Here is a 288,358-nt window from a genome sequence, read left to right on the forward strand (position 1 = left end):
AAATATTAGCCTATAAATCAAAAGTGTTTGAGCAGAAGACATAAAGTCAGAAAAACAAACCATCAATTATGTTGTCTTGTGTGGCAGATATTGCTGATGGTGGCACTAGGGTTTGTTCTAGCAGAATTTATTCCTGCTGAAGTATCACATACAGTAATTATTAAGTGTATATCATATTACTTTTGTGAAAACATACATACCCAACTACAGTCACACTCATATAGTCATGAGCCAGGTCCAGACACATGGCACAGTAGCAACAAATCCTAATCTCAGTCATTCTCAAGCCTCTCCAACTGGAAACTGGAGTCTTTTCTTTCCTCTAAGCCATTTCATTCATTTTACAAAGTGTGCTTTTGAATAGAGGCTACAGCTTTGGCATGGTGTCCCAGACTGTCAGATTTGAGTAAATTGATCCTGCCTCCCTGTTCTGTCTCGGAGCCCTGGCCTGATCAGGAAAACACCCATGACAGTTTGGCTAGCGGCCTTGCTAAGAAGCAAGCCCTATTTCAAATAGCAACATTGCAAATTAGTGTTTGAAGGTTTTAACATGAGAAAAAACATTGCTCTCCCTTTGAGTTTCAGTTCAAACTTTATACAAGCTCCCCAAGTGGTATCGGACACTAGTGAGGCCAACCCTCAGAAAACCTGCTTTCCATCGAGAGGGCATGGCACAGCATTTCAGCCTGGACTAATCAGCCAGTGAGAAGCAGGCTGGGATACATGCGGACCCAGCCTGGCAGATCTGCTTGCATGCGTGTGCACACACACACACACACACAAATAAGCCACCAAGGACCTGAACTATCAGCGAGCATGGTGGGGAATTAATCAGATCACACCCTGTTTCCCCATCCATGGCTGTGACTGAACAAGAGAGAGGAAAAGGTCAAACCCATTGGTCAGGATGGGAGGACTGGTGGAGTTGGTTTAACCTCTGACCTCACAGTTAGATGTACGAGGAGACATCTGACACCCAGGTCTAAAAAGTCACTTTCTCTCAGTGTTCCTCTGTGAATCCTCTTCCTCTGGGGCTGCTTCCTTTCACAGCGTCATGTTCTCTAACTAAATGTGAGCTTGGTTAATTGAGGCAAGTGCTAAGATCAAGAAGAACAGAGAGTGAGAGGGAGATGGCTGACGGAGATGGAGAGGGGGACTTTGCGAGTGCATAATAGCCGTTTCCCCCCTCTTGCCTGGGGCCCAGTGTAGATGTGGTGGACCCAGCCCCAGACGCCACTCCATGGTTTGGCACGCTCTGCATTTCAGCCCTCTCACTGTTTCCAGCTGAACCAGCTCCCATGCAAACACATGGGCAGCCGGTGGGTTTTCTTATTTAGTTGTCGGTCAAGAGTACTTAATAATATTCAAAAAGACAGTGCGACATATCATCCAATGCTTGCCAGAATATGATCTCCTTCTTTTTTTCCCCCTTTCTTCCCAACATTTTCCCCTCTACAGTTTGGGAAGAGTGAATGCAGATGAAAAGGAACAGATACACAATGGTGCAATCTTGAAAAAGTTTGGCCGACAGTTATTAAAGTAATAGAGCAGACTGAGAAGAGGGTACATGTGGAGCAAGGAGGACAGCCACAGCCAGGAGACTGTAAGAGGAAGTATTTCAAATACAATGACCTGTAATGCAGCATAAAGCACAAGCACTGATGTGGCGTATGACTTACTCAGAGTGATATGTGCTGACCAAAATGCTCTCATCCCTGCCTCTGCTTTTTGAAGTTAAATAAACAGTGTGTCACAAGATCTTCCACATACCACCCAAGTGCTACAGTGCGTGTGAGAATCTCTGTGTGTGTCCGCAATGCTTGTGTCTACGGTTTGATTTGTGAGTCTGCGTGCATACTTACTGTATGTGTGGACACATAGAGACAGATAATGTGTGTTAGCGTGCACAGGAATGTGTGTGCCGACAACGAGCGAGCGTAAATGTGTGTGACATGTCTATAATGACAATGGCGGGTGACAAATAACGCTGACGCACACTGTCCCTGGTCTTGATCCTGCTTTAATAAAAAAGTGTTGGCTCTTTGAACATTTTAATTAAACTAAACAGGACCATCCCCACCCAGGCCTCGGCGATGAGCTATGTACATTTGAAGACAAACAAGACCATCTGTTACAGGGTAGACATCAAATACATGTCTTTTTTATGTCACCCTGGGCCCGCATGTTGACTTTCATTATTTCTAAAATCCATCTGGAATTTTGATGGGCATGTTTTGAAGGAAAAGGCCTTGAAACCACAATGCAGGGATGTCTTGAAACAAAGGTCTCTGCGGTTTTGTCTGTTTCTCGTGGTCAACAACAGCCCGGCAGTCTCTGTGCTCAGATAGCTCATGTCTGTAATTTTAGTTTATGCCATCATTATTACAACACGTTAGCCGTTTTTCATGCAGTTTCTTGGAAATATTCTGAATTGATGGTTTATGTGTTCTTTTAAGAAATTGAACTAAGACCATAACATTTAGAGAGAGAATGGGGTTCCTTAGATTTTTGACGAGCCAGGCAGAGGAGAAAAATGAATTTTCCTGATATAAGTTGTGTCGATAAAAAAGGGGGTGAGTTCAAATCTAAGACCACAGTGGCCTTGTCAAAATAACATCACCTTAATTGCATTTGTCGCACAATATTAGACTTTCTCCTCAATAAAAAAAAAGTAAGTAAGCAGCATTGAATTATCTGGCACTGAAATTAACTTTCTGGAAAAGCCCCATAACTGCACTTGAATATGAAGCCACTGCACAAAAGACTTAAGCAGAGGCTAATCACAAAATATCAAGAGGGTGATTTTAATTCAAAGCGTTGGGATGAAAAAACAACTGTTGTATTATCTAGTTCTGAAGCGCCCTATTAGTTTAATTTCACACATGAATGCATTTTCATATTCTTTCAGATTAAAACTTGCTTTTAAATGTTCTGATCGTACACTGTATTTCACTCTTGGTTTTGAATGGACTGTCTTGCAGGAGTCCCACTACAGTGAAGAGGTTTATCTCTGTATGTTTAACCAGATCAGTTCAGCAGTGTCTTGTTGCCACCAGAGGGAGTCTTGTTAGTCAAATAATTAATAGCTCCCAAAGGGGTTGACTCTGCATACTGAACATCTGCTCAAAATTCACATCATCCTGACTCAAGCCCAAGTAATGGGAATATTGATGTTTTGTTTGTGTTGTTTTGTTCAGGCACTGCACTGTTAATCAAAGTGACTGACACAACCTCACTGACACATATTTATCATGACGCCAGTTCATTATTATTAGTCATTATTAGTCATGCAATGGTAATTTGTATTCATGCAGCTGGAAAGCCATTCCTCGTCTGTTTGACTTTATGGGGCTTACTGTTGTGGTGGAGCCCAGCCGGGGAGCCCACACTGGCGGGGCAATGCCCAATGTTGCAAGCGACAAGCACCAGCCTAGCCCGGGCTACAGGCCTATAAAAAGCCATTTCACTTGGTTCCTTTTAGTTTTCTGTACAACAACTACACGTGTTGAGCTCAGACTGGAAGCCCGTCCCATTCCCTGCATATCCATGCTGGAGGAGGAGGAGAAGGCGTGTAGCCCTTTTGTTACCTGTATTAGAGTACCTGTAAGTTAGTGACATGGACTGAGTCTAAGATGTCTCCAGAGAGTAGAAACAGCGAGCGGTTTAACTTATACGAGCTGTATAAAAACGAAATCTTCAGGGTTGGCAGGACACTGCAGTAAGTGCAAACTAGTTTTTTCTACCTGCAAGGCGCAGCAAATGGGAATTGTTAATTAGGCTCTACCGTGAAAGTAAGGACGAATAGGAGGCACTTCCTCCAAGAACTCATTCACCTTTCAAGTCCGACCCTCTCTCGAGTTTCATTTTGGAGTTCTTAGCCACCTTTCAGGTCGCCATCAGCATCTCACCTGTATTGCTGGACCATGGATTTCACACGGAAGATTTCTAAGGCGCTTCAGCTTCACGTCGCGGAAAAAAGGCGGTTTACGTGCATCTGGAAGGGTTAGGAAACCTGTCAATGTGAACGGAAAGCGTGACCACTTTATGTTACAGTGCATGGCCTCTGGACAAAGTGGTAACGATCATGCACAAACCCCTCCGAAAGCGGAGTCTCTACGTGTTCCTGTGTTTTGGAATCATATACCTCAGACTTGGGTGAGTTTTTATTACCTGTGGTTACATGCGTAGACTGTTTTCTTCACATGCGCAAACCTGAAGATCAAATTCATTGCAAAACTCAGACAATTCAACTCTTTACAGGAAATCATCGGCTGCCCTCTGACCTCAGACTTTAATGGGATTTGAAACATCTGTTTTGAGCAGGTGTATTTAAAAAAACGATTTTAATCATTGTATCCAAACGCCTGCACCATGTGTCGTGCGTAAAAGTGGCAGATCAGGTCTCGTGCCAACAGACAATATGATCGAGTCGTATTCGCAGTCAGAGGGCTATTTAGTTCAGCACATGAGACTCCTGCTCCTTTGTCGCACAAGATAATTTGAGCCGCTGTCTCTGCTCCAGATCCAGCTCACCCCTGCATACCTTCATTAATAGCGGCAGCCTGAGTTGTATTTCCACATTCCTTTGCCCAGACTGAGTTTTTACCTGTTTTGCAATACTTCACCTTGATGCATAAACACAGAAGGACTTGTATCCATTCCTTCTCTGCTGCCCCTACCGCAGTGCCTCTCAAGTGTGATCATACGAGGACCACCAGGTAGACACGCATTACAATCATGACGAATTCTGTCTCATGAAAATCCATGTGGGAAGTTTTTGCTGCTGTTTTGTATTTTTGTCTACGCTGTGCATGCATGGGACGGTTATTATTGTATACATTCTCTACTGATGAAATGCGTATGCTGAATAGTAAAATTAAAACATTGCTATTTTTGATGGTGACCTCCCTAAAATGTATTCTTAAACTATAATTTACAACTATATATACTTTATAATAAGCTCCAGGGGCCTACAGTTTTACAGTTTGCAACAATGCATGCCTTGCAAATCCCTATAACAGATTATTTATCAATATTACCAGGCAACTTTTTGATTCCTTAAATACCTGTAACAACTGAAAGATGAAATAATTAGAAGTTAACTGAATTATAATCTGCCACGTATGACAGGCAATAGACTGACTTTAAATTTCACAGTATTTTCAGAGATTCCTGCAGCTACAATGAACCAAAAAAAAAAAAACAACTAAAAAAACAAAACAAAAAAAAGCGCCAGCCCTCCCTGTGAGAACCTCATGTGGAGTGAAGCGTGTAACTGACAGATGCTCATATCACATGACAGTAGCTCCGATATGGGGGGGGGGGGGGGGGGGGGTCACACATCTCCGTGTTTGCTAAGCCCGAGCAGTTAGCTCATTCCTTCCATCCTTTTACTCTGGCTACATCTTTCATGGTACCCTCTTCATTTACAATGACTGGAGCCTGCAGGTGTTGAGTGACAGTCACGATGCTGAGGCGATAAAAGCCCCCTCCACTCACTAAGCTCCGAGACAAAATCTCCCCAAGTATTTTATTTCTCTGCTCAGATCCAATCTCGGGCAACAATAGAGGGCTATTTTCCAAACCTTCACCTTCAGCTATCCTACAATCAGGAGATTATTATACAATTTAAACATGGTCACAAAAGTGTATTTTATTTTCTATAAGATTTGAATATCATAGGATGACGGCCATCAAATACCATCAGAGTGCACCAGACAGGCAGACAGAGCAGAAACATTACAGACGCCTATAGGAATATTATAGTGTTACCACAGGAAATAATATGGTCACTGAAACTCTTATTTGAATGCCACAAACATGCTTTATGTCTCTAAGGAAATACCATAGGAAAACGTGTTACCAGAGGACATTATGCCATATAGGTCCCAAGAATATTTGAACAATATTATGGGAATATCACAGGATATGAGGGTAATTCTTTTCAGCAGGATAGTGACGCTCTATGCTCACTCTCACATAGACACCCACAGAGAAATATTATGAGAATCATGACATATTATAAAGACTTTTGTGCGTTAACATGACACCAACTTGTTGATTCAGAACGACACACATCCTGCCAAAGAAATGTGCTGATTTTTTGCGCATGGAGCTGAGATGATGGTGTGAGGCTGAAGCAGCCAGCGTCTATGTTTGTTTATTTTTGGCTGGATGGTGGGGTGGGGTGTAGGTGGTGTGGAGGAGCGGGTGTGTGTGTGTGTGTGTGTGGGGGGGGGGATGATGAATGAAACCTCTCGCACGTCCAACGGGGATCGGATCAGTGTCACCCTATTGTCCCGTTGTGGCAAAGTGGGCGGATAGCAGTATCTCTCCCTGCCCAATGGCAGGCACGACTCTCATGAGAGTGGAGAGAGGCACTTTTCTGCCATGCAAAATCCCTAAAACCATCATCATTCCGGCTCGGGAACCCACAGTACTGTGTAACAGCCTCCGCCGCTGAGAGATGACAGAGCCAATCTCAGCGCACACACGGCCCTGGGAGCTTGGAGCTGCGTAGAGCCACCGCACCAAAGACAAGGAGACGCACAGCACCTCTTTTTGATTTTGAGCGAAAGGGACTTAAAAACCGGGAATTAAGGGAGTTTTTTCATCCTGTCCGCGTCGTCTCACTCAGTCCGAACGTGGCCATTTGCTCAATGTCATCATGATCATCTTCTCGTCGCGCAGTGTACTGCTGTCAGTCTATTATCCACAGATCTTCCTGATCCTGACGAGTGGCAGCTACCTGTAAGTCTGAGCCAATTACCGGGGTCCTTAATTAACTTCAGAGAGCGCGCGCTCATCCTCAGCAACACAAAGACGCGCAGGTTTGCTTTTGCTCCCGTGCAGCTTTCCTACCGGACAGCGGGCTACGCTTCCTCTCTCCTAATCTTTAAACGCCGGCTCTGAGATGATTTTCTTTAGTTCTCAGGCTCCACAGATTGAATATCCATTTTAAGTTGTTTATGTTGTGTCATCAAACTGCAGCGGCGCGAGGAGCAGCCGCAGCAAAGTTCAACTTGGGCAGTAAATGTGATTTAATTCTAGGACATTTCTCACACACTTCCTAATGCTAAACAAGCGTAAAGCCCCGTAGAGAGTACTCATCAGTGGAAAATGATCCACGTGGGAATAAACTAATCAGGTGAAAACCTGAACCCGCTAATGTGTCGTCTGCTGGCGGATGAACGTGTCTTGTGAGTAAAGCAGTGATGGTTTGTGTCTAGCTGTCGTATTGCAAATATTTTCAGAAAGACTAGACGTTTTGCTAACTGCTACATGGATTCACTTTGGCCACAGAGTGGCAGAGATGTTCAAGACAATCGGATGCTGAGGTTTTTTCCTGTGAGGATAATTTTACACACTATGGGCAGTTTTTTTTTGACGCATGCGAGCACCGTTAACCTGTCAGAGCGCGTGAAAGATTATCTCTGCGCATTACCTCACCTCTGGTTAATTCTCAGTATTTCGATGTTATCATTTGAACCCACATCTGAAAAGATCTGCCTGCGACATGCACGTGATTGACGCTGTAATGCGCTGCGGCTTTGAATTAAACGAGAATTAATCTTGTAGGAGAACACTGGCTTTCTTAAAGCTTCCAAAATAATTACTCACCCATGCTCCCTTGCTCCTTCCTCTGCTGCAAGGAGACCCCAAACCTGATGCTGAAATAGATGTGGTTTATGGTTTTCTGTTAAAAGTGGGCTACACTGCTAAGTATAGTGATGGCTTGCACATTAAAACTACATTCCATTGTTTGTTTGGATTATTTAAGTATGTTTTCTGTTGAGCATTAACCACAATATACGTTTATATACGAGGATATAAATGTGGATTCAAAATAATGCAATGCCTCAAAGTTGCACAACTAATGTTTTGGCACGTTAAACTGTAAAATTTGTAGAGCTGTGGGTGGCAAATGAACCGTCAGCAAAAGGATCCGACCATGTAGAGCTTTTGGGTCATTGCACACCTCACACTCACATATCCAGGAATTTCACACTTAATGTTCCAATGGCAATAATCTGACCATTTTCACCATGTTTTTGTTAATATCACACCAGCCTAACCAGAGTGCGACTGCAGATAGAGTTTGAAGCAGATACAGCACAGGATCTTGTTATGAACCAAACACCTTCAGTGCACTGTTCATCTTAAGCTCTTTTATGTGTAAATGAGCAGCAAAAGAGGAAAATCATATTCAGCACTAAAATAACAGTTAATTTCCTGCTCTTGGAAAAAGAAGAGCATTTATTCACTTGACTTACTTAAGTTGTGTCTCAGGCATTTTTGTGAGTGCATTCCTCGGTAGAAGATGCATGCCTGGGAGCTTAATAGCCTGTCAGTTAGGTTCAAAGTGTTCCATGTGATAGAGTAGGTGGCTGTGAGCACACTGTATGCCATGACGTAGACTGTAGTTTCTCTTAAGGCCAAACTACCCTGTGATGGAATCTCACACTGGTACTGATTTGATTTTTTCAATGACGTTTTCTTTTTCCAAAGACATTCATTTATCGTCAGGTCAAACTGGCAGAGGCCTCTGTTGCTCTGACGTTGGATGTTTAGTGTGATGAGTTTTTCTTTCAATCACATCACACATTTTGTGATTAATTTAACATAGACAGTAACCCATGTTTTGGCAAAAATAATCTCAAATGATTAAGGATAAAGATTTGTGTCACCTCGAAGTTTAGAAGTGAAGCTGTAGGTGTCAAAGCCCTTTTGCACAACCAGTTTATTGCTGTTTGACAACACTAACGAGGTTTACGAACAATGTTGGATATGCACTCTACAGTATCTGTGCAAGGCTCAAACTTGGCAAAAATGAATGCCACCTGTCGCTTAGTAATTAACAAAAAAAACCTACTACACTAGAGCTGTGTTGATATGGAATGACACCAGTGATCAATCAAACACTGCCCACTTTTTTTTGATCATTACTGTAATACGTGATACATGAAATCATATTCCATGTTCTGTTTAAACTTGACATTTATTAACAGCAGCTGCAGCATCTAAACAGACAAATCCTGTGAATTTTTCAAGTGTTGTTAGAGTTTCTGTTGGCGGTCTATCTGACAGCAGATCTGTGACCGTGGGTGAGCTGTCCCCAAGCCGCTGGCGTACACACAGAGTATACGCTAAGCAAACAGAATCGCATTTGTGCACTTTGATGATTTCAGGGATTTAAAAGCTTAGCTCTGGAATTCTCTGTTTGGTGTTTTCTAATGGTTTGGGTCGTCCGTGGTAGACTGTGATTCTGTGAATCAGCAGGTGAATGACACGAGAAAAAGCCAAGAGGGGAAGTTATAAGGAGTTCTGTTTGTCAGACTTGAAAACATCAGTGTGCTGTTGTATCAGCTTTTAAGCAGTGCGCTGAAATATCAGAGATATAAATGACTCAAATGTATTTTATTGCCTTTGGATTTATACAAACAAACCAGATCTGTTCACCCTTAACATTCATTATGCAAGACGGTGCATTTCTCCAGTTGCACATTACTTATCTTAATGAGCCTGACCTTTTGCTTTGTACAGACTACATGTCATTGTTGCCACGAACAACCACATATGCAGCAGAGGGTCACAGAGGGTCAGAGAAGTTCCAGCGTGTTTAACAGCAGAGAGAGCATAGAGGGTCCCAAAGCAGCAGCAGGCCTCAGTGTTTACTGCAGACACTGAATGCACCTGATGAATTTCATGTTTAAACTTTTTGTCGTTTTATATTTGGGAAGTTACAGACTTCAGCTGACAGTGTAGTGGTTTGCACGTTTTGCAGAGCAAAATAAATAACACACTTTGTCTCATTAATATCTTGCTTATGGTTCTTCTTATTTAGAAATACACATCTTAACATGTTTGCTGTAATTGAAAAAAATCTTAGTTCAGATACTGAACTAACTTTTAAAACACAATTTGGCGCTTTCCCTTTTACATACAGTAGTATGTTCCCCTGACTGCACTGAGAAGACCAAGAGAATGTGTGTAGTCTGGAAACAGATACTCGTCTCGCTGCAGATTTATTTGAACTCGAGAAATTGAGATTTACGTTTTTCTGTCTTTGTGGGGAAACTTAAGTAACCAGTGGAAAGGGAACAATTGTCAGAGAGCAATTTCTAATCTTTGTTCTTAGTCAGGGGTCTCCTACCAAGATCACTGTGAACTAGAATCCACAGAAATCATTGTCTCTGTTTCTCCTCCTCAGTGTCTCTCCCCCTCACCCATTCTTCCTTTTCACTCCTCTTACGCCGCCGTCGCTTTTCGCTGACACACAACTTGCCTGCATTAGTTTGCCCCGTTTGTGGTGAAGCCTTTGGAGGTCGACGTCATACTTCAAAGCTGGCGTTTGCCTCCACGCTCATTTATGGCTCCCTGTCCCTGACATGTTTGAAAAGTATGTATCTACATGGTTTCGAGGGTTGTAAACAGAGTCGTGGAGAAAGTCAGCGCTTTGTTTAGCTGTAATCCGTTTTTTTTCTCAGTGGTTGCAAAGCCATCTTTAGCATGTGTTTTGATATTATCACATCGAGTGATCAGACATGATGAAGTCTCCCTGAGGAGAACTGAAAAGGAGGTGTGTCATTTACCATACAGCACCCTGCAAATTAAGGCGACTAGTGTTGAAAACCTTACATATTTTCCATGCAAACCAGTCTTAGGATGTGGCTAAAGTAAAAGCAGTCTCTCGTGAAATTTATAGGCAGCACTTTACACTCTGAATAAGTTTCAAACGCATAATTACACAAATCATGAGGAATAATATTTTGTGTGACATTTGGTTAAAAAGTGAACCCTGCATTGACATCACAAGACACTGAGCAAGTGTATATACTGTATTAGTCAAGTCTGGCAACCATTCACGCCACTATGTTACCTAACAATTAACATAAAAACCCCAGCTCAACTCAACTCAAAGTCCCACCATCCAAACCAATGTGGAATGGCGTTGTCAGTAGTCAAATAAGCATCTTGTTTTCTCTCTCTGGGCTGTTTTAACAAGTTTCCCTGTGTGTTTTTTTATGTTTTATGTTGGATTAAGTTTTCAGGTTTTTGATTTACCTCTAATCCATTAAATAGCAATACTTTCATGCAGTACAGCTTTCACTTCACTACGGAACGTGCATCAATCACTGGCTGAATTGAATCCTGTTCTGGAGAGTTTCACATAAGTGAGTCAGTCTGACCATCCTCTGGAAGTTCTAACTGAGTCTGTGTGTGTGTGTGTGTGTGTGTGTGTGTGTCCATTGGTGTGTGTGTGAATGAATGTGTGTGTGTGTTTCTCTTACTTTGGCAGGGCCCTGTCCTCGGTGGTGGCTCTGGGTGCCAACATCATCTGCAACAAGATTCCCGGGCTGGCACCTCGCCAGCGGGCCATCTGCCAGAGCCGCCCGGACGCCATCATTGTTGTGGGCGAAGGCGCCCAGATGGGCATCAATGAGTGTCAATACCAGTTCCGATATGGACGCTGGAACTGTTCGGCGCTGGGAGAAAGGACAGTCTTCGGGCAGGAGCTGCGAGTAGGTCAGTCTGGGTTCTATCACAAAAGGGAAAGGGCTTGTGTGTGTGTGCTCCTGTGTGGCAGTCCTCGTGAGAACCTCTTTGAGCTTTAGCTGTTGGAGATGTCATTTCTGCCAGTAATCACTTCTTTAATGAGCAAGTTTTGTTTAGTGTCAAACATTTTTTTTACTTTGATCTAGGATTGAATTTAAGTTTATGTACATTCTAAGGTTAGTTTCGAGGTAATGCTTTGATTTAGAGTTAACTTCTCTGGTGGGTAGATCACGACAAACGCATGTAATGTAGCAGAGCTTTGTTTAAACTCTTAGACATGGCTGGGTTAACCTGTTAACGAGCAAGAAATTGGGCCCGTGTCTGTGTGTTAATTAGGGTGTGATAATTTGATTAAACATAGCTCTGTTTAGGAATAGCACGACATTTACATAAATAATTAACATCTTAAAGTCGGATTTTTGGGTCCCAAATCTTGCAGAAATCCCCAAAATGTCATGCTGAATTAAATGTACATGCCTCTAAAGTGATGTAAGATTTTACATTTGATGTTACAGCTATAAAAATGGCATCTTGGATTTGAGTATGTCTTCAGTTTGAGTGAAATACTGCTTTAAAGACGCACTGGAACCAACCAACACAAGAACATACACTATATGAGACGCTGTGCACTATGGAATCATGTTCTGCTACTTAAAAGGTAATTTAAGGGGAATATCAAGGTTCACAAGGTTAAGGTTTGGAATGTTGTGTAAAGGATAAGGTCATTGCTTGAGAGTATGAATGTTATCAGTGATAGATCTTCACAAGTGTGTGTGTGCTTTGTTCACAGCAGATCATTAAATGAATAATTGATTACTACTTGGATGTTGCGTGTATACGTGCGGGATGCAAAGCAGAGGGCTTTTTTAGCTGCCTGTGATCACTGATCATTCACACTGAGCGCTGTCATTTGGTGATGACGGTAATGATGAAGTTCACAATGATAATACCAGTGACTTTCCTATTGAAGAGGGAACAGAAGTTACATAATGTGCGTTTTGAGCCATCCTATTGTCTCAGTTTTAAGAAACAGTACAAGAAGAGTATCAAAAATGTGGTACCAACCCCCGACCCTCTGAAATATGGCTCTTCACAAGCCAAACCCAAGCTGCACACATCACACAGTCAAAACTCAAACCAGCAACACAGTCTCTTTGACTCTCTATTGTATAACCATTCGCGTTGGCATTGCTCAAGAGGACTTCATATACTGCTGATTCCAGGCCATCTTAGTTGTCCTCTTTTCAATTGACAATGTTGTATTTCTCCAGCGCGCTCCAATTTCTGTTGATGTAGGTTCTGCAATGAGCCTGTTGGTTAGCAGCATGCCGACCATTGCTGGCGATGCCAAAGTTGTGGAAAAGCTACCGAAAGGCACTGGAGCCCTAATGGGGAAAACGTATGGTTGAAAAATGATATCGCAAATGAGGAGACAGCTAATGGTGTTATTGCAGAGAACGCTTGTCGAACCAAAATAGATGGACACATCTGTTGTTAATCGGGCAAAATTGGTTGTGTCCATGTCTGGCTGGTTCATGAGAGTGTGCACATACATGAAGAAAAAGACGTTAAGCAGACAAACATTTACATTTACGATGCTTTTGTTTGAGAGACTTGGCATTCTGCAGACCTCTTTTGCATCGCTTTTGTTTTACAGGGACTTTTATATATTTCCTTTCATTTAGAAGATGCTTTGTTGCCATTACGTTGCGGTTGGGCTGTGCATTTAATCCAGTGGCTCTGTTAACAATCACTCCTCTTAAGGAGTAGCTGAATTAGCTCCAGCTCCCTCTCCAAAAGCATTTTTTCTTTGTTGTGAATGTGGCGCTTTCTTTTGTAATGGAGCTCATGTTGTTTTCCTCAACACTGAACATCCCCTTTCCTCCTCCTTTTGGTCCGTACTTTTATGCCTTTTTGAAGGGCGTAGACATTTCGGAATGATATTAGGCGCTGGTTCATCAGAAGCATCTGTGTGAAGTTTTGTAGGACTTATATTTGGGTTTTTACGTATTGTACTGTTTAACTTAAGTACTTTGTAGTATAAAAATCTACATTTAGCAAACCTAATTCACACAGTCCTTATTCTCCAATGGGGATTTCAAAGCATTGTCACTCATCTTTGTGTATTTGATGTACGTGCAAAGTTACATGTATCTTTCCTTCTACTTTTCGTCGGTAATGCGACATCTACATCCCGTAATGGAATCATCTGAATTTTGTGCTCGCCTTTGCTCTTCTTGTTTGGTTTCCATAGTGGATCTACACAAATAAATGCTTCATGCGCCCGCGCTGAGCACATGACTGTCGGTGTCCAGTTCTGGTCAGAGAGTGATGACTACTGGGCCTGCCATGATTGTCCAATAATGATGGGACTTGGTGGCCTTCTCAATAAAGTATTCCAACAATGACGTCTTCTTTTATACCAATGTGGAAATTGATTTTGCTCAGGGTTCCCATGACAGATTTACATTTGTGACCAGCGAACATGGACTTTTTGTTCTACACACGCGGAAGGTATACAGTAAATAGACAGCTAAACTGTACAGAATCATGTGAAATGGTTTTATTGTTATTTGATAAATCAAAAGAACACATATGGCAGAGGAACCTAAACTTTCTCAAATACAGTTTTGGATTCAAATTGTAACGTTGTATGGCCCCATATTTGTGTCATTGTACCCTATAATCTCATTCAGTGGCCCTGTCCTTGGTTTGTAAGAAATTTTGTCTCTGAATGAGCTACTTCCTGCACTAACTATTAGTGCAGATGCAGAAGCGCTGAGTTCTTCCTCTCTCCTTCAAGTGAATAGACTTATTCCCCCCTCCACAGGGGGCAAAAGGGAGGAAATGTCGCATCGTTTGTGCCTCTTGACAGTGTTGGCATATTATGTGGAACCCATGCCTGCACACAGCAGCTCTTTGTCCGTCAGGACAGTAAACTGTCTCAAAAGAGGCTTTTGCACTGCTTTCGTGATCGGGTTCATGGTTTAAAACATTCATTCTAAAGAGGTCTGTTGTGCTAAAAGCATCAGTAACTGTAAAATACAAAGTGAGCTCAAGTACATGTTTTACATTTTAATCAATTCTTTGTATCAATAAATGCACTGACAAGTGACAGAAACAAGAACACATGCCCATTCACACACATATATTATTGTGTAATAAATGTGTTATTGATAAATTGTGGTAAAAAGCAAGCCAAAAGTTCAGAGAGTAACAATAAATTCTTTAACATTAGATGCACAGAAAATGAAGTTGTATTGAATTGAATTGAACTGAATTGAGAAGTGCTCTCAACACTGGGCATTGCCTCATTCTGGACACATGACAAATCTCTCCTGAGCTTCTTTCCAGCTCGTGCAGGTATGTTAATGTTACAGATTTAAAATGAATGAAAAACATGGGTTACTGATCTGATGATTGATTACACCTGCCATACGCTTTAGACCTGACAGCACACTCAGACACCCAAACGTAATCACAGCTCTTGATCACCAATGTTACTGTGATCATTTTTGTGATGGAACGAAGGTCTTCATTTTTTATGTTTTGACTATCATTACTATAGATTATTATACTATTGATGTGGGGACCACATTAGGGATAATATGAGCAGTCTGGTGATTAAACAAATCATTAGTGTAATCATATTCATGATCCAATTCACTGGAAGAGAAAAAGGTGAAAGCACCTGAGTATGAGAGATGTGCACTCTGTCTTACAGACTCGCTGCACGATGAAAAACTAGCCTCTTGTCAGCTGTGGCACCCACCATCACCATCTTTGCTTACCAGAAGCTATTCCAGTTGACTTTCTTTGACTTTGAATGATCTACAGTCAGCAGGCTTGTGTCAAACTGCACAGACTATTCCCTATATGCAGGGAGATTATGTCGAGAGTGAATCCTGTGTGAAACAGAACAATGGTTACGTATTGTGACCCTTGTTTTCATATATATCTACGGAGTTGTTCTACAGCTTCACTGATCTCTTACACTGCTTACGTGCACACAGGAAACTGGTTATTGGGAGAAATCAGGTTAGAACTGAAGTTTTCGTGGATGAGATATTGAGTAGCTACTGCACAGGTTTGTATGAGCTCATCCTGCAGTAGCATACGTGATTTTTATGTGCAGTTCCTTAGATGATGACTGTATTAGCCTTCAGAGTGTTCTTCTCAGAGTTTCACTACTTTACCATTAATTGATGTTTAAGCTTTTTCCTTTCACTATATACATTTTTTTAATTTTGGTACCATGGCGATACATAATTGTCAAAGCTTAAGATAGTGGCTTTAACCGAGCGATAAGACACACTGCTGGATACAGGTGTGTGATTGGCTGTTGCATGTTGAGGCAGAGAGATTAAGCTCTCCACTGCTGTAGGTGGGAAGGCTGTTGGTTGGGATCTGACAGTGCTTGTTCAGTTTAGCAGTGTCCCACTAGGTCATCGTGGGAGACCACAGACACCACAGCTACTGCAGAACTCCCTTGCCAGTTAAGACACTGTGGAAAAGTGGACGATTTAGTGTTTTCTCTCAACACCTTATTGTCAAACTGCCATCAGCTCGCACACGACATTTTGCAGTTGTGTTAGTTTCCAGTGTTTGTTGCTCATGATTGAAGATGTAACTATGTTTTCTGACCATGTCTGAATGTATTATGGAATTTTTTAGCATGGCATGAAATCATGGAATACACCCTTTCAACAAAATGTTCCAATCTGCAAATTCCCACATCATCATAATCAAGTACAGGGGAAAAGCTATTCCCGTTCCGCTCCCATTTAAGTTTTTCATTCAAATCCCCCAAATTATGAACACTAAACCTTTCCCCCCGCTCTGTGATCCAGTCTTAGTTTTGGACTGGAGGGAGGAGATGTCGGCATTTTTTCAAGAACTAAAGATCAGCCGACCGCAAGTCTAATGCATTCTCTCTGTGCTGCCTGCTCTTGGAGGCAGTCTTTCTGTTCTGGAGCTGCTCCATGGTATTACATTTGCTTTCCAAGAGAGCACACATTAATAGTTGGGTTATTGAGTATTACATAGCCCGAGATATCTTCATTCAGCAGAGGTGATTCTGTTTCAAAGGCTGGTCATTTGATATTTATTTCACTCTTCCACTGTCAACAGAAAAGTGTACTCAGTTCAGAGGATGGCTTCTGCTGGCACCTTCCCTGTTGCCTGACACTCTGCTGAACACAAGACCTCAGGGTGGATTAATTGATGGAAAATTAAAGCATCCCCATTCTTGTTGCAGCTCTATCCCTCAACAGTTTCCCTGTTTTGCAAAGAGCATTGGCACCCTTATTATGCTCTAACTGACAAATTGGAGAACAACACCATAAACTCGCAGTGAGATTTGAAACTGGCAATTTAAGTGCGTCTCTGTTTCCTCTGCAAAAGCAGATTTAGCAGTCCTCCGCTTGTGCCCTGCTATTGTGCTGGCATGAGTTGGTACCTTCAGTCTGTAAAAAATGTGGAATCAATTATCCTGTGCTAACAGAAATGGTTGTTATTGAGTGGCTTTTTGCAGTCTATTAAGAAGTAATAATAAAATTAGACAAATCCATCAGCGAGTCAGAAGGAAAAGAGGGGGTTTCAGGATAAGAATGGCAAACGTGGTCAATCCTCCAATCATAATACTTGGCCTGGTTTCTGGATGAATCATTCTATTTTAAATATTTCTGTCAAGGCTGAACCCATGCCTGTGATTTGTTGATGCCTTTTTATTATGCATATTTAAGTGTGTTCACCCACGCGTGAAGTGCATCGAAAGCCCCATGTGGTTTCTGTTACACATCTCACATAATAAGTTGACGTGCTTCAGATCCAGTGAGTGATCTTTGCCCCATGCTTCAACTTTAACACACATACAGTATCAAATGAACACACGTTATTCTGTTGCTTTTGATCCACAATTACTGGACATTTGTACTTGTTTCCTTCTTTAATGTTATGTTTTAGCTACACTGAAAAAAGCCTCATCTTGTGTACCATTGACATTCCTCTGGTTAACCACCTGTAATGGAGATGCCCTTCACTTAAAAGACCTGCTTATGAACACCTTACAGCTCCGTTCAAATTGCAATGCACTTGATGTCGGCGATTAGAGCTTGAAAATGGACACCTTTCAACGGCTACACTCAGCATCAAAGGCCAACACTGGCTCCCTTGTCATAAAACGGCCTGCTCTGGTTACTCTCTGTTTGACTTTCCAGCCAGTTTGTCACCGTCCTGTTTCATGCTTTTCATCTGAAAGAGGTTTCTTGTTGTGCCGGCACTGAAATATTACAAAAGTTCAATCACGCTGCCTCTGGCTCCTTGCACAAGAATAGTAGCACTTGAGCAGGTGAGCCCTCTTGCTGCAGAGGGAATACTGCTGTGTATTATTTTTTAGCAGTACAAACACCGAGGTTAGAATTGATCTGTTGTTTAAAGAAGACCAGATCGACATGCTCAGACATTGTTTTATTTATGTTACTTTGACACTAAAAGGCTCTTTCAGAAAAGATGTCTGTTGTGCTATGTGACCTACATCATACCTCTCTCCCTTTCGCTTTCTCTTCAGTTTACTCTTTTTCCATCTCTCTCTCTCTCTGTCATTTACCTCAGATAGGCCCCGAGTTGTTACCCCAAGCTGTTCTTCATGACTAGAAACTCTTCATTTCTGAGAACAGAATAACAGGATAGAGAAATAAGAATTGTCTGTCTGAATAGTTACCAAAAATGAATGTATGTAAGTGTGGCAAAATGTTGTATAAAGTACGGTGAAGGCTTAGACTGAAGGGAGGTTGGAGAATAGAGGGTGTGTTCATGTCTGTATTTTACCATCCTCCTTTATAGTATCTCCTCCCAGCCAGTCCCTCCCTCCCTCCCTCCTCCCTCGTTTACCCATCTCCCCTTGGAAGCTCAGAGTGTGGGTGATCCACCTGCCAGGACTGCAGGGCTGCAGGGGCCAAACCAGCGTCTAGTCAGATAAAGGATGTTTAAGTCAGCAGGTTCATTGAAAACCACTTGTGTGGAAAGAACTCCCGGACAGGCACGTACTTGATCGGGTTGCTGGAGATGCAGGACTCGAGCAGAGCTCCCTCTAAGAGGAGGGGAAAGGTCACAACAGACAGAGAGTAGCACTAGCTAGACATAAGTCAGTACTGAGGTCGGTTTTGTATCCCCAGTTTAGTGGAGGAGGAGGAGGGGGATAAGTGTAAAGAGGATGTGGTTGATAGCAGTGTTTGGATTTTGGCTTTGTGTTTTACTTTCCACACCCTTTTAAAAAAGCTGTATTTGAGTGGAAGAGTGAAGGTTTTGGAGTGTTTTAATGTAGATAGACGTACAGGATTTTATGTCTTAAGCTATTTTGAACAACAGCATTCTAATAGTTAATATCATTCCACATTCTTACATCAAAAAGATTGGTTATGGCTTTGGCTCCTATTTCAGAATCATTGTGGTGTCAATCAAATTCTCTTGAACAGTTCTCGGATTGAAGACAATTCTTTGGCATTTCAGATCACTTTAACTAATGTTACAACAGAAGACAATGGCCTTACAGCAATTTTCACAGGCGAAAATATGTGAGTCACAACAATTTAACACATAAAATGAGGTGAAATGAAAACAAATTATTCATGATTATGATCCTCACATTTTATTTGTTGTTGAAGGCTTAAACTGGCGATCAATTTGCTTTCTCCCACATATCTAGCACTTCTCCTCTCATACGCTGCACTACGAGCTCCTGGTTTGAGGACAACAAAATACTTGCAGATTATAAATGCACTGGCGGAGCTCCTTCCCCTTCTCGGAATCAGTTGATGGTCATTTGTGGTGAAATCATATCCCCGCAGAATGCAAGTACAACATCACAGTCCAACCTTAGGCTAATAATGAACGGACGAGAAAATCTATTCAAATGACCATGTGGTTCCATTCGTGCTTTGTTTCCCCGTTTTGACAAAGTAAAAGGAAATGCGAGTTGAAATATTAATTTTGACCAGCTGAACATTTTCAACAAACTCCTTTTAAATCATGTGGTGATGCCGTCTTAAAAACAGACATTCAAGTTAAATATCAGCTACAGGATAAACATTCCTGCCTTGAAAGCAAGTCAGGCGTACAGTGTAACTGTAGCCACCTACATTGACAACACAGTGATTAAAGAAAAATAAATGATGAATCTACAAACTCAACGGATTTCTTTGCTTCTCATATTTTAAAGGCTATCATCATCATTAGGGAGTGAAGCTTCACTGTTAAATTCTTGCTTGAAAAAATACTACAACATCATCCTGTTTGAGATCTGAGTCATTTGGCTTTGTTATACCCAGGACTAGCTTAATAAAGACAGTCAAACAGTCATTCTTCAAAACGGGTTTTTTTTTTCAAGAGCACACAAAAAGATACTCCGACACTGGTGAACTCTCCCAAAATACCATCAATCATCTTACTGCCGCCGAGGTTTTTCCCTTTGTGGGATTAGTTTCTTGTTGGTTGTACACCCTTTGGCCAAATTGTAGTTCAAATGCAAATTGTAATAAACTCAGGTATGTAATCATTCACCCAATTCTGTTAACCCATATAGATAGATAAAATAAATAATAAATAAAATATTTTATAAAGGATGCTTTGTCACGAAAAGATAAAATATCTCTGATGCATCGCCGTGCCGAGCTACCAACAAAACTGCAGATTCACTCCCAGCCAAGTGCTTGATACCGTGCGTATAACAGCATGGAAATGATGCGTGCATTGTGTTATGGTGGAACGGTGGTGGATAAAAGGCCTATTTTTCAGCCCATCATCATGTGGGTAGCCGTAATCCTCTCTGCCCTCCTCTGTGTGAGTCCAGAGAAAACAGAGCCGTCGTATATATATGTGTGTGTGAGTGTGTGTCCCAATGTGTAGGATCTTTCCCCTAACTTTATCAGATAGGGGAGTCTGATGTTTTGTTGTTCTACAGTGTGTGGGCTGTGGTCATCACGGCTTGGTAAAGGTCATCGCTTACTTTTTTTCTCCCAATGTTTCGTCTCACATCCCCTGCCCACAACATGCGTCTGTATCTAGGGTGGAGCCTCTCGTCCTACGCGACCAAACAGCGCTATCTTCGCCAGGGCCCTTCGCTTGTTCATTCACCAGCTCTGTCTCTTTCTCAGACTGTGTGGGTGTGTCGGGAGCTGGGGTCCCGCTCCTTTCCCTCACCCCTCTCTCACTCGCTCTCTCTCCTGCCCACCCACCGTCTGTCTGCTGACGTGGCCCGGGGTCGTTCTGGGCCCTGGCCCTCGGGCCCCTGTGTGTGTGTGTGTGTGTGTGTGTGTGTGTGTCATTCGCCCCTGCCCTCCCAGCGGCACTGTGTTATCGGTGGGATCTGCGTCTGTCTGTGTCTGCCAGTGCTGCTAGACGCAGGAGGAAACAGGATGCAAGAGGATCAACTGTAATCTCACAGTGCGCTTTGTTCCACACAATCCCAGGCCGATCACTGTATTCTCTACACGCAGGGCCGCCACTGGACATTTACATGTGCCAACAATCACACCGCTACTGGCCCACTTAGGTGAGAGCGCAGAGAGAGGGAGAGTTAGTGGGTTTGAGGCAAAGAGACACAAGTGGGAGGGAGAGGATGTTAAGAGACCTGGAGCTTTATTCGAGGGTTTGATGAATATCAACGAATATGGAAATGTTACGTCTGGAGGTTTCTTTTGTAATGAGAAAGGAAACATGTCATCAGTGGCATATTTGACTCACTGATTATAGTGATGATGATAATGATATCTTCAATGATATGATGTGGGATTGATATATATCTCAGTAAATATGTTCCCATTGAAGATGAAACAAAGTCAAATGGGATTGAAATAGCGGAAAATCCTCAACACTGTCCTCAAATGAACTTGATGATTACCATGTACGGCACATGCAGGCCTACATTTCCCGATCTGAGCAGGTGAGGTCCTGATTTGGGCTCATTATTAGGATGAAAGGGTGGGAAGAAGGATTTGTGCCTGTTTTAGCAAGTCTCGGTATTCAGTCAAAAAGCTTTATCTTCACCTCAGGGAGATCAGGGAAGAAAAAGGATGCTTTTGAGATGTTTTCTGCCAGCCCAATTTTCTATGCCTGGGAGGCAGCTTACTTAGATTCTCAGCATTTAATACCAGCAACGTTAAATACCCTCATAATTGTTTTAGCTTTACTTCTCAAAGCCCTCCTTATTATATGAATCAAACTCGGGACCCTACAGTAAGAGCAGCGCCAAAGCGTGTCACTTCCCCAGCTCCATGATGTGAGTACACTGAGAATGTGGAGCCTAGTTCTGGTAAAACAATATTATTTTATTGTACAGGAACATGGCTGTGCTAATTCCTCAAGCTGCAAACCTCACGGACCACAACTTTGTCTATAATTTGCTGGGAGCATATGTTCATAGCAACGGTACATAAAGCGGAACGGAAAACAGTAGTACAGAGCGCATTAGTCAGTTCAGTGATTGGTATACAAAGCAAGGGGTTTTCCTCCAACTTTCTTCCCCTTCCTTGGGGCCCTGGAGTCACAGTTCCAGCGCCGGCACGGCTTTGGTTACAGAGTTTTTTAAGTATTTTGGGTGTCACGACTTTATTATATATATGCAGTGTAATAAATAACTTTGTTTTGAGTGTACACAAACTTACACTCACAATCAGCGATAAAAAAGCCTAAAAGTGTTTCAGATTTCTGTTTGGTTCACTCTTTTGCAGCAGTTTTTGGTGGTATGTTTCATATTTTATCTTGCTGTACAAAGGGTAATTTTTGCTTTTTTTTAAATGAAGAGTAGGGACTTTCTTGGCTCTAGAGTTTTCACTTTATTTGGAGACAGAGAGAGTAGGAGGAATAAGTAGGAAAACCTTCAACAAGATTTGGTTTAAAATCAGTGAATCTACATGCGGCTTGAGAAAGAGTAATCTTAAATACTTTGGTTATCTCCCTTTCCATATAGTTGGCTGGTAATTTAGGCAAAGTGGCATGTGAGTTTTGGGAATTTTCAACTGCCTTGTCCTCTAGATGAAAAGAAAAGTTTCCTGTCCTGTTTGTAATATACTGTCAGTCAACATCACCACAAGTGTAAGGACTCCTGGCCACCAGCAGGTGACACTTTTCCCTTTGTTCACTGTCGTGCCATTTGTCCGTGACAGGATGTCCTTGCGCCTAATGGACATGAAGCCCTAAAACTCCAGTGTAACGTTGTGTGGTTGAAATGTAATTTCTTATGCAATCCAATCCTCCTCTGTCCCCGGGGTGTGAGTGCATGTCCGGGATGAGGGGGCCTTTAAAAAGCTTTCCCCTTCACTGCTCCACCAACAGGCTTGTCTTGTGTAGAGAGGCCATTCAACTGCACGGCTGGGCTCTGCCGGTCTGTGTGTGTTTGTGTGTGCGAGTGTTTTCCTCTTACTTGGCAAGACCCCCACCAGTATTCCAGCCTAAACTACTTCTCTCAAGCCCTTTTCATCTGCTGAATTTTTTCTCGTATCCTCTTATTATGTCCGGTCCTCCTCACCTTTGCAGCAATGAAGTCATATCTGTGCTGCAGTGCTCTTACAGCTCTGTGTCTGCATGCCTCACTGCAGCCTGCTTAGGCCGCAGACCTTCTCATGTGCTTGTGCAACCTTAATTTCCAGAATGTGAAGTAAGTTTTGTGGCCAAGTATGCTGGCACAAACAAGGAATTTGACTCAGGTTGTCAGTAGCTTTCTCAGTGCCAGAAACTAAACATTAAAATGCACAACATATACAGTAGTAGTAGAAGCAAAAGTAATGCAGAGTATAAGATGTAATATCCTGCAGTTTGTTGCCCATTTAGTGTCTCACCTGTCTCAAGAAAATAGATTCCTTCAGTTCAGATTTCAACCCTCTATCTGATGAGATAGGCACACAACAAAATTGACCTTGGGTTGGTTTTTGGACAGAACAGTGGCCTCCACTGAAGTCCCTTCAGTATATCTTTTCCCTTTCCTTTCTATTCAGCAACATAGCCTAACCCTGGCCTGTGAGCAGTGAAGAAAGTGAGGCCTGTTGAGGTCAGCGGCAGTGTTACTACACCAGCTAGCCTATACTACACCAGAACTGCCTGTATAGTGTCGTCGGTTGTAAATCTCCTGTGCTGTGTCATGTGAAATTTGTCTAGCGGTGTGCTTGCCTCCGGCTCTAAACACAGATTGCCGTCTTAGCGGCGAGCCACTACATCCAGAGATTTCTTTTTGTGTCCCACTTTCAGCAGATGGTCAAAAGACATGACGGGCATTGCAGCAGGGGCCGGTGTCCAAAGTGGTGTGGTCAGTTAATGTGAAGGCCAAGGCACACTGAGTCAGTAGCCTTCACTACATCTTTGGTTTTGGTCCCTGACATGGGGATATAACAGGATATTTTATGCTTGTTTATGAACTCTTGTACCTGCTCTGAGTGAAGCAAGGCTGATCTTCTTCTTCCTTACTTTCTTGGATAGTGTAGCAGACACTTGCCACTAAACTCCATTAGACATCTGGTTTAATATTCCCCCATTCTTCTCTCCTGGATGTTTCCAAGTTCATTGAGGTTTTTCTGGTCACTCCAATTTTCCACTGGCAGCTAGCGAGGCTATCCCAGGGTGGTTCCTCCTGGAGGGCTGTCAGGACTCTGGGGCCAGCCTCTGTAGGGCTTTCTGCTGCTGTTATGGGTGCTTTTTCTCCTCCGCATTTCAACCGCACGGCTGTTCAGCAAAGCAGGGCCTTCCTTTCCTGAGGGCACGGGAGTAAAATGATGTTGCACACACAACATCCAACACGAAACAACAGAGCATTGTTGTTTAAATATGGAGTTTCCTGGTTGTGGTTATGTTAGTATATTTGTTTTGTTCAGTGCACTCAGAACCTTTGGGTCCTTATTCACTTGTATTTTAACCTGAAAATAAGTTTTACTTCAGTCCAAGCATAACTCCTGTGGAGTGAATAACTTTGACTTAAGTTTTTATGTTTTTGATTTAAATAATTGTCACACATAATATGATTTGGTTTGAATTGAATAGGCAAGAGGGAGATTGGATCTAATCACATGGATATTTATACCCAGCAGCAACATATTTTAAGTGCTAAAAGTCTGATTTCCGATGTCTTCTTTGGTTCATTGCACAAAGAAAAAAGAGGGTCTTGATCGCCACAGTTCCATGGCTTGTGTAATTGGCTTTCATTATGGCCAGGCAGAGCCTTGGCAGTGCCAGACCCACCAGGGGGTGACAACCAGTACAAGCCCCATCATCATCATTTTCCCCATGAGCAGCACAACTCAATGGGCCCAGAAATGGGCATGCATCTATGGCTCAGGGAACCACCCTTTCTCTGGAAACTGCCTTTATCCTGTTTTAAACATTACAGTGACGCTCTGTTTGTGCGTCTATGTGCAAATGTGTTTTTAACAGTGCATGTGTGTGAGGGTGGAGGGTAGTGTGAGTGTGTAGTGTATTTTTATTATGTGGCCGGTCACTGAGTGTTTGCGTGCATATGTATGCATGTGAATGCACATGCATTATGGTTGTGCGCCTGCATCCGTGCATGTGTGTGAGGTGGGGGCAGCACAATGTCACCACAAGCTGGTGGGGCACAGCTCTGTTGCTAACCAAAGAAGCAAGTGGTTGTGAGTCAGTCCCCACCGGGCAAACCTGTGGCCATGGTATTAGCTCTGCAGCACCACTGCCAAGATAGGAAATTAACAGTGGCTTTGGGTGAAAACGTCTCTGAGAGTTCAGAAATGCCCCTGAGTCTAGAATAAGAGGTGCAAAAATTCCATCTGAAGACAGAAGAGGAAATGAAATAAAAAACGGCTGCAAATGACTGCATATAAGCAGTTTATTTATAAGTACTTACTGCAAATTACTTTTTAAATGCTGAAAAAAAAGCTCCATAAAATTAGGCAGTAGGCAAATCCCAACAGATAAGTACATTTTACTATTCTGCTATTTGCAAAGCAGTCATGCCCAGGCTAGACTCCAGCTAACGCTAACAGCCTTGGCTCTATCTGACCGCACTGTCTGGGCCCATTAAATAAGGTAAAATAAGCAGATTTTACGTCTAGTAACTTTTAAAATTGTTAAATGTTTATTTGGTCAGGCAACATGACAGGCCATACTGTATTTTCTTCTCTCATGTCTGAGCCGTGTTTGGTTTCCTCATAATTTCCACTTTATTGTTGTACTTTGGTGCTGCAGATGTAAACATTTCCTCCATTTGCTCATTGTAGGATATTATTACTGTTCTTGGTGGACACGACTGTAGGTATGTCTGCAATATCTGACAGTTTATTTATTGTAGGTACTGAATGTTTACAAAGTTTATTTCTTCATTTCTTCATTTGACCACATTCAAAACTGTTGGAGGTCTCTTTTGGAAAGTTTTGCATTTTTGTTTAAACTTCATTCTGTTGAAGACATATTGAGAATCTGTCACATTTGACCATGTACATACAGCGCACTACAATTTAACTGGTTATGATCCACCAATAACTCATAATTCATTAAGACTGATTACAGTTCGTCTTATTTGATGTTACTAGACTATCTGTGAGGAATCTCTGACCACAGATGATCTGATATATCCTTTGCCCAGCTTGCATTGACATCAATGTGACTTGAACTGAACAGACATTTAATTGAATGTCCAGAACGCTAGTTGCTGTTCATATCCGAAGTAATACAGTGAAGTTTGTTGCCAAACTGAGCCGACAAGCTTCTTGGCTGTTTCTCTGAAAGCCATTGAAGAAATGATAAATCATCAAGGAGCTTTTGGCTCTCCGAAGTGCAGGAAAAAAAACATTTTTTTTTGAGAGGTTCAGATAATTGCAACTGAGTACATTACACAACATACATCAAAAGACTTACAAAACATTCCTCTCTGCTCTGCGGTTAGCCTTGTTTCTGCTGCTCGGCCCCTTCCAGATTACTGCCAGTTGAAGGGAGACCGGGGTTGTAATAGCCCACAGTGTGTTTCAGACCAGGGGAGGCCTTTTAAGCCAGCCCTCTGTAGCCATTAGGAGAGTAGTAGAGGACTCTGAGATATTTAGAAAGGGAAAGGAATGGTATGGCATGGTTGTTGCCATCTACCTTTCTGCTAAATGTGTAACATAGTCCTTTGGCTCCCTTTTCATCTTAAATCCATCATTGATATTCCAAAGAACTGCTATTCAGTAACATGATTTCATGATAGAATCATAATCTATTTTAGTGCTGAAACAATTTGTCGATTAAGAGAAAATGAATCAATAACAATTCTGATAATCAATTCAGACCCCAAATCATTTAGGTCATTTATCGAGGATCCAACATTTGCCAGTTTCACCCTCTCAAATGTGAGGATTTGCTATTTTTCTCCATTTTATTAGCATTTTAAATTGAATATGTTTGGGATCTGGACCGTTGGTCAAAAAACGGGAAAGGTAAAGACACCACATTGGGCTCTGGGGTTTTCTTAATTTTCTGATGTTTTAAAATGAATTTCATAATTGAAAAAATTCTCAACATCAAACAAATCAAAATAAGCATTGAGCGTAAATTTGTTTCCACAAGACTTAATTATTCAAAGTTTCTTTATGTAAACATATTAAGTGTAAAATATCAACTTTTTCAGAACCCTGAAACTGTGCCTTAATTTTGCTTGATGACGGTGCATTTAACATTTTATCCATTGGCATAAGCCCAAGCAGTCAAAGAAATTTCTCAGCTCATATAGAATAATGGAAAATTGATTTATACCATTTTCACGCATCATTACTTACAGTATAACACACAGCACAGGTAAAAGAAAAAGATCGTGTTTAGGTTTATCTGCTGATGATCTTATCTTGTGCAGTCTTGGTACCATCTGGCTCTTGCTCTCCAGAGTGTCTCCTTTCTTGTCAGTGAGCAGTGTGAGTGAGGCAGCGAGACCTGCAGACCCCAGCTGTTTGCAGTGTGGGCAGCAGTACAAGGTGCTCCTGTAGAGGAATTCAGCACTTTGGACAGCACCTAGACCAGCTCTCCCCACACTGGAATTCCAACACTGCACTCTCGCAGGCTGGGCCCAAAGACTTTGCGGTTGGAAATATGACCACATTTCTACCAAGGTGCAGGAGGGAAGCTGTGTAGGAGAGGGAAGGAAAAATTGGTGGCTTATCAAGATGATGAAGCAAACTTGGAATTTCTGTGCTGTTTATCAGGGTCAAAATCTCTGCTGCATCTCATAATGTGACTGGCATGACTGGCATGTTGAAAGTTTGCTGTGCAGAAGGTGACAGTGGTCAGCGTTTGCCCTAATAAGGACTTGCATTTTTACAATATTAGAAAAGAATGGAAAGTGAATTCTCACTAAAACAGCTAATATACAAAAGATATTTGGGTTATAACAAAGGCAGGATATAACTGTTAATCATAAATCTTAATTTTCGTCTGACATATGTTTATATGAGTCTTTAATGCCTGTGGTGCTAAACGTGTACTGTAACTACAGTAACTGGGTTTAGTATTTTGCTATAGTAAAAGTGAAAGAAGTGTGGTAGTTATAAAAAATCATCTACACATGCTAACATATCATCCCAGTATTTCTAAACAAAAATCTTTTTTCCCTCTTTCAGGCAGTCGGGAAGCAGCGTTCACCTACGCCATCACAGCGGCAGGGGTGGCCCACGCTATCACAGCGGCGTGCAGCCAGGGCAACCTGAGCCAGTGCGGCTGCGACCGGGAGAAGCAGGGGTATTACAATCAGGAGGAAGGCTGGAAGTGGGGGGGCTGCTCGGCCGACATCAAGTACGGAATTGAGTTCTCTCGCCGCTTTGTGGATGCCCGCGAGATCAAAAAGACACCACGCCGCCTAATGAACTTGCATAACAATGAGGCAGGCAGAAAGGTAAAGAGGCTTTCTCATAATCTCAGATGCTTTGCTGCAAGTGTTTTTCCAGAAGTGGTCCAGAGAGAGCAACAGATTTAGATAATCTGGCTAAACTGTTTAAGTTTGTTTACAACTTGGCAGATTGTTTTACTGCTCATGTTTCTTGCCTCCACTTTGTTGTAGCGATGTTGCTGAGCTTCCAGCTCCCAGCAATTATTCTTCTGAGTACGATGTTATCATAAGCGATAGAAATGATGGCCAAAATGACGGAACCCAGACTCAAGTTGTAATAAAGCGGAATGAGTCCTTGAAAATAGATGCCATGAGATAATCTTCCTCTAAAGACAAAATATTTTATGACTCAATACTTGACATGCATGTGTTCCTGCATGGATGCAAAGATGCGTGTGTTAATGTGTTCCTTTGCAGAAGAGCAAACAGTCCCAGATAAAGAGCTAAAAAGCCACACAGTCATGTGACAAAAGACTGTGATTGACCAAGTTGCTGATTGATTGATCACCCAGTTTGCCTTTCAGCAGCTTGTTTTGCCTCAGCCAATAATTGACATTTCTTTCCATTCTAAGAGGGCGTCTTTTATTTCTGAGAGAGTGTGTTGGCAAACTTCATTATGGACATGTTTGTTTGCTATTAGTCATCCAAGAGCAGTCACGGGGGACAGAAAAAGAGAGAGGGAAAGAGTGTGAGAGGTAAATGAAAGAGAAGAGATGATGTTATATTGACAAATGGATCTAATTAATAACTTGGGCTTTATCGTGTCCACTGGGAAAATAGGGCCTGGCCAATGGTTGCCAGATGGAGGACTGCCATCCCCTCTTTCCAGTTTCTTTCATGGAATTATGAAGTGTAAAGTCAGGGACAGGATATTATTGCAGTTCTCTGCACAATACCAAAACATGTCACTGCCATTTGACTGCGTCTATTCAGGGTGTGAAAGCAGGCCGACAATGCCGGTGTTAACACAGCAGACTGATAGGGTCTGTGCTGCATGCCAGGGTGCTGGCATGTTGGACTGTCAGGGTTGGAGTTGGCACTGTTGCTGTTCCCACTCTGGGGCTCGGAAACTCGGATTCTAGAAGGATGTGCAAAAGTCAGATTTCCTCTTTGCTGAGACAGTGGGAAGGCGAAATCTTTCTTTGACTGGAAGAGGTTATTAAGGATACCAAAGTCTGAGCCTTCTCTTGGTTTACACTCACTTTGTTTGACCCCATTTACACTTAGTCATTTCATGCATCTTTGGTGGATAGCTACCAGATCAAACAGCTAAGAAGCATTTGAGATGGATTGAAATATGATTGTTTAAAACATCTCTGGAGATAAAACTTTAGTCTTGTCCATAAATGTGATTCATCATGAATGTGTGTTAGTTTATGGACAGATGTTAGCTAGCTCGCCATCATTGCTATCTGTTAAGTGTTGTAACTAAACTGCTACAGTGAACAAGTTTTTCTTGCGTTCTTGGAAGTTACTGAACAGCTTTTGGTGGATTACCGCCACCCTCTGGACTTCAGTGTCGACCGTGATTTGCATGTAGCCCGAGAAAACCTAGACAGATTGCCATCAGATTTGTCATCTGGCCAACAGAGACCCATTTTTATGGCTAAGTGTAAACCAAGGTATATTAAGTTGCATCTGGATTTCATCTGGATACAAGATACTTAATCAGAATACACTTCCCCTTTCTGCTGGGCTTTCTTTATTGTGAAAAATAGTTCACTTGTAAGATTAATAGATCTTGTTTGTTTTCCCTGTCCACTGCAAGAGAGTTCAGTTTGTTCTTGTATCATGTGCCAGCACTTACCAAGACATTTTGTATAAAAAAAAGAGTCTCAACACCAATATATTCAAGACAAATGAGCTGATAAAAATGATACTGATTCTGATGAGGAAGGAAGTTGTGCCTCCAATGGGATCCAGCTGAGATTTTGTTTTCTATTCACCGAAACAGAAAACTATAATTATAATAGATTTCGTGACTAAACCGAATGTAAAAGAACACCCAGTGAATCATCACATCTCTTTCATCTTGCGTTGGGGCTATGTGTTTGACAAGTGATCTTTAGATGGGAATCTGGTCATATTGGACTAATTAATAACAGATCAGAGACTTTGATGGACACAGTTTAAGTAAATGTTTCCATGCATCTGTCAGACTCCTTATGCCAGGCATTCCTTGTGGTTTTTGTGCTATACATTTTTGGAAATCCTTATTCTGAATCAACATCCGAGGGCAGATTGATAGCTGACCCCGGCTTTTATGAAGTCGGGGGAGCTCATGTTGTTTCAATCAAATGTCCTCAAATCGGGAAACTGTGACCACATGAGTCCATGGACAAGACAGACAGAGATATTGAACAACTCATGTGTACATTTCGTAAGTGTCTGATAGAAATGATGACTTGTGCCGCTGGCGAGGCGAGGTGCCAGGAAAAAGCTGCACTGGAAAAATGCCCTGCCAACCAAACTTACATCTTATACAACAATGACACATGCTTCGTTCAAGCAAGTCGGGGGTTCCTAATTTGGTTAAAGGAGTCATGTCAGGACTATTACAGACGTGTTAATATGACCCATTCGAACTCCACCCCCTCTTTCCTCTGTTCTTCTGCCTTTGAGAACAGTTCAGCAGAAAATGAAGAGGGCACAGTTTTTATTTTGGGGTTTTTTAGTTTCTTAGTCCCACGGGGCCAAGGATTGACACTTAAATACTGACAACAGTGCACAATATTTCCCATATGCCCCAGGATTAGGCACCAAAGAGAAGACATTCTGCCCTGTGTACCATATGTTGGAGATAACCTCAAAGAGAAATTAAGTCCATGTCTAAGTAAGGGCATAACCTAAAAAAAATCGACGTTATTGCATTTAAAATGACTTTTTGACTAAAAGCATCTGAATTTATAACTGTGATCCACTTTCAAGCATGTGGCAACACTGCTTTCTTCTGTTTATCACAATGTTGTTTGAGCAGTCAAATAAACCTCATGCCTCTTGTCCAGCTGTAAACAATTAATTGAGTTTGTCTTTGTTTTGTACTGCATGTGCAACACATTTAATGACACAATAATCTGGACTCAAATTATCCAAGATGATTGATAGCTGTATGAGATCCATGTTTTTTTTCTGTCATTGATGTGGTTTAGGGAAGGTAGACAAAATTACAGGATGGAATATTACCAGTAAGTGCAATTTTCCCCCCTTCAGGACATGCAACAGCATGTCATCCATGACCGCAAATTCAGATATGCTTGGATTTGCCCACTTCACAGAGTTCTGTCACTCTGCGCTCAAGCCAGATTTGCAGTTTCTGACTGTCAAATTTAACTACCTGTAGCATAAATGCGCCGGATTTACAGCATAAGCTGCCAGCACAATCATAACTAACTAGAAGCATGGCTGCAGTTAAAGAAATGCCCCATTGCCATCACAGTTTTTACACAAAATTTCAAATAAATATCTTTCATCTAGTAAAATGTCAGTGGCTTGGTACATGGTGAGAATACAGTGGATGTATCAATTTGAGAAATCTTACTGGTATGTTGTTTTTGCATTTGCAGTGATAAGGTATAAACAGGAGGTTACTGAGAAAGTATTCCCAATTTCGGTGAACTGACCTTTTAAGAGTGACATGGGGTTTGTCCTCTGTCCTTACATTAATTTTGGGTTGGGAGTCAAATTTAATGTCTGTATTTGTTGCAGTTTTGTTCAACTATTTTGTTTTCTCTATTACTCTACAGGTACTAGAAGAAAGGATGAAGCTAGAGTGCAAGTGCCACGGTGTCTCGGGCTCCTGCACCACCAAGACCTGTTGGACTACACTTCCCAAGTTCCGTGAGATTGGCTACGTACTCAAGGACAAGTACAACGAAGCCGTGCATGTGGAGGTAGTCCGGGCTAGCCGACTGCGCCAGCCCACCCACCTCAAGGTGAAGCAGACTCAGGGCTACCGCAAGCCCATGGAGACAGACCTCGTCTACATCGAGAGGTCGCCCAACTACTGCGAGGAGGACGCAGCCACGGGGAGCGTGGGCACCCAGGGACGCCTGTGCAACCGCACCTCGCCACATACAGACGGCTGCGATCTTATGTGCTGCGGGCGGGGCTACAATACACACCAGTACACCAAAGTGTGGCAGTGCAATTGTAAGTTCCAATGGTGCTGCTTCGTCAAGTGCAACACGTGCAGCGAGAGGACGGAGGTGTTTACCTGCAAATAAGGACACGAGGAACTCCAGGAAGTGAGGCGCCAAGGACTAACTGAATGAGGAAGACTCAAGCGAGCGATAAAAGTGTGACGTGGACCAGTGAAAGATTTTGAAATAAAAGGAATGGAATTTACACTATCAGCTCTTCATGGCATCGTTTTGCACAGCAGAATCTATCTAATTTCTTTTCAGAAAGTACATGCTAAATATCAGTAGGTAATACCCCAGAACTTTACTGTCACATAGAGATTGTGCTCATGTACTGATGTATCCACAGTGAAGTTGGGACTACAGGTAATGAATGAGGCCCTCGGTGGGAACTGTGCTTTGCACTCTGGGATTGTAATAGTTAAATTCACAAGAGACTCGTGCATGGAGAGGAAACACAGTAACCTGGGAGTTGATCAAAATGACAGCAGCTGATGAGGTTGTGACTGGGAGAGATTTGTCAAGTCTTTGATTGAAAACTTTTAAGAGTTTTGTCGTATTTTCACTAAAGGGGAGCAAAAGTGAATCTTGACATGAAAGACCCCCCAAATTGGTTGGGACTTATGTTGGAGGTTTGTAGAAATGAAGAACATTTTGTAAGTATGGTGCGTTGGGGTGCGCCAAAATGAGTGGAGAACTCTGTTAAACCCTCTGCTGCCAACTGGAATATGGTGGAGTATGTTAGTTTTCCAGTCACACTGGAACTGTCTGTTCTGAACACTGAAAATAAATTGTTTATTTATGTTATAGTATCTTAAAACGAAGCACTAACGGGTAGAGATGTCTTTTTTGTACTAAGTGTAAAGAAAAATACTTTTTAGAAACTCTGACTGAAGATGTGTGTCTATTAGAAAATGATCCCCCAATCCGTAAAACACCTCATCTTTTCTTAAAAAGAAAAAAAAAAGGTTTCAAGTGTGTTGACAACAAAAAACATCATTACAGTGTGTTTCACATTCAAACACCTTGGTTCTATTTTACTGTAGCATAGTTTGCAGTCCTTTTCGCCCAGAGCAGTAACATCTATTTAGATGCTTTTGCAATTTCAGTTAATAGACGTAGCAAGAAAAAAAAATTATTTAACTGCAGAGATCCTTCCTCAATTCATTAAACATGAAACTGATATGTTGCTGGATGTGTTGTTGAGTGCTGCACTGATATTTTCTATTCAGACACGACTCATAAAAACTAAATAAACTCCCATTTGACTCAGTTTGGCAGTTCATTGCTAAAGTAGATAGATATTTAAAAAGATACAAAGTTAGTTAAAGTTACAACTACACACCCATGCATATAATCGCAGACGTAACAAAACCTAAAGAAGAGGTTATTATTTCGCCTAATACGCTGTTGGACAAGTTTATAGTTCAAAGTATGAATTCACTTGACACAAGGCGAACTTTAGGTCAGATGATTTACACTTGTTTGTTCTCATTAGGGCTATAGGGGGATTTTGCTCCTGGCTAGATTAGCTCTGTTCTGCCTCGACGTTAAAGGATAATTCCAGTTTATTACAACTTGGATCTTATTTCAGGAGTTTTGAACATAATTTCTGTCAGTTATAATAACATTGTGCTCACCAAAGTAATTGCTGAGATCTGGGAACACCCTGATACAGCAGAGTCAGACAGGGCAAAAAACGGCAAAAAGTCAGATGGTGAGAAAGTTGAGAAAGGTTGTAAAACCAGCCAACAATTTACCCAGATTATCTAAACCCCTTTGTTGGTAAAGACAATAGTGAGCGTACCCAAAAAGGAGGTTATAATCAGTGCACAACTACAGCCAGTACACTCGGTCAAAGTTGAACCAGTCTTGTCAACTGTGATGGATGGTCTGAACAGACAGTGGGAGCAACAATTTTACAGTTCGCCTTTGTTTTCTCCTCCAAATAACTTCAGCTAACCTCTATTTATGCAATGTCTCAACATTCCCAGATCCTTGCTATTAACTTGGTATGTAACGTTATCATAATTGATAGGAATGATGGCCAAAACTATAAAAATGAGTTAGGTGCGGTAATTATTACTTCAACTACAACAGTACCTTTGTGCAGCGTCTCAGCTGGTTGCTGGTGACGACAAAACTGAAGTAAGTCAGCGCTCCTTGATGTTGTTCCCAAGAAATTGTTTCAGCATTTAATTCTCCCCTAAAACCACAGTTTATCCTTTTGACATGTCTCTGTACAGATTTGACAAACAAGATACATTGTGTTCATTAGTAAGCTTCAAAGGTGTTGTTGTATTTCTTTTCACTGTTGAGAGAGACAAGCAAGCTGTTTCACCCTGCTAAGCTAAGCTAATTGTCTTCTGGCTCTAGCTTCAAACTTGACGCACAGACATGAGAGTGGTACCTATCTTCTCATTTAACAGTTGGCAAGAAAGTGAAAATTGAATTTCCCAAAATGTCAAATTATTATTATTTCTTTAATTCATGCAGTGTGAAAGAGGAAAACCATAGGGTAATACTCGGATTTGGGCAGAGAATGTGCAGTGCTTTGTGGCACTTTATATTATAACCACTTTTTGTTTTGTTGGGATATTCATGTTGTTGCTGACTATTAAGTTATAATCTATGATACCATATTTTTCAAGGTCATGTGAGGTTTACAGACTATACAGGCCAGTTTATCTTTTGGTTTACATATTAATTAATAGGTTTAGAATGTATTATAACTTTTGCACATTAATAATAGCCACATATTTTAGAGATTTAGAGACTGATGTAGCCTAGTCTTGCACTTTGCATGATTAATCATCTAGTGCAGTTTAGTATGTTGTATGTGCATCAGTCTATAACTTATTTTATTTCAGTAGAGGTGCTACTCAGATGGATTAAACAGTGGTCATGTAAATAGATTTGCATATTTACTCAGTCAAAAGTAACTTATTAATATAACATATCTAGCATATAGACTCATTCTGAATTTTATATTTTCTTCTGAAAGAGATTAAAATAACTCTAACTTGAGGCATTTCAAAAAAATCCCTTGACAAGGATGCAAATACATTTCCACACATAAAAAGCTGATGTGTCTTTAATTCAATGATGAATTGTATTATGAAACATACGAGAAAGTTTATCCCTGAACCCTGAGTAAGAGATCCACATTCTTCATTTTATTGCTCAACGCATGTTGGTACAAGAATGATCCCATTCAGTGTTCAGTTGCCCATATTGACTGTTCCAACAAATATCCAAAGCTATTATTTTCATAAAGTCTCTCCCTTTGAAGAAAAACACACACATTAAATCTGGTCATTGTGTGTGTCCAGGTTTGAAGCCAAACTTTATGTAGAAGTCTGTTATTCAAACATTCCAACCACGCTTAATATAGTAACTGGCAAATGCATTAGGAAGCATAAATCATTAAAAATCAAAAATAAATAAATCAAGCAGTGTACTGACTTTGACGTTATTTTGTACACAGCACATTTTTGTAATATGCTGTGGTCTTCTGTCTTGATTGTGGCACGCACGGAACAGAAGTCAATTATCTCTCCCAGAATGGAAAGGAGCATCTTCTCCGTGTCTGTGTCAAGCAGAAAAGTGATCAGAAACACGGAAAGAGAAGAAAAAAAGCAAGAAGTAACAAGGATTATGGAACACAGTTATTTTCCATTAAAGAAAATGCAAATACAATGCGCCCCACAACATATATCCCTGGTAACCATGCAATATGTGATTATTGATCAAGTTGGAATTGTTTTTTTTTGTTTCAGGATGAAAAGCACCCTGCTGTTTTTTCAGGGTAATTGGGGCTGTCTGACTTGGGTGGTCACATCCACCTGTGACACCCACAGTAACTCATTACCTCATCACTTTGAACGTGTATTTTCTGTTGTGGTTGGAACGGCAGATGATATTAGCCGTGTATTCTCAAAGCATCATGTGGTAAAATTCATGATACTCTAATAAACTGAATGAGGATTTAGGACGCAGGATGGCATAATAACTGACCCAACAACGAACCTCTCCTCATGCTTTCTGCGTTGGCAGAGCTGTTCGGAGTCACTAAATGGGAAGAGGGCCTTCATGCAAATGACCTGATGTGAATAGGAAGTGGCTCAGTGTGCCTCTTGTTTTTCGACACACAAACAAGAGTGTAGTTCTTTTGTGAGGGTGTTTTTGAGATGGATGGGATGGCTTGATGAAACAAGGAGGTGCATGTGTAGCCGGAAACTGCAAGTGAAAAGAGTGGTTATTTAGGAGAGGAGCTAATTGAGAGTGGTTTGGAGAAAGAGTGGGTACACTATATAAATAGGAGCAGCTGTCGAACCAAGTTAGGGACTGCGTGCAGAGCATGGTAAAAGATATGGTGAAACAGTTTTCAGCTCAGGAATAATTTCATGACAGTTGATTCATCATTTTCACTCTTTCTAGCCTTCAAAGTGATATATTCTGCAGTACTCTCCAACTTTTCATTGATTGTTATTGTTAATGTTGCTGATCACAGAAAATGAAAAAGCAGAGAAGTTGATAGATGTCTGTATTTTTTGAGGCAGTGGGGGATTTTGAAATCCGATACTTAATAATTTATATCATTCATAAATTACCACTTTGGACAAGATCACTGTCAGTGGTTCCATCCAGCTCTTTCCATGAAGTGGCTCTGTGAAAGTGAGCCATGCTATTTCATTCATTTGCTGGACGCTCCCACTCATCCTCCTGTATGTGAAAAGCATTGTAGGCAGGCAGCAGAGCAGAAGTAAGATGTGTTTTGTTAGTTGTCTGAAGCCCTGGGGACCGGAACCGCATAAGCTCCCCATACTATGCCCTGGATTGAGAAAAATAAATCCATTTGTTTCTGACAAACATTTTGTCATTAAAAATATGAGATAGAAAAACAGAGTCTGCTGTGTGTGCCTTCTTCTAAAGCAGCTATTGTTTGGGTGTCAGGATCATTAGTTCATTGGGATATATTCTGCAAGCTAATGCTTCTGGTCTAATTCACACTGGGAGCGACGCACCCACTTTTCCAATTCAGGGCCCAGTTGGGAGGAAAGATAGTCGCGAGGTAACATGACTACTGACATCACTGGAAAGGAAGTAGCTTACTTAGCATATGATCCTGGTCTTTAATGCTTTGGGAAACAAGGGTAGCTTCGATCGACTCCACAGAGGATGTGAAGGAGTCATGAGACTGCCAGTTTTCATTGACACAGGTTGACGAGAACAGGAAAAGAACAGAACAGACAGAAAACTGAAAGAGCTTGTGTGGTTATTGATTTCCTTGTCCTCTGAAAACTTAAAATGATTTGAACCAATAAAGTAGTTCAGAACAGGTCAATCCTCCTGAGTGATTTCCTCATTTGGCTGATAAAACATTTTACTATCTGTTGTAAAGAGAATTTATAATGGCTGTCTAGGTAAGTGAATGGATCCTAGCCAAGGGCATATAAAACAACTTTTAGTTTAGAGTTTTTTGGTGCTTGTTGAGAGCAACATTGCTTTATGCCAAGTCATTTTTTTCTAATGTTCTTCTCTGTTTCGTGAAGTGACAAAAACCCTCCCAAATTCCTTTGAATTAGCTCCAACATTTTGCCTCCTCTTGTAATTTGTAACTTTGGCAGAGTGAGACAGGAACGTTCAGATCAGAAGCTTGGCCTCTCACAGATAAGACACATCTGCAAGGGTAGGGGAAGAGAAACAAGTGTGGCAAAAGAAACAAACTATCCAAAGGAAGGGATAAAATTAAAAATCAAGGAGTCAGAGGTCTTCGGAGCTGGTGCTTGAGATTAGCCAGACACCAAGTGAGAAGAAAAGGATTGTCTTCCAGATGCCACACTTCAATTACAGACTACTCCTTGGTTGGGGAAAGGGATGTTTAACAGTCCCATGGATGATGGATTATTCTGGGGCAATCCTTTAAGTCTTGTTTGTTATTCCAGGATGTGAAGGCTTTGGTTAAGGTGATACAAAACATTGGAAGTACTACTGTGCTGAAAACATCTCTCAGCAGCCCATCAAGGACAGAAACACAATTGATCTTTTATGATAATGCAGGTTTAAAATGTTACATTTCTCAACAAAGCCGAAGAGCACACAATACAGTTTAACGCTGCCCGCAACACAGCCTGCAGCAATTAAGAACGTATAGACTTTTTTTCATGTGATCGCTTGGTGTTTTTCTGTGTTCCTTTAACTTTGTTTTGACTGCTTGTCTTAGTGAAAGACCATCATTTGGAGGTTTCTCATCATCTGTTTGATATTAGTGGTGAGGAACATATGGCCATTCAAAGGCAGAGCCCTGTGTGACATCATAAACCACAAGGCAAAGTGGGGATCGTCAAGACCCCAGACTGAGGACTCTGAACACTACCTGACTGCCTCCATCCATCTGCAACTGTATTGTCCAAATAATGTGGTCCAGCATGAGTCTCTGTTTCTGGTGCGTGCTTGGGGTTTTTGCAGAACTGTGTGTTGTCTCATCTGCACAGACAGGAGAGATCTGACGGCCCCTTTTTCCAGAACATCTTCAGTGTCATATCAAAATAACATGCAGAGCACAATAAACTGAACTGCAATCAACTGTCAAATTTAATAGCAGACATTGCGCGTGATGATTAAATGAAAAGAAAAAAAGAGATGAGGCAAGATACAACAGAGTTTTTATTGAAGAGTTTTAATGTGAATCCCCTAACCAAACAACTAGAAGAAGATAAAAGCAGCTTCTCTCCTACACACGGTTCTGACTGAACAGGTTCAATATATCAGACAGACACTGTAAATAACTTTAGATTCACAGATAGCAAGTTCTGATGATACATATATATATATATATATATATATATATATATATATATAAGCAGACAAGACATTAGCCTAGGGAGTAATGACGCCCAATTTGGCGTGCACACCTGTTTATGTTGGACTGGGGCAGTAAGTGGTGCTTGTAAAATATGAGCGAGGTTAATACTTATGTGGTGACGCCCTCGGGCCTCACAGCTACAGTAAGGACAGCATCAGCAGTCTGAGACGATGGGATGGGTCTAACCCCAGGCGTGTGTGTGTGTGTGTGTGTCTGTGTTCATGTGTGTGCAAATCTCATTCTGTAGATTTAAAGAGCACTAAGCATTTATTTGTCTGCTCACCTCACCTCATGTTTCTGTCTGCATGCCACTTCTTCATGTACAAGTGTGTGTGCGTGTGTGTGTGTGTGTGTGTGTGTGTGTGTGCGTCTGTCTGTGTGAGACAGACACATCGCTATGGGAAGTGGGTTTCTACGTGGAGACATTTGGCGGAGGGAGTTCGAGGACAGCCCACACGCGCTTTTGTGCTGCTCAGTGTCCAGTGGTTGGCTAGGCCACGGCTTCTCCTTGAGGTTATTTTTCTCCTCACGTTTTGTTTTCATGAAGCGAGGTCGGGGTTCTAAAAGCAGACTCCACCTAGGGAAAAACTACAAGACCCTTAAGGGCCCTTTTCTTAGCACTTCACCCCTCACCCTCTGTGAGATGAAGCAGAAGACAAACGTTCTGGAAGGAGCAAATTACAATTTTCGCAGAGATGATCGCATGAAAAATTATATCTTGGAAATACATTTTCCATGGTCTGTTGCTTTTAACGTATACTGAGGTACAGTATTTCCAAGGACACAGCATGCGTTTTTACAGCTAATTGCTCAGCAATTCCTTTTTCTGAACCATGATTCATCTTTTCAGCAAATTGAATTTGGCATTTCATTTTAATGCTGTAAATAATGAACTGAACTCACTAAAACTGCAAAGAATTAACTCAGTCCAAACCATAGAAACTCAGAGAGGCTCCAAGTGCTGTACTCTAAATGATCCATTCTGATAAAACAACATCAATATGCTACACAGCTGAGACCACAGAACTTGACACTCTACAGCTGCCATTTGGAAAATATTGGCATTTTTAATGTTTTGGTTAACTTACACGGCACGCAAATGTCAACAACTTAAAAAAATCCTTCTTGAAATAATTTGCTCACCTCAAGCAACTTTACTTCACTCAAGCTCACTGAGAAGTCCTTTGATTGAGCAGTGTTAGTTAGTTTGCTACTGTAAATCAACAAGTTGTATCACCATCAACAAGTCAATTACTCTTTTGCTCCACTAAAGAGCAACACTTTAGAGTCAGGTCCAGAGAATAGCCCAGGAACAGCCAACCCCACTACACAGCCAGTGCCAGTGAGATTCAGTGCCAGTGTATCATCCTTCCCTGTCTAGCCTGTGGAAAGAGTAGTGGTGGAGGTGAAGAGGTTCCATGATGTGGGTCATATACATGGAAAGTTCTGCTGAATCCTTTGCTTTTCCATGGGAATGGAAGGTCACCGGAACAACACACAAACAGCTCCAACTCAACATGTGGCTAAGTGTGCTGCAAGAAAACACTGGGCTCTGTTGTTCAAACTAATTATCTTAGTACTTTTAATGGCTTTTTCGGCTGTGTCAAACCCAACAAATACTCCAGATTTTAAGTGTTTGTGGCAGGTAATGATGAGCAGCATGGTGACAACGTTTGCTTAACACAAGTGAAGTTGTCCATCTCCTGCTCAGAGAGTTGATGGCTAACTCAGTCTGTCAGCAGAGCGCACCACATGGAAAGCAACATCAGAGAAACTGGTTGCCCAGCGCTTGTATATTTCTGTCTCCATCTGTGTCACTGGCTGGAAGTGGGCTAGTGTACATGCCTTTGAATATGTAGGGCATTGGACACCAGTTCCATGTGGTTTGGGAGAAGTTAAAGGCTGGTTGGGGCTTTAATCCGCCAACCCTCCTCCCGGTTTTCCCCTCTTTTTCTTGTCTCTGTGGGTCCTGTTTCCCCCAACCAGCTCCTCATCTACCACACAGACCCGTCAGCACCCCAGCTCCAAAAGACCCTCCGCTCCCTGCAGCCCCCCTCCACACCAACTGGGCCTTGCCTTGCCGCAGTCCTGACATCCTAATGGCTGATGGATGCACCGAGGTCACACTGATGATCTAGAGAAGTCCTTTGGTCCATCATTGAGCCTTTGATCAACATACTTAACCCTTTCTTCCTAGGAACCCCCCTCAATGGATGAGAATGTGGGGAGATTGAGTTACACAGTGCTGGGGAGCGGGCAGGCTGACATCCCTTTGGTAACACATGTCTTTGTTTAAGGCAAAGCTCTGGCACTGACAGTCCTCTTCCAGGCTCCTCTCCTTCTCTTAATACCCCACCAGAGTTACCAAGGAGAAGATCTAGAGAGGAGATCCAGCCTCTAGTTGTTCAGTCAACCATACTGTTAAACCAATAGAAAGCAATAGTTAAACATTTTCAACATCTTGTTGAGAGTTAGATGAAAAGATCAATACCACTGCCATATCTCTTCATTAAATATACGGTTGCAGCCAGCATCTTTAGTTACCTTAGCTTAGCATAAAGACTGGAGACAGCTTGCCTAGCTCTGACTAAAGGTAACGGAAGCTCTATAGCTCACTAATTAAAGCAACATTATGCAACTATTTCGCCTTAAAATAGCAGCTTCAAAATAATTTTGATGATACACTGACTTGCCCAAACTCTGTGCCATCTCATCTATCTTTCAGCTAGAAAGTGAATAAGAATAGGCCTACTGTATTTCCCCAAATGTCAAACTCTAACAAGAGTAAGTGGTGTATTGACCGTTCATCCTTCTAAGACACACGATACCATTTGTGCTTGCAAAGGGCCTCAGCAATGCATTTCTTATGTTTTTTGAATTAACTTTTACAATTTATTTTACATTTTAAAAGTTTCTACAGCAGTTATACATACCTAGGCTCCCAATAATGCTAGAGTAATGCATAATCAGTGCATTAGAAAGACACATTGAAGCATGTTCCATTAGTCAGTTCAGTCAATCAGTTTGTCAGCTATGTGAGTAATCTTTTTATTTGCAGTGCAGGTATCAACTTGTTGAGCAGGAACCACACTGGCACCAAAACAACACAATGTTTTTCAGATGCAGAAAGCTGTGTGCTACCACAAAGTAATTCAATTCAATGTTGCTTCTAAGACACAGGGTACAGGTTTTGCTTAAGAGCTTGGTGTTTATGATTATTTATGGTTCATCTGAATCATATTTTCAAGCCACTCTGTGAATAATTGTTGTTTTTCTAACCAATTAACTTGTGTGGATGGAGATTATAACACAACTATGAAGTGCCATATGTGTTGTAAGTGGTTGTAAAGTGGATGAAAGAGCGAATGGTTCATTATATGGTGTTAATCAGATCTTTCGCTTTGAATTCTGTAAACACAACAAATCAAATTTATGTTCTCACATTAGCAAAACAAAATCGTTGTTTTATGTTTTGAAAGATTAGACAAATGTTTTACTTTAAATATGCTCAGCAATGATTTTCATTAGCCATTCACAGCATATGAAATGAAATGTGGTTTGAAAGAATAGTTGCTCAGTATGTTCATTTTAGGATCACCTTACCAGTATTCGGATATGTTCAATCAATTAGCGGGCTTGGGCAGAAAGCAGAGGAAAAATTAATATGTTTCTAATTCTGAGTATCATGGTTTCTACATATGGACCTGTATATCATCCTTCCAAAGAAAACTTCTACCCTTACATTTCTCTGTTTTATTGAGCAGAATTGCAATAAAATGTAATCCACAAATACATAAACGCATTAGACCTCATTGGGAAGTGCTATTAGGTCTGTCTTGGAGCAGCAGTAAAATCCATTTTTAACTCCTGCCAGTTTTGCTGGCCTGCGACCTGCAGTTACACCTCTCATCACTCAGGCCATTTAAGAATACTGCCAGCTCCACGTTGAGTCAAAGTGGTGGGGCATGCAGACACTCCTGTCCTGTCATGTCCCAACTGTCTGCCTGGCTTTCTGTGGACTTTTCCCATGCGCGCAGGTTGGTGAGGCAACAGCAGCTGTCAGACGGTGGTTGTTGGCAGGGCGTGGTGCCTGACCAGCGGGTCTGACCAGACACTTGTGCTGCTGCGCTGAGCCACGGGCAGAGAGTTGACCCCAAAGCCTGCCTCAGACTACTGGTTGACGTGCTGTGGTTGTCGGGGTCCATGACAGCATGGATGAAACTCGAAGGTGTGGATGATCTGGACTTCCTGGGTGTGCTTGTCGCATCAGGATTGGCTAATTCTGACGGTAACTTCACAGCTAAACAAACTGTGATTTGCGACCCACAGTAATCTGTTTTTGGGTCATATCCCTTCTTTTCTCTTTTCCTAAAATATACTACTTGATGTTCCCTCAGAGAGATCTTTAGATCACAGCTTGAAGCAGAGTTGGTTTGAGAGGAATATGAGTGATGACTGTCACTATGGCAACCTCCTCATGTTTTCAGTTTGAAGCTGACATCTCAATAGGTCCTGTTGTGTGCTGATATGTGGGGATAGTAAATGTTATAAATGTATGAGGTGAGTTATTAGGAAGTCTGTTAATTACAGGGACGAGGTATAAATCTTGCAGATTAGAGGCTGGATGTATAAGCAAAACAATCTGCAAGCTCAACACTTGGTACTTTAGAGGCCCCGTGATGGCAGTGCTGGATAGCCGCAATTTCAAAGTCAAGCTGAGTCTGCATGAAGCTGAAGCTGATCAACGTAGATTCATTATGTAGGAAGGGGTGGCCAAATGCAGTGAAAGAACCAGTGCAGTTCATTCCATGTTTTCCATGTGATATTGAATTACTGCCATATGTATATTGTCTCAAACCCATTTTTTGCATTTAAAAAGGTGCTGATATAATGGCAAAGGAACACAAGCTTGATGTTCAGCTCTACTTTACATTTTCAGATAGTCAAGCCTGTAATAGCCAATGCAATATGTGGGGGGGCAGGGTGGAGAGGGTTGGTGTGGACACGGCTGGTGGAAACACTCGAAGATGTAGCAGGCAAGGAGGCAAGCGGAGCAGGCAGGCATGTAAACCGGGAAGTTGTGATCCTAGGAGCACAAGGAGACACGGTAAGTAAAGCACACAAAAAGCACTAGGGGAACGAGAATGACAGCTGAGCTATAGGTGAAACAACAATTTGCCGATGACTGGCTGGAAAACGGGAGTAGATGAACTGTTGATGAGCTGATGGCTGGCAGGTGCGCAGATAAACAGGTGAGTTGAATGCAGAAATCAGAAAAGAGCCAGAGGGGAAGCCACGCCCACGCCACACACACACACACACACACACACACACACACACACACACACACTCACACAGACTGACAGGGGAGAGACAGGAGACACAGGGGAGAGGGAAGAACACAAAAGGGAAAAAACAAATGTGACACAAACCACCTTAACTTAAAGGATAACTAAGGTTTATTACAGAAAGAAATGTGAGCTGTCAGACGACCACACACGTTATAAACAAGCCAACAGTTTAGCCAGGTTAACTAAACCACCTTATTTGAAAACTGAAAATGAGCACACCCAAACTGTTATCGGTAATAACCCCTCATTGCACAGAAAAACTAAGAATGCACTGACCCAATATCGACATCTGCACTGATACTGACGTTATTATGCTGTGACCGGCCTGCATTAATTGCGTTACTGCTGCTCATAATAAAATCATGTGTTTTCCCTGTCAGTTACAGCATATCAGTCATGACAGGCCACCAGCTCAACTTTGTCAAGGCCATGTCGAGGCAATATTTGACCTGATGTGACCTCACATAAAAACAAAAATAATTTCACTGTGTTTTTTGAATGTATTGTTCATTGTTGTTTTATATCAGAAATGCTCCTTTTAATCTCAGCCGGGTGGAGGGCTGTGTCAGTGTCTGTCTTTGATTGACAGCAGCTGGCAGGCTGCCAGAGTGCTGGTGCTACACTCTAGAGAACAAGAGTAAACAAGTAAACAAACTTGTTGTAACAAACTATTCTAGGCAGCAAAGTTAGCAGTGCACTTTTCTCTTTAGTACGTTTGTTTGGTCGCACATTCAACAAGCTAAGGTGTGTGTGTTCATGTTGTTCAAAGTCTGTGGCTCTTGTGTTGCGTAGCAGGCTGCTGTTGATGGACACCAGAACAGTATTCCGTCAAATCCAAAACTAGGGGGCGCCATCATGAAACCAAAAAATATGAAATATAAATTTCTCCCATTTGGTTTCAGATTTTTTCTCAAAGGAGACCACAAGACAAATGATGACAGAGTAGATATGTATGCAGAAAAAGGGGGAAAAAAAGCAATTTAAGTTCAGTTGGTCTTTACTTGGTTAGTAAAATGCTTATGTTACCACTAGGAATGGTACAATAAGAATAAGATCCAATTTGATGCAGTTTTCTTCCATTCTCAGTATCAAGTGATGTGTGGTTATATGGAAAGGTTTGCAGGTCTGAAGTCTGAAGTGTCAAATGGGTCACAACAGAGATGAAAGAAAGTGAAAGAGGTACACAAACAAACACAAACATTCCTACTGGGTGAGAGCAGACGAGCCTGGGTAATGAGAACGGGTCAGGAGGGAGGCTGATGGCTGGAGCTGGAGAGACAGGTCTAGAGGTTTGAGCATTCATGCACAATGGGCCATGAGAGGCTCCTTTCTCCGCTGTGGCAGGCCCTTTCACAGGTTCCTCCTCCTCAGTCCTGAAAAGGACCCCACATGCGTCCCCACTTCCCTGTCAGTCCACTTTCCTTTCCCATCATTCCCCAACAGCTGTTTCTGGGTGGCGTTGTGTCATTATTTGGACTCATTTACAGCCCCCTGCCTGTGAAGAGCTTGGTTTTGTTAGGGTTGTTGTGGTAGCTCGCTCACATTTGGTTTCAAATATGTTGCATGTAAGTTATTTGATGGTTTGGCTGTTGACAAGCGCTGGTTAAACTAATTGGGTGCTCATAGAAAAAAAAACTCAAGCCTCCAATGCGAGTGAACACTTGAGTACATTTTTCAAAAGTGACGTATTTTTTTTCTGCGCTGCTGTTTCGACATTGCAGGAATGGTTTCCTTTAACCATAATATAATGTTGCTGGCACAAAATGTTTGAAAGAGATATTTCCTAATTATGACTTGGGAACATAATCTGTGATCAGATATCAAATGAAACCAACAGGCCATGTTTTCGTGTGGAGAGCAAAACTCTGCTCTGCAATTTTGGCGAAGCAATGAGATGTCTCCGACACTCACTGACACTTACTCTGACTCGAAAAGACAAGGCATCGTCTACCACAGTAGCTCTGACATTTTCTGGGCTTTGGATAAACAGGTGCACCACCGCGACCCTCATGGAAAGAGTCTCATGTGTAGAACTAACCCACTATCACTCTCAATCCACATAAAGACCTTGTGGATTGCGCAAGAGGACAGTGGTGGATATATCACGTGAAAAAGTGATATGGCATACTGTTATGGTTCTGTGCCAGAAGAGCTATAGGGGAGCCACGTGTGGTCAAAGTGGTGAAGGGAGGCCTCACAGTGTTGGCAGCCACGTGTGCTATACTCCACCAGATGCTGCTTCCACTGTCATTTGTTTGAGGCAATTGCAGATTTAAGGGTCTACCTGCTTACGTTCTTACAAGACTGCAGTATACTTTCAGTACGTAGTGTAAATCAGGTTTGTTTTTACATCAATTCAACTCTGATTTGTTTTTAATTTATAACAATAATGTCAAAAGTCGCAAACAATCATGTGTGAGACTAAGAACTAAACTTATTAGCCAACGCAGGCCTTCTGAACTGGCTAAATAAGTATTACAAATGTCACAGCTTAACTATTCATTTGAAGATTGTCCAGTTGCCATGCATTTTACATTTGGACACCGCTTGTGGCTTATGGAATGCTTTTAGTGGTCGATATAATTAGTCGCTGCATAAACACGTGGAATTTGTTACAAGGATTTCAGTTATCAAAGCTGTACAGCAGCTTTTTTCATATTTTTCATATTTTCATTGCTTTGTTGTTGACTTTGTTTCAAGCTGTGTTTTGTGAATGAGGGTTCTGGTATGGCCTCCTGTGTGATCAGTAATCTTAATATTTTGTGACTTACAAATGTTTTTCATCAAAGTGGGAAATGAGCTGTAACATTATAGAGGGAAAAGCTTGGAAGTTGTGCATTTAGCCATATTTTGGGTGAAAATATGACTGTTTGGAGCACACTGAGCATATAGCCGGAGAGTGGAGAATTGGATTATGATGCAGGAGTGATTTGAGACTTTCCACAGTGAAAAGTGACCCTGAGCTGGGGTATCAGAAGCAGTATTGGGAAAGAAAAAGTAGGATCCTAGTTACAGACTTTACACAAGACATGATATATGCAAAAATAAATGTGTTTATGGCTACACCAGATTTACAAATTATAGAGCTGTTTCTTCAGTAACCAACACTATTTAATCATCACACCAGAACCCAACAGATCATTATCATGGTGATAACTCATTCATTCAGAAGCAACTGACAACTTGAACAAAATACCTCCCAAGCTTCTTTTCCATCATTGTAATAGGAAGGTCATGGCTAATGGTGGAACCAGGGCCATAGGATTTCCCTGCCTGCATATGTAAGTGGCCATGCCAGTCATGAGGCCTGGGTCACAACAACCATTCTAGTCAGCGGTCACCATGGTCCAGTTGTTAATGATTGAGTGTGTTCCTTGTGCTGACACTAAGTGGTGAGTCAGGTCAAACGGCCATTCAGAGGAATTCCATCTCGGACATTCCAGTGCCGCCGTTCCCTCAGGTTCACATCACGGAGGGTGCGAGGGAAAAAAGGTCGAACAATGTGATCTGGAATCTGGGAGGGAGTTTGCCGCCGCTCGTTCACAGCTCCTGAGATATGAGTTAAACATGCGGAATGTTAATCTGTCAATGTGTGGTCATGGTGCGTTATTGTAAGCAGTTGTGATTTGAATCACGAGGCCCTGCGGTTGTGCTCAGGCCCTCTCCGCCTATCAGGGGCGATTAGAGGTAACCAGTTCTGACACCCTGATGGCCATGAGAGACATCCCTCGCCCGCCAACAAAGCCACATGTCACACACGGCCATCTTGTTTTCTCCCAGCAGGCCTCTGGAATGTAGTTCATCCCCTCTGTCTCCTCAATAAGACCATTCTACAAATTCAGGGTCAGAGGCTATTGAATCTTAACTCTTCAGGGGGATGCAAAATAGCCCTCAGCATGTGAAACTATGTAGAACGAATGCATTTTAGCACCCTTTATCTGCCCCTCAATAGACTGTCTTCATTGACACAGGCATTCTGAAGCCTGTCTTGGTAAACTTGTCACCAGAATGAAACTGTGAAACAGCAGGGAAGACAAATGTAATCATCAACTCAAGCTCGAGCAATGCCGACGATACTCCTGCACTGGAAAAATAAATCTAAGGATTTTTAAGTTCACAAAAACAGGCAACATTGTTCAAAATTGTTTGCATGAAGTGCATCTGAGACCCCAAACCCTGAATGTACCAGCCATAACCTTCTTTGGTTTCTCCTTTTTGATGGAAGTGAAAAATGCATTTTTTAATCTCAGTATGCAGGGATAGATCCATGCCATGTTGGAAAAACATTTGCACCACAGCTCTGGTTTGTGGCTGGCTATTGTACAGGGAGTGGTATTTCACTTATGAAGTGATTCCGTTACAGCTGTCCCCTCAACCATCCCCCCTCTGCACGCACTCACTTACTCCCATTTAACCACACACACACATACACACACGCACACAGGCAGAACCATTTAAACACAGTTCTCCATAAACACGTACAAATCAGTTCCAACGGGTGCTCCAGCAAAACTCAGACATGGACCCAGACCCACAGCACTCAAAAACAGGTTATTTTAGAAATGACATGATATGCCAAGTTGCACATCTGCAGTCAGATACTGCCAAGCTGCCATGTGAAATACGATCTAATGCTGGTCTGCTTGATTCCAATAAATGACATCCTTACGCTCCTATCTGTTGAATAATGCATTTCACTTAAGTCCTCGTATAGGGGGGCTCTCTGGCTGGTTGGGGGGAAACAAATCTTGAAAGGATTATTGTATTTACTTTCTTTGGCGAGGCTCTGAATTGGTATGGGAGGTAGTTGTGGCTTTTGTGGTCACGTGTTTATTGTTTATGCTTTGTATTTATCCTTAATTAATGCCGCGCTGATGAGTGCTGTCACAGACACCAGCGAACAACGGTCGGGTCTCACGCAATGTGCGGATGATTTCCTCCCCACATTCAAGGCCTTGGAGAGGAGCAAAAACGCTTCCTCCGGCTTGTCTTTTTGAGCCGGAGCAGGAAGACAGATGCTCTAGAAAAACACACACCAAACCAAAGACTGTCAATCTGTGTTCCCGCTACTCCTCAAGTGCACGTCTTTTCGGGAAGCCCTCTCCTTGTTTTCAGCATGCGCTTCGGAGCGAAAGGAAGTTCAAAGACGTGTTTTTCAGCATCACAATAGTTAGACACACACACATTTTCCCCAGATGAAGGCTCGCGATCCAGATGCAGATCAGTCACGGGGGTCACTGCAAGGTCTCTCTGACCCCCCTCCATGTGGCTACTCCATCTAACCAATCTCTGCTGACAAATGATGTGTGACCAATCTTATAATAATGCAACTTGTCTTCCCTGAGAAACACAATCCTGAGATTTCATACAGTTGGATATTGAATTACTGTGTGGAATTAAAAGTGACATGATATTGATTAATGTTCAGCTTTATACATTGACACTTGCATTTGATGATAGTCTCCCCTATTTATGATACCTACTTTGTATACTATGGTATAAGACAACACATGCATGATTAAATATTCTAAACTCAAGGTTCACTTAAAGGCTTTCCCAGTCATATCTCACTGCCTTCTTCAGCGAATGGAATATGCTCAGGTGTCAGTATTTCATCACAGATACATGTTCCCAGGGTCAAGAATGAACCTTCATGACCAAAACCTTTAATTTGTTTCCTTGCACCTGCAAAGAAAGTCGACTTTAAACCTGCTTAAACTGATTACTTACTGTAAACACAACATTAATATATTATCAACTTATAAAGTTTTTGTCCAATATTCACCAATATATTTACCTTTTAGCTCTGCTTTAGTCTCCACCAACTCCTGACGGAAAAATCTGGATCTTTGTTGCTAAATGCTCCACTATGTTCACTAGCAAGCTGCTACCTTTGCCTATCTATAGATGGTCTGACAACTGATGTTAGCAAGAGGCAGCATAAAACAGACTCCTTGCACAACATTAAAGGGTTTATTGGCATAGACTAGGAAACCATACATCATACATAAACAGTCAACATACAACTAGGTCTCTAAAGCACAGTGCTGTGTGTGTGCAGTGTAACACACATTTGATTCCCAGTATTTGTTTCCTCTAGGATTTTCCGGAATTAGATCTCTTCTATATAGTTTACAATAAAGACGTTAAAGACCCTTGTGGCTTGCCAACTCAAGCATGGGGGACTGTTTTCTGGAGATGTTGACTCACCCTAAATATACTCTTCTCTATTTTGGTTGAAGTGCTTAACATGTCACGGCTGCTCTCCCCTATAGAGGAAAACACCGCTACGCTTCATTTTTGCCTGGGGTCAGGATCTCCCCGAGGGAGAGAGCAGACGGCTCTCTCAACCCGCCGTATCAGCAGGGCCATCCCGACATGTATAATCTGTAATGCACAGCTGCCTTTTACTACATACTACTGTTCTACCACTGAGGCCTGACAGTGCCAAGGCCTGTGGTGGCTTGGGCGGTGCAGGCCTCAGAAGTTTGTTTTTGTCTCGTGGACTCCAAAATCATATCTCACCACCTGAGGACACAAGCGCTTGGCTCCATGATTCACAAGTGTGCGGTGGGAGAGTTGAAGAAAGAGGGTGGATCACTTCCCTTTGGATTACATGGGCCGCAGTACTTTTGTATTCAGGTTCTTTGTTTCACATGTATTGTGTCACAGGATGATATGAGGAGTTTCGAGCATGATCTAATAATCTCTACCACTCTTTTATTCTGATCTAATCTAATCTAATGTACTTGTACAATTATAGTCAAAGCCCATAAAGGGCAATCATATACCTCTAAGAAATTGTGAGAGAGACAAAAAAAGCAAGTAGATGTTAAAGTCAAAACATTCATAAAATCATATGAGAGAACACACACAAAGAACAAATATCATTCAAACGCATTTAGGACTCAAAACTGGAAACAAAACAATACTCAGACTCAACAATAATCTGTCATCTCTTTCTAATCTGTTGAGACATCGGAGCATCTAACACTGTATATCTGTGGATTTATTTGCTCAATTGAAGTCTACTTGGAGCTTTGCTTGGACCTTTGCTGGGCCATGTTGAAAGACTAATCCTTTATTGACACGTGGTGAGAAACAGGGCCTGGAAACCAATCAGGTCTGCTCAGACCAGGCCAGGCCAAACCAGGCCAAAGTAGACCAGGCTTGATCCAACCTAAAATGAAGAAAATACAAACAGTAGTTCAAATTGTTGGCCCAAATTCTAAACCCTACAGTCAGGGATCCTGACTCTGGAGGAAAGAGAAAGCTTTAAGAAACTATCATAATCACAGTATCCATATAGCTGCAGCATGTTGACGAGACAATAAACCAGTTTTTATTTGCATGAGGAGGAAAGTGCATCTTTCATCACTTCTTCCACAGTGCCCAAGGCTGCTTCCTTCTCCGCGGTTCGGCCAGCACCCATCCAGCCACACAGGAAGCATCTTCCACTGCTCCCCCTCTCCCTCCTCTCCTCCTCCTTTCCCTCCTTTTTCTCTCGGTCTCCTCCTCACTCGCCCATGGTGGAAACTATTAACAGGGCAGGGTTCCATGGAGCAGTGTGGCGAGGTTATCGTTCACACAGCTTTCCCTCTCCCTTTCCTTCTGTTTGTCTCTCTCTCTCTCCCTCTCTCTCTCTCTCTCTCTCTCTCTCTCTCTCTCTCTCTCTCAGTACAGTAATCCTCAACACACAGCCCAATATAGCGGGGGAGACTCACTGCCCTCCGTTTTTAAACCTCCACAGCCGCAGGGTAACGATTTTTCCTGATACGCGCGTGGTGAAAATGCGTAAGACTTGACCTTTTTTTCATGTGCCTCGGTGTGTCACAGGCAGGGGTGACATGGGAAGGAAAATGTGATGGCCGGCCGACTGCAAAACAGTTTTGTGAAGTGTCAACAGAAGAGTAACGTAAAGATGAAATCCTTTGTGAAAAGGCAGCTCACAGTTTAGAGGAATAGTTTAGGAAAGTTTAAAGGAATACCTTTAGGAAATATGCTTCTTCTTATTTTTCTTTCTGAGGGTAAGATCAGGTTAATATTAATGAGTACATGCCCAGCCATCAGTTTTTATGTGCATTTTAAATTCATGATTAACAATGCCCGAAATTTGAAAAAAAGATTTTCATGCTGAGGTGACGTAGAAAATGACATGGTAAAAAAAATAAAAGAGTAGGTTTGTTTTAGTTTTTTTAATTGACTGGTACTGACATTTTTATTATCCAGGTAATTACTATTTTCTCTTCTTGGGTTCAGTAAACTTGTGTAGCAGCAGACACACACCCCAAAACAACCTCCAGCCTGTTTCAAACTCTTTTCTCTCTACCAGCAATTTAAAAAGCAAACTCTCTTCTAGAGGTCGATATTAGTTAACTACTTGAGCTAGTTAGTTAATTAATGTTACGATCACACATTTAAGCTCGCCATTAATTCAGTCACATTAGCCCTTCGGAATTCAATATTTTGATAGACGAGACCAGCCGAAGTGTACGGCCAAGAACAGGAGAAATTTACCGCAGTCCCTCGACGTGAAGAAAATAGCGCAGTGAAAATTCCTCTCAGTTTGAAATAAGAGGGAGGTAGGAGGGGCTTTGCAGAGTAATCCTTTTATGTGCACATTTTCACCAACACATGGGGGGCATCTTACTCAATCTGTTGGAATAACTCTGAGTCAATGTTTTTATTTTATTTATCCTTTATTTAGCCAGAAAGGCCCTGTTGAGATACAAGGTCTCTTCTTCAGCGAGTCCTGGTCAAGACAGCAGCACTTTGACACTGCTGATTTTACACAGGGGAATTTAATATGTAGTTACCTGGTGGCCTCACCGTCGCAACAGGACTTTGAAGTCAACCTGAAACCACGGCACTTTGCAGTTTTTTCATTTCAGTTAATTTACCCATGATAACGAACAAGATATAATGTGTTAATTAGTGAGCTTTAGAGGTACTGGTAGGTGTTTTTGACTTTAGACAGAGCCAGGCTAGCTGTTTCCCCCTGCCTCCAGGCTTCATGCTAAGCTAGGCTAAACACATCCTGACTCCAGCTCCGTACTTAATAAATGTGTTTCCCAAATGTTGAGTGTGTGCATTATGTGCATGCAAATAGATGCGGCTTCATTCACCTGTGTATTTCCATCCCTCCCATGCAACTTGAAATTCAGTCTCTGGCTAGCTTAAATGTGTGAACATAAGTCTCTGTACTTGCTCACATACTGTGTACTGTAGTGCAGTCTGTCCTCTCCCTTCTAATCTCTCAGCCAGCCTCATCGTCCTCCTTTCCACCTCTTCCTCCTCCTCTCTCTCCTCCTCCTCCTCCTCCCCAGGCTGCTGAAAAGCTGTCATTGATGAGAACACTGTGAGGGGGTGAGAGGTGCTCGGGCCCCATGGGCTCGTGTAGCATCTCCACTGAAAGACTCCCATTTAAACACACACACCTGTTAACAAACAGCAACAATGGGCTGCATGGCTGCCAGTTCAGTGAGCTCCATACCCTGACCCCACTCCCACCCCTCGGCCCCCTGGCGGATATTAAAGAGCCTCTATTTACCCATACTGGCACACAGCTCACAGGCCCCACAGAGGCTGGTCTGCCCAGGGTGTCCTCAATTCACCATTGTCCGGTGATGGTGAACTAGACGGATGGATGGCAAAGAATGCTGCGGTAAAAAGGAGTGCTTGGCGGGTGTTCTGTTTTAGATCTGTCTGAAATGTTGCAGAAGGTGTAAAAAACATCAAATCGAGCTAAATGTTGCCCTGCTTGTCCCCATAGAAACTTATATATGGAATATATGGGTATATGGAAAGAATTTTGCATCACTTTTACACACTTTTATCCTTTTACTCCTGCTGTGGATGTTGTCTAAACTGTGTCATATCTGTGTTGAATGTGTTGTTAGATATACTAACTTTTTTAAGTGTACTCCTTCTCATGCTTTGGATTTTAATAAAAGAGATGTCAGAAAAGAAGCCACAGTTATAACTAGATAGTGGGTGCCAAGAGTTCATGGCAACATCCCCTTTTCACCCTTTATTGATGGTGATACATTCTTTCTATTATTGTTCAGCAGAATTCACCAAGCGTTGGCTTGTTCACCCACTGATCAACAGGAGCTAAGAAATTAGACTCAGGAAGTTCATGAGCAGTGTTGCCCCCACTTGTGCTGTAACATTAGTGGGTGCAATACTACCCTTTAGTGCATTGGCAGGTTTTGTTATATTCCTTTTGTTCTATTTTAAAGTCCTCCAAATTAAATGACATGAATTCATTTTTCTTTGCCTTCCAAAACAATGCATAGTAGCCCGATTCTCAAGATGACATCATTCCAAAATGCATGTTCATTACAAATGTGTTTAACTGATCTGATCTGAATTTTCTGATCTGCCACCACTAAATCTTTGGTTAAGTTTGATTATGGTTAGGGGACAATGATGGTCATGGCTTAAAGAAAACATCTGGTTGTGGACAATCTCACTGTTTCAATCACAACGCATTGAAGATCTTACTCTTAACATCATTTAGAATTCTGCTAGGGCTGCAACTAATTACTTTTTTGTTTTCATTATCGATCAATATGTCTTAGTGTTAATTAATATGTTACTATGCCATGACTTACTTTTCATATTATGGTTCCAAACCTTTTTGGCTTGTGACCCCTTAAAATGAAGCAATTCCCCCCTTTTCACAGGTAGTGTGTGGACATATGCATGAGTTTTTCTTCATATATTGTTTAATTTGAAGGATTTTACAGATGTGTTTTTTCCCTCTGCCATGTCTTTAATCATTTTTTGACCCCTTAGATTCACCTTGGGACCCATTGGGGGGTCCCAACCCCCAGAATCGGAATCACTGGTTTAATGCATATCAATGTGGAAAATAGTGAAAAATGTCATCTACAATATTCCTGTTAATTGACTTGAACAATTAATTGATTATCTGCAGACATTTGCCAACTCTTCCAGAATAGTGATAATGAAACCTATTGATCCCATCTATACAATCTCAACCGCCCTTTCTGATAAGTCTTTAAATATGTTTTTGAGGATAAAGATATATGTCATTATTGAGACCAAAAGTTTCAGCAGTGTGAACATCCTTAGACGTAAAGCCAGCAGGGACCAGCCACTGCTGATGGCCACCATTCTTCAGATGGGGCCGCTCTCCAGTTCGGCTGTGACCACTCCTTTTGTGCTCGCTGAGGGGGGCCAGCCATTCAACCCTACGGGACGGATAATAGCCTTGCTGGCCTGCTCCCCCTCCACTCCCCACCACTGCTCCATCCTCCCATAAAATTCCCCTCTTTAATTGCGTTCCCTGGAAGCCAGTAGGAGAAGAGGAGGAAAAACTTAGAGGGAGGAGGGAAAAGAAAGAACTCTATAGTGGGGAGCCTGTATTCATCCATGGCCTATGCATTGCAAACAACAAACTGCGAACCACAGTGTAGGAAGAAAGAGGCACAACGGTCAAAAGCAGTGGAGGACTGGCCCACCAGTCTCCAATTCAGTGGGCCCTGGCTTCTTTAATAACTGATCGAGTTCACAATTAAACCCCGCTTGCTGGTAATACAAGTCTCCTTAGAGGCTCAATTGCCATTGGTGGGAGACAGGGCCACTGTTGTGTCCCGGGGATTAAAGCAGGCAGGGGGAATCAAAAGCCATTTTACAATACAGTAATCAGCATGTTTTCCCTCTGAAAGGCCCTCTGCTCCCCCATTTAGAAAACACAGAGCATTACCTCCTTTCTGCTCTCTACAAAACCCATTCAGCTACCGGCTTTATTATATGGATTAATCCTATGTGTTGTTGGAGGCCATGGGGCTCTGTGAAGCAGGGGGGCGGAGGTGAAGAAGTGTCCACTCCAGACAGGTTGGTGATGTGGGGAAACCCATAACCTGGCCAAGGACACATTCTCCAGCTGTCCCCCATTTTACCCAACCTGCAGTTTGCCTCCTGAGTGCAGATGCACCTCGGCATGGAAAGTTGTAGACTCTCCCTCAATTGGATGGAAGAAGTAAATAATTATACTGAAGGCCACTGTGACTGATGATAGAAGATATATTGAGGCAATAAAAATTGTGTCTAAAATATACAGTACAAATATATATATATATATATATTTTATTATATATATTTTTTAAAGCAAACATTTCATTAAAGAAAATAGCGACACAAATAACAGGAAAAAAGCAATACCCATGACCAAATGTTTCTCTTCTTTTCAGTAAAGGTTGTTACAAATTGAACTAAAAAATACTTTCAGTGATTAAATCATCACATTTTCCACAATCAAAATGTCCACATTTTTCAATAATTCATGTGCAGATGGAAAATACTGTGCATACAAGGAGCTGCCATAGGCTTGGATTGTACTGCACCAGTACCTCAGAAAGTTATCAGAGACATTTGTGATGTTGTTGACTAAATCTAAATCAAATACCTGAAATAGGACAGGATGTCACACTATGGCAGAAGAATAAGTGTAGACAACCTACAAATATGGGTGTCAAAATTAACACTGCTGCTGAATGATAAATTATAAGCATGCTTCAAGAGAAAGGCATTTACAAGCCTCAGTCAATTGGTAGGGTGTAATATGAAATTCATTATCAGGCATTGCATGATGTGACCAAAGACTCAAGATCAAAAAGTCATTTTTATGGTCAAAAATGTTGACTGATGTAGGAACTCCATGCAGTCTAAAACAAGAAACATCTGGAGGGGAAGGGAAGTAGACAGATGTGTTGCAGCAGTGAAACAACAATGCCATTTTTTCTTAATAATGCTATCAAAGGATCTATTATATGGCCTGTTTTTCCTTTGTGTCTGGGCATAATGTATTGTGAAAGGCAAGATCCATGTATTACAATGGGGAGAGGAAGTATTCGATGTCGCTCTCCTTCAGCTTCCTGATCAAAACCACATACATCTGATTCAGTTTATCCTGCGTCATCCACAGCCTTTCACTTCATTGATCTCCGCGAAAGAAAAACCTGCTGCATGTCGAGGACTTCACATTCTTGACTGCAATGCAAATCAAGAAACACAAGCGTTGATTGTAAGGGATGGGGTGTTTGCAAGCGCACACCAAGGATGGAGTAATGTCATCTGTCATCTGAAACACTGCTGTTCTCAGTCACTGATGTAGTGTCACAGAACTGAACTTTCATTAGCATTAGCTTTGTCAACGAGTTACATCATGTCCAAAGCATCAAATGAGTGACTATTGAAAGTGAAAAAAATCTGTGTTGACTCTTACTGAAATGCTTCCTGGCTGTTGCAAACAGTGAAAACTGAATGGGCTTCAAGGAGAGGGCTGGATGGAAGAACTGTTGTGATCTTCTCATTGTGTTCGAATGAGGACGGAGTTAGTCTGGGATTTGACATTTGTGTTTGAAATCTACAAAAAACAATAATCAAAATTTACTCCAGTAAGGGGCCAGTCCTGAGCTGCTGCAGTGGAGTAACTTAATAGTCTACATCTACAAAGCACTGAGCAGCTTCCATGTACAGTATGAATGCAGACCAGGGGATGTGCAAACACACACAAGAAAAATGTATGTAACCTCACAGAACTCAGTCACCAGCAAAGCATGCATTTGATTGGTGAGTGCTTTGGGTTTGAGCTTTTGAGCAAAATATTCTTTTGGTTTAAAGGCCTGATCAGCGATCCAAAAGAGTGACTCCACAACAAAAAATGATAACACAAGATTGGAATCTGCCATCATTTCAACCCTATTGTCAGACAAGAAAGTCGATATTGGACCATTTCGATTCTGATGTTAACAATGTTTTATTCTCGCTATCTGCTTGTGGAAACTATGATATGGATAAGGTTAGGGAAAGGTCATGTTAACGGTAAGTAACTTAGGGTTAAGGAGGTATGGTTAAGGTTAGGAAACTAAAACAAAGTTAGGGAAAGATCGTAGTTCCGGTTAATAAAAAGGTAAACATTAATTGCAGGTCTGTGACTGGACATGAACTCTGGTCTCCTGCATGAAAGTTGCATGAAACACTCTGCACACCCACACCCATCCACCACTATTTCATTTTTGCAAAGCAATGATCTCTTGCCACAATTACTGTGCTGAATGACACAATAATACATTTTACCAGCTTTTCTCACTGCATCATGGTTCTGTTTCATGTTCAATGATACAGCAATTCACACATAATGAGTCAAGGTAAAATCTTGTGCAATTGTTTCCGGGGTGTATCTACTTTGTCTCATTGTGTTAAACCACCGACCAAGGCATTAAAGGAGTAAAGCTGTATGCACTGATAATAATTGTCATGCAAATACTTGTCAGAAGTCCCCATCAAGAGATCACATGATCACACCTGAGGCAGGCAGGACAGCACAAGCACTCAGGTGCAATCACTTCACCCAAACCCAGTCTCTCAAACCCACTCAGCATACCCACTAGCCATTAGATTTGGAATCTAACATACTGAAGTTATACTACATATACTAATGTTTTATGCACTAATCTGCACCATAGGAGGCCATTCTCACTGTGTTGAAACAGTCCATTAAAGCGTTGCGATGACATCAGTCTCACTCACCCTCCACATTTCTGCATGTTATCTTCTGCATCTTAAAATCACTTTGCAGGAAAGAGAATGTAGCACAGTAAAGTACAAATCCATCCGACGCGTGGGCAGAATGGCCGGAGACAAACTTCTATCAATTTGAAGACGCTCCCCCACATTCCAGACCCCCCCACCCTTTGCTTTCTGTGCAAGCCTGTTGCAATAACCTTAGTCACGGCCTCTGTGTTTAAATCAGAAATGAACAATTCCAAGGAATAAAATGGAGGCCTTCTTGAAGTGCGTTTAGGTATTGGAGAAGATGATGGTACTGAGTCTCCAGGCCTGTTCTGTGTGTGGCACATTGTGCATCATTATGTCTCTCTTTTCTCTCTTTTCTCTATGTTGGGTTGTTTCTTTCATAAAGACGGTAGGGGTAAATTGTTGAGGGGGTGGGTTTAAGAGCACATGCTGTTCGAAAGAGGGATGGAGAGTGATGGTCAGAGGGGAGAGGGGGAGAGACTAGAAAGTGGGAGGGATGGAGAGAATAAGGAAGAGAAGAGAAAGATCTTCAGTGAGTTTGGCAGCTCTCCACAGAAACCATTAAACATGATGAGCATGGCCGTGTGTGCGTGTGTGTTTGTGTGCACATGCAGGTGCATTAGTATGTGTTTGTGTGCTCTGCTCCTCTGTCTCCCAGGTAACCACTCACTCCGCCTGGCTGGAGGAAACACACTAGAAAGTGGTAGCTGAGTCTCATGAGTCTTCCTCCCTTGGGGCGAGTTTGCTCAGTACTGTATACCTGAGGACATCAGAGCTCAAACCCATATCTGCTTTTAACATTGACACAACGGCTTTGTCCACCATAAATATTTCTTTTGTATTTTTATGTAACAGCCTTAATGAAAAAGTTGGAGAAGTCCTAATATGATGAGAAAGAATATGTACAGAAGGTGCAGACAATGTGCCATTTCTGTTATTAGGCTTCATGAAAGGTGAGGAGAGTCACCAGCTGAGTCATTTTTGTAAGCCTGAAACTGGAAACCCATGCCATATTTAAAAGTTAAAGGGGTATTATGAAAGAAAAACTAGAAAAACAAACGTAATTTTGAGTAGAAACAAACACTTTTAATTTTCTCCTGTCCTGTAAATCATCTTTTGACCCCAAATGTGTCTCTTGAGGTTGAGAGCCATTCAAAATTTGGGAAATGCAGATTCTGGCAAGACTAACATTGAGAAACACAAGCATCAGGCATCCAAAAACATGACAAATCCCTGTCATTGTTGTAGAAAGCTTTTTTTGCACTTTGGAAACCTGCAGACATGAACATGACTTCTCACATTTGCTCCTGCTTCCCTACATGCACACAAGCTACACACCAATGCCCCACACTAATGTAAACAAGTCAGCGTGTGCGCATGAATACGGATAAATCAACTGGCAAGTTGACCTGGAAGTGGAACCACTATGCTATGTGGTTCACTACAAGAGCGAGAGGGACTCCCGGGGGGCCTTATACAGGCTTACCCCAGTCATGACCATGTTTCCCAAATCTCTATAAAGGAGGAGAGTATGACCAATAGCCATAATGGACAAAAATATGAGCATAAGATCCAGGTTGACAAATACTGGAATTTCCCTTTAAGAAAATAAATCCACAAGAAAATCTTTTTGGGGATTGTATGTCTGAGCTCGAAAACATACAAACTGATGAAATGAGTTAAAGTATCAGGTTGTGTGTTGCTGTTCAAGTGTAGACATGTCATGAATGCTGATACTCTCCTCAGCCAAAGCACTGGTGAGACTAAGGACTGTGATTAATATTCCGTGGCTGTGCTTGTTAGCATGCATCATCTGGTCCTTACTCACTCTCATACAAATACACACACACACACACCCTCATGCCCAGACTCACACACACTATCCTCCCACTCTGCTGCTTGGCCTCAAGTGCTGAAGGGAGATTAGATGCTGGGAGAGGCAATGCTCCCCATTACTCTCTTGTTCGGTGGCCCAAAGGTGAAATGAAAAATAGCCCTGTGGTCCTAATCCTGAAGACACTCAACACACTCATATTGTCCTCCCAGGGTGCACTTCTTTTGGCTTCCAGCGCTGCCATGGCGACTGGCGGCTGTAAAACCATTAGTGGATTTGTTGTGAAAGCAGCATGGACGCATGCATCCGAAGTACAGAACACACAATTTATAACCACAACTAGACAAACATGTTGTCCCCTCTTGAACTCTTCATATGTTTTACCGTGATTACAATGATCACTCTTCTTTTAACATGTGCTGTCAAGATGAAAACACATGAGTTTAGTGTAGGAAAAACACTGTGAGGTGAAGTAAAAATCCCCTCGATATGGGATCCCAACGATGAGTGGTGCTAGAAACCAGGCTCATTGCCAAGAAACCATTACTAATCCCTCAGGGCTGTTAGACTAAGGAGTGTGTGTGCATGTTATATGAGTGTGAGTATCATCCAGCATGCATGTGACTATGTCAATGCGTGTGTGTGTGTGTGTATTTCCCAGCTCACGAATTTGCACCTCCCCATGACCACCCTCACATCTAAAAGAGACACAACAGCTAGTTAAACATTACAAGAGCGCTGAAGGAGCTTCAAACACCTGGCAGGAGTGCAGCAAAATTGTATGTGTACTTAAGCGTGGACAACATTTCCATACAGATATGTGTGTGTGTGGAACTGAGTTGGGGGTTTCAAAAACATCTTGATTTAAAGGAACAATCAAAGAGTACCAATGCAAATAAAACCTAATTTGAAGCATGAGTAACTAATCAAAATTGTTTATACATAGTTAATATCATTTATGAGTTCCTCTACAACCGCTGGCACATTTATAGTGAGCGCAAAATATGCCGTGACAGCTAATGTGCGAATAAATACATATCTTTCCATCTCTTTTTCCTTACAGCCTAATGACAGCCATAAAATCTGTTTTTGAAAACATGATTGTGTTTACCAATTAAATGCTGGCTGCAGGTCCATGAACTCTGTCCTGCGACTTAGCAAACCCAAATAAAAACAGCCTAACCCTGTGTTGCCAAATGCACAAGGCTACGACAAACCTTTCCCATGCATGTCTGCATGACAGCCTCCAATATCCTCACAGAAACCACAGGAAGATGAATGGACACCCACCAGAGTGCACACACACACACACACACACACACATAGACACACAGCGCAGCACAGAAGAAAAGGGAGTGTCAACATCAAACTGGTGGGTACTGTCAAGTTCAAAGGTCAGCACTGGACTGGCTTGTGGTTCAATTTGGCATTCGGGCACTAATTCACAACATGTTTGGTTGTTACAGTTGAAAGGCTTCACTGATCTCTTAAGAAGCACATAAGTCCATTTTAAGTTCTACTTTTTAACAAAATACAGATTGCACATTAAGAACATCTGTCCCTGATTAGCTAACCATGTTTTGATCATATTCCAGTAAAAATTAAGAGCAGGTGGTTAGGCCATCTTTTGTCTTTTTATTTCCTGAAATTCAACTTCACCATATTTTTTTTTCCTGAAATAAATCTGCCTTCTCTGAAAGCAAAATATTGCCTTTTTGTTTACCAAGAGCATAACATTTGCTTATTTGCTAATCACATGTTCAAAACAAAATACAGAGTGCATGTTGAGCTCGCAGGCTTGACCGCAGGCATGACAAATACTGTACATGAATTCACCCAACATCATAAAACGCGCCTCACAAGAAGCCAAGGCAAAAGCAAACACAAATAAAATGGCGTGCAAGTCTTTTTCCCTGTTTGGAGGAGAGCGCAACCCAATGCTCTATGCATGAACCCACTAGAAAAACATCCTCACAGAGTTTGCCAATTGAAACATTAAAGAGCAAAATTACAAGGATACCTCTCGCATCTGTCTGGCCCAGCTCAAACTCAGAGTTCAACACATTTAGCTCTAATTGAACGAGCTGGACAGAAATACCCTGTTGGCATCAGTTCACTCTGCAGCCTAATGTCTCCTAATTGATTACCACATATCCATGGAGCCAAAATAATTTCACACACACACACACACATACACTCAACCACCTCCAAACCTACAGGGTATATCTCATTAACCATGCCACTAAGTGTACACTTAACTGTCCAAAACCTTTTAGATCTGGTCATTTGTCAAAGTGTCCTAATGTTCCGGTCACAGTGCTGAGTTATTAATCAAAGCAGGTAGACACAGGTCAGAGAGGACCGTGTGGTCCAAAGCTTTAATGTCTGAAATGAAATCAGGTAAATGATGAGGATATGCCAGCCGTGGTGTATTTTTGTAATCTGTAATTCAGGCAATTATTTTACTTACAACACACTTAATAAATTAAGATTAGATTAGATAAGATAAGATAGAAACAACAGCAATTGTAAGAAATCTCAAACAAAATCAAGGGTCATAGAAGGCAGGTCAAAACAATAATGAAAAGTCCCCATTAAAGCCAGTTTCAGTAAGTCATTTAAAAGTCTCACCACCTTGATGATAAACATTAAATCTCCTTTTCTATTTTTTATAACATTCACAAACAAAAATCCAACAGCAAATGCAACAATTTCTTTTCTCTCAGTCTTCAGGACACAGTTGCTAAGAAGGATTACCTTATATCATTATACCTATCCATAGAGCTTATATCAATGTAAATGAACCTTTCAAACAAAAAAGAGAGACTGAGGCAAAAAGTCTGAGTGGCTAACTTTCTTCAGATCACAAAACGATAAAAACGTTTCATTTTGGCAAAATATTTCAGATTGTACAGATTTCTATTCTATGAAGTGAACTCACAAGAGCAGAACGCCAAATGAAAAGCACATTTTTAGTAAACCTGTGGCTACATGTGTATAGATGAGTGTACACACACATCCAGCATCTGAGTGTGTTTGTCCTTGTGAATGACACTCAGTGGATGTGATGAGAGAGAGATATGGCACGACTGCAGGTGTGCCTCCTTCTCGTCCAGTGAGAGTGGATGCGCCTGACTGCCGTCCATTCCAACAACACTCCTGCCTGGAACACACACTGGAGATCTCATCAGTCATTTCCACAATCTGTTGATGGATCTATATTGTTACAGTACGGCCTCCTCTTATGGCTTACAACCGAGTGAGTTAGTGTTGTAGGTTGGCTTACAATTGCATGAATTATACTGTGTTATTGAAAGTACTGCATTACTAGAATGTGTCTTTGAATGGTAGATGCAACAGTATTTATTTTATTTTTTTATTATGGGAAATACAGTAAAATCCACTTTTTTGTGGCTTTAATGGCAAATCAGGACATAATAAGAGCATACTAGCGCATCATCTTATCATTCTTAACTTTTAAAATCCAAAATGAATTCACATAATTTTGCAGTTTAATATAGGTATTGCTTCTGTGGGGTTAGACATCTCTATCATTCAAATGACTCTATATCTGGCACTATTCACTGTATGTGCAATTTGACATCATTCCAGTTTCTTAGCATTGTCGTCTTATCTCATGATTAATGATTTCCTACTTTTAGAGTTGATAAGCCTAACTGTTCACTTTACGTTGGCTCTTTAAGCCACTCACAATCTGCCTTGATTTTAAATAGGAATTGTACCAACTCAGGCAAGGAAAACAGAGAAAAACTGAACTTCTTGTGCAGGTGCAGTGGCTAAGTGTGCTGCTGTCTGTAGAAGTAATATAAAATTGGTAACCTTAACAGAATATCAAACAGAGAACATGTTCATCACATGTTTATAGATATACTGGTAAACTGTATTAGACCATTTATTGACAATGCAAATTATTTTTGTTCACACACTAATTCTACCAAACTTGTCGTTCAAAGTGACTGCAGGCTCATTACAGTGGGTTTCTAATCCTTCGTCAGTGGTAACGGGTGGTCTTCTATTTGCATAAGCCAACTGGCCTCAGAGGGAATTACAAACTGGAGCCAGCAGCCCTTTATTGCCGGATTCATGTCAATACCTCCATCTTGTCAGCTTAGCGTCAGACATGCAGACCATTTAAGTGGAAGAGTGAGCCAGCATTAAGGAAGGATTATAGAATCTCAGAGGTTAAACATTGCCTGACCCGGTCCTTTTTCTGCCAGGAGGTGGACCGATAGGATGCTGGATTATTTTTGTGGTGAACAGTGTTAATTCCAGAGGCTTAGTCATGATGAAGAAATTCTTAAAAGTGAAGTCAATCAAATTTCCCTGATTAAACTTTGTAAATTATACAGAAATATGATGAAATATGATGTGGCTCACCAAGATGATTATGTTAGTGAAACAATGCTGACTTAAACAACTCAACCATAGAGCATAAAATAACACCTCTCTGTGATAGTGTGTGATAACATTACGTATCTTGTGGCTCTACCAAAAATTACCTGCAGTTTTAGCTGTATTAATGTACCATTACAAGAGAAAACATGAAGCCAAACAAAGATGGAGACACAAAAACATTTAAAACTGCTTTGCTTTGTGTCATACTTTAGTGGTTAAAACTTACGATATGATTAAGATACAGATAAGAAACCTCCAGCAAGATTTAAAACACATTTGAAAGTAACCCTGCTTCCTATCAAAGGCCTCATTCCCCTTTAATTCTCAATAACAACTGTACTTTATCTCACCCTTAATTCCACCTTTTCTCTTAAACCACACACCCCCTTCATCCCACTCTGTGTCAATCAGGCAGTCAGACAGGCAGGCAGGCCTGTGCACTGTCTCCCAGCGTGCATGGAGCCACAGACTGGGCCAAGCGGGGGTGAGTCATGCTGCAGGAGCATGCTACTGGATGTAAAACAGAACAGTTGTTTCCTGCTGAGTCAAACCCGCAGCTCTCATTAAGTCATTATGCGGTAATTAGTCTGCGTGTTAGCGGATAGGTAGCGTAGCAAGAGAGCAGCAGTAGTAGTCTACTGCTGGAGATGTAAACTTTGGTCACTAAACAATAGTCCATTGGCTGGTGATTGTTATTTGATCAGGTTATTGATCTAATTTGTGCTACTTTGACATGCTGCACTCACACCGGCTAACGCTTGTGTTTTCTTAGACTGGCAGGTTAGGTTACAGTTACTGCAGGTTATTTGGGGTTCGCATTAGTGTTTGGCTCAGAGTCCAGACCAGGTTCTGGCAGTGCATTTCGTCCACTCAGAGTGATGAAGAACCACTGTGCGTTTCCGTATCCGAGCAACAGACAAGCCCATAAATCAGCACCAGGGGAGGAGAAACACAGGACAGGCTAAAGACAGACAGAGAAGGTCCTTTGAAAGTACGAGTGTTTCACAAACAAAACACTCCCCTCTCTTCTCTTGTATCACTCCTGTCCTCTCCTCTCCATTCCGCGTTGCAAACACTGCAGCCATTCTGTGTCCGCGGCGAACAATAAGTAATTAAACAGGGACCATAAAGGAGATGGCATACAAACTGGGAGTATTTATGGGTAAAAGTAACACAGTATCAGAAAAAGCTAACCACTTTAGGTTTAAAATATGTGATCTGTATGTAAGTTAAGTTTATTTATATTGTACCCCTTTGGAGCAGATGTCACAAAGTGTTTTACAATACAAGCAAACAACCACAGACATAAAATTCAGACAGACCATATAAACACAAAAAACTTAACATGCTTAAACTGGTGGCTGGAAAGGTGTCAGAGGCCCAAAGAGAGGGAGTCCTCGGGCTATTACTGTTCATTTCAAATCAAATTACTGCACAAACACAGGAGCAAATTAAATATTCAACGTGCAATCATCTGTTCAAAATTGTAATTCATTGTAGGCTATAAGCGCAGCAGCTTTGTACTCCAGTGAGGGGAGGCCCTGCTGCTGGATCAGTAAACTAAGCTACTTTTAGCTAACATGAAATGGAGAAAACAAGCACGATTTAGCACATTCATGTCACACTGTTCATACTGTATATATCTTAGCGTATTCATATCTACGCCTTACTGTTTATTTTATATATTACCACTGAACACACACACATTTTGCACTTCTGGTTCGATGCTCAACTGCATTTCGTTGCCTCAGTACTTGCACTGCAGTGACAAAGTTGAATCTAATGTAATTTGTTGGACGCAAGTGTCAAATCTGAAGGTGTTTTGGTGTTACAAATGCTTTACACCAAAATGCAACAGCCGTGGCTGGAGGTATTATGTTTTTGGGTTGTCGGTTGTCCGCCTGTCCCATTCATGCAATTGCGATATCTCATTTGCGCCTTAAGGGAATTAATTCAAATTTGACACAAATGTCCTTGACAAACACGTTTTTGGCAATAACTCAAGAATTGATTTGGTTATTATGACAACATTTCACACAAATGTTTAATTGGATAGAACAATGACGTGATGACATTTTTTTAACCAAAAGGTCAAAGATCAACTTCATAGCGACATCATAATGTCCTGGAAAAAAACTTTTTGGGCCATTATTCAACACCATAACTCAGGGACGGAAGGGGATATTGTGATCATATTTCACAGTTGGTTGGACACAGAATAAGAATAGGTGACACTTCTGACTCAAAGGTCAAGGGTCATTGTCATTGGGCATTGCCAAAAATGACACTTTATACCTTTTATTTAATTCCTTCCAAGTATTCACATATATTATATGTCACTATATATTATATGGACAGACATAGATGTAAACTGCAACTTGACTGGTTGACGGAAACATACAACCGTGCTGCGGTAGTATAGTAGTTCTAGTTACAGTTGCTGTGTAAGATGACTTCCCTGTGTTTACACATTAAGGGTTTCTATTGACTGAAGTACGTATGCAGCATCTTCTGACTTTATGTATTTGGGACAAGGGGTGCTTGGGGTTGCAACTCGAAATTAGACAGGTGTCAGACCCAAAAAGTATATCCATTCATCCTCTCCCTGTAATTTCAGTATTGTTTTGACCTAATGACCTTACCTCTCTGACTGGGAAATCCCTAATTGCACCACCAGCAGATGCATCCAACACTCAGCCTCCATTTGTGGTTAATAAGGCTGGCATGCATCAAAGCTCTGGCTGGAACGAGATGTTCTGAGCTGTCATGAGCTGCTGTGAGGTGTTATGATGTGGTGTTATGATGAGCCATGACCTCAGGGGTCATTTGTCACCAACCTTAATGTGGTAGCTCTGAGTGAGTGTTGATGGTAAAGGGCTTCAGGGCCTGGAACTGAACCAGCGATGGGCCAGCCAAGGCAGCAGCTGCACGCAGCACATGAGGAGCTGATGGCAGGTAGAACAGGTGCTCTCCTCCAAACAAGGGCTTTTATCAAGCCTTAATGACACAAAGATTATGATTGGCTGGTAAATATAACTTTATGTTCATTAATGATTTGAGAGAACCTTTAATCCTGATGTGGAAACGGGTGCCAAGGGGAAAGGCGACGAAAGCAAGAGAAAGAAAGAGCCAAGAAAAACTGATGACTAATTAAACGTATGCCAGTGATCTTGTGAGATCAAAGGTGAGACTTTAAAAAAGGGGCTTTTATTGTCCCCAGGCTACATATAAACAGCTTGATTTTATTTTGTTTAAGTTTGTAATTACTAGTCTATGTTGTTCAAACGTTGATGCCATTTCTCTTCCATTAGATGATAGATGACAGTCAAAATGTGTGTTATTTCTGCAATGATCAGTTTCCATCTTTGAAAACAAAACAAACCAAAAAACATTATCAGGTCTTTCAAAAACCTGAAAATATACACACATTATAGGAGTAGCTCTCTCTTTTTTCATATCATATTTTAAATCAAAACTAGAGGTGTGAAATGCATTTCATACGCATGTGACCGACCACAAACTACCTTTATAGAAGAGAACAAAAATATGTGCAACAATGCCATCCCGGCCTCCACACAATCACAGTAATACTCACACACATCACAGGATAACCACAGATTATAGGCCACTTCTTCAGTAATTACTACTGGCCAGGCCTAAGGCATAATCTTGCAATTTCCTCTATGACGCGCAAAGCATGCAACTCCACATAGGCACCCAACTCCACATGGATCCCCATGTTCTTTTTAAACTTGGAACACATACTTGTGATTCTTCAGATACGAGATTAGCCATTACCTTAATTGTGCATGTGTTTCAAACACAAACACTGTGTATGTGGGTTCATTTCCTTGTGGCCATGACTACAGAGCATTTGCCTTCCTCCTCAGCAGAAGTCACACACCTTGCTGCATCACCATGGAATGCCGGCCAAACCACATGACCTCACAGTGAGAGATATACCTACCACCAGGTCTCTCACATAAACATGGAGTATATAGAAGCTTACAAGCTAAGATATTTGATTTCGCTGATTTCTTTGGTCAATGTCTAATTTACAAAGGGCACTTTCACAGGCTGAGTAGTATTCATACAATAAGTTGAGTGCCCAATTAATTAAAGGTAATCAAAGGCCAAATGCCTGTTTCATAGAACTAGAGTTATACACACACAACAAACGTTCAACAAAACACAAGCTCAGCACCTCTTTCATATACAACTGAAAGTGCTACGTTTAATAGCTGTGAGGTGGCTACAATGCCTTGAGGCTGGTTTGGTTTAAAAAACCGGGAACACCAATCGTCTTTCTTGTTCCAGGAAAAATATCTTGTCATCCAGAATGAACTGATCTGCATAATCATCATAAACTGAACTACCGGCAGTTGCTGGGCCTAAAACAACTGTGCAGTGACTCAAAGTTAAAGATTATAAAAAATTATGAGAAAAAAGAGATGTGTTAGGTCCCCTTGGTGAAAATAGGGGGAAACAGAGACAATAACACGACAACCGAAGGAATTTGAAGGATTTGCAAACATAACAAAGGTTCTCAAAATAGGGAGGATGGGACAAGGTGGTCAGATCTGAAGGGTCAGACATATTCTCCCTTGTTGGTGCAGGATACTGTTGCTCCACAGATCACCAGTATCCTGCACCAACATTATACTGTTGCTCCACAGATCACCATCATGTTGCAGACATTCTGCAGACCCAGACCCAGCTTTCTGCCCTGCACTGAAGACGTAATGGAGTGTGTTCTCAACAATCCCTATCAGCACACTGGGGTCTTTATTGAGAGGACCTAGGAGAGGTCGAGGTGCTAACTTTGCCTATTCAATGAAACAGTGTGTTACATGAGCTATTAAAAATAACACATTCAACAGGTCATGCACTTCACTGCTTAATGATTAACGTCTTTTAACAGTACAATACCAAATAGGCCATGATATGTGGTTCTATTTTATGGACTCTGAAAGGAATGCAAAGCAGTTGTATTAATCTATAAATGAGTTTAATAGAGGAATTTTGTTTTAAAGATGTGTTTGGCTTTTTATAGGGTGTTTCATAAAACTTGAGAGAGAGAAGAGTACAGGCTTAATTGATGAATTAATCAGCAAACACCAAACTTCAAACACTTTATTACCAAGCACATATATAACCCTTTATTGCATGTTCTTTGTTGTATGAGGAACTTTCAATATGGTGGAATGAATAGTCATAACACTGCCATGTCATTGGCCTATTTTTCTCCTAATGAGATCTGCAAAAGTGAAATTTCAAACTGAGCATCTATAACTACTATCCTGTCTCATTTAATGAGTCGTTCAGTGAGAGAATTTCAAAGTCAGTAATAAAGTAAAGATGGAAAGTCTGTTGCCGGCACCATGAGAGCTAGACACAACACTGACCCCTAGTGTTAGAGCAAGCAACTTAGAGATCACCTCACAGGCTGGTCACATCAAGTTTATTAATGGTATATTAGAGCAACACAAGACAGTACCTGTCAGTGCTACCCCAGAATACAAGAAGATTCACGTAGGTATGAAAAACACAAACAGAGAGGTAGCAGTTCCCTGTATGTTTGTGTTTCCCACGCTGAATTGTCAAAACAAACAGAAGGGAGGCTTGAACCAAAATATGAATTAGGGAAGAGGTGAGTGATGCTGACACAATTGAACGTGACATTGTTCCCAAAACCACACAAAGACAATTACACACACACACACACACACACACACACACATACACGTACAGTGAGCCTCTTAAAGCCATAGAGCAGAGAGTGATAATTATGTGTGTAAATTCCAGGACCCCTCTCAGCAGCTCTGCTGGTGATGGCAACCCACATACAGCCAGCTGTCACTGCTTCGAGCACCCCCATCATACACTCTCACTGCAACGCTCAAGTGTTGGCATAAACCCATATACAGAAACGTGAAGGTATATGTGTGCATTTGGGTTGGTGTATTTGCTTGAGCGGGAAAAAATACAGTACAGAGGAGCACCAGAATACATGGACACACTGGTGAGGAAGCATGCAGGCATGTTTTCAATGTTGACATTTATTTATTTACACAAGTTCAAATTCTTATTACTTATTCATTACCCCAAAGACAGTCCCAACTCAAGGTCCACTTTCTACTGTTTTCTGGAGCTTTCATCCATATAGTTTTAGTTTTAGTTCAGTTTATTGACTTGAACAAACAACAAGACACAAAACACAAAATGCATTAAGGGAGTAAAAAAAGAGAGAAAAAAAAGGAAAAAAGAATAATAACATCTAAAATCCAAATGTATCAAACAATAAAACAACCACATATTTCACACAGTCTTCAGTCTGGATGGAGATTGCTCAGATTGCACTTTTCTGTTGAAGACTATGTGATACGGTTGAAAGCTCCTGAAAAAACTAGTACATGGACCTTGAGTTGGGATTGTTTTTTTCTGAAATAAAGGAGTAGGTTGCAATGAAAAAGCAGTTCATGGGAGTTTGTAAAATGCTATGTTGCTGTCTAAAAAGGTGGGGTAAATTAAAGAATAATAATAAGAAGACAGTGTTTGTGCACAACCTAACATACCTTTCTAAAGTAATTGCACTGATAGGTCCGCATGTAAATGTTCTTTTGACTGCATTGTATCTTGAGAATATCTATTTCTTTCAGCATATTGTTAGCCAGTTGACAACAAACATGCCCCTTTGGAAAGGTTCTCTTTAATAGTTGCAGGATCTCTCTGCCACTTTCTTGAGTGGTGCATCTTTCTCTGGAGGAGATGGAGGAGCCACCTTTTGGAAGGAGATGTTTACTACTTACAGGGAGTTGAACAGATAACTTGTCTTTTGTCATACTAAGCAGTGGTAAAACTATTGCATCAGTACAAAAGCACTGCAATGACCCAATAGAAGTGCCAGGTGTTTGATGCAGGTTCATGCTTTTCAAAAGTTTTCACAAGTTTGCCCATGGTGTAATGACAGATTTGGTGCATATCAGACACATTTTCTCTGTTTGCTTACTGTGAAATATGTCAACAGGATAGCTTATCTGATCATTGTATTTAGCAATCATGTAAATACTTTTGTGAAACTTGTCGGTCAAACTGATCACATTCAGATGGAAAAATATTGTCCCATGTAAATGCAGCTTCTGTCTCATCTACTGTCAGGGAGCAAGATCCCCTCTCTGACCATTTCAAAGCTTATGCAATTAAACCCCTCATGAAAAATTAAAATGGATGAGTTACACTATATAACTGGTGGTAAGCAGGCAATGAACATCCCTCCATGCATTCATTTATATCAATATACACCCACAATAATGAGGTGCCATAAAATGACCAAGCTGACCTCTTCCTTCAATGATCATCCCATAAAGTCCTCCATGAGGTCAGCACGACCACCACAACCACAGAAGGAGGTTTTTCCTCCTTCGTTTTCTCCCATGGGAATTACAGCAGCATGTTTTCCCTTTCGGCTGAATGTTTATTCTGGTAGGCATGGTGGTGCTGTGATATCTGAGGTGCAATGAGCCAAGACATTCCTCCCTATACCTGACTGATGAATGTTAAGCATGTAGGTGATGTGAGTGCTGCTGAACCACACCAAAGCCACACCTCTGGGCTGCTGTGCACCTCACTTGGCTGTTTCCTAAATACATAGAGAAAATGGTGCGTGACAAACATCAGGCTGAATTGACATCTGCATCTTAAGGGTGTCTGGGATGCTGAAAAGAAGAGTGCAATTTATTGAACACAGCTCATGTCTGGCTGGGCAGATGGCAATCACATAATGCAACTATTTTAACATCACAGTGGCAAGCAGGAATCAGCTGGTTTAGTCTGGGAGGTGACTAAAAGGCACAGACAAGAGGGAATAAGAGAGCTCTGGCTTGGGATAACCTGGCCTATACCAAGATGTCAGCAAAGAGGCAGATGACAAACACAGCAGAGTGGAGGAGAGAGGGTGGTGGTGGTGGTGGTGGTGGTGTGGGGAGAGGGGTCTGATTCCTGTTACATCATCTGTGGCTGACAGACAGTGTGGCAGACTTATCTGTCTGTGGTCTGGGGTGGCATTTGTCTGGACTAGCAGTGAGTCACACTTTCTGTTTACCTCAACATGAACCCATCCCTGGAGCTCCTCTTTCGCCATCCAACAGCCTCCATTCACCAGCCGCATGAGGGCCGGTAGCAGGGTGGCTTCCACCCGCGGGTTGGCATGCGATGCCAGGAATGTGCTGTGCCCACACCTTGCTAAACCATGACACCTTTCCTGTGGTGTAGGAGCTGGTTCCTTTCAGAAAGCTCTCAGCTGGAACCAGGGAAGTAAATATAGCCCTTCTACTGTAGCCGCTCTTCCTCTGGAGCAGACTTAGGTCAAACAGTGTTGAAAATACTGTTCTTTTGTTTGTTTTAGCCTACTGAGGTGCCAGATTTGTAGGATTTGCCACATAGGACAATAAATGAATCCAAGGCTGTTTAGACAAGCACAGGAAAGTTCTTGGAAGAAAGTTTATTGCACTTTTCGATGACAACTTAACAGACTATATGAATTGACCTGTTGTGGCAAACCCCAGCCACCTGGTTCTCTGTGACTGTTCAAATAAACACAAGTCTTTGCTAATATCAAGTCTGCTCTGCAGAGGAGATTTACACAAAGTGTTCCAGTTTGGCACTGAGAGCTGTAATGGAAGGGGGAAGCTTCCGCACATTTACTAATATATTATTACTAGTACAGGTTGTTGGAGACTTATCACCTGGTAATTGTACTGCAAACGTCCACTGGTGAATTTTGAGTAGGATGATGTTCTCAAGTGGAGACAAACCACTTGCCACCATGAGTGGTAAGTAAATTCTACAGTATATCTGGGATGTGTAAGATTGCAGAGAATAAAACTTCTGTTGCATATTGCACTGTTATTGTTAGTTGCACATAACGGAAACAAGAGGAGGCAATTTGAGAAAAATAACCTTAACACAAGGTCCTTTTATCAGCATTTTCAAGAGCTTTCAGCACATCTTGGTGTTCATCAAAAAAGGTTAGAAGGTGGCCCTTCCTAAAATTATATTGTCAAACTACTGTTTTCAAGGACAAAGGAAAGAACTTACACACTCGAGGGGACATGTCTTCTTGCCCTCTTAAAGCAACATTATGCTAGAATTGGTATTTTATGCGACTTGGCGCCCCTGCCGTTTTCGCAATTCACCCATATGGACAGCACACACGTGCATTTGTTGAAACCCTAAAGGATTTGGATTTGATGCGCTGACTTGGCTTATGAACAAAAACCATTGAGTCGACAACTTTGCTAACACAGCCAAACATCAAGCAAGTGCAGCAACTCAAGACATTAGACCAGCTAATATTACTTGCTAGTCCAACAGCAAGAAGGCCAGCTGTCTGCAGCCTTTTATTTCACAAAAGTCTCACCAACGACTGAAAGCCAGTCCGAGATTTACTCTTTCCCAGTTCTAATAAATCCAAGATTTACTCTTGCCCAGCCTCTTGCTTGGTCTCTCTCTCTTTTTCTCTTCTTAGCTTCCTCTGTCAACATCCTCTTCAGAGAACAAATAAGTGTATTTTCCCAAAATGTTGAATAATTAAGTTATTGATAGAGCAACAGTGAGAAAAAAATTTAATTGAAATATTGAAAGAAAGATCCAATTAAAATGATTATGTGTCTGTACAACATAAATGTGGTCTTTGAGAAAATGCCCAGGCCACACACCTCTGTCCTTCGCATCACTAGCACATTACCAGCCCCCCCACACACACCCGTACCCCGCCTGCAGGGCTGCTTGGCAGCGGCTCATGTGACCCCCCATGTGCAAGTTCAACATTAACCAATGATGACAACATCCTCAACTGGTCAGGAAGCCCCATCAGTGGGACACAAACTCAGATTAGTGGCTCATCCCTGGTGAAAAGAACCCCTGGCACTTTGCCCCGGCTTCCAAATCTAAACCAGCAGCGCTCTTGTGAGAATGACGGGGCTTGGACCGCCGCTGCGTTCGCCCCCCTCTACCTCTGCAAGGCAACTGCCTCACCCACATCCTCTCTTGTATCTCTTTCTCCCTCAGTCTATGTCGTTGTCATTCACCTAAATATCTTCTTTTTTCAGTGATATAAAAGATGTCATGAAAAATAATGTTGGAGAACAGTATGAACATGATTTATCAGAACTGGTGTGTGGAAATGTTCCAAGAATACCCAACTGTTGTCTTAGTTCACTGGAAGCTCATATTTTGTAACTAAAATCTGTGCAACTCTATCCCCTCACCTATCTAGAGCTATCTGCTTCTCCATCTATCTATCTCAGCCTGGAGAGGAGGAATAGCAGCCTCTGCATCGCTGTTTCCAAGTCTAAACTGAGGAAACCACAGAGCAGCTAACGAGACAATGATAGAGCCAATCAAGAAAGCCAGGCTTTGCATTTATTATAAGAAGCCCAACAAAGGCCCTGGACTCATGCCGTGGGGATGAGGCCACACTTCCAGTAGAGCAAGACTAATCATGAATGCAAATAAGCACAATGAAAGCAATGAGAGCGAGAGAGGTGCTGCGACATCCTTTGGTAAACCTCTGGGAAACAGCACTTGGCACATCTCAGGGGCTCTACTTATCACTCAAAGAGAGACTGAAACACACTAGCTGCTGAGACAATGATGTATTCCCACCGAGCAGACAGAGAGGGAGAGGGTAAATGAAACCGAGAGAACAAGAGATTAGCAGATAAAGTTTGCAAAAAGGCAGTGTAATCATCTCCACTAATTTGTTCGCTGCAGTTCGGGGCAACCAGATACACTCTTTAGCAAAGGAATAACCTTACTAGCAGAGCGTGCTGTAAAGTTGTATACATCATAAGGGGAGATGTCACTGATCTCTGACAAAATGCTTTGGAGAGATGAGCAGGCTGTGTGGAAGAAATCTTTATGCGCTATGTGACAGCTTTATTGGGATTGATCATGTTTGAGCTGTGTGGTGAAACCTCCAGAGGGGTATCACTAACTCGAGTCTGGCAAGTGCAGCTGATATTGCTTCATCTCATGCAAAGCTCAGAGCCTGGCATTCCTCATTATTACTGGAGATTGTTGTATATGCAATCATACACAATATGATATATTGATAATAAAAGCCTGTAAAATGCTCAAGTCACAACAAACACCACATAGACACAATAAGTAGTGTACATACAGACGACAGTAAGTAAACTGTTCAAATACACAGCGAGTTATCCAGACACAAAACAGAGCTTACACACACTTTGACCAAAAATGTGTAATTTACATTTATATACAAAATCATCTCTGGATAAAGTATAGTATGTAATTATGCTTGATTATGTGATTTAGAAATTTGCTTATGTTCAAAGAGATTAGATACTGTAGATATAGTAGCATCCGTAGTTGAAACTGTAAATCAATAGTTGGAGATTTAGAGAAGTACACAATGGCTCCTGGCACTGAGCTGAACCATTCAGAGCGGAGGTTATCTGGAACGCGGACGAGTGTGCCAGTTCACACTGAAACATAAGCAAATACTCAATGAATGAGCCAGCTTCCAGGAAAAGCCAGAGCCCAGTGGAGATAGCTGTTAATCTGAGCATGAAGCAGAAACCCAAACAGAGGGCAACCGCAGGGCAGGCCACCCGAGCACGACGGCCAAATGCATCAGACACCTTTGGGTGATACCAAACCGCAGGACGCGCAAGAAGCCTGGGAGCAACGGCAAAAGCAGAGCAGCTGTAACCCACCGTTGAAATAACTGACCACACAGAGAGCGTCAGCAAAGAACAACCAGCCCACCACTGAATGTAAGGAGCAAGGAACTCTATACATTACACTTTAAATATGTAATAGAAGACGTACCCTGCAAAGGATTCACTGACTGCTTGGCATTTTACAACTGGTTGACATTCAGGCAGTTTTTCAGTATAAAAAGAATTTTCAATGGTATTAAAAAAGTCAAAATCAGGGAAAAACAGACGTTATTAAAGGTTTTTTTGCCAAATGAGACAGAGCGTTCAGAAAGGAAACGACATCGTATTGTGTAAGAATCTGTGGTACTACAGTTCATCATTAACATTTTGTCACTGGGTAAAACATGTAATGTTGGGTTTAGCTGTTTAATGCCGGGAATATGAAAATTTCACGGAAAATATGAAGAGTTATGTCTCTAGATGGTTAAGTCCACTGCCTCGGGAGCATTGAATTGCCACTACGTTTACCAGGAAGGAACTACCATTACTACGAAGACACACAGCCCTGTCAATGCCACGTCTCACTTTGTGCCAAGCGACCATTGATCACTCCTGTATCTGAGGCATGGGCCATACAATAGAAGAATCTCTCTGATCTTCTCTTCCACCAACACTTTTCCACACCCGCTGCAGACAAAGCCTCTTGACCTACCACTGCGTCACTTTTTCTTTCTTCGTTGGCGAATCGCTACAGATCTAACAGGCAAATGTTTCTCTAATTTGCATAAAGTTTAACATTTTTAAAATGTTTCCTTTTCTGCAATAGGACTTTCTGCACCACCTGCTATCCCACAAAGGCTTGAGAAGTGATTCTCTTACATCTGATGGAAAATGAACTGTTGTGAACTTCTTCTTTCTCTGCACTGTGTGGGTCTTCTGAGTTCTCTCTACTGTGTCTGACTCTACGTTCCCACAATGTCAACAGTCTGTAAAAATGCAAAATGGGGCTTTTCTCAATCAAAATAATAGAGATATTCAAGACTAAAATGTCCACTGCACCCAATCTAAGTCTACCACTTCGAGGTTTATTTAAAGAAATAGTGCTAACGATTCACCAGTGCATTAGTCACAGATGTTTCACAGAAGGGAAACTCTAATCATAGAAGTATCATAAACAAAATGATAAAAAAATGTGTCATCCTCTCCGAACAAAAATGGCAATAGTATTATCAAAGTATGACTACACCTACAAGAGGAACACAGGCAAAAGCTGACCTAATACAGAACGTTTTTTATGTAGGAAGAATATATACCCTAAGCAAGGGATCTTTAACAGATATCTTTTACAGATCCCAAGGTGGTCTGTGCATAGTGTACAATTAACTTTTATGTGTCTACAATGTGGCACAATGAACAATTTCTGCAAGAAATACATTCATCCCAAAAGAAACTTTCTTGACTCATTACAGGAAATACAGACAAATTACAAGGCATCTGTGGTATATTTAATCAAATCACTATTGTATCTCATGTCAAATTGATGCTTACAACTGTTTGCACTGCAGTTAAGTGCCTTTTATTATAATGTTGTAATGTAGCATAGAAAATTGGATTACAAAGAAGTGGCAAAAACTGCAAAAACAGATTCCTCTTTAGAAACCAAAATGATTATGGACATTCATAAGTCACTCAATGAACTACTCCCTCAGCAAAGTCCAACAGTGTCCGGGGAGTCCTTTCACAGAGAAATGGACAATTATAGAGAAGGCCAAAAAGTCCTCTCACAGTACTGTAATTCATATTGACAGGAAAACAATGACAGTGTGGTTGTTTCACAAACAACTGGAAAACACGAATGTGGGCTTTCCCCATATTTTTGTTTGTGGAAAAGCCTGTTTGTCCTCAATATGTCACATTCTTCACCGTCAGTGGCACAACGCACCACATGGCCTTGACCTAATGTTGTGGGTTTCCTTATAGGAGTAGCCAAGCATATTTCACAAACACACATTTGACACATGTGTTGCATTGATACAATCCTGTGAGCAATTTTCATAGAATGTAAATGCAGTTGATGGAAAAAGTATCTATTGAGTATTAGGATTAATTCCTAAAGTTGATGCTTTGAAGCAAGCACACACACTCACACACATGCACACAGAAATGCATCCAAAGATACTACCGCCCACCCATAAGGAAGTAAGCACCACATAAGAAAATAATACAGTAAACAGGAAACATGGGCGTAAGAATGCCAAATGCATTCTGCAGTTTCAGCTCCAGTCTGTCCTCAACACAGCAGCATCTATTTCTGGGAAAGACTGTGAAAACAGCCAGCAGGCTATTGCTGCTGGAAAAAAAATCTACTCCTTGTTTTGGAGTGAAATAACATTGTATCATATAGTCAAATAAATGACAAATCTGATGAGTGACAGTAGATATGTAAATGTGATGTTTGTGAGCTCAGTAAAGACCATAAAGGAGGCCCGTTTTCCACTTTATTGTCTGCAGCTGTCTGCTTGAGTCACTGGCACTGTAGATTGGCAAGTGGGCAGCTTTTTTAGCAGACCTGGCACGCTGCCAGCTTTTGGTTCCTGTCATTATCTGTGCTTTGTGCCTCAGTGATGGCCACATGGACGTAATGAATAGGCAAATCTTTTCCATTAAAATAATACCCTCATCAAGTGGGCTCCTGTCAGCAGAGCTGCATCTGTGCCCGACCGAGCTCCATGCATTCAAGACAGCTCACGGAGTGAGGGCCAAAGGCTGGAATTTTAATTGTTTCACGGGAATCAACTAGATAGCCATTCAAACAGGCTGGTGCAGGACAGCTCTCCATGAAAGATGATGAGCAGATAGAAAGAAGGGATTTAGGAAATGTTGCCGTAAATTAATCCTGGACAAACCACGCCTTTGGAAAGTTTTGCCTTGTTGAAATGGACTACAAAGGTTGAACTACAAAGAGGAGTGGACTTGAAAGGAAAGGTTAGAAGGAGAATGAGGAGGGGGATGGCGGCTACTTGTGAAGTTTGCCAAAGGAAAGATGCATCCTTTTGAGTCTCAGGGAGATTAGACATTTCTTCAAGTGACAAAACACCTTATTAACCTCCATGTGACCTCTGAGGATTGACCTTTGACTTGTGACCCCAACACTGCTGCGCCTTATTCCTGTTCAGAGTCATCAGCATGAGCCTTTTCATTAGAACTAACGGTTGTGCCAAATTGCCAAAAGAAAGAGAGAATGTGAGGATTGTCTGGGTGCATGAGGGACAGAAGATGGAGGGATAGAAGTAAGGGGGGATGTAACAGAGAGAAGAGTTTAATTAGAGACACAGCACCTCTGGTAATCCACTCTCACCCTATTCACAAAAAGAACAAGGGTGGGAGGGATGGGCAGGGAGAGATGAGAAGTTTTTAACAAGAGGTCAGAGAAACTTTGGCTTAGAACATGGGCCTTTATCAAATCCACTGGCAAATCCGCAGATTAGTCCATTCCATTGTTTTCAGGAAGTCTGCTCCCACCGACCAAATGCAGGAGGCGGATTTAGAAACTTTGCAAGAGCTCCAAGCCACTGAGCTGGATGGCAGTGTGTGCATGTGTATGTGTGTTTGTGTGTTCACGTGTAACTTTGTGTGCAAGTGTGCGTACACGTGTGCATGTGTCTGTGTCAGTGTGTGCATGGGGGGATGACACAGTGAGGAAGGGGTTGTCAGGAAGGCTTGTGCTCAAACACGAAGCTCTGACCAAAAAATTCCAATGATCGCTCATGACTTTCTGGCCACCAAAAGCAATGCAGACGGATGGCGGGCCGCTTTCCCACTGTGACCTCTCCATAGATAATATGTACTTTGGAAACTGTCATCCCTCATGGTTTCATTAAACCTTTTTTGATATTTACATGGCCTGCTGAGCTGTTCTCTATACAGAGTCGATTTGGTCAAAATGTGAAATTCTCCCCCTTGAATAAACACTATGCTTTCTTCCCTGCAGAGTCACTTTACCACAAACAAAGTCACTGGCATTTGATATAGAGCTATGGTCAAAACACTTGTGGACAGCAGCAAAAGTCAGCAAAGGACTATGAATCAAATATTCAATTACTGCATTTTGACAGAAGCCTATTCTTTTTCTCTCCTCTTCCTTTACCTGTTACTTGTCACAGTGTGTCTCCAGCACTATGCTTCCTGTGCTATTCAGCCTGGGGAAATGGGGCATTGGAGTGATGACAAGGAGAAAGAATCACTTGCAAGCACTGAATCTGTCTTAGCACACTCCTGCACCTATTTAAAGAAGGCCTCTTTCAACTCTGAAACCAGGATGGAGGAGAGAAAACACATTAGCAAAATAGGCAGAAAGCCGAGACACAAAAGGCAAATGATTTATTATAGCTTTCAGCAGAAATACCTGCGGAGGACTGCAGACCCTCAGGTGCATTTCTGGCAGGGTGTAGAGGAGGATAAGAGAGTCCGTGCTGAGAGATGCGCTGGAATGAGGAGCCAGGGAGTCTTTGGCAGTAGGAAGGCAGAGAAGATGTTGGTACCTCTCGTCACAGGTGGGGATTTCAGGGAGAGCTGAGGGAAGTGTCCTCCAGCCACTGAACGGTAGCTGGAAAGCATTTTTGCTGAAGGGATCTCAGTTGTTTTCTTAAACATCTCGTATTCATGACCTGTAGGCTGGTGGCTTTTGCTCTTGTCTGCTGTCACTGATTACTATCTTGAAAAAAACTTGACACCTGTGGTGAAGTACATGATGGAAGTGAGGGAGATGGGATGATGATTTGGAAATTTCATTATGGACAATAAAATCAGATCTGGAAAATGTTTTTCTTTAGATTTTTGTTTCATTTTACTCATACTACTTATTTTAAGAGAATTATAGGTAAGAGTTTACAACAAGGTACACAAAATCCTACGTAGTTACCAAGACGTTTTTAAAGAAGAAATCAACCACTAACTGCCAACAAACTCAACCTCAATATAGTAAATAATGATAAAATACTTGAGAACTGACTGTTATGGTACCTTATGATTAGTTCTGTGAATCTGCATAATGACCACTTTCTTAATGAATCACTCCTGATCAACTCTGAACTGACTTCAGTTCAATCAATGCAAGGCAATCCCACTTCCTTATTATGCACATTTTAACTAATGGGTGTCCTTCCTGTGGAGAAAATACTGCTTGTGCCCATTTTATGTAGTTAGTTTAGTTTTATTTTAGTCCGAGTTATCCAAAACAATGTCTGTGGATCAAATACTGAGTGATACCTCTTTCTCTGCACAACAGTCCGATTAGCCACCAGTTGTAATTGAACATATGAACCAGTGGCACTAACTTAACAGAAACACATTCCTCACAATGTGACAGCGCCAAGGGAAAAAACTGTGGAAACAAACTGTGTTGACCAACAGCTCTTAAGTCATTATGGAGTTAGAAACAAATATTTCAAACTCTTCCGCTGCACTCCAAAACCATGTTGTTGTTGTTTTATAGTTCCTAAATAATGTGAACAACTCAGAGGCCATATTCAAAAAGCGTTTTTCTAGGACTTTTTATAAATGGCATTATGTTCCTCCTATCTAAGAGTTCCCTTTTAGAGCATATTCACAAAGTTACTAAGCACACCTCTCGAAACTAACTGAACTAAGTCTTGGCTATACTGGCCCATTTATTGGTTGAAACTTATCAAATAATGACATATTATATCATCAATATCATATCAATATCATAATATAGTAATACAAGGGCGAGAAAAAATTTGAGGTTCAATTCAGTCAACACCACTGCACCCCGTACTCAAAATACATTTCCAGGTATGCACCATGTCTCTAAATCAAACTTAACTAGAGCTGCAGAGGAGTAGATTGAGGAGCTAACTGTTAACATGCTGAAGCTAAGATGAGCCAAACATTAGCTGAATTAATTGTAGTTACCATTTGTAAGCCTATTTAGGGATAAGCTCCAGTATGGCTTTTGGATGAAAAACAGAAATACTGTGGTGTGCTATGAGTGAGAAAGTATTGTTTTAAAATTTAGTTCATCCTGGTTTCTATTTAGACGGCTCAGCTGAAGTGCAAAGGTGGTAACAGTTCCCCCTTTAGAGACGTTGTTACCCTTGTACTCTTGTCTTGATCAGTATACACCATTTTGTCCTAATGTGGCTTTTTCACCCAATTTTTGATTTCATTGATGGTTGCTCTGGCTGCTAAGTCATTCATACAACAACAAAAAATCAGTATATGTGGTGGAAAGAAGTTAGGAGTGGTTTGTGGAGTATTTGTAGGTTTCATTAATCTCCAGGACAGTTCCCACTTTTTACACTTAATCTTTCATGAAGAATGCCATGTGAAACTGGTACACAGAAACCACAATGCATTGTAGAATCACCATAACTGGTTTCCTATAAGACCTCTGAGAACACCTTCTTTACAAGGCTGGAAGACTACAACCTTTGTATTGCAGTGAAACATAGCTAAACAGAGTTGCCCACAATACAAAGTATTGGTCAGACTGACTAAACAAACCTCGGTTTTTGTTTGGGTTTGCCATAGTGTCACTGATGCCATGTTACTCATTTGTGATGTCTGCAGTTGTGTCTGTGTATTTTATCAATGTAAATCCTAGATGGGGCACGGTTCACTTCTATGATGAAAATAAACATGATTTTAATTGCTTGCAATTTGTTGTCCTCTCATGTATCAAATAAGCTTCAGGACCTCCCCTCCTTTTTCGTTATGCTTTTGCTCATTCATAGGATCCCATCCACTCTCAGTATTCGTTTTCACACACGTCAAGCCCTGCTTTAATTCTAAAAACGTCATTGGCAACTCGAAGCAAAAGCAAATATTTAACTAAATCTTAAAAATAATTTTCCACCTCACTAAGAGGACCACACACACATATTCACCGACACACGCTCACACCAACACATATGCATGCGTGTTGAGTACGAAACTCTCCTCTCTCTCTCTCTCTCTCTCACACACACACACACACACACACACACGCACACAGTTCTGCTTTGCTTCAAAGCCACATCCTGAATTTCCTTCCTCAGGGGAGAAGATTTACACTGTGGTTGTCCTTCAGGTACACCATAAGAGCTCTGCATTAAAGCTTCTACGCTTACAAACCCCTGATTTTTGACTTGGTTTAATCAGGGGGAATCTTCAGTGCAGTGACTCCTTCCTGCCAGACACAAAAAAACACATACTTTAATAAACACATGGGAAAAGAAAAGCAATGTGACCACATCAGCAGATTAGCTTATATAGTGTTCTTACATATTATATATTCTTTGTTCTGGGCTCCACTGAGGTCTTAGGTGGAGGTTAATGGGGGCTTGAAGAGGGCAGCCAAGGCCAGGGCACTGGAGGAAGCAGTGGAGGGGGTTAATTCAAGCGCAGCACATGATCCAGGATAACAATACTCACTTGGCCTCTATCAATGTGGCTTGAGTCAGCTGTGTAAGTGAAATTTATGAAGTGAAATATTGTGGTCCATAGCCTTGGTTGGTACCAATGTTCAAAGAATTTCTGGTATTTCTGATTTACTGGCATTCTCTAAACTCTATCGACCTCCTGCGATACTCAATTTGATAGGGGCTATATAATTTTAAACTTGACATTTGCAAGAATCTGGACATTTACTGCTACAACTTTACTGCATCCAGAGGAGGATATACAGAGGAGACGTTTGCAGTGGAAACATGCGGCAATTCAACTGTCACTAAATTTCCCCTGAATTTCGAAAACAATGAGCGGTTTATTTCATCATAAGCTAAGATTCACTAGCCACATTGCTTCAATGCAGAAAGCAAATAGGACACTGTTTTGCTATTTTGATGCTTTGACCTAGAGTTTGCAGTGCATCTGCAAATGTCTGAATGTAGGCTACACCAAACAATACTGCCATTCTGAAACTTAGTAATTTGGAAGCAGATAATGTGTGAAATTTTATGTGCGATGCATCGTGGTTTTATATTAGTATTATTTTAAAAGTCATGTAATCTGAACCTGTCCTGTCTCTATAACATTATCACACAGTAAAGAGTGGGTCGAAATGTTTATCTGAAATGAGAGGTGCATGTTACATTACATCATAAATACAAATAATTGGAGACTGCCTTAATGGAAAAAAAAACATTGGATTCAGGGGGAAGCTATTTCAACGAGGTACTGTGCATATTTGCAGCTCCAAACTGGTCATTATATTCAATTCATGCTGACACTGATACAGTTTTACCAATCATTCTATGACAGCCTATGCAGACGATTGGCTGGCAATAAACACCACCCACCTATCACAGGGGCCACCAATCTACAATAAATGATGCTTTAGCTTCCTGCGGCCAGCATAGTGTCAGCTAACACATGATCAGCATTCCTGAAGTCTTGCCCAGTGCAAAGGTCTATTTACACTACCATAATAACACAATTGTTCAAATGGGCTGTATGAAATATGAAATGAAACGGGAGAGGAAAGGAATCCAGTCTGACATGCTTGGTTTCAGAGAGGAAGGAATCGCCTGTCTCGCCTTGTTTACCGTACGCAGGCAAAATAAATCATAATGCTGACAAATGTACATTTCTTTCCAATCTATGAGCATATAATGTCTTTGTGTGGTTTCTTGTCACAGGGCACTCTGTCAGATGCAATTACGTACAGCAAACCTTCCTCTTAGAAATAAACAATTCACAATAGCAGTAGCAATGCACTCAGGGTTAAATTGTTGCCCTTTGGGCTGCATTTAAGGTTGTTTACTTTGCAATGTAGTGAGTGTGTGTACAGTATGTTACAATAATATGTCTGAGATTTGGCAATTTCTCTGACCTTGGATATAACACATGGCCTGACCAGCCAGATGCCAGCACGTCTGTGTTTCATGCTCAATATCAGAGGCCATGAGTAGATTGCATACAGCAAGAGCACAGAACATTTCTTTGCAGTGCATTTCAGTGTTGATTACAAAACTCCCCATGGTGGTATCCTGCAGGTCTGTCATGGACCCTTCACTGTAGATTCTTTAATACAGGTCTTTAAAACATGACAAGATTAGACTCGCCAGTGGTCTTAAAACATAAACAATTACTATGAAAGCAGCACCAAGGCTTCCAGATGTCATCTTTCTACAAAGCAGGTTTCCAAGGAACTCGATCCAACAGCACAAGGCTGGACAAGGCAGAGAAAAAAAAAAGTGTTTTAGTCTGTGGCATTTCTGTCAAGCAAGAGATAAAATCAGGACTTTGTGTGATGGAGAGGTATGCATTGCTTTCCTGGAACAGAATAATGAATGCCCCAACAAAACTGTTGCTTAAAGAGCAAGAATATTTGGTAACCATGAAAACAGGTATTCCTTACCAGTTCGATTCTAGGAGAGGACACCATAAAACGTGCTGGGATTAAATGTATTTTCTTTCAATATTCTTCCATTGTATTACCCTGAAATGCTTGTACAAATGTCACTCTAAATCCTTATACTGCCTGCCATTACTCAACATCTCCCCATGAGGTTGAATGATTATGGATAGTTTTACAATAGGTAATGCTAAGCCAAGCAATATGTCACGTAATACACAAAACATCAATGCGCGCCAAGCAAAAACCATGTTATTGTCCATCTGTGGTCAGAACGTCGGCTTCCCACGAAACAAGGCTCCAGGGGCCAAATGTTGCTGGATTTGTGGCCAGGGCCACACTGCAGTTTGGCCATCACATGTGTCATAGATCTGCCCGGTCCCCTGATGGTGGAACAGTGTGTCCAGAACTGGACTGAAAGGGAAAGCTTCCTGAGGTCAGGGGAGTATAACGCACTAGCTGGCTCGCAAATAAAACTGGTTTGTTTTTCTTAAAAGGAGGTTGAGGTTTTTGGGTTTCAGTCCATCACCCCTACACCACACCACCTCCACTCCTCTCCATTTGTTACAATGGAAGCCTTATGGTGTGTGCATTTTGACCTTTTTGATTTTAACACAAGGTGGTGATTGGCAGAAAACTTATTTCATCGTGACTGGAGCTCTGGTTTGGCCCATCTAAATGTCAGCTGTGTATACATTTGGTGAAGAGGCACTGTACATGGTGCCATTGTTGGAAAGGCTTTTGACATTAAAAATATAATGCAGAATAAACAACATATTGTATGTTAGACTGTCATGTCACTGTCTGAAAATGTCATTTGCAAAGACAGCTAATTTATGAAGGGCCATTTGCAGGGTCATGGAGGACCTTTTCATATTTCACAAAAATGGTTCATTAAACTTTTGAGACAAAAACATCACTCAACACACACAGACAAGATGAGACACAAATGTCAGTCTTCATGAACTATATGGTCAAAAAAAGAAAGAAAATGGAGTCATCTCCTTTTATAAGGTCATACATGAGAAACGTTTGTTTTATTTTTCTAAGCTATATTAAAGTCAGTGGCTGGCCAAGGAAGAAGTTGTAAGTTGCTCTCATGTCACACTGAGAGGTTACACATAAGTGTGAATGTACTCTGTTAACCTGGAGATAGCACAGATCCAAAATAGTTAAAGCTCATTGGGTGTAATGGTCAGCAATGGTCAGTAATGGCCAGTGGTTTGGCAAGATCTGCTCCTCGTTACACAGCTCTTCCTGTCCACACACATACTGTATAATAAAGACTTCCTCAACAGATTGGAAACCACGCTGCTCTCACCAGCACTCTTGAGATCCTCTTTCTCTCTCTACCCCCTCTCTCATTCTTGCTTTCTTTCAGTCTTTCCCATTCTCTTTCTCTATCTCGCTCTTTCCTTCTGCATACTGACCTTCCCAGGCTGGCCTGGGTCTTTATATTTCAGGCTTTGAGGCTACATCTGAAACAAAAGCAAAATTATGGGTCTGGTTTGGCTTGAGGAGAGCGCAGTGACCCCGGCATGTGGTTTTCTTAGGCCAGACCAGAGAGAGGTGAGGTGGGGAGAAGAATTTGTGTGAATCTAGCTGTGTATTTGAAGAAAACCCTAACCACAGCTAATTTGAATGTGTCATTAGCAGGAGGGGGTGATCTAAACTTGGGCTGGCCAGTGATGGAGTAAAATCCACATACTACCGTAGACACCACTTGTTTTTCCTTTTTTGTTGGGAGATTTTGGGGGGAACATAGGGGCCACAGCCTCGACCATAAGCACTCTACTTATCACTTCATAAATCTTCTCACCTCCTCATCACGTTTCCGTGTCATGAAGCTATTGTTTCTTGAAGCTTCTTATGACTTCTGTCGCATGCTGCTCTGGGTCATCACCATGAGGTGCGAGAGAGTGGGCTGGTATTATCCAAATCTTGCTGGGTATTATTGTCACACACTTGTCACTTTTACAATATTGTGTCAATCGGTTTATTGTAGATGTTGCAACAAAGGCATTGCTCAATGCATGTTGTTATGACAAAGCAAACACCTTGGTCCCATGGATTCATATTCCAAAGTGCATGGCATGACGTCCCATTGTTGGTATACATGAGACAGAGGTGTGGCAATAAAACAAATATAAATGGGGAATGGTGTGTTTTGAAACCTTACGCAGATGGATCACCCTAAAGTAAAACAATCAGTGAAGAAAGCTCACAGTCTCTTAGAGTTTCCTACAGTGGGCCTGCATCGTACTGTGTGGTCTTGAACCCTATTTAGACCTAGTGGGTGACCACTGTACAATTAGGTATGCCATGTTTCACAGCAGCAGCAGAAAGTGGAATTCCTGTCAATGGAGCAGACCTTCTCATGTTTACTGCTCACATATTCTTCCTACCATTCATGGCGCTGCACCCAACCTGGCTTATGGTTGATTGTATCATGCTGTATGAATAACACAATTATAAAACCCCATAAGACACTCTGTGTTTATGTAACTGCAGATCCTCCAAGGGAAGAACTTACTACATGCAAGGATGAAAGTTGATGCCCCAGATAGCAATTTCACAGCTAACAGAGATATATGTTTCTTGGCTTGAAGGTATTTGACACAGCTAATTTAAAGATGACACAGTTTCATGTCAGAGGGAGAAAAAGGTCAACATCTCTTAGATTTTGCCGATATTATAGTCATGTACATTTTATATATATAATGTACAGAAACAGCACAGCACACAATCATTAACACATTATTTACATAAAAATCTATGGAAATGGTGTTATCCTTCGTCATGTGTCTAGATGTCAAGAAACAATCACATTAATGGCAGAACTCTTGTTGAAATGTAACTTTTAAAAGTATTAGTTCTAACAGTGATATATCTGATCATCCAGGGAGGATGTCATCAGGCCTTTTGAGAAGACAGTGTCAGCACCATAACACAGTCTTGAAGTATTCTGGTTTGCACTTTTATGGAGGAGTCAATTGCCAAGTATTCGGCGTGTTTATAGATTTCAGTCAGTGACTGCTGATAGATGACAGTTAAGGATATCCCAAAGACAGACTAGACAATCTTGTTTTTAAGAGGTGGATGTGCAATTTGGGGAAAAAAAGAACACCAATGTAGAGAAATCACATTATGGTTTTAATCTCTTAGGCCAAAAGGTGCCATGCTTCATTCATAATGGTGGAAAGGAGACTTGAAGCATCAAAGTGTAGAGGGAGGTCTTACACCCATGACTGTCTTGAGAAAACCCAGCAAAAAGCCACAGCTCTGGAATCATATGTTAAAACCATTACAGAGTAAGACCCTTACCACTGCAACCATGCCCTAACGAGAAATCTATCCATGCTGCAGCTTGCTGAGTGGTGTTGGTGGAAGGTTCGGTGACAGACCCTTGCGTGAACTACTATTGCTTCATCACCCTGCAGCCCAATTGCACATCCTTGAGATTAAGCTATAGAGGCCTCTATAGCTGCTTAGCAAAGGCCAACCAAATGTGATGGCTTCTCAGAATCCACAATGTGTTTAAACTGGGCCTTCTCACTCTCCTCTTCAATCACCATATACCACACACACAGTACATTTCAAAACACAGCCGGCCTCCATAAATTGTAGAAACCATTGACTGATTGGCAATGAGCTCTTTTTCAAATAAAGAGCTCTCTTAAATCTACCCACTTTTGCTAAAGTGGTCATTCAAAAGTGGGAACCTTGACAGTCAGATGAGATCACAATATGATATATTACAGCTGATTCCACTCTTGAAACACGCACTCTTTAGTCTTTGACCCAATATCAGCAAGAAATCTCAACGTCAAATTTGTTCTCATGAGTTTAAAAATTATTCTCAGCCTTTCTTCATAACATATGGATAGCTTCCTGGCAGGTCCATCTTTTGGACAGTACTGATCCAAATGGTGACCGGTGGTCACTGTCGGTACCACCTTCCCACACTTGGTGTCTAGGCAAGTGGGCACTGGCCAGAATGTGCTCTGGGCAAAGGGCTGTGTGTGGTCCAAGGAGCTCCTACGACAGTCTAGTGTTGTCCAAAAGAAAGCCAATGCCAAATCCACAATGTACGTAAAAACATAATAACATTTCCTTGAATTCGGGAAATCATATTTTGAAGGATATACAAGAGGACATCTACTCTCCTTGAATGTACTGTAAATATTTTCATCGGTTTATACATGTGTCAGTGTCCCTGTCAAAGTATTGTTTCTCTTGCCCTATAAAGGGCATATTTTTTTGCCACCCAAAAACAATAACAAACAATTTAACAATTTGGAAAACATTTGTGTTTGTAGTCCTAATAGAATCATATTCTAATGTAACTCACAAAGAAATTATTTTACATTTTTATGATTATTAACTCAGTAACTGTGATGATAAGACAGAACAATAGAGCATACTATTATAATGACAGTTTCTGGGCTGAAATACTTTGTCCCCATAGTCATGTCTCAGAGGAGATGGCAAAGGCTGCTTCTTCGTCTTGTGCGTTCCCCAGCACACAGTGGGTCTGCTCTTAATTGTGGCAGGGAGAACATCGGCAAGACTCATTCTATTCTTCATTTCATCCCACAGACACACCAGAAAACAGCTAGTAGTTTCTGCAAGTTTCATTTTCCACGGGAGACAGCCACAAGCCCAAAAAAGCAAAGCGCAATGTCATCACCCAGGAATCCAAGAAATACCAGAAAGTCTGAGTTTTATTACAAAAATCATCTGTGAGCACAAACAAATGTGGAGCACAAACATGCCTTTTAATTGAGAAGGCAGATGGTCCCATCGTGGGTGGAACAGCAGTGAGAAGGGACTGTGGAAAACAAAGCATCTGCAGCGACCACGACCCTCCATTTCTGCCGCTCCAACTGAGAGACAGGGTCTGGGGTTGGAACCCACAGGACTCAAACAGAAATCACCATTGTTGCCTCAGAGAGACACACAGACAGACCAATTCACAGGAACAAGTTGTATTGGGTTTCCGGGGGGAATGTTGTTTATCCAGTTCATCATCATTGTTGTGTTTGTCTTCTGTTGTTTCGTTGATAGCTTTGGGAATGAAGCCACCTCCACCCTGATCTGAAATCCCAAATGCGATAGTGGGGGAACAGTAGATTACAACACATCATTTACACTGAAATAAAGACAGCAAAGACTCTGGAAGTGATCTACAGAGTAATCATCATGTAAAAGCTCATTTCTTGGTAGTCACCGTAATTTGAGGAATCCCACTGGTTGAAATGTTGTAAGTGATTCAATAACATGTATGAAAATGTGTTCAGTTGGTTGGGATTATACTGAAGCATTCTGAAGAACTAAATCTCCCCCAAAGATGCCTTCCCGCCCAGACTGGTCATAGTAACTGGATCCTCTATTTAATAGTTTGCTGTAGCAGGGGACTGACTGAGTGGTTTCCATTCCGCTGGGCTGTAACCGATTGTCCCAGTGACCACAACAAAGGATAAAAAAGGAAGGAGGGTGAAGGGATAGAGAATAACCCGGGGCTCGGTATTAGGATTGGAGAACCCTGAGATCAATGACTCAATGGCTTCCAGAGTCTCCTCCGGCTCAACTACATTTTAACCCTAACCTTATCTGTGGCATCTGCTTTATCCTTACCACACAACAAGTCAAGGCTGTGTGATACATAGTTTGTTCAACATCATCATACACACAGGATATGGTATCTAACAACCAGTCTGGTTTCTCTGAACTTTACACTAATAGGTCGAAATCAGGAAGGCTTGATCTATTTAATTCATCCAGACATGAGAGGAAACAGCAAAAGACATCATCACAGCGGTCTACCAACAATGTAGGCCATATGTCCATTAAGTGGGCATTTTGTTCTGTTTTGTGAAGTAGATGTGTGTGTTCACAAGGGTGACTGCTATGTCAACAGATGTATGGTGTGCAGACTCCGTGTTGATGTCTTGAAGTGGCAATACCTTCACAGACCTGCTACACTGGCGCCCATACTGTAGCGGGTAACCATTAACCAAGCCTACTTTGTGTGTATGACCTAGTACTAATGCAAGAAACATTTTGATGGATTTCCCCAACCCTCTGAAGTTACAAAGGCAGAAAACACCCTATTGAAAAACAAAATGTGACATATTAATTATCATTGGCAATTGTAAGCTACATTTAGTCACACAGAAAAGCTCCATGCCAGTGTGCCAGATTCAAAGGCCTTCCACTCATTAATATCACAGATGACCTTTGTCTCATTGCGGTTCCTGGAAACCTAAATCACTCCATAGTCATGCATGGAGTAAAATGGAGCACTGAACAGGCAGAGATACAATGATGTTAATGGGAAAGCAGGCAAACGCATTGTGACTGTCACCAAATTAAAAATGTGCCTTTTGACGCCTTAAGTCCTTTTCCCCATGATGATGCCTCTGAAAAATTGGATAATTAATTCTCTGAATCTCTTTTCTTAAAATTTGAGTGTATGCAGAGACAGTGGTTTAGGAACAATGACATACAGATGTGCTCTGGAAGATCGAGCAAACCCATAAATAGTATTTCTATCAAAAAGACAATTTTTTTCTCATTGAGCTCAGGCAAAAACAATTATAGATTTTACATTGTCTCATAGCAGCTAATTTATTTTTCACTTCCCTTGTCAAAGTAGGATTGGTTCAGACTGAGTATGTTAGCAGGCCTTTTTTGGTCTTATTCAAATCTGCTTCACGTGTTTGTGTTATGATTGCAGCAATTCCAAAGCCAGACATTTTCTTAGATTTTGTATGTAAGGTGTTACCCAATGTATCTCTCTGCTAATAGGAACTCAGTAGTTGAAGCTTGGCTCATTTCACATTCTGTTGAGTGATTTTGTGATGACTTACTGGGTGTGATTCTGACCACTGTAAGTGATGATTAAGTGTCAAACTCAAAGGGCAAGTGCAAAGTAAGTTCCTGATGATTACATACTTGACACCTCATATCAAAACATACAGTGCGTAATGGTTTCCCTCGTAACAAAAATGCCAAAATCCACTGACAACTCCCTGTGTTTACAGAGCAAATCTTCTTTCTGCTGATCTGTTCCCTATCTGGTCACTGCTCAGAGACCCAAAGACATCTGAGACAGTGCGAGGTGTCCACTGAGAGGTGACAGATGGGTGTGTGTACTCAGCCACAGACAAAACAACACTTTGGCAGACACAGCAAACTCCCAGCTCATTTTCACATACAATGAAAGCTCAAACATTTGAGGTCTGAAGGCCACTTATGTCAGTGAAGCCTTTTGCAGACAGGCTTTGAAATCATGGTCATTGTCAGAGTATATAGCAAAAGTCCTCAAGGGCCAAGCCTCAACGCTGGACCAGCTTTTCAAAGTGCAGACAGCTATGACGTAGGTTTGATATGGGACTAGAATTCCCTCAAAATCCTTTTACTTGCACTGAAACTGACTTGGCAACTGGAAAACGGCATATGTATGGCATATTATCATGGCAATAAAATGCATTTACTTCTCTAAAATATTAGGGCTTTAAAAGCATCTCCGGCAAGCTCTTTTTCTTTTTCAAGAAACAGTCCTCCACTTTTTGAAGTGTTATTTCCAATTATTGGATATTTAAATCTCACAGCTAGTGTGTCATGGAATAGGGATAGTTTCCTCAATAAACAATCGCTTTTTATCCTTATAAAGAACACATTGGTTTTAAATGTCACAACAGGCAATAAAAGTTGACTAAATATGTAACAAATAAATGCCATGTTAAAATCACCCATTTCATTTCAGAAAAGATGACTTTACAGTCTAAAGTCACCCAGTATTTTAGGTGGCAATCGCACCACGGCTATATGTGGTTGGGTTAGTTTCCCTTCCTTCCCTATGATGTGTATCCACTTAAGCACTATGGACGTCACAATATGTTCTGAGCTGCTTGTAACAACAGAGAAACTGCATGCTGAATTTTCATGAGTACAACCTCGGCCTATATTCCCAAATGTGATTGATCCACTGTGTACTCTGGCAACAGGTTGAGTTCAGTAGTGGTTGTAAATGGTTACGTTTAAGTTATGGAGGGGCACACTTGTGTGCTTTGTATTTTTCTTTGGGTCAAGGTGGAGCCTCTGTATAATTGGTGGACTGTCCATCACCCTAAACCTCAAAAGAGTTAATTGATTTAAGGGGAGGCAATAATATGAGTTCCATATCACAAAGACTATATAGAACTTGTCATGAAATATAGCGTTGTGGAGCCAAACATTTATGATCCTATTTTGGGTGAAGATCCCAGTAGACTTTTCCGTAACATTCACATCAGACTCCCACATTGTTTTTTGTGCAATCCAACACTTTGTTAGGCTTAAATCAGAATCTTATAGGAGTTTAATGTTGTACTATTTAGGTCCCAGTGGAATATATTTTAAAATGATGGGCATAAATTTCAGTAAGTTCTGATTTTATTGCAAAGTATGTCCTACTGGATAGAAGGCTAGATTCATGAGGGGATTTTTTACTGAAAAGTAAAAAAACATTGGTCTTAGGTTGGCTGTTTCTGCCATTGTAATGTAAGGTGGTGACAGTTGTCCAGGGAAATACATTATTAAAACTCTCAGGCTGTGCAGTGTTGTGTTGTATGTGTCTGCCATCTATTGGACTTCTATGAAACACCACTTTGCAAATGCCTTTAAAAGCACAGTAAGTTAACTTTTTCACACAGGTGAAATATGTTTAAAACGTGCTTATCAGTGAAGATAGTTAATGGTCATTTGTTTATGGTTTATTTATATGTATAATATGACAGATAACACATGAGCCAAGTTTACACTTTACACTGGGCATCAAGACAAAATGTATTACCTTCTCACATTTAAAAAATATTAATGAACCCACTATCTTTGTGAACATGAAATGTACTGCAGGGAGACAGGAGCAAAGCCACAGCAAGTTGGTAGTGCCCATCTAAAAGAAACATTTTTGTGTTTATGGTAATGAGGAACAGTGGTTTGTAAAATAGAGGAAAAAAATAAATACCCCCAAATTTATTAAAAGAACTCACTTATATCCTATAACATATGTTGCGGTGGGAGCCGGGGTAGGACGCCAGGAAAAAGAGGGAGTGGGTGAGTGCAGGAGTCGGCCGAGCACGTGCCTCCTGAGGTCCTCTGGTCTCTGTCTGGATCAGACCGCCTCACCAACCCCTGGGCTAGACTCCCATCAGCCCCATACCCTGTCTACTCTGGGCCAGACACCACCATGACCACTTGTATTGAGAGGCCTGACCACCATTGTGCCACAATAGAGTACACAAACAAACAGTGCAGACACACACAGGTCTGCACCCCTGCCATTACGTCGACTCATCAAGCCCACTCCGCTTAGTCATACCATAGGCTTCCAGTGCAAGCAGCTCCCTCTTGGCTTTGGATGGAGAATCTGGCAGAAGATATTTGCTCATTTGTCCCCACACATGTATGTGGTTTGGTAACGCTGCTAGGGACTGCTGCCCCAGCCTTTCTTACTGTCCAGATTCAGAGCCAGCCAGGCCTTTCCTGGGTAATGTCCTCCCACACAGTCTGGCTATATGGCTTTTTGTTACTCATGTTCAGCTGTTTACGTCCTTACAATGTGTTTTCTGTGGATTTTTTTTTATGCAGTATGGATGAGCCAAATGTACAGGCATTGTTTCATCTTGTAAACTACTCAGCCAATTAAAACTGTTTCTCAAACTATGATGAAATGGACACTGTCTCCCATCTGAGTCATTTGTAAAATAGACTAGATTTGTGCTAAGAGTAGGCCTACAGACAATGTACAGATTTTTTTCTTCTTTAACTTTTACAAAGAGGAGTGGCCTTAATTCAGCAAATTGTGTACAGCTCTTTCCGGAAATTGTACTCTTGCTTTGTCCTCCTTCAAAACATATCAAAATGGACACTTTTAAGCCTAGCAATTGACAGATATACTGCGGTACCAGCCAGGGCAAGGTTCTGTTTATTTCCTGGATTAATCTATTTCCTTGTGGATTAGAAAGATTTTCTACCTGTTCTCCAAACCAGGCCATTTGGAATTATTTTTATTAGTACATACATTTACTCAGTCTTATATTAGCATAAAGTTAAAAAGTGCATTAGAAGCATTAGAAAACATACTATATCAAGCATTGGCTAAAGTGTGGTTTTAAGGCTCTGAAGTTAACATACTCACACACACACACACACACACACACACACACACACACACACTCACTCACACACAGCATGTCTTCCTTCTTTTCATGTCGACCACAAGGCTGACCTGCTGGCCTCTATTTCCTCTGAAGAGGATATCCCTCTTCAGTGGAGCCTTATAATCCATCACGGCAGACGACTTGAGATCCTGATGTATGCGCCTCCTCCTCCATTGTCTTTGAAGCGTTGGGAGGCTTTGGCTGGGCCCGGCCGCAGTGATGATTACAGTCTCATAGCCACTGACATGTGTTCAGCTCACTTTCTGTCTGATGTCCCCCCATGTTTGATGGAGCGAGGAGTTCTGGTTCCCTGATAAACGTAATTAGGAATGTGTAACTACTGCTGCCACCTTGTTCCCCTCCTCAGTTACTCCAGTTGCCAAAGAGAATTTCTGAAAATCTTACCTCCCCCTGCTCCCAGAATGACAAAAAGACTGTGAAACCCACTGTCAACAGTATCTTGAGTTGAAGCTTATGTACATCCTAACTCAACTGAGGGCATTCTGAGGACAAGCTGTTAATATACGTCTTTACTGACCCTCAGCAGATATCATTGGGTGCAAAATAAACAGAATGTTCTAAATGTCACTATGGAAACTGACGTTCCACAGACCGCCATGAATAGAAGTGAACTGGCTGAGATAGTTCTATTTGCACGTCTCTGTTTGTTAGCTAATATTGACATGTCTGAATTATCATCATCAAGTTTCCTGTCATTGGGTTATGACTTCATTCAGGGTATTGCACAAGTCATGATGTTTTCATGACCAGGGTACACCAAGTAAAATCATACTGAATTACTACCACTGAATTCGGACAAAATTGCTTTCTGACATAATGTAGCACAGTGGTTCCCAACCCTTTTCTTAAGGGACCTCTATTTTTCATTGTATATACATTAACGACCCCCACCACCCCCCACCCACATACAATTACAAAAAAAGGGGAAAACGTAGCCTACCTCCTTTGGAATATCTTTATGTATACTTATTCGTTGTTGTTATATTCGTTGCATAAAAAACAATAACAGCGCAGTACAACAGTGCAATTAACCTAAATAGTGAACTTAATACCTGCAGGAAGTTTGTGTAAAACCAGCAATTTATATACAATTCTGAATAGACTATTTCCTGTGGATATAATGTATCAGATGATATTTCCATATATTTTTAGGAACACAATTCTATGTCTGTATTATGATATTCTTTTAATTTCACTATCATACATAGTTTATGTTTTATGTCATAATCCTCCTCCATAAAATAACAGCTGCTGTCCTATCTCCTCCCCGTTAGCCATAAGCTAGCGATGTTCCTTTTTCTGTTGGAAACCATTATGACTGTGAAATTGAAACTGAAGTTGGCAAAAAATGGCCCACTGGCTGCTGAGCGGACTCATTACCACCTACTACTGTGCAGTTCACTATAGCAGGGTAGGACATCCCATGTGATGCTGCGGCCACGATGAAACAACAGTTTGTGTAGCTAATAGGGCCCTATTTTCTCTCTATATACATACAGATAATGTGCTCTTTTTTAATTAACTCCCTGAACCCATAATTGTAAATTCAGTAAAAAAAATTCAAACATGTTATAGGAAGGAAATACAAAAAACAAATACTGTAACTAAAATAGTGTTTATTCCATAGAAAATATACCTCATCCAATGCACACAGTAAGAAAGGAAAAGTGAATGTTACAAAAACAAAGGCTTATAATGTCATGAAAAGAATATTGTTGAATTGAATCATAATATCCTTTAATGACCTTTATATATGCATGCACTTTCAACTTAAAAAACATTCTCGATGTCTCAATTTTATAACATAAAGTCTTTCCATATTTAGCTCCATGCCAGGTGCAACTTAATAGTGCACTTCAGGCTGAGCTTGTCATCAAAACAAAGTATAGTGCTCTCATCAAAAGCAGCTAGTAGCCTTTCATCTCAGAAACTGTCAAAAGTAATCTAACATGACATTAAAACCTTGTCACTGATCTATGCATTGATGTAACAAAACCAATGTGTACAGTGTTGACAATGGATGTCTTAATACATGTGGTAAAATTTGGCATCCACCTCTTAGAACCAGAACTCAGAGACGAAGACATGAACGTTGACGATGTTCTGGCCGGAGTCGCCCTGAGTTGTAAGGTTGCGCATGGACAGTTTCAGTATTGTTGTCAATGGACCAATCAGAGTCTTCACCTGGCGAACAACACCTGAAGGAGACAACAAAAAAAACAACACTATCGGTGACAATAAGTGCCATAAATAGACAGAGGAATCAAGCAAAAAGCAGCAAAACAACAACAACAACAACAACAACAACATAACAACACCAGTAGAAGGTTGGGATGTAAATAGCAGTAGCCTGTCTTTGGTTGGTTTCATTGACAATAATATAAATTTGTCGATTTTGTCATTTCTTCGGAAACTTAACTGAAAGAGCAGCAAAGAGCCAGTATTACAGCTTTCACAAAGACAAGATTGACTTTGTGCTCATTAATTTTGATTTGATTTTGAATGTTTTTATTTCTGTATAGCTGGTTTAAAGGGTCACCCAAAACATGTTGTCTCACTTACTCCTAGTGGTCTAATGCAGATAGTTTTGGTTTTAAATTCTGCTGCCACCCCAATACAAATGAGGCCAATGGAATTTTGTTTGTGGTGCTCAGCGCATTGAAAAATTACATTACATTTGTCGTTCAACAGCAAAGTATCTTTTCAAAAGCAATGACCCAGTCACAGGCTGTCTAAACGAGACATGTTTCAGCTCTGTCAATTTTATATATACTTCAGTTTTATTCAATACAGCTGCCTACATCGATTGCGTCACGGCTTATAGATCCAAAGCATATTTTTACGTTTCAAGTCTATTTTGTTCTGACTACATTGATTGTGTATCAGGCTGTGAGTGCTGCCAAAACACTTCTGTACAGCAGTGCTGTGGCTGAACATATCCAGAGTAGGAGCTGCTACGATGTTGGTGTGCTTCTTTCGCTCTTGTAGACAAGATGTTACGTTGCAGAGAATCTACAGACATAATTGTCAGCAGTTTTGATAGAGACTATTTCTTTGCTAGAAAATAGTGTGAAGTCAGTCCCTATTTGCTGGTGTGTTTGGATGAGTATTCAAATGAAATGTGGTGTTGACAAGCTAAACAAAGTCCAGTGATGTCCATGACAATCTGAATTTTATCCCTCCCTCCCACCTTCCACCCTATCCATGGACAAGAGACACCCTCTATCATGGTAAAACAGATGGGAGAATAAACATACTGCAACAGAGCATTACTGAATGCCCATGGAATTCATTGGGTGCTCTTTTTAAGTGAACATGCGATTACAGGGGGAAAAAATGCCAGTGTTTATACAGGCTGTCAGCAGGCCTTTTCTCTGCAGAGGGCTGGTGACATTTCAGCTCTGGCCTGTTTGAACAGCCATCGCCAGAGTGCAGTCAGGCAGCACAATCACCACACTGTCCCCCTATCACACCTATCAACCATCCTCTTACTTTTTCTCATTCACTCTTCATGTGTTTCTCTTATTCATGACAGAGTGTTAAAGTATTTAGGATGATGACTCAAGAGTTTAACTCAACATGGATCAAAATGACAACAGATCACTGTCTGAATCAGTCTGAATTATGAGGCTCCTTTCTGTGGTACTTGTAATAAAGCAGTAAAACCCATTTGGTCATTGTTCACCACAGGACAAATGATGATCCATTATGCGCCGTCCTTTGGGACACTGGCATTGTATGATGGCAGATCCCCCCACCCACTCTTTCTCCTCCTTCTCTTCCTCCCCTCTCTTCCCTTCCTGAGGGGGCCTGGTGTTTGTGGCACCATCACTGTGGCCCACAAAATGAGTAAATGAGTCCCATGTGTTTGATGGAGGAGAGCAGTCGCAGTCACGCGATACAGCCATGGAGGCATTCCTCCAGGAATCCATCTTTAACTCTGGGAGGGGCAGGCAATAGGAGCTTGAACTGCTGTCTCTCTCTCTGTCACTTTCTTTTGCTCTCTCGTCCCTCTCTCAGAGTCGGATCTGCGGGCACACAACAGATTCCAGCAGATTCCGGCGATAAGCACTTGGAGGAGTGTGGAATGGGGCCCACTTCTACCAGGGTTGCCCCCTTGTTTTGGTGTTTTGGGACTCTGTTGCGTAGTGACACTAAACGGAGGGGAGCGGGACTAAGATTTTATTGTTTCCAAAGCGTCAGCGCCATCAGAAAGAACTAACCTTTGCTTAAACCTAACAACAGCCGCAACATTAAGAGAGTAACTGACATGGAAAAAGAGATTGAATTTTGAGCCTGAAAATTATTTTCAGACGTAAGCCAATCGAGATGGCACGCAACTCTGAGTTGACCAATACAAACTCAAAGTGAGTTCAGAAGGTTTCGAACAAAAACAGTTCAAAAGTTTCCGTGCTGGGTTGAGCAAGCACACAATGAAGATGAGTAAGATATCATTATGAGCACAATAAGGACCACCGCAAAGACAGATGGGATTCAGTCCACATTAAGGCTTTTTTTAATTGCAGTGAATGTGGCCTATAGCTAACGAGGACTAAACACAGAATAATCAGGGTCAACTGAGGGTACGTTTTCCACTGAAAATCCTAAAGATTGTTTCTGTGAAAAGAAGTGAAATAATCTTACCGCATGAATAAATTACAGAAAACACAGACACGAATCGCATCTAAAATAAAAAATTTATTAAGGATATTTAAATAGTGCAATATGTGGAATGTGTCTGAGGCCCACCATTAGTGTTTTGTAAATTTGTTTGTGGTCTAATTAGCACATACAGAGGGTGCAAATGTTCTTTTAGGAACAAAAATTCTGTTACAGCACCCAATGAATCTTCCAAATCTCCAAAGTTCCTCCGAGCTCACTGTTGATGATTTGAAATTTAACACACAGTTTCCTCACCTCAAATTTTGGAATCTTAGACGCTAGTGGGCGTGATAACAAACCAAGGAGTGTATCTTAATGTATCGCAGTTACTGTAGTGATAGGCATAGTAAGAAACACTTCATTTGTCGAAACATGTTTTATTCAACTTCTAGCCTTTGTTTAGCTTATTTTTTGCACAGCCTTGAGGGCGAGAAAAAGGTAATTATATGATTGCAATGTGGGCTCATGTGCCCAATTCTGCACAAAGGATCTTGATATTAAAGTCAGTGTATATGACCATGATGACTCTGCGTTTCCGCAAGCTTGAATTCCCATCAAAAGCACAGTGGTATCCTCAATGAGGGGAAAGCATCAGCTAACAGCTGGGCCTCAACATACTCACAGTGAACTTGAGGTGAAACCACAACCGCATACTCATCTTTTACATTTCATCCCGGCTGTAAGGCAAAAAGCCAGCAGCCACAAAACAGGTTGACTTTGATTGTCTACCATACCACCTGAGATTCATATAAATAAACAGCTGACAATTTGACTGGGTTGCAAGGTCATGTCATCTGAGGCCTGGAGTACCCGAGCAGGAGATCAAGTTGAAGTGCTGAAAAAGTTTGTGGTGTCTTTCCATCTCACTGAGGTATCTGCCACAGGGTGCAAAGGTGACTGTGCTGGCTTGAACAGCCACCATCAAACAAACAGCTGTGCAATCTGTCCGTTCTCCAAAACATTCCGCCACACCATAAAGTAGCCCCTTAAGTAGAAAATAGCCTTAAATAAATGCATGCTAGTAGCAAAGACACTGCCACAAAACAAAGTGAAGCAAATGCCAGGAGGCATTTGTCATCCTTCATGGCCACGACGGCTGCAATATTGAAGGGTTACATGTAAACAGTACAATTTCTGGGTTTTCTGGTTTCTACAACTCAGCGAGGAAGTGTATGACAAAATCCAAAATGAACGGGTTTAACACCAGAGACAAATGAAAAATATGCATTGGCCTCACCACAGTATTGTATAATGACACACTGGTTGTGGCGCTATGCATGCTCACTGCAGTGAAACCATTGGAGAGTATCCAGGTGGTGTACAAATTCCAGTATGCAAAGAGGGTACTGGAGGGCATTCGTCAGCATCATTATGGCTATAACTGTGATATGTTTTGTATCCACTACCATATCATTGATGTACAGCTGAGCACTGTTGGCATAAACATAAAGACAGCAAAAACTGGTTTCTTATTCAAGGTTTTTTTTTTACTGCCTGAAAGTTTTTCTCCAAGAAGTCCATAAAAGCTAGGAGACATGCCAAAGAAATTGCTAACTAGCTCCCTTGTTACCCCATTAGCAAAGCAACCAATTTCAGTTTTGATAACCCGTCAGCATGACTGAAATATAATCCATTCAAATTGCCAGCATAACCCAATGTTCGAAGACGGAGTGTATAGGCCCCTCAGGGACTGGATCTTGTGTTTACGGCCTGGTCACTGGTTACTGGTACAAGGATGGCCAGTCAGGTCAGGCTGTCCAAACACAACTCTGACCACTCCAAAGAGGGGGTGGGAGCCCCGCCCACCCCTGCTCTGAAAGGCCAGCATATGTGGCTTGATATTTTAAGGTCAATTAACAGCGAGTCATAGTTACAGATCTCTCAAATGGCCCATGGGTCATTGTTGGACCGTGTCACTCACTGGGTAGTGACATCACTGAAAAGCAGCCGTAGGGAATTGGTTGGTTCTTTTCTTGGACTTTCTGTTTTAGTATTTGTGGGCCAGAGCAGCTGAGATGACATAACATGCACCATTATCTTTACCACAACCTTTGCACTATATTACAAGTGACCTTTCAAAGCTAAGACCCATAACTAAGGAGCAGAAAATAGACTTGACAATGTAGACCAAATGGGTTTTTGAGATGAAAACCTGCTTTGTTTGAATTTTAAATGAGGATTTTATATGATATTATTCAGCTACATTATACATGGAAGAAAGTATACGGCATCTTGATAAGCTGTTAAAGTGCTTTGCTATGTATTTTGGCATGTTACTAATGGATAGATTTTCTTAAAATCACAGTGCCAGACAGCAAAGACTAATGACAAGTATAAATTAAACAGATCACCAAACCAAAGGAGATAAGTGTATCTGATGAAATATTAAGACAGTTTTATTGCAAGTAATATGTACTATATATGTACATACCAGTGTCTTTTTGACTGTGTACATGGTATGTCTCTGGGAGTGTGACATATCTGCTTCACTATCTCTTCATCAAGTACATTGATGGTGGAGGACCACCCGAGGGGAGCTCTGTGTGTTTTGATTAGCTGTACTAATCTCTTGTGGGGCAGACAAGATTTCCTTATGGGCTTGGCGCGCTCTGGTGGGCCCGCTGCTGACATGTAATGAGTCATCCAACTGATAGTCTAACTTGAGCAGCTAGTTGTCTGCTTATCTCCACTGCTGTCCTCAACTCCTCACCAGCACAGCCACAAGCCAGAGCAACAAGCTGCACTGGCTCTGAAGCTCTCACACAGTAGGCTCACATTCCACCAGCCACTGTGGACGGCCGCACTTACGATTACGACTACCTGCATAGAGACAAACTGTCCACTTCCTCGTCCATTCATCTTACTGTCTGCCTCATTGGCTGCCAGCCCTGTGCCAATGGCAATGCAAAAGGTATTTATTCTCTGCACAGGATATAAACCGCAAAGGCATATTTCCACCTGCATTTCAAAAGTGAATGGAATTTAGCTGCGACGTCTTAGATTCACAGTTTCTCCAGAGGATGGATGTGACTCATGAAGAGAAGATACGTTATGTGCCTGTTGCTGTCCAGTAAGATAAACATAAATACTAATACTCATTTTCATCAGTTTTTCCTGCTAAAAGGAATTAGACAGCAGTGATTAATGGTACAATGAAATTCTTCCATGACAAACAATTTCTCATGAAGAGGAGTAAACATGTGCTGACTGTTTGATTCCACGGTTGGCTACTGATTGTATTTTACACTTGATTAACACAGATTAACAGATACTGGTCAGCCAGCTGGCTGAATCAAGTAAAATTACAAGTCACATAATTGTATAAATATTGTCTAGATGTATAGTTACTGATATTGCGTGTTGGACAGGAAGAAATGGGATTGATGGGTTGTTCATCAACATCTTTTCCCCACATAAAAAATTTAACGACTTAAGCAAAGCTGAAAGAATGCATGCATGCTCACCAAGCCAACCTTGATACATGAAGGCAAAAGAGCTACACAAGCCTATGAACCCTCACTGGGAGAGGTCAAAGACAATATTGATCCCCTCAATGATGTATGTCACTGAAAGATAATCAAACAGGGGAACCACCAGCATTTTGTCAGAGGTGAGAGACTCAGCCCATGCTTCCAGCAAAGACCACAGTGTTTTCCAGTGTTTTCAAAGGGAGGACTCATCCATCCACCTGCTGACTGCCAAAATCAATCATCCCATTATCAACCCTATTCAAACAACCTGTCCCTAATCAAAAGTGGATGACAGCGCTAGCATGAGTAATGCATTCCTCCACTGTTGGTGTTTCCAAATATGTGTATGATGTTGTCTTTGATATATATCACTTTGGTGGATCTGCTGGGTTTCTAAATACCTGCAGGGATTGTGTGTGGTCGCCGTTGCGCTACTGTGGTCGTCATGGGAATCTGTGAGTGTTTGATTGGTTCTGATCATGTTTTCCAAGTGCTGAGGGCCGGTTGTGTTTGCACAGATGCGTAAGGCTGTCAGGGTTGTCTTCCAGATGTGACAGTGCTGGGAAAGCCAGTGATGGATGACCAAGAACTGGGAAAGAGTGGTGCAGTTCTTACACTATTTGGTGTACTGTCAGCCTCTATATGTGTGTCTGTGTATGCGCGTATGTCTATGAAAACACTGCATGCCTGTGTGTGCAGCCGACTGGTTTTAAAATAGTGAGTAAGTGAGCAGAACGGAAAAGAGTGTCAGCCAATCAAACCTTTTAAGAATCACTTTTTCAAGTTAGCAACGGATTCTGGGGATTCCTAATAGCCTCCTTTGTCCCTTTCAAAAACACAAAAAGTGGCCAAAAATAATGGCCAAAGTTAGTTTGAGTTCACGCACTTGTTCATTAGTGGAGCCTCAATGTCTGCTACTCTTCACATCCCACCAAGCTGTAATACCACTGTTGGAGACACTGGAGATACTGGAAACTAAGCTTCCTTAAGTGACACGTCAGCGAGCCTCATACAATGGTTACGCAACAGCAGCATCTGTGGGCCAACGCACCAGCAGCACAACCCACTAAATAAAACCAAGAGGGCCTTCATCGCACCGTGGAGGCCACACTTCACAGCGAGCACTCAGTGACCAAAGGCTCCAGTGCACAGGGCCTCAATTTGGATATGTGATGGGCAACTGGTGCTAACATGCAAGAGCTGCATCCAATAAGCATCCAATGGGTTTGGGAGAGAAGTGGCTCCTCACAAACATGCCTTTCATGTGGTCGTCAGTTTAAGTGCTCTAATGCTCGGCGAGACACTGAGGCCTAGCGTGGGGAAATGGAACAATACATTTAACCACATGAAGCAAAGCGCCCAGGATTACTTCTGCACATATTTTCTCTCTCTCTCTCTTTCCTCTTTCATTGAATCACAGTCTCTCACTTTGTCTTTCCCTCTCTGCAATTTTATTCTCTCTCCCTCCCTTGCACACACACATACATACTTGCCCCTGCAAATGAGCACCACTATAAACAGGGAATTTCTCCTAAATCCTCTTTACACACACGCACACTGACACACACAGTAGACAATATATATTATAAAACAAGGCTTATCACTCCAGAATTACACCGTTGCACATTCCAACAAAAACATACCATTAAAAACCTGGACAATATAATTATAATTGCTTTAACAATGAATTATGTGACTTATTGCTGGTTATAAACATTTTTCTCTCATGTCATTGTGTGAATTTGGTTATGTTTGATAAGCACACATCTGTTTCTGTACAAGTGTACAAGAGAGGAACACTTGCGTGCGCCCGCAATCCAGCCTGAACCAGTGACAGTCCCACACTCTCTCCTCCTCCCTCTCTCCCTTTCATTCGGTAAAGACAGATGTTCATACTGACAGGCAATCCCTTCGTCCATCAGCGAGAGAAGAAGAAGACGCTGTCCTTCCACTACCACCCTGCCTGCATCTTAGCACAAAACCAAAACAAAAACACCTAGACAAGCCCAGCAATGTGTCATCCTTGGGCTCACAACACCCTCATCCACCCAAGGCCAAGGCTCAGTTCAGCTCTCCCACAGGCGTGTAGCAGCCTTTGGGTCACCACCAGACTAAAGGATGGGAATGGCTTCCACCCAAACATGTGTTGTTGTTTCACACCACTGGAGATGGTATCTACTGCTCCTACTTGAACTAGTGCAAGGCTCTTTTTGCTTGCTGGCGGTCGCTGAGCAGGTAGTTATGACAAACTGCTTGTCAAATGCAATCACTCATGCATATGTGCATGTGAATACACAAGTGTAGATTTATACACTCTATTCCTGTACATTCAGACCGCTGTAACTTATTGTGGAAAGTAATGATCTGCTTGGGATAAGCGTAGCCGTAGATAAGTGAATTAAATGGTACTTTGTTTAACCACAAGACTGTGAAAATATTCGGTGAGACAGAAACAGCCCTTCGTCTGTCTCAAAGAGCCACTCAGAGGACAACTCTGCAAAGACCCAGACAGCAAAAGCCCCCATGATGATGATGACAGCTACATGATGCCACCACACTGCAAAGACCATAACGGGCCGTGTCAGATGTACTTATGTCAGGGTGTCCAGACATTCTTTATGGGAGATTGTTGTGCTTTGTGTCCCTTTTCAAAGTGCATATGTGAGTTTGATTTGTAAAAAAAAAAAAAAAAAAAATACACATATATATTTCAATATGTAATTTCAAATTAGGAATGAAAAACCGCCTCCTTTGTCAAAACGAAAACGCAATTTCCAGTTACGGAGGTTGTACAGGCTGCAAATTAAATCTGCTATAGTCAAATGTTCTGGGTTGGTTCATCCAGACTTCGCAACACTCAAAGCAAAGCAAAGCAAAATCCCTGTACTCACCCACATACATTCCATTCTCTACCCGCTTGATGATGTCGAAGGCGTTCTCCACGTTGCCCTCCAGGATGTCAAACTTGACGTCATAACTGCCTAAGTGATAGGACCCGTAAGCTGGCACCGTGGTTCTCAGGAAAACAATCTCTGTTGGAAGATAACAATTAGACACAAAAAGTTTTTGGAGCCTAAACCCTCATAATCATACTGGGATTGCACCGCCAAGCCTGTGCCAACTCTTGCTTTTCTTTTCTCTTTTTTTCCAAGAGAAGGACAATAAAATGGGAGATTGAAAGGTCTGTGTTTATTGTACACTGAGAGGGTCACAGGAAGGTTGAGGCTTTTCAATACTGTTGTTCAGCTGAAGGGCCTCGAGTCCTTTACACCCCAACTCAGAGCTTATGAGAAATGACAAGAGCTTAACTCCCCGTGACGTTGAGCATGAGTGTGTCTGAAACATGCACTGCGTGCCGGCCAATAGATGCTTGTCAGCTGTCACTGTCTGCGAGTGATTACCGTGGTTACTCATATCCAACCAGCATGGCACTTACTCTCTGGTGTGGGCCAGCCAAGCCTGGACGGCATGGAGAACATCATGGAATAGCTAATTTGGGGGTCAGAGGTAGTCATATAGATTCTGACAACTGCAGGGAAATGCATTTGATGGGACCTCAGAGATTAAGGGAGATAAACTAGACGCTAAAGAGAAAAAAAATGCTGAGGACCACATTGACACTAAAAAACCACAAGTTATGATGCTGTCTTCAAATTCGTTGTTTCCACAGATTTTTACAGAACATTCTGTCACAAAATGAAGCCTCACATATGGGTCTTTGTGAGTTAGTGAAAATGTACAATAGAGGGACACGCAGAAGTCATTTTAGCAGCACTTAGATGATAAGTTTTGAGGCATTGTGTTAAAACAATACTTTGACATTTTGTTTTAGTTACATGAGAAGATTGATACTACTTTTAAATCTGTACGGGAAATATGAACCTACAGCCAGCAGCTGGTTAGCCTAACTTCTCATAAGGACTGGAGTTTTGTTACCTTGGAACAAGCTATCGGTTTTCCCCTGTTTCCAGTCTTTATGCTAAGCTAAGCTGCTGGCTAAGGATTCATAATTACCAAGCACCAACCTCCGGGTCTGAAAAGTGAATGTTTTAAACCTGCATTATTTATAATGGCCAGCAAGGGGCGACTCCACTGGTTGCGAAAAGATGTCTGATTGTACAGAAGTCTGAGAAAATGACCTTACTTCTCACTTGATTTATTACCTCAGTAAACATTTTCCTAATGAGTTTATGGTCTCAGTTGCTGGTTTCAAGTCTTCATCAAGTCTTCCTCATTTAGTTAATGTTCTCATTTAATGTAAAATATACAATAAAGCAAGGCATGCTTTAGGACGTGGCTACCTTGTGATTAACAAGTCACTACCACGCGTCCAGTCAATCAGGATAGTGACGTTAGGTTATACTAAAAAACATTCTAAAGAGTCAGGTGTTAATTTTTTCAGTAAGTACATTTACAAGCTAACTTTGTTAGCAGTGACTTTGCAACGTGGCCAGGTGCAGTCAGGTATAGGAGGGTGAACATATTGTCTTCGGCTCCAGCTCCACCCTCTCTATGGTCACTTTCGGCTCCAAAATGCCAAACTCGAGGCTTCAAAACAGTAGTCCACAAACCAATCGGTGACGTCACAGTGGCTATGTCCACTTCTTTACAGTCTATGAAAATTACCCTACATAAATGAAAGTTGATCTTGTTTATTCCCCAAGGAACTTTCTTTAAGAGAAACAAGAGTGTATTTTGTCCCTTTTTTGCACTTTTTATACGTTTGCCCATCCAACATTTACTCCAACATTTTCTTTATCAGTATTCACAGAAAAAGGGGACTTGTACCTACCCTCTGGCCTTGTAAACTCTCTAAAGGTGGGCAGAGAGATGAAGGTGTGGGACACCGAATGCGTGGGGTCCAGAACACAGGCGATATCATTGGGCTGGCAGGTCTTCATACAGCGAATGGTGTCAGAGCGTTCAAGCCTCGCCACTCTAAAGGAGAGAACAACCATACACACCCAGAAAAAATACAAAACACAAACACACACATGGCCTCTGACCTTTAGGTAATGTCTATATAAAGACTTCGGAGTCAACCGGATTTGGTTTCTAAAGCTCACAATAACAGGGCATCCTTGGGAGCAGCCCACTGCGTAATCAAGAACTCAGTGGGACAACTCCAATGGCCGCTACACAAAGAATATCTGAACAAGACAGCAGGGATACTGGATATAGCAGTCAACATCAAAAACAATCCAAATCTATGTGGTTTGGAAGAATAATAAACCAACAATGGCCAAAGCTCATGCCGAAGCCAAACTTTGTAGCTTGTGGAGACTAGCGCTGCCATTGATGCTTTTCTGATGCACTATTTCAAGCTGTGTGGGAAATAAATTACTACACTCACAGAGAATGATCCACAACCTGCTCAGGAAAATATTTGGATTTGCTGAGCATCCCCGGCTTCACATCAGATAATCTCTTGAGGAGGATTTATGGGGCAAGGGAGTGTTCTAAAAGACTCCTAAATTGTGAGCAACATGACTAGACAACTCCCCAGCCTCTCCCCAGGGCAGCTCTCATCCTATTATTTAGGGCTTTGTTTATTCCACAGACTAATCAGTGACAGGTCGGAGGGAATGGAGGGCCTCTGCTGGCTCCTAAAGCTAACGCCACCTGAAGTATCGCTATTCACTACCTGTCTGCTACATAAGACTTTGAGAGAGGTTTCTAAGGCATTAACAACCTCATAAATCAAGGGTTTGTCTTTGAAATGATGAGGAACTTGTGATCATGAGAGAGCTATGAAACAAAATAAAAGTCTTGACTTTGACATCCAAGATGTTAAATTCAAGCTTTGTCTTCACAAAGGAGACAAGTCAGTACATGGTTATATTGGGTTATGAAAACAGCCAAGTTGCCGTGTATAAGTCCAGTTAATGTGCATGGCAGCCATATAGCCACATTGTGAGTCATGGGCCGTGGATCTCTGGCGCTCCTCAGGGGACCTATAGGCTGCAGCTCAAAGCCCAGGCCCGGCTTGGGTTGCAGGGTTCCTTCCATGGAGAGCGAGGAGAGAAGCCCCTGACAAAAAGTCAAGCCACCACTGGGTAGGGGCTTGTAATTAGCAATTAGCGGGTGGGTCCAAGTTTTGCTTTGACCCAAGCCAAACCCACAAAATGTTCTCCTAGTTTATAATACCACGGCCTGAGCTGCAGAAAGACCCAAGCGGGGCTCTGGAGGATGAGGTGAAAGCTCTGTTGGGGTAGAGAGTAAATTTACGAGAAGATAATGACCCAGGGTGAACTGCCCCCTTACACACGGACGGCCACTTCAAAGCAGAGGCAGCAAGTAGAGCTAATTACAGCTCCATGTGTGTGTTAATGCATGTGTATGTCTGCACCGAAAAAGCCTATAAGTTTGTGTTTATATGGTAATTTGTGCATGTGTACCTTTTATGCATGCAAACATGCTTGTGTGTGTGTGTGTGTGTGTGTGTGTGTGTGTGTTTGTGTCCATGCGCGTGCATGCACAAATGCACGTCTTCTTCATCTCCCCATGCCTCACGTGGCCCAGCCCAGGAGAAAAACCCCAATACTTTCAGACCAGAAAGAAAAACAGACTTTTTGGATGAAAGTCCTCTGGTCAAGCGTAAGGCCTTTTATTTTTTTGGTAATTATTATTTATAGTCGGCACATTGATAACGCCCCAACACAAACACTGCAGGGCATCATTCATTCTGTGCGCGGTGATGTTGCTGTACCACAAATTGTTCAGACCACCGGCCAGAGCCCAGAGCCCCATAACTCAATGTCAAAGGGGAGGAAAAAACCTTCTGCGCGCCACTATGTTCTTATTTTAAGGATATCCCCACTAGGGACCAAGTGCATCCTTACTGGCCTGACAGCTCAGGACAGGAGGAACCTAGGACATCTGAATTTACAGTTATTATAAGCCACAGCCCTCGGGCAGCAGCCTCACAGCATGTCAAACTATTTATACTCTCTCCTGCTGGTGCACATTTCCCTCTCCTTTGCCACTGCATCCCATCGCGTGTCACTTACTCAGCCTTCATTTGGATTATCTGTCTGCTTTGGGGTTTACACCCGCAGTATGCAGTGGAAATCTGTGCATTTCACATTAAGCCCAAAACGTAATGCGAGCTAAAGAGATGTGCATGAAAATAACTGCCACAGAAAGATGTATTTGCGGTGCAAGGTAACTGATGTTTGGGAAGTGGGAGGAACAATGCATTAAAAGGCCCAATCTGGCTCATTTTTGACTGGAATTTGGAGGTGTGGAATTATTTTATGGATATAATAAATAGTGAAATTTGAGGTATTTGCATAATATTTAACTGAAGGGTTTGACTTATAGATGGGAAATTTGACTTTTGTGTTTCTTAGCTGATTTAAAACAAGCTGGGTTTTCTTCTGTGTTTACAAACATTACTGACGCAGGAAAATTTTTAATTCATCAGGAAACATCAATAACTAATAATAACCAATAACATTATTGATAAAATCTTGCTTTCTAGTGTTAGTATGAGTATTAAAAGACCATGTGTGTAGATTTTTGTAGTCAGACAGTCCTTTTTTTCAATCACATCGCAGAATGTACCTCGAACTTTAAATGTATGCATTACTAGAGATTTACATGCATCATTGGATTTCCTCTTCACTGACGCTGTTGGAATAATAGTAATATGAAACTATGTGAGGAAGTCTTCATGCCTCCATCTGTGATTTGGCCTCACATTCCAGCTGCTCCCTTTGCTGTATTTGATTAAACCCCACAATGCACCATTATCAAGAACTGGATTTGACTTGAACATGTGTTATTTCTATTTCAATTTTAATAGAAAACTGTTCATCCAACACATAAACCATAAAATACTGCAAAACGTCAGACTTTATCATGCAACCATCATCAAATTACACTCAGTTGTAGGCAGACTTGGTTCGCTACTATTTTATGATTTACCCTGACCTAGAACGCCACCTAGCGGCTATCATAATGCCTTACCTCCAAGAAGATACATTCAGTTGGACCTAATTCATACTGCAGAATAATGATCCTTAATTCTAGTGTTAAAAGGTTGATTATGTGAAATGCTACAGTACTAAAAACTGTGCTTCTTTCTTCTGATTTTGTGTGTTGTATTATTTTTTCATCTCCACTCTTGAAAATGATGTGTCATCTTTAACATGCGTTTAGGGTGTCGGACAAAGTCATATTTGTGTGAATTTATTGCAAAAGAAAGTGGTGTAGTAGAGACGAAGCAAGATAATAGAACAGAGAAAGGAGGCAAACGCCCCAGGGTACTGGATCACTAGTGACCCTGAAAGCCTCAGACTCGCTATGTCTGTTGGTTTCTAACTGGAGGAATTGAACATTTGTTTAAAGGAATAGTTTGACATTTTAGGAAATACAATTGAAAATACACACACTCGCTTTCTTGCTGAGAGTTAGATGAGAGGATTGATACAACTCTCACAGAGCCTTGTGGATTCTGTTGTCACTTACCTGAATGTATCTATGTATAATGATCTGCAATCATTTATATGTTACAACATATAGCAGTGTTGTGTTGAGGATGAACTTTTTCTGTCTTCTCTACCAGACAATGTATTTAAAATGACACATCCTTTTTAAGAGTGTAGTAACTTGTGTAACCCTAGATACCTCTTGTGTTTATTCTAGTAGGGGATTGTAAGGCACTCTGGGCTCCTCCTGGGTAACAAACACCAGTACTTTAGCCAGGTATGTGCTCAGCGTGCCGTAGCGACGCAGCCTTAACTCCAGAGACAGCTCAAAGTCCTGTGGCTTGTTGATGAGCTTTGCCACCGACATCACCCCGCCGGTGGGCACCCGCTCCGTCTTGAAGAAACCGTCCTCGTTGCCAGCGGTGATAGCAATCTGGATGTCATCGCCGACCACGGTGTGGGAGGGGCCCATGCGGAAGATGTTGGTGAAGACGGGGATGTTGGTGGGGAAGGTGAGGTAGTAGTAGGTTATTCTCAGGGGCATGGCCAGGCACTCGACAGACTCATTGCAAAGCAAGCGTTCACATCGACTGCAAAGAGAGAACAGTGGAGGGCAGGGGCAGGGCAGGACGGGACAAGACAGAACAAAACAGGCACAGAGAGAAAGAGAAAGAGAGACCAGGTGTAAATTTAATTTGCCGTGCATGGCATGCAGTGGGAGGAACATCAGTCTGCAGCATAATACTTCACAGGCCAGTCATGGTGCCCTCTGTGGGATCATGCAAGAAGTTCTGTCACTGGTGCCTCCGTAACAGGGTGGTCATACACAGCCTCTACTGCAATTGAGCCAATGAGAAAATACCCATACGCCTTTCATCATTCTAAAACAACAGAACATGCTACAGCCGAATCTTTTCTGAAGTCATTCCAGCATTGAGCATACTGGACATGCAGGGCCTTGATCCATACATATGAGTAAGGGTTGGTTTAAGAGGCCTGACATTGTTGACTACTGTGCTCAGAGCTCTCAGCAGGATGACCATTTGGTCTTGACAGTGAGGAACATGGACCTTGCTCTGTGAGTGTTGATGTGTGTGAGGTTTTCTGTCGAAGTTTGTATTATTAATGCCTATATATATTCTCATATCGCTATGAGCACAGATGGTACGTTTGAAGTTGTTTTTGAATGTGTGTCCTGTTCAGCAACAGTGTGTGAGACACAATCCAGATACTCACGTCTCTCCAACGCGCCGGTAGTTGTTTGGACACTCGAAGGACAGGCATTTGAATCCTCCCTGTACATTAAAGCAGCTCTGATTCTCTGTGCATGTGTGTGTTCCCGTCACACATTCGTCAATATCTGTGAGCGAAAAGAAAAAAGAGTGGGAAAATATGATTTCAAAACACTCACAAAAATAACTTTCCCATAAGCCTGCAACCATCAGGTGTAACATTACAGTAAGGACAGCTTACCCTGGCAGCTGCGCCCGTTGGTTCCCAAAGTGTAGCCACTGACGGGACAGGAACAGTGGAAGCTGCCGGGAGTGTTGTGACAGCGATAGGAGCAAATATGACCTCCAGTGGGCAGGGCGCACTCATCTATATCTACAAATGTCACAGAGACAGATAAAAACAAGTCAAACCAGAGAGCACATTTTAGAAATATATATATCTTAACTGCTTCTGACAGATTGATAACTAAATTTGCATCTGTTTCATATATAATGCCATTTTCTCTAATGTATGCTTACACATAAGCAGACTGTACATATTAACATAGATTCTAGCTCATAGCAACTTACTGAATACAGATGAATACACATTGCCTTAATCTTTGGAAATCACAGAAGAAAATCAAACATTTCTTGCATTCCTCTAAGTTCCATTTTACCTTCACAAGTCATCCCATCTATGTCACTGAGCTGGTAGCCACGGCGACAGTAACACTGGTAGGAGCCGTACACGTTGGCACACTCTTGACTGCATGGGTTGCTCTCACACTCATTCAAATCTACACAAAAAAAAGATGATTACAGATCATTATGAACTGGATCCTACAAGTTTACTAAGAAGCACACCTCGGTGGTCAGAAGAATAAAAAAAAAACCTGCACAGATGCAGAGAGGTGGATCCTCCCCTTTCCGTTTGAATATGTACTATGTAAAGGGTTGCATGCACAGTTACACATTTGGTTTGCATGTGAACAGGTTCCTGAGAATGGGCTGCAATCTAACAGACTTTGAAAGAAGCATGATTGTAATCATCAGTCAGTTTTACCAGTTTTACCAGAATAACTGCCTGGTCTGATAAAGTGCAGTAGTGTCTTAAGAATGCGTGTCTCCATCTCAATACATGTTGGTGGACTGTGAAAACAACAGACAACAGAGGAAATAAATCTGCGATCTTATAGTATAGACATATCCCAGGCAAAGAATGTATATATATATATATATATATATATATATATATTAACCAACCAAAGCAAAGGTCGTTCCAATTTAGAACTGATCAGGAGTTTCTATTGCTTCAGTCACTGGGAATATATGCACAGTGTACACAACACATACTGTGTCCTGTATAAAAAGTTGCAATTCTTCTGATTTAGGTATTTGTCTTACCGTCACAATTCCTGCCATCACCGGCTAGCTTGAAGCCGGTGGTGCAGCTACACTTGTAGGATCCCAGAGCGTTCTCACACTTATGAGCACACAGGCGGCCGGGGTAGTGCCTGCATTCATTAATATCTAAAACACCAAGTACAAATATGCCACAGTAAGAAGCAGAAATTATACACATTTTGACCAGTGCTAGTAGACATACGTATGTATTTTTTATTTCTATGCAGAGGATACACTTGGATTTAGCTACTTGTGTGAGAACATCAAGCGAGATCTACCAGCTGCTTACCCTCACAAACCCGACTGAAGCTGTTGAAGATGTAGCCAGTCTCACACTCACAGCTGTAGGAGCCCACCATGTTGATACAACCATGACCTGCGCAGACCAATTCGGGCCCTTTACACTCGTCAATATCTGCGGAGGGGGATGCAAATGACAGAGAACACCATGATATGCACCTCAGTTAGGCTACAAAGATGCTTTATTATCTAGGGATGGTTCAGCCGTACCAACACAGCGTGTGCCCTCTTCATTGAGGTGGTATCCCCGACCACAGTTCACAGAGTTCCTCTGGCAGATGTAAGAGCCCACTGTGTTGATACAGAGATGCCCTCTGTGGCATGGGCTCGTCTGGCTAACACATTCATTGATATCTGAAAACATAGACACAGATGACATTGTAAAATTATGACAAGATTGAATAACTATACTTTTTAAATGCAAACTTTGGCCTTAAGGTGACTCTAGTCTACAATCAAGTTTTTTTTCTAGTGTGAGCATCAATGTACACACTTAATTTCATGTTAATCTATAATACATTAAGGGAATGATATTTTGGCCTCAGTGCGGCACAAGAAAGTATCTGAAATGGAAAGGGTCCATCCTTTTGAGGAGCATTATTGTGCTCAGTAAATACATTTCCAATTAGATTGTATTATTCCTTGTCTATGAGTGAAATTGTGGCCAAATGGTGGTCCTAGAAGAAAGGTCAAGGTGTCTCCAAAAACATTAAGATTTCATATGCTGATGAAGATGTGCTCTTCATCTGAATTTTCTCAGCAACTTTCATTCAGGCATAATGTCAGGGGGTCACCAAAATCATTAGGATCCATTCTCTCATGACCACAAATAGCCATTAAGGTTTGGCCACTAGTTACTAATGTGGCCAAACCTTAATGGCTATTTACTGTTATTTACTACTCTGGATCAATGTGTGCACAACCATGTAAAAACTCCGGCCTGTGCGTAAATCACCTGCTGTTACAGGCTGTTGCAGTGTGGTGCTTACCAATGCAGTTGCCGAGGGCATCCTGGATGAAGCCGGCACCACACTTGACCTTAGGGAGACAACGGAACGACCCCTGGGTGTTCTGGCACTGAAACTCTGGGCCACAGTTATGGATACCAGTCTCGCACTCATCAATATCTGGATAATGCAATCACAGGAAAATTGCCATTGAACACACACTGTCAATATCTAAAAATTAAAAAGATACAGAGGCAAACTGAGGCCAATTTGACTGACCTTTGCAATTGTTGTTGTCAGTGAGTTCATAGCCAGTCCCACAGCTGACCTCCCTCTGGCAACGGAATGAGCCCTGTGTGTTGATACAGCGCTCTCCTCCCCGACAGTTGCTGGCTCCCAGCAAACACTCGTTGATATCTGAGAGTGTTTGAAAGCAGAGATTCTCTCATTGTGCTGATCTTTCCAATAGTGACACACAATATTACAGTATTTTGCATCAGAAAACTTTCACAAGCGTAACGTTTCTCTGTGCTGTAATTTCTTTGTCACACAAAATTAAGACTTGGCAAATAAATTCCAATTCAAAATTGAGGAGGACGAGTACTACTTACCCTCACAGCTCTTTCCATCTGGTTTGAGTTTGTGGCCTTTGTGGCAGGCACAAGTGTCATTGCCCACACAGCGATGAGCACATTTCCCTGAAAATAAACACACGTTGATAACTGATCACAGCATTTGCAAGATTAAATCAGAAACGCTAGTTTATTTGCGTATTGTACCGTACCTTTGCACTGGTCACTTAATACTGAATTATCTCCATTTTCGTTGGTTTCATCCTTGTTTGGTACTGTGTGAGAGAGAAAAAACATGTTTATATGTATATGTCTCACATCTTAACACATCATGCCTCCATATTAAGATGCAGCCCTAAGACCATCAAGAATATTAACGTTAAAATAGAGAAAAATGTCCATTACAATTTCCTGAAGGCCAAGGTGACGACTTCACATGCCATGTTTTGTCCATCCATCAGTCCAAAACCCAATAATATTCTATTTGCTGTTCAATACGACAAATACAAGCTGCAAATCCTCACAACTGAGTTGGAACTTGGAGATCTTTGGTATTTGTGCTGGAGTGCCAATGAACAACACACTAAATCCCTACCAGCTCCAGAGTTAGCGTCCTTTGGCTGAACCTGACCTGCTTGTGTTCAGGAGTGAGCCAGAAGATGAATTTCTCCTTCGAGTGTGATCACTGTTAACCTTCCCTTGAATGCTTAAAGCAATGAGCACATACATCCACCAGGGGCCAGTGTGGGCTTATGTTTGGCAACACCAGTGGCGCTTAATTATTCTTCCTTCTTATGTTTCTCCTCCAATATTTTGAGAAACTGAATGTGGTTGGGCACAGGTTTTCTGTTCATCTATTCTTGCTGTAAAGCTAGTTGCCTGATAATGCTTTGATGTAAATAAACTGGAGGAAACATGTAATATTTAGTGTACTTCATGCTTGTTTTTTTCCACCCACATTCAGTTTGTCCTGTGGGTGTGGTCTGGTTGTCTGGGGCTCCATCCACGCAGCACGCCCGGGACACTAGACCACACTGGTAGCCCACGGACAGGTTGTGGTCACAGGGGAGGCCAAGTCCCTGGGCATTCTTCCCCAGAAGACAACAGTCACAGCACATCTATGGAACACAGAATCGAATACAATAGGATAACCTTTGGTGCATAATGCAGACTTAATACGCAATAAAATCTTTAATTTTTACAAAGAAAGGAAAGGAAAAACACTGTGTCACAGAGAATTATCACAGGACTCAGCTCTCTAATGCACCAGGGGAAGTGAAACCAAAATGCATAAAAGGAAGAGCAGATTGTGGGGTGATGTTGGTTGGTAAAATACTGTAGGCAGATAAGCCAGGCTTGTACACTGACAAATGGGGAGGATGTGATTCTGACAGAAAGCCAAGCTCTCAATCAACCAGACAGGCAGAAAAGGAGGTTGATTGAGAACACAAGCCAACTGACAAGCTTCAAACAGACAGACAGACAGACAGAAGAAAAGCAGTAAGTCAGTAAGCAAGACGGACAGACAGACAAGTGATGAGATGACATCATCGCCTCTGGCTGAAGCACGCTAAATCAATCATTATGGCAGCCTGGTAATGTCAGTCGGGGAGGGGAATGAAAGGTGCAGGGGGGATGGGTGCGTTTGTGTTTCAGTTTGGGCAGTGAAGGCATATACCTGAAATGTAACCATGTGTGGTGTGTGTGTGTGTAGTGATGATAGCATGGCTGAACACAGGCCGCAAGTCTTTCAGACATTACAACTCTAATAGTTGTGTATCAGTAGTTAACTGCTACTCTGTCTGTCTGTGTTCGTTTATGTGTGGGCGACATCCGTGTGGCCTTGACACTGCTCTAGAAAACTTTTAGGTTCTCTGGTCAGTGTAAACAGTACACAGTAGGTGCTGGATAAAATCTAGGGCTTGGCATGTTGAAAATTGTACAAACAAAAAATGTGCCCACAAACACAAGGCCATACTATCCTGAATACAATTAATTGTAATGGTTTTAATCTGCTTAAAGCACCATATCAGTAAGGTGAACTAAATCAGGGCAGGTCACATTTTGTTATGTCAATCTCAGAAAAGCATAAAAGTGTGAGGAAAAACTTTTAGCTTGGTTATAATCAATATTTTTTATAATGAGTCAAATGTGTGTAACTCTCAGTAAGAAAGCAAATTTAACAGAACTAAAAATAGAGTAAATATTGGACTTACATTCTTACATTCGTCAGGTGACCAGGTATATGACTCCAAATGAACGCTAATGTTGCTCTGTATCAGCTGGATGTGTAAATAGGTAAATGTTTTTGTTTGCCATATCAACTTATAATGATCATTGTTATGTTTACAGCTTGTTTACCAAATAATTAATTACTAAAACTTGTATAACAACACACATTGACCCAACCTCATTGTTAAAGATATGGTTTGTCACTTTGGGAAATACGCTCATTCACTTTCTTGGCAAGAATTAGATGAGCAGATTGATAACACACTCAGTCCAAAGGTAACAAAATCTGCACACTAGCATCTCTAAACCTCACTAATGAACATGTTACAGGTTGTGGTTTTAAGTTGTGGTTATGTGCTGAACTACTTCTTGGCCGAGGCGCAGGGACGTCTCCGCTGGTTGCCTAACAACAAGTCGCAGCACCCGGCCAAGAAATAGTCATACACATGAACACAGACCATCAAAAATTTTATATTTTGGTTTTTATAACGTGTCAGTAAACTTCAGACGTGCTGATTGGCAGATTGTTTTACCTTTGGACAGAGCCAGGCTAGCTGTTTCCCTCTGCTTCCAGTCTTTATGCTAAGCTAAGCTAACCATCACCTGGCGGTAGCTCCATAGGTGTTGCACAAACATGAGTGGTATCAATCTTCTTGTCTAACTCATAGCAAGAAAGCGAATAAGCATATTTCCCAAAAATGTTGAATATTTCTTTAATAATTGGGAGTGTTCTTTCTCATTTTTATACCAGGGCACATTTAAGTATGAGCCACCATCTGCACTTTACAGTCGATCAAGTAAAGACAAGCTGTCCCACTGACAATTACCTCATCCTTTCAAGAAAGTGCGCCAACTTGCATCTCCTCCTTTCTACATTTTGCCAAGCATTTATCTTTGTGATGTGTTGATGTGCAGTAGGGACACACTGAGGGTTGGGTTGAGGGGGGAAAAAAACATAGAAAGGCTGCGGAAGATTCTAGAGTCAGAGCTGAATTAATAATCTATCTGACAGCAACAAGCTCCATTCCTCCCTGGAGTGACATGCCTCATCCTGCTCACAGCGCACACATACACACAAATGCACACCATCGCTCTCATCAATCATTTGTCTCCAAACTAGCTGTCCAGCAGAGTGATGTACTGTACAGTGATTGAGTAGAGGGAGATTTTTGGTGCACACAGTGATTTCATTCCCCCTTTTTGTCTCTATTTACAGTATTTTCAGTTAGTAGGGCACACATACACAAACATACACATATGCATATACACATACAGGTACAAACGCACCTTTGTAGTCTTGGTCTCGCAGGTGTTGATGAATAAAGAATCGCAGGCCCCCTGGTCTTTGGCCATGTTGATACCAGTGGTGCACATTTTATCCTCAAGCACTGTCACACAGCACTGCTCCTGTACTAGCCTGTCAGCAAGAAAAAGCACAAAACACAGGTGGTGCATTTATTCTCAGCACTATCAATAATCTCCTTGGTGCAATACAACTCTGCCTTAAAGTGTAGCCCATTAAAATCAGCCTGAGGCAAGCCTGATATCTCAGGGTATCTCAGAGTTGTCACACTAAAAATGCGTGGGTGAGCGGGTTGAGTAAGTTCCATGTGAATTCAGAGGAGGGCGTTAAAAGTTTGTTGTGTTTTGCAAAGCTGACATCACTGGACTTAAACTGGGTTGAGCAGCACTCCCAGTGGCCTTTGTTCCGTTGTTTTAAACCTCAGTTAAACCAACATTTCAGTCCCAAGATGAACATTTGTCCACCTCCACATCTCCTTATTCACAGTGGGATAGTGGTCATTTGAAGGCATTACTTTTATTAACAATAATATCACTGAAACAAACCACTCCCGTAAGATAAGCATGCTGTGTCCTGTGAGAATAGAGAACAACCCACAAACTGGGTGACTAACAGTTGCCAGTATATACAGTTTGCTCGGGGTCGTTGACATCACTAGAGCAGACTCATCCAGTTTTGCCTTTGAAATCTGAGATGACATGTTGCAGATGTGATTTCAAACATTGCTATAAGCATAAAGTGAGTAACACGTTGGTAAAGGAAGTATTACAGCCGACCTTGACCTCTGAGCTCCCTGCGCATGAGGATCATAAAATGTAAATCTCTACAGGGATTAATAAAATACTGCATATTACTGTGATGGCTGTTTAAATCTTAAAAGCAACATTTGGAACAAGCACATCCCCTCACACGAGACCATTATTATCAAAATATCAGTTACTTAATGTTTCAGTTTGATCAGATTTCATTGTATTGTCTAGCATTTGCAGTCCAATCAGTTAAGGGTGGGTGACTGTTTCTGTCTGGACTGGATCTCTTGTCTCGCTGCAGTTTTACAAGGCAGAAAGCATAAAACGCCACCCCTTCACCTCTCCTCTCTCATTTCCAACAAGCCTCTTTATCAACTCTTACCAGGAATCTCTTTCCACATAAACCACTGTAGATCTCAAATTCACGTCAAGGCGCACACCTCCTCTGCACAACCTTTTAAGGGCACAGTCGCGCTCCTGTTTTTCTTTTCTCCTCTCTCTTCTCCACTGTTTTTCTCTCCTACTTTTTTCCTTTGGTGTCTAAAGTAATCGTTCAGATTTCCTGTTATTGCGTCTCTCCATCCTCCCTCTATGTCGCATTTCACCTCTGAGGTATTTCCTGGGTTTTGAAACAGCCCCTCTTCTGACCCCCCTCACCCTTTTCCACCCTGCTCCCCCACAAACCTCTGCCCCTTTCCTCTCTTCCCCTCACACTACAATTTGGACAAATTTGGGATCACTTAGGGTGGCTACGGTAAATGTGTTTGCCATCAGTGTGCACAGCAGCAGATCTCCGTGGCGTATGGGTCCTGAACCTGTGGCAGCACACCTTCTAGGGTTACCAGCAGACCTGTTATTATCCCATCACTATTAGTGTTTCCTGCTCTCACGTGAAGTGAATAATGTGCCTGCAGATTTATGGGAGTAAGGTAAAGTAATCCCATATTAAGGGCCCACAGACATCCCCCATACATAGTACAGGCCAAATCCCTTGGGGCCAATATTGCAGGAGCTTCTGTGGTGCAGATAGAAAATGTGAGATTGTGACAAAGGGTGCAGCAGTTAATTACTTGTAAATCTGAACAAGCCCCAGGCAAGTCTTCTAACCAGCCCTCTTAAGCCTCATGGTGTATGAGATTTGCCCTCAGTGAGAGCAAAGTAGCAGATAGAGCCTGTTTACCTGCATGTGGTTGACTCAGAGATGAGAGGGAGGGATGTACAATCTTCGTTATCATTGCCACGCTTCTGGCCATCTTTACAGCAGTCCTCCATCGTGACTTGCTCTGCTCCTACGGACATTAAAAACAACACGCAAGGTATGTTTTTGCATATGTGAACAGGTGTGTGCATCCCATTTACTGTGCACTGTCAGAAGGCCATATTCATATCTGGCACTGTGTGGTTGCTGCAGTGAGGGGACCCCCACCTACATACTGTAATCACTGCAGGAGATGTGTAGACACAAGATGGCGTACGGCTGCCTTGAGACTAGTTTTGTACCGTTTAAGCTGTTCATGACACGCAAAATATATCAAATGGCATCGTCATAAGCATTGTCTGATGATATCAAGCATTATTTCTTTTATAAACATATTTTGTTTTGACATAAATAAAACATGCAGATTGACACTGTTTTTGTTGAATAAGTGAGTTATGATGATCAAAATTGGATATCTGACCCAAACAAACAAGGATGTTGCCATTGTCCTCTAAGGCAAGCTGCCTAGCATTCTCTAAAATATGGAAAAACAATATTCAAAATCTGTCTGGCAAATTAAGCTGCCTGTAGGCCAAAGACAATGAATGATGGATATGTTGTTGCAGACACAAGAGAGGCTTTTTGACTGGAGCACAACCAACTCTGTGGTGATCTGGCTGTTTATTCATGTGGATTAGAGAGCATGGAATGCCTCGACTCTGTAAACAATCAGCCATCGCAATCACATCAAGTACATTCATTCGCCTGTGGTTTGTGTGATCTGCCAAACGTGAAATAGCTTTGGCAGATTGGCTCCTTGGACTTTTTTTGCCTTCGGCTTAAACCAGGATCAGTGTGCCAAATTGTTATTAACAATAAGTCCCCCGAGGGGAAAAAAAGAGAAAACAAACTCACCGTGAAATAAATTTTGTTGATCCATTGTAATAGAATACGAGTTGTTGCTGGTCAGTGACTGAAAGCTCTGAATTATAGGGGATAGTGATTGTGAAATGCACTGAGAAAATCCATCTGTTTGAGACACAGCGTCTGCCGTGAGAAGTCTGGCAAGAGTCAGCAACTTCAAATAATACTTTAGATTAGGTAGGGAGGACAAGTGTCTGGAATAGCGGTCCTCAGTTTTATAGATTTGCTGCCTTCTCCCAGAGGTGCAGGAGGAATTTTATTCTAACCATTAAATCAAAAGATGAAGCACAAGCAGGAATAGTCATCATCACAAACAGTTTTCTGCATTGATAAACTTTGTAACAACACAATGTAAGCATTACAATAAAACTCTTAGTTTCTCAGAATAGTTTGCAGGCTTCTTTTAACCCAGTTCTGCAGCCCATAATAATAAATAAGGATGGGCAAGATATAACGAGGACTAAGAGATTTGTTTTTTCTGAAGAAAGTGAGTCATTTCTTCAGTGTAGGCAACAGGAAAACAAAGCACAGAATTAAAACATTGCTGCTACATGAAGGATGATTAACCTGGCAGAAAGAAGTGAATATGGACAGAGGATTTATTACTAGGCAGCCACATTAGCTGACTCACTACTGACTTCTGGAAGTCTGGCACATCCCAGAATCCTCTGGCCAATAAACCTTGTAGCAGCTGGATGAAATGAGATGGCATTTTAAAAGCTTTTCACATGGGCCTACCAAGTAGACCGTCTCTTTCTGGTTGCAAAGTAACATCAGGATGTTCCAATGAACCTAGAACAAATTTTGCTTTCAATAATATGATAATATTGATATAAATTTGCACTGAGTGCCATTAATGACTCATATAAAGGTGTTAATGACCCTCACAGAGCAGTTCTTTGGTGGTCCAAGTTTTGTAGTTTTTGATCATTACCAGTAATTGATATCCTCTTGCCAAAACACCCAGTTTGTATTGAAACTGGAAAGGCATCCAAGGAGCACCTTTCCATTTTCCACAAAATAACTAATCTCAAAATTGTTCTTGCTGGGGACACAGTGCGTATATTTTAAATGACAGGAATAGTTGGTATCAAACTGTAACTTCTCCCACTGCTCTGTTCTGGAGATTTCTCCCCACAGTAGCTCTCTGCTGATAACTAACTGTAACCCACTAGGCATCACGGAGTCATTCCAACGCCACCACCGTCTGCTGCTCTGCAAACCCAAATTGAAAGACCAGAAGTGCCTTAAAACTGTGTGGCGCTGTTTTATCAAAAGAGGCAAACCAGGCGCAGACATGCTCCGGTCTACATGCAGTCTGCCACGGATCTATGTCTCTGTGATGCATTGTCTGTCTGGAGAGGGCTGATTTCCATCTTGGATGGCGGTGCTGGTTGTGAGGGCCATTCTGTCTTGGCAGAGCAGCACATGGCTTGCCTGCGTCTAGACGCCTCATGTAAACAAGGCTTAATGAGCCCACTGGTGGAGCTCCGCCCAGGCCGAGCAGTTAGCCTTAGCCAGACATCACAACAGGAGCGTGCATCACTTTCACAGGAGGAGGAGGAGGAGGAGATTTCTGTCAATCTTGTGATATAAAACACAAGAGGTAGACGTTTTTCACTCAGTCACATCAATCTATCACCTATCTATCTATCTATGTCTATGTTAAACATCAAAATATTAATGTCATATTGCCTGTTTGCACAGGTCTTGACATGACACACATGTGTACTTCTAGGTCTAGGTCATGTAACTGATGGAGCTGTCAGCTGACATTTCACTCCAAACTGACCCATGACACAACTCCCTATAAAGAAGGCAGCTTAGAGAAAAGTGGCCCTGCTGACTGTGAAAATTGCCCCATGTGTGACCAGGGGACCATGAGCATTTGGATATGGCTCATATCACGCCTGGGTGACCCTGCTGTGGGCGCTCCAGTATAAATCACACCCCTCTGTCTAGATCCTCCTGTGCTGGTGAGACACAGGTCGTTCTGAGCAGCATACCAAGACACTTGGCCTTTGACACAGGACACAAAGTAAGAAACCAGGGCAGCGAGAACTCTTACTTTCAACTTATGTGAAACTGCATTTTAACACTCTTCATGTCATGTGGCATCTTCTTTTAGAGATATGATATATTTGATACGACACATACTATGTACATACGAAGCATGTGGGTTTTGTCCTACACAATGCAGAGTGCAAAGAGTTTATACCTGCTAGAAATGACTTTATATAACACTTTTTTATCATTACCTACATCATACTGGAAAACAATGGAAACAGAAAAAAACAATAAATACAACTGGCATCCTTCTAAAGCAGTAATTGTGATGTTTTGTTTCATGTATGTAATTAAATAATGGGGAATTGTGCCCTACTTCATTTCAGGACAGACCTGCAACACTTTGAAGCACCTAACTTTGTAAACTGTACTTTCATCACATGCCCCAACTAGTCCTCAGACAAATTCATCTCTTTGCCTATTAGGCAACCTCACCTCAGTGATTCTCACTGTGAGGACCTTGACAAATTCATGTGAAAAGTTGTCTTGCAATATAATATTCACCCACATCAGCATCATACACTAACGCCGTTCTTTGGCTTGGTTTGGCCTACCCTAATTAAAAGTCACGCAGTAACGTTAGTTTCCGACAGAAAGGTAACTTACCTTGGCCAAGGAGAACTCCGAACAGAGCGCAGAGCAGCACCACACACGGACCCATTGAATGAAAGGAGATACAACTAAAAACTGGGGAGTCCGAGAGCTTCGAGCTTTAACCGATGCTGGTTATTCTGCAGGATGTGTGAATAAACAGCAGTGCTCCTTTAAAAAAAAAACAGACAGACGGAGTCCGCGGGAGAGAAGTGGATGTGATGGAGTTGAGTGAGTCGCAGCGTGACTGCAGGACTGAGCGTGTAATGATGGCAGTGTGAGGGGCGGGCTGAGGCCACAGACACGACTCATTGCTAATCAGATCCGTTGTTTTCTATAAACTCCAAATTAAAGCCATTAATCGTGAGCTCATTTACAGTATATTACAATTAAAACATATCTATTGGGACTAACAGATTAGTTATAATACCAAGTGAGTTTATACTGTAATTTATTCCTATATTCTCACGGGAATGTTAAATGCCTAACCCACTAAAATCTTTTTTTATGATTGATACATTCGTGCGTGTTGGAAAGTATAAAATACTACCTAGGGAGATGTGGGCTGCCATAATTTTTTATTGCCTACAGGAGGAATTGCAAGTGTCTTCAGGCTACTGTGCTGGTGTAAGGTATGCATGCACACATGGAAATTGTCTTCCCATCAATGGCAAAGTAGACTTTTTCTGTCTGTGACTAATGATTGTACTGATTACTCAACATCTGGAACCGGTTTTGGGGTATTTTAAAAATCTGTTGTGGCTATGTCCAGACTGTAAGACTTGAAACCTTCTGGATATCTCAGTTCTCAGAGAAAATATGGGGAATCAAAAAAAGAGACACTTTCACTACCACTGTCTTCAAAGAACTACATTTATTCATTGCTACACGATGAGTGAGTTTGCTGCACCTTAAGGGAGATTATAGATCAAACTGGAACCTGGCATCCTCCCTAATATTTTAATTCCCATTGAAACTGTATCTGCAAAATGGTATTTAAAGTCCCTGTAGGCCTACAGCTGAGCCTCTTTCTCTCTCTAGTTGCTAAAGTTCACAGCTGTACCAAAGAAAATGAGGCATTTTCCCCTCAAAGTTAATGAATTAAAGCTTTTGTAACAGTCCCACAGATGTGGGCTCACTGTCAGCCAAAGTGATCATGAACTGTGAGAAGGAGCTGGGTATAAACAAGCCACACACCCGCATGCATGCATGCACACACACACACACACACACACAAGTCTACCAGAATTGGCAAGAAGTGGAGAAATAATTGCTAGACTGCATTATAAACATTTTGTACCAACTAAGGCCCTCTGCAAATTCAATCAGTCTACTGACTCTGGGCATGGTGACAGAGAGAGGTTAAATGATCTTCTAATCAGAGCCACATGTCTCCACCACCAGTCTAGCCAGTCTAGAAACATCACCAAGGACTTGATATCAGGACACCACAGACATACAGGAAAGCCCACAAGTATATGGCAGTTATAAATGCGCTGCTTAAGTGTAGTGTGTGATGAGACTTTCTCTCTGTGCTTTTCAGTCCACCGCAGTCTACGTTTCCTGTTGGTAATTGTACTCTGTTAACAATCTTTCTATGAGACCACATTTTAATCGACCATACTAGTGTTTTGAATGTTTCGGGCCATTAAAATGCATAGTATACATTTATGAATGTTATTTGTACCTTCCAGACAGCCACTTGTCTCCATTCATTATATAGTACCACTGTTGCACTGACTTAGTATAGTGGTAGTGGGGATTTAAGTTTGAATTTTATGTTACTTATCTTCCTTATTTAGAAAAATACAACTGCCTTCTTCAATATTGGGTTCATTTTTTTCTAATAAAACCTACTTGGAAAACATCCCACTGTGTAAAAATGAGCTTGCAAAGAATTTGCTTGAGTGGGTAATCCATCACAGTAAACAACAAGTCTTTTATATTTGTCTTTTACTTTTTTGAATCAATCCACACTACGGTACAGCAATTTGACCTTGACAACAACAGAAGCAGATATGGTGTTTATTGTAATGGATTAACTTAATTAGGTTTTTCTGCATGTTAATGCTAATAACTTGGCAAAATGAATGAAAACCAATGTCTGGGTGGTAGGAAAAACACTGAAGCATACCTTGAAAAGTGACATTAAGTATTTTAGTAAGTAAAACATGCAAGAACACTTTTATGATCCTGGAAACATATTTATACTGTGCAGTAGGACCTCTAGGCAGACTGTTGGCATAGCAGCAGATACATGGTTACTGCAAACATCCAACAGTCAAGGATGTGGCAGCCCCCTTTGTAATGTAACGGTAATCAAACAACAAAGAGCACCCTTTACTGCTGACCTGTCCTTAATCTTATCTTTGCCTTAGTGTAAAGTAGAAAAGAGATAATAGGTCTTTGGAGGCCATATAATGAATGAAGAATGCCCAAAATGAGAGCCAGACCAGTACCAGGCTCCAAGTCTGGCTGGCTAGAGCCCAGTGAACATCTGAGGGCAACTTCTCATGCCTGCTAGCCTTCCAGAAACTACCAGCCTTCCTCTCCACCTCCAATCTACATTTGGGCTTTAACAAGAAACAGCAGCGTGAGCTGACCTCCTAGCTCACAGGTGGAGGAAATTGGAGTGGCCAAGGTCGCATTCAAACAGTGTTAATCTTGTTGTGGGGGGTGCAGTACAGTTCCTTTGAAGCTCAACAAAGCTTGTCTTGCCACGTCTGTGTCAATCAGCAGAGGCCCACTAAAACAGCCAGGCAGTTAGAGGGCAGCCCTGTGGAGCCCAAAGGACTTGTGGCTTTGCTTAACTAAAGTTGTAAGGAGGGTAATAATACTTTGCAAATGTTTAAGAAGGCCATTAATAGATTACATCAACATGCAGTTATAGGTGAAGGAGGTGTATAACATCAATCCCATCCCAGAGTTAAGCTGTCATAATTTATTGTACCCTGTAAACACCTGCAAGTTGACTTGCATGCAAGCAGGTCTATGGCTAAGTGTTCTGACTCTTGATATTATAAGAAAACGGTCCACAATGGTGAGCTAGAAGAAATGCTGCTGAATTAAAATGATCTTAGAAAAAATTGTCTCACATAACATTTGCACTGTGCTTGGCTCTTTGCAAGAAAATCTTTTTTAAAATAGACATAAATAAATATATAAAATGACACATGACATTTACCTTTACAACATCACATCTGTAGTCCTGCACTATGTTAAAAAAGCCTGACAAATTAGACCAAGCAGAAATATTGTGTAATGATGTGTTATAATGGAACATCTTAAGCAGTCTGTGGTTTCATCAAACAGCTTTGATTCCTTTGATGTTTTCATTTTACTGCCCTCGAGGGGCCTCACAACACATCTTATTCCACATAAGATAGACCACAAACATCAAAGCTCATGATTATCATCCTTCCTCTGATCACTGCTATATTTACACATGGAGAGCTAAAAAGGAAAAACACACCAGACCTGACCACACCAACTTTAGCTCAGTGTCGATGAACCAATGCATCTACTGTGAGCACAATTATCACTTGAGCAAATTAATAACTTAACAGAAAGACTGCTTACTATAATAGCCAGTCAGCTTTACCCTGTTAACACCTAAATGTGCTACTTTTTGCATGAACTCCAGTCCTAATCTTCAAGCTGCTGTAATGCTGTTTAGTGCAGAAAATATAACTAATTTGGTGCCCTGTGTCATAGTTGTTTGCCAGCAATATAATTTAATCATTAAACATATAAAACATTTTGGTGACCTGAAGGTAATTGCGTATCATAAATGTTTGTAATAAAGTGTAACACACCACATATTAGCTGGTGCTGGCAGTGTTGTTAAATATCTAAACGATTAAGAAGGTTTGTGCTTTCATACTACTCCCTCCTCTCCACTGGGACAGCTTGGTGTCTCCTGGGAGTCTGAACATGTGCGCTGGCGCTTTGCAGGCTGGGATATATTGTCAAGAGATGAGGGTTGAGAGTCAAGAGGGGCATTAGGTATAATCTCTTGTTTGATTTGTGGAAAGGTCTGGTCAGGGAAGACGATCCTCAGGTGCTCTTCAAACAGCTTCCTGCCTGCCATGGCGACCTCCATGTCAGCCTGACAAGCAAGTAGAAGCAAGGATAAGGGCAAAATATTTTTTCACCAGGTGTTAAGAACTGGAAAATACTGAATACAGTACCTCACTCAGGCTGGCACAGTTCCCAAAGATGAGCCTGATGTCTGATACAAACTCTGCAGGGCTCTGGTAGCATAGACTCTGCTTAGCCTCCAGTCGTTTTTTCACAGGGGAAAGATACATTGGTCCTTTTATAGTCAGCCGGCTGTTAGCACGTACCTACAGTATTTAGAAAGGGAGAGATAATAAAACAATACAATTTCATGGGAAGATGTTGAATTAAAATCCTTATTAATATCTTATATTTATAGTATTACATGTCAGCATTGTGTACAAGAGGGTACAGATTTTTACCCAATTGTTATATGAAGGTTCATCATAAACAGAGGTATTTCAAGCCAAAAATGGGCACTGCGGTTAAGTGTTGTATGTACTGTAATGTACAGTTTACAGTCTATAATTGTTCATGTTCATCCACTCTGTCAGCAAGACATATACTTGTATATTTACAGTACCTGATTAAAGTTTCTCTGCTGCCGATTCATAATTTCTCTGTCTTTACTGATAAATACTGCATATTATGCATCATTAAAATGACAGTTACAGTAACTCCATGTGACATTAATCCTGTGAACTTTTTGTCTGTAGTCAACCATGCTTCCAGACTCACCAGGGGGGATACAGGCTCTTGAAAGTCTGAACTCAGGTCACTGCAAAACAAGTGCAGCAACAGCCTCTCACACTTCTGCAGTGGTAGAAAGACATATCTGACTTACATACATGTCAACTGATAAAGAAAACCAAATACAGTTCTCCAATACATAGTCTATTGCATCTGCTTAGTTGATCATTTCATCTGGGATTTTGTTCACCACTACTATCATTCAAAGTTATTCTTCTACTACACAATAAAGTGATACTCCGCCCTGAGTATATGTAAGTGTATGTAATAAGTTTTGTCCTAAATGGAGCATGCTAGCTGTGGTAAGTTTAATTTCAGTCAGTTACGATGGGTTCCAACAGTAAAGTCCTTTCACAGTGGGAAAAAATGCATAGAAACATATAAAACCACTCATTTGCTGTCCAACCATATTCTACAAATGCTACACTTGCCAAAATATTTCTAATCACTTCATTTTTTGCACATTTCGTTAGGCGTGTGCAATGCTGTGTGTACTCTGGAGCACTCACCTCCTGCTACAAGTCAGGAGGACCGGATGTCTTGTGCTTGGTGTTCAAATTCACACCAATAAACAAGGAAGACGTGAGTTTGTCAGGCTAACCAATGAGTGAGCGAGGATCCTGAGCCATCCTGTCCAATGAAGGAGCAGGAGGAGGGACGCTGCAACGTGCAATGTAACGTGTAATGTGCAAACTATCGTATGTACCTCCTAACAAGCTTCAAAAGGTTGTACATAAGGAAAGAGACAGAATTGTGTGAGTGTTTATCGTGGATGAAACTATGAACTTTTAGTTGTACAGAGGTGAGGTGTTTGCTATCAAAAAGGTCGATTTTGGAAGGAGCATCATTTTAATAATGACACCACTCGACAATGTGTCTGTTTTACAAGCTAATCGGAAAAGCAGAACTGGAACTGTTTGACTTAATTGACAATGCTTAACTTTCAACTTAACTTTGTGCCAATCTTACCATTTCTTATTAGAATTACTATAAATCTATAACCTTTATTGTAACCAAATGAATGTTATTATTTTAAAAAGCACACTGACTCGTTTGTCCAAAGGGGGAAATCCTCCTTCAGAATCTGGTTCCTTCTTTACTGTTTTAGCTTCAGGTTTGCTTTCATACTCCATCTCAGGCACTAACAGGTCACGGCACAAAGAGCAAAACCATTCCCCACTGAAAAGAGACAATCCAGAGAATCAATAAGCAGAGACATACATTAACAAGTGCATGATGCTGCTGTCAGATGAAAACCTCACACCAAAATGTGAAAACAACTTTTTCATTCCACAGAGGACCATAATTCTTGATTATGGCATAGATAATGAAAATTAAAAAAAAACAAAAAGCTTGCCTGGGAGATTTGAGGAGAGTTGGAACATGGCACGAAAGGTGAAAAACCTTGGGACACTTATCACAGCACAGCAGCTCCCCCCCGGTCTGACACACAGCACACAAGACTTCATTAGAGTCTTCCAGCGGAGCTTGGTTCTGGTCTACCTGCTGTTCTCCTCCCAGTGAACAGATGTGATTTGGAGCATTAGTCTTACTCTGGTCCCGTGGGCTGCTTGGAGGCTGTGCAGGGCTATGGGGTTTGTCGTCTGTGCTTTGAAGAGCAGTTGGGACTTTGTTCCCCTCACCTCGGTCACTAATTTGGGGTTGGTCACCTGTGCTGTCGGGGAGGCTGGCTCTTCGGTTGGTTTGCACCTGAAATCAACAAACAGAAAGATCAGCTCTGAAAATATTGTAAACAATATGTAATAAACTGACTCAACTTGGGGCTACAGTAATTGCCAATGTTGTGCCCACACTTTTTCTGTCCAGTAAGGGATTATTACTGACATTTCAGGTGCCCTCTCTTTTAGTTTTACTTCTAAATAAATCCAGGCACGGTGTTGGTTTGTTTACAATCTGCCTCACGGCTTATGTTTCCTGCCCCATCTGACTTCATTTTAGCAATGGTGTGTTTCCAGATCTCGCCAATTACTGTGGTGAGTACAGTGTTATGATAACAGACAGAAATAATGGCCAAAACTCCAAAAGGCCCAAGTTGTAATAAACTGCTACAGTAACAAGCTTTAGATAAAACATCTAGAGTGTATATGGCATACCCACTGGACTGTAATAACAATGTATCGTCTCCTTACGTAGCTACTGTCATCATCTGGCTCATCTTTGATGACTATGATGGGCCCTGGTGACGACCTTCGTCTTTTCTTGACAGCTGAGCCCACTGCGCCATTAGCCTGGTGTGTTTCTGGAGGTTTCCAAGAAACAGTACTTGGGAGCAAAGCAAGATCCAATTAGAATAAAGGTAAATTCACTGGAGAGACAAATAGCACAAAATGACGTTACACAGCATTCGGAGAAAGAGAGAGACAATATGTGTGTGCAGCTGTCTACTTACCCTGGTTTCTCCTCCTGGGGGATGGCAGTGTACCCTGGTGAATTCTGTTGTCCTTGCACTTGAGAGAAATAAAACTCTGTGTTTTACTTTATTAAGAATACAGCAAAAGATACTGCAAATGACACTGATGGCACAGACATACCATTTCTGTGTGGCAAAGAAGGCAGCAGACTCTGAGGATAGTCTGGTTTCAGCATATATATAGGACCCCCAGAATTGTTCCTCCTATTCAGATATGTGGGCTCAGTCTAAACACAGCATTGCATGTCATTTACTACATTGTAAATATAATGTATATTCATATAGTTTACATTAAAGATTGGAGTCACTTGCCGTCTGTCGTGATTGAGGCGAACTGACGCCACCATTGATGGGCAGTGGTGTTATGTGGGTGTACAGGGGTGAAGAGGAAAATACGTCCATAGGTTTGGGTTGGTAGCTGGAGCTGCTTCCCACCCCCCTCAGAGGCTACAAATGAAAGAAGAAGAAACAGAAAGATGGATAGAAATGTTGCAATCATTTTCATGCTACATTGCTGTCAGCGTCTATAAGCATGTGATGATGGAGGTGGAGATGAAAGGGTGTGCTTTCATTACCCTGTCACGCATGCTGTGTGGGTCGACGCCTGCTGGCAACAACCAGAACAGACAGGACTAAACCATAAACAACACACTCAGAAGTTGCAGGCTGAGCTGCCTGAGACTTATTTTTGGTCTATTGTAGCTTAAACCTTAAGGTGCAGAAAATCTTTCTCCTCCTACAAAATGCATGAAAACATAGAATTTCTATAAAATATTGCCATACACTTGCCATGCCAACATTTTTTGTGTTTTAACGCATAACACTGTACTATAATAACACACATATCACATATTTATTTTAAAGGCCCTGAAAACCTATTTTCTCTATCAGCTTGTTACTATGACCAATGGGGTCCTACATTAACATGTTTCAGCTACAGTTACAACAGTTTTTGTAATTTTACATGAGATTACATGTCTCAAAAACACAGTGTGTGGGTGTGGATTGACCAGATTATATATATTTATTTGTTAAACATTGCTTTTTAAGTCACTAGTACTAGTACTAGTCAAGATTTGAAACAAAGCTGCAGTCACTGTTCCTGCAAACCTTCCAGGTAGCCATTCCTTTTAATTTGTTTCACAACAGAATGAAAATCAACTTCCAAAGATTTGAAACTTGCCTCATCACGTCAGCTTTTCTCTTCATCAAAATGACATGAACGCTATGAGGTAATGCTTCAAATTAATCTGCACTCAGAGCTGCACTATGACAACAATAAAATGTCTCTTGAGAAAAATAAAAGCAGACATGCTGTAAATTATAGACTTGTCAATAATCTTTAAATCTCTTTAAGCTGATTGCACCATAGTGAAGTATAATAAAAAGAACAGCTACAATACGCAGAACACAATCTAAAATCCCACTACAGCATGCTTTGAAAAATACTCAGCAGTATCATTAAGTGCAAAACACTGGTATATTTCTTTACTAAGGAGAACATTTCAGAGTTCATTATGCAGCTATAACAGCTTGTTCACATCAGTATGACACAACTTGTGTGTGCACTTCACACGCCAGTATTGTCCTGTGAATGAGCCTATACTTCGGAGCTGGAACCAAAACAGCCTGTGAACTAGACTAAACAACTTGGAAGACGAGATATTATCAACCCTTTCTTATGGAATCTTGGTTCCGTCCTCTGTCACATGTTGGCTGCTGTTGCACTGCAGATTTAGCGGTTTTATTTCATCATTTTGAGTCATAAGCTCATCCAAGACTAAAATCCATCACGACAAGGAAAGACAGAGATTGCCCGGGATGTGAAGGCTGTCAGCTCTATTTAGGACAGTGCCATCCGCTGTCGATGCTTGTTAAGAGGGCTTGTCAGTCAAACAAACGGACACTCACACACAGAAACGCAAACTAACCTGGGGCGTAAACCCAGGGCTCGGTAAGCTGCCAGTTGGGCTGACGTGGTTGGGAGGAGGCACCATAAACCTGCGGCCCGGTTGGGGAGGCATACTGTGGGATGGGGAGCCTCCTTGCAGGGGCCCTGGGATGGTTCGCTGTAGTCGGACACTCTGGTACCACGTCCAGGGTGGAGGAGGTGGCTGGGGCTGCCAGTGGGCCTGTGGGTTGAGCTTGTCCACCTGCATCTGGAGCTGAGCCAGAGTATTATGGGGTGCTCCCAGGGCAAAGCTGTGGGGTGAGCCTGAGGGGCCCTGCCCAGGGTGGGAGAGCTGATGAGGGATACCCTGAAAACCACCCAGCTGGTGGCCTGGTACACTCTCCACCACTAAAGAGCCTGAGGGAACATACACAGAGACAGGGTGAGCATAACAAGTAGGGAGGAAAAATACACAATACAGACAAAACTTCTGCAGGAAACTGTGGGAAAGAGGATGTTTGGGCAGTAATGCATTAGACATTTTGGGAAAATTCAGGGGTTGTTAGGGGGGAAAAAATATGTAAAGTAAGGATGCAACTAATGATAATGTTATCAGTTAAGTTAAAAGAAATCCATTCTCAGGGTTCTAGATTAGCTTCTACAACATAGACATTTGTTTATGTCTTACCCAGATCAACATTTGAGGCCCAATAGGAGGATCGACACTGGAAGCGTGCAGTGCTCTGTGGTATAAAAGAGGTACTGCATTTTGCCCGCAGGAGGTTTCCAATCTGAAACTGAATCTGCAACAGAAGGGACGTTATTAATAATTTTTAGAGGAGCATACTTCTGTGTTACAAAAGGCATATGTTCCCATTTCATCACGTCCATGGTAGACCAGGCTCCTAGCTGTCAGAGTTTCAGGTTGCGAAAACAAGACTGTGATGAGATACTGTTGAGTGGATAAATGGTCAGATGAGCCTTACCAAACGTTTACAGTACAAGAGGGCCGTGGCCCCATTCCTGGCTGCGGCCCATTTAGTGAAGCTAATGACATGATCCAGGTGTCTGGATAGATAGCCGATGTCCTCCTGTTGTTTTCGCAAGACACTCTCATGATCCTTTGTTACGGCCTGGAAAACATGAATAAGTGAACATCTGCAGCATTCAAACAGCTTGAGGGTATGAGCTCTGGGCCTCAGGGTAAGAGAGGCAACTGAGCTAGCAGGCAAGTAAAGTTTTTCTGGAAACAATACCACAGCAAGCTACAGGTCTACCGCATGTGGTAAAACTAATAAATAACGTTATTTTGTTATATTTGTAATATATTCAAAAGCTTTTGTCGTACCTCAAGTTGATTAACAAGCATCTTGCCCTTCTTGTTTATCTCGAGAATCAAACTGCAGATGGATTTCTTTATTTCATTATGAACAGACATACGGTTCTGATCAACCTGAAGAAGTCTGAAAAACATACATTCTAACTATTATTAACTATTCAAATTTGACAAATTACATGCAGACTCAAACAGCACATATTTCAACACATTTTGGAGACATCTCATTATTACTTATGCATTGAGGTATGAATGGTTTTATCCTTAAACAATTAACCAGTTGTTCTTGTTCTTCAGATTTAGAGGTCATATGGAGGAGACAAGTGGCTTTTTTATAAACGTTTGTTTACATTTTGCATCCGTGACATATGTAATCTTGTGGAATGTGAAAATACATACCCATTGTTTATAGAGTTTGACACCTCTTCAATCAGTTTCTTTTTCTCCTGCAGCTGATGGGTCATGCTCTCCATGTGCTGTTTGTGGTTTTTATAAGCATCTTCCAAGAACTGGTAACTAATCCAAGAAGAACATGAAGTCAGTGGATACAATATAAAAAGTAAGCGTTGATTACATGTAAGTGAATCCCTTTCTATCCTCAACTGGGTGATACGGATGAAAACTAACAGGGGTTCAAGTGACACTTCTGCAGAGTGCACAATAACAACATGGTTGAAATCATTATCATGATGACCGTAAGGAGGTTTTAGTATCAAAATGTATGTCAATATATGGCTTTTTTTATGCAAAAGCAAATGTCAGATGGTTACATTTAACCGCACAGCATTGTTACATGTAATGTCAAACAAAACTGAATAACCAGGTGTATGAACCCTGTTATGAAAGAATTACATGTTATATTGTAAATTGTTAATGTACTTGTGGTCCTTGTGCTTGACTAGTTGGCAGTCACGACAGGTTAGCAGGTCACAGGTCTCACAGAACAGCTTCAGTGGCTCTTGTTTGTGGATGTCACAGAACATCGGCCTCTGAGTCGATACGCCATGGACCTCTGGGAAACAATAGATGGTTAATCATTTCGGCCCTTCATTCTGGGTACATGACATGATGTTTGTTCCATCTATTACCTGCGCACCGTGTCGTAGACCATAGATTTCAAGCTAATGCTTAAGGGGTGTAACAAACTTAACTATAATCTATTATTACTATAACCTCGTAAACAATTAATGCATATGAGCAGCATAGAGTATAACTTTCCAAGATACAGGCTTAAATATTCTTCGGGATTTTTTTAGAGACATATAGGTATAGCAGTCGGAGTCAATGTCTTAAATGAATGAATTCAGGGAAATCTTTCTTTAGCAGGTTCCTACTAATTGGCAAATAACTTCTGGTCTAATATTTGGCGCCCTTGGCGGATGAGCTTAAAGGTCATTTCAAACAACAGTAGTAGCAGTCAGGAGTGTAAGTATATAAAATATTGCTGTAAAACCAAGTGCCAAAATTTCACAGGTGATTTCATTTTTACACATACTGTGCACTGGGTCTAAAAATGACAATAGTTTGATGCATTTACCTCTTAAATCTGTTATTGGTTAAAAAAAGCTCCACTAAAAACAAGCGTGACATCTGCAGCATTGATCCCATAATAGCTCGTTCCTTTGTCATGGAAACACCAGAAGTATAGAGATAAGGAGATAAGGACACTGGTTAGACTACCGTGTGATATTTCTGCCTTCTGTCTGATGCTGTGGTCTTTGGTGAATTTGACTCTTTGGTGGGCCTCCACACAGGTGGCACAGAGGTACTCGACACAGTCCACACAAAACCCGGCAGCTTCGGTGTTGTCATCACAAGTCATACAGAGCTACAGGTAGATGAGACAAGCATCAGAAGCTGATACATCTTAGGTAGGCAGTTAACTGTGGTGGAGTTGTTGGAGAGACGCTGGGTCTTGTTTGATCAAGCAAATTAAATTAGATCTAATCTGCAAAAATTATGTCAGAGAGAACGAATCAGACAAGTACACAATTGGTACACCTGTTAAGTATGAAACTGGATTTTCCCCAGTTGAAACCCTCAGAGCACAAGACCTTCCTTATCATGTAGGAATATTACAGACATTTCCCTACAAACCAGTAGCAAGGCTGCCCCCATATGGTAATGCATTTTGTCAGTAACCTGGACTGCCCTCTCCACTGTGCTGCTGGGAGCCTCAACTGAGTCCTTCACAAAGACGTTTTCCATCACATCTACCTCCATGCACTCCTGCCTGCACACTGGGCAGCGGATCACATTCACTGGAACGAAAGAGAATCACACATGTTGGTCAAAAGAGGATTTATACGAGCTTTATGGAAAATAACTGACAACAGATGTATAGTCGAAAGGAAGCCCATGTGTGTAAAATGTATGTCCTTAAACACACCAGCCTGGTGATCACAATGCATTTTCACTTTTTTGCATGCATTAAAGGTCCTTTAACCTATCCTTGTTTTGTAAACAAAGTGACTCACGTGGTTTGGTCGCTCTGTCAACCTGGGAGTTTGGCGGCTCTGTCATGGCCAGATTCCTCGAGGGTGAAGGCAAACATTTCTTGCAAAAAGAGTGCAGACACGGCAGAAGTTTGGGCTCTCGACTGTGAAAGTTTAGATGGCAAACGGGGCAAGTGTCCAGGTAATTTTGGCCGGTTGCAGCGGGCTTTTCCTCCTGCACCGGCATGCTCTCAGCTTCGTTCTCAACGATGATGACAGCGGCACCCACCGTCCCCTGCTTTTCTGTGCGTGCATCCATTAGCTGCACTTTTATCCTTCACTGCAAGATTTCTCTGTGTACACAAGATGTACCCACACAGGTGAGCAGAGCGGGCTCAACAGTCATTTTGCATCTTTCCTCTTCGCTCTCAGCCAGTTCATCCTGTTTTTAAACACAGCGCTGATAATATATTCATAAGTCTGCTCACGTGTCACCTTTGCGTAAAACGCGACGGTTTGTCGACTGGAGCACAGACCTGTAGCACAAAAGATAACATGCGATACCTCCGCGTGAGGGTGTCGCACGGTCGCGTGCCGCAGACGTTTCTCAAATTGTACCGCACGCGCTCGTTGCAGCGCGAGAGGGGTGGGGTCAAACAGTGCGCGTGCTGATAAGGGACACAGGCCGAGGGCTTGAGGACAAACTTCACAGGTTAAAGGCTGATGTTTGTCTGATGTTTGTTGCTCTGAAAGTTAACTTCAGGTTAAATAAATGTGATTAGTGTCGTTGATTAATCACGTTTCACTTCATCATTATTTTAGGTTCATTAAGAAATTAATTAATTATGTTCTTAAAAATGAATGAGTTAAGCCTATAAGCCTGAGGGGTGGCTCTGTTACTGCACACATTGTATTACAAAATGTAAAAAATAAAATCATTAAAATCATTGTCATGTCCACCTGTTTGGGTTTGTTTTTCTGCAGATGTTCTCAGCGAGAAGCCACTAACACAAGTGCATGGAAATCAAAGCATCAGGGTCCAAGGTTCATGGTCATTCGATACACTACCTATGAAGCAGGCTAAACAGCAGCTCAGATAATCCACATTCTCATAAGCATGAATCTGACTGCAGAGAGCCACAGTATCCCTCTCAGTGATGGGAACTGTATTCCACTGCTGGGATTGGGCACCTATGGGGACCCTCGAACGGTGAGAAGAATATAATGTGTGTGTTTCCAAGTTTGTATGTGAGTCAGTCCCGTTAATGATTTACCAGGAGGACTCTGTAATATTGGGTTGCTGGTGTTTATTGCTTGCAGCGATTGGATAAAGCGTTTTAAATGTGACTGTAAAATGTAAAGAATGCATATTATATGCACAGTGCAGCACAACTCGATCAAAACTAGGGTAAATAATATTTACATTTCCTGTGGATTTCCATTAGACACCCAAAGGCACAGCGTTTGAGTGTGTCAAGCTGGCCATAGATGTGGGCTACAGGCACTTTGACGGAGCATTGGTGTATTTCAATGAGCACGAAGTGGGTAAAGCCATTAGAGAGAAGATTGCTGATGGAACTGTGAGAAGACAGGACATATTTTACTGTGGAAAGGTAATATGTTTTTTTATATGTCGAGTAATGCCATGTGGTTTAAGAATGCATTGTTTTTCATAAGGCCTATGCATTTGACATTTGAACACTGTGAAGAGTTTTCCCAAAATGTTATTTAAGCAGTTCTGTGTTGTCTCCCTCAGCTCTGGAATACCTTCCATCCACCAGAGCTGGTGAGACCAACCTTGGAGAGGACACTGAAACAATTAAAACTAGACTATGTGGACCTCTACATCGTTGAGCTTCCAATGGCCTTCAAGGTTTCTATGTAGTACACGTATAGATGGCAGCCTACTTATCACCTTGCCACGTAGTGTCTTAACGTTGCCCTTACATACTGTCACAGTGGTAATGTTTAGATTAGATAATGCTCTTACACAAATTATTGAATTGTGCTAAACTTTTAGCCTGGAAATGATTTCTATCCAAAAGACCAGGATGGAAAATATATCTACCACCACACAGACCTCTGTGCAACATGGGAGGTGAGTTCTAGTGAGTTCAGTATCTGTCTGTCTGATATGTCTTGATATGGTATTTTCATGGCACATTATTTTCTCACTTAATGTATTTAGTGTCTTTTTGTTTCGCTTTTGTTTTACACGTTCTCATAAGTATAACTCAAAGCACATCAGTTATAAACTAAGTGTACGTGCATTTATGTTAGTGGGGACAGACAAAATGTTAAAAACATTTTTCAATACTACGAAATACAATTCAACACTACCAGTAACTGTTAGTTGTAATAGAGTTGAATCTGTGTCACTGTTTGGACACAGTCTTAACAAATATGATAGCCTTCATAACAGCAAGATTAATTAAGATTATCTATCTAACTACCTAATAAAGTGTCAAGTCAGTGTAATTTCATTTAATTCAGGTGTGCTACATAAAATTGGCCGCCCCTTCTCCAGCTTAAAGGATCTGCTAATAATTAATCAAGATGAACCACTTTGAAATTGGTATGCGATGCGGTATTTCTTCATACTTGAAAGTTGATACAGAACATAGAACATTCTCTGCTGTCAAGGACAGTGTCATAAACAGCCAAGCTGTGTTCAGAGATTGTTTTTTTCCTCTTCACTGAGCTGTGGATTTTTTTCTCCACTATCTCAGTAAGTCTGTAAAGATAATCACTATCAGTCGTTGAGAGGATTTAAATCTTTTCTTCTCAACAGGCTTTAGAGGCTTGCAAAGACGCAGGGCTTGTTAAGTCTCTGGGAGTCTCCAACTTCAACCGCAGGCAGCTGGAGCTGCTGCTGAACAAGCCCGGCCTCAAACACAAACCTGTATCCAACCAGGTGAACCCAACTTGTCCCTTTAGACTGACTTCAGAGATAGCATAGTGTATGTAGGACAGTAATATATTACAATATACTATATATATTATATAGGCTATTTCTTAGCTGTCGCAAATTGTCTGATTTCCGTTCAGCAAATGCTAAAGAAATAAACTGACAGCTTGACAATAAATCTGTAAGCTAATTACAGTTACTTAATGAAAGGATTTACCATTACTTTGTGAAATTCTCACTTGGTCCATTTATATATCTATGACTCAGATATATAGTTTTAACTAGTTTTATTGGGTAAATGCTAACATTCCCTCATGTTACTGGTGCAGTATTCTTTGGGTTGCTTATATATCAGTCGTATTCTTCACACTCAACAGGTTTAGATGAAACTCCTGGTCACAAAATAGTCAAAGATGATCTCAAAAGACATCTTTCTTTTCATTCCCACCCAATTTTATTCTGGCAAGTAAGAGCACAGGGCTCTAATGTAATGTCAGGCCACTTTAGGTCAATTGTGTATTTTCTTCTTATTTACCTGCAGGTTGAATGCCATCCATATTTCACACAACCCAAGCTTCTGGAGTACTGTCGCCAGAATGACATTGTTATTGTTGGCTACTGTCCGATTGGCTCCTCCAGAGATGCATCCTGGTATGTAGGTTTTAAGAGATATGCACTTTTCAAGGCTGGTGGGATATTTTTGAACTGAAATTGCTGACGAATCTAGTATTTCGTTTTTTTCCACTTGCTATTGTATTCATGGAAGGGTGAAAAAACTTTTTAGACATCACATGACACTAAAATCTCTGTGACACTTTTACAAAAGCAGGGAAAACACTGGTGATCCGTTAGGCTTTAAGATGACGAATTAATGTTCAATAACAGTGAACAGAGAAAATCTCCAACAAAAGACATGATGTATAACTTTTGTGATGGAAAAAACCTTAACAAAATGAAATAAAAATAAATAAATCTGTGCAACATGTCAACCTCTAGTGTATGACACTGCAACATTGTTATTGTTACCAAACCCTCAACACGTTGGGATGCTGGCATCATTTTGTCTCTGGTTTAGGGTGAATGTGAAAAGTCCACCCCTGCTTGAGGACGAGCTGCTCGTATCCATTGGGAAAAAGTACAACAAGAGTAGTGCCCAGGTGGCTCTGCGCTTCAATATCCAGAGAGGAGTCGTAGTGATCCCCAAGAGCTTCAGTGCCGAGAGGATCAAACACAACTTCCAGGTGGGTTTACCCAAATGCTTTTTATCACACTATGACTTGTATTTGTCAATAAGACAAGTTATGGTGCCAAAATTCCTGTCTTATACAGTATTCATGAATTCATTTAAATCATTTCAATAAAAACAAACCCTATTTTGTTCCAGATATTTGATTTTTCACTCACTGAGGAAGAAATGAAAGCCATTGAAGCACTGAAGAAAAATATTCGTTTTGTGGAGCTGCTGATGTAAGAACCTAATACCTAATCTTTATGTAAATTTGTACGCTGTAGTTTGTATTATAACGCATTGTGTTGGACTGCTTTTAAGTTTTCAGTCCTCATTATCATGCTCAGAAATGATAACTCTTCTTATTTCAACACAGGTGGAGTGACCATCCAGAGTACCCATTCCATGATGAATATTAATTTGTCTGACTTTAATGAATAATTTGAGCAAAATATGGACTCTTCACTCTTTTGAACATCTTTAATTCCCCAATAAAGTTTGCACTGGTACATTTTCACACTGAACACTAGATGGCGCTAGCTCATAGTAAATGAAAAGGACAAAAAAATGATTGCTTTTCAGGATAACATACAGCCCGGATGTATGATGACAAAGTTGACCAAAGTCTGCTACTATGTCCAAAGCAAAAGAAAATCAATTGTGTTAGAGCAAACAACACAGATATAGAACACCCTGAGACACAACATGTAGATGTGCAAGTCCAAAAGCCAAAAGTATAAAAAAGGTGCACATGAAGGTTTAAGTTGTGGGGGATCTCAACAATAAAGAATTGCTCTAGTTATAACAAATTCACATTAATCACCTCATATTAAACTATCTATCTGATGTACTGTAGGTTTGAAATTGAAGATAAAATGACAAACAGAAGTCCTCTCACTGACGTGTGTTGGACAGTAAAAGATGTAATCATGAATGACACTTGTGTATGAAAAAGTAGAAGAATTGTAAAACTAACTGAACATCAATTCCAGCAGTAACCTTGAAAATTGTTTTTGCATCGGAGTGAGTCTTCATGAAGGCAGGCGTTTGAATGTAAAACTGTTATAACAGTTACATTAGACATGACAACACTGGTCACTGATTTCAACCTTCTGAAGCGTTTGTCAGCCTTGTTGTTTGTGAGTAAAATGTTTGAATGATTACACGTGAGAACATATTTCATGCAAAGAATTAAAGCAAAATAAATTTGCAGCTGAACCCTCTTTGTGTATAGTTAGTTAAATTATGGTTATTCTTCTGTATAATTGAAACTAACATCCAAAATCTGCTGGTATTCACCTTTAAAAGCAACGAGGAGAGAACAGCTGAAAACTGTCGACGTGAGTTGCCTCTGAGCTGTCTCTGCCTTGTCAGAGAGGGTCTCGAGGGTTTGATCAGATCAAATCTGTTATGTAATCTTTGCACACACCTTTTACCTACATTAACCATCATGGCCACTTTTTTCCTTTGCTGTTTGTCAAAGGCAGATGTTTTCCACCTCAAAATGAAAGCAAGGAGCAGTCAACAGCATTTTACAAATGTGGCTTGATTTCTGTTAAAATCTGTTTAAAGCATCCATCTTTCTTTTTAAGAAACATATACTTTGTTAGGATACACCTGACTTGACGAGGCCCCTCTTGAAAAACGTTTGAGTAAATATTTGCATATGCCACAGTTGATCATTTGATTTCACAGAAACCTAAAAAAAAAATGCATTAATCTGGCCATTCATTGATCCATCCAAATGTTGTATAACATGAAGTTTGATTCTCCAAATATGAAGTACAATTAATATATCTGATGCAGTTTTCTTCCACTGACCTCAATTAAACTGGTCTCATATTAATCATTAACAAGGCCTGTGAGTGAGCCCCCACAATGTCTGAACTGCTGTGGACATGCCATGCTCATGCCAGGAGACTTTAAACTAGACGCTTTCACACATTTAATGTAACCAGCACATGTGAGTTTGATGTGAAGAGACAGGATGAGTAAACAGACTACAATGTGAGCAGTGACCTGTGGCCATACAGTCATAGAACAGCAGGAAGCTGCGAATAGAATGAAGAAATACAGTTCATTAAGGATGAATTCTGTTGTTTTGTCTGCTTTTGTCTTATTTTGTGCCCCATGGACATTTGCAAAGCATGACAATGACTCTGAATGAGCTACTAGCATAACATTTGGAAGAAAGGACTTTTGTTATAAATGACAGGACCACTGAATAATAATAGCTTTTTACCTGCTTTGTACCTGTCATCCAGAATAGTTTAGCTGAACCAATATTTTCCATTCGCCACAAATGAGTTATTGTGATTTTGTTTTGAATTTTTCATCTGAGGGCACATCCAATGTCCCATACTTATCATATGGGAATAGCTAGACATTTTGAGAAAGAGAGCTCTCAATTCGCTGTCTTGGCAAGAGTTAGATAAGCCTGTTTCCCAAAAAGTCGAAATATTCCTTTAAAATAAAGACATAAGGAAATTTGAAGTGAAACGATGTGATTTGTGTATCATAAATGTGATAAATGAAATTGTAGTACTTGTGAGGTTATACATTTATCCACCAAGCTGAAAATTTGACTATTGGGGATGAGGATCTCTTTGCCACAATATTATTCTGTATTATACTGTGTATGATTATGTTTGATTAGCAACCATGAGATCATGCCGTCAAATGGAGTTAGACCTGTTGGCGATGGGTTGCAGCCTCGTGTGTGGCCAGGAGCTATACTCATGCTGAAAAGAGATTTAAATTGTAACAAGTAGGTGAGAACATCTGACTAAAGGTTTTTGAATTGATTCAGAAAAGATTAAACAGGTTGGTTGTTCACAGGTTAAAAGTCAAAACTGCCACAAAACAAAAGTCAGGCAGACAGCTTTATTTTTATAGAAAGCTAATGTGTCCGTGTCTTGAATTATAATTTGATCTGAGGTGGGGGATGGGGAGTTTGCAAAATAAAAAGACCTAACCCTGAAAGATTTGAGACAGGAAAAGCAGAAGCCCCCCCCCCCCCCCCACATCCCCACCTCCATAAAGACCCTCTGGATTGTGACCTTCTAACAAATGGCTTGAACCGGGCCACTCTGGACCCCTGCGGTGGGAAAATGTTCTGAATGGGCTACTGGGTCTGTGAGGAAGGAATCGAGTTGAGGGAATAAAGACTCTTTTCGGGGGGCTGAATTAAGAATGTGTTTGGAGCAGGGGCTTCATGAAGCAGGACTGATGTTTTAATTACAATCAGAAAAGACCACTGAAATATTGGGAGGTTCTTATTGAGGATCTTCTACCCAAATTATTTAAAATTTACACGATTGTTGATGATGCATTTTTGTATATTTAAATCTTTCAAACCAACCTCAGTTATATGTGAAATCAATGCACATATGCATACACACATGCACATGTCTGACCAACCTCTCCCCCATACTTTCTGGTTGTGCTCTGGACAGAAAGGCCCTGGGAGAATGTGTGTGTCAAAAGGTTACGCAATCAGCCCACCACGCTGAGACAGCACAGACCTCTAGTGTGCTGTGGGGGAGTGAGTGTGTGGGTGTGTGTGTGTGTGTGTTTGTGTGTGGTGTTGTCTGAATGGAATTGGATAAAGGAGGGAGGGGGTCTTCAGAGAGGGGCAACTCAGAGGGAAAATCTCACTGCAGGCTGCACCAAAGTTTTCAGTTATTCAGATCTCCGCCCCTCCATGAATGTTATATAGTGAAACCTGAAACGGCAGCAGGCCTGTATTTGGTGCCCCACTCTTGTCATTGCACAGCATTATGAAAGGTAAGTGCTTTTGATGAATGCTCTTGTGATTAGGTTTTTTCCCAGTGAGAAATGGATAATAATAAAAAAATTTAATTTTGAAATTATCGCTATTTATGAGATATAACGAAGATATTCATAGACATCTTACATTTTTATTTATTGGCAACCGAGCTCAGTGAAAGCAGTTGTTTTAAGGATCTCTGGCATATTCAATTTTTTTGAGGGATCTCTGCAATGCAAGCAAATCACGCATGGCTTGTGAAAGGCCTGTAGTATTAAAACGTGCTCAAGTGCAAAGACTATGGATCTGGGGCTCAAAACCTGGCATTTATAACTGAGTTTTTATATTCAGCACATTTTTATGCAGCACAGTTCATTCCATGCTGATAATCCTGCTGTTCCGAGTTGTAATCAGAAAGCAGATCAAATGGGACTAAATGTGTTGTTGATCTAAGACAAGAGCTGCTTGTATGGAATGTAATTCATCCTCAGTCAATAAATAAACATGTGAAGCTCATTTGGCATAATTTTCACACGAAACATGGATATTGTTTTGCAATCAAAAATATCTGTCAGTACAAATACTTATAAGTCATACTCTAAGTCATATCTTAAAGAATGCAATGCCCTTTTCATTCACAGCTTGTGCTATTGTGCTTTTATTTTGTGTTTTTTTCACCAATCAGATTGATCATTTTTAACTTCCATCTATATGTACTTCAGTTAGTGTTCAACATCACATGTTGCAGCTGTAAATCTTTACGGTGACACTGATGTCCCTACCTTATGTAACTGATCCAGTTATGTATTAGCCTGCAATTATCCAACTGTGGGTACAGGATAATATGAATATGAAACTCTGAGCTGCATGTGTTGAGAAGAAGAGCCAGATTACTGACTTTGTCCATGAGACGCCAGAAAGAGACCCATATTTCTAATCCTCAGGCTTTTGTTCCTACAGACATAGTATATTGATATTATGAATACGACTGAGTACCATACTAATGTCAGACTGATCTACAACATCTACATCTACATCTTTCACCTTGAGATCAGAGTGCGGACTCTTGTGTGAGGGTCACTCACACTGGCTGAGTAGTGGTATACATGTAAAATTCTGATTTGGATCAATTCTAAACAAAGGACAGTAATATTAAGAGGAAAAAGAAACATGTTTATGTTAACAGACAATCACATGTGTACTTGTATGTGAAAGGGGTCACTTGAAATGGTTAATTGTTCATTGTTTTGGTTTTATGTCCCATAATTTTACCATTTTGGTTCACTCTCACTGCTCCCATCAGGCAGCTGTTTCCAGCATATAAGCTCTGATAAACTGGTACTCTACCTGGTCAATAGACAGCCAAAGTTAGTGACAAGCTAGGGAACATAGTGGAGTTTTTAGTAGCTAAAGGACTTGGTAGATAACAAAAAGATGAGCTAAAGGAGTGAAAAAACAGAAAAACTACTCCAAATTAATGTTAATGTTGCTCTTTTTCTGCTGAATGTGTAAATAATCAACTTAGCAGGTGAAAACATGTCAGTTGTGTTTGCAGCCTGTTCCACTGTCCACAAGTGGCCAAACAATCAGTTATTGCTGATTGTAAAGTATTTTACCATCATATTTGACTGGAGCATGTAACTGGCTCAGGTGTCAAGCGTTGGTAACTGGCTCAGGTGTCAAATAACAAGCCGTCGTAAAACAAAAAAGCTTATGAACCTTGAGTTGAGATAAGTTTGTCACACATCTTATTCTCACCTTGCTGCAGTGATGTAGAAGTGTACTCCTGGGTGTGTCAGTACACTGTGACATCACAGTTGGGTGTGGTTATAGGTGCAACAAAGCACATTCCTGACCACATCCTTTGTGATGCATAGGGTGCAGCACACATGAAAATTTCAACCTTAGGGTCAGTGAAGCATTGCTTTTCAGTCTGGTGTTGAAGGGGCACTCCATTGATTTTATATATGTAGCTCAGTTTACTTCGCACTAGTAGTACTACTCGGCCTATGAAAACTGTTGTATTATGTCTTCTGTGACTCTGGAGGGAGACAAGAATCTTGTGTTACAAACTGGAGGAGTTTTTGAGGAGTTTTTGAAAGAAGCTGGCATTTAGGAAGCAGTGGGAGGCCTAATGAAATATGTTATTTAGTTGCATTATGGGAAATGTAGGATCCAGTGTTTTTGGAGCTTGAATCATTCCAGAAACTAAAAGTCGGGATATCTCAGTATCTGCTGCTTTAATCTTGATCATTCTTTTTTTAATCTGTATCTTTTCAGTCCCCCAACATTATGGAAGTGCAATGCTAAATCCCTATATTTTCATTAGGGTTTAACCAAAATGCAAGCATGTGGCTCAGCATCTTGATTTTGATGTCATGTTGATATGAACTCCACTGCTACTACCACTACCACTGCATATGTGAAAAAAGTTGTATAACGCCTTGTGTGGCTCCAGAGGGAGCTGTCTAAAGTCTGATAAATTACTTCAAGTGATGTAACTTGAGGCAGCAATGCTAAATCGGTGAAGTGCGCTTTCAAGGAACATGAGTGTAAAAGTACAAAACAGAGCACATGATGACCAGTAAGTCAGCCACACATTCATTCAATCAGTCAATCACTGAATAGGTCAGTCTGTCAGTCAGTCACTCAGTCAGTCACTTGCTCAGTCAGTCCACAGCTTTTCAGAGAGAGGTGAAGTTGGCACTGTTTCCTGGGATAAAGCTCCACTGTGCCTGGATGAGATCATTCTCAGTCTTGGCATATTTTCTCACAGTGCATTCTATAAGCACATATGTATGAAAACGAGTCTGCTGCTATAAATGGTGATCATATTTAGGCTCACCTATTAAAAGGACTGTGTTTGAAGTAAACTATTTGGCTTGTGTGTTGAGCTTCCCAGCATCCACAAAGAAACTGTGAAAAAGTGAGATAAACTGTGATCTGGCTGCAAGGCCAGTGAGGATTCTCATTTGCCAGCTCAGAGCAGAGGGGCTCCTCCGCTTTTGTTGCACCAAGCCTTCATTCCCACCAAGTACCTTCTGAAAACAAGGGGCTCTATTTTTACCTCAGGCCACAATTTGGCTCCAGTTCTGGAGGTTTTGGCTCCTAAAACGGGTCCAACCTCCAACCCCATGCATACAGCACACACAGAGTCACACTTGGGCTCCACCTCTGCCCTATGCCAGTAGGAGCACATACCTAAAGGTGGCTTCACACAAGGCTTCTGGCTAAATGGGATTTCCATCCCCTGTGTTGTTTTCAAAACTGAACTCAAAAAAACAGGCAGCTTCATTGGTCCCGTGAGACCAGGTCACACAACACGTAACTTGTTTGTTTGTGTGGATGTGTGAAGGATAAAAGAAGGGAAGGAGGTTTGGTGTCCACATGTATTCTTGTAAGTGAATTAGCTCGAGCATGTCTCCTGTAGACTGATGACCAATTTGCTTGAATTTGGACTGCAGCAGTGACAACTGATGTGCTTCAGAGAGAGGAAAGGGGGTAACAGAAGGGCTGGTGAGAGTCCTGTTAATGCAACCTGACAGGAGTGAGCACAGTCAGTGAGCTGTCTGTTTCCTCCACAGAGAGGAATTCTTTCAGCAGCAGTGGCCCCTAAACAGGGTCTGGCCCATGGCTTGACTAACGTGGTCACGTAACATCAAGCCATCACTGACCTCATTCAACACAGGAAAAACAGGCATATTTGGCACATCACATGCACAATGGGAATTCTCCTTGAGAACTAGCCAAGGTCCTGAAATTCCCTCTTCTCCTTCCAGGTCTTAAGTACATTAAGTACTTCTTTACTAGGGGGGGCAATATTTTTACATTTTTACATTAAAATCAAATAGCATGTGCAGACTAATATAATGAATAATATATAACAAAAAGCAACAGTAACAAAAGAAGACACGCACAGAAAAATATTGCATTTGCTTTTGAATGTGGACACAGTTGTGACTTTGGGCACCAAAGTAACCAAAAGCACCTTCACCCTCATTTGGAGTGTTTTAAGGACTATTGTGGGAAATTTGAAGTTGGTTCTGTTTTGCACTGGAAGCCAATGATGTGATTTAAGCACTGGAGTATAATGTTCGGCTATGAGTGTGCACATAACTACTGATTGCTGCATTTTGAATTAGCTGGAGCTCTCTGATTGGATGCAATTTGAGGCTTACTGAGCAAATTCAAATTATTTTGGATGGACAAGTCTCTAAAAACACTGACAACTGTCACAGAAATGTGTTTCCATAACCCATTTCTTAATTTCTTCCACATTTGTTTTGTTTGACTAAAGAACTGTGAAACAATTTCAATTTTGATAATTCAATATTATCATTTATTGACTGACTGTTGAATCATATTGTGATGATATTGTCATATCAGAAAGTTCATGACGCTGAACTGTCATCAATTTGATACTTGTTGGTGTGATTTTGCTTACATTTGCCATATTGTGATATGTATCTCGATATCGGACTTTCAATGTGTTGATATTGATAGACAGACCCGGCCCTTGTATGAATAAGTAAAATTAACAAATTAAAACTGAGCTGTAGCACATTGAAAAACAAAGCAATCAGATATGCTTTGTCAGGATATATGAAACGATGATCTTCCAGCTGCATGCTGCCCTGCTTTGACCTTTGGACCATTGTCATCCTGCAGGCTACTATCTGCTCTATGTCTTTTGCCCCATTTCTTCTTCTAATTTATGTTTGATCTTTTTCACTCTTTCTGATGTGACCCTTAGGAGGCACAGATGAAATGGAGAACATGTCCAAGGTGGAACCCTCCAATGGGCACAGCAGGCCCCTAGACATCGTGCCCAGTACAGAGGAGAAGATGACAGACAGGGGTCAGTGGGGCAACAAGCTTGAGTTTGTTCTGTCAGTGGCCGGAGAAATTATTGGCCTGGGGAATGTCTGGCGTTTCCCCTACCTTTGTTATAAGAACGGAGGAGGTGAGTGCTGAAATGATTTATCTCTTGTTGTTTATGTCTATCTTGTTTGACACACTGCGAATTGTGTGGCAGCTAAATGAATCTCCTGAGAGGAAACAATTTTGAATTAGCTTAGGAGGAGAGAATTCACGAGTTAATATGTGATCCATTCAAAGGAGATCTATTGATTAATGAAGGTCAAGGTTCAACTGAAAATAGGAGAGGAGCCAGACACATGTTGGCAGTCAGCTAATGTCTGATAGCCAACATGAGAGCTCTCAAAGAATAAAACTGGCAAACAATAAAATGCATTACCTTACATGTTTTTTTATGTCCCATAGGAAGTAAAATAGTTTGATTATTTTGCCAACTAGATGGATGATTTCAGATTTCTTCTACTGCTTTAAATGTATGAAAAAGTGGTTATTTATAATAGATAGATAGATAGATAGATAGATAGATAGTAGATAGATAGATAGATAGATAGATAGATAGATAGATAGATAGATAGATAGATAGATAGATAGATAGATAGATAGATAGATAGAGAGCATATTGAAGGTATCTAAGTGAACGGGTCCTTTAATCTTTGTGATTATACAGGTGCCTTCTTCATCCCATACCTCATCTTCCTGTTTGCTTGTGGGATCCCAGTTTTCTTCCTGGAGACAGCTCTGGGCCAGTACACCAGTGAGGGAGGCATCACCTGCTGGAGGAAAATCTGCCCATTGTTTGAAGGTAACCTACCTATTCTCTCAAGAAATATAATTAAGTGGATATTTAATGATGTTAAAAACACTTTACAGCACCAGGACTGGATCAAAGTCTTCAGCCTAGATGTTTTACGCTCGTGTCTGACTTTGTGTGTGTCTGTGTGCATGCATGTGTGTCAAACAACCAGTATGCATGCAATACAGATGTGGGATGGTGATGCATGTAGTTGTAACAGCTGGCAAGCAACCAGCACTGGCTTATGTTCCATTTTCTGCCTTACAATAAGTCTGTAATCAGCCAAAATCATAACCCACACAGGATGACAGCTGGTGAAGAGTCGAATCAGGCGTGCAATCAGGCGTTGGAAGAGTTTAACCCAAAATGTGTGCCTATTATATTTTATCCTGCATTTAATTTTCTCTACAGTGATGCAGTCATTTGAAAGGACAACAGTGGTGAGCTGAGGATGGGTTTAATCAAATACTGCAAAGATGTGCTTTTTCCAAGGTTAAATTATGCCTCTTTGTCTATTGTGAATGGAACCGTCAGGGAGCTCTTGTCATGGAGTCAAAATCCTTTCAGTGAGTCACTTGAGATAACAGACAGTAATTGCTTACATGTGAAGCTACAAGTGTACTGCAAATTAAATCAAATTTGTAGTGTTCTCAAACTGCTGTCAAATACAATACTGCAACCAAACAGGTGTGCTTGTTTAATACCGCCCAAACTGCTTTTGAGGCATAGTGTGAGCAGAAATTACCAGCAAGTTCCTCAATACAAGATGTGTAGCTACTGTGGAACAAAATCAAAAATATAGTCCTGTGTCACATACATACAGTACATATATACTTAGTCACGTGGCACTGTTGCTGAGTTCCAGGTGAACGTAGGGGGCAGTGAAACAGATTGTGTGAAAATGTCAGTAAGTTAAGATGACCCCACTAACCCGAACCCAAAAAAAACAACTTGCTGTTTTTTGTTCCAGGAGTGGGTTATGCCACCCAGGTGATTGTTGCTCTGCTTAACATCTACTACATCGTTGTGTTAGCCTGGGCCATCTTCTACCTGTCCAACTCCTTCACCTGGGATCTGCCCTGGGCCTCCTGCAACAACACCTGGAACACAGGTGAGACACGGGACACCATGCCAAAAACAAAAGATGTGCTTCTGCTAGACATACTGTATGTAGTCGGTGTGTAATCATTACATTTTGATATGCTTATGGAGGTCTGAATAAACATTTCAGCCACAAGTGGATGGCAATGTCGGTCTGTCGGTCCAACCCATTTGGCTAGCCTAAAATATCTCAGCAACTATTGTATGTATGAAATTTTTAACATTTCCTTGACTTTTCCATTGTCCACATCACATTTTGGATTTTTAGTTAAATGTCTCAACAACTGTTGGATGAATTGCTGTTGAATTTTGCACAGACGTTACTTTCCCCCTCAGGATGAGTTATTCATTTTGGTGAATGCCTGACTTTCCATCTTGCACTATCATCAGGCAAAAATTTGAATTTGTCCAATTTTTTTGTTTTTTGTTTTATGACCAAATTCCTTAAAAACTAATAACATATTCCCATCAGCTCCAACTGTACTAAATAGCAAATGTTAGCATACTAATACCCCAAATTAAGATGGTGAACATTGTAAACATACTTTCTAAACATCAGCATGTTCGCATTCGACTGCTAACATGGCTGTAGACTTGTAGTATGGTTTATATAGACGTTAATGTTTCTGTTTTCTGTTTTTCTTCCCCTGCCTCATTTCATTAATTTATGGTTTCATTTTATCTTAAGGGGGTGAATGTTCTTGCACCACTTCACTCCTCCGTCTCAGTGGTGGCATTGTTTCACTTGCCTGTGTGTAACTTGGAAACCTCAGAGAAAGCTTGGATTTCTTCACAGGGCTGAATGTCTTTTTGTCTTTCCTTCATTCAAGATTCCTGTATGGCATTTCAGAGGGGGAATAGCTCCATCAATCACCATGAGAACACCACCTCTCCTGTCATTGAGTTCTGGGAGTAAGTGCCTTTTTGTTTGGCCATGTCCTCAAATGGCCTTAGGTGCCAAAATGTTCCCCAAATATTCAACATAACAAGTAATTTAATCTTGTATTCCATCTTAAATCATACCAGATTTTTGGCTTCTTTTAGGCCGTTTCTTAGCTCCTGAGAGCATAGACAAAATGCTATACAAAGTTGTGAGCATAAATACACTGAATGTGGTATATAATGAATTCAAAGAATAGATAAAACATTTCTATTGTTTGTCCTATTTGTGTGTTTGTTCCAGGCGAAGAGTGCTGAGAATTTCCTCAGGTATTCATCACATTGGCTCTCTGAATTCGGACCTGGTTGTCTGTCTGGCCATTGCGTGGGTCATATGCTACTTCTGCATCTGGAAGGGGGTCAAGTCTACTGGCAAGGTTCATGACAGACAGATATTCACTATACAGTATGAATAAGAGAGTCAGATCATATATTTGATATATTTGACGTAACAGACAAATTTTAGTCTAAACACAGAAAGAATTTCCAAAAAGGAGGCATTGCCATAAGTCTTGTAAACACATATGTCTGATTAAGTGCTGTTGTTTCCCTGCAGGTGGTTTACTTCACAGCCACCTTCCCTTATGCTATGCTACTGATCCTGCTGATCAGAGGGGTCACCCTACCAGGAGCCTCCAGGGGAATCCACTTCTACCTCTACCCCGACCTGGGACGGCTGTCTGACCCACAGGTAGGCTGGAAATGGACTTGCTTCCAGACTTATATTATGTTGAACATTCACAGAAACACAAACTCTTACGCATGCAGATAGAATTAAAAAAGTCTATGATCTCGTGTCAGCATTTTAATGGTTTCCAAAATGCTTCGATGCCTTAATATTAAAACTGGTACAGTACTGCCTTGAGATACCCAGCACTACAAATTAATTATAGACATCCACGCTGATATGGTCATACTCTTCCACACTGAGAGGTATTTTCAGCACATCTTTAAGAACTTGGAGTTACTAAAAGTTTCAGGTCATGTCAACCTGTCCGCCCAGACTCCCTAAAGCTTATGCAATTTTATTTCACAAAGAAATGAACAGATAACTTGTGCTAGCCTGGCAAAACAGTTGTTGAACGTAACTCTGGGAGCAAGGTGATCTACAGATACTGAGGCTGACCAGTGACCCAAAAGTTGCCAGTTAAATCAGGACCATGTGGAGGAGATTGTTATCAACCAGCATAATTGTTATTGGTTTTGTATAAGGATGGCAGTTTAGGTATTAGATGCTTTTTATTGACTTCCCCCCTGGAACAAATACAACATATTTCAAGAGTATTTAATCAGCTGGTAACTATTTGTTTGAAAGTTTTGTAATACCTCTTGTCTGAATGTGATCTCGCGGAAAAGCTACACTGTCAGTCAAGTAGGTTCTTTTAAGTGCCCAAAATTACCAGCATGAGTGTTTCTGATCCGTTGCCCCTTTGACTGAGGTGTGGTTAAGTTTAAGCAACTGAAAGTACTCGGACATGGTTTTCCAGCCTGCAACCTGTACTGTTTTGTTCACTCTCACCACTCTCATAGTGTCATTTTCTGCCACAGAGAGACAAATGTGGCAACCAGCTATGACATAATGAAGCATTTAGCAGCTAAAGAGCCAGATATTTTATATGAATTAAGGAGAACAAAAACAGATCTAAAAGGAGAGTGAATATTGGACTTACATTCTTCAGGTGACCAGAAACACAACTTGCAAAAAATATCAAAAAGTTTGTCATATAAACTTCAATGGTGATAAGTATGTCAGTGCTGTGAACGCAGTTTGTTTCTGCTGCCCCCAACTGGCAATAACATTGCATTACTTCCTGTTTTTGCACAGCAAATACACGAGTTACTTTGAGCGGTTTTAAAAAGCAATGCTGCTCCCAATTTCTATCAAGGGGACATTTAATAATGTGTCCAGGGGAATGTCAAGGACTTATCCACTGCTGAACGAAAGAGAGAGCATTGGGAATGGTGGTGGCGATGGGGGATTTACAATTTCTTCTTTCGTTGCTGTTAGATTGCAACCAGTGTGAAAATCTAAAAGAGGGGCCCCTTCAGTCCCTCTCAGGGCTCTGGGGATGAATACAAGCCCTGTGTGTGCAGCCCAAGACAAGCTAGGCTGGTGGAGTTGGTGCATTGGGAATACCTGCCTTTGTGTAATGTTGTGTCCAGAGCTTGTGTTGTTGGTTGGACCCCCAGTCAATCAGATCTTCATTGCTGGCTGCCAGCTATCTAAAACATGCCCCAGTGCCCTGGGAGCACTTTTCCAGAATTACAAGCATGAAGAGAAACCTCATTTGAATTTTGAAGTGTGAGTGAGTCTTCAAAGAGAGGGTGGAAAAGTGCTGCACTTTGTGCCTCAGAGAGACTGGGATGGATAATAGGCTTTGCTGGGTGGGTGATGTCAGGATGGTGGGGTTGAGAGGTTTAGTTTTGGGGTAAGGAGTTTTGGGATTTGATGCATTTGGAGTTAGATTGTGTTTTTAAAAAGAGATGAGGTGTGAAAATCAAGCTTATAATGGACATTGCTTAGTTGAAAAGGCTTCATAAATACTGTGACTCTGGTGCTGCTGTGGTGTGAAGCAGTCCCCAACACTTGATGTAGTAAGAATGTGGTGTTTAATCATATTACCTTTATATTGTTAATGAAATGTTCCTTGTCATTACACACACTGGAAGGATACATCTTCCTAAGTAATGAAACGTCAGTGTTATTTTAGCAAATGGCAGACACAGTCCTTTCTCATGTGTATGGGTTCTGTGGTAATTCTGTTTGAACTCCATACTGTAATTATTCTGTATGTGAGAGCTGATGTACCGCTCAGAAAGTCCTGTCAGCTCAGTTATATAGGAAGCTGGTTTGGTAATACAGAAGCTGTGGGTTTTGTGCCTGTGGGTTGAATCCAGTCTGTATGAATGAATGTGCAGTGTTTCTCAAAAAAACACATTTTCAAAGTTGACCCTTTAAAAACACGCTGTCAGCATATACAGTTTCTTCATCAGCAGATGGAATTAACTTTTCCCATGGGACACATCAAAGTCAACGTAACAAAGCATTGAGAAAAAAAAAGTTATTTTAGTTTATAGTTGTGTTTGAATCATTATTATTTTGTCCCTTAAAATGTATTTTCTCTATTTGATTATCTTGTTTCTATTCTGTCCTAAGGTATGGATGGATGCTGGAACCCAGATCTTCTTCTCCTATGCCATCTGCCTGGGTTGCCTCACCGCCCTGGGAAGCTACAACAAATATAACAATAACTGCTACAGGTGAGGACTGAAACGATAATGCATTTCGCTTTATGATAAACTGCACAACACTACCTCACCATTATGTCTTAAATGTAAAGAACATTTGACCTGTTGTTTAACCTTACACTACCATAATAGTATACATTTTATCTTTATGAAGGGAGTCAAATCTCTAGTCCAGGCAATGTTGGGTACCATTCTCAGCCCATTAACACATGCAGTTCCTAATCGTTATGTGCCCCTTTCTGTGTTATTTCCAGGGATTGCTTGTCCCTCTGTTTCCTGAACAGTGGTACCAGTTTTGTTGCAGGTTTTGCCATCTTCTCCATCCTGGGCTTTATGTCCTACGAGCAGAACGTGCCCATCTCAGAAGTGGCTGAATCTGGTAGGTTTTTCTTTTACTGTTTATATAAAAAAGGTCAGTGTTAATGTTCTTTAGCAAACAGCTTCTATTTCTACTGATTAAATGATTTTGAAAGAATTATGAGTCAGAACAGATGCATGTAATGCTCCCACTTGAATGGATGAATTTTCTTAAGCCTTTTTAATGATTTTGTTGATATGATACAATCAAAACTTTCATAGTATGTACTTGAGCAAGAATGACCAATAATGGTATTTTTAATGAGAAAATGACATTCTGACATCTGTCTAACTCAGGTCCAGGTTTGGCCTTCATAGCCTATCCTCGTGCTGTGTCCATGATGCCTTTCTCCCCTCTATGGGCCTGCTTTTTCTTCATTATGATTGTCTTTCTGGGACTGGACAGTCAAGTGAGACTAACATATGCACCACACAAACACACTCAAACAGACAATTCCAATATCAAAGCAGCATGGATTATTTATCAAGCAAATATGCACAGACCTGCTTAAATCTTGTTTTTCAAGTTTTTTTGAATAGGTCAGCAGCACCCATACACTCACATGCACAAAGAAACATACATCCACATATACATATACACAAATATCTCATACTTGTGTTTCTTTCTTGATCAGTTTGTGTGTGTGGAGAGCCTGGTGACAGCCATGGTGGACATGTATCCCTCCACCTTCCGGCGTAAAAACCGCAGGGAGCTCTTCATCCTGGCAGTGGCTGTGGTGTCCTTCCTCATGGGGCTCATCATGCTGACAGAGGTTGGTCTCAGAGACCTCACTTCATAATGTTTTTGCAGAATAAGATTACAGTTCTTACTGTACACCCCTAGCTTCTATGCAAAACCACTTTATTTCAAATCAGATCTCAGAATTACCATTCAGAAACTTCTTTTTCAAGGTAATATCAAACAATCGTAGTAAAAATGCCTAACATTAAAATAATCAGGTATGATAAAAGAATATAAAGAGGATAGTAAATGGTGGCTCAGTTGCTCTGGTGGCTTATTGAAGGCCTTTTGTTTTTTATACCTAACTGAATATTTTCTTGACTGAAAATCTGACAAACTTATTTTAAATTGAATATGATCTTTTCGACAAAATATATTCTGTGCAGCAGAATTGTGTTCACACAAGCACAAAATGGATCCGTGGCTTTCCTGATATGCAGAGTCTCTGTTTGTATTATTTGACAACATGTAGGTTTTCTTTTGCTAGTTATACCTATTGGGTTTTAAACCCATGTCTGTCTCCATAGGGAGGCATGTACATCTTCCAACTCTTTGACTACTATGCAGCCAGTGGGATGTGCCTGCTCTTCGTGGCTGTTTTTGAGACTGTTTGCATTGCTTGGATCTATGGTGAGTGTGTTAGCCAGGCCACTCAGGAATGCTTGAAGTGGGTATTTAGAAAACAATGGCTTTATTCTTGCTAGGCACTGTTCATCACTGTCCACACTACCCTCTACATTCAGACAATCAATAAAAATGAAACTCTTTTTTTTCTTTGATCCACAGATTGGGATGCATTAGGCTGAGTGAGGGGGGTGTTGTTTCAATCAGTTGGTTTATTTAGTGAATAAAACCAACAATAAGAAAATGAATTATGAGCCAAAATAGTAGCATACTGTATTAAAGCAGAGTATACAGTTGTTAAGCAGTCATGAATATTATTAATGTGATGTGTTTCTTTTCACATTTCTGCTGTTCAAACTGAGTGAATCTTGACACGGATGATTGTTAGATATTTATGTAAGTTTCCACTGCGTTTCCCTCATCTCTCCCTGATTACAGGTGCTGACCGTTTCTATGACAACATAGAGGACATGATTGGCTATCGCCCCAGCCCTGTCATCAAATACTGCTGGCTTTTCTTCACCCCTGCAACATGCTTTGTGGGTTTCACATTAATTTCTAATATGCATGCTTTTACACTACTCTCCTGAAAGCAGAGCAGCCTCTGCTGGCCAACATTGAAAATACATTTCAATTTACAAACTACCATGAATTATCAAATAAAGCCTTCTTTATCTACATCTTAAAATATAAGATAGGGGTTACGGTTAAGGATTATCATTAGCTATTTACTTAAAGTATTTACTAGTATTTCAAATATCCGCTATGTAGCATAGTCAACATCTATCCATACATAACCATGAAATATCTCTCTGTGTCTCTGTTATCAGGGAACCTTTGCATTCGCCTTGATCAAGTACTCACCTCTAAAGTACAACAATGAATATGTATACCCATGGTGGGGCAATGGCATAGGCTGGATCCTGGCCCTGTCCTCCATGCTGTGTATCCCTGTCTGGGTAGCAGTGAAACTGTACTCTACGCCTGGAACACTGAGAGAGGTAGGTTTTACCTACTCCTTTCTAGAATAACTGGCTCTGCCTTTGTCATTTCAGAAGAATGAACCGAGAAAAAAAAGCAGTCCACATTGATTACAGATACTTTCTGTCTGTGAAAGGTTTTGCTTTTAGTAGTGAACGCACAGAGAATTATCACCCGACACCCGAATTATCCACTTTATTGTTTGGTTCAGTCTCGCAGCTCTCATTGGCAGCTGTTTTTCAGAGCTCTGATAAACCAACTGTACACTACTTGCCCAGAACCAGATGGCAGACAAACAAAGTTAGCAACTAGCTGAACATAGTGGAGCATTTAGCAGCTAAAGGGCCAGATATTTCCCTCAAGAATTGCTGAAGACTCAAACAGTATTTGCATTTGCCAGGTGGCCAGAAACACTTGCTAACACCACCACCATAACAACTTTATACGGCCACAATATGTCAATACTGTGTTTACAACAAGTTGCACTGCCCCAAGTGGTCAAAAAATCAACCAATCAATTAAATAAGAACTTACAAGTTGTTAGAGTTTTGTATCATTTTTTTTAATAGAGGCTTTTTTAAAGCCTAAATATGGCAGTCATCTTAAATTCCTAAAATAATCATAGGGGCGTTCTTGTGGTCTAGTGGTTAAGACGTTTACCAAATAACCAAATAACCCTGGTTAGATTTGAGCGGGAAACCTTTACGTCATACCCCACTCTCTCTCTCTCACTTCGTTACTTTCTGTTTTTCTACATTACTGATTTTGAATAATCTCTTAGATAATGCTACTGATTAATTAGATCATCAATTTCTCAAACATAATATCAATGACCGATTTTGTCCACAGCGTCTTGCTCTCTTGACCACTCCTTCCTCTGAGTTACCGAAGACAAAGCAGGAGCAGGAGAAGCTGTTGGCCATCTTCGCAGCAGACGGCGACAGCCTGCATCAGAAGTCACCTCCCACTAAGGACGGCTACTTCCCTGTTGATGAAAAGGAGTCTCATTGCTAGAGACTTGAGGGTTGGAATCAGAACCTTGTAGGGGTCAAAGGTCACTCCTCAGCTTTGACTCTCTATCTGGCCCCATCCCATCTCTCTCTGCAATACCTCACCAGACAAGGTGGCGAAAACAGGCACAGCGCAGACTGTAAGAGACCTGTAACTGCTGATCTGCTGCTGGAGCTTTCTCCTTTGTACACCCTGTTTATGGAGAGTTGGTTACCATCTCATTTGCCAGTGGCAGAGTCATGTGTACATTGCAAACAATGTGGCCATTGTTGTCACACAGTGGCTAAGAATTTACCTTTGATCGTGTCTGCTTTCTAAGGAAGCATGTTTTTTTCTGTTATGGACATCTCTAATGTTCAGTTAGTCTGACATGACATTCCAGTTACTTTATTGATTCTAACAGCTGTCTGCTGCGAATGGAGCACAAGAGATGTCACATGAGTGCACAGATCATAAATTGTTCACATGAATAAAAGCTATGTGTCTTTAAAAGCACCTATGTAATGTATACAGAGTACAAGTGTATTGTGTATTCCATCCATCAGTCCAATCATGCTGACAGCTCTGTTTTTACTGTATGGTAGAGAGTTATCACCTCAGGATGTACAATTTTCTAATAAAAAAAAAAATCCTATGAAGCCTACTAATAACCAATACTTGAAAATGCAAGAATTGGATTTTAAATTTACATTTAGCTAAACTGACTTCAACTCAATTAAGCTTTGCTGTTTTCAGATTAACGTTATTATGTTCATTTATTCAATATGTTTTTATTTCTTTTGCTTTACTGAACATTGCATGAATATGTCACATGCCTGTCACATGCCCCAAGTATTGACATGATTTTAATTTAGTCGGTTTCGCCTTATCTCTAATGCATTGAATCGTATGAAATTAAAACGTTAAGTGCCCGAAGGAGACAGCTGTGCCACTTAGACAATGTGATCAGGGCAGGCTGGTTGAAGGGTTTCATTCCAAAATGAACATCTCTCTCGTCATCTCTTTTTCTGCTGTATGATAATGAACTTCAGCCTGTGTGTCTCTAGATGTTGGAATGAATATATGATCATTGATTAATGAGAGGGAACACTTTTACATATATAACTTTTATATCCTAAAATTATTTTTTATGACTGAATAAAAAAATACCTTCATTTGAAATATTTGTTTATATTTTCTGGGACATACAATTCATTATTATAAAAATGTTTTGTTTTACATACCTTTGCAAAGCAACACATTACTAAGTTGCAACATGTACAACAAAGTAAAATACAATATATTTTATCTTTTGGACAGTTGAAGTGTAATTGGTTGAACACGTTGTAGTCTACTGTTTCTTGGATAATAAGTATTTGATGATAGGTCAAGTGTTAAGCATTGCCAAGTTAGTGTAATATATGTTTCATAATTAAATTTTAACATATTGTCAGTGATCATTGTAAAGAATATGTGTAATACATTGTAATATAGACAATACAATACAGTATACACAATATGTCTTAGCTCAATGTGTAAACAGTTGTTAGCTGCTAGAGTCCATACATCTAATAACATACATATCATTTATAGTATTACTATGTATACTATCATTACAATTTTGTATCTAAACTTTAAGAATTATGATATACTGTATATTCATCTATCTTTGTTCACACATAACTCTCAAAATACCACCTATTATGCAACTTTAATAGATTTGTCATGCAGTTTCACAGAAGTCAACATGATCATGTGAATCCTCTAAATAGCTTCATCATACCAGTTCTAAACAAACTTAAAGAGATGCATCTGTCTCTTCAATTTCAGTTCAAATTTTATATAATTTCCTGTCTGTGGAAAGCACAAAGTATTTTTTCTTTTCAATGTGAAAATCCATGGGCTGTACTTTTATGGATAATTTACGTTTAAGTTGAATACTGTTGAAAGACTGAACAGTCTCTTGGCTGCTTTTAGATTACAAAGTAAAAAAATGGTTTTCCTCTGAAAACCATGTAGTGAAAAAAAGCAACTGAAATTGGAGCCAGAATAAAAAGAGAATGGGGAACCTGGTACAGTCTATTTAGTGTTATGGCACAATAGAGACCTACCTCTCTACACAGGTAATATGTGGGCTGCGTCTGGTTGTCACTGTGCAGCCTCAGGGAATGGGTGCTCCTGTTTACCATGTCTGCACATATCATTTTTTGGTCTCATAAACCAAATCCATGCTGACTAATGCTCCTACCTTACTTTAACGCATCGCATCCCTTCAATTTAGCAGGAGATCTTATCTAATGATTAACTGTAAAATAAATTGTGTACCTAATAAACTGGCACTGGTAATCTTTAGATCCTTGTATTTCAAAATAAGGTCTGAGTTTTAATTATTTGTTTTATAATTTCAGTGTTGGAAAAGTATTCAGTAAAAGCATTACAAATTTTACTATCAACTGTACTTAAACTATCAAAAGTAAAAGTAATCATTATGCAGAACAATGTTATACAATTACATATTTCATTATTGAATTAATATATTGATCCATAAACATGTAAGCAGCATTTTAATGTTGTAGCTGGATGAGTTGGAGTTAATTTTAACTTCTTTATATACTGTTAGGCAGTTTAACCTGAACGATACAGAATCTTAATCAGCACCAAAAACTAGTAACTACAGTTGTCAGATGAAAGTAGTGGAGGAATATGTACAATATTTACCTCTGAAATGTAGTAGAGTAGAAGCATAAAGAGGCAGAAAATTGAAATACTCAAGTAAAGTACACCTGCTTCAAAATTATACGTGCGTACAGTAAGTACTTGAGTAAATTACATCCCACCACTATATGATTTATACAATATAAGAATTATGAAATTATAAAAAGTAGCTGTCTGCAACTTCTTTCCTGACCTTTAGGTGGTGCATGTCGTCATGTAAGTGTGCAGAAGTGCCCCGACGTGGCTTGAGGTTGTCTGTCTGTATCAAGCTTCTCCAGCAGGGGTCGCTGTAGTCATTATTCTGAATCTGCCACTGTTTACGGAAGTCCGAGTGACGTGTCACTGGTCACTGAAGCATTGTGGGAAGGGAAGTGGAGCCGACGGCCGCTGATGGCAGACTGCTCAATTTGGCGAATATATTCGATTAGTGAGCAGCCTTAAGAAACTGAAATTAAGGGGAACGATGCTACTTCACGAAGCTAATGTCAACGGGCTTTGAAGAAGAGGAACATATGCCGGTGTCATCGCTACTCTCCTGCGCACGGGCGCTCAAAGCAGAGAAGTGGGATACTGTGTCAATGGACAGCAGCGTTTTTCTTTTCTTTTCCAAGGGAGCCGAATAAAGTAGCAACGGATTATATTCCCGCTGTGGATGGGTGGGGGGCGACTGTGCTCCCGCATTCCGTATAGTTTGAAGTTTCTTGAGATTTCTGTCGAAGACGCCGTCAAAGATGTCGACCAGTAGTCCCGAAGCGGTGAAGAAATTGCTGGAGAACATGCAGACGGACCTGCGGTCTCTGTCAATGGAGTGCAAGAAGAAATTCCCCCCAGTCAAAGAGGTTAGCCGGCTAGTTAGCTTTACTGAGCCGTTACCTTGCTGTTAAATAGGTTGTGTCATTTGTGAATATGATTTTATATTCTTAATAATACAGATTTTACATATTTGTTTGTTTGAGCCCGTTTCCTCACCAACCACTGGGCCTCTAACGTTACTCTGTTGTGGGATGTGGACACTGAGTTGTCCTCATACTGAACGGGTAAATTAAAAGTTGTGTCAGCTGCTGGGCCTTCCTGACAACAAAGCATTCAAATAAAGGGATATACAGGTGTTTAAAATTACCGGTGTCACACCTTATGTTAGTGGGATGGGGTGATGGGGCTTTATTTACATAATAACGTACAGCACACCGAGCTAGCTACATGTTTTGACTGGACTCAGGTTAGTTACGTGGCATATTCATTGTACACACCAGTTAGCAGTGTCCCACTGTTGTAAATTACGTAGAAATACGGTAAAAGTGAGGATCGGTTCACCCAAATCACACACACACAAAAAACACAATTTCTCGCTTATGTAGTAGCTACATAGACAGTAAAGCATGGGCAAATGAAAATCGTTTTTTGAGTGGCTATAGACATTGCTCTCATTTTCCAATGCTTTGAGCACCTCAGACTAATTTCCATTCAACCCTGTTGTAGGAGGGTAGCTGCAGAAATCAGAGATGGGTATCACAGAACCTCCACAACTAAAACCAAAAACGTCAACATGGCTAGATAGATACCACTAGTGGCAAAATGATTTGATTTGTGGGAACCAACCGCTTTTATTTTAACACCAGGGCAGTAGTGCATTGAGAAGCGGACAATGCTCAGGTGAGCTATTTTCAGTGAAATGTTTTGTTTTTGACATTTGTCATAGAAGACCTCTGTCTGGTCTACACAGGTCTGCCTAGGATCTCACATTGCAAGTTGGTTTTACAACAAGCTTGCCAGTATTGACACAGCCAAGACCTATTTCATCCAAGTTTTTTTAAAATATATATTCCCTGGAATGACAGCTGACTGGCTTCGTTGTATGGCAGTGTTGGTGACATCATGGCTTAGTTTGAGAACAGACCAGTACAAGGAGGTGTGATGTCAGGGCCTTTTACAGTGTATGTCTATTGTTAGATTCACACATAGAAGACAGTCAACAGACAACCCAGCTTTTATAACTCCACTTTGCCCCAAACGACACAACCCTCATTATTACATGCTCTGCTTTCAGCAGTCCACAGGGCTGGCTCACAGTTCATTTACTGGAATATATCATATATTGTATTTTGTAATATAATATATTGTATTGTCTTTTGAACCTTCATTTAATGGCTAAAAGATGAACATATCATTTGAGGCTGGTGACATACAATATTGGATAGACACAATCTCAGTTCACTCTCTGTCATGGTTTCTCAGTCAGAGCCTCTTTATCTTAATTCCCTGTAATTCCCAGGTATAGCAAGCTCACTGTTTGCTTGCATATGTAACAGTGGTCACACAGGTCATTAGATGAAATGCTGTACTGTATGTGGGGTTTTTGAGGCCATGGAAATATTTGTCTGCCAGCTCAGCGGGGCAATACATATCAGGCTACGCCGGCTTAGTTTGTTTTTCCCTCAGGTCTCACCTTGGTTAAAGACAACATTACAATAAGAAAGAGAAATAGTTCAGCAAGTGCTTCCAGTTTCTTTGTGTTTCTGGCACCACAGACGGATTCAATCCCTTGATTTGAGTGCCTGATACTTCGAAATGAGCTGTCTGCAGTCATGCAGGACCATAAAAAGCATACATCTGGTCTCATGTCGCCTAGTGGCCTGATGAAGCATCTCCTTCAATATCCCCTCAGGGATCACAGCAGTGCAGGGAGCCACTTTGATGTTCCACACAATCTGATCTCACTCACACTCTGGTTGATAGTGTTGTGATTGAAACAATCTTTTCCAATTTGGGCCGTCATGGTTATATTTGCTGGGATGTTGCTGTGCTACAAACGAGCTGAGTACTAGTGGCTGTGAATTCAAATTATCTGTGGGCCTGTTACAGCTCACAGATGTATTCCTCACTCTATCCATTCTTACAATGTGATTTCTTTTTAGGATTTTCAGTTTAACATAGCGCTTGGATTTGTTTGGATTTGTTATCCACATTTTCTGCACATACCACATAAATGATTTAGCTGCTGAGACATTTTAAATGAATTACTGTCATGTTTGTTTGTAAATGATCGGAACTTAATACCAAAGCATTGTTTCCTTTATTGCAAAAGAAGAACGAGGAAGCCCTGTTCTCATTTCCCAGCCAGTCTACATTCCAGTTCCTTCCCCATTTCCCAATCCATCTCCCACAGTGACATTGCACCATAGCCAGTGGTCTCTCTGGGTTAAGAGGAGCCAAGAAGAGTCCCATTGATTTTTCTGCATCATAGCTTCACACTCAGAACCTCTCTTTCAATGAGTAGCAGACAGTGAAACCACCAGGGCTTTGCTGTTTGTTGTGCTCTGATTGCTTTTGCCTAGGTGAAAAAAACCCCCATCAAGCAGCCTCCCCTCCCCTCAGCTCTCTCTGTGGATGAGTCAGGTGCTGTCAGCTGTATGTAGCTCACAGTGAAATGTGACTGCTTGTCTTGGGGAAAACCTGCAGAATTAATGAAAGCATTATGGGCAACCTTTGTATGGCTCGCTTAGCACAACTCATTTGCTAGACAGGTCATGTAGGCTGTACAGAGGCAAAATAACAAGCAACATGGAGTGAGGATTTGGTGAACTGACACTATTGCGCTGAAGCTCTGACTGAATAAGCCTTTTTCATAGTGTGCTAAGTCAGTTCCAAAAAACTGCTGAGTTTAGAGACTCTCACAGCATGTTTCTAAGGAAGTCAATCTGTGATGAGCTTCAATAATGTTGCTTTTCAAATAAATTAGCTGGCACTCAGACGTGGGTCAGTTCCGCTTTGAGGATCGCCACACAAAAAAGGCTCTGGAGAAGAACTGAAAGTACTGAAAGTAAAGTTCCTGTTGCAGCCTGGTCCTGACATTGTTTTTACAGCACAGACCAGTATTTATTGTTTCTTTCTACTGGGTGTTGAGATTAAAATCCACTAAACCACTAAATCCACTAAATCCCAAGATATTAGCATGGGAAATATTTAATATACTGTCAGTACATGGTGAGATTGAAAGACCTAAATTATAAAAATGTCATACTAGATTTACTGTATGCATGTGACTTGTCTCAAATGCACTAAAATTCATTGTGATGGAATGTAAATAAGGCCCTTTTTAAACTTGCCATAAAAATGTGTATTGGGAAGTCTGATCACAAGTAGACAGTCGTAAATACAGGTGTGAGAGATGAAACTGAAAATTTTCAATTTTGATTATGGTACCCAATACCAAATCAATACTTTTTCAGTGACTTGGCCAAACAGCCCCACCAGAGCTTACCCTGAATAAAATAGCCTAAAATTACAAAATTACAAAGTTATGATCTAGATCAACAAATATCAAATCAAACTATGTGTTAACAAATCTAAGATACTGACCAAGCATACAGTGTCAGCTTTATATACTTCTTATACCCGATGCTATGGACACATTATTGGTTAGTGTGGAAAAAGTGTTGAGGTTTGATACCCAGCCCTAATAAACACACCTCAAGGTACTTTGAAGAGGCATTAGGATTATAAGCTACAAAAAAACATTTTGTTAGCAATCAACAACTACAGCAACCATGAGGCCTTGACAACATGCCAGTGGCTAAAAGTCATTGGGTATGTGGCTGTTGAATGCTAACAAACTAATCTTGGTAAAGTTTTCAAATTTTACAATCCAGCACAGTAGTACTGTAGACACCTACCTTAGAATATAGACAATAAACTCCATGAACTGGTTTTAGCTTTTTCAGAAAGACCGATGAAAGCAATCCTCCATAGGATAGGGCTGTAATTTCTGCTTTCTGTTACAATGACATCATCAGGCCAGTGGCTATTCCATCCACAGGGTGGTGACTTCATAATGCTGACAGTTTTCAGAGACAAGTGAGGTCTTCACTTCACAACAGAAAGCTTAAACAGCACTTTCTTTGAGGAAGTAGGTAGGAAAATGTGTTTACATGCAAAAAGAGAGATTTCATCTAGAAATAGGCCAGTATAAAGAAGATTTTCAATGTGGAGATTGATGACGTTTTGTGCACAAAAATGTAATTTTTTTTTTCCACATGCAGGGATTTATTGTCATTGGTTTCAAGATGGAACATGGTTCCACTCAAGGCTGAACAACAAAAATCCAGAACAATATGCTAATTAGAGGCATGTGTTGGTTTGCTGGCTCTATTTGACTGACTCACAGATTCTACAGTAACAGAAGAAAAGATGTGCAGTGGACAGATGAGATTATTCAAGATTATTTCTCACGATACACTTTTGTGTCTCATCATCATCAGCTTCACAGAGAATATTATCCTGTTAAATCACCTCCCTGCCACAGCCACTATTATCATTTAACAACATCTTGGGGGGCATCTAAATATCTTTAATACTTCATTTTCCTCCATTTCAATTCAGAAGAATTTGAAGGGGACTTGAAATACTATTTATAACTTGGCGATTGGAGAAAATGTGCTCATCTGTCTCACTGGGCCACAGGCTACAGAATTTCTTGGTGACTCATTTCAGTTGACTAGATTGATGGTGTGCAGCTAGGTTATGTTGTGGTATATCGCAGGTGTAAAGACATCTGAAAACCTTCAATGAATCTGTCATTTTTTAAAGAAAATAGTGAAAGTTTGACTTTAACAATTAATCAATAGTCAAAATTGTTGACCATTCATTTTCTAAACTCATCACAGCTGAAACTTCGGTCTAGATTTAAATGACCAATGTGAAGCCAGAGAAAACATTGCCTGGGCTGTAATTATAAAGTTGGAAATATAATTTCAGTTGTTTGTTTCTTTAAAAACCTCACCACTATCCCAGACTTGCACTTGTCTTTTCAGTTATCCTTCATAACTTCAGTATATTATAGTCTCAGCCTCTGGGAATATCAAAAGTAGCCACACCATGGTTGTAATTATTTGGGACTAAAAGAGCTCTCTGTGTTCTCCTCGTTGCCCTGTAAAGACTTCTGGCTCTGTTTGAGGAACAAAGGAGAAGAGGGAGACTAGCATTTTTTGAAGATTAACTTTTTAAGGAGCTGTATGGTAATAGGCCAATTCACAGTTTGTATTAACAGACCAACCCACTAACCAGCGGTTGCTTGGTAACCGACTGTTCAGCAGGCTGTTGACTTCCACAGTGGGTTGACCTTGTGGCTGTTCAAATGACATGTTGACAAGTGATACAATCATGTTGTTAGCCAAATATTTCAGCCACTCTGACACACAGGGCGGTTGCATTATTATAAGGGTGTCTAATCCAAAGTAGTATGACTTGCTTATCATTATGTTTCGTTAGCTTTTGTCACTAATCTAAGACATGTTTCACTGTGTTAGACAGGAAATGGTCACTTAGTGGTCACTTAGATAAAAAGTCTTTTTTCATTCTGTATTTCTGTGCATGCAGAGATTATAGGATGATGAGGGTTTTGAGAAAGGAGTTGAGAATCCAGTCATTTGTAACTCAATGGAATCAGGGTGTAGTCAGATCATGCAGTGGCTGCATGAAAAATGCATCAAGGTAATGTAGGTCCGTTGGCTGTTTGCTCAGTTGAGGATGTTGCTGCTACCACTAATGTGTGATCAAGTGATATGCCAGATGTGATTAAAAGCTGCAATCTGTAAGTTTTTCTCCTGAATAAAATAATAAATTGATGAAATGCTACATTTTCCATTTTGCAAGAAGTCATATCAACTGCAGTGATAAAAAGCATTAAATGAAAAAGCAGAATAGCTGATTCTATGGCAGGGCAGACTGCCTTTGTTTGCCATGTGTGGGCTTTGCAGATGGTGGTTATCTCAGCATCAGGTTGTCAAAAGAAAAATGCTAATTAAGATGACTGACTGACTGAAGGAAATAAATAATGTAGTTATGGTGTGTCAATCTGCAGACTTACAGTACAGTTTTTGTTTCAAGGTACACATTTGCACATATATCTGTTAGACAGGTTATTTGCAATATGAAAAGTGGTGTTTTCTTATGGTAAAGTCAGAGAATAGGAGATGGGTTTTGTGATGGGGAAGAATGCTGGGGAGAGGAGGAGCAGAGGTTGGAGAGAAGGAGAGAAGATCTTGACAGGCTTGTGAAGGCTTGCGGTTGTTGTAGAAAGATAAGAACAGCCTCTGTTTTGACTGCTAAATGCTCAGTATGTCTGTTTCTCTAATGCAGACACAGACTGGCTCACATTTAGTCTGTCTCCATGTCATCCCCTTCTCCTGCCCTTTTCTCTCTCTTGACATTCCTCCTTCCCCCTTTCCATATCTCACCATCCACCCCTGCCAGACACCTCACTGGGGAAATCACTTTCTACTAACACATCCTTCTCAAGTTGATCCCGTTCTTAACAGATTGTTTCTCGCCTGTGGCCATCATTACAAGAAGTTGTGTCTACCACTGATAGCACAGTGGTGCTGCACCAGCACCTTTTGATACATGTTACATCAAATGTTAACCTAAATGTCTACTCTCTCTTTGTACCCTCTAGGCTGCAGAGTCTGGCATTGTGAAGATTAAGACGATTGCAGCCAGGAATACAGATATACTGGCAGGTAAGTTAGAAAGTGAGAACAGTGGTGGCTAACCACAACTGATATATCTGTCATCTAGTTGCTACTTTGTCAAAGTGTGCACTTCACTCTGATTTGAATTCTCCAACATATTGCATCTATTTGAATTGAACCAGATCATGTTAATGTGAATATTCTTGATAGTGTGCGCCTGCTTTGTCTGTTGTGAATTGGCTTTGGATTACAGGTGCAAAGTTGCAGTTTTAAACACTAAATTTGGTATATTGACATCTCCTTTTTTCACAGTATAAATGCTGATTAATGTGCACTGCCCCATATGAATGAAAAAAATACAAGCAAACAATGTTATTAATGTTTTTATATTCACATGACACTGTTTTTGCATACAAGAGACATACAGGTTTATCATTTATTTATTTATTTATTTATTTATTTATGGCAAGTCATGTGCAGTGTACTGTAAGCACATGGCCTTTGATTTGTCCCCCCAAAAAATATTGATGTCAAATTGGTTTTTCACCCAGTGCACTGTAAGATAAAGGACACCTGCATAATAATAATATATAGTAGTGCTCATATATGTATATATGATTCATTTTAGCTGATTAACCATCTGCGTGGTACAAAGCACTTTCAAATGTGGCTCTTAACACCTGAATAGGAAATTGTTTCCATGCTGTCTTCATAAACAAAGTCCAGCTTTTAGTAACGTTTGCAGAGTTGACACATAGTCGACATTTTCGGAGTTCCACTGTTGACTGTCCGACTTCAACTGCCCCTCTGTAAACTGTAAACTGCACACAGCAACTCATTACAGAAGAGTTCATTTATCTTTGTTCCCTGAATGGATTTGTTAGTCACAGCAGCGTAATGAGGTGTTACAAAAAGATTGAATGGTGAAACCTGTTGTGCAGGTGTAAATCATCGAAGAAACTAAATCCAATGGAATGAACGTGGAAATGGTGGTTGGATGCAAAGCACTGGTTCACTGTTACAATTAGACAGCACAAATGTATCAAGGCCACACTATCATTCCATTTTTTTTATTTGACATGCCATTTATAATTCCATGATTAAAAATCCAGTACAAATATACTCAAACTTTGTAGTTAAAAGCAATTGGATTAACTTTTTAAAAACGTTTTTCATAACTCAACCTGGGATTAATAATTGAGCACTCCCTCAGATGGTTATTTAAAGTTACACAGAAAGTTCTCTTTCTGTTATTTTATTTTGTAGTTTTGACCGTTGAACCCCCCCCCCCCCCACACACACACACACACACACACACACACACACCGAATGTGAAGCATCTGTACAGATATCCCAAACATTTACAGTGGCATTTAGCTTTATCTCTGTCCTTTCCCTGCAGCTCTGAAGGAGAACAGCTCAGAGGTCGTGCAGCCTTTTCTGATGGGCTGTGGCACCAAAGAGCCAAAGATCACCCAGCTGTGTCTGGCTGCCATCCAGAGACTCATGTCCCATGAGGTGGTATCTGAGGTGAGGGCCACGAGCAGCATGTCGATATTTGCATATACATACAGGCCACTAAGGCTAGTAGAGAGACAAAAAATATAGATTAGCATATTGTAAGCATAATCAATATGATAAAAAACATTATATTATACAAATGCCTTTCACAACCCATTGTATTTTTAATGAATATTGAGGCAGTACAATATTAAAGAAATAATAGAAATGTGTCGGTATAGCTTGAGTCAGAATACCATTATCTTGTCTTGTCTGGTTTTTGTCTTGGCTGAACGATGTAGGATCATGACTTCTTTTTGTCAGTTCTGAATCACAGCATTAATAAAACGGCATAAACACCCAGCATCAAACAGTTAAAACACCTAGCCGATATTAACTTGCTCCAGATTTCCTCCATCTACCCCTTTGGTAGGGTGGTTTTAGTGAAATCAATAAGAGGCCGCTGCTCCCATCTGGATTTATCACCTCGTGTCACTCTTTTCATAGAAAAACAAAAGGTAATTATCATCTCCAAGAGTGTCAAGTCAATACATGTGTCCTTGTGGAGAATGGTTTCCTGTGTAGTCAGTAAGAAAACAAGTTTCTAAAGAACATGAGCGTAGAGAACTTTTCTTCACAGAAAAGAAATTTGAGACAGATTTTCTGTGCTCAAAGTCATGCAGTCCCTTGATTACTCCACACAGCTATTTGTTTTTCTGTACCAAATATTAGATTTGTTTACATGTACATATGGATCGTCACAATTAACACAGGACTACCATTGATTCTCACTTGCAAATTCCCCAACCAGTGAATACATGTATATTGATGAAGACCTCAAGATTAAGATTTTGCACATTCAGTGCACACATGCTTGCAAATTTAAGTTCACCTACCACCCTAGGCACATACTTTCTAATTCACTCAGATCAATACAGGATGCAGTGCAACTCATCAATACCCAATTAGACAATATAAATATTGGAAGGCTACCTTTTAAAAGGAGCCAACTCCCCCTTCCTCCACGACTCATTCTGTGCTGCAGTTGTTGTCCTTCCTTTAGTCTTTGCACAATCCCTGTATTCGAGGAAACCATATTACTACATTACTACTATTACAAGTATTGCTATGCTTCTCTAGTTGTTTCACATGATCTGTGTGTGCAATGGCAGTTAAACAGCCCTGAAGGACTAGGTGTAATTACGTATCCATCTCAGGAAATGAGCGACTGTAGTCATTTCTTAAACACAAATGTATTTTAGTATAAGCTCATGCGATGGGTGAAGAGGTTTTGAACCTTTTAGAATAAACCCAGCTGGAGTTTGACCTGAGATCAGAGCTGTTTCAATGCTGGCACCCTGGAGCTGCCTTGCCTTGTTAATACACCGTAAAAGACTGTTATTAAAAGCCATCCCATGCTTTCTACAGTTTGATGTCAGGCGTTTATTTCATTAGGCTGACATGGGTTTCAAAGCTTCTTTCTTTGGTAGGAGAGTCTAAGTGCTCTACACTCCCAGAATGAAGCCTCTCAAAAGCACATTATAAGTGTGACATGACCGGCTACGTGGTGTCAAAAAACGTTTTTTTTCCTTTTCAGTTCATATTATGCACATTTGGATTTCTCTGATTAATCGATGAACTATAACATATGAAGTTTATCAGTTTTGCTTTATAAATAACCATGAATATCCAAATTGTTTCTTTATTTTATGTCAACTGTGAACTAATCATTTCAACACTAAGCCACGTTAGTTCATACTGTTGCATATCTTCACACCTCAAAGATACTGACTATTATAAACACAGTTTTATTGTGGCCTACTTGAGTGGGTGGTGGTTAAGTGCCGTGTTCAAGGGCAGCTCAACATGAGATGGTTTTACTACCCTCTGCAAGAGTTCTTTATCCTTGTCTTCAAGCGGCTGTTGTCACACTGTTGCTCCCAACAAACATTTAGGACATCAAAGACACACACATGACATATTCTATAACACACATTTTCTGATCCATTGAACATTGTAACTCCTCTCTTTTTCTCTGCCAGCAGCACTGCACCTCATCAGAAACTCTGAACTGCAGGGTTTAAAAGCTACCTAAGGGCCGTACAAGACAATACTCCACTACCTCAGTATTGATTCTTAATGTGTCACTGGAGACAAGCAAGTCAGATACTTTCTCATGTAGAGAGATTGTGGTGATAGTGTCATTTTGTTTCCTTGGGGAAGGAGAGGGATCTGTTCAAATATCTTGACAGAAAATGTTGTAATAGGACAGGTCAGACACTGAATTGCCTCTCACTGACGGCACAACGCCTCAGGAACAAGACTGTCAATGTTTCTAAATCTGGGCATCAACCTCTGCAATGAAAACACTGCTTATGATAATCATCATCATCATATTTTTATTTTCCAGAGTGTCATGCACAAAAATGTGCCCAGCCCGCATAGGCTTACATGACACTACAAACAATAACAAACAGGAGTGTTAATATAATGAGAGCAAAAGGACAAATACAATACACCTCCACACATGTCAAACAATATCAGGCCAAATTTTAACATAATTCTGCTCCTTAGACATTTCATCTATAAAAAATAGCTTAGGCACATCTGAGGCACCGACTGTGCCTTTACCATATCAGACATAAAGCGTCCTCCTACGGTGTTGGTAAGCATTTAACACAAACTGAGCGAGGTGAAACACTTTGTCTTTAATAATAATTGTATGATCCTGAACCACATCTGCATGGTAAAATATGTCAGGAAAGTGTGGATTTAGAGCTGATAGTATTAGACACAAGACTATAAGACAACAAATAGATAATCAGTCAGTTGTTTAAGTCATTAATCAAAAATACCAAACATTTGCTATTAAATTATGAATGTATTAATCAAAAAAATAATTGGCAGATTAATCTGTAATGAAAATAAATGTTATTTGTAGTCCTAGTGTGGACAAGAATCAAACAGTTGCAAAAACTCATTATAAATTGGTTACATTATAAAATGTTTCTTGTTCTTATTTTTGTTTCCATTGTTTGAAGTAATGAGTCCTGTGACTCCAGCCAGTAGTACACAGAGGAGCAGAGCTCAGAGGGCTTGCGTGATGATGGTTGTATTTTTGGTAGCATGACCCAAGAAAGGACATGCAGTGTCACTTACTCTGAGCATCAAGTGACATAATATTTACTGGCAGCTAGATTTGGTGTTATTGAACTCCATGATGTTGTGACCCCTAAGCAGGCAGCACCAGCTGGTCCCACAATTGTGTGTATTTGTGCTTGTCTTTGATTCAGCATTGCGTAACCTCAGGCTGAGCTCTCACTCGACTGTTTTCTGTCACAGTCTAGCAGCTCTGATACTACCTCCTGAGTTGAACTACAAGTACGTGTGTATGTGAGCACATTGATGGATGATCAGATTTGATAACGATCAATGTAAACCATTTAAGGTGTTTGTGTGTACGCGACAGGCCGCTGCGGGGAACATCATCAACATGTTGTGGCAGCTGATGGAAAACGGTTTGGAGGAGCTGAAACTTTTACAGACGGTCCTGGTCCTGCTGACCACCAACACAGTCGTACATGATGAAGTACTGTCCAAGGTACAAGATCCACCCACTTCTATTTCACACAAACTGTTTGTATACAGTATATGTCCTACTCCTTTGTATCTATAGGTGGACTCAAAGCCTTGCAGGTATCCAAATAACCCACTTCTGTTTCTCAGTGAGTCTTCCTCCATCTATTATTAATCTGTGGCTATAATGTTTTATTATACCCATAAATAAATATATTTGCGCTATCTTTGCTCTAGTTTATTCATAATCATAACACAGTGCCTTGTTTCCTGCAATGGCTGAGAACACAGAATATGATTGTATTTTACCCCTCCTGATGATGGACCACAAATGCAGTAGTAATTAATTTAGGTTCTGTTTATACAATATATATATTCATATGCTGCATAATACTTTTGTGTTTTGTCCCTGCCCAGGCTATTGTGCTGTGTTTCCGTCTTCACTTCACCAAGGACAACATCACCAACAACACAGCAGCCGCCACCGTCAGACAGGTCGTCACTGTGGTCTTTGAGAGGATGGTGGCTGAGGATGAGCGTTTCAAAGGTACTACTACTACTCTGCACCAACACTTACCCTGTTGATTCACTTATTTACTGTACTGTTGTTTACTTTTGTACTCTTAAAGAGTTGTTTAAATGCCTAAAATATGTATTGTATTTACCCCCAGGCATTGTGGAGCAGCCTCCTCCTGTCCAAGGAAACACCAACAGGCGGTCTGTTAGCACTCTGAGGCCCAGTGCAAAAGATGCATACATGCTTTTCCAGGTATGTCCACCAGGGGGCAGCATCCCTCTACACAGTATTAAACCTTCGGGCCAAGTTGGTTTTGAAACATGGCTCATGATCTCATCATTTGTGGACTAGAGACAAGAAATCAAAATAGTCCCACAACTGTAAATTATAGATATTACCAACCTCATAACTTAGAGTTTTAAAGTAGAAAATAAGTTTCGCCTCAGCAATGAAGTGAAATTTGCAAGAAGTTATTCATGCCCTTGTCATTCCTCACCCACGCTGCACTTTTGTGTGATCGTGCTTATCCGTCCAGCAGAGCTCAGTGACTGCACTGTTTCAACCACTGTGATATGTGTAGGACATTGTTTAAAGTGCTGTTGTGCACCTCCCTACAGGACTTGTGCCAGCTGGTGAATGCTGATGCCCCCTACTGGCTGGTGGGGATGACAGAGATGACCCGGACGTTTGGCCTGGAGCTGCTGGAGTCTGTTCTTAATGATTTCCCCGGGGTATTCCTACAGGTACATATAGCAGTGATGCAAGACCCTAGAAAACTTTAACCTTTGCATTATTTATGTGTCATGTTATCTTGTCCACCACCTGTATATTTTATATATGCTGAACATCAGATATTGTGCAGCTCAGTGCAGTGAAACAAGTGCTCTTTAACAGTAGTTTGTCTTGGTAATACTATGCCTCATCTCATCCAAAGTGCCTCTCTCTCTCTCTATTTCCTACGCAGCACCAGGAGTTCAGCTTCCTGCTGAAAGAACGTGTGTGTCCTCTCGTCATCAAGCTCTTCTCCCCCAACATCAAGTTCCGGCAGGGCAGCAGCAGCGCCGCCTCACCAGCACCTGTGGAGAAACCTTACTTTCCCATCTGCATGAGGCTGTTGCGCGTGGTCTCAGTCCTCATCAAGCACTTCTACAGCTTACTGGTAAGGGACCGGTCTGCAGTGATGGTCCACTGGCCAGAACTGTTGCCTGATGGATGCTTTATCAGTAAGGGATTTTCTCCAGCACAGAGCTGATACACTTAATTGATCTGGTCTGATTAGTGTTGGATTAGCGTAGTAGTACTTTTGTTTTAGTTCTGCTCCAGACGCTTTAATGAGCTTAGCTGCGTCTGAGTAATTCAGCATTGCAGCTGTTTTTATTTAGTGAAATTCTCTCAGTCCTTGAAATGGAAATTTGTCTTTTGCCTGCCTCCATCAAGAAGTGCAGTAAGCCACAGAATAGCTTCATTAAAGGCTAAAAGGATTCAGGGATTTTGCTAGAGCAAATGTCTGTCCCAGTCTGATATGTGTGTGTTTGTTTTGCAGGTGACTGAGTGTGAGATCTTCTTGTCTCTGCTGGTAAAGTTTCTGGATGGGGAGAAGCCGCAGTGGCTGAGAGCAGTGGCCGTGGAATCAGTCCATAGGTTATGTGTGCAGCCACATTTATTACGGTAAGCAACATTAAACTCTACGAAACCAACCGCATATTTTATTTAATGAGTCTCAAAACGTATTTTTTCCTGTGTTACATAAATGTTAACTGCATTGCACAGCTGCATTGAGTGAAAGAAGACTAGAGGTGTTTTGTGCCTCACACTGCTTGATTGTTGGTAATCATTCCTTAATGACTCTTCAGCCAAACAGTGCGACGTATCTGGTCATGATGGCTAAATGTTTCCATAATTGCTGATTAATCTACCCCTTGATACAACAACAGAGGTCGAGCTAATCAGGAAAAGAAACCTACAAAACATACCACTGTGGTACACAGTCTCCTCTACCATCCACGTACATAAGCTCTCAATATGTAGCTGTCTCGACTTGGCTTTTAATACTTATACTGTCTGTGCTGTCAACAGGATACTAAGTAGTTTAAATGGTATGAATAAGTTTAACCACGCCATCAGCATGGTTCTAGGAATAGCAATTTTGGCCAGTGACTCGATCCATCCGTTAATCTGTGGGGTCCAGAGAGAAATTTTAGATTGCCATGAAATTTGGTGCAGCTGTTCATGGTTCCTTAAATTGAGGATGATATTTGCAGGTTAACATACCAATATTTACATGTAAAGTTATCATGTTAGCATGCTAACAGCTGCTATGTATTGTTGAGGCTGACAAAGCTGCAGCAGAACCTGATGGATGTTGAGCTGAACGTGTCAACAAAGCTTAGTCTGATGAAAGTTGAGCAAAGTCTGACAACATAAAGATGAACCTGTGTCTGATATTTCCTAAGTTATATTTTTTGCATTATAGTTCTGTAATATGTTAGCACCCAAATGGCCAGTTTCTTGCTGTTTCTTTCTTGCTGAACTCCTATCACAAAATTCTGTCTTTTCCCTTTTAGTTCGTTCTGCCAATCATACGACATGAAGCAGCACTCCACTAAAGTATTCAGAGACATTGTCAATGCCCTTGGCTCCTTCATCCAGTCCCTCTTCATCGTCCCCAACACGGGCAACACTGCTGCCGTCAATGCACCTGCTGGTCAGTTCACTGATTTTTAAGAGTAATCAAATCCTCATTTCTTTTACAAGACTGTGGTACAGTAATCAATGTATTACAAATATGAAAGTCTTACTTTTTATTCAACAATTAGGATTCCTGGTGCTCTGGAAAAGTCAATTAATTTTCATGTGTCCGTGTGTGTTTATGTGTATTTGGTTTTTTGTTTTTTAATCTTGTTTTTTTATTCCACTCTACCCCCACTACACGTTCTGTTCAGGCGGCTCAGGTTCGGGGGCCCAGGGAGCAGCACAGGGCGGCCCAGGGACAGGAGGGGTCAGCGGCAACCTGACCACCCAGGCTGCGTTTGAATACCGTGGTACCTGGATCCCACTGATGACTGTTAGTGTCCAGGGCAGCGCCAAGGCCACCTAGTAAGTACGGTTACCACACAGAATTAAAAAGTTCACCTTTCTGACTCACTTTATCCTCTTTCTTTCATGAGTACGCAAATGTAATCCCTGTAACACACACACAGAACAAGTGAACACCATATTACCATATCTGTGCTGCTAAGTCACATAAATGTACGCTTGTAGCATTGTAGTTAGCTGTATCCTGCGAGCAGTGAAAACCATTTTGTATTAAACAACAGGGGATCATAGTAAGGAAGAGATCAAAGGCTTAACCCTGCTTGAGGAGTGAAATGCTATTGTTATTAGTCTTTGGTTTTTCACAGGAAAGCAAGGTTTAGAATACAGGGAATTACATTAGCCCGAGGCCTTCCTGTAGCAAAGAGAGGTGTTGTTTAAATTGCTCTTTCTGGTGGTAATGAAATCTATTTGCCGTAATTAGGATTAGGATTCTTCTTGCTGTAATTAGGAGTTAGGCACACACCTTTGATGCTTTTAGTGTCTTAAACACTGAGTAGAAAAAGAACAACAGCTGCTTCTTCTGTAACAGACAAACCAACAGAATCCAGGTAAAAGCTGTGCTCTTGTAATAACTTCAGGCATTAAATCCACTTCTGACTGTTAGTTCTGACAGAGAAGAATTAGATGATGCAAAGGGGTAACAGGCATATTTTGCACCTTGACAGAACTGACTGATGAATATTGGTGGTGCATATCATCAATAAGAAGGAAGTCTGGATAGTTTGGGCAGCCAATGTAAAGCAGTAATTTGTGTAGAGGCAGTGTTTAGACTCTCATCAAATAACTGGTGATCCATGAAAACACACACACATTTAAGTGTATGAGTGAACTTTGTAACAGTTGCAATTTATGGACAAAATGCAGTTCACATCAGCACATACACACACTCCATCTCATTTGCTCCGTCCCTTTCTGTCATCCTCCAGTCTAGAGATGCTGGACAAGGTGGAGCCCCCGTCCATCCCGGAGGGCTATGCCATGTCTGTGGCCTTCAGTGCCCTACTGGACCTGGTGCGGGGCATCACCTCTATGATTGAAAGAGAATTGGCCGTGGAGGAGGAGGCAGCTGCTGAGTTCAGGGAGGCTCATCCTGATCAGGAGTGGCAGCCACAATCTGGTGAGAATGGATGGGGGTGTGTGGGGGGGGTTTGTGAGGAGAAAGACGAGCAGGTTCTGACAATGCAGTGAAATGTAGAATATAAACCTATCAAATGAATTAAAGATTTAAGTAAGCTTGAAGAGGGGCAGTAAACTGAAAAACAACATCTCAAGGGGGAAATACAGTGCAAACTATACACATGATTGCCAAACCCATTAGGATTCTGGGTAGCAGCACTTCTGTGACCCCTGGTGGCCAGTATTGTGCCTGAATGTCTTTATCTTTACAAATAAGATATCAAAAATGTACGTATGTCTAATACTGAATGGATACTGTCTAAACTAGAGTGAAATAATTCCTGAAGAAACTCACGAATGCTTTATGTTTTTGTTTCAGGGGCTCACCTGGTGTGGGAGGAGATGGTCAGTGCCTGCTGGTGTGGTCTACTGGCTGCTCTGTCTCTACTACTAGACGCCAGGTGAATGGACTCTCTACCTTTTCACCAACTGCTATTTTGCAGTCAGCAGTCATGTTGCATGTACACATTTGGGAATCACTTTTCACTTTTTTCTCTCTTGTCCCGTCTCTTCAGCACTGATGAGACGGCCACGGAAAATATCCTCAAGGCAGAGCTGACCATGGCCTCGCTGTGTGGTCGCCTGGGCCTGGTGACGCCCCGTGACGCCTTCATTACAGCCATCTGCAAGGCCTCTCTGCCGCCGCACTATGCCCTGACTGTTCTGAGCAGCAACGCCGCCAACCTTTCCAGCAAAGGTACGCTCTTCAGTTGAGAATGCCACTTAAAACTACATAGAAAACACAGTGCAAGCAGTGCCTCAGGTGTCCTTTTTCTGTGTAGAAGACATCATCCAAATACTTTATTGCCTGTACACACGCACACACAAATACACCTGAAATACCTGGATAATCCTGCAAACCATTTAGGGCTGAGTTTGATATGCATATTTGTATTTCTGCTTTTATGTTAGCATAACAAAATCCAATATCTAACTGTACCACAAACAGCTAAAGGTCCCAGTGTCCAACCCTGAGGATGGCCTCTGGTCATGTGTATTTATGTTAAACTAATGAGCACGTCTCATCTCCCATATGGTTAGATGTGCATGCTGCTAAACTGAGCTTAACTGTTGGCATTTTGCCTGTCCCTATTGCCCTACTCTTATTGCATTAATCCATAACTTTTCACTGTGGCTTCTAATTAGGAACACCAAGGAGTGTGTCTAGGGAATGTAGACGTGTACACACACACACACACACACACACAGCTGCTCTCAAACCAACCACTCAGACATTCATTATTTGCATATTAGCTTGTAGAGATAAAGCCGGCAAATTGGGTCTCAACTTTCGATGGATGTTTGCCTTGGAGTTAATTAAGAAAGCTTTTCTTGCATGTCGCAAGCTTGTTACAAAACCTGTTTGTGTGTATTACTGACTCTCATTGAAAGACTTGACTCTCGTGTGTGTTTACACATGTGGTTGTCTGTGTGTATTCTCCACAGCCTACTCCATCCAAGGCCAGAGTGTGCAGATTATCAGCCCCTCCAGTGAATCTCATCAGCAGGTGGTGGCTGTGGGCCAGCCGCTCACCGCCCAGCCCCAGGGCACTGTGGTGGTAAGGACACACAAGCACACACAATAATGAAGAGGCTGTGGTTACACTTAACGTTTCATTTCATTTAATGAATGTAGCAGTTTTCCAAAAACAAAGCTTACAAAATTTTACAATCAAGACAAATTATACAAATACAAACAATTTTCCAGAAACAATTTAGCAGCTGCAAAAATAAAGCAAAAGTGTTGCCGTTGGGAAGGATAAATACCCTGAATACTATGCTAGTACTAGAGTCCAAATGTGCTCTAACACCTAACTAGACAAAACTTGAATTATGATTTAACTAGCGCCAAATTCAAAATTGTTTTATTTTGGTATGTGAGTGTTACAATGTCTAAGATATAACCCAAATAATCTCTGAAATGTGCCGATTGCAAAAACTCTGCCTTGCCTGATGTTGCTGAAGTTTCTCTGTTACACACAGATACACACACTCTGAGATAAAATAAAATGCACAGCGAAGCAATTTGTTTACCAGGTTGTCTGTGTTATTAATATACACAACACCTCCTTTTATGATAACGCCCACCTAAAAACAGACACACTCACTCTCTTATAGCACCCTCTAGGTAAGGGACAACCGTTATGAACATATGCAGGTCAGGCGAGCCTGTGAATCTAAATTTCCCTTGAGGCCAATAACATTTCAAAAGACATGGGCAGTGACTTCGACTCTAACCTGGAATCATTATGCTGTAATCAGAATTCTCCCCATAGTAATAATAATGTTAACATGTTTTTTTCTGGTCTTAGCTCTTACACTACTGTATGTGTATGTATTACCCCTTTTTCTACTATTTCACTCATTGTGATTTGCTCTGGAGAAGTGTATCAGCTAAATGCCTGATGACATGTGCATTAAAATGTACTATAATGTAACTGTATGTCTCTGTCAGCTGACTGCCAAGAACATCCAATGTATGCGAACCTTGTTGAACCTGGCCCACTGCCATGGAGCCGTGCTGGGCACCTCCTGGCAGCTAGTGCTGGCTACACTGCAGGTACTACTACCACCTGGTACCACACGTTTACACATAACCACACACACGTCTGCACACTCTCATCTAATTAGACAAAGCTAAATTGGCAGTCCATATTCTCTCTCTCTCTCTCTCTCTCTCTCTCTCTCTCTCTCTCTCTCTCTCTCTCTCTCTCTCTCTCTCTCTCTCTCTCTCTCTCTCTCTCTCTCTCTCTCTCTCTCTCTCTCTCTCTCTCTCTCTCTCCCACACACACACACACACACACACACACACACAAATGCATATATACTTCCTCTTGTAATAAGGCAAAATGACATTCATATATGCATAAATGTGTACATGGACTGCTTATGTGAAAAGAAATTGGCGGCCAAGAATAACTTTTCTTACAGAAACAGACAAGAGTCGATTTAGAGTAACCAGTATGTCAGTGTGCATTTCATGCCACTTTTCTCTCTTCCAGCACTTAGTGTGGATCCTGGGGCTGAAGCCGGGGCTCGGTGGTGCCCTGAAGCCTGGCCGAGCTGTGGAGGGACCCAGTACAGTGAGTCTTTTTAGGAACTGTGTGTTGAGCATGCATTGCACTGTATGTTTTTCACCTAGTTGTTGAAGGCGATGAGTGAACTGGCTATGGTTGTGTCTTCAACCTAAACAGGTGCTGACCACAGCCGTGATGACAGACCTGCCCGTCATCTCCAACATCCTGTCCAGACTATTCGAGAGCTCCCAGTAAGAACCAGTCCTTCATCTGTGAAAACGAGAACTCCAATTACTTATCCCCTATGCTCTTAAATAGTCCAGTCGGAAATATACTTGCTGATATAGGACAATGCATGGGGATACGTTTTCTGTTCAGAACTGATAATAACCATATGTAAACCTTAGTTGTTTTGCGGAGGAGTTTTAGACATAATGAATGATACAATCTCAAGTTTGAGTCTTTCTACTCTTGGAAAAGAGTTGTTCATCTTCATAAATATTAATTGGACTGACCAGAAGAATGATGTACATGCTTAGGAAGAGTGGTAGTTCCTGTTGAAAAACTGAATTCTTAACATTTGAAACTATTCATGCTGTGCAAAATATACATGTTAAGTATGCAACATGTATTTTTTTGTGTGATCTAGGTACCTGGATGATGTGTCTCTGCATCACCTGATCAACGCTCTCTGCTCCCTCTCTGTGGAAGCCATGGAAATGGCTTATGGAAACAACAAGGTAAGGACTTTCTATATTTTAATATTAGATGAAACTTGGTTCACTGATGTTTTGCATATGTGAGTATTTGGCTTTGGTTCAAATGTCAAACGCCGGCTAAGAGTAACACTTCTTTACTTACTTAAACATTTACAGGAATTGGATGCTTGTCTGTCATAGATGACCATACGTTGTTTTTTTTCAACTTATACAACTCAGATCCCTTTTAGAGTTACACACTGAGAATATATATGTATTTTATATATACCCAAAAGTCCCAAACAAAAATGAATATACACACGAGTGTTCATACCTCAGGTTTATATGTGTTAATCACCTTGTTTGTAAATATCTAAATGTAGTGTCTATTTAGTGTATTACACATTTTCTTTTCATTTTCAAAACGATTCTACAAATGAAGTCCTTTATATAACTCCTTGTTATACATCTTTGTTTTGATTTTATCAGTAAAGTCAGGGTACATAGTGTCCAGTATTTATGTAGTTTATTTTTTCTTGTCTGGGTTTCAGGAGCCATCTCTGTTTGCTGTGGCCAAGCTGCTGGAGACTGGCCTTGTCAACATGGATCGTATAGAAATCCTGTGGAGACCCCTAACTGGCCACTTATTGGAGGTAACATCTATTTACAGCTACATCCCACAAGGTGCAGATAAAGAGCTCTGCTCTAAAACTCGGTTACTGTCACCACATTTCATTCAAACAAAGGCCACACAGTAATATTCTTGTAATCACTTTAGAGCAATTTATTTTACTGGCTACACTTTGATTAAACTTTATTTCACCTAGTACAATAAGTGTACAAGGAATTTGACCTGTTAAACTGCAGCTAGAGAGAAATGCTTGTTTAAATTTGGTTACAGTCATTGTCAGTTTTTCCAATGCTGAAGATCTTATTGGAGACGTCATTTATACATTTGGAACCAAACTATTAAAATAATGACAGCTAGAAGCCTAAAAGAATGTCAAAATTGCCCCCTTCTGCTGGACCCTTTTGGTTTCTTTACCCAGTACCAAATCTGTAATAATGATATTTCCATGGAGTCTGGAGCATATGAGCCCCTAAAGTTAAAATGAAATGAAATTATAGCTGCAAGCAGCAACATGGAGACAGAGCTCTAGTCTCGTGGTTCAGTCATGAAGGACAAAAACAGTTGAACAAGTTATAGAAGATATTCTCCTCTTTCCTCTTTGTTCTTACACATTGGTGAAACGTTCAAGCCTGTAGCATGTTCAGCTGATTTTATTGAAAGTAATTTTCAACATTTTTGGAATTTAGGTGGTTGTTATAGCACTATTATAAGCAGAATTGTGAATATTTGAGTATATGTTATATGGCACCTGACCAGAGTTTTTGTTCCCATATCTGTAAGAGGATTCTCATTTATTATGTGTGTAAAGGTGTGTTTTTAGAGGCTTCACATTTTCTTTGTCTATCTCCCCTCTCTCTTGCACTCCTGTCTGTTTTGCAGAAGGTAAGCTCAGATTCCCTCCTCCATAATCATTGGCTTTCCCGTCTCTTTTTTCCCCCAATCTGTTCTCTCTCCCTCTCAGTCTGGCATCAACATGTTGGAGTTGAGGGGTCGCTCTGTCAAAATGTGTCCACAGTGCATTTGCTCTGCTACCAGTGTTTGACCTTACATTCTTGTGTGCAATCTGCAATGTGAAACTCTGATTTGTACAGAATCTGAAGCTGCACCTGCAAAGTATAATTTACGCTTAAATAAAATGCTGCTTATCTTTCTTTGCAGGCTTGTTCATATTCAAATTCCATTGCTTTTATATTTTAAGGCAATGTGACAATGATATCACCTTCATTATGTCTTTATTTTCAGATGTACATTATTATAAAGATTAAGATTAAAATGTGAGAAATAGATACACATGGACCATCTGGCTTCTGAAGGGGTACAGCTACAGTATCTACTTAGCAGTCTCTCTTTATGCCTGTAAGCAAAATAAAGTTTTCTCCTCTTGGAAGTCTGATGCCATAAAAGTAAAATCTTGTTTGACAAACCTCCCAATAGACCAAAGATGATTAATTTTGATCACAGATGAGCTTAAAATATTCTATTTTTACTGGGACTCTTCAAGCAGAAGGCAGGTTTTGTACTTCACTCATGTACTTTTGTCTGCTGAGCCTGGCCTCTCCATGTGTATCTACACTAGCTTTCATGATTAGACTGTCTGTCACAGCACACCCTGTTATTGCAGGGGATCCCAGTCTCTATCACACAGTCTGTGGTTTTATTTCACTCACCTGTTTCACTACCACCCACTGTGACCACTGCTGGGAAATACTGTTCTTAACAGCCTCTGCATCAGATTTGTTGTTGTGCGCATGTGTCTGCATTTTTGTGTCTATGTGATGTGTCCTGCAGGTCTGCCAGCACCCAAACTCCAGGATGAGAGAGTGGGGGGCTGAGGCGTTGACGGCACTTATCAAAGCTGGCCTGGCCTATAAACACGACCCTCCACTGGCCCAAAATCAGGTAACCAACACTACAGGTGTTTATGGTCAAAAACACAAAAAAGCAGAAAAACAAAAATCTTTAGGACTTGCATGTATGAAACTTGGCTCTTAGCCCTTCTCGTCATATGAACATTGTAGGGATACAGGAGTGTTTTATTAGACAGATGCATTCTTTGTCTTCTCTGGGTTTCACTTCTTAATATGGGTTGTTTGTAATGCTGACATTTGAGAAATCTCCTCCACTGTTGCAGTGTATAAGTGTGTGCCAAATGCTTAAAATGTGGAAAGCAGAAACGTCACAGTCATTTTGTGACTTGTCATTCACAAACACGGAGTCTGTGACCTTCACCTTAGTGAGACAGATAAAGGGAATGGTGCAGAGCTTATCTAGAAGAGGGCAGAAGAACTGTGTGGAGGCTACTAGAACAGCACAGAACCATACAAATGATGGCTGTAAAAATGCACAGTACAATCACTTCTACAAGGCCTGTCTTGCAGTGTGGGCAAGCTTTTATCGTGTTTGTCGTGTTGGAATAATGTATTTATGAATACAGTGACTGCGCCCAAACATCTTATGATATACAAAATAAAAAAGGAGAAAAAGAAAGACATTCGATTCAGACTAACTGAACACAGTTAACAAATGAGTTACTATCTCCCTTTTTTTATCCTCAAGCGGCTGCAGCTTCTGTTGCTGAACCCCCTGAAGGAGTTGTCCAACGTGCTGCATGCAGACATCCGGCAGAAACAGCTGGAGAGTGTTCTGCAGATCCTACAGAGCCAGGGAGACAGCCTGGGGCCCGGCTGGCCCCTCGTCTTGGGTGTCATAGGAGCCATCCGCAATGATCAAGGGTAAGAGCACAAAGGAAGAGGAGGAGAAGACGGACAAAGGAGACAGGGCTTTTTTTTGTTGTCGTTGAAATTGTTCATGTTTTATGCTAAATGCAAATTTGTGAGAGCCATTCTAAATTTCTGTTGTAACTACAGTTACCCTGCAAGTAATTTAAGAAACTGAACTCAACCCAAACGCGCCATTTGTCTTGTTTCCCTTCAGCGAGTCATTGATTCGAACAGCCTTCCAGTGCCTGCAGTTGGTGGTGACGGACTTCCTACCCACCATGCCTTGCACGTGCCTCCAGATTGTAGTGGATGTAGCCGGCAGCTTCGGCCTGCAGAATCAGGAGCTCAATATCAGCCTCACCTCCATTGGCCTGCTGGTGAGATAACAGATGTCTTGTCTTTTGTTCTTTATGTCTAAATGTTATGCTCAGACACACAGGCAAGATCCCTGCAAGTGGTTAATTAACCACTCTCTCATAATATACTGCAAACATGCTCAGAAAAACATTTGATCTACCGGTTGACTGGGCATTTGAGAGGCCACCAGTAGAATAAAGTGATGTAACTGGTCAAGTCCCAGGTGTGAATGTGTGTAACCATGAAGGTGAAGCAGTTCTGTGCTAACAGAGAATATGGTAATATCAATGAAGAAGAAATCAGGCAATAACAGAAGCTTCCTGACCTACAAACAGTATTATTGTGAGGGACTGACAGGTTGGACACTTTTCTTTTCCAATAGTTTGAAAACTGAATCATAGTATGTTTAATATGATTAGACAATTATATATCGCATAATTCCTTGTTTCGCATTATTTTATCAAATTTAGCAGCACTTAACCACTCTGCTGACATTTCATAGATACTTTGTACAATATTCAGGACATGCAAAACCAGATATTGATCTGTGGTTTGCAGGATTATTTCTCTTGGAGTGTGGCAGTTCCTGCGAGATAACTTTATGGTAATAGGATAGCAAAACCGCCAGAAGCATTTTACTAACCTTCCTCTCCAATTTATGCCCCCACTCTCTACCCCACTTTCCGTTTTACCCACAGTGGAACATTTCGGACTACTTCTTCCAAAGGGGTGAAGCCATCACACAGGAGTTGGAGAGGGAGGAGGAAGCTCTGCAGAAGCAGGCCCAGGAGAAAGGAGAGACCCTGAACAGGCCATTCCACCCTGCCCCTCCCTTTGATTGCCTGTGGCTGTGCCTGTACGCCAAGCTGGGCGAGCTGTGCGTCGACCCACGGCCCGCTGTGCGCAAAAGCGCTGGGCAGACTTTGTTCTCCACCATTGCTGCCCACGGGACCCTGCTGCAGCAGCCAACATGGCATATTGTGGTCTGGAAGGTAGCATGCAAGAATTTGTCGTTGTCATTTGATTTAATTATACTGGAGGAGGCTGTCATTCATATTGTTTGTACAGAATACTGTTAAAATAAAGGGGTTCATTCTGGAGGGAGAAATCCAAATCCAATATATGTATTATTTTTCTGTAATATATCAAAACTAACTTTCCTTTGTATGATTACATTAGCTCTCTACTTTGTAATTGTTGTCTTCTTTTCAATGATTATAGACTGAAAGATAAGAAAACTGCTCTAAATAGGCTGTCTTTGGAGCTCTGTTATTGATGTCTGTCGGGATGCACTGGTATGCGCTTTGCAGCAGAAATCACTGCTTATTGAACTATCTTGGTGTCACCACTAGGTACTGTTTCACCTGTTAGACTGCGTGAGGACGTCATCCACCACAGCAGACAAGGAAAAGATTGAGTCTGGAGGCGGGAACATCCTCATCCACCACTCACGCGACACAGCTGAAAAACAGTGGGCAGAAACGTGGGTGCTGACGCTAGCCGGGGTGGCGCGCATTTTTAACACAAGGCGGTATCTCCTCCAGCAGTTAGGTGAGCCACGTAAAATCTACTCTAATACTTAACCACTGCATCTGCTGCTATTGTACATAAGGTGGACTGTGACACACTGCTACAGTTTACCACACCGAAAAGTAAACAATGAAAATTACATATTGAAATGTATTCATAAATCTGTGCCAAGTGTAGCAAAAATCCAGAAACGGCCCAGCTGTTTCTACTGGTATATTACCACCCATTAAACCATGTTAAGCCCCATGTGAGCAGGATTAATATTCCAGGGAGATATGAATGATAAAACATGAGCTCCTCATTAACTGCACTCATCCCTCTGAACTGCATTTTAGCCAGTGCCAAATTACAAGAGGTGACTCATAATATAAAACACTTTCAGCCTACTACACATAAAATCACTTAGAGGAAGGCTGCTCTTCCTACATAGAACCTAGATAAAATTGATAACTGTTGCTGGCAATATAATATCACCGTATGGGCCTTCTTGGATGATTGTATGTCATTTAAAACAGGCTCATATTCATATTGACAACATGTATTAAGAGGAAACAGTGTTTGTGACTGATAACCATGGCCAGAACCGCAGGTGTTTCTCTATATGGCCTCTTTGAACTTCTGGTAGTTGCCTCATGTTGGTTTGAAAGTGCTAATTGTCACACTATTTACAGTTGACACATACCGCTAATTGGCAGTCTCACACTCTCCCATAATTTTGCTGCGTGTCTGCAGGTGATTTCTTCGAGGCCTGGGAGGTGCTGCTGAACCACATTCAGTCAGCTGCTCTCAGCAAAAACAACGAGGTCTCCCTGGCTGCCCTCAAGAGCTTTCAAGAGATCCTACAGATTGTTACACCTGTTAAAGACTCAGACAAAGCAGGTGATGCACTTGCCGCAATGGGCGTCCCCCCAGTGCTCATTGACCCCCTCTCAGCGTCTGGTCCTGGCAGACCCCTGGTGCGTTCAGACTCGCTAGTTGAGCGGCTGACTCGATACAACGGGGCTGAGCTGCAGGCCCCGCCCCCAGGGGAGGAGTCAGCCTTAGAAGACTCTGCGTTGTGGTGGTCAGCGTGGAACACGTGGTATCGAACGGGAACGGACAGCACGAGGCCGCCTAGTGGTCCGACAGAGAAGCTCTCCTTCATCCCCAGCCAGCCCTTCCTCACAGCGTTGATCCAGATTTTCCCAGCACTCTACCAGCACATCAAAGCCAACTTCAGTATGGAGGATCTGAAGAAGCTGGGGGTCATCCTCCATGGGGCCGTGTCTGTGCCTATCAGCAGCGATGCCTCGCCCTTCATCCTCCCCTCCTACACGGAGGCGGTACTCACCAGCTTGCAGGAAGCGGTGCTCACCGCTCTGGATGTTTTGCAGAAGGTGGGCAAAGGAAATATATTGTCAGAAAACAATAATATGGGTACCAAAGAGACTTTTAACATATGTTATACATTATGTACCATACAAAATAGCATCAAGATAAGAGCCAAGTGGAGTGTCATGTTGACCAAGGGGTCTAAGACATATACCATATACCCTCAACGTCCATGTACTATAAAAATGCCAAAAAGATAATAAAATGAAAAGACAGGTAAATGATAAATGAAAGGTGGAGAACATTGTTATCCCCTAAAAATTGCAGTGTTATGTGGGAGGCAGCCCTGACGCTTTAATGTGGTGTTTATCCTATATATCCCAATACTACAGATGACTATTTAATCATCATCGACTATTCTGATGTTTAGTCTTTAAAATGTCAGAAAATAGTAAGAAGTGCCCATCACAATTTGTCAGAACCCAAGGTGATGTCTTAAAAAAGCAGAAAATCCTCACAATTGAGAAGGTGGAACCAGGGAATCAGCAAATGTGACACAAATCAATAATTTCAGCTCTTTTTCCATTTTTTCAATTGGGCAAAACATGTCCTTGTACCTTTAACTGACACCTTGACTTGATACAGCAACTCCAGTCCTCTCTGAGAAATGCAGACCCTTACTCTCCCTGTCAACCAAAAGTTATTTCTTGCCATTTTGTGTCAACTCAGCCCAGGAAACAATGTGTCAGTCGGCTAAATTATGCAATATGCACTCCTGTGGTGGATGTCAGCAGTGTTTGTTCCTCCCTTCCCTCCCTGCTGCAGGCCATCTGTGTGGGCCCGGAGAACCTGCAGGTCATGTACCCAGCCATCTTTGAACAGCTGCTACTCTTCGTGGAGTTCTCCTGCAAGCCTCCTCAGTACGGCAGGATGGAAACCAAACACGTGGCCAATGCCAAATACAACCAGGTAGGGGGAAATGGAATTGGCCGTTTAACTGCTTGGTTTTCATTTGCAATTTATCTCTTTTTACAGTTCATTCATACAGATCATTAAAATGTTGGATGGTGTACCCTATTTTTCATTGTCCTGTCATTTTCAACAAGACCATCTCTCTTCTTTGATGTTCATGAAGCTCTCCCTACTTCAGTCTAGTTAATTTGGCCCCTATCATGGCCCTTTATGAGATTGACAGGTTCTTCTGGACCCCCATTAGTAGGCCGAAGCCTTTTCTTCCTCATATTCCCTCCCTTATGCTTCCATCTTGCTGGCAGCATGCCAGAGAAGTGTTTCACCACTTTTCTATTCAACCACAGTTCAAAGTGATAAAAACTTTTATTTCTAAGGAACCCTATGATCTTCAGCAAGATTTTGTCATTTATAAAACCACAAACAGTTTCTTCAGAGCAGAGGAGTCTTCTCACAACATTGTTCTGATATCAGTTGCTTTTTTACTCCTTGTTGTTCTGGTGCCTTCATGGGAATGCTGATAGTTATCTTGATCTATCACTGGCAGGCTGATACAGTTATGCTAAGGAATGTTAGCATGTGTCAAATCCTGCATGTGGGGTCCAGACTCAGCCCTATACTGGACATATTTGTTGATCTGAATCTGTTTAAATTGTTTAAGTGAGAGGGAGAGAACAAAATTCCCACTCAACCAAACAGATGTTATGGGTGGTCTTTATATTCCCTTGTTGGCTTTTATCCAGTGTTGCTTCAAATGTCCTCGTGCTAGTGAGTGAGTGTTGGTTCCCTCAATCAGTCCTGGTTATTGAATCTCATTCAGCCAACAAGCCACTACAAATTCGATATAACTTAAACACCAGTTTAATTGCGATCTTCTCTCATTCTGTTTCTTGGGACTACTCACTGGATAACCATTTTAGATCCAGCTGTTTGCACCGGTGAGTTCCATCATCTCCTTCAGCCCCCTTTATAGTTGAACTAAGCTGTGCTGAATGGTGACGACCTACCCTCTGCGGTAGATGAGATATCACACCGCATGGTAGGCTCTCACATCTCATCTGCGTCTTTCACTCACTACATGCCCCCCCCCCTCTCTGCCTGCCACTAACTAGTGGTTATGCCTCTGTGTGCACAGTCCTTGTGCAGTTTCATTTTCAGTTAATTTTGTGTTTTTTGGTGATGTTCATATGCACATGTGTGTTTCTGTTTATATTTCTTAAAGACACACTTTGTAGCGTCAAGTCATTTGTTTGGCAACATTTCAGCTGTGGTACTCATATAAGCCTAACAAAACTTGAAGCAGACTAATAGTCACTGTAACTTTAAAATAAATTTGTGTTACTTGTATATGTATACAAAGTGTGCCTTTAAAAACTGCTTTCAACATGGCTCTGAAGGTAATGATAACGGTTCTCAAGTTTGGTTGACTAATGTCCACTCCTGTTTTTTTCTCTTGTTAAATCTTCTTGCCCCTGTAGGCGGAATGGGTTGCCTTAAACTATGTGCCCTTTGCTGAGCGTTCCTTGGAGGTGGTGGTGGACCTGTACCATAAAACAGCGTGCCACAAAGCTGTCATTAATGAGAAAGTTCTGCAGAACATCATCAAGGTATTTTCACCAGGATGGCGTATTCATGGTTTCCATGGTCACGAAAGTCCTAGTAAAGTTTTGGAATTGAAAGAAATGTTTTCCAGGACAAAAAACTGTCAAAATCAACAAAAAGTTGACATAAAAAACAGACTCTTGTAACATATTACCAATATTAAAGCACTTCTAAAGTTTGGTTCACATGTGCATTCTCTCGAATGGGGAGTAAAGTGTCAACATTAGGCGAGAGGCAGCATTGACTTGTGTTTGTTTTTGTTTTTTAGCACTAGCCAAATGAGAACAGTGAGTTTTTATTAAGTTTACTTTCTCAACTCAACTTTCTACTGGCCACCCGTTGAGCACCAGTTATTGTTGAACCCTGTGCAGTCATAAAATGTGGTGTAGAGGATATTAACACAGAATAAAACGGGGGAGAAAACTGCTGCTGCACTGCTATCTGTGGGATGAAAGTTGAACTTCTGGCACACCCTATCAATGATGTCAAAACAGGTGTTTTCCATTAGCTGAGTAAGGCAAAGCACCATCTTTGGCATCACAGCGTTGCTTTTTGTCTTAAAGCTATAAATATTTTCATATTAACAATGGATCAAATGACTACATGTATCTGAAAGGGGTTGCTCGTACTGCCGAATCTACAGAGAATTATCACCCAGCTCTGCAGTTCCTCTCTGCTTTTTAGAGCTTTTTACCATCTTTTAACTTTTAACCTCACTGCGCTCATCAGAGTCGTTTTCGGCCGCAGAAGGCGGCTGTTTTCAGTGAAAAAGCTCTAAACACCCACTGTACACTACATGCCCACCATGCAAAGTTAGCAACAAGCTGGTGAACATAGTAGAGCATTTAGCAGCTAAAGAGATATTTTCCTTAGATGAGCAAAAGGAGGTAAAAGGAGATTTAATACTGGACGGACATTCATCAGGTCATCAGGCCACAACTATATTTTGAAATCACTAGTTAGTTCTGTTTGCTGCCTGAGGAGTCTGTCAATTTCCACCATGGGGCTATGACTATGGGGCTTTTTTCTTAAGTTTATTCAAGAATGTGGTCTTTCAATTTCAGAGCATGACTTACTGATTTCACATTCTGATTTTGTAATGCTTTTCCTCAAAACCCTGCCCTCGCACTCAAATAGCTCCTGCTTGCACTTAAATCTGCTCTGCTTCTGCTCAAACGGTATGCTTGCACTCAGATGTGTTGTTGCTTGCGCATATTTCCTGCGCTCCCGCTTCATCCCTTCTCCTCGCACTCAGGCTGCTTCTTTGCTCGTGAAACGTCTGCTGTCAGATTTCTGCTCTGCTCTCAGATTTTTTTGTGCAATAACCCTGTCAAAATCCCCCAACCAATAAAATGCCAGGTTTAGTGTTGACCAAGGAAATGATCCCTGCCTCGTTGCAGGCACGTTCGCTTTACTTCTTAGAGCGTCCTGTATGGGCAGATACTCTTTAACTGATCCACTCGCCCTCCACGGCTTTATTATATGTTCTTCCTTTGCTTTCTTTATGACTTTTGGAATAAAAGGACAGTCAATATATATACCAGCGCCCGTACTTTTTATTTTACTATAATAGCTACACTGGCCCCCTGCCAGTCTTCTAGAGGGGAAAACGTGTAACTGCAAACCTGAAACTCATAAGACAATGTAAAACATTTAATCCTTTATTAAGGACTTGTGGTGATAAGTCATGCAGTCAAATTGAAAGACCACGCTCTTGAATAAAGATAGAAATAAGAAAGATATCACCTGATAGTATTGATCTCAAGACTTAGGCTGCACTTTACATGTAGCAGATGTGAAGTACAGTTGGTGCCCAATATTGGCAACACTTTCTGAAGGCAATCAAAAATCAAAAGATTTTGTTGGTGCAAATCATCAAAGGGCTTAACTTAACTTAACTTAACTTAACTTAACTTAACTTAAAGCTGACACTGAGTCTTCTATTTTACCCAGTTTCTGACACCTGTGTTTAAGTGCTCTTTTCCCATAGTTTGCTTATAAACCTCAAACGGAAGAGATTTAATTTGCCAAGGAACTATTAAGAAGGTTCCCTACGGACAAATACAAATCTGGCCCCCACCCTTTTTTGCCTCCAAATCAAGAAGGCAATACTCAACCTTGGGGACCCCAGCTGTCCTTTGAAAAGAGGACCTTGTCAAAAAGATGGTGTATTACTTTTCCTGGTTTTGTAGAATGAAACTTGAATAGGACCACTGCCAGGTGCAAAAATGTCTTGAAATGCTGCTTTGATGTTGAAATAAAGTCTTTCCACATTTCGGCATAAAAGAGAAGAGGGTGAAAGGCTTTTGTGGTACTCCAGTTAGTTTTATGGATTTTATCTTGAAGTCTCATGATCTATTGTTATTGCTGTCTCCTCCTTTCTTTTTACCTTCACTCTCAAGACTTTAAGAATGCCCTTGGGTTTGAAGTATGCCTGTCCATCAGAGAGCACCTGGAAGCTCGCCGTTTCGTCTCTGCTCAAGGTGCTGTCTATTGGACTGCCGGTGGCACGCCAGCATGCTTCGTCTGGAAAGTTCGACACTATGTGGCCAGAGCTGGCCAACGCCTTTGAAGACTTTCTTTTTACCAAAAGGTACAGGATTTAGGATTTAGGCAGTCTTAAAGTTGATGCATGCATGATTATGAAGTTCTGAGTACCAAGCTCATTGTTTTGGTGATTTTCCTTTTATAGCACACCTCCAGATAACGTGTCCATCCAGGAATTTCAGAAGAATGAAGCCATTGATGTAGAGGTAAATACTTGTTCATAGTATCCAGTATGTCAACATGATTTTGTGAGGTAGCCCTCATCATCTTTGTGTCTTCTGCATTTTAGGTGGTCCAGCTGATCAGCACAGAAATTTTACCGTTTGCCAATTTCATCCCCAAAGACTTTGTTGGCCAGATCATGGCTATGCTCAATAGAGGCTCCATTCACTCACAGTCTCCCTCGTTCACAGGTAAGATGTGACTTTGGCAGCTAAAATAATTTGACTTCAACTTTGTTGTTTCCTTGTATTTCTGACACTTATGGGAGAGCAGGGTGGCCAAGTGCTGGACTCATACTGTAACCATTAAGTCCATGGTTCATTGCTCCCTGTGGCTCATCATCAACAATGGCTCTTGTCAAACTCTTTGTGTTGAGCAAGACATTAAAGCCCTGTCTGTCCACTTATTGTAAATCACTCTGGAGAGCGACGTCAGAACAATGTCTCATATGTAAATGGATTCCTCTTAACAGAGGCAGAGATCGATGTGCGGATGAGGGAGGAGTTTTCAAAGGTGTGTTTCGAGACGCTGCTGCAGTTTTCCTTCAGCAACAAGGCGTCCACCCCGCAGGAGGGCTACATCTCTCGTATGGCGCTCTCTGTGCTCCTCAAGAGATCCCAGGATGTTCTCCGACGATACGTAGAGGATGAGAGATTGAGTGGACGCTGCCCCCTGCCCAGGTACAACCCACTATACAGCTCTGAATAAAATGCATGGTGCATCTGCTTTGGCCAAAAACACGAGGTTACATGTTACAGATGTCCCCATCAAAAATTCAGCTCCAAACACTGGTGTTTGTTAGTGTCATGGTTTTATCACTGAGACATTTAGCAATGCAAAACCAAGACCATCCCAGCTCCAGCCAGGCATCCATCATTTTTCCTTTTCTTTTTGGTAAACAACACAAAACCACTGTACTTATTCAGTTTTACACACTTGCACCACATTTTAGGGTTGGGCGTAACACTTTCTGCAATACATTTTTTTCTAAGACACGATGGAGGTTAAATGATGCCCAAGGGGAAATTGCGCCATTAGTACAGAAAATGGCAAAAGGATGGTGGGGGCAGTTCAGACAAATAGGATACTTAGAATATACACATGAATAGTAAATGCAAGGTTGTGTTTTAAAAACTAAAATATGTTGAATACAATGTATATGACTGTAAATAATGAGAGAATCATGGATTGCATCATTAGAGCATGTAAAAAAAACAATATATATAATGTGAAAATACAAAAAGTAAGAAATGCTTTCAGTCAAATTGGTAACATTACACTCCACCAATTTTACACATCAAAGTGTGTTTACAAGTCTTCGGGAGTACTACTGCATGTGTGAAAAAAGTTGAGCCATTTGTGGCTCCAGAGGGAGCTGTGTGAAGTCTAATAAAATGTTTCTGGGCCATTACTACAACAAATACGTACTGTTAATTGTATTTAAGTTGGTTTGTAAGATACAAACAGGACAAAATGGTCTTTCCTGTGGCTGCAATGCAACACTATAGCCCCTTTCCAACACACACCATTGAGTTATACATCTGACAACTTGTACACACTGGTCAGATGTTGGACAGGTGGAGTTTTTCTTTTTTTTTCTTTTCAATTTAATCAAACTACTTCAATAAAAGTGCTTAACAAATGCTTTATCTCTCTGTACACGCAGTCATAGTTAAATACATATTGAGTCTCCTGATTAATCGTATTTAATCTCTTGAGCAACATTGTGTCTGTTTCTGCTTATCAAAGCTAAATGTATAATAATGTGCTTACTATCTCAAGTATAGTGGAGAGAAAATGAATCTTGATTGCTATATATTCATGTAAAGTAAACCTTCAGTCACCTTTTTCCATGAATTTCTTTCTGTGTTGGCTTATTCTGTGATAATGTGTATCATTTTGCATATAAGGGTGTATTCAACAGCTCTCATCGTTTTTTCCACCAATCCTCTAACTGTAACATCTACAGTTTTTATGCACTGAATGCCCTTGTAGCTAATTAAGGTCTTTGATCTTTTTCATTTTAGGCAACAAGTGACAGAGATTATCTTTGTCTTGAAAGCTATCAGCACTTTGATGGACTCGCTTAAAAAGACACAGCCAGAAAATGGTGAGTATCAAACTGTGTCAAAGATTAAATGGATCTTGGGAAGAGGTGACACAATAAAAACTTTAAAAATACAATAATGCCACATCTATCAACTATTCATTTCAGATAAATGTGTCAGAGTACAGTTGGGACCATTTTTCAAATGAGTTTCATCTCCAATCTGGGTAGAACTGTTTACGTTTCCAGCAAGGTCAATTACAAGAGTTTTTTTTTTTTTTTAACACCACAATAGATTGAAATGAGACATTTTAAAATTACGTTTTTGAAGTGCCCTTCAAGATGTTTGCATTACATCGTCCTTTATTCAGAGCAAAACTCATTTCCATACGCCTATGGGAATTTTATCAAGGAAATGATTTCTTTGATTGCCTTCTATCACAATTCATATTCTCTTCTTCCTCTCCCTCCCATCCCCACTCCTCTGTATTCTTTTTCCCTCTTGTTCTGCAATTCTTTTGTTTACTGCCTGCAGTGGATGGCAACACATGGGCTCAAGTGATTGCCCTGTACCCCACACTGGTAGAGTGCATTACATGCTCCTCGTCTGAGGTGAGCTCTGCCTTGAAGGAGGCCCTGGGGCCCTTTAAAGACTTTATGCAGCCACCCGTCACCAGAGTCCAGAATGGAGAGTCCTGACCAGGCTCGCTCTCAGATCTTTGTTTTTATAATGGAGAAATCTTGAATGTGTCTTCTCGACCCATGTGCTTTACAAGTGCACAGACATGAACTCCACGTGAGCCCCATCTACGGTGACATGAAGCAACCCAAGGTGAACAGAGATTCGAGGCCCGCTCGGACCACGTCGATGACCCTGACCTTCATACGCATCATTGTATGCTTTTTATGTGAGCTGATAACGCCTCTCTGCCCCCTGCATTCTCATACAGACTGGCTGCACTCTTGTGTTAACTACAGAGATTTTAAAAACAATTGCAGTGTTGCCTCCGGGTTTAGTTTGTTTTATTCTCCCGATGAGGCCGAGTTGATGTACAGTGTGTGGTGATAGTGTTGATGATGTAATTACGAAAAAAAATGCAAAAACTGGGGCTATTATTGATCTCAAAAATGAACACATAGACTTTTTGCAACATTTTCAACAGTGAGGATTTTATGCAAGAAAACAAATCTTACTGTAACATTCCATGTCATCTTTAGCCAGCCATCTGAGAAGGGATGTACTTGTCTGTATAAAATAAATGGGACTATTCTACAATCAGCTCTGTGCTGCGAGTGTGCTCACTTACAATGCATGTTAAGTTCCTTATGGTGAATAACACCTATTGCCTGCAGGTGGCGCAAGTGTATACATTGCAGCAGCTACTTTGTTTACCTGTAGGTGGCGACATTGAAATGTCTTCAGCTGCTGGTCGTAACTGCTGCCTTCTTGTCCTAGAGGTCACTTGGCATGTGTAGAACAGGTCTGATAATAACTGAACAGCTTCCCCTTGTGAGGAATGTGTAGCCTGCTAAATGTGAATTAGTGAGTTTGTGACTGAGAAACAGGCCAGTCCTACCAAGTATGTCAGGCCGAATCACAGGGAAATGTATTTACAACGATGTGCACCTGGAATTTTACATTAGTTGTAATGATTATGAATTTGGGTTAATTTGAATATTCCACTATAACAATATCATACTGTAATGTGCACCAGACTTCTGTCTAAAAGGCATACGACAGTGTAGCTATTTTATGAACACACTGATATAATTCCTAAAATACCACCACATTATATTAATACCATGCATTGATATTAAGGCGTGGTATTACAAAAGTACAACATGTTTATTTGTATTTGCCGGTGTTAGTATTTTATCCAAGTTTGACATTGAGGGACATTTTAAAGAGAATGTTTTGAGCATTGAGGCTCTGGTGTTCAAGTTTAGTCTTAGAGCTGTCAGTACTGTACAGTAGGTGGGGTTATAGTGACAATAGGGAAACCTCAGGGATGGAAAACACCTATTTACACTTGAAATGTTTGTGCTCGATGCCTGCACCCTTGAAATCACATAGTGAGCCGTCACTGCATGCAGCAGGGGCCCCTCGGCTACCTCTGGGTTCCGGGGTTAGTGTGTGTCAGTGTCCCCTGGAGGTCCACGAGCCCGAGTTTTGGATCATCCAGGAGGTCATTTGAGGGGAATGGACCGTTTTGTGGTTTGCACTGAAGAAAAGGAGAAAGAAGAAGGAGGAGGGGGGGGGGGGGGTGGGCAGGTCTGCTTGGGCGGGGTTTCCCTCTTATTTCAAGTCTGCACAGAAGAGGAGCGACGCGGGAGAGGACGGAGCATCTCCGGCTGCATGGGAATGTCGCTGCGGTCGAGGCGTCGCATGTCTTTGGCTTTACGATGTATATAAATAATATTTTTTGTCTTTTCTTTAATGTCCTGGTTTTCGTCTTTCTCTCGCATTTTGACCACGTACTGGCTGAGGTAGTAGTTTGTGCTGTTGGTTGGGTTGTGACACTGCCCGCTATGGAGATGACTGCGCAAGCTACTGCCTTGCCAGTGCTGGTGCCTCCACTTCAGCCGAGGAGAAAGCCCTGCTCTCAGCGCTCTTATACGGTTTTAACAGGTAATGCACACCGCTAGCGTTGCAGTTTGCTACCGTGTTATATTTGAAGCTACTGCTTTTAAACGGAAAAAAGGCTTGTGGTTGCGTTGTTGCATTTTTGCGCCGAAGCCGTATGAGAATTGTGTAATGTTTCATCCAATAAAATAGTGAACGATTGTGGGGAGAAAAAGCAATGTGTTGTATGCAGTTTTAATTTTACACTCAGACCTAATGTGAGATTTAGACTCAGTCACATGCATTTTAATTGGTACCATTGAGCCCTTTTTTGCAGGATGGGGGAGAAAGCTTGCATGCAATAGCTGGAAATCCGATAGGCAAGTTTTTATAATTTGTATGCACATTTTAAAATGCACGAGTCGTAAGGATTTGCATAGTTTTCCACCACCTCGGGCGGAGTGGGCTGTGTAGGAAGCATGTAGGTCAACAGTACTGTTGCTATGAGGAGAGGAGTGACGTGGCTCCTGCTGCCCACAGAGGTATCCTACAATACATCTGCTCTGATACACGCAAGCTGGCTTTATGGCTCTCCCCGACGTCCTTTGTTGATAATGCTGCATACCATCAGACATTGGTGCAGATAGTGTGTGTGTGTGTGCTCCTCTTGCACCTAAACACCTCTTCTATGCAGGGCAGAGCTCAGGCATAGATCTGTGCAGCGCTGTTGGCACTGTTCACCTAATAATCTGATTATTATGCTAAATCTGGGCGGTGTGTGCCTCAGTACTTGAACTCTGTGGTATGCACAGACTGACACACCACATGACCTAAAACCCCCCACAGGCGTTTCAGCAGTGGTGTCCTCGCTGAGGTCTGGGAGCAGAGCGCTGATGTGGGTCATGCGTTGAGAGTTAACCTTTGAAATCCTCCCTCTGCTGCCCAACAGCATCTGGCTGCTCTGTATCGCATTAGTATGGGCAGTCATGGGTCTCGTGGTGGGGGTGGGGACCGGAATGGGTAATAAGCTTTGATTGGCTGCAGGGGCCAGGCAGCCTGGGTCGATGAAACCGTGCAGGGGCTGCAGTCGTGTGTTCAGACCCCCACAGCCCAGATGAGAGCACGCTGCTCACTCAATGACAGACTGATTGAAGATTGAATCCTGCATTTGACCTTCCAAGAAGACTCCCATTAAATATTCATGAGTTCACACTTGATGGTGTGTTAGGCAGAGTTATGTTCATCTTGGGCCACACTCCTGCCCACTAGCATCTGTGCTGTACAATGAATTCTACTCCAGCTACTCATTGTAGAGATGCACGTAGGTTGAAAAGAGGGAGTGCTTTCCCTTTGCAGAAGAAGCAGACTAGTAAACAAACCACACATGAGACTTGCAGTTATTGTCAAGCCTGTTGAGTAACAGTCCTACAGGTCTGCATTAGATATATTCAAATAAGTGTCTGTCTCATGCAAGAAATACAAGTAACCCCCCCCCACCCCCCCCCTGCGTAAAACCAAACATCATTTATCATATTCTGACTGTAAAAAGAGCCAGCCTATGGACCAGTGAGCAGCGCAGAGGCAGCCCATGTCCTCCTCATCCATCTTGTGTCAACGCTCTCATTTGGGCCGGGCCGCAGATAAATCATACTTCAGGCAGCCGAAGCCCTAAAGCAGTAAATTAGAGCCCCCTGTGGAAAATCTGCCCACTCAGATGGGTATCACAGCTGCACCGTTGAAGCAGCCGCACCCTGGTCCTGACAGGACAGTCGACCCTCGTGTGTACTCACACACATGCTGCCTCTGTAATGCAACATGTTTGGAATTAGTCCTTAAACTGGTTGGTTGGTCCGATTGGTTTGATAGTCATTCATCAAGCAAAATACCAAACATTTGCTGGTTTCAGCTTCTCAAATGTCATGCTGGTTTCCTTTGTTTTATATGATTTTAAATGGGGCTGCAAATAACGATTATTTTCATTGTAGATTAATCTGCCAATAATTTTCTCAATTAATTGATTAATAACTTGGTCTGTAAAACATAAGAAAACATGCCAAATATCCTTGAAGACGAGGCGATTCAGTCAATAAATGTCTTGTTTGGTCCGACCAACAGTCAAAAACCCCAAAATATTCAAGAACCTATGAAGTAAGACCAAGAAAAGTGGTGTATTAAGCACCTGTAACCATGTCAAATGTCTCGAAAAATGACTTAAACCATTCATCGGTTTAAAATAGTTGCCGATTAGTTTTTTTTTTGATCAGTTAATCACTTGTTGCAGCTCTAATTGTAAATTTGGTTATCTTTGGGGTTTTATACTTTTGGATTGAAAACAAGATGTCTTCAGGTTGCATGGGCTTGTCATTTTTCCCAGTGATCTGACATTTGATATACTAATGATAAATTGATCTGGAAATAATCAACAGAATAATCAGCAATAGGTAGAGCTGAAGCAGTCAGTCCATCGCCAGGCATTTATCTGACAACTATTTTGATCATTGATTCATTGTTTGAATCACTTTTCAAGCAATAACGGCACATAACACATTGATAGTTCCAGGCTCTCAAATGTGAGGATTTGCTTCCTTTTCTTCTTTTAGATTATAGTAAACTGAATATCTTTAGATTTTGAACTGAAATATATATATATATATATATATATATATATATATATATATATATATATATATATATATATATATAAAGAAATGCAGGAAAAAGCCCTTGTCAAAAAAATTATATAAAAAGAATTGTATCTTTTCACTCCTCCTCTGAAAGGAGGCTTGAAGGCTGTGGCCCCGGCAGCGTGTCACCTTTCCAGTACAAGAGATGAATATCTCGCTGCAAGCCCACTCAGCATCTCTCTCAGATCTGTCCACGGGTGGGGTGGGAGTGCTGTAACCTTGGAAAAACAAGCCACCTACAGGAATGACTGTGTCATGATTGCCGTCATCCAATCTGGACCACACGTGTGGAGAGTAGGGGTGGAGTGCCAGATCAGTGCTGGCCAGACTGGAGGAGGACGCAGCACTGGCCTGTGGGGACCAGATGGCCCTCCAGCTCCTGCAGAGGACCCAGGAGTGTGAGACTCCCACGAGAGCACTTCGTGATGGTCTGAGTGTGTGTGTGATGCGTTCATACCCTAATCTTCAAGCGTGGGTTGGATAACAGGAATAGAAAAAAAAGAGTTCTGCTCTGTAATCCCTCGGCTTTACGTCCCACCCTATGTGTCTCATCTACTTTTTACTTTTTACTTTTAGACAAAAGAGAAAGACAAGGAAATAAAATAAAAAGATAATTGATCAAGTAAAGAGGTGAAAATGTGTACATGCACATATTAAGTTGTATTTTGCAGCGGCGCATATTAATTGGTCTCAGTTGCAAACAGTCTCACTGATTTAGCTCTCTGATACAAGTCGATGTGTGTGGACTACTTGAAACTTAATCCACCCAACTTCCTCAGCACAAAAAAAAGAAAGTTCTTATTAATGCTTGAGTTCTCATGATTCCAGTTTTACATGCCTTGATGTTCTAATTTTCAAGAAAAGTTATAAAAATGCTTCGTAAGATATAAAATGAAACAAAAACAATTCCCCCATGTAGGCCCTTTTCACAAAAGACATGTCACAGTAAGAAGAGTACAGGTGTAAATAATAAAATGGATGATGGCTGAATTCCATTTAGCTGCTTCAGTTTCAGGGGTCCTGGTATTGTGCATGCTGGTTCACTGTCACACTGTCATGACTTACTGGGGCACGTGAATAGAACAGAGCCATTGTTAATGTTATTAGCAACACCTGTGCTTTTCTTACTATGACAATTTTAACCACAGCTCCATCTCCAGATGTATAGAACTTAAAAGTATCTGATAGTGTTGGACACATCACAGTCCCTAACTGTCGCTATGATTTTTACTAGCAGGGGTTTCACGTTTGTAGTGTCACATTAGGGTCTTGATTCTGTTTGAGGTATTTCCACCATACAAAGAATAACATTTTGGGAAGAAATGTGAGATCCTTGCTGTACTTCTGAATCATTTGGAAATAAAATGTTGGCTATTAGCAGCAGCAGCCAAAAATAAGCTCACTGATACAGGCTTTCAGAGGGAAAGACTTTCTCTATGGGGTACTGTATAAAAGAGCAGGGAAAACACACTGATTCACCCCAAACGTTTGAATACTAGGAGGTATATAATACAGGTTGTCTGCTGCCAAAAACCATCAGGTTTCCTTTCACTATTCACAACCCATAGACTAAGGAATCCATCATCTTTCATATGATACCGCTGTCACGTCATGAACTATGAAGGCTTTATCCTGTGATTTAATATCCATCTTTGGTCTGTCAGGTATTTTCAAGTATTTGGTATCACAGCAGTTCGGTAGTACTTAACTAGTTCCGCCTAAAAATTAGGAAGTTATTCCTCACTGTTCCACACCCACTCTCATTTACTCTACTTAAGTGTAAGAGCAGTTGAAATGGGGAAGAACATCTCATGCACTTTTTTCCCGTCAAGTTATCAAGTTGTCTTTCATCACTTCAGGGTGTGTGTGTGCTTCGGTGTCGAATTACGCCCCTCGCAGCAGCCTCCACCATGAAATCTTCTGTCAGGCTATTCTGTGAACTGATACCCTTCATCCACATATTGCTTTGGGACTCACTTGACACAGTTTGTCAGAGTGGTGATGGTCTTATTCTATACAGTTGCTGGAGAGTAAGGGAGTTTGTCCCCATTCAAGCCTAGAGTTCCTACGAAATTTCTTACAAGACTTGCATTCCCTTTCAGATTTGTCAAATATCTGGATATCAGAATTTAATTACATCTAAGAAGGAGTTTAACAGCAGTGCAGGCAGGCAGCAGAAGTATTCAGATCTTTCACTTACGTAAAAGTCGCATTACTACAGTGTAAAGAAAACTCTGTTACAAGTAAAAGTCCTGCATTTAAAATCGTACTGAAGTAAAAGTACAAAAATATTAGCATCAAAATACCAAAAATACTACCAAAAGTAAAAATACTCATTATGCAAAACGGCTCATTTCAGAATCGGTGCATATTATATAAGAGTAATAAGAGTGTATAAGTCAAGGCTAATTTTAATTGCATGTACTGCTGGGTAACTTAACCTATAATAATATATTTAAATGTATTAGTTGATTTATATTTTGTATTCGTAATCTAAATCTGCAAAGTAACTACTAACTACAGCTGTCAAATAAATGTAGTGGAGTAAATATTTGCCTCCACAATGTAGTGAAGTAGTATAATAATAAGTAGTAGTATAAAGTAGCATAAAATGGTACCTCAAAATTACAGTACTTGAGTAAATGTACTTGGTTACATTCCACCACTGCAGGCAGGTCATGAATTTGGTTTTAGGTCTTAGAAGTTGTAGGTTTAAATAAATTGTATCCATGCAAGCTTTAAAATACCATAAAGTCCACAAGTCTCACATCTGGCTTGACTGTCTACAGTTAGTACACCAACTTTGAATCAATGACGCAGCAAGTTGATGTGGAAAAAGTGTTCAACAGGTCAGAAATTGTCAATTTGTTTTTAATAGAGCAGAAAAAGTGAGCATGTAAACCATTTTTTACACTGTTCTAGGTTTCCAAAACAGTACAAATTTATGTTGTTTGTTTCAGTAAGATGTACATCACTTACGGTAACAGAAAAGGAGAGAAGTGTCCACTGGAAACATTATTTACAATTTTACATTTAAATTAAGTTACTCTGTTCCATGTTTCACCAGTTTCAGCCACTCGTACAGCAGTTAAGATACAAGATTTGTGCACAATTAGTAGAGGCTGAAAACTACAACTAAACTAAATGAACATGTAAATGTAGAAGACTGAATCAGGGAACAATATTGATTGTAGAGACACATAAGGTAAGTGTTGTCTATTTAATTGTCTGCAGTGATAGTCTTAAGTTCCTTTTAAGTGACATGTTAAAGTCAGAGCGATTCTTATTGTTAGAGGCACCTGCTATTCATAAGGTTGGGTTTATCTTAATAGGGACAATATATCCAACTGATACTGAGAAAAGGTGAACATGAGAGCATGACAGTGGGGTAGCAATTTATATGTGTATATACTGTTGTAAACAACAGTATACCCATCATGCAGTTTCCTGGGTGGCTTTTGTTTTTGCTTCAGCGCTTTTCTGAAATCTTGCAGGAGCAAAGTATGACAATGTAAGTAAATAATGGCACAGGTAGCAGGTGACTGTGCACCTGATGTAGCATGCAAACATCCGCCCAAAGATGGCAATGACAACATTTGTTATGTGTAAAACAATAAAAGGACGGAAATTATGAGGTAGATGGCTGATGATGAATGAGTGCACAAGAAAGACTTCTTTGTTTTTCCTTCTTAAATCTGAATTAATGTGGGCTAGATTTAATCGTATGACAAGATACTGTAAGCAGGGTGACATTTAGCTGACACCAAAATCTGGAGGGTGACTCCTCCTGTTAGTGTATTCTTCATAAATGTGTTTCTTCATTTTCAAAGGAAGTCGTTTTCCTTAATAGTGAGTACAGTATTGCAAGGGGTGCAAATGAGCAAAAATAGCAACTGCAGCATTAGAAGAACCAGCTGACACACTGTCCAGAGAAGGCTTTTTGTCTCCTTTGGACAACAGACTAACACTTGCACATGACTGAACTTGGCTAATTTCAAAGCTCTACATGGGACAGAAGAGGTATGATTCATATATGCAGGACATCAGTCTTCAGGTTAGTTTTTTTTTACACTGTACAGGTGTTCAACCAAACACACTTCTCAAATGTCTTATGCCTTGGAGTATTTACATTTTCACATTTATAAATATTGTGCATTAGTTAGTAACAGTCATCATCTCAATTATGAGAGTCCATGCTCTCAACCTTTGCCCCACAACAAGGTTCATGATGGCTTCCTCGAGATTGAAAAAAAAAAAACAGCTTTATTCTATAAAAAGGACGGGACAAAAAGAGATCATCCTGATTGAGGATGATCAAGAGGAAAACAGCCTGGACAGAAATCCCATCTCTGACCAGAAACATCTTGGATCCCTCAGCAGAGGAGGAAGTCCACACTAAAGCACTTTAAAAAGAGCACAGGGGATGAGGGGAAATTGCAGAAGTGAAGTTGGGAGGTCAAGGCAGGGTTATGTTTCGGTGGTGGTTGTAGTTTCGTAGCTTGGCTAGTTCTGCTTGTTGCCGTACATGAGGGGAATGATGTAGACAGAGATGTCATCTCCGGAGCCTAATCTGTCGTTGGATATCCTCCAGCCTCGATCCTTCAGCACCCCTCGTGCTCTCATCACAAGGTCTTGAGCTGCCATTGTGTACCTGACATAGCAAAAGTGATAAATGATTAAGCTGTAGTCATAGCATGGTGATATACAATAAGATAAATGGTTAAATCTGATAAGAATTATGCACAGTATTTAACTAAATACATCTTTACGCAGCCAGATGAAAAAAAAAAATCTGAAAATATTACGTGAACTTTGGAAACTAAGCTCACTAGAGAAGAAGAGTCAGAGCGCCGCGTTAAGTCTTACAAGCTTTTCCTTGACATCAGAGAAATTACTTATCTAAATGTTTGGAAATTTGCATAATTACAACAAGATAACGGCGTTCATCCTCTACAAATAAGACAGGGGTGAAAGGGAGTTCAGCCCTGACTGGCGGCTGCAGCTATGCGATGAGCAAACGTGCCTGTGCTGGTCGTCTGGGTCGCAGTTTGCCAGGAAACAGCTGACTGCTTCAGCTACTTCCTGGCTCGAGAGGACGTCCCACAGACCGTCAGTTCCCAGCACCAAGACGTCATCAGCTCCGTGCTCGCACTGCGCCAAAGGGTAAACTTTGACCTGAAGGTGAAGGGAAAAAGAGAGGCAAGGATTGAGAGATGTATGGTTTCAAGGAATTGCTTGAACCTGTTGCATGGAAAGGACAGGAAAGAAATTGTGGATTAGTGATGAATAGTGTACATCAACAGCCTACTCAAAGATAAAGGGATTTTTACTAAGAACTGATTGTGTTGAATATACTTTATTTTGTCACTTTTCCAGAGTAAACACACTACATGATGAAAATCTGCTTAGAATTAGCATGGAATTGGGACAAAGCTAATGTTAGCATGCTTATGTTTAGCAGGTAATGTTCACCATCCTAGTTCCATGTGTGAGCATGCTAACATTTGCTAATTAGCACTTAACATTAAGTACAGCTCAGGATGACGGGAATTTCAGTTTTGCATGGGATTGGTTATAAACTAATTGGACAAATAGACATTTTGATAAAATCACATGTGATCACCAAAAGCATTAGGATTCATCATCTGGGGAACTTGAATGTTCAAATAGTTGTTGACATATGTCAGATCAGATCATTTCTTTGGTAGAAAACCGTCCACAGCAAGATTATTCGGAGTAACGGGACGCTGTTTCCAGAAGGACATGTTACTTGTTAAACTTCCTAAATATCATTTTTCACTGAAGTGAGCACCACAAACAATACAGGAACCAAAAAACCTTTGCAATAGAAAAAAAAACTATGTGCAGGGCTACATACCACAGAAGGTAAGTGCGAAAATATGATTTTTTTTTCAGCCTTTAATTGTCATTTCTTGGAACATCGTCCTCTATATGTATTTCTGAAGGTTATTGATGTCTTCAATCTTTCAAAGATATCCTTAGAAAAGGTATGTTACTGTGGCAACTCTTGTGAGGCACAATCTCTCAAATTACTATGCCTGAACAAATGTATACTCTGAAATAGCAAGCAAAATCACCCAGTGGCCTTGGGACTGGGAGAAAAACAAAACTGCCTTAGTTTGGCTGCTTCAAGTAATTCCTTTGCTACTGTGGGGGAGTTGCCTATTCACAGCAGACACCCCAACGTACTGCAGAGGCTACTGCTAAAAGAGCACAGCGTGACACAGCACCTGTGAAAGCGGTCGTAAAAGGAATCAGAATGACCTCAGCGTGGATCATGGTCAAGCTTTGCAAAAGAGAAAAGGAATGAGGCTCTCATTGAAAGAGACGACAGTTCCAAGAATCGATTTCAAAACAGGGATTTCAACAGCAACAAAATGTGGAAGAGGAGCGATGACCAGAGCATTTGATTTCTGACCCAACGCCCATATTTGATCTCATGATGAATATGATCTGATGACTCCAAGTGTCAAGGTTAGCTTTTTTCTCAGACTTCAAGGCAACCAGTAATTCTAATTTGATCTGTTTGCAGGACGTGTTTTTCACAATCTCTGCAGTACGCTCTCCCACCTCTCCCACACATGGGATTTCTTTATATAGTAATTGTCTATTTTTTCCTGCATTAAACGCCCAGGAGTAACCAATGTCTTACATACACATAATAAAGTGTTTACACTCTATCTGAAACAATAGACTTCCTCATCAACAAGGAGGCTGAACTGTGACTGAACTCAGAGGGCAATGAATTAAAGATCAAGAGAATTCATGGGCTTCGTGACTACTGCAATCATGTGCAGTAGACACCGGGAAGGAAAGGAGTCATTTGAGAGCGACGGCCGGTGGGGAATGTTAATGTGCACGTTGACCATGTAGTCCACAGTTTGGACTGTTAATGGCTTAAGGCATTTTACATCGTTAGCTCTGCGCTCTCCTTTTATCAGGAGGCTGGGGTTATGAGGTAAAATAAAAGGAAAGATCCACCATAAAATACTGTAACACTGGGAACTGTTGCTGATGTGAGTTGCATTTCCATTATTCAGTTTTGTGTTTTTCATATGCATAAATGCCTAAATGTCGATGATGTTTATGTTTTTTGGCAGCAGAAATATTTGTAATAAATATAACAATTATAAATGTGAGGCCGTGGCACCTTTGACATTTATTTGATTATTCACCTTTTTTGCAAGCAAAAAGTTCATATCCCTTGTCTAGAAGATAGATACTGTTCAATCCAAATACTGGAAATGTAGGAAATCACTAATTGAAGTGACAGTTTGAGAAGAGTGGATAAGTAAAAACAAGCAAATCCCTGTTAATGTATAAAGGATAATGTGAATGAGTAATTTCACTTTGTCTGTACACATGGTGAAGGGAAATATACATAATAATGGACAAAATTCAAAATGGAGCCTACCTCTGGGCAGCAGGACAGGAAGGGCTTTATGTAAATGTTGGAGTCGTGCACTTTGAGATTGTGGTCACCGAGACCTCTGGTGACCCCGATGGTCGCCAACACACGAGCCTGCAAAAGATCAGAGGCATGAAAAGCACAACCAACTCAGTCGACTTACAGTTCGGCTTCTCTGAAAGAGTGCTTTTTATTTTGTTCATCCCATTTCCTCCAGAGTAAAGCTGCAGTGGCTCATTTAAGATATTTAATATATTCTTTACTGACAGCTGTGAACTGCAAGTGTCTGTATCAGGCAGGTTTCTGAAATATATAAGTTTAACTGTGAAGCAAGATATTTTTGACCAAGAGCTTATATACTCCTCCTTGGATGAAGTTTAGACTTAAAAGAGAAAAGAATAACCTGCATGACACATCCCTTGTGACATTTCACTGACAGATACAGGCTACTCCCAGTGGGAATCTTTATCTGGATGGATGAGCAGCATTTAGGCAAATAAACACGAGCTCATCGTCAGCATCTTCTTTGTGAGTGCCTAATGATCGTTCCCAGAGCCCCAGACGCCATCAAACTCATTTGTAAGCTGTACGAATCTCTTTTTGACTCCTACTGTCTGCACAGATCGCTACTGCCGCCTCTAAATATGGCTGCTGGCACAGGACCGGGGAACTGGGCTAATTGAATCTACTGTATAGCGTTTGAGACAGGGCGGCACATAAGGACGGGGAGAGGAGTGCGAGGGCGAGCGAGGACTGGTAGGAACGAGCCTGGATCAGTATGCAGCACAGCGAGGGAGAGAGGAGACAGAGAGGTGGAGAGAGAGGAGAGTGTTTCAAAGTGGCGGCAAACCTCCTCCGGCGGAGAAGGGGAAACATCCTGGGATTAATTGTTGAGCGTTGGGGCCCAGCAGGCTGCGCGCCGGGCTTTGAAGTGCTCTGGCGTTGCTCTCCCTCGCACAAAGCCCCCTCACTCTATCTAGCCATCCATCTCCGTGCCTCACTTCAAAGGGAGAGGACGCGACGTGGGCACGGCCAACTGTGCAGGGGTAAACCCGAATGTGGTTGCAGGCAGAGAGCACCGTGGGGTGACATCTGCCCTAGTCATCAGTCAAACATAAATCTACTGTCTGTCTGTGTTAAATAGAAACCTGGAGAAGGCCACAGTGAGATCATATTCAGATCTATCGTGTTTCCTCTGTGACCTTTTCAATGCAACAAGGACAAGATGCTGCACACCACCACACGTACAGCATCACTGGAAAGGAAAATGTCAGGAACAGTGTGCTGAGCTCTTGACCTTTTCTTTTTTGTTTTGTGTCAAAACACTGACAAGATTCTCCTGCAAGTCAGTGTTTTAGCGACGTTATATTCCAATTAACATGTGCCACTTTTTGGACACTTTTCATCCGCCTTTTATCACATTTTCATTATCTAGCGGGTGGCTCCAATAAGAGTCCCACCTTTGACCCCTAGCTGTGTTAGTGCTACATTTTACCTGCTGAGGGACATAAAAGCACAAAGTCCATTAGAGCAGAGATATTTTCTGTGCAGTAGGTTGGCGCAGGATGTGAATCCTTGTGGAAAAAGAGGTCAGGAATGCTTTCCACAGGCTAGCTCCTCCACACAGTGACAGGGGGGGCTGACTAATGGTGCCCTGGCGAGCTTTGATTACAGGCGAGGCGCACAAGGCCGTGGGAGTAACTCTGTCAGCAAGCGGCCGCCGAGCACTTCTTACCTTCTTCCCTTCGCCGTAGATCAGTGGAAACTTTAGGTCATCGTCCTCGATGGTTTTATATGCCCTGCGCAGAGGAGAGAGGACACTTTAATGGGTTTTTGGTTTATGGCAGGCAGCGTACACGTGCCCTGGAGATACATTGCCTCCGCACCCCCCGCAGGCCCTGCTTCCGAGGCGACTGGCACAGAAAGAAAGAGTTCGCTAGGAGGAAAAAGAGAGACTGTGAGGAAAAAAAATCCACCCAGACATCATACATCAACGACACAGAGCCTTAGCATATCTCTCCTGTTGTTGTCTTTCTAACTGATCCTGCAAAAGTCTCCCTTGCGACAAAGAGTGAGACACTATATATCTATATGTATGAGACACTCTTGGTTTACGGTTGCTGTTGGTTTTCTGGGACTGGCTGTGGCAGTGTGTGTGTGTGTGTGTGTGTGTGTGTGTGTGTGTGTGCATGCATGTATGTAGCTGAAGGTCTGGATGTAGAACAGCTGAATGATGCAAGAATATCCACGTTTACATTCCCCTGCTCTCAGAGCAGTGTTTAAACTTCCCCAACTAATGAATAATTTACCACCTTCAGACTGGGACCAGACAGAGCTGCAGCACAAGGAAAAGGACTGTATAATACTGTATGTCTTCATGCCAGGTCTTTAGATACACTATGTTTCACCTCTACAGCTCAGAGACTTGCAGTGAGAAGAAACCTTGCTCATAGCCAGTATACTTTTCTCCAGTTCTACTTCAGAGGAACAGCTGTGTCACTATACAGTATCAGAAACATTACAAATTTGAGCCAATTTCCAGAAGAGCTGCCAGGACAAAGTTTTCCATTCACAACTCACACACATAGACAGAAAATCTGGCTGAGTTTGAAGGCACAGTCCTTACATGGGTCAAATAACGTTTATAAGGTCTATATTTTAGCCTTTAGATGGGAGGAAATTAGGGAAGAAGTGTTCATAATTGTTATAACTGCTTTTGACAGTGAAAAAGATCTAGTCTAAAAAGCTGCTTAAAACAAATCTAGTGTTATTTGCAAATATCATGTGACCCAGGCCTTCCCCACACACCTTATCCAATGTATTTCAGCTGCTGTGAAGCAGATTAGCAGGGACCAGGATGGTTTTCACATTACTGCTGCTTCCACTCAGAGAGACCATATGTTTCCACCTCAGGCGAGCGCTATACTGCTGCACTCAGCACTTTTTTAACAGTGTGCAGAGCGAGGACTATCGCTGCGAACGTAGCCCACAAACACAGAAATACAGTTTGGAGCCTGAGACTCTTGTGAGCAGAGAGCTGTAGCACAAAATAACGGTCCATAGAAGAGTTTCCTCACTAATGTTATGCAGTGTTCATGGTGTGGAAAAACCTCTAAAACAGCAGTTTGATGATGTCAAACTTAAACTGAGCGTTAAAAGAGGCACTAATGAAACTGGGGCAGGTCATATAGCTTCTTTCATTTGAGTATTTCACATTTAAGTGTTAAACTTCAACATAGAAACACACACTTTATGTCATTATTTCAAAGATGTCTTGCATGGAATCCCCAGAGCCTGCTGTCAAAACTTGTGTTTACAGCCAATCCATCCTGTCAGACTTGAGATGTGTCACAGACAGACAGAGACACACATTAATCCTCTTATGATACCTGCCTCCTGGGACACAGAGTCCAAAAACGGCAAGTAGAGTTGCTTAAGGGCCGCACTGTTTGACCACAACACTGACCGCTTTCACATTCAAGGGCTGCTTAGACGCCCGATACGTTGCAGAGTGTGACTGACTGAGAGAGTGAGAGGGAGTGGGGGAGGGGAGAGGAAGAGAGGGATTCAGGGAAGGAGGGGGTTGTATCATCCTCTCTGCAGGTGACAAGAGACGGGCAGGAGAGGAGAAGAGTGATGTCATCTCCACTCGGTGCAAAGAGGGGTGACAGAGAAACATTAGCAGGGTGTGCTCAGCATCCTGATCCGCACACACACTATTATATACATCTATACACACAGAAACACACACACAAGCACCCGTCGACAGACTTTGAGGTGACATTGTGGCGGGCCTGTGTCAGCACCAGATGAGTCAGACAAATTGGTGCAATTGACGGTTGGGTTTAAATAAACTTTTTGGCCAACCTTGATGGGCTTCTCAGAGATTGACCGGTGCTTTCAGGAGCAAAGCGAGGCCAGAGTTAATGGCAGTGACCCGACGACTATCCACACGTAAGCTGTAGGCATCAGTCGTATCGGTACAAAGGCATCGTGGAAAAAAAGAAGGGAGAAGAGAGGGAGGAGCAGGAGAGGGAGTGAAAATGTATGATAGTGATGAAGGTGTGTGTTAGTCACTCTCTCAGTCATTGTCTATAGGATCATGGGGAGGACAGACACCCCAGTGGGCGTGGGCACTAAAGAGAGACAGCTTGAGCACAATTCATTTATCATCGCCCTCCTGTGTGGCCTACACACCAACTTCTTCCTTTTTTTTTTCTATCTTTACATCTTACCAACCCCTTTTCTTCCTTGCCTTTTCCTCTCCTCTTTTATCTCTATTTCTATCTTTGCAGCTATCTCCAGTCTTCTTACATTTCTCTCTGTCTTTGAAGCAATTTCCTTCTCATTTGTTCTTTTTTCCCCCCTCTCTCTGTGTCCTCGCCAGCCACCCACTCTCTTCCCCACCTTCCCTCCGCCTGGCTGGCTGTGTTGCCGTGGTGTTTGGATCATGTCGAACATGGCCGACCGCTCAACATTCATCACTCTGGGACGCCTGGCAAACAAAGCCGCCTGCCAACCTGGACAGCGACCACCATAACAGTTTGCTGCGCCAAAGCCAGCTCACACTCTCAGTCCAACTGGCCGAGGGAGGGGGAAGGAAAGGAAAGCGACAGAGGAAGACAGAGAGAGGTGGGCTGCGGACCTGTATGCCTTCATTAGAGCGTGGCCTTGATCATGGATGCCTTTGAGGGACTTGGATGGCAGCTTACACCCACACATGTGGGAACACTGGCTGCACATACTGCACAGACAGGAGAATGTACATATACAGACAGAAAGCTGCAGAGACATAAAGAGTACCTATGGAGCGCCTGAACTGCACCTATACAATATGACACAGTTAAGTCACACCCACGCACATCAGGGCAATCAGCCACGCCGGCTGACAGGGTACTAATTTAAGACCCAGACGTAGACCGGGTGAAGCGAGCAGAACTGGGTTATGGGTAGAACCTGATTAAAAATACATCACAGGCCGTCTGCGCTGCTGAGACAGTAAGCAGGCAGACGACAGGCTGCAGAGAGTTCTGGGCCCAATAAGGAACACAGCCGCTGACCTACATCTGCTGAACCAAGTGCCGCCGCAAAACACAACCACACGGAGGTGGAGTCAGAAAACATACTGTTCATCTCTCCTTGGTCACCTGCACCTACCACTCACATATCTATACATGTGTGTAAGTGTGTACACATGCATAACACATTTTCTACAAGGGGTAGACATAATTAAAACACGTAAAGAATAAAGAACCAGAGCAACAACCTGTGATAGTAGGTCACTAAGTACAAGTACTCAAGTTCTGTATTTAATTTTACATACAAAACATATGATCAGCTTATGAGATACATAGTGTAATAGATTCAACCTCTCAGTAATATATAAACTAGTTAAAAGTAGAAGTAGTAAAAGTAAAAGTAGAAAATACTCCATTACAAGGAAAAGTCCTGCACTGAAAATTGTACTTAAATAGAGGTACAAAAGTATTATCAGCTAAATGTACTTAAAAGTATTAAAAGGTAAAAGTACTCATTGTGCAGGAAGAAGGCCCACACCAGTGTTATATTATAATATATGATGGGATTATTATTACTGATTCAATCATGTGCAAACAGCATTTTAATGTTGAAGCTTGTTGAGGTGGAGCTAATTAATATACTGTTGTTTACTGACTGCATCATATTTTATATATGTTTTGAAATCTTTATTGTGGTTATGCTACTTTTATGAGTATGAATACTTCTTCCAGCACTGGCAAACGCTGCTACACTGGTGAGTGAGGTTAAGCATTTTTCCACAGTTCACACTGACTTTGTGCACAGATAATTAGTTTGCTTTAAAACTCATTAAAGTGCTGATTGCCAGCCCTCTTTGATTGCAGAGAATGCTAATAATTGGAATTGAACAAACTGGAATGTGACCTTAGTAGTAGTTTTTGTAACTGTAATTGCGTTAATTTAGGGTAAGTCCTTGTTACAAATTAAATTAGATAAACTACCCCCTTCACACTTTTCTACTATCTTTTCTCTCGCTTTCACATTCCTTCTGTTTCTCAGTCTTTTATGTATTCTCTTTTTACTTCCTTCTCACACCATCTACCTCAATCTCTGACCTTTTTTTTATCTCTCTCTCAACATTAAGATAAAGAGCTGGGTCCTTGCTGTGCCCACAGATTCCTTCTTACCTTCTGCTCTCGCACAGAAGCAGAAATGTCAAGGCCATTTCCCGGCCTCCTTCTGATAGTGAAGCTTTGAATGGCTTTTTTTACACAGCTGCACACCGAATAAGATGAAGATTGCTACAATTGGCTATTTTCATGAGGTGTACGTTATAGGAAATCACTCAAACATAGATAATGTCATAAAGCAATGTTTCAGCAGGGCATAATTATATGAGGCTTGGTAGCAGAAACTATTTTCACATAATTTTTTGTCTCTGAGGGCTCATGAATGGATCCGGCCAGATACACAGGAAGTGTAAGGATGTAAAAAAATTTCAACAAATGTGAATTTAGCCTTAAATATTTTAGCAGAACGGCAGAGGAAAAACTAATTGAAGGAGCAAAATCAGAAAAAAACATGGGTATCCTCACAGTTTGCATGCCATGTCACATGTTCATTGTATTTGACATTAAGGGATTTATCAAATCAGTAAATCAGTCAAAAATTTAATGAATCAGTCAACCCACCATCCCGACATGGTGAAGTCACGGTACAGCATCCTCTTCCCCACCTCCTTTCTCTGGACTCTTCTCGGGAATTCCAGATGTGTAAACTCGTTCCCTAATAAGTGGGGCTGCATGTAGGCCTTTGATAGGAAAAGAGAAAAAAAAGCAGAAAAAGAAGGAGATTGACATGCCCAGGGGATAGGAAAAACAATTCCATAGTCTATTAAGCTGGCAGAGAGAGCAGCAGTGTAAGAGAGACAGAGCTAAGCATAGCCGGTGTCTCAACGGGAGGGGAGGTCAGTTCTGCTAATATCTGACAGCTGTGCTCACTAGAAAGGTTCTTTCTTACCAGGAACTGCAGTCGCTGTCTCTCTGACTCCGGTGTGAACTCTGCCGACATGGGGATGACTTCCCCGGCCCGGATAATGATAGCTCTGGGGGAGAGGAGCAGACAAAACAAAAGTTATTTAAGCTGGGACACTGTTGCTCCTGCTGGCTGCAGGGCACAGGAAGGTGAGCGACAGAGAAAAGCCATGTGTGTTTCATTGCAAGGTTACACTAATATTCTGTATACGAGTCTGTGGATCTCACCTGCTGTCCCCAGCGTTCCCTACGTAGAGCTTCCCAAGCAAATAGACGACCACCAGAGCAGTGCAGCCACCTGAGATGTTGTAGACTGCCTTCTCCTTTTCTATCTGCACATCCTAAATACAAAAACACACACACACACACACACATGAATGCTCTGATGAGAGCACATAATCCAAACCCATCCTCTGCATATAATCATGTTTCTAATCATCACGGCCTTCAAAAACTTTTTCCTATCACGCAGCGGCACATAGCATTTAAGCAAGAACCTGATTACGGAGTAAAATATTGCCTTGATACTTAAAACCCGCCATGATGCTATTATTAATTATACCACCATAATGAATTCATTTATCAACAGTGCTGTAAGTCAAGGAGCAATAAAACGGAATGGAAACCAAAAGGATGGGAGAGGAAGTTTGGAGGGACCGCTAGTTATTACACCAGTTAATTAGCCCAGATTAATTTGTTGCTAATTAAACCAAGAAAATGATTTGAAAAAATCCTTGCTATCAGTTCATTAATTAGATGAATAATTAACCTGTCAGCAAATTAATCAAAATGCAAACATAAATTTGAACCAAGCTGCTCACGCTTGCTTTAACCCTTTTATGCTCTCCATGGCTATTGTTGGTCTGCGGTTAACAGCTCCCGAGGGGGGGGGGGGGGCTTTAATCGCAAAACAGAAGCAGGAAGTTATCCTGGGAAAAAGGATGACCCCTCAGGAGCCTCCTTCACTATCAACAGGCTGAGTGGGCTGAAAAATGCTGCCGAACACATTTGCAGCGAGGCCATCCCTAACATGTTTTCCCATGAGGGATGTTCGTCCAACTAAAGCATATCACCTTCTGCTCGGCTGCTGATGAACTCCATCTGATTGCAACTCTGTGAATGTGTGTTTCTCTGACAGGACTGTACGTGTACGTGTGCATAAATCTGTGTGTTTGTGTGTGGAAGCAAAGATGGATGTGTGTGCGAATCAGAGCGCAAGTGTGTGTGTGTGTGTGTGGGTGTGTGTGTGTGTGTACCCGGTTCTGCATAAAAAGGAATCCTTTATGTGACTGGATGTATGTGTACGACTGCACGTATTTGTGTACATTTTTGTAGTATTTTGTACTTCAAAACACACACATACACACACCACTGTTGCTGAGGAGTATAGAGGATGGATATGTGTGTGTGTGCGTGTTTGTGTGTGTGTTGGGGAGAGTGAACAAATGTGTCCTTCACCCTGAATGAATTATGAATCCATAGTGAGCCATACATATTTATCCTCACTGTATCCAATACCTCTTGCTGCAGGCAAAGTCTTTAATAATGAAAATGTCTGCATAAACATCTACACCTTTCTCCGCTCCACTTCCTCCAACTGAGCTAAATCACCAGCAGGAAGAGAGAGAGAGAGACACAGACATGCAGTGCCCAAACATGCACATCCCATTCTACCAAACTACCATTCTGATGCAAAAAACATTTCTGCTCTGCTTCATATTAAAATTTGTATTGTTTCCTTGAAAGAAGAAAATACCATGACTGTAAATAAAGTTGTCATCCAGTAAGTAAAAAGAAAAATCATATTAATCATAATTATATTCCACTGAAATCCACTCAAAACAGTCAAGGACACGCCAAAGTACACCATAGACAAACTACCAAACTACTGTTTTTAGCCTTTTAGATACTTCCTGAAGGACCACTAAGTGATGTGTTTGGCCAATTAAATAAATATTTCTATATAATAAGAAGAAAATAATAATCTACTCAAAGTAGATGTGAGTAAATGTTTCATAGGTTTTATTCAACATATGGTGGGTCCCCCTGTCATGAAGGCCACCATCTTCACAGCAATGTTCAAACCAGCTTACTCGCCACAGAAGAGAAGATTTGACTTCATTGGCAAAACCTTCTGTTGAGTCCCCGTACCACCATGAGCTAAAGGTCAGGCCAAAAACCCCGTCCTCCATGCTGTTAGCATTGTTATCTCTTAGTGAGTTTGCAGAATCCAAGAGAAAGCATAAAGCTATTCGGCCTAAAAATAGGAAAATAAAATATCCAGAACAGCGACGGCAGAAAAAGAGGTTGAACGTCAGAAGAGATGGAAAACTCTGATGATGGACAGTGAGACAGGTAATTAACTGAATTAATCATTTGAACTAATTAGCCAAATCAGTGGCACATCAGCTGTTTTTCAGGGCAAGAAGGACCTTTGGGCAAATTATTTTTGAAAATTAATATTAATATACTAAAGGAGCATTAATAACCCACTGCCAACACACACACTCACACAGTCACACACCTTGCCATTGTGACTGTCAATACTCATGTATTAATGGTTACTTAACTACTATTAACTACTGCCCTGAGATACACTGGCAACCTGTCCTGGCTGTACCCCACTGAATAACAGCAGGAATACAAAATATTAACAAAGACAGAAAAGGAAGGATTGTTAAACTACTCTTGACAATTCAAACCACGCAACATCAACAACAAAACACACACACACACGCACACAAATGCATATGCTGAATTATGCTAACAATTACAGAAACTTAAGGGAATAGTTCAACATTTTGGTTGTGATGAGAAGAATAAAAAAAAAATCACAAAACTATTCCTGATAACCCAAATCATAAATTGAGCCCTAAAATACTCACACAACAGTAAGATGCCTCGTCAATTTTTTCTGTTTTACATTCATGGTTCTTGACTTTTGCAGTACTTGTTTTTTGTCTTTTTCTTTTCTCTAATAAATAAATTGTTATGCACCATAATATCAAGGCAAATTCCTTGTATGTGAAAATACACTAAGCAAAAAAAGAAGAAGAAGAATTCCTTGAAATAAAATAAGTTCCTTCCACCATTCGGTGCTCGGACCCTAATTAACCTGTTTTTGATTCTGATTCTTCTAAAGATGTCAAGTGACAGTCGGCACAAGTATAGCTCAACCTGACCACACACACAGGTACAGGGGCTACAAATAAATATCTTACACTGAAGAGGATCATCTGACATTGGTGACCTCATTTCTTCTTATTTCTGTCCCGGGCCAACCAACAGTTTGGCTGATAAGCCTTTGTCTCTGAGATAAACGTAGCTTTTCATGTTTACACATCTCTGAGTGTTCATTGGGCTTCATCAGCTGTTCCACACAAACCGGCCGCTTCCACAGGAATGCAGTGAGTCGTGCAAGAGGAGAATTAAAGGCGGACCCCGCTGATAAGATACAGAGGCTCGGTGAACTCTGAGACAAAGATTTAGAGTGATACGAAACCTTCCCAAGATTCTCTGACACTTCCCATTTTCTTAAAGAATGAGCTTCATTAAAAAAATAAGACGGGGGGCTTTTAGGGGTGAGATTCTGCCAAAATCTACTTTTCGGTAGTTACTCAGCAAAAGTAGAAGTGACAGTTTTTTGTTGCAAGTGGAAATGTGTGAACCATTTGAACCAGATTGCATCTAATTTTACAAAAATGATTACTGAAATCTAAATAAATGACAGCTGTGGAAGAAAGCAGGCACTGTAATTAGAGCCTGCAGGTGAGGAGAAAACACTGCTGCTGTAACCATCTTGAAAAACAATTAGTGACAGTTAGAGACAGCCTTTGAGGTTTGAGGGGCGCTGTGACATCAACTGCAATGTTTAAAATGGTGGATTTCAGAGCAATTCCACTTTAAGAAAGAGAGGGGTAAAAGGTGCAGATTCAGAGCTGGATAAAGAGCTAGAGAGGCATGTGAGAGGAGAGACGGGAAGCAGAGTGAGACTGTTTGCTGATTACGAGAAGTCGTGGGCAGATACGTATCTGACAAGGAAAAGATGAACGGAGAAGAACAGACAGCAAAAGAGATATAGACTATTGCATTGTGAAGCCAGAATATATAATATGTAAATATACTATATATGACTTTACAGAGTATGAAGTGGATCATAATTTTAATTTCCTATGATATGAATCTTGCAGATTACTGCCATGTTGTAACACATTGTATTGCACTGTCCAACTGTAGTTCTATTATTATCATAAGTAGTTCAAAACATGACTCTTATCATTAACCCAAAATTCACAACAGACTTTCAATTAATTAACTGATCCTTATACTAGCATCAATCACACCCACACACACACAAGTGTCCCAATGCTCTGTTTCCCTTTTTATGGCCATAAAAATAGTTAATTGCACACTGCCATCTAGTGGTTAAGAGGTGGAAACACCAGGATACACTGAGAAATTGTATTTTCTAATTGATTGACTGATCTGCACTGCTCTCTATCGAGACCTAATGTATCCTCCCCGAGTGATCTCACCCACAACACAAATATTAGCTTTTAGCAAAGAATCGGTGCTGTGCAGATCTGGGTCGAGCATTACTGGAAGATAATTCACAGTGTGTGTTATAACCTGTTTCTAAGGCCAGCTGGATGGGGTTTACAGTAGCACATTTGGTCTGTTGTCAGTCACAAAAATAGAAATCTAAATCAATTGTATTCAATTATTGATTAATATCTCTAAAAATGTATTTTTTTATTTTATCCCACGGGGGCCTCTGTGAACATTTTCTGGTCCATGAGAGTAAACTGAATATATGTGGATTTTGGACTGTTGGTCAGACAAAACAGACGTCACCATGGCCTTTGTGAACTTGTGATGGGCAATTTTTGGTCATTTCTGAGAAGAAAATAACGTAAAGTGATAAGTAAATGAATTGATAATGAAATGAATGGTTAGTTGCGGCTCTAATCATCATTAATACCCTGTTCAGCTGAGTTGTCGTGCAACAAGGGTGGAGCAGTATATTGAGTGTAACTGTTTTACTCTGATCTTGTCATTTGCTTGTTTAAATCTGTTGGCAGGCATTATACGCTCTACACGGCAAACTATGAATTACTTCTAGTAAAACTGCTTTCATTTCAGAAGAAGAAGGGCGACTTAACTGTGCATGAGATCATTACGAAACAAGGACAAACATAACAGAGACTGTTGATCGAAAGCCTGGTGTTGAAACTGAGGCCGGTGACCTTTGACCTCTTCCCCTTCAAAGCCTGTCAGGCAGGCCCGCACTGTTTTGATTGGCTCTGGTCTTGATCGCTTGGCCTCTGCACGAGTTAAGTCTCCAGCATCCACTTACAGCACGGCCAGATGGCTAGTGTGTGTGTGTGTGTGACCCGCAGCAGCTTGAAGGGAAAAGTACATCACTTCTCCTCGCTCTGAGGCGGTTTGCTGACTGACTGGCACCATATGCTTCCAGTTTGAGGGAAAACAGTCACACAATATGAATGTGGAAAAGGTACTTGGTGGAATAGTGTACAAGCTGGGAAGACATCTCTTCATCCAGATGAGTTCATGTCAATTTACAGCAGTACAGTAAATACCTAAAATCTCACTTTAATGTTGGCGTGATAGCAGCACAAACAGTCATCATGTGCAACACTAACTGTTTGGAACATACTGAGCACACGGATAGGCAGCAGAGAGGTGGGTCATTGTGGTTTCAGGAGTTTTTGTGGGTGTTTTGAAAGATTTTTTTAGAGGATTGGAATAAATTATAACTGACATAATTCAAGCTGACCCCATCCACAGCTCTTAATGGGCAAAGGAACAGAAAGCTTTTTGCTGCTACAAGGGATGAGTTTTTAATACTTGAAATATAGATTTTGTTTGTAGTGTCATTTTACTGGGTTTTTAGGTTGAGATATGTAATAAAACTAGGGCGGTTGTGCTATACAGTAAACTCTATATACTGTATCCACAGATAAGCTTCAACAGGGAAATGATTCGCGTGTGTGTGCTTATCATTGTAAACCAACAGCAGGAAACTGGGAGGCTTCTGTTCATTTCGCTTGACCATCTAATTACAGTGAATCAATATCAATTGACTTAGTAAGTAATTAGAGTTTAATGGATGTTAAGTAACCATACCGATTCCTCCACATGTGCACAGATACTGATAAATTTGGCCGCCTGTTGTGTGAATGAATAGTAGTTTGGAAATTCTGGACACAATTTGGTACGGGAGTCTATATCATTGTGCAGTTTTTACCAAGTTCTGTTATGTTGTGTGTGTAAAGTAAATAGCAAATGCACAAAAAGAGAAAAACATTTGGGGTTTTTTTGAGAAAAGGCATGACCAGCCTTTTTCTCCAAGTACATAAAACCAGGGATGGAAGCAACAACTCTGGGTGATTGGACAGGAGGATGTCAGGCAGTGTTGTTCTGAGAATTATAGGAAATCAGTAACTGAAGTAGCACAACTCAAGGAACATTAGACATTAGACATCATAAACTGATAACATACTATATATCAGTTTAGGGATAAAATGCCTCATTTTGATATAGAGAGGGAAAATCTCAATATGTTCTCCCAGCTCACGTTTTATGAAACTCAACTCATGTTGAGTTTCAAGACAGTTGAGCTGAGAAGATCCCAGATTTGGGGGCACAAAAAAACAGAATCAGGGACTTTATGTATCTTTAAGGTTGTCTGAGGGAGGAATTGTCCCTGTTTCTTTGTGGAAAAAGAGGATTAGAAGTCAATCAAATGAGCACATTCTAATCAACAACTTTCCGATTCCTACTTCATACCAAGCACACGCCTCTCACCATGTCTTTGAAAGCGTTCTCGATGGCTCCGATCACCAGGCTCTCGTGTGAAATCTTCTTCTCAGTAAAGAAGCGTGTGGGTGGGGTGCTGGGTGAGCCCGGAGCCCCGGCAGCGCCGCGGAGCGAGGCGGCCCTGGTGAGGGCCCGCTGGGATGTTGGGGTGAGGTGGTGATTGATGGGCTCCTCCCCAAGGCATGTGGGGGCTAGAAGGTTTGGTGTGCAGATGATCTCCATCACCTCCTGAAGGTGCAGGGCGATGTGGTGATGCAGAAGGCGGGAAGCCACTACTGCCGCCCCAGAGCCAGCGTGGCCATCAAACAACGCCCAGTAGTGCAAGGTTAGGTCTTCAGAGCTGTCCTGGTTACAAAGAGTCAGACACACATCAGACACTTGAATCTCTTGTGCCAATATTTGCATCTGCTGGGATGAAGCGTGTAAGCAGAGGAGTTTTGTCAATAAGTTTGTCAGCTGAAAATATTGGCCATGACTTAACTTTCTGTAGTCACCAGCAATCCACAGAAAATAATCTGAGTTTACATGGTTCCCTATTAATATGATTTAGTGTCTTTAACAGTTTATCTTACAATCAATCAGAAGCTGATAACAACAAATCAAATAAGCATTTCTGGCAGGCAAATGGATGGAGTATTTCCAATAACAAGATAAAGTATATTTTAATATCAAAATGTCATTCAGAATGATAAAATTGTGAATGTGGGGTAATTCAAAGTTTCCTTTACAGCTGTGGTTCCCAACCTAGAGGGACCCACTAGTCTCAAGATACTATAAATAAAAATAAGAAAAGGAAATAAGGAGAAAAACACTATTTCTGCAACACAAATCTTAGCTTTTTCATTGTCAAATACTTGGTAGCTTTTCTTCTTTTAGAAAAACTATTAAAATGAATCTGAGAGGGCAACAACACTGATAGAGCTGCTTGCAACTGACATATAGTAATGCAACCTGTGACGGGGGGGTAACGAGCAGATGTTGTGTAAAGGGTCACAAGCCAAAAAGGTTGGGAACCACTGATATATACTGTCTCAGTGACCAGAAGAATAGAAACCCTTGTTTAATACCACGGTGGACCAACGGTGGACCCGGGAGACTCGAACAGGAAGCTGCACGGCACAGGTGTTAATGGGTGAAAGCTCCATTCTACTCTACTGCATTTAAATTCATCCCATACAGAAGGTGTTCAGTGGGATCGCTTTCAGGAGGCTGCAGTGGTCAATTCAATTCAAGTCTTCTGATGTCAAAGGACCCTTCCTTAATTAATGTATGCTCCGGGATCAATGCTTCAATCTGCAGGTTTTAATAGACCCGCCATGATGAATACTGTCTTCTGTGTTCATCTACAAAGTGCCACCTCCCACATACTGATTAGACAAAGTGTCTTGTGATCCGGTTCACTCAAAGCACACCTTTGAGTTTGCCGCCTTGCAGTGCAGCAACTCTATGATCTTCTGCCCTCCTAGAACCAATGGCCAAGCTCTTTCCAAGTCAGTTAAATACCAATGTAACTTCATTCTTAGAAATGGCATCGTATATAATTAAAGTATAGACACGGAGTTGCTATTGCACACATATCATCATGCCGTGACACATATGTAAAGTGAACAAGAGAGGGCTGACCCTCCTCTGCAGGGGATGGGGTTTATACTGCATTCTTCTGGTCACTGAGTGTAGATCATTGCTTGGACATATTTCTGCACACACTAAAGCTCTGATTTTCTAAATATAGTGCAGGCAGACTCTACAACATGAGCCTATGAAGCAAACAAAGAGCACTAGAAAGGCTCTACACTACTCTTATTGGTCTAGTATCACTGCAGTAGTGAGTCATGAGGTACTTGCATGAGTTTGCTGTAGGCTCTGGGTGGGCCTGAGTAGAGTACTGGCGGGCTGAGAGGAGATTTTTTTAGCAGCAGTATTACTTTATATAGACAATATATTGCCTTTGGTAATTAAATCCCAAAGTGCTTTATATGAATAGTTAGAGATGAAAGAGCAATGAGGAAAAAACAGAAATCACAGAGTGCATGTCAAATCAGAAAGACAAAGTGAAACGAAGGAGATCGACATCAATGTTTAGTGGTTTAATAGATTTTTCAGCCACCACTGTCATTGACTGACTTAAGTGTATCAATATACAATATATAATACGTGCGAATGTAGTACACTGCCCTAAAAAAGCACACAGCAGTGAGTTTATGTTTCATAATAATATACACTTTTCCTTTGTACACGACATGCTGTGCTTGCGGAAGGACACAAGGTTAACTTTAAAGCCGATTCGTGTGTTTCCGTGAGCAAATGTACTCGCATTTGCCGCGCCCGTGTTCGTGGCTGTCAAGAGCTGTTAAAGGCCACTGTGGTGCGTAAAGGAGGCTGTGCTATACGCCCCAATAAACTGCTGATGGGACAGGATGAGGGGACAGTGGGTCCCAACATCAGGCCCCAGGGACATTCAAGGTCTACATCCACTCTGATCATTACGTGGATTTCATCAGTGAATAAATGCTAAAATGTAGAAGCTTCCAGTCTGTGACCAGTATTAACATCTTATCGGAAGGATGGCTCCCCCCACAGTAGCATATGATTTTAAATTGAGCTGAAGTATAAAATTCAGCTCTTACTTGTTCTTTAAAATTCTTATTTAAATCTTTGCTCTAAAATACAGGAAATTAAAGAACAACATGACTTGTCAAAATGCTTCAATACCCAGAGATCCTGTCAGCAGAGCACACATGTTTATCCATCCTGTCAGTTTGTGATTATTGCTAAAGGATAACAAAGGGAGGACTGACCAGGCACTCCCGGAGGCCCAAACCCTCTCCATTGGGCAGGGAAGACCTCCTGCGGGTCATGGGGGTCCGATTGGGCGTGGAGCTTCCTGCAGGTCTCCTTTTGACCACCAGCACCTCACAGCAGGCCTGGTCCTCGTTTAATGTGCTCTTTCCTGCATTGATCACCCTGGACAGAGAGGGGGAACAACAGAACACAAAAAAGGGGATTTAAGCTGTACTTCAGTTTAACAGGACATCTGAGACAAGAGATAAAGAGCTACCAAAAACTATTGGAATGAATTAAGTGAAAATAAAATAGTATATTAAAGAAATTAGAGATGTGACATTAAAATATAATATAAACTAATAATTAAAAAGCCAAATAGATTGTACTGTATTTACTACAATACCATAGACTATATCAATGAATTGTGCAGATATTTGCAACAGGCAGGCATGACGTGTGTACTATACGTGACACAGCTATAAATATACAGGTGTAAGTATGAATAATAAATACAATATACATACAAATATAGAGCGTTAGACAAAACGTATGTGCAGTATTTAGGCAGGGATTGTTAGGAAGTCAGAGTCTAGGATTAAACTTTTCCAAAGGTGACTGTGCCTTTCTGCATTTATCACTACTAAGATTTCCTGAATGTTGGTGGTGAAAGATGACACACAGCTACAGGTAATTTAAGTGGTTTAGTGTCTTCCAAAACCTTTCAACTGAAGCTGTGACCTTGAATCCATATGACGTTCTTCGGACTATAATACTCAAACACAATTTCTTTATTCGTAAGACTGTAAGAGTTTCCCTTCATGACACACTAAGTGAGACAGTGCAAGTCGTTGGCAGATACACACTCTTTAAATACACATTTCAATTTGACCCACAGAGGACAGAAAGACACATAAATACTGCATTATACAACACCTGGCAGATGGTGCGCCGCTGCTGTAGTCATGGACAAGAACAATACTCCAGGCATTCTCGATTTAGCCACACCATAAGAGATGTTAGTCTACAGTGGCCCTATTAAAACTGTGCATACAGTAGCTTATGAAAGTAGAGCTCAAGAGGTTAGACAGGCAAAGGGCACGCAGGAACAAAATGTGAAATATGAATATGTATTTTTGTGGAAAGTGTGTGTGTTTGTGGCTTTAAGTCACTTTAACTCAGTGGTGGAAAGTATCTAAGTGCATTTACTCAAGTGCTGTGCTTAAGTACAGTTTTGAGATGCTTTATATTTCAACTCCACTACTTTTCATAAGGCAAATTGTGTAATTTTTTGCTCCACTATATTTATTCAATAACTTTAGTTACCAGTTAATTTGCAGATTCAGATTAATAATACAAAATAAAATCAATTAATAAATGATGATGTATTATTATAGGTAGCATGTCTCAAGTGCGAATCCTATCAAATAAATGAGACATTATATAGCCACATGTTGATATAACAGGCACTCGTGATTGCTTCCATATGACGGATCTTATATAAATAATCCTAATTGGTCATGGGGATGAACATGCAGAGCAGGGATCCCCCGTCTCCAGCTAAGAAAACACTGTCGGTTGTAAAACTGACGGATATTGACTGGGCAGACCTTCACTCGGTAAGAGTGATTTTAATTGGGGTCTTACACAATCGGCTATTCACCACTTGCCTATCCTAAAACCTAATAATAGCACACTCCCCGTAGTGTGTCAATAGGACAGGTTTAAAAGGAAACACACACATTTGCCTACGCAGCTACCCAACTGTTCTAGTGAATCTACTCCGACCTACATAAGAATGAAGCATTACAAGATGCTCCCTTTGTATCAGAATAGTGTTGAAAACATTAGTCAATGAATCTATTAGTCTATCAAAACAAACTGATCACCGACAGTTTTAATAATCACATAATCATTTAAGTCAATTATTCCAATCAATTTATTATATAAAATATAAAATATTTGCTCATTTTTGGCTCCAGTTTCTACAAAAGAAACCAGGACTAGCTGTTTTTCTTTGTTTTATATCGTTAGAATTTACATAAATATTATATATCTTTGGATTGAAAGGAACCTGCATGAATTTTCCATGCCAACAGTGCAAATTCCATCCACGCATGAAGAGCATGAAATATGTTTGAAAAGCTTCAAAAAAAGATTTAAGTTGTTGGGATGTTGGATTATTTTGCAATCATTAATAAAGTCTTCTCAAACTGCATCCACACAGTCCTGATGGGATTCTTTAGTTTTTAAGTATTAAACTATTATTAATTCATAACAAATTCAGGTTGTTGCTTATTTAGTCACAACTATTTCAGAGAAATACCTCAAAGTTTTTCAAGTTTTATTGTACATTACTAGACTATTTTCCACAACATCCCAAATGTTTTTAGATGTCCAACCTTCCAGGCAGCAGTTAGTTTCAGTTCATGCCAGTTCACAAGTCTTATCTATACCATATACATTTTGAGTTTTCCCACAAGCTTTTAAAATCAGTATATGAAATGACAGTATAGTCTAGAAAACAGTATATGTGATGTGCAGTCAGTAGGTGAAAACATGCTAAGCCAACGGCATGTCCCATTCTTTACCTAACTTCATACGATGAATAGAGGCCACAAACTTCATGCGCCATCATGTGTGTCTGAGACCAAAGCGCTGCATGGAGCAGGATTCATTTGACCCTACAAGATCACAAGATTAACAGTTCAGCTTTCAAGCCTTTCATCTCTGATATGAGAGGAAAAGCCATCCACACCCCGAGGCATGAGCTGTGTCTGAGAGCAGGGCTGTCATATTCGCTTACCTCATTTCATTTCTTCACATTTGAGACATTGGCATGATCTTAATAACCCTGTCAGAGCTGTAATCTGCAGTGGGCCTTCTTTTTGGATTTTCTTTTTCTTTTCAGTAACACTTGACCTGAGGTTTTGCTCCGAAGGCATTGTCAGACTCAAGCCGGCTGTTTTAGGGACGTTATGATATTGATACAATAATGCCATCACACTTCAAAAGTAAAACTAGTCAATTAACAATTTTGACATGAAAGGAATTGTTAAAAGTAATTTATCAAGCAGACAGTTGCTGGTTACAGCTACTTAAATGTGAGGATTTGCTGTTTTTCTCTGTTTTATATATCTGTAAATATAATACTTATGTTTAATATTGGACAGATTCATTGGTAATGGAAATCTTCTTGCAGCCCTAAATACAGCTACATTTTGAAAACTGGAGGCAATGACTGCTAAAAATACACTGTCCACAGAACACAGGTAGTTATAGTTTGTCAGATTAGCTACTGACCCACTGCACTGCATCTACGGTAACTGATTTTCTACATTCATCCAGAACCTAATTCAATGGATCTTTTGTGTTTAATCAAATCCTGTTTAAGGAGTATACACATTTCCATTTTAAGCCGTGTTTTTGTTGTGTGCTGTAAGCTGTATGTTACATTTTTCTGTATATGCAGCATATGACTCCTGTTGACATAAGAATGTGGTCACATTTTGGGTATTTGTATTTGTTATACATTTAAACACCTATCTTTATATTCCAATATCACTGCTGCTTTTACATATTGTACATTAACATTTGTAATTTTAAATGTTTTGAATAAGTTCTTATTGCATATTATATCTGTATTTAGATAATCCTTTGCTGTATTCCTTTGTATTTTTCTCTTTGTTTCTTATTTTTGTGGCTGTATGCTCTTGCTACTGTACTTTCTGCTGCAACATCTCAGTTTCCACAAACAGATCATTTAAGATAATGATATAGATGATTCTATCATGTGATTACAGCAGAGCTCCAACAATTAGTCAAACTAAAGAATATGAATTGCCACCTATTTAGATAAGTGATTAATTGTTTCAGTCATTTTCAGTCATTTTCCAAGCAAAAATGTCACACATTTGTCGGTTCCAGCTTCTTAAATGTAAGGTTTTGCAGTTTTCTTTGTCATTTATGACAGTAAATGAAGAGTCTTTGGTTTTTGGACTGTTGGTTGGACAAAAGAAACAATTTGAAGTCATCACTTTGGGCTCTGGGAAATTGTGATGAGCATTTTTCAAATGTTTCGGACATTTTAAAGTCAAAAGTACGATTCATTGATTCATTGAGAAAATAATCCACAGATAAATAATTAATGAAAACAATCGCTAGTTGCAGCCCAGCATCACGTCTTGTTCAATAATGGTAACTCACAGTAAACCTACACGTTAAAGAAAGCCGGCACTGAACTGAAACAGCATTGCGCTGTTTCTGCCTCAGAGCGATGTGCCGTGTTGATGTAGCATCATGTGACTGAGTACTGGAGAGCTTTGTATGTAAAAAGCGGTGCTCATGCGCTTCCTCTCCACAGATGAGTGCGACTTAATTTAGCTCATTTACAATGAAATAATATCAATAAAGTAGAGGAAAATACTGAAAAGAAAATAGTATCATGGACACACCTACAATAAAAATAGAAGGACAGCATACATATTTGTGGTGTTTACATATTATAACCCATCTTATCTGAACATGCATGCTCTAACTTCATTCAACATCTTTCTCATCTCTGTTCCCTTAAGTTAGATATAAATGCTGAGTAAGCCAACCTCCAGCCTTCTAGTCGTAAGCCAAAGCACTGACATGCCCTCCCACACACGCACGTCTGCTGACCTGCAGACAAAACATACAATGTGCAGTGGTGGTGCTAGTGTTTAGCTTCCAGACACGCATATTGATTAAGCATTGATCAGAGGGCTGCTGAGGTTGCAGGGGTGTGTGTCATTGGTACTGGGTCAGTAGAGTGAGGGAATGAATGAGTGGGTGGGAAAGCTTTGTCACAACTTATTCTTTCCAAAGCTTTCTTTCCCTCTCTCGTCCCATCACTGTTTTCCATCCAAAAAGTAGCAAACAAGGTAAAGGCTAGAGCCAAACAGTTCAATCAAAATGATGTCAATAGAAACATCAAAAGGTCAAGAGCAGAAATGATGAGAGGTTAGGTAGGTGGCGCTGAGACAATCTGACTGAACCTTCATCAGGTTAAATAAGGCTGCAACTGATGAATATTGTACATTTATCTACCAATTACTTCCTTGATTAACTCGATCGATTTTCATTTGACTGCACCCAAACAATTAAATGATAATGGCTATTAATGAGGTGACCTTTAACAACTTGCTTAAAGTGCCTATAGGTGCACAAACTGCTGTATGTGTACACTGACCTGAGGGTTGTGACGTAAGCTAGTAACATTACAAACAAATACAAGACTGTCTCACAAATATTCATATGAGACAGTGAAATGATAGTTATATGTTAGTGATGTTGCTGCTCTGGACAGCATTATATTCAGAGGTGTTTCTAATATTGTCATGCATGAAAATTGGATGGACAAAAAATTAGAAACACCTCTCAATATAATGTAGTCCAATACAACACCACCTTTAACTGTGACCTCAATAATAAACATACAGCATTTCCAACAACGTTGTAAAAGGTAGAATTCATGGCAGAGCTGTTGCATTAGATTGCACAGGTGTACCTAATAAAGTGGCCACTGAGTGTACATGACTTGGTACTTTGGGTTTTGTGAATGGGCATGGTCAAAGCAAGGTCAACCCCTCATAACCTGAAGACTTCCTGGAGAGAGAACTCCACTGAAGGTGACATCAAGAGCAGTTCCCCTCTTTTCCGCTACTTTTGGAAACACCAAGCAACATACAACACAGCAGCACTGTGGACTGCACCCTCACAGTGAACAGAGTACACAAGGGAGAATCATTAGTGTTGGTTTTATACATGATGGAGGGGAACAACTGGAGACAAAAGCAGCAGTGAATGTAGCCTGTCTGCAAAAGTGAGGCCGGTAAGTGCACTGGAGAAGAGAGGGTGACACAAGTTAGCGTGAGCAATACTCACTGATCCATTCAAGTGATCGTGCTCACTGGAGCTGACAAGTCAGTGCGCCCACTCAGAGACGGTGCATCAGAATCCTTCCTGTCTCCACAGGGAGCAACACAATAACCCCAGGAAGCTGAGAGAGGCCTACTCATAGACAGGCAGGGGTATGAAGCAGAAAAACACCGAACAGAGCAGGGATTCAACCTGCATGATCCTACACTTTGATTTTACAGTCCATTGCTAATGACATTCAAATGTTGGAATACTGACACTATGGGACCCTTTCACGTACTTTAGAAAGTGGAAAAAATAGTAAGAATGTTGAAATAAAATGTAAAAAGTGCAATAAAGCAACTGTTTCTCAAATAATCTGAGTATAGGTGTTACATTTACCAAGGATACACACACTTTATCTCAGAGATTCCCTTCAAACCGTGTTGTCTTCAAAGAAAAAGAACCAAATCAAAGTATCTGTTTTCTATTCCTGTTGGCAAGTCACAAACACTACGTTACATCTAATATGTGTGTAGAAAATATGAATAAGAGTCTACAGCCACCAGTTAGCAGCTCTGTGAGGCTGTACTTGATGTCATATGGGATGGATGGTACAATAGAGAAAGATTCTCGCGAGCAACATCAACAAGACGGTTGATTACAGAGTTGGTTGTGTGAGAATTAAAATACTGTATATTGACAATATAACACCATGTCCCCTATATCTGTGTGTAATTACATTGAAAGACGGACTTTGGCTGATGTGAGGCGTCCCTATTTGTTTGGTTTTTGGTCACTTATTTAGTGAGATTTCAGAAAAAGAGTTTCCCGGTTGTAATTACGACTTAGATGTTCTGATATGACATGAGAGCATTAGGCACAGCCGTGTTTTGGGCTGAATACTGATGTCAGCATCCGAGCAGGCAAAATGTTGACCATGTTTACCATCTTAGTTTAGTGTGTTAACATGCTTACATTAGCACTAAACACAAAGTACAGTTGAGGCTGATTTAAATGTCATCTGTTTTGCAGGTATTCACTCATAAAACAAAATATTGGTCAAATTCAAATTTTGATGCTTAAAACACAAACACAGACCAAACATTTCTGTGCAAAATGTCATGGTAACCTATCAAATAGTTGTTGAGATATTTCAGTCTGGACCAACGTGATGGACCGACCGTCCAACATCGCATCCACTAGCTTGGTTGAAAAATTTAAAAAGTAATTGAAAGTAAATAATCTAAGTTAAACTGCAATATTTACCAAAATTGGCATAATAGACACACTTATCCAAGTCATGTTTTATTCAAAGACGCAAATCAAAGTATGTGTTTCAGATTGCTGCTGGTCAGTCACAAATACTGTATGCACATCTACTATGCAGGTAGAAAATATAAAAAAGCAATCTATCTTTAATTTTATCAGAGAGATCCATTGCTATTCGGCCGTGTTAACCCTCCTGAGTGGATCTGTATGGATCACATCATCTCTTATGGGCTCAGGTTTTCTCCGTCGACAGTGACATTTCACAACAACAAAGCCTGCTGGTCAGCCAGCTGTTGACAAATCCCCAGCATGGCTCAGTCCTGGCTGAAGCAACGCCAAGCTTGCACATGCACACGCATTTATGTGCAGTTCAACTGATCCTGTAGAATTATGCATCCTGTTTATTTAAGTATGTGGATTTATAAAGACACAGAAAAAAAAAATCAAATCAGGATTTTCATTTCAACCCACTTTCGAACACATGAGTGGGTGATGGTTTCACAGAAGAAAATTATCGCCCTTTCTTTTCCATCTTGAGATTAAAAATTCTTCATGGCAGATTAGCATGAGGAAGCATAGAGGAGGGTGTGTATGAGAACCCAACTATTTCAAAGGATTTCTCCATTCTATATTAAGCAGAGACCATATACATCTCTTTTAGTACTGAAACAGTCAATTAATCAATTAGTCGATTAACAGAAAATGAATTGACAATCATTTTTAGCACTGAATCAAGCAAAAACGGCAAATTTTCTGGTTCCAGCTTCTGAAATGAGGATTTGCATTTACATCATAGCAAAGTGAACACCTTTGGGTTTTGGACTGTTGGTCACATAAAACAAGCTGTCATTTTTTCCACTATTTTCTGACATTTTATGTTTCAAACGATTAATGTGTGAATTGGAAAAATAACCAACAAATGAATCGATGCTGAAAATAATTGATGTTTGCAGCCCTAATCTCTCTCTTTGCTATCAAAGTGTTACTCTGTCCTGTTAATCTCATGTAAACGAAGAACTATTGCCTGATGGAGACTGAACTGGTCAGCTGTGTTGAAGCCCTGGCTGCCTTAAGATGACAAGCATTTGCACATCTAACATTGGGTTCACAGCAGGAAGGCTGAAGTTGAAACATTAGATGCAAAGAAATAGGGGGAGTTTCTGCACACAGCGGCCTCTACATCATCGAAATAGGCCCTCTATCATAACAGGCCATCAACAGCACGGAGATAAGACTTTATGTCAAGGGAAAAACACAGAACAACCTCGCTCTTCTTTGTGAATTTATGAATTCAGGGCACTAAACTGCCGCGTCACAAACTGTGTAGTTAGGATTGCCTCGAGAACTGAACTGTGACTTCTATAGTTATGAGACAGCCTCACTAACCAGACCACCCGGATACTTTATGTGGGTCTGCATGAGTAGAAGTGATTGTGACTCTGTGCTCTCGGGCGTTAGACGATGATGAGAAGAAGGCTTTATCATATCTTGTGAGTTACGTCCTGCCAAATGTGACATAAACTGTATGAAATGTAAAGTCAACTGGTTTTGTGTGTTGTGCAGGTTTTAGCCTGACGCTGCTCTTACCAGCGTGCAAATTGAGTGATTCCTTACTTCCCTCTCCTGTTTGTTGACGTTGGAAAGAGTCCGAAATATTTCACCAAGTCTGCATTTTCTGCCCTTTTTTTTTTTGCAGCTGCACTCCCATACTAACGGCACAGTTTATAGACGCAAAGTAACAATTTAGCTTTTCATGAGTCAAGCTGCTGCACTAAATGCTGTTTATAATATCTCCTTTTAATATACCGGTTTATTACAGCCTCGGCAGGAGGATGCAGGGAGCTAAATGGATTCTGTACGCCCCAAACATAAGATGTGATATCAATAATACAACAGATGATCTCAGGTCCGGTTGCGATTCTGTTCTCAGTTGTCAAGTAAAAGGAGGTTGACTTTTAATGTCTGACAAGGCAAACATTGAATGAGCAAATACTGCAAACCTGCTGTTCTACAAGTGTTCCACGTAACAGCTTTACAGAGATAACAAAAAGCTAAATAAAAACTACTGATATTAGACTCTGCACACGACACAGCACTGGAACAGGAAAAGTGGTCAATCTGGTGATTATTTGTGAGAGCTTGCCTCATATATCAGTAGCAATAAAACATATTGCTGTTTTAAAAATAAAAGGGTGCAGTTTACTGTTGATCTCATACAGTATGCTCTCCTATCTTACAGTCTGCACCAATAGTAAGCTCTGAGTGACCTTCTTATAGCCTTCTTTATGATATTTTCCATCAACTACGCCATCACAATAATAAGGCATTCCTATATGGCCACAGAGGCTAGATTATAGCGGCCTTGTGTGTTTGGTAGAGAGGTATGTTTATGTCCCGTGGTCTCGGCCTCCCCATGGCAAACTGTAATGTAGGGTATCACTGATGGAATATATATGTGCTAAGGCCAGATGCTGCTGCATAGCCTGTTTTAAATGTAATATACACATGAAAGCTGCCATAACAACATGATAAGCGGCTGGTGCTTTTGTTTACGCCTTGGTGAGTGATCCCAGTGGTCCAGGAAGGACGCGCTCACTTCCAGAGGATGCTGTGTGCTGTGCAAGAAAAGATGGACGCATACAGGTTACTCACTCTGCGTAGCCGGTGGACCACGGCAGCCGCTTGGTCTCCTTCAGGATGAGGATCGGTCTCGCGATGTGATCCGCCGAGCACTCTATCTCGTCCGGCGACAGTCCCAGGAACTCCGGTCTGCTGTACGGGTATTTCAGCGGCAGATCCGAGCCGCCGGGATGGTCGCCGTTGGGGCCACCAGCCATCATGCCTCCCATAAAATTGGCCACCGCCGATTTCACTCGCGTGAGCATGGTCCTGCAGCAGCGTGGGTCGAGGCGATGCGAATGCGTGAGTTTCCCCGCGCCCGACAGATGCCCGCACGGAGACGCAGTTTCGCGGCGTGAAAGACAGACACACAGCGGCCGTGAAAACTCATTCAGCTCAGCTTCTCCCTCGGTGAACGCGGAAATAAAAAGCCTCACTCACACACACACACACACACACACACACAGGGAGGCAGCGCTGCACGCTAGTCATGTGACAAACCGGTTGCTGCTGGTGGATTTGGTCTCACTGGCATCTCAGTGAGCAGCTTACTGTTGACAGTGCTGGAGGTCAAAGGTGCGTAAATACCAGAGGGACGATTACCTCCTGGGCAAGGTGCAACGCAGCACTGGGTGCTGTCAGGGCTGACCCATGCTCTGAAAAGTGGGTCCATTTACATATGAACACACATTAACACATAGACACACACTTGTAATACACTACACTACATTCTCACCTATTAAGCACAATTGCAGTTTATATTTAGAGTAATCATAATATCTTAGACTTGACATGTGGACACTGATTTTGCTTCCTTGCTGTACGTGGAAATAATAATATTCACTGCAAAACCAACCAATTTGTTTCCTTTGAATATCTGTGTTTACTTCTGACTGTATTGAAACCCAGTATATATAGTTAAGTACTGAAGTGGTAACCCTTCCCTTTGCCACAAACTGGGCTTCTCTTGCTCATTTATTGAAGGTGACAAAATGCTAAAATGACCATTAAGCGTTGCTATTTCACCAAATAAGGAAATATTTTGTGTTTTGTAAGTTATACAGGCAGTACTTGAACAAATGTATTATATATATATATTGTTTGTCAAAAAGTTATTCTCTGACAAATACAAGCATCCATTGGAAATAAGAGGGGACAACCAAGGCTGTAATTGAGAAGAAACAAAAAATAATAATAAATACAATTAAATTAATAATATTTATTTAAGGAGCAATCCATTGCAATAATTAAAGACGCAATAATAAAATAAAATAAAAGAAAGGTAAATAAGGTACATCAGGATGAAATAAGGTAAAACAAATTACAGGGAAAAAAGCTAAAATAAATAAAATGACAATAACTCAAATCAAGGAACAAATATTTAAGAATATTTGAGTACATTTTCAGAAGAGATTTGAGACACATACTGACTGTGGCAGCCTCATTTCCTCATGAGTTCACTGTAGTTTCAAACACACTTGGACTTTTGGGCTCTGTAATGAATCCAGCACACAGAAATCAACTTGTTTCCTAGATGACACACAGGAGGGTTACAGTCATCACAATAATTCAGTCAAAGCCAGAGATATTACTGCAAATACGACACATCTGGCCAGTTTTGCAGAATATCTCATGTCACTCTCTGTTGTTGCTTTGGTATCCCTGTTGTTTCAAATTCTTTTTTTTCCAGTTTGTTTTGGCCTGTGAGTTGGTTTGAATCTGATTGGCTGGGCGTTCAGCCAAACCACCAGGATGTGTGTCTAGACATCATGAACTTACGAACACACTTAGAGCTGCATTTTGGAGAAGTAAACCTCACAAAATGATCTGTTATACAATACCACAGGCTGCAGACCAGCCAACCCACAGACACAAATCAGACTCACAGGCTTCTTTCTGTGCATGGACCGGCAGCGTTGAAACATGAAGTTTAAAAGTCATGACAGTCTGAGAATGACTTAAAAAAAACACCCTATTTCTAGGGACAGAAAGGCACTGTTAGACTCATCTGGGAATTGATTCAGATCCATTTAAGATTCACTGGAAAATGTTTCCATTTGGACAGACTGCTTCTGTCAACAGCCCTTCAGTCCACTGAAAGTTGGCAGACATCTGATCAGCCTGCAAATAGAAGTGCGCATGTTTTGCATCAGAGTCACAAACACAACTAATTTAAGAGAGTATGTAAATCTCTTATAATCATGTTTGTAAGGCTTTACATGCACTTTCATTCATAATCTACCTAATCTAATGTACCTATCATTTAAGTCATGTGCCGTATAATAATTCTCCAGTTATGTGAGAACTACTTATTTGCTTTAAGTCTCGAGTCAAGCATGGCCAGATTGGTTGCCCCAGGGCAAAACTTTACTGTTAGCCCCAACTGGCCCCCAACCCACCTACCTCCTGCTTCATTATACACCCAGACAAACACAATGTTACATGGTTATTTGATTAAACCCACATTTATTTTACCTGTGAATGTATTCTCTCTTTTTTTACATTTCACATGTGAAATATCTGAAAATCTGATGTTCCTCTATCATGTCAATTTATCACAAGTGAGATGCCCTAAACCACATGTTCCAATATGTGAATTTTTCCACATGTGAAATGAGCTCCATATGTGATAAACATGTGAAATGTATTCTGCAGTGCTCAACTCTCTGAAGATTATAGTACCTCATTTATATTCACCAACACAGTTATATTGTTTTCAATCTTTTTAAGTTAACATGCCCATTAAAGCTGCGAGCTCACTCATTATACAGAATGTCTCCGGTGAAAATAAATGAACTCCAGTGAAAGTGGAGTTGCCAAATTGGCAGACTATATCCAATCAATAATTCATGAGTTTGCCAGCAAAGAGCTCTATTGACCTAATTACACACAACAAACCAGATTGTAAACTGGAATACATGAGATGATGTGCTCTACCATAGGCAGGAAATACAACCATCCATAGTCAGTAAACATCAACCAGAACACTGAATAGGATCCTGGACTATTCTATACTACAGATATCTAGTAAAGTGATAAATCTGCAGTGGTCAGCTCACATTTCATGGGACATTTTACATATATTCTGGTGAGGTGATAATGTACATTTTAACAACACTGTATATATGTTAACAATAAATTATTGGAAACTTGCTGATGTTTAGCATGTATCAGCATTAACAACAAAAGTCATTAAGACATTTTGACCTGTTGGTGCCACAAGATGAGAAGTCAGGTTCTCACAGTCATTATGATTCATCCTTCAAGGCAGTCCATCTGAATATTTGGTATATTCTCTAGATACACTGCACACCCCATAAAACACCTTTGACTACTGAGTGCGAGCCAGGCCTTATCACCTATCTGTGCCTGACCTCACTAATGCCTAAATGTCCCGACCTCAATAACGCCCCAAAGTCTTGTGGAAAACCTTTCCAGAAAATAGCTGCAGATTAATGCACATGGATTTGAAATGAGATGTGAATTAATGACATATGGGTGTAATGCTTAGGTGTCTCTACTGTCTACATACTTTTGGCCATGTAGTGTACTTTCATTGGACAGACAAGTGGACCAGCCAACGGACACTGCCATCCACACAGCCATGCCGCTAACGATGCTAAAAATGACATCATATGAAAACCAAAATGAATCATTATGAAAGACATCTCTGTAAAATAAAAACAAATCATTCAAAGGTCACATTTCCTTTGAGAGGCACATTATGTAATACATACATGAAGAAATAATCTCATACTTAAAAATCTTCCCCAAATATATAACTGTATAATAATCAAAGTTTACAATGCCACTGAAAGCCCTCTATATGTCTGTCACAGACTATCACCAAAGTTTCCAGCTCACTCTCAGTGCAGCCCATCAAAATGTACATTTTGAACCCTTTTCATATAAGTGCACACCCTCAAATCCTCTAGAAGTCAATTCCACGGTATGAACTAAATGCAACATCACCACAGGCTTTAGTCCTGGAGTGACGAGCAATTCATGTGAGAGAGTGAGTTGGATGCAACGATCTGTTTGTTGTGAGGAAGGCCCTGAAGTGATTTGAAAACAATGGGAAGCGCATTAAAATCAATAGCTTGCAGGCGGCATCTGAAGAGATGAGAGCATAAACTAAATATTTCATAGTTGTCCTGTAAGATAAATAGTGTAACCTTGGAAATGTTCTGTGAGCAGTACAATTTAAAATGCAGATGTGTGTCAGCAATCTTGATTTAACTTTAACCTTATTATGGCTTTAGATTGTGATGTTAGGCAAATATTCCAGTAAGCCTGGATCAGTCGGTATACATGAAGCTCTATTTGTGGCTCCATTTCTTTTTGTTGTGTTAGAAATGCAGTATGTTGCCATGAGTTTTGATACCTTTCCCCTAGCCAGATTACATAATTTGGCAATGTTAGTCAATGATAATGGTGGACTAGAATCTACTGCAATTCTACTGAATTGAGTGTTTCTATTTTTTTGTCCACTCCATGCACATATTCCCCCTCCAGCTCTGTCTCTGTCTTATTCATCACAGGATTATGACAGTGATGACAGGGTCAAGAGGGCTTGAAGATTGTCTTTGTCATACAGCCTGTGTGTGTGTGTGTGTGTGTGTGTGTGTAATCAGCCTGCTTTTCCAACTGATGACTGACTCATCGATGGACACAGACGGCCGCCCACACACACACACACTCGTACTAGAGGATAATCTGGAGGTGGTGAACCCGAGTGTGAGTATGGATGATCCCAAAGGTTGTTGTCTTGTTTATCTGTGTGAGTGCAACACATTGTCATGTCCGCACTGCATACATTTGTCTGTTAACTGAAATACTGAGACGCTACAAATACAATGCAGTTATAATTCTGATACAAAATTAAAGTAAAGAATAAGACAACGGGGTGTGAATAGAAGAGCAAGGAGCTTCATGTGGCTCATAAGCAGCAGGTTACTACTGTTACTGCTGCTACTACTCCATCTTCAGCTATAACTACTATACTAATACTATTACTCCTTCTAATACTGCTACTAGTGCTGCTGCAACACATCACTGCACTTACTTTACTGTACTGTGCGAGTACATTTACAGCTACTGATTTGCTACTAACTCTGCCACTAACACACTGAGAGAAATGTCTCACACTCAATGTTGTCAAGTTGTGTTTGCTGCAATAAACAGTGATTATTTATTCTGGGGGTAGCTGTTTTAATCTCTGACCAGCAGATGTCATCAGAGTACTGAGAATCTTTCAGGAGAAACCTTACCTGACCACTATTTTGTAAAAAAACAGGCACGTCTTGGTGTGTGTGTCTTTATATACATATGTGTGTGCATGTGTTACCGTAAGTATATATATATATATATATATATATATATATATATATATATATATATATATATATATATATATTTATATATATATGTATATGTGTGTGTATAATAATGCACATGGGTCTGCATGTCTGCGTTGGATACGCATGCTGTCAAGGTGGGCAACGCACACCCAAACACAGAAAAGTGTGTTTTTGTGTGATGCAATAAGTGAATAACATTGCACCTGTCACACACTACCAACAAGGCTGGAGCTGGTGTTGAATTGTGAATGTGTGTGATTTATGGGTGTCGATGGGCCCAGATTCCATTCCCATCTGGCCCGTCAGAGAGTTAAGCTGGGGGTGGTCAGATGCTCTCACCATTTGTCTCTGTTATTGCCGTCCTCACTTTGCAGTAAACAGCATCTTCCTTCTGCAAAGTTAAAGTTGTGTGTCTGCCAATAGAAAAACACAATACATGTCTTGTTGTCGGGGTTATGCACATCTCTGTATTGCTTTTGGAGAGCACTTTCATTTCTCATGTCATTTTTTTATTACTGCAGAGGGATATCATATATTAAAGAATTGTCTGTGATGTTACAGTTAGCCAGAAACAAAAGATTTGTTATCTGTAGTGTCTAGTCAAATACCACATATAAACATATAAAGAGAGAGAATAGGGTATTAAACGGTGCAATGTTTGCTCCCGCTCTTGTATGAAAAATTATTCATAAGTCTGACTGGACTTTGTAAGGAAACTCTTTTGCTATATCTGATTGATAAAAAAAAATGGGCCTGTTTTCACAATCACCAGTGCTTTTGCAATTTAGACTAAATGTAATTTGTAAAAGAGCAGAGTCACACCACTGCCTGTCATCAAAAACAACAGCTAAAACAACAAAAAAATGTATCTTTCATTATGATAGTCACTCAAACATAGATAGTGAACCATCATAAGAAAGCACCAAATGAAAGAAATTTGCAAATGAAATCAGTTGAGTGTTTTATGGAAATGACTTGTTTCGCATGAAACTGTGTTCCAGGGATTGGTGCCTTAACAGTGAGCAGATGAGGGCAGGAGATAAAAACAAAAAGATTTAAAAAAAAAAAAGATCTGTTGAAAAGACAGTTGTTGGGAATCTAGTTTTTAGGGTGATTATATCATTCTCATCTAATACTCATATGATATCATTGGGTTTACAATTTTAAGTTCATTTCTACAAAGCTAAAAAATGGATTTTGGAAGAAAGAAATCACTCCTTGTTATGTTATCACACTTTTTCCAATTTATTCATCAAACAAGAATGCACACTCATTTCCTATATTGATCCCATGAATCGTGTTATCCATTATTTGTAAGACTACCTGTTCCACTTCACTGACCATTTTGGTGACTTCATATGCAGGATTGGCACACATCATCGTAATAGGAATCCTTGTGTAATCACAGAGATGGGCTCCAGTTCATTATGAAGAAATTGTTAGATATCGCTTCTTTGTTCCTCAAAACAATGGCACCAGAAACACTCCCTAACAAGTGTCTCCATACCCTTTGCTGTGAATGGAGAGCTGGAAACATAATGCCTCTATTTTACCTTGTATAATGGAAAAGAAAAATCTTCATTTAGTCAGAATGTTTTGAATTTTAATGAGCTTCTGCAACTACCCATCAATGGACCCTTCATAAAAAACATTCAGCCAACTCAGACAACATCAATCGTGGCATTTAAAGTGCCCTACTGAAGGCCTAGCCTGTATTTATATTTGGAGAAGCAAAAATGTACTACCTGAAGATTAATTCAATGTTGCTGTATGTAGGACATTAACATAATTGAATCCCACGTAAATACAGAGAAATACTGTCTTTTTTTATGGATCTAATTATCCCTGTCGTCATTCTACATCCAACCACCATTATCTTACAGTGAAGTTTTGAAGAAGCTTGTCACTGCTATTTTGTAACAGCACAAGAAAAAAATCAATCCAGTCACACTGTTGAAAGAGTTTCTTTTCTTTTTCAAGAAATGTGCATTGACTGTTCTGCCCTTCTTAGACACAACACAATGACGCTTTGGGCTTGACATTTAGCCACATCACCCTGTTCGCTGCCTAACATGGCCTACAGATGAGAAGTCCTGATAAAATCACAGAGAACACATTTCAGAGAAGGCAACAGCTCGTCTCTGTCAGATGCTGGAACGTGCAGCATTAACCCAGCAGGAAGGCATTAAGAGCAACACCTCATCTCTCTCCGCGAGTGACATGACTGATCACAAATAAGGCTTTCATAATTAGAGAAGTTCAATGTTTCCCTGACCTGTGGGCATGAGCAGTGAAAATTATTGCAGTGACACTTAATTAATCATTGTCCACTGAACCAATTTAAACTGCTGTTGGTTTCTAGGCAACAACTCCGCTATGAAGGCATCACATGCTTCTCATATTTCAGTGGTTGTGGTGTGTGTTTGTGTGTGTGAGAGTGTCAGTCACTTGTTTCTCAAATAATAAACCTTAACATTTTTTTCTGTCAAATAAACACAGATATTTTTACAATATGTACACAGCATTATATATTTTATATAAGGTATATCTTAGCAACAATTTTGTAACTTAATTACATTGTTGAGCATTTTTCGGGAAGACACACTCATGTTACCTGTTTTCACACACGTTGTGTTGAGTTTGTTCTGTGCAGCCAGGTATAACGACATACAGCTGCATGAAGGAGTAGATAACATATCTAGCAGCCTCTCATCTCACCTCCCTGGTTCTGCCTTTGATTCCCACCTGGTCTGGTCGTTCACAGAGCTAGGCTATCATCTGTGTGCAGCCTTTGTGTGACACCATGCTGGGATCCCAAAGCACATAAAGGTACATGTTTGATTAGTAATGTCTTGATGTGACCTTTCCACTTCTTTGAGAAACTAGACTAAATGGCTGTATATGTTAATAGCTTTATGAGGCTGCAAGTCAAAGCCAGGAAACAAAGTTGTTGAATGGGTAAAAAATGGAATCCCCCCCATCCACCTTGACCACCTTCATATGTGTAGTTACTGTAGCTCTGTGTTGACTACAGAAACCTTAGTGAATATAATCCACACAGCAATTTTGTTTCCTCCCAAACATATTAACCATTTTGTAGGTATGTATGTCAAAGTATTTTCTAGGTTTGGGCTGCAACTGCAGCAGCCAGGATTCCAGTGTAAATATAATATTTATGAGTATCAAACTGATTTATTGAAAATATAAAAAAATATTTACACACTTAAGTCGGTACAGTATACACTGAGTGTGAAGATGAATTACTGACCGAATAGTGGTTTGACAAAATAATCTTAACTCAAGGTTCACTTAGACTGAGATGCAGTGTTTAACATGTTTTTACTGCTTACTTGAGTAATTTATTGTGAGTGTTATTCAACGTCCATCATTTCCAAAAGTAAGGTGTTTGACAGTTATTTGACTTTCCCAGTTTTCAGCTGTTCTATTTGTGCTTCAGTGTTTTAGATCAAGGGATTGCTTCTTGTTTCATAGTATTTATCTATTTGTATTTTACTTATACAAACTTACTCTACTAATTCATGAATAATTCTGTTTTTCATTTGAAATATTAGCAAAGAAAAAAGTAAATTGTATACCCTTAACACCATGTCACCCACGTTACGGTCATGATTCGAATTCCTCTGGACCCCCTTTTCCAGGACCTCAGCAACAAATACCAGGAATAACACCCTTTGCTGGAAGGAAACAATAACTTATAGCCACTGAGCTGACCTAAGAAATATGCTGACAGTTGAGAGTGGAAGTAGACAAAAGACAAACAACTGTACACAGATTCTGCAAACAGTTCTGATGACAACGTAGAGAAAGAAAAGGTTGTGACACATAAATGCTACATAAAACTAGGACAAGCTATAAAGCAGCAGTTATCAGTTTCCTCAGGCTGGCCAACATTGTCAATATACAGTGATTTTCCTTTGTTCCAAAACTGATTTTGCGGCTGATTTTCTAACTGTTCGTTGCGTACTTGATTACATTTCTACTTCTATTCTGCCTTCTTCGCACTTCCAGGACGTGACAAGTCTTGATAACGTTTGATCGAGTTTCAGATTTTTGCGTACCAGCATGTTTAGACCTGCTTGTTTGCATGAAACAAATGACCTCTGGGGAGTGATTAAACAACACAATAGTAAATAGAAATGTGTGTTATTTTCAAGGACGATGGAAGGAGAACAATGGAGCAGGAAGAGGGAGACTGCATGTAATGGAGGCAGAGAGAGCCTCGTCTCATCTAACTCCTCTAATCAGAGTGCTGAAAGAACTTCCTGTATTAAAGACTTCTTCATGTCTAATCCACTAATAACCAACAATTCTGGCTCGCTGGGTTACCACTGACCAACAGCAGTCCAATTCAGCCAAAAAAATGCTAATCTCCATTTGTTAAAATCAACATTTCTATGAGAAAAGACACTTTGTAAACACTTGTTGGACTTTTTTAGCCTGTTTCATTTATGCTGGCTGACCAATAGTAGTGTCGGTATTGCGCTGAGGAAAGGCCAGGGTGTCAGGTGGAGGGAAGCCAGCTGTGGACACAATTGTCCAGATAGCCAGAAAACAGGACTTGTTTCCTGTAAGGAAAACATAGTGGAAGTTGTTTACTTACTCAGAAAGGAAGCATGGATCTTCATGGCATTGGTCCCACACAATGCACGATCAAAATGTTTTTCTAGTCTAAAGAATACATCGGGGAGAGCACCATTAAGCAATCTTGCATCCAACTCTATGGGATAAACATGTTTTCTTTGCGCAATGGCATTCTTTCAGCTACTTCTAAACCGCATGGAAGGATGAGGGGTTTGCCAAGAAACAGCAAATTGATGAGTGAAGATAGAGTGAAGCATGTGTGAAGTGATTCTTCAGAGGTGTGCCAGGGAACAATGACCTTCATATGTGCAGCTCACATATGTGTTCAACTCTGATTCTTTGTTCGACCTCTCACTACCCTCCACCTGTGTTTTTCCCGAGATATTGATACATAAAACACACAAAGAATATGAAGGTCTTTGTGGCTGTTGCCATTCGGATCCATTTATCTTTCTTACTCCATTCATCTCACTAGCAGCTCATAGTGAAATAGATTTCCTTTTTTTGTCTCTTGTGCCGTCGCAAAATAAAAAATGATCCAAGTGCAAAAGAAACCAATGATGAAACAGATCAATTACAGTTTGTCACAGAGTTGATATATTTCAGACACAGAAATGTGTTCAATGTTGTTGAACTGCCACAAAAAGCCTCTTTTATGGCAATGCCACTTGTTTTGTTACCCTTTGAATATAATCTGTCCGTTTCCTGGCTGCCAAACTTCGAGTCATAGTTTTTCAAACTCTCTTTACAAACTCAATCACTGCCTCCTTAAGTATTTGCTCAGTCTAGACTCTGACTGATGACCTTAGCCCAGATCATGTTAGCATGGCCAGCCTTTCAGAGGCATGCTACTTAATGATTGGCATGTCTAATGACATGCAGAGCGATTGCCAGACTGGGAATTTGAGATATGTCCATCAGAGCTAGAGCCATAGTCCTTCCATACCGCCTTAAGTAGAGATCGTAGCTGCATAATCCCAGTTGATACCAGCTGGGATTGCTGGATGCTTGTTATATTCTCCTTTTTATTACTGGCAATGACCACCTCCATCCTTTATAGGTCTTAATTTTCTCTACCCTGTTTGAAGGACTCACATGATTTCCGGTAGGGCTTCCCCTCCCTGTGATATGACTACCAGACCCTTATGTTATGAAGTCAGATGGTCAGAGATAAACTGAACTACAGTGGATCAAGGGGGTTGGGAGGGTTTAGTTACTATAAGCCTTCAAACCTTGCAAATGGTGGATATCACCAGCTCTTCAGAACAATGCGCATTACCAGATGAATGTGACATGCTAATTAATTGTGTTAAAAATGTTGCTCAAAGTAATTAATGATGATGAATGATGAATTTAGAATACAAACGTTGCTGGATGACATAATACCATTGCATTATCAAATTATGATTTCACAAGAGGTGTAACACATTTTTTCCTCAATTAGACAATCATATCATTAAACAATCAAATTAAATTACTGATGGAATCTATAGAGTTAAAGTGTCAGATCACCCAAATGACAAAAAATATTTTCTAACTCAACTCAAGTGGTATTCGCCCACGTTTTGAGATATCTGTTATTCTTTGACTTATAGCGTCACACCAATGGCCTGGGAACCAGACAAATCTGCGAGCTCATGTTTTATTTGCTCTGGCAGATGAGTCTGGCCCCCCTCCTGTTTAGACAGATTTCCAGCCTACCTGGTTCAGGTTGGGCCAATCACAACCATTTGTCTAATATGGGGCGGGTTTGATACGATGACTGACAGAGGAGACATTGAGGCATTTTTCGTAAACAACCAAGATGGCTGCCGCTGATGTGGAACATTCTATTGAATCCGCTGTTGCCTCAGTATTAAATGAGCTGTGGACTACATTTTCTCTATTTTTCTCTACACCATCACAGCTCATTTGTGCACGCTGTAGTCTGTTCACGTTTTTCCATTGCTCAGCGTTATGTCACACGTTTTGTTGCTCTAATTGGTTGGAGGTCTAACCAGTTGCGTCTAGAGGCATTCTGGTCTGCGCCCCTTGGAAAATGAAAATGAACTAAGGCTACCACATCAATACAATGTAGGTAAATAGAGTTTTGTCAATGGCGCTCAAGACATGGAAAAATAAGATTTAAAAAATGTAACAGCAACACCTTTCCCCAGAAAAAATGTAAATGTTACTCTCAATAACTGATAAGTTTTGCTGTAACCACTTTTCTTTGGAACTACTTTCTACCACAGAAACTGCCCCTCTGAAAACCATTGACTGGGTGCTCTGTAGATCGTCCAGAGTAACAGAGACGTTGTTGTTGAAAGACATGTTGCTGTTAGAAAATTTGCTCAGGAAATACGCTTCACTTGTTTGCAGTGTTAGATGAAAGGATCGATACCACTCTTACGAGTATGGCAAATATGAAGCTATAGCCAGCAGCCTATTAGCTTAGCTTAGCATAAAGAGTGGAAAAACGGCTAGCCTGTTTTTGTCCTAAGATAACAAAATCAGCCTACCAGCACCTCTAAAGCTCAATAATGAACATGTTATGTCTCATTTGTTTACAAACATCTGAATCCATGAAGTCTAAAAATACTCCAGCTCATAAGGCCCATATAAAACCACAACTTGACATGTTTACACATCACTTTTTGATTGGACAAACGAGATTTATCCTATTAATAAATTAGCTTTAGAGGTGCTGGTAGGTGGTTTTTGTTACTGGATGGAGTCAGGCCAGCTGTTTTCAGTCTTTATTCTAAGATAAGCTTCATAGTTACCATGGAGACATGAGAGTGGTATCAATCCTCTCATGTCATTTATCAATTCTGTTCACTTGTTTTTGCGTCGCTGAAGAAATGCTACAGACATATTACAGATACCTCAAAACCTGCGCAAGTAAAAGCAAGTGAGGGAGAAAATATTTTTGTATGGTAATATGCGTAAACTGACCCTTTAATGTAATGATGTTACTTTATCCAGCAACACACTGAACTAACAATTTTATTTGCTATATTAAAGTTACAGGCATGTTTACAATCTGAGAAGCTATTACATTATCTGTTCAAATATTATACTGTACTTACTTATGTGGGGTGGACAGCCTGTCAACTAGAAGAATCTCATTAACAGAACTTCTTTATATTTTCTATCTAAAGGTCATGCCGTTGCATAATTCTAGAGCTTGGCAGATTGTAAGTGCTTGGATTGGCTAGAGATATAATTTCAAAATTGCTCACTTTTCAGCAAAAATAACACCAGAGATTTCTGTGGTTGTGTAGCAACTGAATGAGGCATAAACAGAGAAATCATCCGTGCCATGGTTGTGAGAACAGGAGACAAAGCCAGTGTAGTATTCAGTGCATCAATATTTCAACATATATTTATAGGATATTTAGATTATTTTCAATGTGCACAAGCTATTACAGACAAATGGAATTAATGTTGAACAGATTTACATATATTACTCCTATTTACAGATATTTAAGTGCCTTTCATGTACAAATACAATCAGATAGAAATGTCTTGATACATTACAACATACGTGTTCTTTTGGGGATCTCATGGTGGTCTGACAGCCATTATGGTGCAACACATTAATGGTAAAAGAAAACTTCAGAAAATTGTTTTTGTCTGGACTTCAAATTAAGCCAAAAAACAGACCCCCCTGATAGAGCAGGATGTCAGAAAAAATTCAGGAAGTGTACGTAGAGTGTTTGGAATGTGTGAGCTTCTCCCCAACATTTTGTGAAAGCCATGGGAGGGGTCTGTGGGTCGGTAGGTAGACTCCTCCAGCTGTGGCCAATCTCACTTCATCAAACCCCCCGCCATCCCCTACACAGTGTGTGTGTGTGTGTGTGTGTGTGTGTGTAGATGAATGTCTCGCTATTTTCGGGGGGGATCCCATCTGCCTCTGCTGAACAGAAATGACAGCCATTCTTTAGGGATCCATACAAAGGACGGCCTGCTGCAACATGAAATAATGAGAAAAATGTGGATGCATGCAAAGGCCTGGTTAATAAATGTAGCCTAAACCTCACATGCATTATTCTTCTTTTATGCGATAGGTCAAAGGAAAGTTTGGTTTCAATCTTTTTTTTTTTTACATAAGCAATTAAAATCTGGTTCTGAGAAAACAACAAACTCAACAAAATCTAAGGATGAGGTGACTGCCTCTGTTACTTAGAGACGTGCGGTCTGGAAGAGATGTTTTCACCACCACACAATTCCTGGCTGCTACGTACGTTTTGTCTTTGTAAACACTCTAACAGGAAAGGGTGTTCGGCGGCACTGCAGGGAGGCATAACCGCCAGTAAAAGCATCAGTATTCCTGGAAAAGTGCTTTTCTATTAGCATCGAAAACAATCATGTTAAGAAAAAAACTGCTTGACTACTTGGGGCTGTCGAATTTTCAAGTATTACAACTAAATTCAACAAGATGATGTAAAAACATAACTGTCGTCATCTAGTGCTTTTATAAACAATTGTGGAGATATAACAACATGATAAACTGTACAATTTCACTCCCTTTCCCAATGCTTTTCTAATATCTTTGCTGATGTTATGAGAAAATGTTTGCACACAAAATCCAACAAGAAGAAGCACAGATAATGTGTCCAAATTGTCTGTCTGTTGCAAATTCTCAGTCACACCATATGTTGTCCCTCTGTGTCCTTTTTTCATGCCAAAAGCTTGATTTGTTGTGTAGCTCTGGAGTTTAAGGGGCATTTCAATCGCTGTCCAAAGTGAAGATGAGTTGAATCTGTATGTGTACCTTGATGCTACTCTGACAGACACTTTTTCATTCCCACCCCGGTAAAGAGAGTTGCCTGGCTGTGTGTCTACTCTGCCTGAATGGAGGACTTCGGAGAACTGCCCAGCTCTCTCCAGTTGCCAGAACTGCCCGTAGGACTCCGATTGGTCATCTTAGTCAGCAACGTTGTTCTGCGGAGACTGCTGTCTGAGTCCTCCTTCTTGAAGTCAGTGTTCACTCTGAGGCAGAAGGAGAAGCAGTGAACAAAATCTTGGAGGAGGTGTCCGCTGAAGATCATGTATATCCACGGGTTACAGCAGCTGTTGAGACTGGCAAGGAGCGCAGACAGAGTCACTGCTGTGTTCTCAGAATCTAGAGAACAGAGAGAGGGAAGAGGAAAAGATGATTAATCTGCAAAACATCTGGTACAGGCTAGGCTGCAGAAAAGCCTGTCTAAGTCAATTCATCTGGTGTTGAAAGTTAAAGCCTAATTCTTCTTTAAAGAAGAGAAAATCTGCCAAATTCACAAGTTCAAAAAGTAAGAGTTTCTGTTGCAAATTTAGTTTTTTGGATCAAGTGTGATTTTCTTGATATTAGTGAAGCAATCTGTCACAAAGTGTCACTCTATCTACCCGATTACAATAATCTTATTCCAGGATAAAATATTTTAGACAGAATATGAGACTAAACTTGGTTTGAAGTGAGGGGTGGCGGCATTTCTAAGAGCCAACAGCTGAGAGGGATGACATTTTGAGAGAGGGGAAGACTAAAATATAGATATTAGGGGACCCAGATGTCTCAGCTTCATCCCTTATTAACGTTTAAAAATACCAATTTCTGCAGTGAAATTGGTATTTTCAAGGCTCACAGTGCTGCACTCGACTATTTCATGTAAATGAAGTGGCTTGTAAACGATAGATCAGTCTGAATATTGTTCTTTTTCTTGTATTAATTGTTTTTTTTGTGTCAAATAAATCCGTGCGTAAAGGCTGTGCGCATTTGGATTTTTTTTATTTCGTGGCAAGTGACCAAGTGCTTTCTCTGTGCTGTTGTTTTCTGGCTATATATCACGTAATTCCTAACGCTGTAAGAGTTTTCCATTCAGTAATGATGAATACATTTCTAGTTACATTTCTTCAGCACTCACCAGCCCACTGGAAGTTTTTATCCCACACAGACCACATCTGCACTATGAAAAACGGCGCCCAGCAAACAATGTAAGCCAAAACTATCACGAAAGTCATTTTGACAGTCCTCAGTTTGGCTCTTGATATAGTTGTAACGCTGCTGACTGAATTCTTCCCAATTAGCCCGTTCTTGCTCGCAGCACCAGCCATCGTTTTCCTTTTCTTGTATTTGATATTTTTCCATATGCTGTGGCAGATGAACCCGTAGCACATCATGAGGATGACCACGGGCACGAGGAAGATGCCCACGGTTATCCAGGTGATGTACGCCTTGGCGCCCCACGGCTCGATGAAGTGCGCCCAGCAGTCGTAGACGTCCGAGCCGTTCTTGATCTCGCTCAGGGAGAAGATGAAGTACTGCGGAGTGCTGAGTACCAGGCTGCACATCCACGTGGAGATGATCATGATGTAGGAGCGCTGCGTGGGCTGCTGGAGGGTTTTCAGAGGGTGGCAGATGGCAATGTAACGGTCCAGGGTCATCATCACCATCATGTAGGTGGACGCAAACATCCCCATCACCTGGAGGTGCTTGACTATCCTGCAGAGAAAGTCTGAACCGTAGAAGCGGAAGGTGATCTCCCAGCAGAGCTGCGGCAGCACCTGGAAGAATGCGACCACCAGGTCGGCCAGGCTCAGGTGCTTGATGAAAAGGTGCATCCGCGACATCTTCTTCTTAGTGTTGTACATTGCCAGCAGGACGCTCACATTCCCAATCACAGCAACCACGAAGGTGATGCTCAGGACCATTATCTCGATTTGGGCCACCTCCTCGTTTCGGGCAAACGGATCGGTTCCGTTGGGGTGGACGGTGTTGTTTCCAGGCGTTCCCATCGTTAGGTCATCAGTGGGGCCGAAAACCAGAGACTGGTTCCCTCCGCTCAGCAGCAGCGCATAGTCAGGAGTGTGCATGGCGCTGCCCCTCTGTGCGCCCTCGCAGACACAGTGCCAGAGGGGCTGTGAGGTGCCTCTTCAATCCCTATATGGAGCTACCTGATGCTCAGAGGGGAACACGTTGCTCTGTGACTCGTGGCTGCTGTCCGGGCTTTTTAAACTCGAATCAAATTTCAGACAGCGTGTGCGTAAAGCGGATACACTGCAAAAAGTAAAACACCTTAAAAAGTTACTTGGTGTAGTCATGAGTCCTAAAGCACGTTTGACTCAAACAAGATATGTGCGCCCTACACGACGTGACATAAAGAAGGGACATTTTAAAGTTAGTAATATAATTAGATTTTCATGTTTCCAGTGCAATTTGTCTGAATGTTCTTGATGTTGCACTGATTCAGAGGCTTATTGAATCAAAATGTGTTAAAACAAGAAAAGAATACGGCAGTAATTGGCAGTTCTGTTTTTGTCTTCGTCTTTGCCTTGTTTTGGAATACTTTAAAACTTCGTTATGATGGATAAATCTTTTTTGCAGTGCGCAGCCAAGTCCTTCCCCGTGGTGTGCACCACCTCCACATCTCCACAGTTCTTCCCCCTCACAGCGTGAACCACATGTTTAGAAAGCAGATTTGTGTGCATTAAAAAGTCACACAAAACACAACTGCAAAATTCCACAGTTAAAACACACAGTTAAAATAAGCAGTTTATAACTATTTGAAGATGGTTAGACTTTACAGTGTCACATTTCCCAGCCCAGCTACCTTTTAGTTTTAGTTTTCTCCCTTGTTGTAAGGTTAGCATGATCTCAACCGAAAATATCTGACATTGACCAACACACTGGAATGTTGTTTGCTTTCACCTCTGCAGAGCAAGGCCTTGTGCAATGATGAACTGTTTAAAATTGTTTATCTGAAGAGGTTTGCTCAAAGAATCACCAGGCTGGATTTATTCAGGTTCAGTGTTTTCTATTTAAAGTCAAATTTCAAACTGCTTTCAAACTATGTTTAAGCAAGCATGTGGTGCTGCCTTTAAAAAGTTGAGTTTCACTTACATTCATTTTGTCTGTATACCAAGCTCACCTTTAGCATCAAAAGACCATTTTGACTTTTAAAAAGTCCCATATTTAAATGTCAAAAAACACATTTTCTTATTATCTAGCCAGATCGTTTTGGTTGTATTTGTTCTGGTTTTGAGATCTCTGACACCATCCTGAAAAATGCAGGTACACTGAATTGAAGCATTGAAACATTACATCTAAAATATTCCACATTAATATTTCTTTTCCAAAAACAGCGTCTTGGTTACTCTGGATAATTTCCCTTCGCCCTCAATGTATTGGTGTGGAAGCAGAAATCTCAGATCACCAAATCTTAGCAAATACCACCATAATTTATTTCCATGGCTAAATCTCATTGGAACAAATTTTTTATCTTGAAATTTGGATTAACTGACTGATTAACCGTCCCTCCATGAAGCCCATTAAAGATCCCTGTGTTTTAAAGCATAACATATGTAAAATAATTTGCTCTTAATAATGATGACAGTCTGTTACAACTGTTTGTTTTTTCAATAAAAAAGCTCATAACTTAAAATATTTTTCATTTCAAAAGTTTGCTAAAAAGGTCATTCTCTGAGGTTTCAGGTTTTTTATTTGGACTTGGCTTCCAAACTAGTTATCATGTCAATAAATCGCGCTCACGAACACGTCTTAAAGTCAGATTAAAGATGGGACACTTATCCCCTTCAGTAGATCCTTTTGAAAACAGCCTTCAATGTCAAACTCTGCACACACACCATTCTGCACAGTGAAGTCAAACCTCCAAGTGAATTAACAATAAGGAAAACACAGTTGAGTGGAGGGGCAAACTTGATTGTCTGTGTTTTGTCTGTCTTTCTTATAGCTTCCCCTGTCAGAGCATCCTTCCAGTCTCCACTGTTGAACACTTGTCTAGCGGTTCTGTGCTTCAGTATCTTTAGCAGCGCCGCCTCAGTCTCCAAGTGAGCCATAACAGTGTTTATTGAAATTTCCATTGCGAAAGCACATTATTGCCAACTGGCTGTGAGCATCCGGCAGCTATTCAGCTCATCTGATCCATGTGCTGATAATGAGGATAGTTATCTTTATTGTGTTCACATTGCATTCACCGTACAGATCGCCTCTCTTTCATTTCCGATGGCCTTTTTAGTGAGTGGCGCAAACTGGAGCCCCCTTCCTAAAATTTCCTGCTGGCCAGTTGCACTGGCTTAGTGGAATAATGACATTTTCTTAATTATTGCTGCGTTAGCCTCTGCTAATCTTCCCATCAGAGCCACAGGCAGGGACATTTCTGATGCCGTGGGCTTCTGTTGACAGCTAACCAGCCTCCTCCCATGGGAGCCCTGTTATGTGTCTGATTTCTACCCCCACTCTGGTACAGTCTTTCTCTTGTCCTTGGGGTTCTTGCGGATGTCTCCCTTCACGCTGGACTGAACCACGTTTACCCTCATCTCCTGTTTTTGAAGATGTTCACCGGAGACGTCCTGTGCTATTATTACAGCTCCAGGCTTGGTTTGTCTCATGAGCTTCAGAACATGAAGACTCACTGTTCACCATCCTAAACTGCGGACGGTGTGTCTGGGCCTGGGAATCATGGGAATGCATGTTGTGTCTCCAGTAGCTAGAGCAGTCAGTCTGAATCATTTCCGTGATGTTTCCCTTTCACTCACGGGCTTAAGGTTCTGTAAAAGGTCCTTAGACTCTCTGGGAGTTTTCTTTTCCTCCTTGGGGATAACGAGTCTTGTTAAGGAATTTCTTCTCTTATAAAACAGAATGCCTTTCTTGCACGACTTAAATTTGTTATCAGAAAACTTTGTGAACATCAAAACATCTTCATTAAACATTTTAATTGAAATACGTAGCTTGATTAAACTCCAAGTCTAGCATTCAGAGTGGAATTCACACCCTTTTACCCTGTCAACTCCTCCTCAGATCGCTCTGATTTTTAATTTACTGATTATCATCACATCTCTCAATCTTTTAGTTGATGGAATATGTCAGCAAGGATCACTGTGTTCTCTGTGACAAAACAAAAAGTTTCTAAAAGTTCAACATGACGTCTGAGGACTTAATACATTATTCATGTCACTACCATATGTAATCTCAAGCATGAGAAGAATGTCTGCTCTTAAGCTGCATAGTATGCGTGCTTCCCTTCTGGCTTACATCATGGATACTTCATGCGTTATAATACCCTGTCAGTTCATCCTGCTCCATATATGACATACGCTGGGCTTCTGACATAGACTGGCATGAAGAAGGAGCACCTGAAAAATTGCTTGTTGAAAAAAAAGTCCAAAAGAAACAGGAACTAAGGTTGTCTTTACAGTATTCATAAAAGCATCAATCTGTTTGTCTCCTGGACAACTGTAGTCCTACAAAGGTCATGTCAAACAAAACATTTAATTATCTGTTTACTTTCAGATGAAGTTATGACAATTAACAGGACCTCCGCGGAGGCCACCTATAATACGTTCGTTATGTAAGTTTATATGTAGGTTTGCATGTTCTCCTTTGGCCTTGGGGCTGATGATAAAACAGTGCTTCAGTAAACACAACCTTCAGGTTTATAATCGAGAAAATCCTTAACAAGTACACATTGGTTATGAAACCTCGACCTATAGATTTAATAATGAAAACTTCAGTGCAGCTGCTTTTGCTTGCCACTTTCCTCGTCTCTGTATTTGAATCTGAAGGACCACGGAGTCTACAAATATTCTACAAATAGATTTACATACCACAAATTATTATTATTATTGGGGAAAAAAGAGGTAAAAAACACGAATGTACTACATCTTTCTTTGTGGACCCACAGGGGGTGAACAAAGGAATTCACTACAAACACTGGAAAGGATAGGGAAGACTTTAAAAAGGCTAACCATGCAAAGAGGAATGCCAATTAGATATACCTGCAATATAAAAGGCCTTATAATCACCACTTATAAGGTCATCTTGAATGAAAAAAGGTGGGCCTTCAGAGGCTGGAACAAAAACTCACAGTAGGACAATGTGAAGGATGCGTGGAGAAATTAGGAGGATCACCGGCTACAAGCAGATATTATTATATTTTGTCCACTTCCCGTACAAACTTACAAAGACCTGACTTGTGAGAGGTCCTTCAAACACAGTGATTTTACCATAATTGTGGTTCAGGTGTTGAATCCTTTCACTCTCATCATAACAAGGTAAGGATAGCTCTCGTTGTTGTGCAGCTTATACGTGATTCTAAACTAACAAGGAAGAAATAACTGTGTAATGGGAAACGTTTCAGCAGGTCTTATCACGTTATTGTGAATAGTAATATTGTCACAGTGCCGTAGAGAATATGTTCAAACAAAAAATAGCCAAGCGGATGATGAGATGTTCGAGACCATTTCCTCAGCTGGACACTTCAGGCTCACTTGTCCTGCGTAATGACCGGCTGTTCTGCTCTCACACAGACATGGGAGTCTGATCCCGCCTGACGCAAGATCCCCGGGCCATTAGTATCACATTATCAGATTTCTCTTCACGTTTCATAGCATTTTGGTTTCTTCTACAACCCATTGCTTTATTAAATAACTTATATAGTGAGTGTATTTTGTAATATATAGTACACAATATTGAGAGTGTTTTTGTGTACTTCTGTTATCTGCCTTTTCCCAAAACAACATCTTCACAGTGTGGCTTTAACATTAAAACCATGAATTATTCATTCAAATGGATGGTAAGGAGCAATAGTCATTATTACAGCAAATGCCACAATATAATTTAGTCGCCTACATAATACACTGTACTCCATTAAGAAATATATTGTTATCCACGCTAGCAGTGTGGCGCGAGAGATTGCAATGTCAATCTGTGAGTCAATCTGTCGGCCCACCACTTTGGTGCAGACTGAAATATCTCAACAACTATTGGACGGATTGCCATGGGATGTTTGACAGACATTCATGGCCCCCAAAGGATGAATCTTATCAATTTTGGTGATCCTGACTTTTCATCTTGCACCACCAGCTGGTCAAACCATCCAGTAAAGTATCTCAACATCTATACAACATGGACTGGCAAAACATTTTGCTTTCCAGAAGATGTGTGCCAATGCTTTTGGTGATCCCCTGACATTTCCTTTACCTCCACCATGAGTTTGACATTTGTGGTTTGAGCAAGATGTCTCAACAAGTCATGTCCCCCCTACCCAGTGTAATAACTTTGATGATCCCCAGACTTTTCTTCTGGAGACATCAAGTCAAAATAACAATTTGTCCAAAACTTTGACGTATGACCAAATACCTGCAAAACTAATGACATACCCATCAGCTTCAGCCGTAATTTGCGTTTAGTACTAGCAGATGTTGGCATGCTAACATGCTAAACTAAGAGAGTCAACATGATAAACATTACCTGCTAAACATCAACATGTTAACATTGTCAACAAAAACAAGACTTTCACCTGGTGAATTATTGTGTTGAATATGCAAGCTGTGCTTTTGTATCTGTCCTCCAAGGGGTCTGGAGTTTCACAATTAAAATAATTGCTGTAACCACATTAAATGCAAATATACAAAATGAAGATAGATGACAAAATCTAAATCAATGTGTGGAGAAACGTAACAAATACAGATGCTTCCATACAGGGCACAGATTGATTGTTTTCACGAGTATGAAAATGATGTGAATCATATTCCATGGCATTTGAAGACACTAGATCTCAAAACAATTAAATATCTATGGGAGACAGTATGAACGATGTGTTAGACAGGGTTCTCCACTACTATCACCAAAACACCAAATAAGGGATTACCCTTTGTTCATCCCTCCAGTAGAGTTTAGACTTTGAGAACCTTATGGGCCACAGTGTAAAGGCAGCTGTAATGGCAGGTGTAACGACTGGGTGCACAAGGAAAGACTCAATAGCACAATAGCAAAGGGTTTGTAAGTAAAAGCAGTCTTCACTTGAGGCAGGCAAAGTTCGGAACACAGGTAAGCAGTCAGACCAGGCAGATAAATCCAACAGGGAGTAGGCAGAAGCATAGACAGGCAAAGGTGAGTCAAAAACCAAATAACCATAGACACTATCCACTGGGAAATCGCTGGAACGCTTGACACAGAGGACAAAGACGAACCGGCACAGAAAGAGGGGAGAACACAGTCTAAATACACCCAGGTGAGTAACTAATGAGAGACAGGTGAAACTAATCAGGGCGGGGCAGGTAATCATGCTGGCGGGAAACACACAAGGGCAGGAAGTGAAGTATCTGAAAGGAGAGGAGAGGTAAATACTACAAAATAAAACAGGAAATGTGCAACATACAACATGGAGTAAGACAATAAGACAAGACAAGACTAACAAAGAGGATGAGACGTTACAGCAAAAGATTGAGGCTCTTGTTGATCCAGCACATTACCAAGACTCTTTTTGTCAGTTTACACACACACATGTATCATAAGTGTGCTTAAATCACTGCTGTGTATTTTTTTGTCTTTCATTTTCTTCATTTTGTATGTTTACAAGAATCGACACTAGCTCCAGCTTAACCTTTGACATTTGGGTCTTGTCCACCATGTTGTTGTCTTAACCTGTGGTACTTGACTGAAAAGGTGAGCTGGGCGAATGGTCATGGATCTGCGATATATCTTTCAGGAAATTGGAGATTTATCCATGCTGATGGTGACACTATTTGCTGACAATGCTAATGAAGGTTGATTAGGACACCAGCAGCTGTAGCTGTGTCTCAGGTGGCTCGAACAAAAAAATCTCAACACTATGAACACTAAGTGCTTATGCCACTAAACACAACACTATGAGACTGACATGCTTGATGTCCTGAAAGAAATGTGGGATTCAAACTAGAAATCACAAATCAAAACATATTGAGTCTCATTCTTAAATTAAGAACATATACCATAGGACATCCTATAGATATCTCTCTGAAAGGTTTATCTTATGTCAGATATAGTTCACAAGGGCATCACCCACATGGCGAGCTTAAGTACTATATACAAGACATAAGATTAAAATTGATTGTCTAATATCACCCACTGCCACAGCTAGGACAGCAGACGGTATAAGAAAGCCATATTCTCTCCAGTGTAGGTAAAGTCATTTTTGCTTTTATCTTTAGGGACACCTGTTTTGAGGTATGATCACATTGTTCTCTGCATGAATAAAACGGGCACTATAGTGTTTTCCCCTGGAAAATGCTTTAAAACCGCTTCTGCAGTCAGTATCAGTCAAAAAGCCGAGGCTGTTTGAAGACTGAAAGGCTTTTCGTTCAACAAGGAAACTCTTACATCATCCAAAGAGGAACAAACAGGACCTTGATCTTTAAAGGTAAATGTGAGAAAGGAAAAAAAAAAAAGATTTCGGCAACACCTGATCCCTCACAGGTTGTCCTCCTGGTCGTGTAATTTTGCGCTCATGGTTATGATCCATTATCCTGCATAAAACAGTTGACATGAGACATTTGAAAAGGATATGCATGCAGTGCTGATGAGAAAGTCAATTCCAATATAAACAGTAAAACGAAGCGGAGTTATTTATATGAAGATAGATTATCCGAGTGGAAATTTTAAAGGCGTGTGGGTGAGTTTGTCTGTGCAGAAGTGCGTGCATTTGGTGGTTCCTGTGTGTGCATGCGTGTCCTGCAATCAGAGTTTATGGGAAACTCGGAGGCACCGACACGACTTATCATCTATCTGGAGAGTAGACAGCAATGTTCTCACTGCTGCTTCTTTGAATCCACACTCTGCGACCCAATAACATCAACCCTCTGAGGGAGAATCCAGGCCTTGCTCTGATCCCGTCCGTTAATTTGGCAAGAGGCCACTGGGCTGTTGAGCAGATTAATGAAAGAAATGTGTCTATATCACAAACTGTTTCGTTCGGCTATTTAAAGATTTTTGTCCTCTCTTTCTATCTCCCTCTCTACCCCCTCATTTGTTTGCTTTTCTTTTTTCGCTGTGTATGACTAAGCGTACATTTTTGGACAATCTTGTGGTAAAAAGGAATGGATTCATTCATAAATGAAAGGTACATAAAAATCAGACACATTTTAAGCCTACATGGGTGTATGTTTGATACTCAAAAATAGATTTTGGTTGGACCACCACCAAACATCCCCGTCTATGTTTACATTCTCACAATCACTATCTTTAGGAAACAGATGGGTCCATGCATCCCACACAGTTATGGTACAGATACATGCACACCCACACACAAACAGGCTGGTGTGTGCATTATGTATGCTGCCACCAATGCAGACACCATTGATGGTTTCCACTCACTTTTAATTCAACAGCTGCAGGAAGTAAAACTTTATAAAAAACAGAAAATTGAATAAGAATAAGAATACCAGCTCCTCTGTTATCGTATCTTTCTTTTGGCCAGCCTCCAAAGAAATAACAGATGTTGCCAGTAAGTCAATTTCAGCTTCAATCTAAGTTTTCAGTTGGTGGAGTATTGAGTCCCATCTCTCTCTGGAGACATACGACAGCTTCCTGCTGCAGTAGCTCAGAGGAGAACCATGAAAATATGGACACAGGCCAGGACAAAACATAACAGTAACCCTAAAGAGCAGAGGGTCAACAGATTAATGATTATTTTCCTTTAGACGCCCCTGTATGTCATTTTTGAGGTTACGTTTGAGTAACTGGGGCTGGAGCTGAAATAATAACATCCGGGTACTTTAATTAGCTTGTAAATTTATACATTTTAAAACACCAAAGCAGTGCAGCAATATAACACAGCAAAATGTGACTATAAAACAGAAGTTATAGTATTTGTTGAGAGAGTTGAAGGGCAAACAGAAATAGACGTGTCTGAGTTTGGGGCCACCTTGCTGATAATAGCACACAGAGCACTCCAGCTCTTTTACCCAATTACAATCCTCCTTCTCCTCCTCTTCCCTTCTTCTCTTATTGTGTGTGATTGACTCACTGTGTTGTCTACTGCCTGCCATCCATGCTAGTTGAGGTACATACAAGACTGGTTTTGCATACCAACAGAAAGTCTGAGTGTTTATTTATACAGCAAATTACATGACTGTTTATATATACATGAGGTTTAGCTCATATGGAACAAATCCAGGCTCAGATACAGTGAAGGATGGAGTTCTATGTGAAGTTGTAGACTTTCAGAGATGATTAGTGGACTGTTGTAATATGGAATTTCAAAAGGCAGGATTGTGGCCCAGAGGTCAGAGAGGTCATCACATAGAAAATGTCCAACATTATCGCCAAACAAGAATGTTAGTGTTGGACGAGTCTGCAAAGCCTCAGATTATGTGCAATGACAATGTTTTTTATGTCCCATGTAAGATGAGTGAAGAAGGCAATTTTCATCAGTTATTATTGTTCGGAAATAAAATGCTGGATGTCACAAAACTTTCTCCAGCTAAATGAAATCTCTTCACTGGTGACCAGCAGATTTTAGCATTGATTTTAAGATTTTAATGATTACCTTTAAGGCATTTCATGGTTCAGCTCCCAGTTATTTTGCTGAATGGCTGCTCTCCTATGAGCCAGAGCGCAGCCTCAGATCCTGCAGGGCTCTGCTTGCTGTTCCTGAGTCCCAGCTCAAGACTAAAGGTGACCAGGCTTTGGCAGTCAGGGCCCCTCAGATCTGCAACTTCCTGCCTGAGAAAAACTTTGCAGAATCTTGCAGACATCTTTTATATCACTTCTCAAAACGGATTATTAATGCTAGCACGCTGTTTTTATTTACAACATATCTTATATGGTTTATTATTATAGTTGTTTTGTTTATATTGTTTTTGTCTTGTATTGTTTTTTATTCTGGTTCATCCATATAATGTCTCATCTCAACTCCATCCAGGCGTCTCTCTTCATGCCAACAGTTTCAAAATCTGACTTTTACAAACGTATGGTGTTGACACAGACAGTGTGTTTATGTTTTTCTGCAGTCTTTGGTCTTTCCCTTTAAGGCACAAGAAAAAAAGGATGTTAGCCCCATTTGCTCTTTGTACATCTGTGCAACATGTGAGACAGTCATATTTCAGCAGCACATGAAGTCGAAGCACCCTGTGGGCCTTTGGTGGCTCTGTTAGATCTCGGTGATGAGTTGTTTTAATTCACTGGCTCAGCTCAGCACATTTTGAATTCAGGATTTGAGGATTTATAGGTCACCGGACTGTCCCTCACTGACCTTTCTGCAAGTGATTGGATTGTGTCAATCTTCAGCCTACAATGTTCCTGACAAATCATGTTAGCACAGCATCACTTTTATTCTGCCTGTAAACATGGAAAAAGACTAATATGGTTTATGCATTAAAGTACTGATTTATACACAGACATGCTTTCCAATATGGAGAACAAAGCAGGACAGTGATCAGTGATTTGTGTGAAATTGTAAACATGCTGGTGAGAGGTTGACTGGACCCCTGCGACTCTGCTTTCCGTCAAGGATGACCCAGAGATCCAGACCCCCCCAATACAAACACGCAACACTGTAAATAAATGTCATCATCTTCTTTAGGAAGAATAAGCCATTGGATAACAAGACTAAGAGTCTACAGCCACACTAGCAGCACTGTGTGTGTTTTGAGCTAAATGTTAAAGTCAGCATGCATGGTGCACATGGTCACCCGTGTAATAGTCATCCAGTTTTGTTTATCTTTGGAGTTAAACCAACAAATTGAACTTCTTTATTTCATATTTTTCTTTGGTTTTATTATTTAATCAATCATGTTTAGTCATAAACAAAGCTAAACCAAACTGAAAGGATACTTGCACAGTTTTTATTTTTAAACTTGCCAGAATCAGCTGACAAGTAAGAAACAACATTTTTTTCTGTTCCTACAACAGCTTTCTCTTTTCAGTATCAGAATCAGCGATACTTTATTGATCCCTGAGGGGAAATTAGACAATTTTTTCCAACATGAAGTGGCCATTCCACCCAAGCGTTTTCTACAATCGATGGCGCAGTGTTTTGATCGCTTGAGTCAAGATGAAGATTGGTATTTTCTAGGTAACCGCACAAAAGTCCTTTGAGCTTTTCTCAAGCTGGCACAACATTACCTCAGCCCAGCAGCTTTCCCATTATTGCTTTGTCTCACGCTAAGGGGGCTTGACTTGACAAAGAAGGATATGTGGGATCACTGATGAAGTTGTTCCTTTGTAGTGTCTGCCATTTAGATCTGCGGCAGCTTGGTTTACTGCTGGATCAGTTGGCATTTCAGTGAGTGCCAGGGGAGTTTGAAAATTTCTCTCTTTACTTTGTCTCACCACACTGAGTTGGACTCTTCTCTCTGGCAAAAAGACTCCTGGAGAATATAGTTTGTGAGCCATAGCGGCCATTTGGCCCCCTGACATTGTGTGGCTGTAGATTCCCAAAAAATGATAATGAGAAGCTGATGAGACGCACGTCATGCCAAGTTGTAGGCTGTTCTGTGAGACCGTGCAAGGACTTGATGTTGTGGGAGAGCTCATGAAGCAAAAACACAGCAACCGAACAGCAAAAACAAAACAATCTCTGATGAATTTTTGATTGCTATGTGTGCGGAGCCCTCAGATAATGGATAATTATTACAAGAAATATATTTTTCTCTGACCTTTTCTGTCCACGTGGCTGATGTTCTTCCTGCTTTTGATTCAGTGCCAGACATTTGCCTATATCTATGAATACACCCTCTTAAAATATTTCTATGCAAGCTCACTAAATAGAACCATAACCTCTGGAATAACAACTTGAAACGTGAGATTTTCTAAGATTTACTTGGCTTATTTTGAATTACAAAATTTCCATTAGGTGCTGATAAATCTATGTGACAGGTACAAAGTGAATAGTTTAGATTCTTTGCCCTTCATATTGTGTGATATACTGTCTGTTACTGTGGACACCTTACATAACATGACTGTGAGCGGTTTAAGAGCAGCAAAACTGGTGGGCCTCTTCGTCTCAGTGTCTATAAAATTAAATCTAAACAGTGCATTAAGGATTCTGCCAGAGATATCATCAGACATGATAAATCCAACATGTTTATTTTCCTTAAATGAAGTAATGGTAAATTAAATAGATTCAAGCACTTGCATTTGAGCAAGAAGCCAGAGAAGTGATGTTATCATCTCATCCTGCATGTTTTTTTAATCTCTACATATAATCTGATATAAAAATGATGCAGAGTGTCCTACCATTGTCCAAACAAATGTCCAACCAGATCAGATTTGCCTTCTTTATGGGTTGCATCATCCAGATATTTTGTACATCAAACATGGCTTGTGAGTCTGGCACGTGCTGAAGGATGACCATTCTTTATGATTAAAGTCACGACTAACTGAGCATTACAGAGTGAGCTGCTGCATTAGGTCACTGCCAGCTTGGAATACATGTGACCAGCTCCCTAGTGTTGACTGAGGGGTCTGGACTCTTTAAGTGTGGTTTTGCAGGCGATGTCACAAGGTTGTTTGCAGATAAGAGATTTAGTTTTTAAAGGGGGGTTGGGTTTGGTTTGCCCAGTTAGCTTGCAGTGGGTCAAACCTCTGCTCAGTATCAGAGGTTTAATACTGTATATGGTGTTGGTTTAACCTCAAATTATTGACCCAGGTGTCACAGAGCACGTTATACATGATAGTGAAGAGTTATGTAATGCAGATAAGCATGCTACAGATACATTTAAGCAAGGATTACAAAGCACACAACCTGAACTGAGAACCTCTACACATGGATGCACACACAGTGTCAACATACTACCCTCAGTGGCCTCTTTACACTCAGGCAATACCATTGTCATGGATTCAGTATGGAAAATGTTCCTTACAACTTCCTGACAAATTATTCAGTGGTTCAATATGAACATGCCAAATAAAAATGTATGTAATTCAAAAACAATCACTGTTGGCACTAACCTCCCCGTGTGCCTATCGCGCCAACACAGGCAGCTCGGCACAACAGAGCTCAAATGAAGTGGCAACTATTCTCGTCTCAGCTGACAGGACGTGTTTCCTCAGGAGGCCACTTATCGTGTTTGTCTTGACATTCCACACCCAAACAACATGGTGAGGAGGCAGAAATAAGCCCGTTGTAAAGTGTGGTGCTGCACCTGTATTTTTTACAGGCAGATTAAATGAAATTACATTGAACTTAAATATACAGTTTATTTAACTGCTTTACTTTAAAGAACTGCTCTTGAGGGGTATTTATGTTGAGAGGTTTTTAAATCATGTTGCAGGTTTTTGGTCTATAAATATTTCCACCTTTGGCTTAAAGGTTTAGACTTTAAATTGGGACTTATTATCCGAACAGTTGCACTGCTCTGTCCAAAGGTATAAATCTGCCTTCCATCACCTCTAAAGCTTACGAATAAACACGTTATATCTTGTTTGTTTAACCAATATAAAAACTGAAGCGTAAGAATGACAAGTTATGGTTTTACGGAAGGTGGTATGTCGGACTATTTCTTGGCCGTTCCTTTTGACTTCGTACTAGTCACATGACCTGGATAACTGAGAATCATTCATTACATTTGCTCTCCACCATTTGAATATGAGTAGCACATCTTCCCAGCAGTTCTCTGGGTCAGTGGCAATTTAATTTAGTAAAAACTGTTTTGTCTTAAAACGTGTATCTCTTTAGCTGCCCCACCTCCAAGCAAGTGAATTTAAAAGTGGTGGGTTTGCTGAGAACCACAGTGTTCAATTATTATGATAGCCATAATATATTCTTAATGAAACAATAATTAAGTAATGCCATAAAACACAGAAGAGAAGAGATTACATTTGCTGTTAAGAGCCTAAAATTTTAGTAGTTTTATTTGAGCCAGCACCCAGTTGTCATTATGTTTCACTGGATCAGAGTGTGGCAACCGCACTCCTACACAGCCAGCCAGAGCAGCTCCATAGGAAATAGGATTTAAGTGCCTTCATGACAGACATGCCAGGGATTCATCCGCAACTCTAAGAGCAGTGGATGAGCTGACTTCAAGCTGAGCACAGCTTCTGTTCTCTATGAAGGAAGAAACTGCTTGCAACTTTCAGCTGCAGGAAGTGAATATGATTTTATTATGATATAAAATTCCAACTGACTATAGTCACTGTGCTCTATGAATGTGGAAATGTTAACCTGCCACCTCTCTAGTCCACATTAAATGAATGAATGAATGCTAAAAAGTAAATCAACAAAATGATAACCAAGCAAGTTGTTTGCTTGTGTCAGTCATTTTATCAGTTCAGCAAGTCATTGTCCATCTGCTGTTTTGCTTTCATCCCTCCACACGGTGCCTCGTGGCAGAGGAATGTTTTAATTAACTCCATTGAGATTCTAAACATGCCATAGTGTAACAGTAGCTGGTATGAGGCCGTTTTGAGAGCTAATTTAGAAAATTGTACAATTTCCAGCACCCAGGGCTCATTGCACTTGAGAACAAAGCCATTTCACGTTGCTGTGATTTGAATACACTAATAGCTGTTGTGGATCAGGGAATAATTTCAACGCACATCTCTACACGCACACAGACACATATCCACACTGTAATGTGGAGAAGAAATAAAGCTTTAATAGATGTGACAGGAGTGGAGGTGATTGAGCTAACCCAGCATGAAAGTCATTGCTAGGGATTAGACAGACTGCTTTCGTTATGACCGCCGCTTCTGTGTGCAAATAGCCACACTACACTTCCAACATGCGTGCACACAACATGATTAAATCGCAGCCAGGCACATATTTACCTGAGACACGTACGCTTAATCCATCCTAATTCAGTTTTAATTGAACTGCAGCAGCAAGAGGACATTTCCAGTGTGTACTGAATGTGTACAGTGTGACCCAGGCATCACCCCGCTGACATGCAGTCTTGGTCTGGTTGATATTCCCAGCAGTGTCTTTTTACTGTTTGTTAGGATTTGTTGCTACAGACCCCTCAGGCAACAGTGTCATGTCTCTGTTTCATATCCTGAATCCCGCCACTGAGTGTCGTAAAGGTTGGCAAATATTGATTCTTCTTCTGTGGTACATGGCGGTGCTCACATCTCAAACAGGTCTTTGTTTCTGATGGTGGCATCAATGAGAAATGTCAACAACAATTTGTCAAAGAGCAACAGATAAGAGAAACGTATACCTCAGGCTCTCTTAAGCCCCAGACCTGACATATATTGAAAACTTATATAACTAGTTAGATTTATGATGCCTCAGCCTCAGAGGCTTAATAACGACTCAGTACTCCACACTAAACCCTTCTTGCTCGCTGGAAGTGAACCCAAAGGCAACTGTGTGAATTAGTTAAAGTTAGTTATTAAACTTTAAAAATGTATATAATTTGGCATCAAAAATCAATCTTTCACAAATGGTTACTGTAAAGATTGCTAATAAACAAGTTAACTGGTGTGCCAAATGAGAGCAAGGCAAGGGTACAAAACACTTTTAAGTAATGCTTAACTAATGATGATGATGATTAAATCATGAGTCATTACATTTTAATATATGTTTAACATTAAGTAATCGTTTGCAAATGACTATCACAACATGACTTTACTTGAGGGGGAATGAGGAAGTAATGATTATCTCGCGTGTGAAGTAATGATTAAATAATGATGCACTCTGTTAAGCTTAGACAGGTCTGTCCATTAATTCTGCTTGGGACCTGCTTAATAGTTTTGGTTTTAGTGCCCTATTCTCATCCATGGTGCACAACAACAAATAAATAAAACAAAACAAAAAAGAACACTCGTGTTCAACCCCCTAACTTGTAAATATGACATAAAGACCATTGAGTCATGCAGCAACATGTATATGTTTTCATCTGATGAACAGTTTTATTTATTATTATTTCATATTTCTATGAGAATGAGACTAATTTGGTGGTATGTCAGTTAATAGATGAAATTACTGTAATTTAATATTCATTTATTGATCATCTATTAAGTGCTAACTAATCACATAGTCACAAAGTCATGCTGATTTGATTATTTATTAATGGTGAGCAACATGAATTCATGAAACATCGTGCATTTCAATGTCTTTGCTTTCAGGAGATTGGCCTCGGTTGATTAACAATTGGGCAAGTGTAGTTGTTCAAGACACATAATAATAATAACGTGGAAACCTGTAAATACAACAAAATACACCCATGCAGGCAGATACTGTAAATGGTCCATTCAGACACAGAGCATAGAATAGAAACCAGAGCAGAATATAAAAATGTTAAGTATGTTTACAAAGACACCAGGGTTTCCTGCTGCCTTTATACTTTACCCAAACCCTGGTGGATAAACTGGTCTTAGCCCAGCTCCTTCAGCCGAAAAGTTCACTGGAAAAGTGAACACTAGTGCAGGTGAGCATCAAACATTAGCATTCCTGTTTGAAACCTAAGGATTTCCATGTTCATATAATGTGTTAATTACAACTGACTAGTGACAAACATTGCCCCTTTGATTTTACTGATAATTCCCCATGTATTTAGGCACAGCAGCAAGAAAATATAAAATATCTGTAAAAAGATAAATACCTATTTCTCCTTAAATCCTTCTGACATGCCTTATTTTCTAAGTCCATGGTTTTCTAGTAAGTGATTGAAATTCATCATACAAGTAAATCACCTTTTTAAAATGACACCTATCGTAATTTCTTCAAAACTGTTCACATGTGATTGGGTCAGACTGAGAATGCAAATCAGTCCCTCACTCTCTATTAATACAGTCTGAAATGTTAACAGCCAGTAAAATTGACAGATGACAAACAAAAGCCTTCCCTGCATTAACACCTTCCCTTTTTGTCAACAGGTTTAGCAATTTTTTATTGATGACTTAAATTTATGGCAAAAGCCATAAATAGGGAATTAATTGCTTCAAAATCTTTATAAAGCATTCATTATAAAAATATTCCTAATAATGCTTGTCCTGAATCACTACTAGCACTGACGTACTCGTAAATTACAGGTCCATTCCAGGGCCATGCTGTTACTGCTATTCCCATTGCTCTGTCCTCAGCTGCTGGGAGACATACTGACAGAAACACACCCCTCCCTCCAGGTGACCAGTGGAGCTGGGCTGGGGAAAGGGAAAGTGTCTTTTAGCAAGGCAGCAGGCGTAACCTGAAGAGAAGAAGGTCAGAGCTCTTTGAAACATATCCTCAGCATCAACCTGCTCAGAAAATGTTTCTGCAAACTCATGTTTGCAACCGCCCAGAGAAACATACACCAGATGGATTTTTGAATTGGACCGACAGCCCATTAACACCTTCTCCTCATAGAGGATTGTGTTTGCTTGACCTATAGCTTTCTGCATCTCTCTCACTACGTACTTCACTTCATCTTTTCTCCAGAGACAAATATGAATAATCAACCCAAATGAAACTAAGTAGAGATTAGAAATAATGAGTGCCAAGAGATTTGCATTCTCTCCCTTGGGTAAATCTATTAACACAGTTAACATGTATGAGGCTAGAGCTACCAAAAGCAAAAACAATATCATGGCGCCAACAATCATAAGTTCTCTAACCCAGAGTGGGTGCACTTTATCCTGAGAGACACTGTTGATCATCCTCACAGCCTCTCTGTACTTCTCTTGGTCCTCAATGATCAGGCGCAATTGGTCAGGCACCTCCATCTCACTGAACTGACCACAATTCCATTTACTGAGTCCCTCATCATTGACAGCAGTCAAAGGCTGCAGGGCCTTCCCGTTGTAGATAGAGGGAGGCTGGAAGGGCACCACAGTGGACCCCTGAAGCTGCTGGTTGGGGGTGCAGAGCACGTTGAGAAGTTTATTCATAAAGTCGGGGTCGCTGGCCTCCAGGTAGGTGAGGTGGCAGAGGTGGAGAGGAATAGAGACTCCTTCCTCCAGCAGCACTGGGATGATGGGCTTCCTCTCCAGGCAGTCTCTGAATAAAGACATGTTGGCCTCCAGGAGACACCAGCGGCTCCTAACAAACTCTGGGCTGAGAACCAGCAGGACCTTCTGGCTATCCTGGATGCATTCAGACATGTTCTCCAACACTGTGCGGCCAGGAGTGAAGTCACGGTCGTGGTAGCAGACCTGCAGGCTGCAGGACTCCAGCTGTTTGATGAGGGAGTGGGTCCACTGGTAGTCAGTGCTGCTGTAGCTAATGAAGACATGGTAATGCTCACCATCTCTCAGTGCGGGAGGAACACAAATAGAGGGAGACACTGGGACAGCAGGCTGTGAGTGAATGTCTGCAGTCTCAAGTGAATACATGAACTCCGTTATCTAAAGAGAAGACAGAGGTGAGAACCATCTATTACAAATGCCCTACCATATTTACCATTATGGTACAGCTGCAAAGTGTATTGTGGTTTTATATGATATATGTATAGTATATATTTGTCTATATACATATATCTGTATATATGTATGTACATATATATATATATATCTTGTCACTACCTGAGAGTATGGAGGAGAAATAGAAGTTAAAATTATAATCATAGAGGTTGGTTACAACAACATGAACACCTGTAAAATCTAATGTATGTGTCAGAGAGGTGTTCTCTTGTACTCAACGTAAAGGTAATTTTTACTGAGTTGTCATAATTAATTGCCTTATATGGTGTTAAAGATAGGTTCACAAAAATGCTTTAGATTGAATTTCATTATATATTTAATGGAAGCAGAAGCACAAAGATGAGATAAGTACTGCCCAGCCACTGTGTGGTCTGTTGTTGTCTTCCAATATGCACAACTTTGGAAATAAATTTAAACATGCATTAAACTGATTTTAAGGGATATATACTGTGTATACTGAGTTGCCAGTTTATTATGTACCCATGACAGATGCAGCCCAACGATGTCCTGTAACAAATCCTACTTTCAAGAAGGTTATACTGATGTTTTGTTTAAACAGTTTGACCATATTGCCATGGCGGCCCCCAGACTGCCCCTCTGTCCCTGTTTCCAACCACTCGTCACTTCCCCCAGGCCCATGCATTTCTAAGGAACTCTCCAGGCTTGCCGTCCTCCATCCATCCACCAGATGCCCTCAGACTTTCTTGCCAATCCCAGTCACCTGACCTCTTCTTCAACCTGCTCACCCGTTCCTCTGTCCCCAATTAACCCCCTAAGTATTTATACCAGCACATCTCATCAAGGTTGCAGTGTTCCTTCCTCTGTTTGCTTTCCAGCCTCTTCTTCCTGAACATGAATCTGTACCTGTAACTGTGCCTGTCTGTACATTTTCCTGCCCCCTTCCTGTTAACCTTCTGGAGTCTTGGCTACTTCTTTTTGGACTTGCTTCCTTGGCCTGTACACCTTTATTTCATTTCACCATTACAATCACTGAACTGATCCTGTCTGCCTGGTTGTCTGCTTTTGGACCCTTTTCCCTGCTGCCTCATACATATACACATACACACACACCCTGTGACACATACATATATCATTGAGGGTAGACTGAACTGCTAAAACATCTCAAAAAGCAATACAATTCAATACGACCATGAACAGCTTCCAAAATGACCTTATTTTTCAATCCATACCTGTCTAAAACAGTTTCAACAAAAGCTGAAGATTAGAATTCAGATATTGTTTACATTCATTTTGGGAATTTAACTGATCACTAAGGACAGATAGAAAAAAATAAAAGTATTCTCATACCTGTAGATAATAAAGCAGTGCAGCAATGGTCACCAACAACAGTACAAGGAAGATAGGAAAATAAAAAGCAAAACGCTGCTTAGTTGGAAGGCCTGTTAAAGGCATAGAGTATATTTTCTTGTACCAATGGCTTTATAACATGGGTGCAGTTGCTAAACGGTGACTGTACCTTTAATGAGAATAACTTTCAAGTTACACCACCACTTGCACGCTTCAACCTATCTGCCTGGTTGGCATGTTCCAGACTTTCACTTTCATTTCAGTGTGTAGATCAAAACAAAACTACTGAATTTGGGTGACTTAGGGACTGTACGAAAAGGACTGGATTGGGAAGGGGGGCTGTATCTTATATACATATATATATATATATATATATATATATATATATATATATATATATATATATATGTATATATGTAAAAAAAAAAATAATACATATTGGGCAGAAGTGATCAGAAATATGGAAAATATAGAAATATATTTTCTTTTTATAAAACGGCTACCCTGCCCCCATTCCAAATAATACCAATACATTTGATCAGATAATGAAACATCTGAAAAATATTTCTATAAATTCCATTTATTTCATAAGCTCGAATAGACTATGTACTTTAGTTTTTTTGGTGTGGGAATGATCCTTTGAGACGGAGATAACTTCTGGACTTGTAGCTCATAAATTCTGTTGACGTGTTCATTAGACTTAATGCTCATGGGCCCCTTTTTCTGTGGTGGATGAGGTGAACTGAGCTTGTTAAAGGGCTATGTGTTGACCCAAAATAGCTGCAGACTTAGGTTCTAGAGGACATCCCAAACATATCTCATATAAAAAACGCTTCCTGATTCATTCTCTTCAATCCCAGTAGTGACTCTGGGGTCCTCCATCTTCAAGAGGAGTGACCTAATAAAGATCAGTAAGCAAGGCCTGTCTGTATCGATGACCTAGGGCCCTTTTAATATCTGTGAGTTATTGAAAACCGACGGGAATTTCATTCATCAAAACCACCTTCTTATCCCAGCTGACATTAAAGAACAATTTAGAGGATAGGAAATCAAACTGTGCCATCTCTCTTCTGACTTTTGTTCAGAAATTAGGTTCTCCAAATCATTACATTACAAGACAAAAACAGAAAATATGAAGGTTCTTGACCTCAGGGGTAGAAAAACATGTTTTTTTTTAAATTCCTTGTTCAGCTTCAGTGTTCTCATACAGACGGGTGACCACTTCTAATCTTTTGGTGACAGAATTGAGTGCCTCAGGGTAAAAGAGGAAAGCAGCTCTAACAATGTAATGTAGCTATAATCTAGACCAACATCTGCTGCTCTCTTGATGCACCCAGGCTGGAAGAGCACTGAGCGGACAGGATGCTGAACGCTTTGACACCCTTCACTCAACCCAACCCCAGTAGGGAAATGAAAGTTGTAGAGGGTCACAGAATGAAAGTCAGAGTAAGCACAAAGGGATTTATCTTGGCTGTATTGCACATACATCTTGACATCTAACATACTAATACACATGTAGGGGTAAGGGTAACATATCCTGTACTAAGAGGATAGTACAGGATATATTCCACTTCCTAAAGGCAAAAGAAAACAATAATTTACCAATGCTTAAAAGATTAGTTAAAAGCCATTAAGGATAAAACCTTGGGGTTACCAAGTCTGAAAAATCCCTCCAGCTTTATCTTTTTTACTTTTAAATTCATCAGGGGTGGCTGTGGCTCAGGAGGTAGAGCAAGTTGTCCACATAATGAAGTGTCCTTGGGCAAGACACTGAACCCCAAATTGCTCCTGATGGTTGGCCAGCACCCTGCGTGGCAGCTCGCTGCCATCAGTGTGCAAGTCTGTGCGTGAATGAGTGAAAAAAAAACCTTGTAAAGCGCTTTGGATAAAAGCATACAAATGTAGCTATTTACCATTTACCATCAGGAAGATTGTAGTTCAGTAGATCGCACCTTCTGGGAAAGGTTTGCAGAGAATCTGGACCAAAGTCTGTTTAGCAAGGTATTATTATTAACATTTACAACTGTAGATTAGATGGATTATTGCAAAAACCACCATGTTAATGAGTTAATAACATTATTAACTGCAGACTTGGTAGCTTATAACAGTTGATTTCATAGCTTCTAACTGATCTATAAAGCATTAGCAAATAATTTCTTAACCATTACCAAAACAATTTCTTACTACTAAACCATGATAAAGCCTTATTAGAAAGTGGTTTCATTGTTTTTATATTCTGTATGCACAAAATGGTGCCCTGTAAATAGCAGCTCCACAAAAACAATACATGGCAGCTTTGAAATGGAGTCATTATTCTCAACAAATCACCATAGATTCAGTTCACAACGAAAAAACTGATTTCTTCCCACAAGACAGTTTATGTATTCCTTCTACAGAGAGCTGATCAAGTATGAAGGTTCTACATGAATGCCATTTCAGTTCACATTTTGAGTAAACTGAACCTACAACCTGCAGCAAACACTCACATATTCATATTCTGTCATATCTACTCTCTAGCAATATTTTCCACTTGCATAAGAATATAAAAAACTCAAGTCCCACAGTGCATAAACCATTAATCATGCAGCGTTTTTTTTTACTTTGGCTGCGACAAAGGTATTAACACTATTTATTAGTTGTGACAGTTTTAGGACAGGTAGATGGGTAATGAGAAGATGGAAGAGGAAGTGGAATATTATGCATCTGTGTTTGTGTCTGCGTCTCCAGGTTAGTCTCAGGCATTACATATTACAGTGTCTGAACTGAGAGAGTGAAAAATGTAGTTTGACCCAGCTTCTTTTGTCACCACATGTACCTGCTGAACATAAATTTGCAGTCACGGCTGCTGTGGTCTTTTTCTTCTTTCTCTTTGTTTATGTGCCGACTGAGACTCAATTAATTATCTTCTCATGCCTTTTCCAGACATGACCTGGTTTGCCTGTCGCCATGATTGATAGAGTACTATTTTGATGGATTGCGTGTGTTTGTCTGTTTTTAGAGGCATAGTTCATGTGTATTTGTACTATATGCATTTACACAAGCATGACTGAGCATTGAAATATCTGCTTACAAAAGAAACAATAATTTGTTCACCAATTTTTAATGTTTGTGTCTTTATACGCACACATGAATTATTTCATAACATGCCACAAATGCTTTAGAAATTGTTTGCAGCATAATTTACCTCTTTCCCATATGGTTTTGTCTCAGGCCTGTGAGCATAAAAAGTGATGTTTGATGTCAACAAACTGAGAACTATTTATAATTACTGTTATGATTGGGATCATTATTTCATGTTGTGTGCATTAGTCACAATTTATTTTACTGTTTGTACTGTCTAATCATCAGCATGCTGAAAGGTGTTACTCAAACAAAGTTTGATTGATTGATTATTTCTAGCCCTTGTAATAGTTCAAAAGTCAAAAATAATAATGTTCAAATGTACTTGAGAGTGGTTAAAATCTTCAAATGCATGCGGACGTCTATGCCAGGCACTCACTCTGAAGTCACGAAACTAAGGTTTAAAGCCTTTTAAAGCCCTGCTTGGCTTTATTAATTGCACAGCATGTTCCACTAATTTTTCTAGTGATGAAAGTAGTTGAAGAGAAAGTACTTTATACAGCTAAACAGATTACAAGGACGCTTTACCCAACTGGGTCATCAGAAATAAGCTTTGTGTGTACATATGATAAGATTGCATTATCATCCCTTGACAAACAGTATATAATCACAGCTAATATTTAACTTCCATCTCAGTGCATAATCAGTCACCTGGCCCAGATCATGGAGTTTATTTAATGATATTTTGATTTAATGGATAGCAGAATGAACAAGTTTAAAAAGGCCCAGGTGGGTGGAGGAGCGCTGTGTTCTATCTATATATAGTAATTTGATGTAGATAGAGGGACGTGACACGAAGATTTTTTTTAAAAAGTAGATGAAATAGAAAATCTGAGAGCAACAAAGGTAAAATGGAACTTCATAGATTCGGATCTTCGGATCTGAAGACGCAGTGGCAGGTCCTAAAAGAGAAGGGAGAGGCTTTTTGCTAGACAGCCGGATATTTATCTTTTCACAGCATGTCTGGCTCTCTGTGCACACACACACAGTGAGAAATGGGTTTGACAGTTTTAGCAGACCTGAAATTTCCACGAAGGTTTAAGGAAAAAGAAAAAAAAAACATAAAAGAAGTGTATGAAATCAAAGACATCTTACTGATACAGAAAACCTGATTGACTGTAACCCTTTTTTCATACATTTCCAATCCAAAATGTATGCAAGGACAAACTTTACATTTAAGACTCTAAGCACAAATCATTAATCATTCAGGCTTGAAGAAAAAAACACCTCTTTTAATCAGATCCACTCATCAGTGTAAATTAACCCTTCCTAAAATGTACGATTATAGTAGTAAATTGTTTTCCCAGTTATGGTGATCATGTTATGTTCTAGAGCAAGTAAGAAAGCAGTTTTTCTCATATAGGGTCATACAGTTTTACTTTAAAGCTAATCAATCTTTTTATATCAAGAATGGAAATAATGACTATGTGTAATGTAAAAGTTGTGGCTCACACTGGTGAACCTACGAGAAATAATCACTACTTTTCAGCCTTATTGTTTTGGTTATATGGACCACAAATGTACTGTTCTGTTTCACTCTTACTCTCACCATGGTTTCCAGCCACAGCAGATGTTTGTTTTCAACAAAAAAGCTCTGATAAACCCTATGTATGCTACCTGCCCAGCACCAAATGGCAGACAGACAACATTAGCAACTGGTTGTTGAACATTGTTGAGCATTTAGCTGCTAAAGAACCAGATATTTGAGGTTGGTGGAGACTCACAACTCCAAATGAATGCTAATGTTGTTCTGTGTCTGCTGATAGGCAACTGTTTGCCAACATGTTGACCATATAAGGTGATACTATGTCAATGTTGTGTTTACAGCCCCCAAGTGGCCGGAAAACCAATTAATGCAGGTTCAAATACTTTTATATAACCTGCAGAAGCCAATAGCTTATCAAATGATCTGCTGACAAAAAAACAAGGAGATCTACATGTAGATAATCTTACTCTGAAAAGTTGAACACTTTTAAATCTTGAGGATTTTTTCCCCAAAAAATGAAATGAAATGAAATGTGGTGCACAGTTCAAACTAAAAGCAAGTCTCCCAGGGCTCCGAAAATAAACAGAAACTCTCAAAAAAGTTGATCATTGAAAGTGTGATCGTCCCCTAACTCCACCAGCCAAATACAGATATTAGTGCTCTAAAATCAGTAAATTTACAGTCCATAATCTAATTGACTGGTATCATATGTGTAAGTAAACCAAGTGCCAGTTTGATCTGTGAGGTAATAGCGGTAGCCAGACATGATACTATGAACGCTAATGAACACGTCTGCTCTGTGTTCCCATTTTGTTCATTGGCGTATATCCTGTGCAAATGCATTATGGCAATCTGTGTTGACACTGGGAATGCACAGACGGGAGAGCATTATTTGCCCCTGTTATAAAATAGGTCAGCTGAAGGTGCAACAGACAAGGACCACAGCACTGCCAGGTCTCCAAAAAATTCAATAGGTTATGTCCTATAGCATAGACAGCATGTGCTGTTACTTTTTCCATCACAAAAGCAAATAAAGGACACCATAAAGAAAAGTACTGGTGTTGTTATTGTGGTTATGAATGAGTGGTATGGAATAATTCATAACTCAGGATTTCTACCATGTAATAATAAGCTGCAGAACATTTCCCAAATTTCCAACAGCCTGAAGCACCCATTGTGTTCACATGCAGCATAAATAAGTTCAATAAGTTATATTTGTGTTTTAAATTGAGAATGGCATTTTCATGTCAGTGAGAAATTCTGAGGCTTCTGAAGTGGGTTCTTCATTGATTCTGTGGTTATGTTGATTTGTAACAATCAACTGGAATACTGTGTTTGCAGCCGTGCCATTTGTATTACTCTCCTATAACACTGTCGGACTCACAATGGACAAAAATATAAAAATTGATACAGCAGAACCAGAGACATCGTCTTTTGTATTCAATGCATTCTTCTTCCTCAAAACCTAACGCCTACATCACCCACAACTTGACCACCAACAGTTTGGTTGGAGATTCAGTAGTGGTTAATGTAGCCTCGAGCCGCTAATGAGGAGTGGGCTACAGAAGTCTGTCAATCTTTTATTTTTGCACAGCTCTGTCTGGAGCCACAAAAGGCTTTTAACAAGTTATTGTTGGAGTTCTCCATTAATTATTGGCAGCAGTGCTGACTGGTAACTGTCTCTGTCATAATAAGAACAGCGGACAAAACTAATCTCAGGAAAACCACCAGACAACACTACATCAAACTACTGACCTGCCTCTCCAGAGGTTTCCTCAATTTACGACTTAGTTTTTCTTAGTCTATCAAAGATTGAAAGTCAGGCTGGGCCTTTTTTTGTTGTTGCTCCACCTGCAGGATATTTACTGGAATATTAACCATATTTGTTATTTTGTACCAGTATTCACGATACACTTTGCAATTAGTTCAAGCTCATGGCAGTTTAAAATTCATAGCTTGAGGACATACATTAACCTGTGGCCACTTCCTTTGCAATCATCTTAGAGATGTATGCAGTGTGTGCGGTCCATGTATGTAATGAATCTGTCAATATTTACACAATTTAATTATCTGGTTGACACCTCTCAACCTTTTGTTATACAACAAAATCATTTCCTCCAGACACGCATCACACCAGCAAGAATCTGCACAGCTTTATTTATATTCTCTGTTGTTGCAATCATCAAGCTTCACATTTCTTCAAATTTAAAGTTTAATCAAATATAATCTCATCAAAATATACCTCAGTTTTCATAAATACATCCAGCAGCTAAATTATTAAATTGATTCATGTGCCTTATTTCTTTTTTGTTGTGCAATCATAAAGGATTGTACATCCTGAGGGGTAGATAATACAAGGGAAGGTACTTGTATTGTTTGATCCTCCTTGTTTCTCTCAAAAGTGCAATTGTCTGCTCTATTAGAATGATATATCAAGTCCAATTGATTAAAAAAACATCAAAATTTCATTGTTCAGTGTTAGTGACAAATATTAATTTATTGAATATACTTACATACATTTGCTGTACATGCTACAGAGAGTGTGCTGTGCTAACCACTTTAACGGAAATTAAAGAAAAACATGCTCAAAACATGTTCTGAATATCTGTAGACTGTAAGAATAATAACACATCTGTCTAGATTTCCAGTTTTAAAATACTGTCATTGACCACACCCATCTGCTCTTGTGTTTAAACCCTCCTAATAGTACTGGCATCTCACAAGAAGTGCTTAATTGGAGTGTTTGTATGAAAGTGTTAATCTATGAGTATTTGTGCTTACACTTTGCTTGTCATGTAGCAAGACCCACCAGCCTCTAAAATGTCAGATATGTAAACTTATCCAGGGTGAACTCAATGTTACAGGCTGCAGCTTCAGTGCGTTCAAATATTTCTATGAGTTGAACAGCAACATGACATGTGAGTATGTGAACTATATGAATTTGGATGTTGTGCAGATCTCATGGGACCTTAAAAGCCTGATGCGGGAATGCTGAGTGATCTGAGGATTGGATGAGAAAACAATCAGGATTTATTTAGTCAAGTTTTTAAATATTCAAGCATTTCAATTTATTTCAAAATGATGTTCCTACAAATTGTCCCTGTTTTCTGCCAGTACAATATACCCCAAAATCTGACTGTCGGAGTTAAACTGTTGACCCCACAACATTTACTCAACATTTTTCTCTCTGGACTCTCTGATTAATGTGATGAAACATGTTTGTAACCAAGACTGGAGGAACAATTGCCAAGCTTGACATACAATACTTTCAAGAGATATAGGCAGTTTTCTGTGTCCATATGAGACAATGTTGCATGTTGGTGCAAACGTTTGTGCTTAAATCCCTAGAAATCATGATCTCAGAATAACGCACACATGCTCATATTTTTCAGTCTGGCCAGTTTAGTATCCCTTTACATTAAATGGTACCATGAAGCTAGTTCTGTCAGCCAGCTCACGTGGAATAGATTATTGTGTGAATGTAGTATATATACAGCATTAATGTTTAGGCCCTGACCTCATAACTCCCCACAAGGAAACACCACAGCAGAGAGTGATGATAAACTTCCCTCCTAGGGGAAGGTAGACTTGGAGCCTGCAGTTGGACACTATAGGGTGGGGTTTTGCTTTTGAAGTGCATGAGCAGCAAATGTCATGTGACTGTGGCGACATGAAGATTTTGTTTTGTTCAGTATGACAAATCTGCTAGGTCTCAAGTAAAGGTGATATATATATATTTCTGTTGTTAGCCCACATCTATATTTAAAGAATATTTGTACCAGGAAATATTACTGTGGGCGGCTTTCAGTCATGTAAAGTCCTCAATAAAGAATAAAATACTCAAAGTTACAATTGTTATACAGGGGTTGCCTCTCTCTCTCTCTCTCTCTCTCTCTCTCTCTCTCTGTATCTGTGGTATTTACAGATGCAAAGTACTTAAAGTACTTAACAGAGAAAAACCAAATAATGTGCCAAATGTTATCTTTTTTATAATTATTTGGATGTTTAGGGTATGATATAATAAGGACCTCAAAACACTGTGCAGTGCAATACAGTACACTGCAACACAAAAAGCCATGAATACAATACTGCCACACATCACATAGCATAGACATTTCATACATGTTAGGCCATGGCAACCAGAAATGCTGCAACTGGATCCATAAATAAATTGTCCTAACATTCGCAGAGGGCCATGTGTAGGTAAGAACAGACAAGGAAAGAGAGCAAAACTGAAGACCGAGCATTAAATCAAGGGAACCTCTCCAGGTACAGTTGTAGTTTGATTTATTTATTAACTGCTCTTACCTCACTTGAATTATGTAACTACTTTGTTAGTATCACTCGCAGAAAATCTTGCAGCTCATGGGGGAACGTTCAAAAGAAGTATTCAAATGACATCAAGTACAGTCATGACATGATAATCAAAAAAATACATACATTTTAAATCAGTTAGTGTTCAGGTGTTGATATTACTTAACAGTATACATAACTGAAGTTCAGGGAACATTAGACCATTGCCTGCTTTTTGTCTCAGGGAAACTTGACCTTTTGTCGTTGCCAAGGTTTCCTTGATGTCAAGCCAAAGAAATATCAAACATCACTGAAATACATACAACACGTCTCAGTGAACTTGCATGCAGCTGTTGAAATTTACAGCTATACACTTCCCTCAATAAATCCCATAGTGTGTTTTACACGCCAAGATGGTGACAGAGGTTCCAATATATTCTTACTTTAAAAGGCGTAGGGAGTCTTTCAGCTGACCTGCCTTGACTGTCATCATCAAGATAAGAAAAAAGCAGCTTGTGACCTTCTCAAGAAATTGTTTTTGTTAAACAGTTTCATTCTCATATTCAGTGAGAGTGTTAATCATCAAGGCACTAAAAACACAAGTGCGATGCTCTGAAACCTGTGAGAATGATCAACCTTTCTCAAAATCCAATAAGCTTGTAAAGTTTGTTTTTTTCATTTTGTCTTTGTTTTTCGGGATCGGCGAGCTAATGACAAGGGTTATACACAAAGTAAGGCTTTTGATAGTATCTCATTTGTTTCCATTAAAGCAGTATTATTACAGAGCATGCATTCATTTGTCCCCTGCTACATTTCTATCTTTATTAAAAATGGAAGCCTTGCTATAAAAGCTACGAACAACAGCCCAGAGGAGACGAGACAAGAGATGAGACTGTCCCTCATCTCCCTGTAAGTCAGTGCTCACTATGTGATTGATCCAATCAGTTTTTATTACACTGTATGAGGGCTGTGGAGGACAAAGCGCTCATGTTGTGTTTTGAAAGTTGTGGCTGAGCATTACTTGTCCTGTGCTGGATCGTTTGTCATCATACACTGATTTTATGATAATTGGACTTTAACAGTTCAATAGTTATTGAGTCCAAACAAAACTTCCATAAAGTAGTGGTCAGATAATCATGACGTAACGAAAGACTCGATTGACGGATACTTATAAACTAATCATTACCCAATGATTCATTAACATTGTATCTCCCAGTCTGTTCCCAAGTGACTCATTATTTCCTATATAGTCCTCAATTCTTCTCTTTCTCTTAATTTGGTCGTAAGCTGTGTGAAAGCAGCCACCTCTGCTGGGTAGCTGACACATGACTCCCTGCAGCCTGCAGGTGATCAGAATAATTACTTTTAAGGAAACTTAAATAGTAGTTTAAAGAAATGTTCTTGATCTCTCCATCTAATATACCTCAGTCCATACTAAAACCCTCAAATCAGTCTTATCAAGAAACACAGCGGCTTTTATTTCTTCTTTGTAAGTACTACCATGTGATGCACCCAAAATAAAATCCTTTGGAAAAGCATTAAGTAGTCCATAATTTTTATTGACTTCTGCATTGCAACAGAATCAACAGGTGTCTGGTACAACCTGTTTTTGGTCCAAATACATAAGTCACATTTTGACACTGATGAGTAAGTGTTATGAAATACTGTACAGCAGAGACTCATCAGGAAGTCAGTAATATCTGGTGAAGACCTAATATTTCACAATACAAACACTTTCTAATAAAAATAAGTTTTGTTTTTTGGCTTGAGAACTTCCAAACAAAGAATACGAGCTGCAAAGTGAGTTCAGACAGACCAAAGTCTCAGCATCTGGCAAAACTATCATTGCGTCACTGTTATTGATCAATGACAAACAACCCTATCAAAACTTCACCAGTGTATTATAGTCTACTCTTATGGGAAAAGGATTATTCATTGCATCTTCCTATTTACACGGTCAGAAATATTAGTTATTGTCAAACCCATGTTGAATTTCCTGCACTCTTTGACAAAAATGATCCGAAAATGACCCCAGATAGTTTTGGCAAATCTCTGTAAAAAATGATAATAATTAAGGCTCCCTCTGACAGATTTACTATATTCTCATGGAACATTCGGCAGGCAAAGTTGGAGTATATCAGCTACCAAGCTACTGATAAAGGAGAGGCCTCACCAAAACCAGATTTTATCAGTTTTGTCATCAATCTCCTCCTGAACTCTGTTACTAATCAGGAACAAAAGCACAAAGAAAGAGACAGATCTTCAAGCATTTAGAATACTATAATGACTTTATGTGGGGGAGTGAGTTCCCCAGCATGCTGTTGTACAGCAGTACTTAATAATCAGAATTACACAACTGACCATAAAGTAAACCCCTCCCCCCTGCAACCATAACAATGCACCTGGCAAGGCCTGTCAAGCTTTGGACTTCCACGTGTTGAAGTGGCGTGTATGGGGCTGTAGTAAGAGTGATACTCTCCATTTAAAGAGTTTGAAGGGTGGTTTGTTTTTTCTTAGCCTTTCCAAAACCAAAAGCACAAGAACAAAGGTCTGAGGAATAGATTAATTCATAATTCATTCAATAATAGATCATTAAATAATGACATTATTTTGTGAGGTTACAGATTACGTTCCAAAAAATAAAAACATTCACAACTAACACATGCACTGTGTAATCATAGCAAACTGTCAATTCTCACTGCACAACTGAACAATACAACTAACTGAAGGTTACTTATAAGATTCTTGGTGGTACTTCCACCACAATGTAGCACTTACTCAGCAGAGAAAAACATATATATCATTTCATACAATACTTTTTATTACTGGTTATGTTACTTTTAGGTCCTTTTACATGTCTTTTATTATCAGCTGCACAGGGAAAGAAAGATGGATTCCTTTTTTTTTAACTGTACAGAATTGTTGTTTCCTGAAGTGGTGAGTGAGCTTGCAAATCACTATATTTTTTATTTCACTCCAACAATCTCTTTGAGTTTTTTCAAAGATCATTTTTGGATGATAAGTAAAGAAACGTAAAATCATTTGACCTTGGTCAGGGAGGGTTTGTGTGTTGAATTAGACTTGGAAATTATTTTTGTTAAATTTGTTAAGTTAAATGTTTTGTAGATGTTACAATCAGTGCACTCATCTCTCTGTGTACTTTGTATGTGGATTGACAGATGATCTGCAGTCCAGTTCTTTTACTGTCAGAGAAAGGGCCAAACTAAGTGGAAACATGCCTCAGATGATGAAATGGACACCAACCTGGTATGTCATCCTCTTCATCCATAATCTTCCTTAATCCCAGCCATCTCAGGTCAAGTATCATTCCAGATGAGCTGTCTGGAGGAGACAGCAGCTGTCTTCAGTGTAACACGGCTGCAACAAGCAAACACACAAAGCAGTTTGACTTTCAAGGTCCTCTCATCAGGAAGATTTCATGCCACTCACCTTCCTGTGTCTATCACACAGTGTCTTAACTTACCCTCATTTTTATGATAATTGAACACTGGTTGTACCAAATGCACTAGAGCTAAGAGCAGACATTCAATATGGTTATAGTGGGATTTGATTGGGGCTTTTCTTAAGCCTTTCTTCCCCTCCTCTGAATAGCTGAGCCCCACAGGCGATGTAAATTTATGATATTGTGAGTTTGTTGAGTGAACCCTGGACTCTGTCTTGGTATTGCTCAACTCGAAACTTTAAACATGAAACACGCAGAGGCCATGCAGGCCAAGAAAAAAAGGTCAGCACAGGGTTGGAATTGATCTTAAATTGGTTCAGCGGGAGGTAATGACACATGCTGTGAGTTACCTCACCTGCTGCTTTGAATAAAGGGGCCGACCTTCACTCACACTGAGCAGAGTCGCGAAGAAGAAAGCATATGTATCACATTGGCTACTTTCAATCGTAT

General features: G+C 40.8%; 8 protein-coding genes across 12 annotated transcripts; 4 read left to right on the forward strand and 4 right to left on the reverse strand.

The window, feature by feature from the left end:
- Positions 1-4,084: 4,084 nt before the first annotated feature.
- On the forward strand, positions 4,085-32,643 carry wnt7bb (wingless-type MMTV integration site family, member 7Bb). Of its 2 annotated transcripts, none has more exons than XM_070907607.1 (4): positions 4,085-4,155; positions 11,300-11,526; positions 28,155-28,426; positions 32,164-32,643. In XM_070907607.1, the coding sequence occupies exons 1-4, from the start codon at positions 4,085-4,087 to the stop codon at positions 32,641-32,643; spliced, it is 1,050 nt and encodes a 349-aa protein (XP_070763708.1). The 2 variants fall into 2 exon arrangements, with proteins under 2 accessions (XP_070763708.1, XP_070763707.1); XM_070907606.1 differs by lacking the exon at positions 4,085-4,155 and adding an exon at positions 6,668-6,750.
- A 65,847-nt stretch (positions 32,644-98,490) lies between these two features.
- Positions 98,491-127,029, reverse strand: fbln1 (fibulin 1). Its single transcript, XM_070907134.1, has 17 exons — positions 126,951-127,029; positions 123,336-123,444; positions 121,391-121,520; positions 118,830-118,989; positions 118,084-118,146; positions 117,911-117,997; positions 117,579-117,716; positions 117,342-117,479; positions 116,563-116,706; positions 116,342-116,467; positions 116,053-116,178; positions 115,326-115,445; positions 114,908-115,039; positions 114,671-114,794; positions 109,795-109,940; positions 107,894-108,034; positions 98,491-99,068 (listed from the first exon to the last, which is right to left on the reverse strand). Exons 1-17 carry the CDS (start codon positions 127,003-127,005, stop codon positions 98,929-98,931), a joined length of 2,079 nt encoding a protein of 692 aa, XP_070763235.1. The 5' UTR covers positions 127,006-127,029; the 3' UTR covers positions 98,491-98,928.
- Positions 127,030-130,812: 3,783 nt separating this feature from the next.
- On the reverse strand, positions 130,813-140,084 carry LOC139286859 (transcription intermediary factor 1-alpha-like). The gene is made up of 18 exons (XM_070907786.1): positions 139,880-140,084; positions 139,545-139,663; positions 139,083-139,230; positions 138,282-138,414; positions 137,802-137,918; positions 137,415-137,529; positions 137,053-137,199; positions 136,755-136,869; positions 136,107-136,483; positions 134,488-134,622; positions 134,297-134,402; positions 134,155-134,212; positions 133,895-134,027; positions 133,102-133,454; positions 132,794-132,923; positions 131,733-131,807; positions 131,126-131,281; positions 130,813-131,043 (listed from the first exon to the last, which is right to left on the reverse strand). The coding sequence occupies exons 1-18, from the start codon at positions 140,082-140,084 to the stop codon at positions 130,813-130,815; spliced, it is 2,853 nt and encodes a 950-aa protein (XP_070763887.1).
- Positions 140,085-140,954: 870 nt separating this feature from the next.
- On the forward strand, positions 140,955-144,392 carry LOC139286443 (aldo-keto reductase family 1 member D1-like). Of its 2 annotated transcripts, XM_070907242.1 has the most exons (9): positions 140,955-141,047; positions 141,283-141,450; positions 141,594-141,710; positions 141,858-141,935; positions 142,629-142,751; positions 143,287-143,396; positions 143,821-143,986; positions 144,130-144,212; positions 144,350-144,392. In XM_070907242.1, exons 1-9 carry the CDS (start codon positions 140,955-140,957, stop codon positions 144,390-144,392), a joined length of 981 nt encoding a protein of 326 aa, XP_070763343.1. The 2 variants fall into 2 exon arrangements, with proteins under 2 accessions (XP_070763343.1, XP_070763344.1); XM_070907243.1 differs by lacking the exon at positions 142,629-142,751.
- An 8,114-nt stretch (positions 144,393-152,506) lies between these two features.
- slc6a13 (solute carrier family 6 member 13) lies at positions 152,507-162,420 on the forward strand. The gene is made up of 14 exons (XM_070907111.1): positions 152,507-152,705; positions 153,288-153,422; positions 154,384-154,524; positions 155,345-155,426; positions 155,698-155,830; positions 156,010-156,144; positions 158,611-158,714; positions 158,957-159,081; positions 159,357-159,469; positions 159,695-159,832; positions 160,329-160,431; positions 160,864-160,964; positions 161,256-161,426; positions 162,256-162,420. Exons 1-14 carry the CDS (start codon positions 152,510-152,512, stop codon positions 162,418-162,420), a joined length of 1,842 nt encoding a protein of 613 aa, XP_070763212.1. The 5' UTR covers positions 152,507-152,509.
- A 3,353-nt stretch (positions 162,421-165,773) lies between these two features.
- Positions 165,774-201,375, forward strand: mon2 (MON2 homolog, regulator of endosome-to-Golgi trafficking). 3 transcript variants are annotated; one of them, XM_070906706.1, is made up of 35 exons: positions 165,774-165,950; positions 172,565-172,628; positions 173,983-174,110; positions 177,550-177,681; positions 178,074-178,203; positions 178,328-178,425; positions 178,791-178,916; positions 179,138-179,332; positions 179,717-179,841; positions 180,738-180,877; positions 181,116-181,269; positions 182,196-182,402; positions 182,733-182,846; positions 182,961-183,142; positions 183,892-184,004; positions 184,901-185,005; positions 185,448-185,528; positions 185,640-185,713; positions 186,112-186,202; positions 186,712-186,813; positions 188,580-188,690; positions 189,348-189,523; positions 189,726-189,888; positions 190,567-190,860; positions 191,221-191,419; positions 192,131-192,774; positions 193,535-193,678; positions 194,599-194,616; positions 195,157-195,285; positions 197,683-197,873; positions 197,973-198,033; positions 198,117-198,240; positions 198,522-198,729; positions 200,077-200,159; positions 200,632-201,375. In XM_070906706.1, the coding sequence occupies exons 1-35, from the start codon at positions 165,843-165,845 to the stop codon at positions 200,793-200,795; spliced, it is 5,178 nt and encodes a 1,725-aa protein (XP_070762807.1). In that variant the 5' UTR covers positions 165,774-165,842; the 3' UTR covers positions 200,796-201,375. The 3 variants fall into 3 exon arrangements, with proteins under 3 accessions (XP_070762807.1, XP_070762808.1, XP_070762809.1); XM_070906707.1 differs by lacking the exon at positions 194,599-194,616; XM_070906708.1 differs by lacking the exon at positions 194,599-194,616 and having other exon boundaries at positions 182,961-183,074; positions 183,890-184,004.
- An 8,471-nt stretch (positions 201,376-209,846) lies between these two features.
- On the reverse strand, positions 209,847-239,464 carry ppm1h (protein phosphatase, Mg2+/Mn2+ dependent, 1H). Its single transcript, XM_070907569.1, has 11 exons — positions 239,232-239,464; positions 229,449-229,607; positions 228,198-228,206; positions 226,632-226,983; positions 220,032-220,144; positions 219,790-219,874; positions 219,462-219,580; positions 214,508-214,571; positions 212,779-212,886; positions 210,367-210,518; positions 209,847-209,994 (listed from the first exon to the last, which is right to left on the reverse strand). The coding sequence occupies exons 1-11, from the start codon at positions 239,462-239,464 to the stop codon at positions 209,847-209,849; spliced, it is 1,542 nt and encodes a 513-aa protein (XP_070763670.1).
- A 14,522-nt stretch (positions 239,465-253,986) lies between these two features.
- Positions 253,987-255,994, reverse strand: avpr1aa (arginine vasopressin receptor 1Aa). The gene is made up of 2 exons (XM_070906788.1): positions 255,046-255,994; positions 253,987-254,270 (listed from the first exon to the last, which is right to left on the reverse strand). Exons 1-2 carry the CDS (start codon positions 255,992-255,994, stop codon positions 253,987-253,989), a joined length of 1,233 nt encoding a protein of 410 aa, XP_070762889.1.
- Positions 255,995-288,358: the final 32,364 nt, after the last annotated feature.

This window comes from Enoplosus armatus, chromosome 6, assembly GCF_043641665.1.
Source record: "Enoplosus armatus isolate fEnoArm2 chromosome 6, fEnoArm2.hap1, whole genome shotgun sequence".
Classification (NCBI taxonomy): Eukaryota; Metazoa; Chordata; class Actinopteri; order Centrarchiformes; family Enoplosidae; genus Enoplosus; species Enoplosus armatus.

Coding starts and splice junctions, on each gene's coding strand:
- wnt7bb (XM_070907606.1), top strand. CDS start 6,668: ATGATCATCTTCTCGTCGCGCAGTGTACTGCTGTCAGTCTATTATCCA. Junction 6,751..11,299: donor CTGACGAGTGGCAGCTACCT/GTAAGTCTGAGC, acceptor TTACTTTGGCAG/GGCCCTGTCCTCGGTGGTGG. Junction 28,427..32,163: donor ACAATGAGGCAGGCAGAAAG/GTAAAGAGGCTT, acceptor ATTACTCTACAG/GTACTAGAAGAAAGGATGAA.
- fbln1 (XM_070907134.1), bottom strand. CDS start 127,005: ATGGGTCCGTGTGTGGTGCTGCTCTGCGCTCTGTTCGGAGTTCTCCTT. Junction 116,468..116,562: donor AGAGGGCACACGCTGTGTTG/GTACGGCTGAAC, acceptor CCCCCTCCGCAG/ATATTGACGAGTGTAAAGGG. Junction 116,179..116,341: donor CTTCAGTCGGGTTTGTGAGG/GTAAGCAGCTGG, acceptor TTGGTGTTTTAG/ATATTAATGAATGCAGGCAC.
- LOC139286859 (XM_070907786.1), bottom strand. CDS start 140,084: ATGCCGGTGCAGGAGGAAAAGCCCGCTGCAACCGGCCAAAATTACCTG. Junction 136,870..137,052: donor TCTTGTACTGTAAACGTTTG/GTAAGGCTCATC, acceptor CTTCTGTTGCAG/ATTCAGTTTCAGATTGGAAA. Junction 131,044..131,125: donor ACTGTGCCAGCCTGAGTGAG/GTACTGTATTCA, acceptor CTTGCTTGTCAG/GCTGACATGGAGGTCGCCAT.
- LOC139286443 (XM_070907242.1), top strand. CDS start 140,955: ATGAATCTGACTGCAGAGAGCCACAGTATCCCTCTCAGTGATGGGAAC. Junction 141,451..141,593: donor ACATATTTTACTGTGGAAAG/GTAATATGTTTT, acceptor TGTCTCCCTCAG/CTCTGGAATACCTTCCATCC. Junction 143,987..144,129: donor GGATCAAACACAACTTCCAG/GTGGGTTTACCC, acceptor ATTTTGTTCCAG/ATATTTGATTTTTCACTCAC.
- slc6a13 (XM_070907111.1), top strand. CDS start 152,510: ATGGAGAACATGTCCAAGGTGGAACCCTCCAATGGGCACAGCAGGCCC. Junction 159,082..159,356: donor CTCAGAAGTGGCTGAATCTG/GTAGGTTTTTCT, acceptor TGTCTAACTCAG/GTCCAGGTTTGGCCTTCATA. Junction 159,833..160,328: donor GGCTCATCATGCTGACAGAG/GTTGGTCTCAGA, acceptor CTGTCTCCATAG/GGAGGCATGTACATCTTCCA.
- mon2 (XM_070906706.1), top strand. CDS start 165,843: ATGTCGACCAGTAGTCCCGAAGCGGTGAAGAAATTGCTGGAGAACATG. Junction 189,524..189,725: donor GCCATCCGCAATGATCAAGG/GTAAGAGCACAA, acceptor GTTTCCCTTCAG/CGAGTCATTGATTCGAACAG. Junction 192,775..193,534: donor CTCTGGATGTTTTGCAGAAG/GTGGGCAAAGGA, acceptor TCCCTGCTGCAG/GCCATCTGTGTGGGCCCGGA.
- ppm1h (XM_070907569.1), bottom strand. CDS start 239,464: ATGCTCACGCGAGTGAAATCGGCGGTGGCCAATTTTATGGGAGGCATG. Junction 229,608..239,231: donor TGGTCCACCGGCTACGCAGA/GTGAGTAACCTG, acceptor CTCTCTGTCCAG/GGTGATCAATGCAGGAAAGA. Junction 212,887..214,507: donor TCTACGGCGAAGGGAAGAAG/GTAAGAAGTGCT, acceptor GATCTTTTGCAG/GCTCGTGTGTTGGCGACCAT.
- avpr1aa (XM_070906788.1), bottom strand. CDS start 255,994: ATGCACACTCCTGACTATGCGCTGCTGCTGAGCGGAGGGAACCAGTCT. Junction 254,271..255,045: donor TAAAAACTTCCAGTGGGCTG/GTGAGTGCTGAA, acceptor TCTGTTCTCTAG/ATTCTGAGAACACAGCAGTG.